This window comes from Solenopsis invicta, chromosome 8 (assembly GCF_016802725.1).
Source record: "Solenopsis invicta isolate M01_SB chromosome 8, UNIL_Sinv_3.0, whole genome shotgun sequence".
NCBI classification, from domain to species: Eukaryota; Metazoa; Arthropoda; class Insecta; order Hymenoptera; family Formicidae; genus Solenopsis; species Solenopsis invicta.
This window is the reverse complement of record NC_052671.1, coordinates 18558457-18846814: the sequence shown is the minus strand read 5'-3', so window position 1 is coordinate 18846814 and position 288358 is coordinate 18558457. Positions and strand designations below refer to the sequence as shown.

Below are 288358 nucleotides of genomic sequence, written 5' to 3'. Positions count from 1 at the left end.
TGTTCGTTATTAACTGGCCGAAAATCATTAAGCTATTTTATATGAAAGAGTATGTGGAGGATGCATCCAAGGTAAGACAAAAAAATAATGTGCAAGCTTAGGCGAGTTGTTTAATTTATCGATTGCACTAGATGCAAATGCAGCTTTTACAGAGCAAAGTTCGATATCGATGAATTAAAAAACACCTCTTTAACCCAGACTCTCCGTCTGCAATCTACATGTATTCTTTTTCTTCAAGTTTTTGACTATTCTAGGCTTTCAAAAGATTTGGAAAAATTCAGGATAATTTTTCAGCATCTCTATTATATTACCAAATAATTTTTAATGCAAATGTTGAAACCTCAATTTAATAATTCCCTTTATTTTGGAGAAATTTGAATACCAGAGAAAACTTGCTTATACAGGGTGTTTCAGACCACCCGTACACCCCTTTTCTCTTCGCAGGATTAGGACCAATCAAAAATATGTTTAGACGAAAGTTGTAGGGTTTCAAAAGATCTATTCAATGATCTTATCAGTTTGACCTTGGATGGCGTCGCCAAGGTCAGATCGAAATCACATTAAGTTTTTTAAATGAAACACCCTATTTTTGATTCCAGAATCTAATAGCTGGTGTCAAGACCTTTCCAAAACACTACAAGAAAGTTTATTTTCGTTGACTACTTTCCGAGTTGTGCGGCTTGAAAGTTACACTACCGCCAACACCATGTAAATAACAATATAAAATCACGCGTTACGCAGAAAGCCGTGCAGCCGACACAAAGAAAGTAAACACGCGAGCCGGGCCAACAAAAACAGATCATGAAAAATCGTGGAAGTTAGCTGTCGCGACCGTAGATAGTCACATACATATGTATGTCATAGTATTATGTAATTACATTATTACTTTAACGGTAGCACACGAGCAATAACGAGCGCGGCTTTCTGCGTAACGATGTCTAACTCGTGATTTTATACATATTGTTATTTGCATAGGATGTAGTAGAGATGTATTCACCACAACGCTATTGTGACTCAACTCAACACGAGTGACAATAACTCTCTCAAACTTGTCACCTACGTCTTCAATAACCGCGCGATTCATATCAGTATCAATCGCGCAACAAAAATCCGACCCTCTTTATTAGTCTAGGTTTATTTAGCCATGTCCTATTCCAATGAAGAAGCATATGATATGCTGCTAATTTTAGGTGAGTGTCGAGGTACATTCATTGCAGCGGAAAGATTGTGGCGGGAACGTTATCCTGATCGGACTCCTCACTCGCGAAATGTTTTTTCACGTTTGGCTAAACGAATCAAAATTAAAGGTGTCGTTCAGCCTCAACATAACAAAGGTACACAAATTCGTCGTCCGATTATGGATGAAAGAACAGTGGAAATTCTTGCATCGACAGAATTGAACCCTTATGATTCTTTAAGACGACGAGAACAAGATTCTGGTGTTAGTAAAATCAGTGTTTGGCGCATTCTAAAAAATAACAAATTTCACCCTTACAGAATGTCTGTTCATCAAGCGTTGAATTATAACAATATTAGACAGAGACTTGTATTTTGCAACTTTATAAGACAGCAACCACTTGATTTCCACTTGAAAATTTTATTTTCTGACGAATGTACACTTAAAAGTGATGGATCTGTTAATACTTGGAACTCTCGTTATTGGGCACAAAATAATCCTCACTGGTTGAGAGAAGTAGATCATCAAACCATTTGGAAAGTCAATGTTTGGTGTGGAATTATTGGAAGTCAAATCATAGGTCCTGTTTTCTTTGATGAAAATCTAAACGGTGATAGATATTCCGCCTTGATAATGACAGATCTTCCTGTCTTACTAGAAAATATTCCTCTGCAATTGCGCCTGAACATGTGGTTCCAACAAGATGCATGTCCGTCTCATACATCGAGAGTTGCTCGTGCGGCATTAAATACTATGTTCCCCGACAAGTGGATAGGCAAATACGGTCCAATCAATTATCCACCCCGATCACCAGATCTCACCGTCCTTGATTATTATTTCTGGGGAAGGATAAAAAACTTGGTCTATCATGAACGTCCGTCTACGAGGGATAATATGATTCGTAGAATAAGTGAAGCAATTCGATCCTTACGTGCCGAGGAAATTCTTCGAGCAACAATGATTTTCAAAATAGAGTTGATGCTTGCATCGCAGAGAATGGTGCTCACTTTGAACATTTAGTCGCTTAACAAAACATACACTCATTCATTCCCGAACGTGAGAGGCAAGGGGACTCACGTGAATCAAGCACCCCAAACGTGAGAGGCAAGGGGACTCACGTGAATCAAGCATCCCAAACGTGAGAGGCAAGGGGACTCACGTGAATCAAGCACCCCAAACGTGAGAGGCAAGGGGACTCACGTGAATCAAGCACCCCAAACGTGAGAGGCAAGGGGACTCACGTGAATCAAGCACCCCAAACGTGAGAGGCAAGGGGACTCACGTGAATCAAGCACCCCAAACGTGAGAGGCAAGAGGACTCACGTGAATCAAGCACCCCAAACGTGAGAGGCAAGGGGACTCACGTGAATCAAGCACCCCAAACGTGAGAGGCAAGGGGACTCACGTGAATCAAGCACCCCAAACGTGAGAGGCAAGGGGACTCACGTGAATCAAGCACCCCAATGGGATGAAATTCTCGTCACGTCCACGTCGTTCATTCTGGATAATGCTAAGCACGGGAAAATGCATACAGTCAATCTGGACATGATTGATCATCAAACATAATCAATCCAGTTAATAAACAAAAGCAGAGTACATAAAACTTTGACTCCCCTTTTCCTCCCCCATACACATACGCATGCACGTATGCACACACCCACACACAAGATTAAATCCGACTAAGTAACCACCACATGGTACATCTTGAGTAATGCTGATGCTGGCGGTAGTGTAACTTTCAAGCCGCACAACTCGGAAAGTAGTCAACGAAAATAAACATTCTTATAGTGTTTTGGAAAGGTCTTGACACCAGCTATTAGATTCTGGAATCAAAAATAGGGTGTTCCATTTAAAAAATCTAATGTGATTTCGATCTGACCTTGGCGACGCCATCCAAGGTCAAACTGATAAGATCATTGAATAGATCTTTTGAAACCCTACAACTTTCGTCTGAACATATTTTTGATTGGTCCTAATCCTGCGAAGAGAAAAGGGGTGTACGGGTGGTCTGAAACACCCTGTATAAAAAACAACAAATTACAAATGGAAGGTTAAAGAATATGTTTCCTTAAATATGTTTACTTAAATACATCCCATACAGCACAGAGAGATTACAGGAACATTGCAGAATGATTTCATTGAAACATTGTAATATTGCATTTTGATTGCGAAACATTGCTGCAACATTGCTGGAAGATTGCAGCAACATTGAGATGTCCGCTTTTTGAAATATTGCATTGAAACATCCAATTTTTCCAAAATATTCACATAAATATTATTACACCACATAATTCCAATGAACAAAACAATATTTGTGTAACATTTTAAAAAACTATTTTGGTAAAAAAAAAATTTTGGAAATCTTTTTCAGAAATTTCCAAGCGGTCACCCATCCAAGTCGCGACTCTGGTGAACGTTGCTTGACCTTCGTGATCGCTGCGAATTGATCCCTCATGATGACCTGTGAACACTTTATGCTGATATGTGTATATAACTGGTAAATCAGGTCTAAATACGTTATCGAAAAAATGAAATATATATAATTAAAGCACATTTATATAAACAAATATAAAATTATAGTTTTTTTTACTAATTTTGCAAATGCAGAATAGCATTTGAAATAACTTTTCTGTTATTTGTTTAAATAAGAATGTGATTAGAAAATATATATCAATATAATACAATAATTAAATTAAATATGAAAAAATTTTTATTAAAAAAACAATTAAAAAATATTGTTTGTTCATTGGGCTATAGATCGAGATTTTTTTATATATGAACTTATTTTGTCTATTGATATAAATATTTATGTTTCTTAACAATACTATAATGCACCACAAGACCGCATACCTTTTTCTAGACGTCTTAGAGTCAACAAGGATGTCTGCAGACGTCTATGCAAAGTCGATTTGCAGTCAACTCTAAAAGCCTGACTTGGATGATTCGACTCTTACCATACAGTCGACATATGGATGGTTGTGCTGTAAGGGAATGTAGAGATTTAGCGGAAAATTTAATAACGTCGCCCGACCTTAGTTTGCTAGATGCGGATGAATAATTATGGATGAGTTAAATTAATATGTTATTATACACGAATATTCTGCTTTGGCTCTTTATTGCCACTACTTTATTAAAAAAATTATGATATTGCAATGTTTCCATAATATTACTGGCATATGCCATGCGATGTTGCAGGCATATACGAGGTGTGTTCAAAAAGTATCGCGAATTTTGTGTTTTTTCAAAAATTATTTATTTATTCATGAATATCTATTTTGTCCCCTTCAAAGTAATCCCCATGAGATATTATACACTTGTGCCAACGGTTTTTCCAATCTTCGAAGCACTTCAAAAAATCATTTTTTTTTTATCTTGTTCAGCTCCTCCTTCGATGCCGTCTTTATCTCGTCAAGCGTAGCGTAACGTCGTCCTTTCATGGGTCTCTTCAGTTTAGGGAACAAGAAAAAGTCACAGGGGGCCAGATCTGGGGAATACGGTGGCTGCGGCATCATTAGTGTGTTGTTTTTGGCCAAAAAGTCGCGCACAAGCAACGATGTGTGAGCAGGGGCGTTATCGTGGTGCAAAAGCCAATTTTTGTTCTTCCACAAATCCGGGCGTTTCTGGCGGATTGCTTCGCGCAAATTGCGCATAACTTGCAGGTAATATTCCTTATTGACCGTTCTACCCTGTGGCAAGAACTCATGATGCACCACGCCCCTGCAATCGAAGAAAACTGTCAGCAAAACTTTCACATTCGACCGAACTTGACGCGCTTTTTTCGGTCTTGGTTCGTGCGGCAGCTTCCATTGAGATGATTGAGCTTTGGTTTCCACGTCATAACCATAAACCCACGATTCGTCACCAGTTATGACCCTCTGGAGCAAATTTGGGTCGTCGCGGACAGAGTCCAACATCTCATTAGCAATGTTCATGCGATGCTGTTTTTGGTCGCAATTGAGCAATTTTGGTACGAATTTCGCGGCGACCCGTCTCATGCCCAAATCATTGATAAAAATCGAATGGCACGAGCCAATCGATATGTTTAGGTCCTCAGCAACTTCTCTAACGGTGATTCGACGATTGGCCAATACCATTTTCTCCACTTCATTAATTTTTTCGTCTGTTGTTGAAGTGCTCGGGCGTCCGGCACGCTCTTCGTCGTTCACATCTTCTCGGCCTTCTGAGAACATTTTGTACCACCGATAAACGTTGCTTCGGTCCAAGGTAGCTTCTCCGTATGCCACAGTCAACATTCGGAATGCATCCGCGCACTTAATTTCGTTTTTCACACAAAATTTGATACAGGTTCTTTGATCCATTTTTTTGAATAGGTAAAAATCGAAGACGATCCAAAACACGTGCAAGCAAAGCAGCTGTCAACAATTAAGTGAACATTCAAAATGGCCGAGCTTGTCGGCATAAGTGAGAGACATGAGTACCAACATAACGCCACAAAAAGATCGAAATTCGAATATACGTAACCCGCGAAAATTCAAAATTCGCGATACTTTTTGAACACACCTCGTAGTTAATTTATGTTTCTGCAATGTCTCCGTAATATTACATTGCAATCTGCAACATTGCAACATTGCTGCAATGTTGCTGCAATTTTCTGTGCTGTATGGGATGTATCTTGTACGATTTTCCTTAAAAAGTAGCGGCATTATTGGATCTGCTGGTACCAAACGTGAGAGAACTGGTAGGAAAGCAGCATCCAGGAGGATAATTATGAGACATTACAGTTAAAGCCAATAACGGGGAACCTCTCATGGTATTTAGATTTACAGAAATATAGAAATGTACCAGTAGGTGGCTTTGGAATGGGTTTTGACAGATTCTTGCAGTGCCTCTTGGAGATCGGCAATATCAAGGACACCGTGCCTTTCCCCAGATAGCCGTACAATTGCAATTTATTAATAAAGTTTTCAGGGTTGTCATGTCATTTAATCTATCTCCTCCGTAGACTTAGGAAACTATAGATCGAGCGTAAACTGCTATTTTAGGCGAAAGAGGGTGTGATAATCGTAAGGAGACTACGCTTAGGACAAAATCGATAAATTTTGGTCAAACTCGGAAATATATTCGACTCATAAGTGAGAGTCCGTTGCAGTCCGTCACTGTCCGTTTAAATCCGTTGGCGGCCGTTTAAAAGATTAGACGTTATCGCTTGTTAGCATTTATATTTTTGTGCCTGTCAAATAATGTCGATTGCATCACAATCGGCCGCCGAGACGAGGTAAAATGAGCTTTTGTGTTGTGTCCGGTTGCAAAAATCGGAAATTTAAACAAAACCAATAGATTTAGACTAATTTAGACTTTTTAGCTTATTTTATTATACATATTGTATACTATATACACACACACGCGCACGCACGCTCACACGCGCACGCGCGCGCACACACACACACACACACTCTAATAGCACAGTGACGTTCACGGGACGTTCTAAGGACGACCTATCGGGACGAGCGGGGTATCTTGGGGATTACCTGTTATAGTCTCGGGACGTCTACAGGACGTCCCGTGGACTAGCAAATGAGCGCCTCATTCTTGCCTATGGACATCCTGTGGACATCCCATCGTTTTACAAATTGAATAGAAAAAAAATTGAATTGAATATGTTCGGTAATGCCGAACACATCCGAACCGTACCGGAAACAGTTTGTCCTATGCTTCCCCTTATCGCGTTTATCACTATCTCCGCAAGCTTATGCTTGAGGTGTGATTTATAATTATTTAATTGTAAAGAATTTTGACAACATAAAAATTTAAGATAAATTAATATATATTTTTTTAAACTAAATTGAGTAAAAATTAACATAAAATTAATTTAATTACGTTAAAAACTGCATGAACATGACAAAATAATTAAATTCAATTAAAAATTACATTAAGATTAAATAAATTGAAAGATAATTTTGAAAAGCATTACATTAGAGTTGTAATTTTTAAAAAATTGGATTAGATACCCTAAATAAAACAAAACAATTACATTACCAAATAAATTTAATATATTTTATTTGTAAATTAGTTTATGAGAAATAAGTTTATGAGAAATAACAAAAAAACATTTATATGGAAATGTACATTTTCTTTTTTTGCAATTTTTTCTTTTGCACACATACAATTTTAACTTAAAAAAAAAAATTAATATGTTAACGATTAAACATTTTTTAAATAACTAATTCAAGTTAAAATTAACTTATTTGAAATTAATTAACAAGAAAATGTCCTTCACTTAGAAATTAAAAAAATTATAAATCTTCGCTTTTGAAATTTTTATTAATAAATTTTTTATTGCTTAAATTCATCCTATAAAGAAGGGAAATAAAATCAATTCCTGAAAATTGATTGATTTTTCGTTTCATTATTCATTAACAAAAGGAGATAAAATAAAATTTCATACAGTACATTTATTTCTTTTAACGAGATTTATTGATTAGAAAATGTAATTATATTTAATACAATAATTTGAATAAAAATAGTACTGAGAAATTGAGAAAATTGTTAAAAACCATTGATAGCAGTTAAAGCTGAAACTTCGAGCTTTAAAATATTTTTTTCACTTTTTGTCTACACTGATTTTTCACGAAATACGGATGTCATTTGTAAAAAATGCAGGTTTAGCTTCAAAGTTGCGTAACTCGGTCAAAAAAAATCGTAGAGAAATTAAAAAAAAACATTTTGTAGGCAAAATGTTGTAATTTATGAAGCTTTGTTTGGATTGTTCAAAAAAAATTCTTTTGAGCTGCAAAGTGTCAAAAATACGAAATTTTAAGGAACAAAACAAGGTATTTTTTCCTGCATAAAACAAGGAAGTTAAAAGAACTTTAAAAATCTGTCGATTCAGCGTTAAAGTTGAAACTTCAAGCTTCAAAATATTTTTTTTTTTTATTTTTTGTCCGCGATAATTTTTTACCGAGCTACAGCCATGTGAAAATAGTTTAATTTTTGGTGTCTGGAAAGTGTTCCCTATTTTTTTGTTAACGAGTGTATAACAAATCATAAAACCAAATAACAATGTTCCTCCTATTTACATCCGATGTGCGACACTTATCGCATTTATTTATATCAATTGCGACGAATTAAAATTTACAAAATTTATTTTTTTTTTACTTTTAATACCATTTGAGACTAAAAAAAGTATTGATTTATTCATAATAAATTTAATCTTTTTAAATAAACGTATTTTTTTTATTAAAAATTAACAACATAGTATATGCAAAACAAATTTATTTTTTTAAAGGTTGACTAGGAAATTATTTTTTTCTTAAAGTAGCACATTTCAAAAGTATTACTATAAACTATTAACAAAAATATTGAAAAACTTATAATTATTTTAGACAAAATGTGACTTCAAAATAAAAAAAAATTTTTTAACATAATGTAAGTGTAATTTTAAATATTAATTTTTCATAAAGAGAATACATTCACAAGAGAAGAATAAATTCTACAACGTTTAAACTTTATATCAGAATTTTCCAATTTAATTACATTGTTTGATTTTAAACAGCAGTTGTTTCAAAATTAATATGGAATAAAGCTAATAGTAATTAGCTTTCGGAAGTTACACAGAGTTATCGACCCACTGTGACCTCCGAACGTTAAATATGATGTCTTATTCCCTTCTCTATCAAACCACAAATTATACAAATCTTAGAAGCATTAGGGCCTGATCCATGTAAAATACTAGACACATTAGTTAAACTTGTTTTCTCTTTCTCTAATGACTTTGAATATTTTGTTTTATATCTTTTTTTATTAAGCCACAGATCATATAAGTCTTTGAATGCTTCAAGAGCTTGATCTTTTTTGTATAGAATTTTGCTCATAAACTAACTTATACGTTACGTTATAAGTAATACGTTAAATTTGAACGATTTTGACTGTGTCGACCCTTACGAAAATGGACTATTGTAACTATTAGTAAAGCTATTAATAAAATTATTGGATTATTCGTCATAGTTTTTTTCGCGGATTATTGGGACGAACTATTACACAGAACTATTGAAAAATTATTTGAGCCCAATAGTCACTACAATTTATATAGTCATATAAAATATTTATTGATAAATCAATAAATTAAACGTAATAAATTATAGTTTCCAAAAAAAAAAAATTCTTCTTTTTCGTTCAAAAGAATTAAATAAAGAATAAATTTGAATTAAACATTTATGTACAAAATTTAATAACAATACAAATTGTTATTTTTACATGTAAAAATATAAAATTTGACGAATAATTATATGGAACAGCGAACCACATACACATCACATTTGAAGAAAAACGAAAGCAAAATTCGTCTCGAGGTTACAATAATTAGTTCGCAAAAGTTTCACTGAAGTGCGATTTAAAATGATGATCACGGTGGCGTCTAGATATAATGCCTGTGGCCGCACTCGACTAACGAGAAAATCCCCCGCGGCATGGCCACCTAGTGGAAGCCGCGCAAGCCGCGAAGGCGCGAAAACTGTCGTCGCGAAAAAGCTTTGAGACCATAGACACAGTACAAAGTCTATGTTTGAGACTCAAAGCAAATTGTTCGATTTTTAAAAGCACCGTAATATGTTTTTACGTGTAAAATAACTATTAATAATTGAATGTCTTGGATTTTAAGCGTATTCGGTATTTCTAAAATGATTTATAAATGTTTTTTATTTCATAAATAATATACGTTAATAATAAAAATTTAATTAGCTATACCAAATGTGTATAAAATACGTTTATTATTCGTTTAAATATTGCTGCAATAAAAACGTATAAATATAATTTACGGTTAAACTTTTATTAACATATTTAAAAAGTATATCATACCTGGATATTAAATCCTTTTGATACGTTATTTATAGGGACACCTTTTACAAATCATAAACATATTTAAGAAACGTTTAATTAGTATATGGTAGTATTTTATAGTATTTTTATACGTGTTATAAACGTAAATACATTTCTGGCATTTTATAAACCATTTTTCGTAACGTATAAAATACGTTCCGTATTATATATACGTAATAAGAACGATTATTATAAACAATTATTATATTGCACTAACGTATAAAAACCGTTTTACCTATATACATATCTGCCACATACCTATACTTGTATTATACCATATTTGCGTTTAATAAACGTATAAAATAATCCAGTTCTTATTGGGTTTATTGTGAATAGTTGACTAATAATCATTTATATAATAACTATTAAAAGTAGTGTGCTGGTGATTATTCCAAATAACCTCATTATAAAATCAATAATCATTCCATAAAAAAACTATTGGGGAATGATTATTGCAAGTAATCTCATTATGAAATCAACAATCACTCATTCAAAAACTATTAGGAAATGATTATTGCGAATAATCCAATCATTAGATGCTACATAATCACTATTAGAGAATGAATAATCACTATTGTAAGTCAATAGGGATTATTGCTTTTCCAATAGTTCATTTCCGTAAGGGGATAGACTCGAATCTTATGTAAATATAACGGTCGAAATAGTGAGGAAAGAATTTCGTAAAAGACGCACGCGTTTATCATAACATCGTCAATCGTTGTCGAGAGGCGACGGGGAAACCTCGACAATACGTACGATTAGCGACAGAATGTAAAGTTTGTGAGAAATAAACGAACATTAAAACATATCTTCAATTGACTCAATTTATTTTTGGACACAATTATCACCACTTTTAAAATACTAGACACATTAGATAGATTTATTCTCTCTTCCCATAGAGATTTTAAATATTTTGTCTTGTGTCCTTCGTCATCAAATCATAGATCATATGAGTCTTCCCAGCCAGAAATGAATAGTCGAATCGACGTCGATTCGACGTCAATTCGACGTCGATGCATCGATAAATGATCGATGGTCGAAAACTAGTCGATATTTTTATCATTTTCTACTTTGTCATAAAAATTGTTTATTGAGTAATTGCAAATATTTTTGTAAAATTTTTATTAACTTTTATTCAATTTTACGTAGATCAACATAAATTGAAAGGCGAAGTATATATTTTACTTTTTTATTACATTGTTTTTATGCACTAAAAAGTTGAGATATCGGAATGCGATATGTGTTCTTTTGCATACACAATTAAATCAACATATAACCTGTATATAACCCAGATAGCCAAACGTGAATACTCAATCTAAATCAAATAATTGCAGAAATTAAGTTGCTTGTCAATTGCTATTATGTTGCCTATAATTTAATGAAACAAAAATGTTTTTGTTAATTCAGTATTAATATGCTGAGTTTTATTGTCAAACAACGGTAGAACAATTGTTGCAAGCAATGTTTATAGCAATCTGATAGCAATATGTGAACAACGATTATTATTCATGAGTTGTGAGCAACGTGTCGGCAACCGAATGGTAATATAAAGTTAACAGAAACATGCGAGTATTACTGTTATTCATAAGTTGTGAGCAACATGTCGGCAACCGAATAGCAACTCTACTATAATAATAATTGCTGAAAAGTTTTCAGCATTTAGTTGACAATGTTGTGCATTATTATTGAGTGAGAGAAGTGCACGTAAACGCCAGTACCTAAGCGACCAACTGAAGCGAAGCATACTTGCGCATGCATCGCCTAACCTACTTTTTTACTCTTATTATGAATGTATGTATATCATTTATCGTTATGTGTTTCACAAAACTAGTGAAAATTCAAAATGGCCCAGTGTCAGCAATGCATTTTCGACTTTTAGCAGCCACACTAATAGCATATGGAAGGGGAAGACTAGTACGTATGTATGTGGGCGCTTCGCGTATATGACCTTGTTTACACCGAGCACTTGATACGCGTACTAACTAGTAATTTTTTATTAAATTGTCTTGATTTCAGCAATAAATTTAAAAAATGGTATATTAAGTTGGTACAATATGAATCAAGATAATTAAATATATGTATTATGTATACACGCATTGTTGACAGTAAGATAAATTAATAGAAAGTCACGAGTTAGTACGCGTATCAAGTGCTCGGTGTAAACTAGGCCTATGTGTAGAAGCCGCGTGTCGCGCGCGGAGGGATATCGATTCCGTCGGTGTGCGTGTATACAGTCATGAGCTAAAAGGTTGCAAAAATTTTTTTTATATATTATTATTATATAATTAGCCAGATAGCCAAATGATTGCAAATTGTCGGCAACTTATGCAATATAACTAAGAAATATTGCTATTTATTTATGAATATTTTTTTACAATTTTTTTTTATATAATAAAATTTTTACAGTAAAAGTTTACTGTAAAAGTAGGTAGAAACCTTTTTCACGATCGCTTGATAGTTGCAATGACAGAGGCTCTAATGGTGAATTTCGGAACGCAAACTAAACTTCCACGCATTATTCATACATAATCGCTGTGCGTGAAAAGATTCACGTGAACTCTCTATGAGTGAAAAATGAAAAATAAAAAGTGAAAAGTGAAACGTGAAAAGTGAAAAATGAAACGTGAAAAGTTCCACGTAAAATTACATGATTGACCCTCTGCAGCAAGTGCACATTCAGTGCGCACTAGTTTTCCCAATGAAAAACGCTACTAAAGAGAGAACTAGAGAAGCGACATTAGGTCTGTTCGAGTTGCTTGAAATCCCCAAAAATTTTTGCACTCGAGATGAGATAAATATATATTCGATCGTAAGAAAGACAGAGACGACAAAGAAATTAATTCAAAAAGGGCAGCAACACGAACAGGCTTACCGGTAATGTCCGAAGTTCTGATTGGTAATCTGATGGCTTCTCTGATTGGGTATCCCTTCCTAAGCGAGCAGCGAGAGGACCGCAGCTGTTTGAACAGCCGACCACAGTCGACATCCAGTCGACATTGGTCGACATGGTCGACACTTAGGTTAGAACCAAAAAGTCAAGCAAAGTCAAGTAAGAAAAAATAAGAATAATTATAATTATAATTAAGGCCAAAATATTTAGACACGATCCCATGACGCGCACGGAAAATCGATACGTGCAAGATGTGTGCCTGCGCGCGTGTGCGTATACTTTTGGCAGCTGCGTGCCAGATGAGAATTGATTATCACATACACAACTCGCACGTAGCGGTTCTCCGAGTCTGAGATCGTGCCAAAACGTTCGGACCTTAATTATAAAATTAAAATTATTATTGTAAATAAAGGGATATGTAACTTTGATTTATATTCGTTTTTTATTTTTTTGTTTATAGTGTTTATAATTAATATTAATATTATAAATATGGTACGAAGATGCGAAGTTTTTGGCTGTCCTGTTAGACAAAGTCAGGGGTTACGATTATTTTACTTTCCAAAATGTGGAAAACAACGTTTATCTTGGCTATCTTGGATAAGAGTCAAACGACCTGGATGGATTCCTAAAACGAATAGTCGTATATGTGAAGTAATTATCTCATCGACTAATCATTTTCATGTATAGCCGGTATATTGATAGTTGATTCTTATATTTAAGACAGTTTTGAAATAAGTACTGACTATGAATATCGACTCATATGACATTCTAATGTAATATGATTTTACTTTTTATATGATATAATACGGCGGGTCCCGATAACGCACATCCCGATAGCACACAAACCACTCACAATAGGCCTGTTCGTGTTGCTGCCCTTTTTGAATTAATTTCTTTATCGTCTCTCTCTTTCTTACGATCGAATATATATTTATCTCATCTTGAGTGCAAAAATTTTTGGGGATTTCAAGCAACTCGAACAAACCTAATGGCAGATGCCTAGAGATTTTCCGTAGATTGAGTTAGATAAGTCAAGATGATAGGTTGGTGGGCTATCGGGATGTGCGTTATCGGAACCCTCCCAATATAACATATATCTGTTATTTTGTATATATATTTTCAGTTGCACTTTGCTCTAAATTGTTATGAGAAGCGACAGGATGGCAAGAAAATATTAAAAAACACAGCTATACCCAGTTTGCAACAAGAGTCATTAGAAAACCAGTCATTTGAAAATCCAGAGCTACAAAGAGAAACATTAAAATACATGGAAAATGCAGAGCATTTAAAGGCATCATTGAAAGGATTTCAAACTTCTAAAACTAAAGTTTATTTATCGTATATTACTAATGTTTTTCATGCGAAAAAATCAATCGTTTTACATGATTCAGATTGTTCAACATCTGTTTTATCAAAGAAATTGCAATCTCAAGTGTCTTCTGTTAGAGACTCTACAGTAGATAAAGGAATTACTGAATCATCTGAATCAAGTAATAATACTTCTTTGAGCCATCCTGATTATTCTTTTTTAAATGACTCTATGCCAATAGAAGTTACACAGTCATTCTTATTTTGTCCAGTTAACAAATCTGATATACCTATAGAAAATGACGAAAGTTTTATACAATCTAATCTAACAGAAAATGTCAACACTCAAACAAATATATTTGAATATAATAATGTCAATACTCAAACTAATACATTTGAACGTCATAATATCAGCACTCAAACAAATATATTTGAATATAATAATGTCAGTACTCAAACTAATACATTTGAACGTCATAATATCAGCACTCAAACAGATATGTTTGATATCAGTATTCAAACAAATAAATTTGAATATAACAATATTTCTGCTGATAATTTTGTAACAATCGTTGAGGCATTAAAGAAAGAGATAGCTGAGAAACAGAAAAGAATTGAAAGCCTTGAAAAGCAGCATAATATTATTAAAAAAACTAGTAATAAAGTTTATAAAATGTATTCTGTCACTAAACACAAGTATGCAGCTCATTACAAACAAGTAAAACTCTTGAAAAAAAATAAAAACAAGATTTATGGTATTCTTGACAAGAAGTTGCATCTAGATCAAATAGAAGCTTTAAATAGAAAATCAAATAATGGATTAAAATAGAGCTTTGCTACTATAAAAGATGCTCTTGTTTTTAAAATGAAATGGGGAACACAAGGTTACACCGATTTTGTTAAGCGTCTTCCTATTTATCCTAGCATTCGGACATTGCAAAGACAATTATTTCATTTAAAATTTAATAGCGGTATTCTATTAGAAGTGTTTGACATGATGAAGATTGAAGTACCTTGTATGACCATAGAAGAAAGAGAATGTGTAATGGTACTTGATGAAATGTCAATAAAACCTAGCGAAGTGTTTGATCCATTAATACAAAGAATGATTGGATACTGCACTTTTCCTGCACACTCAGGAATTGCAACAAAAGTTTTAGTTATTTTATTGGCAGGAATTTCTCGTAGATGGAAGATTACTGTTGCTTATTATTTTACTGGTACGGCAGATTGCGAATGCAAAATACAAGATGTAAATGCTACAGAAAATGCATTAAAAACAATCATTTTCACTTTAATTGAAAAGGCAGAAAATATTGATCTGCGTGTCAACTCAGTGATCAGCGATATGGGCAGTGACAACAAAGCCATGTGGAATGCAGAATTCGGAGTTGGTTGTACCAAAGAATATGTAAAAACAAGCATTATACACCTTGTTAGACCAGCAAATAGATTATATTTTATTCCTGATCCAGTACATTTGTTTAAGAATATTAAACATATGTTGGAAAATAATAAAATTATTTTCCTGCAGATATCTGTGCCGCAAATAATTTATCTAATTCTTTAGTAGATATTCAACATATTGAAACATTACTGCATCATGAGAACAAGCATGAATTGAAAATAGCTTATAGACTCAAAGATACTAATTTACACTGCAAAAATCAATATAACAAGATGAGAGTGTCTACCGCTAGTTCAGTTTTAAATAAAAGAACAGAAACAGCATTAAAAACTTATGCCAATTATATAAGTGATAATTTATTTGAAACTACAGCTTTTCTTATTAATCTTGTGGATCGTTGGTGTTAATTGATGTGGACTGTATATAAAAATGTTAAATTGAAGCAATTATTGCACAAAATAAAGTCTTTATTTTAATATTATGCTCTTGTAACAAAAAGTTAATGATAATAAGTAACTAGGCAACGTGCTATTAAATATAAAACAATGAAGTTTGAAACGCGTGATAAAAGTAATTCAATATCGATTCGTAACGTAGAGATATTCAAAATTATAATCTTTAACAGTTGGTTTAACATCATGACAAATAGATCTCGTATCTTTGCGCTCAGTAAATCCAATATTAAGATGTATAATGATGTTATTGCTCATCTAAGGAAAACTCAGCAAATATTTCGTTCCATGTTAATAGGGAAAAAAGGACACTGGAAGCCAGTACTGGAGTAATAATGGCAACAGAAAGCATTATCGAGTTGCAGCAATATTTTTTAAATGAAAACGGGAATAAATTTTTTTTTAACAGACCGTTTCACGCAAGATTGCCTCGAAAATCTATTTTCTCTTTTAAGATTTAGGCAACCTATTCCAAACTTTTTCTTGTTAAGCAAAATTTAAAAGTTATTACAATCACTCAAGTTTGCTCATGCTTTAAAATTACAAGTTACAATGATGATGAGAAAGATGATAATGTTGAATAAGTAAAGTTAGATTTCTTAAAAACGTCACAGGAAATAGCAGCAGCTAGACAAAAAGCAGAAAAAGTAGATGTTTTCATGGAAGGTGTTGCCATTAATATTCCAGAATTACAAGATAGTCACATGAATTTAATTGATTCTTGGGAATAGCCCATTATGTATGATATTGCTGGAGCAATTGTACATTCCGTTAAAAAAGCATGAAAATATGTGATACATGTTACAAATCTGTTCTGTGGCAAGGCACAGATTCTCATCCATTTTCGATTGTTGTAGATTTTCGAAGTTATTATATAGAGATAATAGCTTGTGCAAGGTATCAGATTCTTGTTTAAAAACTATCATGAAAGCTGAAATTACATTTCGAGAACTGAGAGACTCATTTGAAAAAATAGAAAAGATTAAAATTATTTACTATCTTGTTGAGAAGTTACTATATGTTTGGGAAGTCAATATTCTACAATGTTACAATATTACTGTAAAAATTTTGACTAAGTTTCTTTGTATACGATTTAGAATGTTTAATCTCTAACGTAAAGAATACATAGAGAAAGAAAATAAAAGCCGCACACACAGTAGCAAGACAATGGATATGCATATGATTGTTGAAAATCTTTAAAAGTTTATTTCTTTCCTTTTGTGTTTTGATTGAAAATATTAAGACACAAAGGGAAAGAAAATCCAAATAGATGTGTGTTATATCAAAAGTACAAATTAATTCTTACCTATGATTCTACATATGTGATATTATAAAATTTAAGAATTAAACACTTTTTTGTTTATCTAATATTATATAAATTCTAAATATTATGTAATATTATGAAATTTAAGAGTTAAAATTTTTTTGTTTATGTAATGCTACATAATATATATTATTAGAATACCGTTTAACTACGTTGTAATTAGATATAGGCAATTTTCAATCGCTCAAATAGTTATAATAATCGGAAATTTCCGCAATCATTTGTAAAAATTTGTTTTTATGTCTTGCGAGGAGTGTTTACTTCTGTTATATTAAAGTGAAATATTAATAAAAGTTTGTATGAGGAAATGGTATTATAAAGAAATTAATATCAAAAATAAAAATGTAAAAGATATAATTATTTTAATGTTTTAATGTACAACAAACTTTTTAATGTACACCCAAGGACTTTGATTCTGTCCATGGGAAAATTTTCCAAACTGAGAAGTCACTATTTTTCTACATACTTACAGTTCATGATTAACGTAACAACCAATAAGCTCTAGTTGTTTCATTAATCATGAACTGCGAGTATGTAGAAAGTGGTGACTTCTTAATTTGGAAAATTTCCCCATGGACAGAAAGTCATTGGGTGTACAATATTAAAAATAAAAATTATGAATTTTCATTAAAAATTACAAGATTCCATCTTTCGTACTTTGGCATAATAGTTTTTCCATCGTCGTCCACTTGAACTTGTCCTAGTTTTCATGAATTGCTTCATACAATATATCTTACTCTCCATTTGTTCAATAGCAGAAAGCATCATTGTCACTTTATTTAGGTTTGCATTATGCTCATGTTCCAGATGGATGATTAATTGTGAAGCTTCATCATTTTGAGTTTTTAGCTGATCGATGAGCAATGTATTATTTGTAATATCAGCAATTTCAGAATTAGATTGATTTACAGAAATGTCTGAAGCTTTATCAATAATTGTGCACTGTAAGGAAAAATGATTATATTAAAGAAAACTACGCATAAAAGATACAATTATTTAAAACACATATACATACACAAATATAATATAATTAACTCTCCTCAAACTAACCTATTTTTCATTTCTTGAATAATCTGAAACATAGGTGACTTTTATCTGTGCTGATAAAAAACGACGTGACTTGATAGATAAGTCCTCATATTAGCAATTTTTTTTAGAAAAGGGAGGTCAATCCCGTCTATTTACTGTCTATCCAATAAATTTAAATTGAAAAATCTGAGTCAATAATATGATCCAGGTAATTTAACCTCTTTTCGAAAAATTAATAAGACAACTAAACTAACCTGATCAATATAATCCAGCTTTCTTTTACCATCATTACACATTTAGCTCACTTTCTAACAAAACAGAAAAATAGTCATGTTCAAACATTGGCTGCATTCAGCAGACTCAACATGTTGAAATATTCTTCTAGATCATCCAATCAAATTTTTAGATTTAGAAGAATATACCAATGACTGCGTTCAGCAGACTCAACATGTTGAGATATTCTTCTAGATCATCCAATCAGACTTTTAGATTTAGAAGAATACACCAATAACAGCAAGCGCTCACTAAACTGTTGAGTCTGCTGAACGCAGCCAATAACAGCAAGCGCTCACTAAACTGTTGAGTCTGCTGAACGCAACCATTATAACCTTACTGCAATTAATAAACTCAGAACCAATTATACAAGTATTACTTATTTCTTGCTGTGACATTTTTAACGTTTGGACATGATCCCGTGACGCGCGCAAAAAAATAAAACGTGAAAATTGCTATGTGTATTAAACAGTAAACCTTAATTTCACGATGACGGAGTATCAATCATGACGTTTATTAAGTGGAGTTTGTTGACATGGAGCGGTCACAATATGTCAGTGCTGAGAATGATGGTGGGGATTCGAAGAATATATACAACTACACAAAACTCGTTCCACTTAAGATTTCGACCGTAGCGCCCACAATCTAGTGGAACGGCAAATATTGCGGTCGTGGTCGTTGTCGTTGCAGGCGTTAAGTGGAACGCACCCATAGAACATTATTGGAGGTAGTGGTGGGGGTTCGATGTCGCTTCTCTCTTTATATAGGTCTCTATCGACACGTTTTTGACGTTTTGAAATCACACGGTACATACATACATACCGTGCAGAATAGAGAGTGCGTCATTGGAGCAACCAATAAGGGATCGACCCAGACGCCATCCTATTTCTAAGGACTTTATAGCAACGCGAAAACAATAGGAACTCTGAAATAGAGGCAATGGGAGGGATGCGATTGGATGCGATATATGCAATAGCTGCGTTCAGCCAGACCCAACGTTTGAGTGAACGTTTGCTGTTATTAGTGTATTCTTCTAAATCTGAAAGTCTGATTGGATGATCTAAAAGAATATCTCAACTGTTGAGTCTGCTGAACGCGACCATTGACTGCGTTCAGTAGACTCAACATGTTGAGATATTTTTCTAAATCATCCAATCAGACTTTCAGATTTAGAAGAATACACCAATAACAGCGAGCGCTCACTCAACTGTTGAGTCTGCTGAACGCAGCCAATAGCGTTTTTCACTGGAAAAACTAGTGCGCACTGAGTGTGCACTCGCTGTAGGTAATTGGGCGTTTCCGTTGGTACCGTCATCGCGCAAACCGAAACGTCCAATTGCCAGCGGTGAGTGCACACTCAGTGCGCACTAGTTTTCCCAGTGAAAAACGCTATAAGGATGTGATGTTTGATTTGGTGGGATGTTGGATTGTTGGGGTCGTCAGGGAGGCTCTTAGCTCTTATTTACATTTTGTAAAGTAGAGTCTTGCCTGGGGTCAAAGCCGTGTCTCCGACGTATTCCCGCTATTGATAAGAAGGGAGAGAAGAAGAGGAGCTCGCGCGATTTCTACTGCATTATCTCCGACGAGAAATGTCCGACAGCATGGAGCGCGAAAAAAATGAGAGGTTAAGGATGCTCGAGGAGGAAGAAATGAAACGTGTACTCACAGGTAATCGAATATACATTTACAGCATGGATATAATTGGAATGTCGGGATTGAATGCGATCGCGTAGAAAGGAGATTATAATTTTGGAATATAATTTTGGAATTTTTAATGTGATTTTAATGTAATAACGGATTGTAAAGAAATAACGTCATTAGCACTGTATTCAGTGTATTGAATGAAAAGCTATAGTTTTTTTTGTTAGTATATTAAATTACAATCTAAAATTCGCATCAAATTTTAAAGTATAGATAATTTTTATTTCTAATTTGTAATGTATGTGCTATTATATAGAGTGGTCTAGAAAGCTCATATCTCTTAAAAGCAGATTCTTTGGAACATTCTAAGAAAAAAATCTTCATCCATATATTTTATTTTTAATTTCTTATGTAGGATAGAGTAGGACTTTTTTTGTTTACTATTCTTTTGTAGCACTGTTCTGTTGAGCTATTCTGTTTGCAATAATGTTTATGTTTCTACAGCATATATTATTTCAAGGCTATTTAAAATTCAACAGATAGCATAATTGATCAAAATATGCTGTCAGAAACATAAATATCACTAATAGAAAGTATCCTATAGATGATAAAACTTTGCTCTACTGCATGCACTTTAATACAAGATATTTTATAAAAGTTATTACAATCAAACATGATTTAAAAACAAAAATAAATGTAAAATAAACACATTTATAAATCTTCAATATTGAATAAACTTTAATTATATTGTTTCATGAGTCATCAGTCATACCAATTTTGTTTCAACAGGAGTCATTACCATTGTTAGAGGAAACCAATAACCATCATTAGAGGAAAAGAATACAATATTTGTAAAAATAGTTTAAAATTAAACTGTTTTGATGTATTGATGAAAATTGAAGCAAGTTTTTTAATTCATGTTTTTGTGAATTGCATTATACATAAATGTAGCTTTTATATATTATAGATATTAAATCAAATATACAACATTACTGAAAAGTAATAATTAGAATAGAGTGGAATTTTTTTGTTTAAGAGTATTAATAGAACATAAGCATAAATTTCAAATCATTAATACATGCTGTCCAGAGACAAATATTACTGAAGTACCCGAGCCAAATAAGGCCCACCTAACTTGTTTTATTTTTTATAAATTTTATTTACAAAGATATTGAAATGAACTAAATGAAAATAAAATGTTTATTTCAACCACTTGCCAAAATAAAATTATCTATATAAAACATTTTTGAATAAAAAAGAAATTTTTTTAAACTTACATTAGCCCTTATTAAATTCTTATGCTTTTAATAAGGCTCGAATTAAAAGTAAATTGAAAATAACAAAGGAATTAAACATATTTTCCAGCTCACTGTTAAAATGATTATTAATCACAAATACGAAATTCTTTAAGATCTATTTTACTGTAAAACATCACAATTATTTTTAATTTTGTCTATAATTAATATTTAACTTTAATAAATTCTGGCTATTTTAGTGCAATTAGCTTATGGAAAGTTAGCGTCATTGAAAATCATTATTCTCTGTTGCAAACCACATACATAATAAACAAATGGCAATGGCTATAACAATAAATGTACAAGTTGGCTTTATTTAATAATACATTATTTATAAAAAAGTATACTTATTCCAAAAAATTGATATATATATATATTTGTTTTCTGTACAGTTAGAAAGTTAAATAATATTATAATATATTATAATAAATTATAAAATAATGTATACTTATTAAATTTACAACAAATTTTTATAAAAACGACTGATTTCCCCACTTTGTTACAAACTTTTGTTGCATTGAATAAACGTGTTACTACTGGTATTGATTCCTTAGTCCCTCTTTATCTACTTTTTATGACACATCTTTTAAGCATATATTTTAAATATAAAGCGCATTTTTAAATGGTAAATTTAAAAGTAGGCCTTATTTAGTACTGGGCCTTATTTGGCTCAAGTATCTTAGATGGAACTGTTTCATGGTTGAAAAAGTTCCACTACTCTACATGTCAGAACATGTTTAGTTTTTAAGCAAATACTATTTTAAAACTTTATTTTGATTACAAATTTATTTATTAATAATTGATATTTTATTGATTTTTTTTTAAGGTATTGGGATCTATGAGCCAGGAATTACATATAAACAAATGAAAAGACTACTCGAATTTGTAAATGAGTCTCAAGATACATCGAACATTGCGAATAATAAAAATACTCAAGAGGTACAAAATTAAAATAATAATTTATACATGTTGTATATAACTTTCAGTTATTAAGACTAATCTACAAAGCTCTTTGCTTCCTGTTTTTTTTTGTTTTTTATTTATTTCTTATCTACCTCTGTGCAACTATTTTATCATGTTTTTTGTCACGTGTTGTCTCTTAACTGAAGTTAGTTAACTTTTATCTTCTCTATTTTGATAATGCGTATTGCAAAAAGATAAAAAGTTGATAACCAAAAGGCAATAAATGGGAAACAAAGAACATATTGTAGATTAAGCTTAAGAAGGTTCTCCAGTTTTACATAATACGAAAATTTGAATAAATATTAAAAATCAGTTTATGATTAATATGTAGGTATTCTTGAATTTTTTTAAATTTCTTTACAGTAGCTTTTTTTAAATAAATTTCTAAAATAGCATCTTATAGGAAGAAGAGTTTTAACTAATTTAATTGCAAACAAAGTATAAGAATTTTGAAAAGTTATATTTATTAGAAAAAAAGGAGCTCAACAAATTTTGGAATTAAAAAAACAAACATAAAACAACCTACGTCGGCCTGTAGTAGATCTTAAGTAATTTGATAGTATTGATGCTAAGAAACATTTATAAGATCACTCCTCTGAAAAAGTTATAAAGAATGAAGAAATGACACCTTAGAATAATTTATACATTTAGTAATGTATACATCAGCCAGACTGGAACTCAAATTTTCCTATATTCTATGTGGATGTTGTATTAATTGGATTACCAAAGCATGTGATGATATTCTTTACAATAACCAATGTATATTAGAAAATCTTTTTTTATGCGACATAATATCAAGTGAAATTGCAATATTAAATTTTGTAAGAATTATTAGACAGATACACTATAGACCAACATGGATTGTCTCATTTCTATGGTTGACATTTTCATTGGTCTGAATTTTAGTTATTCTAAAAATAAAATTTTTACATTAATCATTTTCGTGTAATAGTGTGAAATTGATCCGGGAGTTTGTGCGAAATACCATATCATGCGCTGAGCACCGCTAGGTGCGAATTGTTTATGACAATCGTCAATTTTTGTCTGACGCGTGGTCTACTACACGTAAACACACTCGCACACAGTAATGTTCAGCATGCGATATGAGATCTCGACTTTCCATGCCCTAGTCATGAATTATACAATTCTTTTTAAATATAACATTGGTGAAAATGTGGCAATAATGCTTGTCGTTATGTTTAAAACATTATAAACAATTCTTTTTATATTTTTTCTACATCAATATTGTTTAAATTTTGTTTATTATTTATTATTTTAAAGATGGCAATGTTAAGACTCCTGAGTTGAAGAGATTTTTTTAGAGGTCTTTGCACATAATATAAAAATTTGATAAAAAATAAATATAATCAATATATAGGCATTTTTTTATTTTGTAACAGTTTGTTAAAATAACTTTCTAAAATAGCATAAGTTTTATAGAAGAGAATGCTTTAAATAATTTAATTGCATACAAAATAATAAGAATTTTGACAAATTATATAAGAAAAAATGGAGTTTAAAGGATATTTTGAAATAAAAGAATAAAGTTTTATAGTATTATTTTCATGTAAGAATATAAAATGATTTTTAAATATATCGTCATATTAGTGAAAATGTGCTATTGTTTGTTACTATGTTATAAATTAATAACTTTTAATTTTTTTTACATTAATATTCACAACAATGTTATAAAGAAATATTTTTAAATAGCAAATTATCGTTGTTACTTAAATTTTTTTTATTATTTATTAATTTAATATCATGATAATACTAAAATCTTCTATATTAAAAGATATATAATGATATATAAAGTCTGATAACTTTTCTCCACTTTTTTAATCTGGAGAACCTTAAACATAAGGTATTTTATATAATGATATTTACAAAAAAATCAGAAAGCAGATGAATTTATTGTTTGGTTATGAAACTTTTTAGGGGACACAACATTCCGATAATGAATGTTTATCAGATATTACAACCAATGTAAATGTGCAGCAAGAGGTGACCTTGCAGGAGAGTACGGAGATGCCGAGACCGTCGTATTCGTATAAAACAAATTGCACGTCTCCGACTATGCACGAACGTAAGACCGCTCACTATATCAATAATCCGGAATCTCCGTCTCTTGTCGAAGCACGGAACTCTGTGTACAAGCCTAAAACAGGCTCTGACAGCGAGGAACTATTTGATATCTCCAATTCCACGCATAGTACAAATCGATTCCCCTCGTTGAGATTGAGCTCGCGAGAGTGCCAGAAAGCGGCAGAAAAAAGAATGTCGCAAGACGCACAGGGAGAGGTCGTCCAAAAGCTAGAGAAATGGCGATTAAACCCGCTCGATGTCTGTATCAACGATGAAAATGACGTGCCTTTGCGACAGCCAGCTCGACCTTTGGCTCGGGAACGTATGCCATTTGAGCATTGCAAAGAGGTGCACGTGTCCGATCAATGCGACCAAGTGATACGGTCCATGAGCCAGCATTTGAAGGAAATGGCGGACTTGTGGTACACTTGGCGCCCCATTACCAATCCAATATTTCAATGGGGGTCACCCATTCAGGTGGGTACCTCCCTACAATCCCTCCCTACGTATCGTTCATATCGCTAACGAGCGAGTAAAATAACTGCTTTTTGAAGAATGTATATTTAACACGCGTTTTTCCAACACATTTGTTAATATACAATTCTGTGTATTATCTAATAATTTATGTGCAGCAATTCTTTTAGGTATAAGATTTCACATTTGCTTAGACATATTATTAAAACCATATTTACTTTCTATATCTTTTGATATATTTAAACAACTTTCCACATAATTTCATTAAATTTCAGTGATAAATCTGGTAAAGTCCTTGAAGTTATCAATAAAATCAAATTGAAAAAATTTAATTTATGATGAAAAAAGTACATTAATTTCTAGAAATATGAGAACTATTAGAATGCGAATAAGATTTGATTTGACCCGGATTTTAATCTACATGATTTTAATCCAAATTATTTGAAAATTTTGAATCTAAAAAATTCGAAAATTCACATATTGATCTTACAAAATCATATTTAAATTAACTTTATATTATGTCATTATTTTTCTTTCTTATTATCTATTTGTTTTTATTATCTATGTATTAAAAATTTTAATCTAACAATAATTATGATCAAATAATTGAATCTCGTCAAGAGGGCCAATGAGAGTCAGCGCGGATATAGGTGCGCGAATGTTTATTTCTTGTCCACGACAATTTTCAACGTGTTATTTTAACTAATTACAATAATTCCGGACGTTAGAAAAAATTGGGGTGCATCCACCCTTTTATTTTAGATATGTTGATGATATGGTGATGGCAGTTCCGGGAAATCTGATTGACCTTACGTTAAACACGTTTAATTCGTTTCACCTCAGAATGCAGTTTACATTGGAAATAGGGGGGGGGGGGACAAGATAGATTTTTTGGACATCACCATTATTAAGAATGAGGATGCTCTAATTTTTGATTGGTATCACAAGCCTACGTTCTCGGGAAGATACTTGAATTTTTTATCGGGTTACCCCTTGTCTCAAAAAAGGGGAACAATTATGGGAATGGTTGACAGAGCGTTTTTACTATCTGACCCTAAATTCCACAGTAAGAACATTGAGCTTATTGTAAACACACTCCTAACCAATAATTATCCTGTAGAATTTATTTTCGAGACAATAAACAGCCGCCTTAAATCGCTTATCAATAAAAAGACAATTAATCAGATAGACGAGAACACAGATATTGACACAAACAATAGAGTGCCATGGTTTTTACTGCTATACATTCCTTCAATCTCCGAGAAATTTAAGACTATTACCAAGAAACTTAATGTAAAATTGTCTTTTTTCAGCCTTAATAAATTAAGCAGATTTATTAAAGTGCAGAAAGATGTTCTCCCAAATAACCATAAGAAAAATGTAGTTTACAAGATTATGTGTAAGAATTGCGATGCTTCATACGTAGGGCAAACGGGCCGAAAATTGAAAACAAGAATCACTGAACATCGTAACTATATTAAGTGGAATATAAACAGCCACTCCGTAATCACTGAACATAGATTAAATTTTAACCATGACTTTGATTGGGAGAACATAATAATCCTAGACAATGAGCGGTTTTTGGGTAGGCGACTTATATCAGAAATGTTACATATACAATCACAGAATAATAGCCTTAATTTGCAAACAGATACTGATTGTTTACATCATGCATATCTGTCATTACTTAACAAACTGTAACAGAGTCAATAATTTACAAGATCAGATTCTCGTTATTTAATTATTTTTATGTATTATGACAAGCTGCGAACGACTTTTCTAGTTACTCATATTTTCTTGTATTTTCTTATAGACCGTATTTATGTATTTATTTTGATCTATGTATCCCCAACTGCATGTCTTTGCGTGCGAATCTGTAACAAGACTTTGAAACCGAACACACAGCCAGTATACATTTTGACTTTCGATAGAGAGCATGACCTGTTGTCGAGTGTATACGAGTGTGACAAGAGAATTAATTATTCTTACGAAATTTAATCCTATCCAAGGCTTCTATCGTCCTCATTAGTCAAGAATGGATGAGTCAATCAATTTTGATCAATTTAAACAAGTTCTGTGTAAAAAACGTCTGATCATTGAACAGAAAAGTCTTTTCTTGCGACACTGTCACGGGGAAGATGCCACAGCGGATTTGGCAAACCCCCGGTGACGCGATGTCCTCCCGTTTTGCTGACTGATGAGATTTTATTTTGTATATATATATTGCGCTGAAGATGACTCAAAATGAGTCGAAACGTCCGGAATTATTGTAATTAGTTAAAATAACACGTTGAAAATTGTCGTGGACAAGAAATAAACATTCGCGCACCTATAGCCGCGCTGACTCTCATTGGCCCTCTTGACGAGATTCAATTATTTGAAATTTCGAGAGTCTTTCACCAACTTTAATAATTATGTTGTTAATTAAAAGTTATGTTTCAATGATTTGATTCGATTTGACGTTAAAACACCTTGATTCGTACATCTCTGATAATTTCTTGATGAATATGTTTGTCCTTGTTCTCTTTTATTAAAATGTCTCTTAATGTAATTTCATTCTTTTTTGAGACTAATAATACACCATATACGATAAGATGCATTTATTAAAGGAGAAGGTGGTATTACAATCCCTATTTACACTTTGTGCAATAACTTTGTTAATAACCAATATTTTTAACTGAAAAAACTTAATAATTACATTCTTTGATATGTTGTTCAATCGATTCTAGACACAAAATTTATAAAATATTTATTATTTAGGATGAATATATTTATTACTTTAGAATTTATAAAAATGTGATATAATGTGACACTGTATGATGGATCGAAGAGAAGCAGGGGTGGTAATGTGCTACCTCCCCACAAAAATTGGTTTTATTTTAAAAAAAGTGTTTTATTATAAAATTATATAACAATTGTCGCGCTGACTCCTGTTAGCCTTTTTTTATTTCAGTTATTGATAAAATTATATATTTATTAAAAATAAAGAAAAAATATTGCAGAATATACATATGTAAACATATATACGTACATATAATCCTTCTATATGTGCATAGACTGCAATATTGAAAATCTGTAATATATGTAATGTAAACTATGAATTTTCAATAGAACTATAATAAACTTATCGAATAACTACTTTGAAAATTTTGAAAAAAGATTATATTAAACCTGCTAAAGCGATAGTATGCTTAAGAGACTACATTAGACAAATCTTATGCTACTGTTTCAGTTTGTATAATTCGAAATGTGCACAGTTAAATAAAATATTAAATAATATAACTTGAACGTACGTATATTTGTGACAATATGCCCAAGTTTAAAAAGTTTACTCTTTGTATGAGGAACTATTGGTAATTAAATGCTAAAATATACTTTGGAAAGGTTTTAAAATTGGACAAAAGTAAAAATTCCTTATGACAAATGTCGGTTATTGTGTATTGGCGCTACTGCGAGATACTAACGGCGAGATACTAAACAAATAATTTTATAAGCAATCACTAGAATTTGTCATCTATTAACGGAGATATTACGAGTGGCCATAATACATGCAAGTTCCATAGTACTACCTTCTCTTTTACATCTTGTTATTCGTACTAATACAGCTTATACAACTTCCGTACATTACTTATCACTTACATCAAAGTGTACATGAAAAATTATTTGTGAACCATTTTGGCATTTTTTGCCGAACAGATTAAGGAAGAAAAAAACGTACGCACAAATACATATACACATTTGATATTTTTTATTAATCTTATAAAATTTTTTGGATTTATATAAAAACATGTATAATACACGTAAATGTTTACAGGACATACAATTATTGAATAAAGCTGTAAACTACGAGAAACATTTTTGAATAAATTATATTTGTTTAAAAAAATAGTTGTTTACTTCATTTAGTTTTATTCTGATTCTGATCCTTGTTTCTGTAGGTCGGCCCTGCTAACGGTAGTTTGGATAAAAAACCATTAACAGAATCTAAGACTGAACAGATCGAAACAGCGGAATGTATATACCGGGACGGTTATGAGCGAGCTAGTAAACGTAAAGCGAATACTATCATCTCTAGTCTAAATAGAGAGAGTTCCACCGAGGATGAGGCTGGCGATCGATATGACTTTGTTCGTGTTAAAAAAAAGAAAGCCAAATTTAATAAATCTAATGAAGAGAGTGATACGAATCGGAATGCGCATATCAATCATAAGAAAGCAACGTCAAACGTGATTCACTTTTTCAGCGATGATAATAGTGACACAGAAATTAACAACGAGAATGTTAAACATTTAGACTCTAAAATAAAATCTGATGAAAAAGATGATAAAACATCGCCTGAATTAACCGCGTATCCTAGAAGGATAATACCTCCTAATCCTAAAGCGCGCGTAGGTCTAAACAGACAAAAAAGAGTAAACGCTACGTCGAAGACTACTTCAAAAACGCAACGCGTTAATAAAAATAATGCTGTTGAGCAGATAAAAAATCAAACGAAAGATAATACATTGACAGAAGAAGAAATCCGTCAAAAGCTAGAAGACGATTTGAACGACGAGGAAGAGGAGGCTGCAGTAGAAAACAATGTAGAAATTCGATCGTTGCCAGTATCAATAAATGTACGATCTAGATTACGACAGAAACAACTATCAATTAGCAAAACGAAAACTGCGAAAAAGACAATGCAAGGGGGAGCAAAGAAGGAAGAAGAAAGCGATGAGGAGAACAAAAAAAAGAAATTCAAAGTTTCCGAACAACAGAAGGAAGAATTATGTGAGAAAGTGAATAAAAATGGAAGCTGGGAGCATCAACTCTTGTCCGATGAGGAAGACAAATCATCTGAGATGACTCGAGTAAGTTATTAAAAAATTTCACTTTGTTTTTATTTCTCTTTAAATATTCAACAGAGCATCTATTTTTTGTAATTTTTTTTATTTATAGGAGTTTGCACAGGAGTTTACACAGAATGGCAATCAGTCCAATAATGTACCTATTTCGACAAACAATGTGAGCTGTCCTATATGCAATAAATTATTTCCACATAATGAGATAGAAAATCATGCCGCCGATTGCAATCAATTTGAGACAAATAACGAGGAGGACGATGATAATAACAAGAATCAATTAGAATGTCATATATGCAACAAATACAAGACAAGCAATGGAATAAAACTTGAAGAACATGTGAATCAATGTATAAAAAATAGGATTGATCAAAAGCACTCACGCGGTATGTTTAATATTACATAATTTGTTTAGTAATATTTTTTGTTTTTGATAAATATTATCTTATCTTGATATACGTAAGATAACTGTTCAACTTATATAATAACCAGCTTGATTGCCGGTTTCCAATGTATCAATCTTAGGTCAATCTTAAATGCTTATAAAAAAATCCTTTAAGGATATATTACACATTTTCAAAACAATGAAAAATGATTAAAACTATTAAATATTACAAATTATTATTATTAGGTTGTTCTATATTACATTTGGAAGTAATACAAAAAATTTGACAGCAATTTTGTACCTGAAATTATTTCAATTATTCTATAAAATTATTTCAATAAGAAATAGAAATGTAATTAAAATATAATGATACAAAACTGAATCTTTATGTAAATATTTTAAGTGTACAAAATAATTTATATAAAGTTTTATTGTGATGCAGAAATTAGGTGTCCTGTAGATAAAATTTGTTCAAAATCACAATGAAACTTTGCATAAATTATCTGAAACTTAAAGTACTGATACAAAAGATCAAGATTTTTGTTATTTTTTAAAAAAAATTTAATTTTAAATGACAAAGAAAATAAATAAATTACAAACATATGTTATTAAATAAAAATATGTTATTCACACTACTTTTACACGTATATATTAGGTCAGGACAAAAATTCGTAACGTTTCTTCAAGTTTTTTAAATTAAAAAACAATGTTTAAACGTTTTACATAGATTTATGTACAAATATATCTATAGAGATATGTGGAGTATCTCTGCGATGTTTCATGTTATGTGACTTAAATTATTTTCAATTAGCGTTACTATTTAATCATCATCAATAATTGCACGTTTATTGAAAAATGCTACGAACTTTTGTTCCGAACCATTAGTTTATTTAAAGTGCGAATAACATATTCATAATTTTCATTTATTTTGCAGAGACTTGTATATCACCGTGCATTAATTCTGCTGGGTCACGGGTCAGTATTCATAATTGATTTTTATATCATTTTAAGATGTAATCAGCCAATTACAGAGCCACAACTTTCAATACTACTTAAGATGATTTTGAAATAAAAATCGATTATAAATACCGGTCGTAATAGTCAGGTTGCTATCACGACCCAGCAAATTAATGCATGGTAGTATACGTGTGATATATCCTTAAAAATTGTTTTCAGGGATGTATTATACATATTTTTAAAATAACGAGAAAATTACAAAAAAAAAAATAAATTATCTTATATTGCATTCTTAAAAATGGCAGATTATTCTATATTGCATTCCATATACATGTATGTTCTAAAATTACATTTGAAAATAATACAAATAATTTGGCGGCAATTTTCTACCTGGATTAAAAATTATTTTAAGAAGTAGAAACGCGCTTTAACGGAAATACATTAAGAAATAATGGTAAAAATCTAAATTTTTTTATATACACGTAATATTGTAAGTATTCAAGATGATTTATGTAAAATTTCATTGTGATGCAGAAATTAGTTCAGAAATTGTTTTGTAAATAAACAGTATTTATTTATTTACAGAATAATTAAATTCATAATGAAATTTTGAAAAAAAATATTTTGAATACTTATTTAAAAAATTAAGATTTTTATCATTTTATAAATTTTATTATAACAATAAAAATAATAACAAAGTAAACCATTAAAAAAATATATTGTTTCACAAAAATAAAACATTGAAAATAGAATGGTTATAAATACAACTTTCATATGTATGCAGTTTTTTTTTAGATATAAATATTAACACATTTGTAACAATGGGTGTAATACATTCTTAAGCGTTTGTAGAAGGGATCAAATAGTTGATATTGGAAATCGAAAGTCTAACGAATTTGTAGAGGCTAATTTTCTATAATAAGTGAAACTTGACCGATATGTAAATAGGCATAGTTAGGAAAGTTACTTCTTAAAAGTACTCGTTACCAAGTCGAAAAAATAAGTAACTAGTTATCGTTACTAGTTACTGATTTTTCAAAGTAATCCGTTACTGTTATAGTTATTTAATAAGTGTCGATTGGTTACTTTTTCGTAACTCTTTTAATGCTAAAACGAGATCAAGCTAAACAAAAAGTTTATTTAATTGGAAAGGCTCACGAAATTTAACAATAATTTAAAAAGAGAGACTACTGAGACTCACATTGTGATTATTAATACGTGCCAATAAATTTACTGGGTTTATTTAACAAATTTATATCATATTGATTCGCACATTTCAACCCAAGTGTGGACCATCTTCAACGAATAATAATATAATAAGAATACAATCAAAATATCTTCCGCATCACATTGCGTTGTCAAATAGATATTTTATCCGTTACCATCGAATGGTCATTTAAATGAATGTATCTCGTGATTTATGTGAAGCGAAAGCGAGGAAAAGCAATAATACATAATTGAATCGTAAAATAGATTAATAAATATATGCAAGATTACAAACGCTGTCAGTCAAAGAATGTAACATTAGTAAGCAATAATAATTTAAGATCCCGCGAATTTAATCATTATAAAAGAAAATGTTTTTTGTTTCTTTTGGTCAGTATCACGGTCAAAGCAATAATATTTTTACGAATAAATATGATGGAAGTTTGTTATATAAACACAGTAGATTTACTGGTACGCACGAACAACCGCGTTGTGACTCTCATTAACTTCTCTTTTTTAATTATTGTTACAAAGTTTATTTTTTGTTTTTGATTACAATATTAATAGCAAAAATATTAATAACAAAACAATTTTATATCTTAATTTGCAGGACCGTGAAAAATTTGAAGAGAAGGTTTTAAAACGTATAAAATGTAATTAAAAAAATTTAGATTTTTATTAAATTTATAAATACAACAAAAGTTATATTTTTTTGTACTTTTGATAAAAAATTATGCATTTAAAAATTTTACTATAATTTCAAATTTAAACTTATTTTTAAAATGTGATAGTAACGCAAATCAATAATTGATTTATGATATCTTAAAATATATTTTAAACGGTTTTATATATGATGAAGGACAATGAATACTAAACAAAGACTGAAAATTGAATACGGAAATTAAATTAAAAATAGATTCAAAATGTGAAAGTAATGATAAAAATAATTATTTCTGAAATTTTTTATTTACATTTTAAACTATTTATAATCTCTTTAAATGTTCTGTAGTCTTTGCCAATTTAAGGTACAAAGTTATATTATTTTTATTAAGATTGTAGTAAAAAATTTGTTACCGTTACTGAAAAAAAAAATAACTACTGTTCTAGTTACGAAAAAAAAATAACGCCATTATCTCTTCATTACTAATAAAATAACTATAACGGTAACATAATTATATTTTTTTTAATAGCAGTAACGAATTTTTTATTACAACGTTAATTTTTTTATTAATTTTAATAGCATTACAATAACCTTTCCAACTATGAGATATAATATAAAATAAGTAAATAAATCCTTAGTTGGATCAAAGCTGGATCTTACGAGTAAAACTTTTCATTGGGCTCCCTCAGATTTCAACCGCATATAGCTTTTTCGAATCTATTTTGAAGGAAAACAACAACCAAAAAAAATTTCTGCCTGAGAGTAAGCGATTCGCTGTGGGCATGAGAATGAATTTTTGAGATTTTTTGATATATGGATCTTATTTTTCCTATATTTCAGGTCGTAGCTCATAAATGACTGGATCGATTTTCAATTGCAGAGAAGCATTTGAAAGCTAAAAATTATACAAAAATTATGAAAAAAGAAAAAGTTAAGAAAAAATTAAACTTTAATTGTTAATGAAATTTTATTATGATGTTTATTTCTTATTTTTTATTTTTCTTTCAATTATAATGTTTTGTTGTTTTTAATTTGGTGGCTGATTAAATGAATGGTCATTTGGAACTCTGAAAATAGATAAAAAAAATCACATTTGTCAGGAAATTATATAATTAGTGTCTTACGATTAGTTGTTCATTAAATAATTTTATTATTAATTTCCAAAAAAACTTTTATAAATTATTTATTCTATGAACTCTTCACAAAAATGCAAACCATCTTGCCCTTAAAAAAACAAGTGGTTAAAGCAATAACCTAGCTTATACCAAGCGCATCTTATAAAGCAAGGTTTTACTGCGTAAGATGCGCAATGGTTCAAAATACAATGCGCATCGGAACACAATGAATTGGGATCATTAAAATAAAGAACTGATGTGTCATCATCGTCATCTAATCGTGAGTCATTTAAAAAATAAAAAATAAATATGATAATAAAAGTTTATTAACAATTAAAATTTTATTTTAATTTTTTCTTAACTTTTTCTTTTTTCATAATTTGTGTTGTGGCGACCGTTCGCCACATGCCCAAAAATTTGAAAACAATATTATTTAGGGTAACAAATAGCAAATAATATTCGTCAGTTAAGATAAACATGCTAAGATAGCAAGAAACACGGTAGAAAGACATATAGAGTAGAGGAGATTCACAAACACGAGGAAATAATAAACAGCTTCAAATTTGCGGACCAAACGGTCATTCGAAGCTTATATGAAGCGGGCGAGAGAAGAAACGCTCTCTCTCGCCAAGTATCCTTTAGTCTCAACGCGTCGTGTCTTGTAACTCGGGCATCTCAAGAATTAAACCGAACATTAAACTGAACCGATTGAAAGCTCACTCGATTCTGCAATGTATTAATTTATTACTCCTAACATCAAATCATATCCAAAGTGTATAATTTTTAGCTTTCAAATGCTTCTTTGCAATTGAAAATCGATCCAGTCATTCATGAACTACGACTTGAAATATAAGGAAAATAAGGTCCATATACCGAAAAATCTCAAAAATTCATTCTCATGCCCACAGCAAACCTCTTACTCTCAGGCGGAAATCTTTCTAGGTTGTTGTTTTCCTTTAAAATAGATTTGGAAAAACTATATGCGGTTGAAATCTGAGGGAGCCCAATGGAAAACTTTACTCATTAGTGCCTAACAATATTAATGTGTGAATTTATATGTATTTTATAGAGATGCGATGAATAATATATTCGACACTTAAATACCGAACATTCGGCAAAGTTATGAATCGAATAGCCGAATATTTAGCACGGATAAAAACTATAAGGAAAAAAGAAATAGACTCTGCAATTCAGAGAAATTCTTTTTTTTTTGCATCATAATTTGCCGCTTTTTAATTTTAATTACAATGAATAATTTTATAATCAAAAAATAAAAATTAATAAATGTTTAATTTGAATACTTCTATTGAAAAAATTATTTTTAATAGAATTTTCAAATTATTATTTTCAAACATTTATTATTAACAAAATTTAAACTTTTATAATTCAAATTAATTTGCCAATGTAAGCCTACATGATTGTTGGTGCGAATACAATAAAGTTACTGTACAAGATTTTCCGTCAATAATAACAAATATAATTTGAATTTTCTATACAACAAAATCAATGACATGCAAAGTTATTACAATGTTATAGCGTCCAGATGTTCAAAGAATGATGTGGATCTTCCTCAGTGAAATATCGAACAAGAACCGGTACAAATTTAACGGCTGTGAACTCTTCTCCTTTGTTACATATTTTACGTCAAAAATTTATATTAGTCCAAAATTAAAAATTTGTTTATAATTAAACTTTTATTTTCAGATGAAAAAATATATTTGAATTAATAGCGATTTTTGCTTCATAAAAAATTGATTAAAACTTTGCGATTTGCAATCTTACTTGATTAATATAATAAGTTTAAATTTTTTTTTAACTGATACTACTTTTTTTATTTAAAACTATATTATATAAATACATATATTATATAACAAAATGTACTTTACATAATTTAATTTGTTAGCTATAAAAATAAAGTATTTGAGCATAAAATGCATCTGCGGCTGAAGTGATAAGTGTACTATTTCCCAAATTTCCTTTCAATTTTTTACTTTTAAAATTATTTGGCCAAATAATGGCTTTAATATTCAGTGTTCGGCCGAATAGTAAAGACATTGCCTATTCAGTTAGAATACCGAATAATTACTGAATATTCGTCGCATCTCTAATATTTTACAGTTTTGCAGATTGCACATCAAATTAATTTTTGGTTTTGAAAAGCAACCCTGAAATGAAGCTAGAATAGTAATATTACAAATTAAATTGATAATCAATTTAATAATACTTCTGAAGAACGTTTCAACTATGCAAATATTAACTAAAATTATCCACAATTTAAAAACTGTAGGCTTCTTAGACTTATTATTCTTTTTTTTTTTTTTTTTTTAATCAATGATCCAATATTATGATAATAAAAATCCGAATTTTGACTGAAACTCTGAAACTTGCAAAGTGCAAAACAATGAATAATTTAGCTTATAATCGTTTACGCTATGTAATAATCCTATTTTATAGAAGTTTTAGGTAAATAACTTTTAAACAAAGTAATAAAGCTAAGTGCATTTTTACACGAATATTTATTAAATTTTTTTTAGTGTATGTAAAAAATTATATTTAATTCGTAATGTTATCAAATTTGCAAATAAATATTACAAAATATGATTTTACATAAGAATTAAGAGAAAAAAAGAAACTTTTAAACCAATAAGCAAATTGTGCTCAAATTTTCTACAGGTACTCAAACATAATAATAGAACAACTGATAGATATAAAATTTTTATAATAAATCATATCGGACTGAGATTAAACATAAGCAATTCTATATTATTCACAGCGCTTCTTAGTGCTGAATAATAATTTTAATTTGTATAAACTCGAACTTATTTAAACTGCGCGCCACATATTCGTCAGACTTGAAACACACGATGCTTTCCAGCTACACGACACAGGCACAGTATAACTTCTACTTATACTGTGACACAGGTGACACTGTGAATCGTTTTATCCTTGTTTAATATTGACAAACAACAAGGATCAAATGATTCACTGTGTTACACAGTGTCGCCTGTGTACATAGCTGGAAAACACTCACAGTCATGAAGCCGGAATATGTAATATTGATGCTTTAGAAATATTTATACGATCCCTCCCTCTTTGGAAAAATTGTAAAAAATTTTATTAGAAAAAATAATGTCCAAGCCAGAATTCGAATTTGGATTTCCTAGCATTCCGTGCGGGTGTTTGATTAATTCGACTATCGAGGCACTATACTAGTATGTATCTTATGTGAAATTTTTATATTACTGATAACACATACATACTAAAAATACTATAAAAAATTTATTTCAAAAAATATTATTCCAACCAGGATTCCAATCTAGACTTTTCTGCTATCCAGAATAAATTCACGCAGTAATATTATTATAGGTATTAAGATCCAGCTCTGATTGAATAAAACTACTTATTTCTCAAATTTTCTGTTTCAAATGTGTTGTTGACATAAATGTTTTTTTTTAATCTTTATTTTTTTGTTTTAATGTGTTGTTGACATAAATGTTTTTTTTTTATCTTTATTTCATACTATTCAAAAAACTGTCCTCCATTTTGACCAAATTTTCATTTATATTTAATTTTGCTTGTGTTGTCTTTTTCTTTAGGATCTGAAGATATCGATACTACCTCTACCTCATCCTTTCGCGTTTTTAAACCGATCAGTGAACTTAAAGATTCTGAGATAGATTATTTGGGTCAGTTTCCATCTAATAGCAAAAAAAAAGGGAATACTGGTAGAAAAAGAAAACGCTGATTGATCTCACATTCTTATGAGAATTTCAAATGTAAATGTAATCGTATTTCCCTCGTTTTACTTGAAACGAAGTCTTTTTTGCGAATTACGAGTTACACAAATGCTATTGCATAGAACTGATTGATATGTATTTGTGTTTGTATGATAGTTGTTTGCATCGATTGTATTCAATAGCACGCAGAGTGTCTTATAATTCGCAATTTCAATTATAAACTCTTCGAGCGATTTGAAATTGCGCGACAATGTAGAGAGAAGCTATTATGTTCGTTGCAATTTTTGATGTTGTACATTGCACATTAAAGTTTCAACATAAAATTCTGCCAAAGTAAAGTCTGCTCGAAATTAACTGAAGAATATGGTATTCTCCTTTTTTCTTTTACGCTTGTAACTTAGAAATCAAGCGTTTATTTATACTTTGACGAATAATTGTTTTAAAATTTATCAGAGATTTTACCGAGAAAATTAAGATTATAAATTATGGAACACTATATATTTTGCAATGTATTTGCAACTACATATATTTTCTCTATTTTTTCATACGACTTCTCTCGATAAAGAATATTCCGAGTCTCAGAATAAATATGTACATAAATATCTGTTATATTGCATCTTTACATTAAAACTTTTACAATAAATTCTATCAAAGTAATCTGTTTGAAATTAACTGAAAAGTATGGTTTATCTTTCTAAAGCTTAGTTCACATTTTTTTTCTTTTGTGTTTGTAACTCGAAAGTCAAACGTTTGTTTATTTTGATTGAATAATTGATTTAAAATTTATCAGAGATTTTAGAAAAGCATATATTTAGCATGAATCAAAACGAGACCTAATTTTGTGAAATTTTTGTGAATAACAGAAAGAACATCATATTTTCTCTGTTTAACATTTAAATATTATCAAACAATAATATAACATGGTTATTCAAATTATGAGTAAATATACAGAAACGGTTACACCTCATCGATTTCATTGATTATATGTTACAGAAGTGAGGATACTGGTAAACTTTTTCTTATAAAATAATCGGGGATCTCATATAGTTTTCGAGATATACTTACATAAAGCTTATTTTCGAACTTTCAATGATAAATTAATATATCTATTAAATTGTTGCTTTGCGTGAAAGTAAATACTTTGGCGGGGAAGGAGCTTCATTCTTTTTATGATTATACCTTTTTAACGGATAACGAGCGATGACTAAAACTTTTTTAAGATTACTCAGGGTCAATATCATCGATAGGGGTCCCCTAAACAGATTTACCCACTATTCGTCATGCACGAGGTGTCATATGACGAAAATAATGAAATTTCGAAAATAAACTTTGTGTAGGTATATCTCGAAAACTATACGAGATCCCCGATTATTTTATAAGTAAAAGTTGTTTAGTACTCTCACTTCTATAACATACATGGTCAATGAAATCGATGGTCACCTTTTCTGCATATTTACCAAATCATGTTTTTAAAACGTATAATTATATCTTGAAGACGAAAAATTCGCAAAGTTAAATCTTCGTTTAAATACGTCTAAGTATATATGTCCCTTTAATCAAATTAAGATAGTAAATTGTAAAACAGCCTTATTTTCCAACGTCCTTGTCAATTATATTTTCTCTTTTTATGTACAGCCTCTTTTGATAAAGAATTCTGGGTCTCAGATTAAGTACATAAGTATTCCATTTTTTTTTTCATGTTATATTTTTATTTGATTTTCAATAATGATAAAAGAAAAATGGGAATTTCTCATTACGATTTGGTAATGTATTGTATTATTAAGGATTACATGCAATGTTACAAGCGATAAAGTATTCTGTTTAGTTTGATTGGTATCAAAGATTAGAGAGGAAGTCGAAAAAAGTGGTGTCGATATAATTACCATGTATTTCAAAGCCATTCCATTTCTACACTCGAGTAAGACTTTAGCTTACAATACACACGCAATATACAGATATAAGCGAATGGACGTTGCTCTTGTAAATTTCAAGACATTTGTCGAAAGGTTTTACACATGTCTTATGCAACGATCTTATATGTTGAAATATCCGTAAATTTACATTTTCATGCACATAGAGTCTCAACGTGCGCTAAATTATAAATCGGCATAAATGATATATATATATATATATATATATATGTATGTATGTATGTATATGTGTATATATATGTGTATATATATATATATATATATATATATATGATATATATATAATATTTTTATACAAATGGAATCTGTTGTTTATAAATAAAATGTAAAAATGAAACTAATTCAGGAGTTTTTATTAACCTCATGTCAAAAAAAACACACGTTTGGTCGATGATGCAACTTGTGCGATCGGCAAAGCAAAAGTATTGAGAAACGTCAAGACTTTTGACTATCTAAAGTCAAAGGTCATAATACATAATGTGCTTATTCGATTGATAATTTTGTACCATCTAAAAATTGTGAAAACTATAAGAAAATAATACAAAATAAATTTTATAGGGTGGTCTTTAAATATTCTAAGGTTTAGAATATTTTAAAACAGGGAAACGCAACTAAATTTTTTAGAAAACCAAATGTGACAATTGAAATTATACTGTAGCAGTTAAATGTAGCTTTATACTTATATCAAGTATACATATTAAATATCAAATTTGGCTAAGTTAATGTATTTTTTTTAACTAAATTAAATTAAAGTTAATGATTAATAAAATTAATTTTATCAAAATTAATTAATTTAGTTATGTTAGAAATTACATGACCAAAAAATTAACTCGTAAAATAAAAAGTTGCCTTAAAATTAAATTAAAAATTAAATTTTGAAAGCATTATATTTACTAAATGATTAAATTAGAATCTAACGTTTTCTTCGGAGAAGAAGATAACAACGTCCTACCTATCTTTCTTATTTGAATAATTCTCATCCAATTACATTTTAACTCGGGTATTAGGTATTATTCTACCACAATATTTGAATTAAACAGGTTTAATCACGCGCAATTTTTTTTCGTATAATAAATATTTGTTGATTTAAATAATTAAATGGACTGATTATACATGGTGAATCAAGTCAACCGGAGAAGTCGGCATGTATTTCTCACGAAAAATTGAGTCAAAAATGTTAATAGCAAAATGTTGTGGGGTTAATAGTTTTTAAATGGTAAGCGTTTAAAACTGTCCAACTACAGGGCGCGATGTTCGCGTCGTCAAGTGTAGCGCAACAAAGTGGCCAAGCGCTTTGACGGATATCGCTAAATAGCACGGTAGCGAAGAAGTACTAAGCCGTTATCACACTACAGGTTGCGAGCTAAGAAACACAGACAAATTTTTGGAGAATTATAGAATCGAATATTATTCCTCGATATTTTTTTCGCAAGACATATTTGCAAAGAAATTAAAAAGAAAGTAATGGTAAATTTTTAGTGCAATCACAGAATAAATGCAGAGAAAAAAGAACTGCAGAGATATTTGAAAAAATTTCTTTGCATTTGCTTTACAAAACCTATTTGCAGAGAAGTGTAAGAAGAACAGAAGATTTTCAAGCAATACACGGCACTTCCTAGGGATGAACACGGGAGTTTTGTATTGTAAGTAAAAAATCACAGAATAAAATAAAAGGCGCAGCATTATGTGATTTTCCATTCTTGTTTTGACAAAAGTATTTTTTGAAAGTGATGAACCCTCAAAATTGGACTCCACATTGAAAGAAAATAAGACAATTTTAAGACAGTTTTATTGAAATTTAATTAAATTAAAAATTTTAACTTTTATGACTATTTTTATAATATAATTATGTTGAAATTTTTTTGCTAATTTCTTTGCAATTTTATCACATATTTCTGCGCAAAGTGGTCCATTTTTTAAATAAATAGCTAAGAAATATGCAGAGAAATGACAGAAAAATATTCTCGTCTGGGTTCTCTCTGCATTTTATTTAAAGTGGAACTTATAAATGCTGTGAGTGCTAAAAATAGGCCCCCGATAAGCGCTACAACATTATTTAATACTGAAATGAATTCCTGAAAGATTATTTAATATTAATAAAAAGTGGTTATATGTCTACTCTTAATAATGTTATATGATTACTATATAAGAAGTAAATAATATTACTTAAATTACTTCAATATTTAAAATTATCGGAAATATAACTTTTACATGTTCTTCCTTTCTAAAAAAGGCATATAAAGAATATATCAAATAAATCAAAGTTATTGTTGTTGCTTTTCTGCGATACCGATTGGTTTTCTCGCTGCGCTAACTTTGTGAGCGACTGTCGTCGCGGAGATTGCATATTTTGACTATGTGTATTGAGGGATTAGTAGTGTAATATTAAATTTGTAATTTGTATGAAATTATGTAATATCAAAAGCTCTATCGCGCGTCTGTTTTGTCTAGTATTTATTATGTACACAAGCGGTCATTAATGCCTTCCCTGTCCCTTTTTCCTATATTTTTAATGCATGTAATTAACGTGTCCTATAATGAACGCATGCGCATATGAATATAATGCACGGGAAAGGCATTAATTAGCACTTGTGTAATATATTGGTTGTGAATATTTTATGCTTAATAATTCAAATTAATTTTTTAAGAAAAATAATATTTGTAGAACATTTTTATAAGATTCCACGGTATTGAAATAATATACCACAAATATTATATTAAGCGGACATAACATTTCCAGTAAACACCAAGTTCATGTAAAACAAATAAATATTAGTTGTAATTTTCCACTCAACAATGTAATTGTTATACAACGAGTGTGTTAATATTACTTAAATGTAACGAGTGTGTTATAGTTACAATATTAAATGGAAAATTAAGGCTCCTGAGTACTCGCCGCGGCCATATTGAAGTCGTGACGTCAGAAGCGAGAAATTGCATGAAATAACACGTAATTTTGTCAAACATACCATTTGTAAATAAAGCCAATTTGGATAAAACAGACTATAACCAGATGACTTTAAAACACTTCTAAATATCGATCACGACTATCCTTTTTCGCCTAGTAGTCAGTAAATAGTCGTAAAAAGCACGTAAAATGACGCCTATTCAGAAAACAAACAGATAGCTATTGAAAGGATTGAAAAATGTACTTTTATGTATAAAATTCAAAGAAACTTTACTCGCGGTCCATTTTTTACGAATTTGGTAAACACGAGACACGTCATATTTTTACAATGAAATACATAATAACAAAATAACATGCACGACAACATCTCATCGTCAATCTGTCGACACGTTTCACGTGTATTAGTTCTAATTTTGTCCACGACGGAATGTCGCTACCGCGGAGTTCTCGGCTGAGGAATCAGGAGCCTTAACATTTGTATTAAATGTAACTTGGGTGTTTGATGAGATTAATACAATATTTGAGGCGGCCATAGTTAAAATCCTAATTAAAAATATATTATATTCTTAATAATATTCTCTCCCAATTAAAAAATATATTATACTCGTATTAATATTCTCGGAATATTATTTTAATATTTTAATTTTGAATAATTTTCGTGTAATATTCTAGAACATTGTAGCGCTAGAGACGATATTCATAGTCGATTTTTATATTTAAAACCATGCATCTTATAATATATAGTGCCATTTTAAGATGTTATCAACCAATCCAAGATCCGTATTAGGATCCTAAGACATTACTTAAGATGGTCTTGAAATAAAATAAATCAACTATGAATATCATCGGTCATATAGCCTGCATGATTGTATGATGTCTTGAATTAATATGTGTGAGAAATCACTATAAATCTTTCAAAGTATACTTAAGAATTATTCTGTATTATCGTTTTTTTTCTCTTGATATATCAATAATAATATTATGGATTGATAACCTAATCTAAAACGATAATCAAACTCCGATAGAAAAGTTGCTTCAGTGGATTAGATAATATTATAACACAAACAACTATCTTTAAAATAAGTCACTGTTAGCTCTTGTGTCTATCTGTTCATTGATAATTGGTACATTTTTGCGATAAGTGACAAGTAATAAACGAGTACGCATACGTTTCCAGAGTACGCAAAGTTTCCATTAGCTATTATCTACAGTCTTTGATTTCAGGTAATTGTCATATCACACTTCAAAGTACACTGTCATCGGAAATGAAGTTTTTTATTTTGGCATTGTGGATTTCCTGCTTGATTAGTGTACGCTGTCAAGTTATAACCTTAAATGGTGCATGGACAGGAACCATTAATATCTGTGGTAAATATTATTAAACATTCTTATCTATGGTAAATATTATTAGACATTCTTTTTCAGTAAAGATATTTATTTAGAAAACTACGTTTGCGTAAAGAATGTACACATGCGCATGCACATACACATGTATACACACACACACACACACACACACACACACTTATACACACATGCACGGACAAACGTGCGCATACACACACGCGCGCGCGCACGCACGCACGCACACGCACATTAATTGAGTATCGCATTTTAATAAAAACAGTAAAATATCTTAAAAAAAGTATGTTATAAAAAAATTTCAGACAAATTGTATGGTCTAAAGAAGATAAATTATACATCTAATAAGAAAATCAATATTCAAAAATAATTGATTTTTTAAAAAGTCATAAAAATTATCGCCATTTTCTAAATAAAAAAGATATGCTTATTAAAAATTTATTTTAAAAATCGATCATCTTTATATTTTGATTAAAAAACCGATGATAATTAAAAAAACAATGCTCGCTGGCTCCGCTGGCGGTCATAATAAAATCTCTTCGCGCTTTTTTATATTTGACGGTATGCCGAATTCGACTATCTTTATAAATTAATAACTCATTATAATTATATTGCGAAAATTGCAAAATAATGTAGAACTTTTCTACTCTATTCCCATACAGCACAAAACTTGCAACAATATTGTTGCAACATTGCAGCAATGTTACAACGTTGCAGCAATGTTGCAACAATATTTCTGCAGCCTTCTGTGCTGCATGGGTTTAGTCCGTTCTACCTCTGCGCGTTATGTCAATATAATGTTCAAACAACCTGCTATATATGGGTGTATATGTATGAATAGAGTGTAAAGTTTTTGAAAAATTAAATAAAAATTATTTGTAAATTTTGATTTCAAATAGGAGTTTTTGAAATATACAAATTAAAAGCTGATTAATTACAAATAAGTAATCTGTGAGTCACACAATAAGTATTAGAAGGAATTCATACCTTGACAGAAAAGCAATGAGCTAGCCAAAACTCGGGCTGGTAATAACCCACCCAGGCAGAAATAGTTCTTCAAAACGATGTCATTTCGATGTTAACGATGCAAATCAAAAATTTTCGAAATTTTCGTTAATTTTGATGGATTTTTTACTCCAATTTTAAGTAATTTTTGACTTTCATTCGACATCGAAACGACATCGTTTCGAGGAAATATTTTGATGTTTTCCGAAAACATCCCGTCAAGAACGAAAAAATAATTTATTTTTTTTTCTTTTTAAAGAATCATTTTTGACTAGATAAAATAATTTAAAAATCGAGATCGTTCCGATATTACTTCGAATTAGAATTATTATTGAAGATATTTTTTTTTACTTTTGTTCATTTAAGATAATATTTTCGATTGAATTTATTTTTCCAAAAATCGCTCTATTTTCATATTTAAAAATGAAAACAATTTTCACTTTTTAAATTAATTATTGAAAATTATTATTTTAACAAATAAAGAATGAATAAAGAGAACTTGGAATTTTTTTGATTTTTGGTCAAATATATTTTTTAGAACAGTTCTCAGATTTTTTTAATATAAACCTTAGAATATTTTGAAATACACACACACACACACACACATAATATTTTTGAAGTATTCCAATGTGTATAAAAATTCTAAAAAAAGTTTTTAGATAACCAATTGTTTAAATCGATGTCGAATAATGTTGATTCAATAAATCATTACATGCGGAAATCCTTTTATTTGTTTTCTTATAATAAATGATAAAAATAAACGATGCAAAAGTAGAAATGCAATTAGTTAATTTTCTTTTCACATCATCGCATCGTTGAATCGATGTTGAATTGATTCGATCTTTGAACGAAATTTTTCAGAATATAAAATTATTACATATATATTCCAAAAATATTAAAACATGTATGAAACTTCTATTAATATTTAAATTACACAATCAATTACTTGATTTAAACGACGAGTCAAACGTTGTAACTTGAATAAATTTTATAAACAGATAATTATATTGTACTTGCGACAATATATAAATAATAATGACACCCGGCCATATTGCTTTATAATAATTAAAACTTTGTTCTTAATTTGAGACAAGCCTTTGTTATATATAATATTGTATTTTTAAATTCTTATTAAAATATTTTTTTAATGAATAAAGCATCTATTCCATTAATTTTAACGTTTTTATAATTTGTTTTTATTGCGATAATGTTTTTCAAAATGTTAGGTAAATATTGCTTTGATCATTATTGAGTATATATATATATATATATATATATATATATATATATATATATATATATATATTATATATATACACGCGCGCACGCACGCACGCACACACTTTATACAAATATTATAGGTTTACAATTATACATGTGTATGTATATAATTTATTTCATACAAAATTATTCATTATTAATCATAACTACAATAAAAAAAATATTTTTTCCAGATAAAAAGCCCTTTGAAAAATGTGACAATGGTAAGAGACTAGCACGTAATATTATAAAAATTAAATATAATTTCCTTTGAATCTGGTGAATGGCTATTCTTAGAAATGTTTACTCTTCAATATATATCCAACTTACTTCGTTTTACAGATGTCAATTTCAGCGCGACCGTACCTGGAGGAATTTATACAGATTTGTATAAAAATAACATAATAGATGACAATTTGGTTGGAAAAAATGATGTCAATAATCGTTGGGTTGGAAATCAATCCGTGATTTACACTAAATATTTTAATGGTAAATTATAATTGAAATGTGAGATACTTTTTTAACAGTTTAAAATTAAAAATAGACTTTAAACGTTATTTTCAGTGAATGATAATTTTCTAAAAGCTCGCAAGATAATTTTGGTTTTTCATGGAGTTGATACGTTCGCTAACATTTCTTTGAACAATCATGCTATCGGAAAAACTTCAAATATGTTTTTAAGATATAGCTTTGACGTGACAGATTTCATCAAGGTAATTAAACAGATGGAAAAAATTGTACATATTATATTATTATACATGTTAATAATACTTACAGTCTGACCAAAACAATCTTTTCTAGTTTTGGCTGAAAATGAATATTCGGTTACATTATTTCGATCGAAATCGAAAACAAAAACCAAAACTTTTTTGAGAATCCTAATAACGCTATATAAAAGCGCACGCATAAATACCGTATATTTTATTCATCGTAAATATCGTAATTTAATTATTTAAACAGATTTTTTTTTGTTATTTATTATAATTCTATTATCATAATCTGTTGTATGTATATTATACGTTATCCATAGTATCGTAATCATAATATTATTTCAATAATAACAAAATTTTAAAGCATAAAATAAAAAAATATTTCTTAAACAAATCTTTGGAAAATTATTGAAAAATAAACATTTTACATTAAATATACATTTTAAGTGATAAATGTTTTGTAAGTTTTATTTGTATTGTTACAAGTTAATCAGTTTCGACTACGTCGTCTTTTAAATTTCAGCCGTAACCAAAATCTAACCGAAACTTCATTTTTATACAAAATAAACTATTCGTAAATCAAAATTGAATTTTCGACCATATTTTACTAATACGATCTATTTATCCCGAATGTACAGAAAGGACAGAATCTATTGGAAATCACATTTCGCTCAGCTGTCAAAGTAGCTGAAGATTTGTACAATGAGCAAAAGAAAAATTACATTGTACCACCAGTATGCGTACCTACAGAATATAATGGACAATGTCACGTAAATCACATTCGTAAGATGCAAGCTAGTTTTTCATGGGATTGGGGACCTGCTTTTCCCTCGATTGGTATTTGGTAATAAGCGATCAATTATCTTACAGCATAGTCTGGTTTTTTATCATCTCTGTATTTTTACTAGTAGCTAGTAAAAATTTTTCTTATAATTTTTTATGTAAATTTTTAATATTTTAAATTTATGAAGATTTCTGAAAAAATACTTTGAATTTTATCAGATTCTTTTAAGTTTTTCTCAGAAATTATAAAATAAGAAATTTTAACAGAATTTATACATATGCAGATTTCTAGAAAAAATATAGACTTTTTCATATTGTTTTAAATATTTTTCAGATTTTGTAAGTATTTTTTTAGAAGTTATGGAACGAGAAATTCTTAGAATATATCAGGATTTACATTTTTAGAAAAGAAACTATTTAATACTTTTTCATAATTACTCTGAAAGAAGTCCTTTTTAATGAAATTTAATGAATAATATACATACGCGACATTACCGACCATTGACCGCGATAGAGTTATATTTCTCATGATTAAAAAACCGATAGAATAAATAGAAAAAAATGAAAAATGCAGCATTATGACATTTTTTTACGTGTATTTTAATGAAATTATGTAATGAAATAAAGCAATGTGTTAAAAGTGCATCTTTAAAATTAGACCCCGAAATATAAAAGTGAATAAAGTATTTACAGTTCAATACATTAAATGCTATATTAGCACAAAAATATTTGTGTTTAGTTAAAATTGGTTTGAATGTTTTTATCTAACAATAAGTATTTTAGATGTTAATCTAGAAAAAATCTGAAAAATATTCAACTTTTTCAAATAATTTCTAAAAAATATTCAAAAAATCTGAAAAATTATATGAAAAATTCTGAGAAAAATTTTTATCGTGGATAATACGAAGTAAACTTGTAGGAAAGATGTTGAATTAATTCCTGTAAATGATATATTGATTAATGACATTACGGCTGACATACGCAAAGAGAATAATTCCTGGAATGTCCTTGTTACAATATTTCTCGAGACAGCACAAAGTAAGGACGAAAAAGTCACGAAAGTCAATTGTCATGTAGCGTCGATATTGCATATTTCACAAAGCAAACTTATTACTAATGTCAGCGAGGTTTTACTTGACACAAGTGGAAAGTATAGAAATATTAACATTTCACTTATTGTGCCTGTGGTAAGTTTTAACGATAGTTTAATTATCATTATTAATATTGCAATGTTCATGGAAGATTTCATTACATGTGTGGTTTTATCAAATTTCTGAACGCGTTTTTTTAACCAATGTCCATTTTTTATTAAAATAATTATTTGATGCATAGAATAGAGACTGATTATAGCTTTTTTTTTATTTTATTCACATTTTGGTTTTATATTAATTTGCAAGTGCATTCAAATGAAAATAAAATTGTAACTTTAATACTTTGATACAAAATTTTTAATGAAACTTCGATAAAGTTGACATTTCATTAACCCTTAAACACACCGATCCCGTAAAATACATAAACACATTTTCGAGTCTGGGACTTTTTCAACTTTGAGAAGTTATAACTTTGGTTCTAATCAACATTTTTCAACAATTTTTTTCCTTATATGAAAGTTCAAAATTTCAGAAATGTGACTGCATAATCGATATTGTCGAAAAATGACTTATTGTTATGTTATAAAAGAAAAACCAGCAAAAATTAGAAATTGTTCAAAAATCCACTTTTCCTTTAAAAAATCATATCTCCGTAATAAAAAACTTTTAAGGACTTTCAAATACGGCATTTTAAAGTTAAAGAATCATACTTTAAAAAAAAATTATGGTATTGTTCCTTTTAAAAAGTAGAATTATATAAGTAGAATATGAGGTATTTTTGGGTGTCTAAAATCTAAAATCCACTTCTGTTTTTAAATCATATCTTAACAACAAAAAATTTTTAAAGACTTTACAATACGGCGTTTTAAAACTAAAGAGTCTTTCAAAATAAAATTATGTCACTGCCATTTCTGTTAAAAAATATACTTATGTAACAAGGCAAATATGAGGTATTTTTCATAAACTCAAGGTGTCTAAAATTGAAAATTGATGTGTTTGATAATATATTTCGGACCATATGCAAAAATCCTCTCTTTCATGACACTATAGTATTTTAACTTTAGACAGAGTAATATACGCAAAAGGATCTGTTTAAACGTGTTTTGTCCAATTTTTTAACATAAGATTACTCACAAAATAAGTTTCTCATTCACACACTATATGGGTCGCAATTGACCCTAGCAAAACTTTGCCGCCGTGCCGTTCGAATTCTATTTGACCAAAAAAGTTGATTAACCATATCAATCGAAAGAGGAGATTTTTTTACGTCCTGGTTTGAACCTCCTATCTCATTCCGTCTTCACACAGCAAGCGTTCGACTTCATATGGGGTCTCTTGGATCCACTTATGTGTTTAAGGGTTAAAATTGATTAAATTTCAATGAATATGCAATAAAATTTTAATTATATTATATTTTGTTAAAAAAATTATTTTCTACAATTAATAAAAAAATGGATAACATTTTATTGAAATTGTAATTAATTTTTACGAAATCACAATAAAAAGCGCCCCAACCAGAAATAATAATGAAATCATCAAATCGACATTGAATCGACATCGATTTTATTATCATTTCTGACAGGAGCAGCTATTCTGTAATTGATAAATGAATATTTATTAAAACAAATTTTTAATGTAATTTTTGATAAAAATGTTCTAAAATAATTATAAAATTGGACGAAATGCCATTAAAATTTCATCGAGAATTTTCCACCAGACTAGTCTAACGTTTCTCTTCTTTCTTTTGGACAGAATGCTGTTAGAGTTTGGTGGCCGAATGGTTACGGCAAACAATATCTATATTACTTGACTACCATTGTGACAACGGCGGATAGTGTACTATACAAACGGATTCGTATAGGCTTCAGAACGGTGGAATTGGTGGAAGAACCTTTGGAAAAAGGATTGAGCTTCTATTTTCGCATAAATGGCATACCAATCTTCGCTAAAGGCAGCAATTTTATTCCAGCCAGTGTCTTCCCCGAACTGGGAGCAAAAGAAGACACCATCAGGCACTTGTTGTTGTCTGCTAAACAGACACATATGAATATGCTGAGAGTGTGGGGCGGTGGTGTTTATGAATCGAAATTATTTTACGACCTAGCTGACGAATACGGGATCATGATTTGGCAAGATTTCATGTTTGCATGCGCCATGTATCCTACAAGTGATATATTCTTGCAAAACGTGAGGGAAGAAGTATTACAAAATGTGATACGTTTGAAAAATCATCCAAGTATTGTGCTTTGGGCTGGAAATAATGAAAACGAAGCGGCACTTTATGGAAATTGGTATGGTACCGGTACTGCTCAAGTTTATAAAGAAGATTATGTGAAACTTTACGTGAATCTATTGAAAACAGAAGTGGAGAAATTGGATCCTATAAGACCGTTTGTCGTGTCTAGTCCGGGGAACGGAGCGTACGCAAAGACGTACAATTATACTGGAGTGAATCCTTATTCAAATCTCTACGGCGACGGTAATATATGTATAAGTGTGTGTGTGTATGCGTATATGTATGTATGTACAATCTGTTTGATAAGAGCGTGTGCGGCAAAACTTTTTCCTGGAAACCATTAAAGGAGTGATTCGAACGCGATCAGATAGTGGGATGCCTCCTCTAAGATGCTTTGAAAAGAAAACCTCCCCAATTGTCGTTTGATCTTAGTCACAGAAGGACATATTTCACCATAAGTGTCGCGTACGCATCACGTTACAAAGCCGTATTTTTGAGTTTGCATCCGAAAGGACCAAAAATGTCATACGAATTGGCTCCAAAATACATGAAAAAATCAAAGACATTTGTAAATAAGTGGGTGAAACGCTATTCCAACGTAAAAAACGTCGATAACCTGCCAGATTGTGGTTCTGCTCAAGTAACGACGAAAAAGGAGGACAAAGTGATTTTATGGATATTAGAAAAAAATCCTAGTCTATCATTGCGTGGAGGGTAAGCAATTTCGCGTAAAAAAGGTCTAAATGTGTCATGTGCAGTGTTTGCCATTATCTATATAAAATTATCTAGATAATCATCTAGATAAAGAAATAGCTTCATCTTATCTTTATCTAAATTATTATACTGTACGTTATCTTTATCTTTATCTTAGATAAAAAATATTATCTTTTTAAATTATCTGAAATAATGCAAATAACGAACATAAAGTGTTATAACTTTTAATCGGGCCGAAAGTTATTTTATAAACCATTAATTTTAATTTAAAAAATATTAAATATTAACTTATTTAGCCAACCCTGAATATTTTTTAAGTACCCAGAAGAGTTTTTAATATATTGAATGTAAGATAAGAACATTTATATTTCAAAAATGGATTCTTCGAATTTAAAATAAAATTTTTTTCTCATTATTTTCTAAGGTAACAAGAAGGAATTAAAAATGTTTATATATCTGCTTGCCTAAAAAAATAACGAAAAAAAATTGAGGCCAACATCACACGGTATTCCCAAGCGGTCACCCATCCAAGTACTAACCGTGCTCAACGCTGCTTGACTTCAGTGATCGGACGAGAACTGGTTTTCTCAGCGTGATATGGAAGTTGGCTGATCACTTACGTTAATGTATCTGGTTTTATACTTGTTATTTCCAAAAGGACCCCGCCCGGTTCTTCTGGAAAATGGGGTTCCGGTCAAATTGGCCCAACTTTTGATATGATGTAGATTTTGACTCACTGATTAAAAGTCTCAATAGTCATCAGGCCAAATAATAGTTTTGGAGTTACAGCGGCTTTAATATCCAAAATTGACGCCGGACGACATCCGTCGTCCGGCGGTATAACGCGATGGTAGGCACTTGATATTTCGTGTGTTTCATCCTTCTCAGAGTCTTCATTCATACTTTTATATGTTGAACACTTAAACATCTATATACACGAATATACATACACGCGCATTATGAAAATACCCAAACAGTGCGCGCGCGCGCGCGTGTGTGTATGCGCGTGTATGTATATTATATGACGGATGTCCGGCGTCAATTTTGGATATTAAAGCCGCTGTAACTCCAAAACTATTCATTATTTGGCCTGATAACCATTGAGACTTTTAATCAGTGAGTCAAAATCTACATCATATCAAAAGTTGGGCCAATTTGACCGGGACCCCATTTTCCAGAAGAACCGGGCGGGGTCCTTTATTTTTTTTTTTCATATAAATGAATATCATAAGAATCAACCATATCACATTAATTAGCTAATTAATTAGCTAATTAAACAATAGTCTTTAGCTTCAAGTTACCATTTATCCTAACAAATTTTTTTCAAGATTGCAAAATTTATTGACAGTACTGAAAATCTATAAATACGTAATGCTAACTATAGATTTTTACTGGCAATGTATATCGAAACATCAATATCGCAGTTCAGATCAACAGTAGTACAATATAAAAATTTCCCCAAAACTATAAATTCGAAAACTTTTCCGAAAAAATTTGTCAATTATTATATAATGTGATTTATATTTATATATCTTTTCTCTATTTTTAATTTTTATTTTTATTTGCGTAAAATTAAAAACGAGAAATATTTGTTCTCAGTATAATTATTTGAAGAATTTTTGTTTTTAAAAATATTATTTTAGAAATAAAAATATAAACATATTTCATATTCTAAACTGTTTTTTGCACAATAACGATATTATCTGAAAATTATCTAGATAAATCGATAAATTTTTTTATCTTTTATCTAGATAAATGAAAATTAAATCATCTTTATCTTATCTAAGATACATTTATACGTAATTTATCTTATTTGTATCTAAATAAATTTTAAGTTATCTAAGCGCAACACTGGTCATGTGACACTGTAAGAAGACGTTTACTGGCCCATGAAGTAAAATTTCGAAGCATTGAAGAAATTGCTAATGTCCAAAAAAACACGTCGAAAAAAGACTCACTTGGGCGAAAGACAATTTGAACCGCGATTGCGGCCAAGTAATTTTTACGGACGAAACTTCTGTTTCGGGCATATTCTTTGATCCATCAAGCTCCAAGAGAAAAAGATTTGGATTTTCAAGCAGTTATTTCGATAGATTTGATTTATTTGGAGGTTTGCCACAAGATTATTCTATAAAATTAGTCAAAAATTGCTTCAGAGATACCAGGCAATTATTAGTAATGGAGACGACTGAACAACTTATTAATAATAAAGCATTCTAGTCTATATCATATAGTATATGTGTATTTTTTTCTAATGCATTATCTCAAATAGTTTTCGAATTTTGTCGTATACGCTCTTGTCAAACAGACTGTATATAGGATAACTATAAAATAACTTTTAACATTGTCTTCAAAATAATAAATAATAAACAAAATTTAAGCAATAAAAATTTGTTATTTGAAAATAGTTTCTTTGCAATATTTATAAATATTAATATAGAAAAAATTAAAAAAGAATCGTTCATAATAATAATGTGCTTGGGAAAAAATTTTTTTTAATATAATTATACAGATAATTAAATATATCGATATATATTAAAATATAATTATATATATAATTGTCATACAATTTTCATGTATGCAAATTCTTGCTTTTTTAAATCCATTTTTATCTGTTTTTAATTTTTTTAATTTAAAAAATTAAATGCCGTTTGCTGGGTTTTGAATCCGACACAGAGAACAGATGCATGACTCTCGCCACAATCGCAACATTTTATATATAATTATATATAAAAAATTTTCCCGGGTAGTAACAAATGTCTTTACATTTTTATTAATGATCTTGGTAAAAACTTTTTTCATAATTTTCCATAAAAAATTTTTCATAATTTTTTATATCAACAATTTATGAGTAATATAAAATTTATGAGGAAAAAAATTACACCTCTGGTAAAAATTTTTCTCAGAATTTATTATATAATTTTTCAAAATTTTTTAGAATATTTGTATAATTATATAGCTTTCACAGATTTTGTATACGAATTGGAATATTTTTCAAGAATAACTCAGAAAAAACTTAGAAAGTCTACATTTTTTCTCAGAATTTTTCATATTTGTTAATTATGAAATATTTTAAGATTTCTAAGACTTTTCGTTCTAAAATTTCTGATAAAACGTTATAAAATCTAAAAAAAATATTTCTTAAAATTATTTTTTAGAAATTACAGGATAAGAAATCTCAGAATATTTTAGAATTCATATGTATGAAAAAATTCTAAGAAAAAATGTAGACTTTTTAAGTATTTTTGATAATGAGCATTTCTAAAAAATGTTTTAATTCGTACAAAAATTATGAAAAAAATTTTCACCAGTGATGAGTGTAGTTTTTCAAAATTCTTGTATATATATTTTATTTACAATTATTTTACTTAAATAAAAATGTTCTTCCCATAAGATTTAATGCTATTTTGGAAAGTTATATTTTATACTTAAAAAGAAAATACTCATATAATATTAATTGTAAACTGATTATTTCAAAGATCAAGTTTTTATATTATGTAAAAAGACTAAATGTTAGAATTAATAATTTAATCTAGTAAATATAAAAGAGTGTTGGTGCTGTATGAAATAAGCTAACGATACATGTTCAATATGATTTCTATATCGTTGCTATGTATTACATATGTGTCACTTGTCTTATGTCTGTCATCAAGATCGTGCATGTTCTGTATACGTTCTTTTATATTCTCTATAGTGTAATTCGTTAATTAAATAAATCAAGAATTCCAACATGTTATGGGCCCAGAAGCTTCCATATAGATTAATTGAGACGAATATAAGAAACGGATAGAAAACCAGACACAAAAACGGATAGACAGAAGTTCAAGCAGGATCTAAGTTTCTATCAGGTTTAATCTTGCCGTATTTAATCAATTAAATAGTTTCACGTCTGCCGAGTATTAAAATGAGTGAATCGGCAATTCATCTTGCTTTTGAAAAGCTAGAAGGACGCGAAAGTTACAATAACTGGAAATTCGGCATGAAGATGGCCCTGATTCATGAAAATTTGTGGGCTGCGATAGAGGGTTATCCTGAAGAAGACACAACTTCAGAAGTCGAGAAGAAACGAAGAGATCAGAAAGCTTTAGCGAAAATATGCTTAATGATAAAACCTTCTGCGTATGCGTATGTGAGATCTGCTGAAAATGCAAAAGAAGCTTGGTCAAATTTACAAAAAGCATATGAAGACAAAGGACTATCAAGAAGATTGACGTTGCTACGCACATTGTCAGGAATGAAGTTGCAGAATTTCAAAAATATGGAACTTTATGTAAGTGAGATAATGTCTATTTCACAGAAGTTAGCTGATATGGATGCTGCGTTAGACGACGAATTTGTTGCTGTCATTATGTTAAGTGGACTTACAGAAGATTATAATCCTATGGTAATGGCCTTAGAAAGTGCTAACATCAGATTGACCAGTGATTTTGTTAAAGCTAAGCTATTGCAGGATATTAAACATTCTAATAGCTCAAGCGAAAAGGCGCTTTATTCAAAAAATAATAAAGTGTACAACAAAAGAAAGGTGGTTTGTTATAATTGTTTAAAAGAAGGTCATTTAAAATATAATTATCCTAATAAAAGGGAAAATAAAGATAATGTGAAGGATAAGCAAGAAAAAACAACAAGCAAGAAGGATAAAGCTGATAAAGCTTTACTTGTGTCAGTGAAGAATTCAGATTCGGAAGATTGGTACATCGATTCAGGAGCGACTACACATCTTTCAAACAAGAAGGACTGGTTTGAAAATTTTAATTCAAATACTTCTCATAATATTGCTGTTGCTAGTGGACATAAGTTAAAGGCTTATGGTACAGGAGATGTACTGGTTTCTACAAGAAATGGTCCGAAGAGAATTTCTGAAGTAGTCTATGTACCAGATTTAAAAACCAATCTGCTTTCTGTAAGTAAAATGATTAAAAATAATTACATTGTTATTTTTAATTCCGAAGGTTGTCAAGTTTATGATACTGAAGACTGTTCAATCGAAGGTGAAGTAGTTGTAACAGCTTCAATTCATAATGGTTTATATAAATTGGATACAGAAGAATTGGATACAGAAGTCGGAAATCTGGCGAAGCATCTGGATGGTGAAGATATCTGGCATAGAAGACTTGGACATCTCAATCGTATAAGTATGAATTTTTTGAAACAAGGTTTAGCAACAGGAGTTAGTTTCGCTGATGAAAAAGGTGAGCAATGTATTGCATGCTTACAAGGTAAACAAACAAGGAAGCCATTCAAAAGAATTCAATCAAGTAGAGCTAGAAATTTACTTGAGATTATTCATTCTGATTTGTGTGGTCCTATGCCTGATTATTCTTGGAGTGGAAAAAGGTACATTCTTACTTTTATAGATGATTTCTCAAGAAAAGTTCATGCTTATTTTCTTGCTTCGAAAAATGAAGTATATTCAATATTCAAGGAATATCAAGTCATGGTGGAGAATGAAACAGGTCATACAATAAAGGTTCTTCGCACTGATAATGGACGAGAATATCTTAGTCAGGAATTTAAGGCTTATCTGAAATCAAAGGGCATCAGACATCAATTAACAATTCCTTATACTCCGGAACAGAATGGAGTGGCGGAAAGATTAAATAGGACAATCGTAGAAAAAGCACGTTGTATGATGCATGTTGCTAATTGTGATCACAAGATGTGGGCAGAAGCAGTTAATACTGCTGTCTATTAAAAAAATCGTTTTCCACATAAAATAATTAAAGGAGCAACTCCTCAAGAGATATGGACAGGTAAAAAAATAGATCTCAGTCATTTAAAAGTCTTTGGTTGTCTAGCATATGTACATGTTCCAAAGAATCTAAGAAATAAATGGGATGCAAAAGGAAAACCCTATATATTTGTTGGTTATTGTGAAGATTCCAAAGGCTACCGATTATTTGATATAGAAGATAAAGGAAAGATTATCAGAGCAAGAGATGTTGTTTTCTTGGAAAATAAATTTTCAATAGAAGAAAGAAGTGAAGCAGATAATAATTTAAATTCTTATATTCATTTGAGTAATGAAGATAAAGAAGTTCTTTCTTCTGAAGAAGACATACAACAAAATGATATTAGATCAGAAAGAAGATCTGAAGAAGATGAAGAAGAATTTCAAAGTTCAGACAACAGATCAAGAACAACAAGATGCTGAAGAAGACAATAGAGAAACAGAGAATAGACATCAAGATCATAAAGATCAAGATCAAGAGGATCAAGATAATGATAAAAATCAAGATCAAGAGGATCAAGATAATGTAGGAGAAGACATTAGAGAAACAGAGAGAAGATATCCTAAAAGAAATAGAAGTAGCAAGAAGTTTTCCGATTATTTCCTGTTTCAAGCAACCTATGAGCCAAGTGATCCTAAGAATCTTACTGAAGTTTTGAAGCGAGATGACCATGATAAATGGAAAGAAGCAATGAGAGCAGAACTTCATTCAATGGCGAAAAATAAGGTTTGGACTTTGGTAGATCCTCCAGAGAATCAAAAAATAGTTAAAAATAAGTGGGTATTTCGTACTAAAAGAAATACAATGGGTGAAATAGTCAAATATAAAGCTCGTTTAGTAGCTAAAGGTTTTACCCAAGAATACGGTGTAGATTACTATGAAACTTTCTCGCCAGTAGTAAGACATTCAAGTATAAGATTATTAATTGCACTTTCAGCTGAATTAAATTTAAATATAGATCATTTGGATGTCGATACTGCCTTTCTAAATGGTGAATTATCAGAAAAAATCTATATGTATCAGCCAGAAGGTTTCATAGATTCAAATAATAAAGAAAAAGTATGTTTATTGAAAAGAGCAATCTATGGTCTCAAACAATCTTCCAGAGTTTGGAACAAAAAGGTTGAAAATGTTTTGGAAAAATTAGGTTTCAAAAAATCAAATTATGAAGCCTGTATATACTTTAAAGTTTTAGACAAATCTATTATAATTATTGCATTATATGTGGATGATTTTTTGATTTTCTCTAATGATGAGAAAGATTGTTTAAAACTTAAAGATCAATTAATGAAGTGTTTTAAAATTAAAGATTTAGGAAAAGCTAAACGATGTTTAGGTTTAAATATACATAAAGATAATTTCATGAATACAATTAGTATCAATCAAAAAGATTTTATTCAGGAATTACTTATTAGATTTAATTTAACTGAAGCGAAAGATGTTGTTACTCCTATGGAAGTTGGTTCTAAGTTAAATTATAATGAAAAAGAAAATATTGATGTACCCTACCAACAATTAATTGGAGCTTTAATGTTTTTAGCAGTTAATACTAGACCTGATATTGCTTTTGTAACTAGCTATTTAAGTCAATTCAATTTAAATTATGATGCCCAGCATTGGAAAGCTGCAAAAAGAATTCTAAGATATTTAAAAGGGACAATCGATTATTCTTTAACTTATCAAAAAACTAATTCTTTGAATGTGGTTGGTTTCTGTGATGCAGACTGGGCAAATGATTTAAATGATCGAAAGTCTTATACTGGTTTTGTATTTATTCTAGGAAATGGTGCAATATCTTGGGAGGCTCGAAAACAGCGTTTAGTGGCATTATCGAGTACAGAAGCAGAATATATTGCTCTTTCCGAGTCTGCCAAGGAAGCTATACATTTAAAAGGCTTGTTAAATGAATTAATTAGTTATGATGAGAAAATGATCTTATGTAATGATAATCAGAGTGCACAAAAGTTGGCATGTAATCCTGTGTTTCATAACAAGACAAAACACATTGAAATCAAATATCATTTTGTCAGACAAACTGTTGACAGAAATTTAATTACACTTAAATATGTTTCAACTGACAAGATGATAGCTGATATATTTACTAAGTCTTTAAATGGTCCAAAGCATAAATTTTGTACAAAAGGACTAGGTTTAAAAAGGATTTAAACTTTAATAACTGAAATTGTTTACACTCACTAGATTAAGAGGGGGTGTTAGAATTAATAATTTAATCTAGTAAATATAAAAGAGTGTTGGTGCTGTATGAAATAAGCTAACGATACATGTTCAATATGATTTCTATATCGTTGCTATGTATTACATATGTGTCACTTGTCTTATGTCTGTCATCAAGATCGTGCGTGTTCTGTATACGTTCTTTTATATTCTCTATAGTGTAATTCGTTAATTAAATAAATCAAGAATTCCAACACTAAAGAATCTCTTTAAAATGAGATATTAATATTTAATGTTTCTGTTTCTTTTTAGTTCACTATTATAACTACCTTAAAAATGGATGGGACATCAATCAGTATCCTCGGACAAGATTTTGCTCTGAGTACGGATTTCAATCTTGGCCATCGATAAACACGATAGCGACTGCTATAGAAAACGTGAATGATCTTCATGTCGACAGCGATTTCGTGAAACACAGACAACATCTGCCACTCGGCAATGTATTCATGCGGATGCTGATCTCGCATAACTTTGCTATACCACAAAGTAATAACAGCATTCGAGATTTCAGAAATTATGTATATCTCAGTCAAATCAATCAAGCTGTCTCTATAAAGATAGAAACGGAAGCATACAGGCAAGCCAAGTCCGAGGTGAATTCTGTCGGTGAGGGTATGACAATGGGAGCTCTCTACTGGCAGCTCAACGATGTTTGGCAAGCTCCATCATGGTCTTCTATAGGTAAATGTAAAAATTATTGATATTTGGAAACTAAAAAGGTCTTTGCTATTCAAATCTCTATGTAGAAGATTTTTCCAAAACTGTCTTGGTGAAAAAATTCTTGTTTATGTCTATCTCTATCTTATATTTTTAAGGATTTTTTATATTTTAAATTTATTTAAAAATTTCTAAAAGATATATTAAACATCTTCAAATTTTATAAATTTTCTTCGCAAATTATAGAATGAGAAGTCTTAAAATACTTCAGAATTGTAAGTACAATAAAGAATTCTAGAAAAAATATAGACTTTTTCAGGACTTCTGAAAAGTATTCTAATTCGTATGAAAAATCTTAAAAGTTTTCTAAACTTATTATAAAATTGTACAAATATTGAAAAATTTTACGACATTCAAAAAAATTTTGAAATTTATATAAAAGTTTTGAAAAATTCTAAAAAAAATTTTCATGTTTCTAAAAATGATAAACATATGAGACGCGTGAAGAGAATATAAATTATATATATTCTGCTTTTTTCTTTTTGCTTAAAAATGAAGACTTCATATTTGATTACTTTAGTTACAAGATACAACTATTATATTTATTCACATATTTTCTAAGTAATCGAAGATATTAATGTCTTTGAAACTATCTTATAAATATATCTTAAAACTTGAAATCTTGATAAAAAATCTTGGTTATTCGAATCTGAGTATAAAATTTTTTTTCAAAGCTCTCCTAATATAAAAAATTCTCATTATCATATATAATATCTCATATTTTTAAGAATTTGTTACATTTTAAATTCACAAAGATTTCTAAAAAAATATCTGGAATTTTTTTGAATAAGTTTTCTTCGAAAATTATAGAATAAAAAATCTTAAAATATTTCAGAATTTACATATACAAGATGATTCAAAACAATCTTTTGTCCTTAAAATGTATTCCTAACTTAATTCTGAGATAACTTCTTTTTTTAAAAAAAACATACTAATGTAATGTGCTCGTTTTATGTATAATAGCACTTAACTAATCCTAGTAAATTTCCTTCATAAATACCTGCGTCTGACCTTCGTAAAATGCGTCGTCCTTGCCTACCTTTTGTATCTGGTGATATGAAAACTTTATTTTAATAATTCAAAAATTAAGCTTCAGATAAAATTTTTGAAAAAAAAAATTATTTCAAAATTAAGTCAGGAATCAAATTTTCTAAACATTCTGTTTATAGTAATTTATAGAAATTCTGAAAAACATATAAAGAATATATATTTTGTTTTCCAAACAGTGCTTTCTTCTTTCTTTACTTTAGTATAAGAATATCTTCTAATTACAAGATAAGCATTCTATTGTTTGCATTTTACGAAAAATTTTCGCATTTACAGATGTCAAAGGTCGTTGGAAAATGCTTCATTATTATGCCAAGGATTTCTTCGCGCCCGTTATTATTACATCACATTTGTCCATTTCTAATAATCTCTCGATATATATAGTATCTGATCGAATATATACTTTTAAAAATTGCACAGTAAAAATTGATGTTTACAAATGGGAATCTATGAAACCTATATTCACATTATTCTTCAATAATACTATAATAGTGAGTATGATAGACTACGGTGCGTATACTCCGTATATATTATAAATATTCATATATGCTAACTCTTTCAGGAATCTAATAAATCTGTGAAAATTACATCCTTTTGGTTGGACAAATTTTTATCTGAAGTGGGTTGTGGATCATTGAAATCCGCCAAGAAATCTTGCATAGCCACATTGTCTCTCACAAATAAATATGGATTTTTAATCGCTCCAATTAATTATGTATATCCTGATGCATTAAAAAATGCAGATGTATCAGTAGCTAATGTAACTGTAAGTGAATTAATTAATGTTACATATAAAAAGTTTGCTTGATATTGCATTGTAAATATCAGGATTTCGGTTATTCAGTATTTACACGTAAAACATAAATAAAATCTATATTACGTATGTTTAATGTAAACTATATAAACTATTATATGTTTAAGGATGTATTACATTTATTTTCAAAATAATGAAAAAAATTATTAAAAAATTAAAGAGATTGTTCTGTATTGTATTTAAGTAATATAAAAAATATAGCAGTGATTTTTTGCCTAAATCAAAAATTATTTTAATAAGAAGTAGAAATGTGCTTCAATGGAAATGTCATTAAGAAATAATCATAAAAATCTAAATTTTTTAAAATATAAGAAAGTACTTTAGGTATTCAAGATTTATGTAAAGTTTTATTACAATGCAGAGATTAATTGATGCACAGTTAAAGCGCTTTTAAAGAAATTATTTGACAAGTTAAAATTAATGATGAAAAATTAAACATTAATTAAAATGAAATATTTTCATTCTATGACAATTAATAGCTGCGTCAACATTTAAGATATATATTTTTTCTATTCATTTAAATATTAACAGGGTGCGGCGCTAAAATCCGGACAAAATTCAATTAAAGTTCTCGCTATATTATATATTATTTTATAGGAGGCGCCACATGGCGCTAATGTAGATCACATACGTAGGTAAGATGTTCATAGTCTAAAAATGGTATACATGAAGAATAGCAAAGAGTATAATCGCGTTTGCGGCCGTGGATCGTACGCAATTAAAAATAGCGTGCGAGCGCTTTGCCACCAAATTGAGAGGGTAATAGTGATGCAAGGGTGTTATGTTGAGTAGGGAAATTCCAAAAGAATCTCTTGAATATATGTACAAAGACATTTTTTATATGTTTAGTATTAGCTTAAATGAATAGGCTTTTTCAAAAAAACTTTCGTGTCTGGATTCTAGTACTGCACCCTATATGTGTTAATGTGTGCGTGTGTATGTATATTTCCACTATACAAGCAATGTAAATTACTATATAATATTGGATAACAATCTAGCATCTTATAATATTCCACATTCCAAAAAAAATGAATCTTTAGATTTAATTAGATTTTTTCTGTATTATCCAATTTATAATAATTTATATTACGTGTATAATTTATATGAAAAAGATGTGTGTACAAATAACATAAATAATACGTAAATAATTCATGCAAATAATGTTGAATTTTGCGAAATCTTGGTAAATACTATTATAAAAATGTTGACGCAATTTTTCTTGTTTCAGATGAGGATCGAGAAGAATCATTTACCTGGAAAACTTTCCAATTATCCGGATTTCAAAATTATATTATCAACAGACAATATAGCACTATTCGTGTGGCTAGAAGTGGGCAATATTCGTGGTCGTTTTTCAGAAAATGGTTTTCATATATTCGTAAAGGAGAAAATAATTATTTTCCACGCACACGAGGCAACTTCGATTGAATTATTGCAGGATAATATAAAACTTACGCATCTATCGGACATTTACAGTGCGCATGGCAATTTTGATGGTGACTTTGTTGAAAGAGCACATTTAGATTAGTTACGCATAAAATTTTCTCATATAATTCATCGCACATGAGTATTACTGTTACCAATAAATCATTTGAGAAACAACATAAAAAAAATCGCTTTTTCAAAATTGAAAAAACTGTCTAATTTGTATAACTGCAGTATTAAAAATTATTAAAAAATTAAAAAAAAATGCCTTATTATTTCATCCTCTCTAAATCTGAATCAGTGAAATGATTAAGTAATTATAATGCTATATACTTAACTAATTTATAATGCTATATACTTATAACTGTGATTATCAGTGATTATTCATTGTCTTTCAATAATTCCGATTAAAAGGAGATGCTCTTACTGATCCGAATCAATGTATCACTGATTGATGAGTTATAAGTATAATATTGAAATCAGACTATTTGCTGTTTTTCGAGTAATACACTAATTCTATTTTAAAAAGTGTATTAAGTGAATGAAATATATCTATTTTAAAATTTATTTTCAAAAAAACTAATTGTAAAAATTTTGATTTGTGTTTCTCATGGTTCTCAATGAAACAGGTATTTTCATACATAAAATAGGATTAGACTTCAGCAAATATAATAATAGATTCTTCTAAGGATGTTATAAAATAATATAATTTCATTATTTATTATAAAATAATTGTATTAAAAAAAATGTTTAATTTTATTGTTCAAAAATACACAATTCATAAAGGAAAGCAAATATGTAACAATAAATTTCATGTATGCTGTAGTGATTCATTATTGAATGCATTTTTACAGACTAATGTAAGGAAAACAGTTACTGATTTATGGTGTTTCTCATAACAGATTTTGTAAATCTGGTATCTAGGAAAGGAATACTTAACTGTAATATAGTTAAAGGAAATTAATATAGTTAAAGAAAATTAATTATTTTCCATAATTCTGAATCCTCTAATATTTTAATTTCAATAAAAATGGATTAAAATTCTGTTGTTTCTCCAATGACTAATTCAGTTTATACATGTAGATACCTTTGCGATACTACATACATCAATTTTTAACGTGAATAAATAGCTGCGTCAGCATTTGCCAGAGTAGGAATATATTGTATGTATATTATATATGTATATTGTAAATACGAATGCAAACTCCTTTATTTGAGTAAACTCTATCTCCAGACTGTCCTTGATAGAAAGTAAGTATCATAGTGTAAGTAAATTTCAAATCCAATAAGAATAATAAGCACAATTATAGATCCACCGACTATTGTAGACATCAAATTGGACATTTTACTTCAATGAATTTATAATTTAGGGCATAATACGTACACTATAAACATTTAAAAAATTTATTATATTTTTGGTTATACATTTGACATGAAAAATATAGACATAATAAAATGTAAGTCTTGAAGTCAGTACCACAATATTATATATATATATATATCCATATTAGTGTTTATTGTTTACACTTAACATCGAAACAACACGCATTAATCTCAAAATGTGATCAATTAATTATTAAATTATTACATCATGTATATAAATTTAAAGATTTCCTACAAAAACCAAATAAATCCATTTTTTAACTGAATTATAGTGCTAAGCTCAATAGCGTTGCATCAAAAACAAATTTGTTCCGGCAAGAATTAAACAGAAAACAAAAAGTAAATAAGTAAAAAATAATAAATAAGATAATACTTATAAAATTTCTACACAACAGAAACAGATTAGATTCAGATTACATTAGTCTGCTAAAATAGACATTTTTTCTGCAGATGTAATGAGATTAAGTTATTATTACAGATTTTTGCGTGCTGAACACAAATTCATTGCCTAAATTTGTGCTTATCTTGTTATAATTTTGAGAAAAAGTAAAAAATAAGATGAAAAGGTAAAGCATAACGATTTTGAAGGTTTTCATAATGCAGCATCCGCGATAAAAAAATTTTTTTTAATTTCGTTAATGCTATGTGAAAGTATGAACTTTTAGCTTTAAAATACATTTTGTTCCATTTTGCTACGATTTTTCCTAGGTATAGTTAGAAGAAGAAATGTTAGTTATGCGCACGTATCACCAATACAATTGCTCGGTACGTGTTTCTCCAATGAATGCAAACAGTCATTTCACACATATTTTTAAGTGCTGAATCCGTTAATAGAATATAACTATCATATCACAATTAGAAAAAAATAGTATTAAGCAGGATGTGAAGTCTGGTATAAATGTTCTTGTTCTGTTTAATACCATGTTTTTTTTCGTAATGTGATAACCAAATTCTATTAATGGTTTCATATTCAATATTGACAAATACGTCTGAAATATATTCATTAAAAACATTATATCAAACAATCATGTTGATACAAGCGCACAACTATAGCATTTTTTCTTTTTAACTATATCTAGGAAACGAAAAATTGTAACAAAATAGAATAAAATACATTTTAAAGCTAAAAGTTCATACTTTCACGTAGCAATAACAAATATTTTAAAAAATTTGTTGCGAGTAATATAACACCATGAAAGCTTTCAATATCGTAATTTGTTACTTTTTTTAACGTCGTTTTTCTTAAAATTGTGACATGATAAATGTCACTAAATTTAAACAATGGATTCGTATTCAATCAGCCTCAAAAGTGACCCGTTGATAGAAAGAGACAGAAAATGGGAGTTTTAGTCTATCTCTCTCTTAATGGCGCTAGTATAACAAAGACAAGAATATAGGTCCTATTTTTTCTCTCTTTCTAACGGGGGGACATTTCCACTCACAGATCTGTTTATGGCTCCTCTACTCCATATATAATATCTCTATGTATTCAATACGCAAAAATCTATAAAAAAATTATCTAATCTCATTACATCCGCAAATTTTCGCAGGCAAGTGTTAATTTTTATTTTTATTTTTTTTTAATGGATCGTTAAAATATTAAACAAAGTCTAGAATTTTATTTTTATTATCTTACATTCAAAGAAAAATTATCATTTATACAAAAAAATATAAAAGGATATTTTCATTAAGAATAATTTGTAAAATTTTATAAATAAAAAGTGAAAAAATTATTACTTTATATTTTAAATAATTTTCTTCGTCATCTTTATCATTATTAATGTCATAAAACATGTAAAATATAAAAAAATAAATAGTAAATATAAAATTCCTTCAAAAACCAAACAAGTTCAGAAATTTTTTTTTTAATGAGTTCTCAGAATATTAATTAAAATTCTTTTTATTTATTATGTTTAGAGAAAAATTATCACAATATTTACACAATAAATGGTGTGAAAATGAGAAATTTTTTGTTTTCTGAAAATTAATTGTTTGGTAGGAAATCTTTCAATTAAATTGTAATGTACATGTACATAACAATACTATCCGTATTTATACAATTCTCGATAGAAGGAAGACTGAAAATCTATTGTCATTTAAAAATTAAAGTCATAAATAAAGAATTGTATTAAGAACACGTAAATAAAAACATAAATTACTTTGATTATTTATACGATATAAATATCTGTACATCTAATAAGCGTAAGCTGAGAGATTTTTCTGTGTTAGTTCTCTTATCACATAAAAGTATAAAAAGCATGACTTTTGTGTCTGTATTTGCACTGCATGTTTAGTCCAGCCATCACAGTGCTAACTTTCGTGAGATATTTAATATCAAACTTTTAATCTTTAGTAAAAACTGGAGCCAAGCCCGTAGCTCTTGATATCATTAACAAGAGGTACTCATTTCTGTCAAAATCGTAATGTTATTTTGACTCGTATTCCGAAGTTCTTTCGTGATACGTCGAAAGTATCTCCTCCTCAGGCGAATGCAGGTAACGTCTACTTAGATTGATAATAACCATGATACAACATAGGAGCAAAGGACCAAAAATTGCTCCTTCTACACCTAAACAAAAGATTCCACCTGCTATTGACAGGCCCGTCAGATAAGGATGCCCGCCACTGAAATAAATAAAATGTATGAAAAAAAAAATACGTAGTGGAAAATATATATTAAGGAGGTATATGCATTTAAACAAGATATAATTTTATGAATTTTTTGTGAAAAAATGGAAAGAGATATAGAAGTCATGTTTAATCCATTGTGAAGATCGCATTAATCTTCATTTAACATTGAATTTTATTAAATTATTATACAGATGATTCACGTAACGTGAAAATCGCAAATGACAAAAAATAAGCACTATGGAAAAAAGTTGCAAATAAAAGTTGTATGATATGAAAGAAGGTAAATAATTTTCAAAAAAATTGATTTTTCAAGGTTACATAAAGGTCAACTCTATTTTTCTAAATGGAATTACACATAATTTTTTTTTACAAATAATATAAAATTAAAGCCCAATCAATGAATAAGATTATTTCCTTTAATTAATTTCTAAATGTATATACTGTAAACAATTACAAATGTTTGCCAAGTTCTCTTCAACCATTAAAAACAAATATAAATTAACAAAATTAACATAAACGCTAAGATTTCGTGTTTACATCCATCGGTATTTTAATAATCATATAATAAATAAGGCACTAATTGTAAATTAATAATTTATAATGGAAGTGTGTAATAATAATTAAACATTTATCCTAATATTTTTAAGTGCAGAATTAGAGAAATTTTAGATAAAAAAATTATATAGTTTTATTTTAAAAAATAGCCTTCAGACAATCTTAAAAAAATTTTTGATAATTTATTTTATAATTGTTAACCGAGAGGCTTTCCGGATGGATGCCACGTGCGTGTTGGGCACTTTGCCGACATTTCGCAAACATTGCAGATTCCATCATCAGGGCTGAGAGCTCCGATACTAAGCTCCCTTCGGTTGTGGTGGTCCTTATATATCCCCATTGCGCCCGTCGGGGGTGGGGGTTGATTGGTCAGCCAATCATAGCGTTTTGATTAACCGGTCGGTCAATTAAAAAACCCGGGAGGACGGTATGCCAAATAGGATTTACTTGAAGGCCTTTGTCGCGGTTGAGGTTGTCAGGATGTTTCAAGATTTCCAGACTTTCCTGATATTTTCTGGCGAAGTAGCCTTGTGGCGGGGCCAATATAGTAGACTTATCATACTGCACGTCATGTCCAGTCTCTATCCAATGTTCCACCAAGGCTAATTGCGAAAAATGGCTGTATTTGGCACACCTCTAGTGTTCCTTGATCCGTGTACTGATCTTCCTCCCAACTTCTCCTATGTACACTTTTCCGCAAACGCAAGGTATCTTGTACACACCTGGTGTTTCCAGGCTTGATCTTTGATCCTTGGGATTCTAGGGAGTAATTGAGCAATTTTTTTCTGGGGTTTGAAGATTATTCTGATGTTGTGCTTACTCAAAATTCTGCCTATGCGCTCTGTTGTATCTTGAAGATACGGAAGGATAGCCGTCATTTTACTTACTCTTTCTTCATCCAGAGTTTCGGTGTCGTTGGGACTGGAGATCTTGTTCTTCAATCTCTTGGTTATCTGATCAATGTTCTTGCTGTTATACCCATTCCTAGTCAAGGTCTGATTAAGATGTTGTAGATCCTCATTCAAAAACTATGAGGGCTCTGTATACCAATGAGCTGATAACTGAATTCTTTTGTGACGGATGGTCATGGGAGGTTGCGTGAAGATACCGGTCAGTGTGGGTTGGTTTTCGGTAAACCCGATGGCCTAAAGTACCATCTCCGTTTCTTCAAACCAACACGTCTAGGAAGGGAATTTGGTTCTCTTGTTCTACCATCCCGAGTGTCGGTACTTTCAAAAAGACACAATTTCGCCGTCACCCCCACGAGCATTCCTACGGAAGAAATTATCAGCCAAATTGAGACGGCTATTTTCCACCTCCCACCCGAAGCAAGCAACGACATTAGACAAGGAGCAGTCAACATCCTCCACAAGGCTAAACCATCCAGCCAAAACATCAGCAGAGAAAAACGCTTGGCAATCCCGAATTTGAGACAAAATAATAACATTCTAATTCTACCGGCAGATAAAGGAAAGGAGTGGTAATGGACAAAGAAGACTACTGTAATAAGGTCAATGCTATGCTCTCGGATTGCAGCGTTTATAGAAAACTGAAACGAAACCCGACATCCACCATAGAGAGAAAAACATCCGTTCTGCTCAAGAAGGTCTCCCTCCCGAAACTACTAAATACCTTACCCCCCGGGAATTATCGGCTCCCAGATTCTACGGCCTCCCCAAGATTCATAAAGAATCGGTCCCCCTTCGCCCTATCGTCAACAATATCGGGGGACCCTCCTACCAGTTGGCCCGCTACCTCACCAAACCACTTCAAAAATTCACTAATCTCAATGGATCTCACATCAAAAATTCTATTGATTTTGTGAACAAAATTTACAAAAATCAAAACAAAACCCAACGACATCCTGGTGAGTTTTGATGTTGTTTCAATGTTCACAAATGTCCCGGTCCAGGATATGTTGGACATTATCAAAAAGTCCGACAAACTTCCGGCTAACCTCTTCCCACTAATAGAACATTGCCTAACCTCGACCTACTTCCAGTTTCAAGGAAAGTTCTTTGAACAAACCTCTGGTGCAAGAATAGAATCCCCTGTGTTTCACTCATTATTGCGAACATCTTCATGGAACATCTCGAAAACAAAATTCTGAATAACGCACCCCTCAAACCTTCCACGTAGTTCCGATACATAGATGACACATGGAGCCACGGCAAAAAAAATCTCACATCCTTCCTCGCTTTTCTTAACGCCCAACATCCAAACATTAAGTTCACAATGGAGGTAGAACCAAATTCCCTTCCTAGACGTGTTGGTTCGAAGAAACGAAGATGGTACTTTAGGCCATCGGGTTTACCAAAAACCAACCCACACTGACGGTATCTTCACGCAACCTCTCATCACCATCCGTCACAAAAGAATTCAGTTATCAGCTCATTGGTATACAGAGCCCTCACAGTTTCTGAATCAACGTTCCTGAATAAGAAGTTACAACATCTTAATCAGACCTTGACTAGGAATGGGTATAACAGCAAGAACATTGAACCAAGAAATTGAAGAACAAGATCTCCAGTCCCAACAACACCGAAACTCTGGATGAAGAAAGAGTAAGGAAAATGACGGCTGTCCTTCCGTATCTTCAAGGTACAACAGAGCGCATAGGCAGAATTTTGAGTAAGCACAACATCAGAGTAATCTTCAAACCCCAGAAGAAAATTGCTCAATTACTCCCTAGGATCCCAAGGCTCAAAGATCAAGCTTGGAAACAACAGGTGTATACAAGATACCTTGCGTCTGCGGAAAAGTGTACATAAGAGAAATCGGGAGGAAGATCAGTACACGGATCAAGGAACATCAAAGGTGTGCCAAATACAGCCATTTTTCGCAATCAGCCTTGGCGGAATATTGGATAAAAACTAGACATGTCGTGCAGTATGATAAGTCTACCATATTGGCCCCGTCACAAGGCTACTTCGCCAGAAAATATCGGGAAGATCTGAAAATCTTGAAACATCCTGACAACCGCGACAAAGGCCTTCAAGTAAATACTATTTGGCATACTGTTCTCCCGGGTTTTTTAATTGACCGGCCGGTCAATCAAAACACTCTGATTAGCTGGCCAATCAACCCCTCCCCCCACTCCCGACTGGCGCAATGGGGATATATAGGGACCACCACAACCGAAGAGAGCTCAGTATCGGAGCTCTCAGCCCTGATGATGCAAGCTGCAATGTTTGCGAAACTTCGGCAAAGTGCCCAACACGCACGTGGCATCCATCCGGAAACCTTCTCGGTTAACGATATCAACGGCCACAAAAGTCTCCAGATTGGAATTATTTTATAATTATTAGTCTCTCTTCAGATCGTATACAACGATTATTTGAAATAACTTTTAAGAACTTATTTTTTTAGTTATTTGCGATTCTTATGTTATTTTACGCTATATAAAAAGCGTTGCTATTCAAGCCATGTTTTCAAAACATGATCACTATATTTTGAAAATGACTTGATCGATTTGCAATTTTACACAATTTTTTTGACATTAAAAACTAATGCTTGAATTTTTTTATGATGCTTAGTTTTATATCTTAATAAAAAAACTAACAAAATTTATAATAAAAATTGCTATGTTGATTTTGCCATTTTATTTAAACGCAACATTTCGAAAAACGGTTATCAAGACCCATATTAGATCCAATATTCGATCCATATTTTAATTTTATAAAGTTTAAGCATTTTGCTTTTTATTGTGTCCTATAGTCACTGTAAATAACGTTTTTCCTTAAATATGAAAAAAATACTTAGGAAAACGTGAAAAACAACAGCATTTTATATTATTTTGAATAATATTCATAGTTAAATAAAAAAAAGTATGAATTTTTAAAAGGGAATAAACTCGACTTCTAAATTTTTTTTCTATTTTTCCATTAAAAATTCGCAAAGTTAGGTTTTGTTTTGACCCGTTTAAAGCTGTGTTTGCTTTAGCGCTTACAGCACTTGTCTTTTTTAAATATTTGATAAACAAGGATAAAATGCAAATATTGTGAGCGCTAAAATAAATACAATCTAAGAGCATTATACCTCCTTAACAAGTTATAAAGCAAAATTTTACCCTTTAATCTCCTTATAAAATTCCGTCACTACTATGTTACACGGGAGAAAATGGAAGAGAAAAAAAGTGATAGCGGTCATCGATCCACGAGTGAACCAAAGTTCTATGGTAGCCGGAATGCAGGCAAAGTATGCGTCTAAGAAAGGAACTGCTCCCAACATCGTCGCAAGAGCCGATGGTAGATAGACAATCTTCACTTGGAATAAATTATGTATGAACCATGTCCACATGCCAAAGAAGGAAGCGAGTTTAAAGGTGGCCGCAAATACTCCGATTACCGCTTCTTGTAGTGCCACAGCAAACCTGGACAAAATCAAATTGTTTTGAATTTTTTCGCGATATCATGTAGTTTCACATTAATAATGTTCAAGTAAATATTAAGGCATTTTTTCGATTTTGATGTGTGAAAAGAATACTATCTTTATAATTTTTTTTAATTACATGATGGATCGATTTCAAGTTTTATACGTTTATTCTATGTATCTTCAACAATATGGAAAATAAGAATTATTAAAAACTATAAATTTGTCTAAAAAATAATGACAAGCGCTTTAAAAAAAAAGCTATGAATATAATAATGATACTCAGGATAAAATCTGAAATAAAAAATTAAAATTTTACTTTATTTATTAAGATGAGGCATAAAAACTTTGGATTTTACGGAAAACTTAAAAATTGGCAAAATGTTCAAAGTTAGAATTGTGTATTTTTATTTAAATTTATTAATCTTTTTATCGCAATAAAAAATATTTGTTTTTAAAATTTCATAAATTTAAAAAATTCATGTCTTAGATAGACATATACTCAAGGATTTAAAGCTTCTGGAGCCTCCAGATAAGAGTATTAGCAAATCCGAAATGCTTGAGCCACTACACCGTAATTCTCTTCTTCGGAAGGGAATCGGGGACCTTGGCTTCATTGTCTGGGCCGTGAGAAGACAACCTCTATAAGAAATTGATGGTATGGCTCTAAGCCTGCGTATCGCGCTCCTAGAAGCCTTCTTGATGTATCCACGTTCATTGTTTATGCGTGTGCGGGGATGATCGGGTGCTCTCTGCCGGATTGACACGCAGATCGTCGCCACCGTTAAATCCCACATGTTGTCAATGATCACAGCTTGTCTGTGTTCATTGATACTTGACTGTTTACGAGCCTAGAAACAGCGCATATCGATGTCTTGCTGCATCGTTCATAAATGTAATTGGGATCTCCGAGGCGGTGCGTTAGAATAACATATTTGTGTGGCTTCTTGGATTTGGATGTCCGGTCACTCTTACCGTAGCCCTTTGTGATCCGCGTGCCGCTCATAGATTATCCTCAGGTATGTGCTTAACCGCATGCACCCGGATTTTACACGAGCTGATGTTCACATGAGTTCCTCCTTGAGAGTAATTGTCCAATACTAGTGGTCTCTGGAGAAGTTTCGCATTCAGGGAAAATTGGTTTTAACTCCTTATTGCGTGAATTCTGGCTCAGCGAGTACGGAGACGCTTACATTAAGGATAGGGGGTGGAATCGGTGGTGACGATGTCAACAATAATGAGGTTCCCCGGGCCGAGTCATCCGTCGATGTCTAGCATTTCATGCAGCCGAACAACACTGAAAACCGGAAAGAGATGAAAATCAAACTTCCGGGCGATTTCTGCCTCGCCCCAGCTGAAATTCATAGGAAGTGGGCCCGAGGTCAACCTCGATTAAATGGGTCAAAACCTCTTCAGATCCCCGTCCCCTTTGTCGGAAGTTTCAACACTGAGAACAGGATCGTTGAGATCCTAATGGCGTGGTTTAGGGTGAAACGACTTCGCCCTAACTTATAGAATTGTAGACATCGGACAAGAAAGAGGACATGCGCCGCGTCCGCGCATTGGAATCTCGTCGACAATATTCACTCCCGATTAACGGCGTGACCACTAGTTGGAGGCAATTGAGCGCGCCACGTCCGCCGACTTGGTTACGATGGCAGATGCGTGGCTAACAAGGATCAAACGGAATCAGGCTCACTCCTCTAATATCAGAAAGGACATCACACTTTATGGCGGCCATAAAGTTCTTTAACATGAGGCTCGGCCGGTTAGAGCAGTATATGTTTCAGCTGGTCCAAGGCTGAAAAGGTAGAGGCGAAAGAAGAGGAGCGATGCCTACTCAGGGCCTCTTCAACCGTAGTGGTATCTCAGTGTGGGTCAGTTTGGGTCGATCCTGTGTTCGTGAGTGCTAACCTTCGCTAACATTGTAAATAAGAGGACGTTTCTGGCTTTAAATTTATTGTTCCTTCGGGGCCAACAAGTTTCGACTAGAAAACTGATGATAACCTAAAGAAGAAAAAGAAGGGGAAAAAGTCAGCTATTGTTAGCGCCTCTTCTTCCTCTTCTAAAGAGGTTAACGTAGGAAATATCGGGCAAAAAAAGCCTGATCTCTCTGCGAAAGAGTTGAGGAAGCACATTCCTCGGACGTCGATGGTCTCAATCATCATCTTTAGGGATGCGCTGTTCTATACGGAAGTAATGAGGAGAACAAACGAGGCGCGTTCCCACAGTTGGATGTGGAATGCCTGACCTGTATCTCCACAGAGCCATGAATAAGAGCATCCTTCTGGAAGTCGTCCAGGCAAAGAAATTGCCGCTGGTGTATACACTACGCATAGCCGAGTTCAACGAGTCAATCCCTGAGATGACAATTATTGTCGCCGCTTCATCAAGATGCTTCGCAGCACCAAAATTAAAGTAAGCAAAGAAGGTTTTTTTCTACCGTGGCGTGGGTGCTGTTATCGTGCAGCGCACTGCAGCTATGGGAGTTAAACTCACCCTGGATGAAAAGATGCAAATAGACTGAACACTAGCTCGTGTGGAGCTCCTGAAAAAGTGCCCAAGTGCCTGGCCCTAATGTGCAGCAGCGATGCCCGGATTTTGTAAATCGGAGTTGCTGTTGCTTCAATTGGGGAGGCGTTAGTCATTAGCAGAGCAATTGCAGCAAAAATGGATGGATGAGGTATATATAGCCGACCTAAAAAGTTCCTCACTAGAGAGGAATTCTCCAGTTAAGGTGTGATGGACCAGCAACGCTGGTCAGGAGAGCAATAGCTCAATGATTGCTGGCGTATGCGAGATCTGCGTTATGATCAATCGGGTGAACTCATAGCTCTCTCAATCTCAGTATTAGCTGAGGACGAGAAGCGTGAATTCGAATACATTTGTTAGATATGTCTTCGAGGTATTGTCGCCCAACAGCTCGCCTGATTATATGGGTCAATAGTTCACGGGTTTGGATGGACCTTGTGAACTGTAGTTCAGGAACGATACGGTACTTGAGTGCCTGGCTCTGCCTATTTTTCAGTTTTTTATTAAGCTAATTGGTGGGCAGTCCTACCACTCTAACTGGGCCCGGATAGAAGTACCTCCCGGGTGTGAGCACTAGGACTTGTCCCAGTGAAAGGGATCAGATATAACCGTTGCCCTGTGGGGATAAATGAAGGCCCTTGATAGCTGACATATTTCGGCTGGATCCCTTTAAGCTCGTCCCCTAACTTGAAAAGTTGGCTACATCAAGGAGTTACGCTCCAAGCACGAGAGCGAGCGTGAAGTCGATGTCTGTCATCATCCAGCCCTCTCCCGACTGAGGTGGGTCCGAGGGGTTTTGGTCAATGGGAGTCGCTAGACGGATCCATGCAGCTCGTTAGCGCCGAACACTCCGTCAGTGGTGAATCCGACACATATGTTTAGCCAGTCCGGGGTTTAGATTTCCCCTTTGTTACCAAAGAAAAGGTAGACATATATAAAGACGCCAAAATAAATAAAAAATAATAATTAATCACAAGCTATTTGGAGCTATCGTGCACAGTTTTTTCAGAAATCTTTGTCATTATTTTATATTTTTTAAACAATTTAATATATTTTCACAATTCTTATTTTACACATTACTGAAAATAGATAAAATAAACGTAAAAAATTGAAATCGAGTAATTGTTTCAACAATAAAACACATAAAAACAGCTTTGTTTCCTCGCGTCAAAAGAAGAAAGGCTTCTTAACTCAATCATTATATGAAAATTAACTTACCCTTCTACATGCAGCGTGCTTGTTAAAAAAAAATATTTCTATAAAATCTAAAATGTTACATAAAAAGAAAACATACAAATAAAATTTCAGATGTTAGATAATTACCTGTGACAACTAATAGGACTAAACATTGTTGTCAATTCGATGGGTTTATAAGTTCTACCGCTGGAACTGAGCAAGTAAAATAAAGTTGTAAAGAACACAACCTGAAATAGCAAATTGTTACATTTGATGTTTTTTTCTTTTCTATAAAACGTTTTAGGAATATCTTGCATACCGTGCTGAGTACAAAATTGAGTACCGCTGATCCACTCATAAGTACAATATAGAACAATTCCGTGAAAACTGTTAATATCACAGACATATTGCCTTTGACGATGCTCCAAACGGAATCAAGTACTGACATCAAAATGCCAATATTTTCTTTGGCAAAATTTTGTATACTAGTCATATTGAATAAATCTAAAAAAAAAGGGATAGCGTTTCACTGTTATATTATGTACAAAATGATCACTAGAATTGTAGAATTATAAGGCTTCTCACAAAAACCAAACTAATACGTTTTTTTAAATATAGATATAGTCAAATTATTATTAGTAGTGTCACATCGTAAATAATTTTGATCTAACAAGACTCAAACAAAAAAATATATTATAAATAGTAAATATAAAATTTCCGCAAAAAGAAAACAGTTCAGTGATATTGTTTTCTTAATGAGATCTTCAAAATACTAATTAAAACTTAAAATTTTGTTCTTATATCTATTATATATCCAGACAAAAATTATCATATTTATATCGTATTTATACAAAAATATATAAAAAGATATTTGGACCTTTCTAATGGTAGCTGGTTAATAAACATGGAATTACTGACGAGCACCAACAACAGCGTTTTGACTCTCATTAACCGTCTGTTATTAATTTGTTTAATCTCGGGAGTCCTTCTAATTTTTGTTTTTTGTTTTTTATATAAAAAAATGTTTTATTTGTAAAATTTTGTAAATAAATTTAAAAATTATTACTTTAGACTTTAAATAATATTACTTTTTCATATTTCTTTCGTTTATTATTGTAAATGTTATAAACAAATGTAAACAAATGTAAATAAAGATATGTGGGATAAATAAGTAGTAAATGTGTAAAATTTTCGCAGAAACCAAATAAGTCCAGAGAAATTTTATTATTTAAATGAGTCCTCAAAATATTAACTGTAGCTCCCCACACATAAATCTAACGGACCTATGCGATTATTTTTACATTGCTATCACTTCTTTATAATATAATTTGAAAACTAATTATTACAATAATATTATATATTTATTTATTACTAGCTTTTATCTATCATTGTTCAAATAATGAAATTTAACGAAAATTAATGAGCTAGAGAGCCGCGCTGGATGTTGTGTACAAAATTTGAGATTCACATCCTGCTTTTCGCGGCGCGCGGAGTAGGAGAAAATGCCACCAAGAACCGGATTCTGATTATAAACTAAAAAATTTGCTTTTAATTCAGAGATATAGCATGTCAAAGTTACAAGGTTCCACAAACTCATAGGTATAGAGAGGAAAGTAACCAAAAATATGTGTGGGAGTTAGCGTTAATTAAAGCCTTCAATTTTAATCTTATCTATCATATGATATCTATTACAGAGAAAAATTATATTTACGCAATAAACTATTTTGAAGGTAAGAGATTTTTTGTTTCCAAAAAATTTAACTTTTATTTGTTTGATTTTTGAAAGAAACCATTCAATTAACATAATTTTACATGGGAAAAAAGCGAATCAAAAGCGTAACGTAACAAATAATGCTAAATTTCATAAAAATTTTGAGGTAAAATATTTACGTAGAGGTGTCTTTCCAAAGCTCTCTTTGAGATTCTCCCAAGCAGAGTACGCAGACATAGAATCTACAGTAGGACCTATGTGATCTGAATCCATATTTGACATCATCCATGCTTGATAGAGACGATCCCAAAGTTCCAAGACTTTCTTCTCCATCTGCTCCGCTTTCACTGGTTCAAGATCTTTCACGAGACCTCGAATCTAAATTGAGTACGCTAGATAAGGAAATTTAACATTCGCACATGTGAAAATACAAAAGTAAACAAAGTAAATCTTACTCCATCTGATATAGCGCTTCGTCCATACGTGTACGCATTATCTAAAACACTGTTAACAGATTCTTCCCATTTTTCCGGAACCCAATCAATATCAGGATTATTCATAAAAGTGGAATTCAATATTTCACCTGTTACTTGAATGAGATGTAAACCCTCCGCGTAAACCTAATAAACAGATGGAACTAATTGTAAGTAAGGACCAATAGAAAAATTTTTATAAAATTTTTATAAAATTTAAATAAACTTGATATTATAATAAGGGCAGTAAGGGTGCAAACCCATGGAGCGGAATAGTGTAACGCAGAACGAGAGCAGAACCAATCACGAGCGTTCCTCAGTTTTTGAAACAGTTGCTGAAAACTGCTTCGCATCCTAAGACATGGTTAGGCGGAGTAAAAAAGAGCGGTTGCATGTAGCAGGCGGGTATGTGAAAGAGTGCAAAACTCTGATAATAGAAAAAGCGTAAAAGTAAGAAGGCGTGAGAAAGAGAAGTGGAGAGGTAGAAAAGAAGGTGAATTGGAGAAGGTAAGCGATAAGAATTTGCGGAGATAAAGGATTAAGGAATAGGAAAGTAGTATAAGCTGGGCAAAGAGGTGGCAAGAAAAGCGAGAAGGCCGGTAAGGTAGGAAAGCAGATGAAATGAACCAAGAAGGGTAAGGAAAGCGGAAAGAAGGTAATATTCAGGCTATCTGAAGACATAGAAAAGAGTGAATGGAAAGACTTGATGAAATGTATAATGTGAAAATTGAAAATTTTAAAGAAGGATAGAAATGTATATAGGGAAGAGATAGATGGATTTAAGGTAAGAATAAAAGATAGATAAGTTGAAGGAAAAGATAGTAGAATTAGAAAGCAAGAGGAAGAAAGGTATAGAGGAGGGTATGATAAATGAGGAAACAGGAGATCAGGATAAAAGAAGCATATTAAGAGTAATAGAACAAGCTTAACATCGAAAGGTAGTGAGAGTGGACTAAATGATAGAAAGACTGAAAAAGTAGATAGCAGAGAGAGACAGGGAGGAAAGGAAAAATAACAATACATTAAAAGGCATTCGACTATCCAAAGAATTGAAAAACGATAAACTGGGGAGTAGGAAGTGGGTAGAAGAATTAAACAAGGAGAAGATAGTAGAGATAGAATGTAGAATAATAAGTGGTAGGTTAAGTCGAAGTAAGTGTAATAAAACTTGATAATGAGGAAAAGAAGAGAGAAATAATGATGAATAAGTCGAAACTAAAATGAGAAAAGATATTTTTAGAAAATAATTTGAGCTGGGAGCAAGGAGAATTCAGGAGAAGATTAAGGAAGGAGAAGATGGGGAAAGGAACAGAAAGAGAAAGGGGTATAGGTAAAAATAGGTTTTGGTAGAGTAAGAATTGAAGACATTTTGAGACCGTGGGAAGAAATAAAGAGGGAGGACGAAAGGAAGGAGGAAAAAAGAAGGGAAAATAATAAAAAGTAATAAGGAAGAGGAGAGATAAAATTTCAGATAAGTCGGGAAGGGGAAGAAAGATATGAAAGGGAGTGAAGAAAAAGGGGAGGGAGTAGAGTATGGATAACAAAATAGAAAAAGAAGAATGGAAGAAATACTTTATGGACCTGCTTAACGATTCGGAGATAAAACCGATAGAGAGGAGGGATAGGTTGGAAGAAGTACAGCTAGAAGAGGAAATAGAAGAAGCAGAAGTAAAGAGGGCATTGAAGAAAATGAAGATCAAGAAAGCAACAGAAATAGATGAAATACCGACGGAACCATGGAAATACGTAAGGAAGAAACTATGGAATAGGCTGGTGAAGATGATGAAACAGATTTAGAATACAAGAGAGATTCCAGGTGATTGGAGGATGAGCATAATTATGCCTTTATATAAGAGACGCAAAAGAGAAAAAGTTAGTAAACGGAGGTATGTCTATTCTGTTTGGCGTACAAGATTTATGCGGAAATTATAAGAAATAGACTGGAGCAGGAAGTTGAAGAGTGTGGCTTGGTTCTGGTAAGCCAAGCATACTTTTGAAAAAACAGGTCAATAATGGACAACATTTTCGTCCTAAATCACCTGATGCAAAGGAAAAAAGGAAAAAGAGGAAAAGACGGGAAAGTGTACATGCTATTTGCAAATTTGAAGACACCTTTTGACAAAGTAGATAGGGAGGTGCTGTAAAGTGAAATAAAGAAAATGAGTATTAATGAGCAGTTGATAGAAAATATATGAAAAAACACAGACAGTATAAGAACGAACCAAAGAGTCACGGAAAATTTCACTATAGGAAAAGACGTTAGGCAAGGATGTGTGATGAGTCTTGTTTAATTTGGCGGAATTGAAGGAGATGAAGGAATAGAAGAATAGGAGACGTAGTAATAGGGAAAATTAGGAGATGGGAGTTGACGTACATGGATGACATAGTGTTGATAGCAAAAAATAGAGAGGCAAGAAAGGATATGATTGGTACGTTTAAATGCTTTTTGGAAGACAGGAAATTGAAACTGTGTTCGGACAAAACAAATATGCTGGTTTTTAATAGGAAAAGGAAAGAAAAAATTAAAAAAAAATGAAATTGGTAAAGAAGAAATCGAAGAAGTACAAACGTTTAAATATTTAGATTTCATATTAAATAATAAAAGTATAGGGAAAACATAAAGGAGTTATGTGGAAAAGGTATAATAGCGGCAAAGAAAGTATGAGAATTGGAAAGGGAATATGTAGAAACAATATAAAGAAAAAATGGATTTTGTTTAGGTATCTGCAAAGGTGCAAAGTGTTATAGCGTATAGAGTAAAAATATAGGGATATTCGGTCTAAAATTTTGTCAATACTGACAGTATTGAATGTTGTCGCTTCACATCAATTAACTCAGGATCTAAAATGCACTATTTTGAAATATGTTTATAGAGGGTTAGAGTAGGTTAGAGCAAATGAAAGTGAGTGATTTCGGGATGCTTAATTAAAGCATCATCGCCTCTCGCTTCGGGGTACTTGATTAAAGTAAATTCCCTATAAAGTTCTAATTCTTATTTCTAATATCTAATATTCCTCTATTATGCACAGGGCTTAATAAAACAATGTTTAAATAAATAAATACTCGAGTATTGATTGTATACCTGTATCGTGATGAAAATAGATGCGCAAGTAGTAAAAACAATCAAGCCGAGTATCACAGACGTAGTTGCTACTGCATTGACAGAGTTCTTCAAAACACTTCTCAGTTTTTCGTCCACAATAATGCCTACTTTATAAAGACCTCTGATATTAGAGGGTATGATCGCCTGATGTCGCTCCATGCACCACGACTTGAGTGTTTGTATCGTTGAGTCATAATGTCTGAATATCATTTCCCAGCAGCCGAAATAGCTGCCCAGCTGCTTGACAACGTAATATGCCAACGGGATCACCAAAACATGCGCGATCATCCTGTGTTTCCAAAGGAGCATGCTAGCACACGCATATAGTGCTCCATACATATACTTGTCAGTGTCGACCTCATTATCCTGCATATCAAGAGACGTTCGCAATTCGGCTCTTATTTTGCCAAGCAGATAACGATCGCGTAACATTGAACGGGTTGTAGAATATACGTTACGGATTCCACCCGCTGCGGAGGATAGACTGGCGTCCGTGTCCAAGGACATTGACTTCACGCCGAGTTTCGGTGCGCTACGCATTCTCCCAATATCTGTCGCGTCGGCAGCGGATGCCGATCTTCCTGCTTCTCCGCGAGATCGAATCGGCGTATCCACGCTCTTTCCCTCAGGAATACAGTCGTTCGTCCGCTCATCGCCTTCCGACGAAGCTGACTTATCTTCTTCTGGGCTTGGTGCAAAGTCATTCGTTAAAGCGAAACGCGCTGCTTGTGAGAATGTCAGGTGTCTACCGTTCAATTCGTGAGCATCCATAATGAGTACCACCTCGTAAATAAATCCTATCACACACAGGATTTGCAGAGCAGCAAAGACCAAGACTCGGTAAGCGCCCGCCATACTTGAAAGGTACATGCTGATGATGAACCACATTACGAAGGACATGTAGCGAAAGCGAACTGAGTTTGACGGTGACCAGTAAATATAGAGAGCTGTCAAGTAACCAACGAGTATGGTAGAAACCTGTAAGACAAAATTCGATTAAACAATCTAATTTCGAAGAAACGAGCATCACGGTGTTTCCATAGGATACCGACCAATACATCTTATACAGCATAGAACATTGAAAAAACATTGTTTTGAGACGTAAGTAATATTGAATGTTAACTTGTAAATATTTTTTCAATATTTTTTAAATCTGTATTGGTTGATAATATTGCTACAGCGTCAAAACAACAATAAACAAATTATTATCTATTAAAAATTAAACAGAAATAATATAACATATAGTGATTTTTAAATAAACATAAGAATTTGAAGAGAATATTTCTTAGATTATTTTAAGAAGAAAAGATTCAATAAACATTGTATATCCTAAAATGCTTTATTTTCAACTTAATATTACTACACATATATTGTTGCACAAAATGGTTGCACAAACGCGGGCGCTTACCCGTGTCGGACGATGAGTTGCGCCGCCTTTGTCTACCATGTGTACACAGCCCGTTATTCGCTAAGTTTATCGTCTTATTATTCAAAAAGTAAAAGTCGGATAAAATTTTCGTACAGGAAAAATCGTCTCAGGATTTATCCAAAAACACGTCTTTAAAAGGACACATGGGTCGTTCTGAATCGGCGGGTCCCGATAGCGCACATCCCGATAGCACACAAGCCACTCACAACGGCCGATACCTAGTGATTTTCCGTAGGTTGGGTTAGATAAGTCAAGATGATTAGTTAGTAGGCTATCGCACCGTGCGCTATTGGAACCCATCCGTTTTGAATCACCCTGTATACGTGTATTTTTAAATATTCCAAGTTTACATTAAAAAATTTGAGAACTATTCTAAAAAATATGTTATACAGAAAATCAGAAAAATTCCAAGAAAAGTTTTCATCAGAGTATATAAATTTATCTCAAATTTTTAAATATAATTTTCAAAATTTTTAGATATTTTTTAGTCATTTCCAAAATTTTTCAAAATTTCTGTAATATTTTATAGTTTTTAGAAAATTTCTTAGTTTTTTTATAAAATATTAGAATATTTCAGAATTTATGCATACATGAAAAATTTAAAGAAAAAACTTAATTACTTAATATTTTTGAAAAATGTTCTGTAATTCGTATAAAAAGTATGTCTCAGAAAAATTTTTATCAGTAATAGAGCTAATGATGTCTTTCTTCTGAAACTGATTTTTCTAGTTTTATCTTTTTTGTATACCAAAGTTATTACATACGTTTATAAACTATATATTTTCCTTCCAATGTTTATTTTGAAATAGAATTATTGCAGCATGAAATACTTTCTGTGTTTGATCAAATTAACCAAAGCATATGTACTCCGATTAGATAATTTTAATCAAATAATCGTTTTTTAATAAAGCGATAAAAATAAAGCAATTTTTGAAAAAATAAATTTAATCAAAATAAGTGTTATTATCTTAAATACACCAAAAAATACCTTTAACAATAATCCTAACTCGAACCAATATCGAAACAATCTCGATTTTTCAATTATTTTACCTAGTCAGAAACAATTCTTTAAAAAGAAAAAATTAATTATTTTTTCGTGTTTGACGGGATGTTCTCGGAAAATATCAAAATAGCTCCTCGAAGCGATATCGTTTCGATGTCAAATAAAATCAAAAATTACTCAAAATTGAAGTCAAGAATTCATCGAAATTAATAAAAATTTCGAAAATTTTCAACTTGGATTTTCGACATCATTTCGAAGAACTATTTCTGACTGGATAACAAGTTTAAGCAAATTCCATCGATTTTAATAATTTTGTCCGTCATATTGTATCAGCCATTTTTAAATGTGAATTTTTAATATCAAATTCGTAATCAGCTCAAAAACCCCTAAATACTTCTTAGCAAATTTCAAGCAAAATCCAGTTAATTTTGATAATTTTGTCTACCGTATCATTTTCGCCATTTTGAATTTAAATTTAAAATTTTTAACATCAGATTAATAATCAACGATTTGGAAAACCCCTAAATAGCAAATTTCAAGCAAATCCAGTTAATTTTAATAATTTTGTCCTCCAATATTATTGGATCAACCATTTTGAATTTTGAATTTTTTACATCGGATTCGTCAGCGACCTCAAAAATCCCTAGATAGAGATTTTGAGGTATAGATTATAGGGCAACATTTTATACAAATAAATTTAATCTAAAAAAACCACAATTTTTTGATATATATTTATTGACAACAAATTATTTATTTAAAATATCATTCTAAAACTTATTTTATTACTCACAGGAAACCTTTAGCAATCCAGCAATACCAAACATGCTAAAGAAATACGTGAAACAATTGATTTATATTGATAAAATAACCTTAGATGGTCGGTAGGTGTAGTTCCCAGGGCCCAGAGCTACACTTAGAACTATTGTTTAAAATCTCGAACGAGCCGAGAACTTGTCGCTTCTGCATAGCACATCACTTTAGCACGAGCGATATGCTGATAATAATTATTAATAATTATTTGGAGATTGTTAATTGTCAGAACTGTACGGAACTATCGTCAGGAGATTTAGAACTAATGTTTAAAATCTTGAACGAGCCGAGAACTTGTCGCAGGAGCATAGCATATCACTCTAGCACGGGCGATATGCTGATAATAATTATTAATAATTATTTGGAGATTGTTAATTGTCAGAACTGTACGGAACTATCGTCAGGGGATTTAGAACTATTGTTTAAAATCTCGAACGAGCCGAGAACTTGTCGTTTCTGCATAGCATATCACTTTAGCACGAGCGATATGCTGATAATAATTATTAATAATTATTTGGAGATTATTAATTGTCAGAACTGTACGGAAATATCGTCAGAAGATTTAGAACTAATGTTTAAAATCTTGAACAAGCCGAGAACTTGTCGCAGGAGCATAGCATATCACTCTAGCACGGGCGATATGCTGATAATAATTGTTATTAATTATTTAGAGATAGTTAATGGTCAGAACTATGTTTTAGAACTATAGAACTCGTCAAAAACTATAAAATTCATTGGTTTAAATTTTGAAAATATTATATGATATGCTGACTTCGCGCGAAGTTAGCATATCATTACTCAACTTCCGTTTATTTATGCTAAATGACCAGAACTATTGTTATAACTTATCAGGAACTATAGAACTCGGTTGTATGCAAAGAAAACTCCACTTTTTTTTTATATGCTGACAATTGATATGCTAACTTCACATACATGATTTTTGCGATATAAGGGTATTGTCCCGCTAACTTAAACTTCTTTTAGCGGAACATTATTTAAAAAAAAAATTAATAAAGCAAAAAATTTTTTCTTTGGCAACTTTTTAGCAACAAATAAGCAACAAATAAAAAAATAAGTTTGAATTGATTCTGCTCACTTTGTTCTGCTAACTTATAGGACGTGCGTATTCTTAAGATAGTATACTTTCAGATAAATTTAACATAATAAAAAAATTCAAATAAAAAAAACTACAAAATTTGACTTTTTATAAAAATATTCATAAAATTTTTAATTCATTAGAAAATTCAAGAAAAATTTAGGGATGTATTCTCAAGATAGTATAGTTTCAGATAAAAATTAGTTTCATAGAAGGTTGTTCGATTTTGAATGGTCTTTGTACCCTTAATAGTTAGCGTAGGATCTTTTGGACCCCTAGTGACCTCAACGGGTTAAAAGTTCTTCTCGTCATAGAATTATTCTCCATGTCTATGTAAATAATAACACAGGCACACACAAAAAAGTGTCATATCCGAAAAATTTCACCTATGTATTTTGACGCTCTGAAACCAAATATGACCCCAGAATTGCTCCATCAGGTCAGGATTTTTTTTGCACTCAAAAAATTGCCAAATATTCCTTAAAATTACACTATTCACCCCGGTAAAAAAAATTTTGATCTGATGGCGCAATTCTGAGATTATATTCGGTGCTATACACAGCCACATACAATAAAAATGTCATGTCCGAAAGATTAAATCTAATATGTATTCCTATGTATTTTGAGGCTCTGAAACCGAATATGACCTCAGAATTGTTCCATCAAATCAAAATTTTTTTTACTCAAAAAATTGCTAAATGTTCCTTAAAATTACACACTATTCAGCCCGGTAAAAAAAATCCTGACCTGATGAAGCAATTCTGAAGTCAAATTCGATTTCAAGACGTCAAAATACATAGAGAAACATAGGTAGGTGCAGTCTCTCAGACATAATACTTTTTTCTTATGTGCCTGTGAAATCATTCAGATTTCATCAAAAACAATGAGAATGATATTCAGTTCTTCAATTTTCATTATTGTAAATTTATAATAATTGTCTATTTTATAATAATTTACATTGTTTGTATTATCTACATTTAAAAGATTCATGTAAACTTTCTTCCCCATATCTAAATACTTTTTAATGTTGAATCTGTATTAATTTTTTTTCATTAATTGTTAATGTTGTTGCTACGTTGAAATAACATTGAACAAATTATCTTTTAAAAATTGAAAAGAAATAATATATATATTTTATTAAGTAAAAAATTAATTTTTAGGCATATAAAATTTAAAAAATATATTAATTTGTATGATTTCTCAACCTCTATTAAGCTGGACCCCCCACCAGCGAAAATCAAGTTCGCACTAGGTCAAAAATTTAATGCTATTTATGTGCTAATTTGTTACCCTAGTCCGGATTTTTTTGCTCAAACTGTTTAGCAACATTTTAAAAAAATGGGGGGGGGGGGTGCAGCTTAAGCTGGCAAGCTGGACCCCCCCATAAAAAAAATATATATATACAGTAGCCCCTAGGCAAAAACAACTACGCTAGAATTTGTTGCTAATTTGTTGCTCTCACATAGGACCAAAATAAATATAAAATTGTTTCATAAATATCATTATGCGTGGAGCTAGCGCGCCGCGCTCTATCATCCGTCACCTTATCTCTAAATAATTTGCTGCTTGCATAGTATTATACTAAATGATAATCAGAAATCCTACTAGTAAAATAAATGCAACATCGGAATTAGTTGCTAATTATAACGTGTAAATAAAATTTTTGTTTATGCGATGCGCGTGCTTTCCACGCACAAAGTAATTATTTTCAACGAATTGAAGCGAGCAAAAAAATCAAAATCATATACTAAATGATCGTTAGACATTTTACTACTAAAATAATACGTTTTTGATTTTGTTGCTAATTATAACCTGTAAAAAAAATATTCTTTTATGTGCCAAGAATGTTCGCCACGCTGTATCAATCATTAACAAAATTGAGCCTCCCATAAATATTGTATGAAAATGTTCCTTAGATATCGTACTATTAAATGTGTAATTTCTTGAATTGTTGCTAACTGGAAATTGTTAGTGATAATTTAGTTATCTGTGTAATGCGTGCTTCGTGTTGTAATAATCATCGCAAACTTGTCAGTAAATTTTATTTGTGAATACGGTACTAACACTATTTAAGGAGTCTTCGCAGATGTGGTCAGGGCACGGCTTATTTACTTTATTTTTTTTGTTATTTGCGTCCCTATTGTTCCGTATTGCGCGGCGACTTGTCGCGTCGTGTCGTACGTTGCCACGTAGCATAGGGCCCGGCGCGCCACGCCGTCACCTGTTTTATTTTTTTTTAATGTTTATGATTTGTTTACCTTTACCCGACTTTTCCGATCTATCTAGATCAATTGACAATGCATAAACAAACACTTTTTTTACAAGTTACAATTAGCAACTAAATCCAAAACTTATTTCTTTTAGTAGTAGGATGTTTAACGATCATTTAGTATATGATTTTGATTTTTTGCTCGCTTCAATTCGTTAAAAATAATTACTTTGTGCGTGGAAAGCACGCGCCTCGCATAAACAAATATTTTTTTTACAAGTTACAATTAGTAACTAAATCCAAAACCTATTTCTTTTAGTAGTAGGATGTCTAACGATCATTTAGTATATGATTTCGATTTTTTTGCTCGCTTCAATTCGTTGAAAATGATACTTTGTGCGTGGAAAGCACGCGCATCGCATAAACAAATATTTTTTTTACAAGTTATAATTAGCTACTAATTCCGATGTTGCATTTATTTTAGTAGTAGGATTTCTGATTATCATTTAGTATAATACTATGCAAGCAGCAAATTATTTAGAGATAAGGTGACGGATGATAGAGCGCGGCTAACTCCACGCATAATGATATTTATGAAACAATTTTATATTTATTTTGGCCCTATATGAGAGCAACAAATTAGCAACAAATTCTAGCGTAGTTGTTTTTGCCTAGGGGCTACTGTATATATATATATTTTTTATGGGCGGGTCCAGCTTGCCATTAAGCTGCACCCCCCCCTTTTTTTTAAATGTTGTTAAACGGCTTGAGCAAAAAAATCCGGACTAGGGTAACAAATTAGCACATAAATAGCACTAAATTTTTGACCTAGTGCGAACTTGATTTTCGCTGGTGGGGGGTCCAGAGGTGATTTCTCAAGCAGCATATTATCAATTGTTTGAAGTCAATATTTAATCATTTTATGTTATTGGTGTCATATTATCTATTTAAAATGTAATAATGTGATGTAATTAAAAAATAGAATTTTTAATAGAAAATATTATGCAAATTTAATTTTTTAATAAAACCAATCTTAATTACATAAAAATAAAAAATTCTGAATAACTTCCGAACAAACCAAAGACGAGAAAAATTAAAGGTATTATTTCATAATTTACTATATTTTTTATATTAATTTAACCATTATTAAAGTATCCACTAACAATAATACAGTATCCAGAGAGACAAGTTTCGACTTTACTTAGTCTTTATCAATCACATTACAAATTTTAATTCCTATTCTTGACTAAAGATTCTTATTAATTTTGTAGATTTAAAATTGTAATTTTTTTACATTATCATAAAAATTAAATAGACTGTAATAAACGTACAAATATCAAAAAAAGAATCTAAATTTAAAAAATAATATTAATTTTTATTATTTAAAATTGGATTTTTAAATAACTAGACTTTCTTTGTATTATGTGTATGTACAAGCGTATACGCATAAAATGTATTTTATGCATATACGCTCGTACACACACATAATACAATTTAGAAAAGCAAAAGAACTAATTTTAAATAATGACAATTAATATTTTTAAATTTAAATTTTTTCCAACAATGTAAAAAAAATTTTATTTAATTTTAACATAAATCGAGGGGGAATTCACAACCCAAATTTGTACACCAATGCCGATTTTTGGCATTGCTGTAAAACACTGCCGACATTTTTGTACACTGCCGACAATGCTTATTGTTAGTCAATGCCTACAATGCCGTCAATCCTATATTAAAATTAAGGCAATGCCATGCAATTATGAACACTACCGCGTGCCCATTATCATACGCCAATGCCTGCACAAGAATTCTAAAGCTTTCCCGAAGTATTCAAAAATTTTTGTGCTCAACCCCATGATCGAAAAACCGACTCTGAAGTGAGCTCACCACTACCCAACCACTGACGACAATGCCGTCAATATTATAGGTCACTGCTTACTTTTTTCGGCAGTCCACTGCCGAAATTTAGTACACCAATGCCGGCTGTGAATTTCCCCTCGACATAAATATAAATATGTACATAACATATATATATATACGAGTATATATATATATATATATATATATATATATATATTATTGCATACGCATTGAATAAATATTGAATGAATATTGAATAATGTTTTTAAATGTTAATTTGCAATGTCCACAAGATATTCAATAGATATTAATTCAAGGAACATTAGATGGTTCTGTATTGTCTTTCTAATATTAAATCTCTATTTTGAAACGTTCAGTATTTGCAATGTTACTGGATAATAAGTAGTTAAAAATTTAATAAAGCTGAATAGTTCACTTTTAATTTAATTTAATTTTTAACTTTAATTATAGTTATTATTTTTGAAACACATAAATTTTAATTCATAACTTTTTCCTAAATTAAACATTTATCTATGTAAAAGAAAAAAATTATAAAAAAATATATTCTCGCATAACAAATATTTTTTTGTTATTTCACATAAACTTAATTTAGAAGAAATAAAATATTAAATTTGATGATGCATATCATAATTGTTTCAAGTAGTAATCAAACTTTAAAAACTTATAAATTTCTAATTTGATATGAATAGATAGAGCCGAAGGGAAATTCACAGCCGGCATTGGTGTACAAAATTTCGGCAGTGGACTGCCGAAAAAAGTAAGCAGTGACCTATAATATTGACGGCATTGTCGTCAGTGGTTGGGGAGTGGTGAGCTCACTTCAGAGTCGGTTTTTCGATCATGGGGTTGAGCACAAAAATTTTTTCTTGCATATTCCGAAAGTACATAAATAAAAGAATATTTTAAGCCTATAATCAATTTCATAATTGCTTTCTTTCTGGTAGTTTACTCTTGTACCTGAACGGTGGTGTGCTCACTTCAGGGTCGGTTTTTCGATCACGTGGTTGAGCACAAAAATCTGGTCTTGCATATTTCGAAAGCACATAAATAGGAGAATATTTTAAGCCTATAATCAGTTTCAGAATTGCTTTCTTTCTCGTACTTTACTCTTGTACCGTTAATGTGTATTCGTACTTTCGGGACGATTTTCTGGTCGAAGAGATTGAGTACGAACATTTATTTATATATCGTTGGAAAGCACATAAAAAGCACTTAATTCTAGTGTATTTATTATTTTATTTTATTAATTATTTATATGAGTTGGTGCTGGCTTAACGTTAAGCTGGCACCCCCACCTTCAATCTCATTTTCCTGCTAAACCGCTCGAGCACAAAAATTTCAAATAGGGTACATAATTAGCACATAAAAAGCACTTAATTTTGGCATAAGTGGCGTTTCGATTTTTTGTGGTGGGGGTGCTAACTTAACAGACATTGTTATTTTTAGTATTCTATTGTTTGAAGTTAGGTATACCTATGCATAAGACATCACATAATAATGTGCAATTACAGTAAAATGTATAGAATTTTTAAAGAAGAATGTTTAAAATTTATTTTGATTACAAACAAATACAATATCAAGGTCATTATTTTAATTATTTTTATTATTATTTTTAGTGTTCCATTGTTTGAAGTTATATGCATAAGACAGCACATAATAATGTGCAATTACATTAAAATGTATAGATACAGTTCGTAAATAAAATTTTTGGAAGTTTTTTGTATAATTGTGTAGAATACTTCGGGAAAGCTTTAGAATTCTTGTGCAGGCATTGGCGTATGATAATGGGCACGCGGTAGTGTTCATAATTGCATGGCATTGCCTTAATTTTAATATAGGATTGACGGCATTGTAGGCATTGACTAACAATAAGCATTGTCGGCAGTGTTTTACAGCAATGCCAAAAATCGGCATTGGTGTACAAAATTTTGGGTTGTGAATTCCCCCTCGGATAGAGCTTTTTAAAATTAATTTTTAATTTAAGTTAATTTAATTTCAATTTAATTTTTAACTATAGATTATTGTACCTCTAACTTTTAACATAACTAAATTAATTTGATAAACCATTAACTTTAACTTTAACTTAATTAAGTTAAAAAAAATATTAACTTACTCAATCCAGCAATTATTATAAGTCAACATTCCTAAAATGTTAATTCAATGTTTGTGTGCTGTATATAATGTCAAATAAAGAACGCATACATAATTGTATAAATAATGTAATCTCTTGAAATTTACAATACAACCCAGTTGCCGTAAATGAGTGATATGAAAAACTCTAATATGAGACAAATTACCGTAAAGACGTTGCATGTTAGGATGAAAAATCCGAAAACGATGTTGAAGATTTGAAACAACCTCCAGGCGAGACACGTTATCGCGTAGGGAGTGTAATGATACACGCCCGCAACCAGCAAAATCAGTGACACCACCCAGACAATATACTTGATATGTGTCCACAGGAAGGAACCCACTTTTTCGGAGACGTTATCGAATATGTGTACGGGCAGCAGGCCAACGTTGACGATCAACGGAGTCTGCGACACCTCCACCTTGGCGAACCAAGACTGCACCGTCGTAACCAGCGTGCACTTGAACGGAAAGAGAACGGAACCGCACAACAGGGCCCAGATCAGAGGCTTGACAAATGGACTCAGGATAATGTAGAGACCGTAGCCGGCCGCCGAGACGAGGCACAGGAAGAAGAGCGCGACGGCGTTGTAGATTCCCTGCTTCAAGGCCTTCTCTTGGCCCACACTGAATCCCGACAGCATGTTGAAGAGGTTATCCATCGGCGAGCGAACGTTCTCCATCGTTATATAGTCGGCCGGTTGATTAAGTATATAACAAACGATAATAATAACTCGATTTGTCACTTTGCCGAGCACGCTTCAAGCCGTTCTTGGTGCGCCTTCGCGAATACGAACGAAAAGACGCATGATGCTTACGGAAAACAGAGGGAAAAAGCACGATCAACGACGCTAACCACTCATCAAGGCACTATAACCACGAGTACATACCGCGATCGCGTAGCACAGTTGCACACAACGCCCATCACTGACACTGCGCTCTATCACGATATGCTTGCATGTGTAGTCGAATGTTATTCGAATCAGCTGATTCTAACCAATGTTCGTGCTTGCGCATCGGGAAAGTGAGGAAGCGGCTCGAGGAAGTTTTCGAGATAAAAAAAGAATGAGAAAAATGTGATTTATAGGATAGGAGAGAAAAAGAGAGAATAGGACAATAGGAGAGAAATAGATACAGGATAAGTTAATATTTTTTTAAATAAATTAAATTAAAATTAACCCCCAGTTTAGATGTTTTTTTTTTTATTCGACTACAGATTATTCGCGTGAAAATTAATTTTCATTACTTTTATAAGTATAGAAAAATTCTTCGTACATATAATATTTTAATTATTGTAATCTTAAAAGCTTGGAAAAAACCGAAGAATTTTAATTTTTCCGTGGATTTTCTTGGTTTCTTTCCCAAGGTAAAATTCATGGGAAACATTCACCTAATAACCAAGAAAATTTACAGAAAAATAGGAAAAAAATAGTTTTCTCTGAGCTTTTAAAACTGTAACTTTAATATATCTAAAAAGTATTGTATGCAATGGTTGTTTAATTACAAAAAATTGTAAATAGAAATATTATAATTAATTATAATGAATAAATACTAAATAATAACGAGCCAACGGTTAAAATTCATTACAAGAGAATTTAAATAATAAGAAATCTCTCTGATATGAGTTTAATTGACTTCAATCTATCCACAAAAGTGAATTACGTAATATAATAATTATAAATATAATAATTAAAAAATTTGTTTTGGCTGCATATATATATATATATATATTTTTTTTTTTTTTATATTTGTTTATAAGCAGTGTACACTTAGATAACTTAAAATTATCTATAGGTAAAAATAAATAAATTATATGTAAAATATCTTAGATAAGACATAAAAGTGTTTTAATTTTAATTGATCTAGATAATAGATAATAGATAAAATTATATAATTTTATCTAGATACTTATTAGATAATATTGAAACAATATGTTCATATTTTTATTTTTTAATCTTTATTTTTTGAAAACAAAAGTTCTTCAAATAACTTAATTTGACAAAAAATAGTCTCCTTTGGATTATTTGAATCAACACGAATTTGAATCAAATAGAAGTGAATATAAAAAAATAGGAGAAATATATAAAATATTATACTATCTACATATAAAACAAAAAAATGCCTTGTAAAGATTTTGGAATTTCTGGTTTTGCAGCAATTTTTCTATTGCACTATTATTAATCTAGCTATGCGATCTAGGCTCTAGGCTGCTTTCCGATATACTGCTAGTACTAAAAACCTATAGTTCAGTTGTGTTCATTATCGATTTTTAGTAGATTTTCAATTTACAGTAATGCAAACCTGTTCTTGTCACTTTGAAAAATTCTCTTATTAGGATAAATGGTAACTTGGAGGTAAAGGCTAAGAATAATAATTCTCATTCTCGTTATTTCACATGTTCACATTATGGTAGATAATTTGAAAAAGGTAACGCTTTTTTTTTATTCAAGATAAAAATATGTACATTATAATAATCTAGATAAAGATAAGATGAAGTTATTTAATTCTTATCTAGATGATTATTTAGATAATCATTTATTATAATAATATATATAAATGTTTATATATAGATTTTGTATATAGATAACGGCAACCACCGTTCATAAGAAACGACGTAATTATAGATGATTTTCATTTTCTTTATAAAATCACAATATTGTATTATTATGTACTGTACGTGCATAATTCCAAAAACTTATTTGTTATATATAGAGAGCCTTGCGTAAAAATTTTTAGAAGAATGCATATTTTTCAGTACTTTATATTAAACAATTCCCTTAAAATCATCCTACATTTCCTATTAGCATTACAAATATATACATATACGCGCTAATAGAAAATCAAATACAAAATATAAATTGTTAATTTTTAAAGCAGGGCATTTATAACAGAGTGCAGACACTTCATGTAAAATGAAGATATTATTTATTATTTATCGCTCGAAAAACTATACATCTTAATAAAATAATGAATACGAAAATTTAATATATCTCTAGATGCATGTGTAAATCCGGCGAAATGACTTCGGTGAGAATTTCTTAGAAAGAAATGGACAGAATCATAATCCTGAGGAAGTAAAAAGAATCACAACGCGCTTGAATATTTTTTTTATACAATCTTGATAACTACATTATCACGAATGCCTTTTGTTTTCATACAAGGTTTACAAATACTAACAACATCACAAAGTGGAAAGCACGAAGGCGCTAATGTGTTTGTCGCATTTAATCGTAATAGCACTTGTAAATGCTTTTTATATAGATGCTTTTTTTTACAGACAAATGTGGCTTATGATCTGCTTTTATTTAGTAGAAATTGCCTACAATGTGCCCCATTTTGAATATCAATTCAAACAATTAAACAAAAAACGTATTTGTTTAAAGTTTAAAAGTTTTTTTAATTTCTATTATTTTATGTTCTCATTGAAAGTAGATAACTCCTGTCTGAAACTTTTCTTTTTCATAAAGTACGTTATTCTTGAGATATCTTAGGTGGGCATTTAAAATATATTCTATATAGATATACATACAATGCATATAGAAATTTTCCAAAATCGCCAAATGTTCTCTCGATAACAAACTTTTTTTAGTGTATTTGAAAACGTGTTCCAATTAACAAGAATGTCGACAATATTCCAGTTGCAGATCGATTGAAAAAGACTCGCAAATTCCGAGAAGAGAGAAGCACGTAAATGATAAAATTGCACTCCTTTTAAATTTTGGTTGAAGTTTATTTTTAAAAAGATTTAATTTTTGAAATTTAGTATTGCAAAAATTTCAAGGACTTGAAAATTGCAATAAATAATGACATTTTCTTTCTCGGTATTTTCGTGAAGAAAAACAAACACGATTCCAAATTGAAAAAATCCGTTGAAAAGATAAAGTAATTTTGAGATATTCTACACGTGTCACTAACAAGAAAAGATCCCCAACTCGGAAATTTAGCAAGTTATGAAACTATATGACATATGGGATATCCTAAAATGTAAAGAAACAATTTTTTTGTGCTACCTGAATTCAAGAAGTAAAAAAGAAGAGATAAAATCAACCGAAAAAAAATGAAAATTAATCTATTTTTTTATTTTTATTTTATTATCCAGCAATAATAAAAAGAGATAGAATAAAGTTTTATCGGAAGAGTTTATTTTTTTAAGATTAAGTATCAATTAGAAAACTTATTAAAAGATTTATCGATTAGAAAAACTTAACTGCTTAATAAAACAAAAACAAAGAATAGATCAATTTTCAGAGATTGATTTTGCTCCTGTAGTGTGAATTTGCGCAAGCAGCAGGCTATGTATGTACTCGAATATTTTGCAAAATATTCTCTGAAAACTCTCAATTCTTCCAGAAAGTTTATTCAAATTTCCAGATATCATTGGGAAATTTTTTAATGCAACTTTGAAATAAATTAATTTTATTATATCTTTTAATATTCCTTAATCACACAAAGAAAAGTCAGTTGAGTTTTGAATATTAAATTTGAAAACGTACTAAAAACAAATAATATTGCATATAACGATTTGTCTGTAATAATTTATAGTTTCTAGTTCAATAAAAATACAGAATACGAAATGTGCACTGAAAAATCTTGCTGCATTAATTAAAAATCTGATAGATTGAACCAATACGTCTGTTCAAAGACAGACAACGAATTAAAAATTTTGTATTATCGGATTACTATAAAAAGATTAAACATTTCAATTATAAAATCTCGAATTTTATTGTAACAACTAATAACCAGAAATTCTACTTGATTTTGCCAAAATGCAATCATATATATATCTTGTTGATATAATAAAATCGTTTTTCTGAGTGAGATTAAACACAACGCCAATTTAGAAAAATCAGTTTTTTATTATCGCTGATTTTTTTAATAAAAACTCGCAACTTGAGATTGTACATGGATGCATATGCCATATTATTGTTAATTGGTTGTCAATTTTTTTGTGTTATCAAAAATTAGAAAAACCGATAAAAGTAATAATTTTCTCAGAAAGAGATATAAAATTCAAATTTAAAAGTAAATTCCAAATATTTCCCAGAATTTTAATAAAATTCCAAGAAAATCCATGATTGCAAGGATAAAAAAAAATTTTTTTCAAAATTTTAAGTTTTTCCGTAGTACACACAAAAAAATATACATATGCAAAAAAATATACATATTAAAATATTGTCTATGTATTATCAAGTTTCATAATTTTTTTCCGAATGGGGATTTTTTATTGTAAGATGTAATCGTTGAAATCTCTCTCATTCGGCTACGGAATTAAAATCCGCCGAGTGTTTAACGCCGAGATATTTTTAATGTTATAAAGACGGACGAATAGCACCCTCACTAGACAAATGTTTGCAGAGTTGGAAATGGAGACTAGTAAATATACGTGTTGACATGATAATGTATTAATTAAAATCATTCAACGTGTTGCTCTTATTACAAAGAATTAATAAAAAAAATGGTCATGAAATTTCATAACAATCAAAAATCTGTCATACATTCCTGTTTTGCACATTTTTGTTTTTTCGCTTAATCTTAACGCAGAAATAATAGGATCACTGCACCAGTCGCTGAATGATCGCTCGTAACTGTTTAAAAGAAAAATATTAAAATATAATAATACTACAAAATAAGTTACAGCTTAATTGATACTAAATCTATTTTGTACATAAATTTGATTAAAATATTGTTTACTTGAGAATATAAGTATTAAAAATTGTATCATAAGTACAGTCTTTGCAAATAAATTGAAAATAGAAACGTATGTTAATGTTTTACGTAAACTAAATGTATACATTATACGAAAGTTACGTGTAACATTATATGTTTATAGTTTATTTACTTTGTTATTAAAAATTAAATTATTTTAAAAAATAATAACAAAAATCTCAATTTTTTGTGTAAGTATTTTAAGTATTTAAGATGAATTTATACAAGTTTCACGATTTTGGGCAGTTGTTTTGTAAATAAACAATAAATTTTGTTTATCTACGAAACAATTCTACAGCACAACAAAAATCATCTTGAATACTTAAGGTATACTTATCAGAGTTGGATAATTTAATATATATTTTTTTAACTAAATTAAGTTAAAGTTAATGGCTTATAAAATTAATTTAGTTAAAACTTAAAAGTTATATTACGTTAAAAGTTACAAGAACAAAAAACTAACTTTATTAAAAGTTACGTTAAGACTAAATTAAGTTAAAAGATCATTTTGAAAAACATTAAATTAGAAATTCATGATCTTTTAAAATTAGATTGCTTGATACAATTATAATGACCAACAAATTTTTAATATTTACCTTATAAATTAAATTTGTATGAAATAGCAAAGAAATATTATTATGTATATGTGGAAATATTATTTCTCTTGTAATTTATTTTACATAAATTTTTACGAAAAAAGTTAATTAATAAAGTTTGTTTCACAAATAATTAGTTAAAGTTAAAAATTAAATCACTTAAAATTAATTAAATTAAAAGTTATTAACTTTTTAACTTTATTATTTAATTTCCAACTTTTAAATTATCTACTATCCAATCCTGGCACTTATTATACATATAAGAAAATTCAGATTCTTGATATTATTTCTCAATTACATTTTCATTAGAGCATATTTTTTATTGAAATAATTCTTGATCAAGGCAGAAAATTACCGCTAAATATTACTTTCAAATGCAATATAAAACAATTTATTTTTATAATTTTGTCATTGTTTAAAAAATATGTATAATATATTTTAAGTTGTGTTTATTTATTTATTGATTGTCTATTATTCTATTGTTTAATTTTTTATTCATGACTGGTGAAGTGATTCTATAGTCAGTATTCATAGTCGATTCTTATTTCAAGACTATGAAATCTGTACTGTATGAGATGTTCGTTACGTGATCGTTTCATGACTACAGTTTGACGTATGCTCATCACATACGAGTTCGTACATGTGATATATTTAGATCTATTATAATAAAAGTGATCGCATCACCTAAAGAGAGAAGCAGAGACGGACATAGAGACAGAGAGAGCATGAGAAAAAGAGAGAGAGAGAGCAAACATTCTTCCATTGTTCCTCTTCGTTACAAGTACATCGAGATCTAGCGACATTTAAAATAGTTATACATTTGCGTCAAACGAATAAGCGTTTTGCCTATCGATCGTCGTGCGTCTGTGTCCTTGGATCTAAACGGCGTGCAGAGTCATTTATATATGGAACATCTAAAGAACAAGAGTGTTAGTATTAATGCGGAAAGGGTTTTTTGACAATCCGCTAGCGTTATCAAAATGAATATAGTACGGGATAATTATTAAGGTGAGGGGATCGTTAAATTTTATATTATTCTTTCAAGTTGTATCTTTATTCTAAATATCTTCAGCAATGTGTAAAATAAAAATTATGTAAAAGTATATAAAAGTAAGAATATTAATTTGTTAAAGATATTAAAATGGCGCTTTTGTAGAAACTGCAGTTACGATTTCTGAAAATCTTTTTGATTCAATTTTTCGTCATATATCTTTGATATATATATCTGCCTATAGAGCATAAACCTTTAAAATTTTTTAAATAAGTATTTTTTTATCGTGTTTAGAAAATATACAATGTTAACTTTGAATAGATTTTCTTATAAGTAGACATATACGTATACATAAACACATACATACATAAGAGCGTATTTACAAAAGTTTGCGAACCCGGAAATTCAAAAAATTCTGAAATGTTGTGTACACATAGAAAAATTCATCCATAACACAAAAATATTTTTTGTTTGTGTTCAATTTCAGTTTAAGGGGGTAAAACACCCCTTTGAAGAAAATCGGTTTTTTTCTTTCGAATTATATATCGTCGAAATTATAAGAGATAGAGAAAAATGTTTTGAATGAAAGTTGAATGAAGAGTACTTTACAACAGCAAACAAAATTTTTTTTTTAATTTTTTTATACTTTCCCCCTACCACTTATCTATTTTTTCAAAATTTTTATTTCTTTTTATAAGCAAAATAAAGCCTATTTGATTAAGAATTCAACGGTATATGATAAAGTTGTGATGCGACATTTCCATTTTCCAAAAATAATTAAAAACCACCCCATAATGCATGATACGCGCGCCCGTCCATGTACTATAAATGTGTCCCCTTTTCTATTTTGACGAGTTAATACGTTGTGATACAGATCAAAATAAAGGACACGTATTTTTTTTATACGTGCACAATGTCACTTTTAGGGAATAAAACATCCCTTTGAAAAAAGTCGGTTTTTTTCTTTCGAAGCGTATATCGTCGAAACTATAACAGATAGAGAAAAATGTTTTGAATAAAAGTTGAATGGCTTAAAGAGTACTTTACAACAATAATTACAAAAAATGTTTTAAAATTATTTTTTATATTTCTTTTACCACTTCACATTTGTTTTTAAAAATTTTCAAATATTTTAATGACAGAATTAAAGCTTATTTTTATACGAATTTAACCATATATAACAAAGTGTCTTTCCAATGTATCATTCTTGAAAAATAATAACAAACTTCTTATTTATGCACGCTGTACGTACCTGTTTGAGCGCTCGATTTTTCCACGCTGAAACGGATTTGTCTCATACGTATCGCTAATTGCGTATTACGCGAAAGAGTGTTAAAGACAAATCAGTATAGTACAATAAATATTAAAATAAAAGTTTTTTAATAATAATAATAGTAATAGTAATTGAAATAATAAATTAGTAACGAGTTTTTTTAATTCGACTGCTAAAATCAGTCAAATATTGTTGGCGAAGTCAAAATATATACCTAATACTTCGTACAATTAAAAACGAGTTATGAATAGATAAATTATTATTTTTGCGAAATATCATTTATTTAATTTTGACTGTAGAACAGTTGATTGCAATGGTCAATGTTGGGCAACCCGAAAATTCAGTAAACTTAAAATTATTATGTGCAAGTAGAATGGTTCACAAAATTTTTTTTGATCCTACCCTGAATTATATCTTTAGAGGATGAAATCACTCCTTGAAGAAAATGTACATTTTCTTTTCGGCGAAATAACTACCGAGAATGGTGACATGTATAGAAATGTTTAAACGAAAGTTGCATCTTGTTTTTTTTCTTGTTACACGCGTATAGATAAAAATGAAAATATTCGTTTGTTCAAGTTATTCCTGTCACCGACCCTTAAAATTAAATTTTTATTCTTCGTAAATTTATATGAAAATCTCTGTACCTCCTTTCACACTTTTCATAATCATTTTTTGTGATATCTTTTATAAATTTCAATTATTATTACATTATTATTAAAAAATTTTTGTTTTAATATTTATTGTACTATACTTGTCTTTAACGCTCTTTTTCGTAATATGCGATTAGCGATACGTATGAGACGAATCCGTTCCAGTGCGGAAAAATCGAGCGCACAAACAGGTACGTATAGCGTGCACATATAAAGAGTTTATTATTATTTTTCAAGAATAATACATCGGAAAGACACTTTGTTATATAGGATTAAATTCGTATAAAAATAAGCTTTAATTCTGTCATTAAAATATTTGAAAATTTTTAAAAACAAATATAAAATGATAAAAAAAATATAAATAATAATTAAAAAAAAATTTTTTCTGTAATTATTGTTGTAAAGTACACTTCGAGCCATTTAACTTTTATTCAGAACATTTTTCTCTATCTGTTATAGTTTCGACGATACACGCTTTGAAAGAAAAAAAAACTGACTTTTTTCAAAGGGGTGTTTTACCCCCTAAAAGTGAGATTGAGCACGTATAAAAAAATACGTGCTCCTTATTTTGATCTGTATTACAAAGTATTAAACGCTCGTCAAAATCGAAAGGGGCACTTCCATAGTACACGGACGGGTGCACGTACATACCATGCGTTATGGGGTGGTTTTTAATTATTTTTGGAAAATGGAAATGTCACATCATAACTTTATCATATACTGCGTAATAAAATAGGCTTTATTTTGTTTATAAAAAAAAATAAAAATTTTGAAAAAGTTAGGTAAGTGGTGAGAAAAAGTATAAAAAAAATTTTTTTTTTTAATTTTTTCGCTGTTATGAAATATTCTTCGAACCATTCAACTTTTAATTAGAACGTTTTTTTCTATCTCTTATAGTTTCGACAATATACGCTTCGAAAGAAAAAAACCGATTTTCTTCAAAAGGGTGTTTCCCCTTATTGAAAACCCTTAAATTGAAATTGGGCACGAACAAAAAATATTTTTGTGTTATGAATGAACTCCTGTATGTGTAACACAAAAATTTTAGAATTTTTTGAATTTTCGGGTTTGCAAATTTTCCTTGTTAGTCAATGTTTAACGTGTACATATCTAACACATAAAGCTAGAAGCGGTCAAAGCTGAGATTCATTAAATTATATTAGGACATATTATAAATACAATAAAATCGCAGCTTTAATTCTTTTATTATGTATATAATTAAAATTAAGTTTTTTGAAAGAAAAAATTTTGATAGACCCTAAAGAAAAAAATTCTGTACAAATTTAAGAAATGCTGCAAAAATCAACAAAAGAAATACTAGAATTGGAAGTTTTTGATTTTTATAATTAAATACATAAAAAATATTTTATGAAAAAGATATTTCTACGAAAAAAACAAATTTCTATTTATAGTAAAATTTTATACTTATTCATGTTATAAAATTTTTTCCGCGAGATTAAACTTTTTGTTAGAATGTTGCAGTTCATTGTAGTTTGACAAAATTTTATTGAAAAATTTGTTAAAATCAGAAACAACGCATTACAAAAATACAAAAAATGAGAAATTGGAAATGTTCCAATTTTACCATTTTTATGTAGAGTATTCTAGCATCTTTTAAATTTATGTAGAATTTTTTCGACAGGAAAAATCTTGTTTCGGAAGAATATAATGCTATTGCAATAATAATAACTGTTATAATAACGATACCTCTGCAATAACACGCTTTAGTGCCTCTTGAAATACATTTGCTTTCATTTCATCTTTATTATTTATCAAATATTAAGTATAATAAGAATAAGTGATGCTCGCAAACGTTTAGTAGAATGTGCTTTCAGTGTTTTAAAGTCTCGTTGCTAACACTCAAGCGACAAAACCATCAATAGAAAGTATTTATTACAATAATTATTGTAATATTGTAATACATAATTTAAATAATCAAAGAGAATTTTGTATATTTTTTCAAGATTTATAAGTATATTTATACATGTTTATATATTTAAATATAATGATTGTATATACACATCTCTTTGGAGTGGCGAAATTATTTGCATGCCTTGTGTTTTGCTGTATACGTGTTAATTAAACATATATGCCAAAATAGAAATCAATCAGTTCAATAGTTTTTTGACATCGTATTCGCAGTTTTTTTCAAACCAGTGTTTATATTCAAATCTTATAATGATTTCACGTATTATCTTAAGATATCACTAATCATAGAGCAATATTAACATCTTAAAACGGTCTTGAAATAAAATTCGATGAATATTGGCTTGAATATTGGCTTCAGAAGAATCTTCATCATTATTTTACATGTTTTAAATAAATCATTTTGTCTTTTAATCGTTTTTATTCTACATATTGTTGAAGATACACAGAACGAACGTGTAAAACTTTAAATTGATCCATTGCGGGATTAAAAAAAATTCATAAAGATGCTTGTTTTTGTACGTCAAAATAAGAAAGGTCTCTTAAACTTTGCTGATTTAAGAGCTCAAGTGTAATAATATAAATCAAATTTTTATTATATTTTAAAAGGAGACTAGGTTTGGTTAAATTAAAGGCAAAATTTGCGAATTTATTTAGAGAAAAGAATAAATGGACATGATTCTCTGTTTTAGTTTAGATGTGATTTGCTGCAATGTTATGCAATAGAGAGATGCGGAAAATTAATTCGTAATGTCAAAATTTTCAAATTTTGAAAGTTTCAAGTACCTCACATTTTATCACAATCCCGACGTTTAAAAAACAATTTACTTTTTTTCTTACTAAAATTTTCTTCAGAATAGTTGTTATAGCTGTACAAATATAAACTTAAATTAGATCATTAAAAAAATGTTATTACAACACAATAACGCAAAAAATTGTAATTTTTGTATTATTTATATTACTATATACTTTGTGACAAATTTTTTTAATGCGTTGAGTGTGATCTTTATAGGTACTTCACTTGTACGATATAAGAAAATGAATCAGAAAATAGCAAATTGCGTAATTAAAAGTTACGAAATCGTGACAAACGGTGAAAATTTCGAGCATGTCTTCAATGATAAAAGAATTTGTATATCTTTATATAAATTTTGCATTGTAAAAAGACAATAATGTTAATTTTTGTATATACAAATTATTTTTTTACATCTCAAATATAGTAGTACAATCTGTCAAAGAAAAATGTATCCTACATTCGAAACCATTTATTATAATAAAAGATGAAAAAATATACATATATTACTAGATTAGTACTTACTACGTTTTTTATATTAGTAAATATACTTGCCTCCGTTTGGCACCTTCGAAACATTTTTCACTAAATTGATAATATATGATAAAGATCTCTATATAAAATTAATCTATCAAACCAACTGTTTTTACATTTTCTTTCCAGAAAGTTGTAATGTCGTACCGTTTACTATTCATTTAATGCAATATTTTTCATTCATTCGAATTTATGTGAAGAAACGGCTTTGAATTGTTTTGTACACGCGGCACTTATTGAATATTTCTTTTTCTCACAAAAATCAGACAATAAATGATCTTTTATTTAAAATGTATTATAGAGAGAGTCTTACTAGATGCTCTGTCACCAAAATTTTGCGTTTAACATTTTCTAAATCTAGAGGCGCGGTCGCGACTCGGTGCCTCTTTTTACGCGAGTAGGCGAGTAGGCGACTTCTAAGCGTACAAGATTATCAGATAAAAAATTACGACATGCTTTTCGACAGACTGTATTCACATAACACTTAAACGAAGAGTCATGTCCATTTCTCCAAAAATAAATTTCTAAATATTTCGTTTTTAATTTAACCATATAAACCTTCCTTAAATCACGTTTGGTCATTGGACCCAAATTATATTAATAACACGGTCCATATAATACGATTCAAAAGCATTAAAATTTTTTTATTACAATGATATACAGAGAACAATATTTTGAAAATAACGCTTTTTTTATAATATCTGGGGTTCGCGCGTTGCATCCCATTCTGATAACACCTGGTCGAATTGTCAATCAGGTTGTTTATATCCACATACCTTCTCCGTGAGCTTTTTTTCAAATTCCTGACTGAAAATTCCTGTTCTGATAAGCTGTAATCGTATTACATATGATACCACGAAGATCACAGCGTCATAAGCGAGAAATTACGTAAATCTTGTTTTTCTTGTATCCAATGATTGAGACAGACAAATCAGCTCGTATTTCTTGCGTTTAGTGACGTAAAAGTGTGTCAAATCTTAATTGTCTTCTTAATTGTCATTTAATAGAGTAATGAAATAATGAAGTAAAGTTTGTACTCTTGATAAAATCTACGAGTATATATGATAGAGATCGATCGAGTGGATTCCGTCGAAACTCTATTGAATTTTTACAGCTAATCTGCTTAGACTATCGTAGAGCCGAATTTTTGTATATCTATTATGATAAGCAAAAAAAAAAACAATTTATTTACTTCGATGTACAGCATATCTATTTCAAAGTTATTCTATTTTTGCACTTTTGTACGATTTTTTTCTTTTCAAGATGACTTCGCTTACTATTTATTGTAAAGAAATATATAAATAAATAAAAAAAATAAACAAATGTGAGAAATATGCTCTTTGTAGCTGTCTATAATATAGAAACAATAAAAAAAAATTATTTACGTAAATCGTAAATCATTGTTCTCATATAATTTTAATCTCATATAATAATCTTTATAATTGAATCGTAGAAATTAGTATATTTTTATAAAATATAACGTTCGGACAATATGATTAACACAATTTCTCGCTTTTCTGTTACAGTCCAATGAGTGCAGCGAAGAATCATGGACCTAATGTTTAGTACCATTTTAATCAGCGAGCTCGACGATTGTGAAAATGCAGAGAATACTTTCTTAAAATTTACACTTAAAGTCGTCAAAACATGGACATCGAAGAATTTTACTTATATAAATTTATAATCTTTAGTATTTTATTAAAATTTACTATAATTTAAGTAAAATTTATTTAAACTTTACTATATTTATTTAAAGTTTACCTAAATTATAATAAGGTTTTTTTTAATATCCACGTTGTCCTACAGTTACCATGATTTTAAGAATAAATTTTAAGAGATAATTCTCTCCGTACATGTGTTGAAAATGACCGGTATATTTTTAATAGAAATGTTTGCTTGAATGTTTAGCATTTATTGAAAGTTTTTACGACCAATTGTTCATTCGTGATGTGAGATGTCGTGTTGATTTCGAAACAGTCGACCAGTGACTGTAGAAAAGTTATAATCGGTTGCACAAGTGTCTGCGACAGTTTTTAACTTAGCGTAAGTAAGCAGCATGAACAGTGAGCGAAGTAAAGATGACACCCTACCACGCGCGCCTATCACCGAGACGCACCGTGTCAAAAATAAATAAATACACTTAGCAAACTCCATTATAATTCTACGTTATCAATTCGTTATAAACTTAAATTTCTAACGCTCCGTACGAATTATATAGACTTCTTCGATATGGATATTAAGTTTTGCATTAAGTTCAAAAACTAATCATAAGCATTCATATGCATTAATGAACTCTCTTGTTTATTAACACTCTCTTTCCTAATGTGTGCGATCTATCAGGCGATGAACAGAAATATTTCTTTTCGCATTAAAAATGCAAAATAGCTCAAAAGATTGATAAATTTAATTAACAAATTTTATCTGAAATTGTTAAATTGTTAACAAAGAATAACAGAGTCACTGCACCAGTCGCCGAACACTTATCAGTAAATGACTATTTTAAAAAAATATAAAATATTAAAATAGAAAGACTTTAAATAATAAACTGTAAATAGATATTTTTTAAACCTAATTTTTATATAATTTTGATTAAAGTATCATTTTTCTTAAATATTATTTTTGAAAATGTATTGTTTTCATTTGTTCATTGACTGGTTTAGTGATATGGGATAAGTCATATATGATAGTTCAACTTGGAAAATAAAAATTTCAATATACCACAATTGTCGGGAGACAACAGTCTAAAACGGATATTTTATTGGAATATTGATTATCATGATATAGTGATCTTACTTCATCGTACATTGAAATGAACAAAAGAATGAACGTATTAGCAATCAGCACATAAAAAGAAATTTCGACATAGTCATTGAACATTCTCTCTTATTAGTTTACTTTAATAATTTTTTAAAACCCTGTGATTCCTTTCGTAAGCAAGTACAGTGCGAAATTGTCAAAATAATTAGCGATGTCGATGAAGTTTTCCGAGAGACGTAGCGTGTTTAAAAGATTACTCTAGGATTCAATTGAACCACACAATTGCGCTTTCTGAATACTGGATGGTTTGCAATATCATTGCACGTTAAAGTGCGCTCATTGTGTTTCCTGTCAGGAGAAACCAGTAATTCCTATCTCACAGCACTAACGAACTTTTAGATGAGAAAATTTAGTCGGATTTACGACGGCGACACGCAACCGCGACGGCGTCCCCCGACTTCATATTCGAATATAACTTATGTCGAGTAACGAAAATATCTTATTCTCCTATATTTGGAAAGTAAATCGCGGCTTTGAGATACATACGATATATAATATGTACTAAGTTATATCCGATTTCGAAGGAGCGCAGAAGACACACCGTTTTTAAACTTTATCGGCGTAAAGGATCACATGCAATTTTATAGATCGTAGAATTGGTCGTTAGTTCCGTGTTTACGCTGTCCGAAGAGAGTGTCCCGCCAGCGTTCCACCAATCACACACGACTAATTACTCTTGCTTTGCACTTGCACGATCGTTTGGAGATCGACGATGGTTTTCTCCAACATCTCAAGCCACGAGACGTTGGTCAACGAGCAGCGCAACTGATTTGTACAACTGTTGGCGGTGGTAACCAGACTCGGCGGCGACACGGCATCGCCGATACTGGTAGTGACGGCCTCCGCCTGAACAACGTTGCCCGACTTGTGCCTGGCAGTGGCAGCGACCTTGTCGTCTCCGGAATCGGAAGACATCGTATCGTTCGCTGCGTCTGTTTTGTCCCTCTCCGTCTCGGAGATATTGTGCTCCGTGTCGATATCCTTGATTGGCGCACATAAATCTCTATCAACCTCGGTATCGCCACACAACTTCCGTCTCTTGGAGGGCGTCTCCAGTTCTGGCGATGAGCGACTTTCCTTCACCGTAATTATCCGAGCTCGTGACAACAGAGTTTCTAGAGCCGGTAGCAGGCTGGAGGATGGTTTCAGTCTCGTGCTGCTGCTGTAAACAAGTGCCAAGGCGCGCAAGTCACCGGTCAGTCTATGCGCCGACGCCTCGACATCTACTGCCTCTACCATCGTCGTCAGCGAGCTAACCAAGTTGTCGATGAGCACGCACGTTTGCTCAGTCAACACATGATTGGCCAGCTTCGGAAAAAAGGTCTTGAGGAAGGCATGTATCGCCGGCACTCCTAGTGACGATCTTTCGTCCAGCAGCACGGCGTCCACGTAATCCACCGTGTAGGAAGAACAAAGGAGGGACGCAATGTGCTTTCTGTCAATGTGCGTAGCGGCATGCACGTCCAGCCACAGCCTGGGAAACAGAGCCAGGTGCAAAGGTACACCTGCAAGCCGTAAAATAAATTAGAATTCGCTAGCTCACAATTACGCGCCTACGCGTCACACAGAGATGAAAACAAAGAAACATGGTCAAAACTAATATTAAAATATATTACTATATAATATATAATTCGTTAGTACACATCTAGCGGACCTTTATGTAGTACACAGGTGCGAATTCGCACTGCACAACTTTGGCGGTTCATAACTCTCCTTACGATAAAGCTAATATTTCATTTAATGTTTTTTCAAGGAAACAAGTAAAGAATAACTTTACTTTAGTGATAAAATGTCAAACAAAAAACATCATTATATTTGTCAAAAATCCATTAAACTGAAACTCTGTGTTGAAAAAATAGCAGTTATAAAAAAATACTGATGCGACCTGTGTAAATAAAGGATATCACATATTTTCAAAATAATGAAAAAATTACAGATTACTCTATACTGTATTTGAAAGTAATACTAATTTGGTAGTGCTTTCCTACTTGGATAAAAAAATATTTCAATAAAAAGTAAAAATGTATTGTAATAAAAATGTACAAAATGATGACAAAAATTTGAATTTTTTGTATAAGTACTTTAAATATTTAAGATAATTTATGTAATGATACATTGTGAGACAGAGATTAGTTGTTTTATAAATAAACATAATTTTTTTTATTTATACAACAACTTGCAATGGAACTTTGCATTAATCATACTGAAAAGTACTTGTACAATTAAAATTTAAAAAAATTTTATTCTTAGTAAAGTAAATAAAAAATATATTATTACATACAATATTATTCAAACAGCTTTCATATGTATATATGTAAGTTGTATAATATATAAATCACATTATAAATATCAATAAAAGTAAAAAATAAATATTATTAATAATAGAACTAAAACTGTATCAAATATTACTTGGACGCCAAAGATTCTAGACAAAATTTGAAAAACCTATTAGAGAAGAAATCCTAAATTATTGTATAAAAAAATCGTAAAAATACAGATTAAAAAAACACATAAAGCCAAAGGTATTCTTAATTTCATGTTTTGTTGTTTTTAATTTCTAAAGATTTAAAATTAAGAATATATATATACTTATATACCTTAAATTTTAATCTCATCTTTTTTATACAATAACTCCTCTTTATTTTTTCCCACCAGAGCACGCCTCTGAAACTTTATTTGTTTTCGCGGGAAAAAATAAAGTCCGATACTTTTTGAACACACCTTGTACGTGTATTTAAAATTTAATGTATTGTTAAATATTAATTAGATAACAATACATTGCAATATTAATTTTGATATTTCTTTTTTTTACCTCTGTGCATTATTTTATATTGCACTTACCTTCGAACCCAAGCATAGCGCTCAAATTTACTAACGAATCCGTCATGCAATCGTTATTAATTGCTAATCTGCACATTACATCTATCAGTTCGTGATAAGGTAAGTAAAATTCAAGCAGAGCGCTGTCATACTCCGGGTCTACTCCCTTCGACGCCTCCAGCTGAGAATGAGGCACCGCCATTTGTACCATCGGCCTAGCGGGTCTTGTAGGCATCTTTCCGGGCGGAGTAGATCTTCTCGGAAGATACGGCCCAGGTGGGACAGCAGCATGGGACTCCTGAAGAGCTGCGTGGCAGTGTGAGAGCAACGGTGCTAGGATCAGTATTGCTTCGGCAGGAACGAGCATAACGAGCTCTTTCAAAAGATCTATAGCCAAATTTCTCATATCCGGCGGATTGTACGTGTTTAAAAGAGTCGCCAGTTTACGCAGAGCGTCGGGCCACTCCTTGCAATTGGCTAGAATGCTTCTGGCATCCGGTCCGTCTCTCGCTGTACGAATGCACCGCACGAGTTCGACGATAATAGCGATTAACTCGGCTAAATCGCCAGCAACATGGCACGCCGTCGCTTCATGGTACATGATATGTAGCATATGAAACGCTTCAAGAGCCATGCTCAAACCGCCGTTGTAGACAACGTACAAACGATCGTCGTCCGACTCAATAAGAATTCTGAAAAAAAAAAGCATAGATGACTATTATATTTGTGTTTTTAAGAGTTTTCTTCTAATTTAGGGCGCAAAAAAACTGCTGCATATATTCTTCTATACTTTTACATCTATTTGTACATGTTCAGTAAATGCCTACAAATTTTGATATAGCTGGATGTTAAGTAGGTTTTATATTAACCCTCTACAAACATCATAGATCTTTCCAGATCTAGGCGCTTTTTTAATCTTAAATTATTCGGTGTCAAATTCGGATACGTACAAAAATAGTAAGAAACGTTTTGAATTAAATAACTGTAAAATCGTATTCCTAAATATTGAAAGAATTTATCAGAATTTTTTCAAAACTTTTTTAAGCTCGAAAACCTTTTAAAAAACATAATATGCCCTCAAGGACTCACGATATCTAAGCAATAAAATTCAGCGGTATTTACAGAGGATTAAATAAATTTAAAAATAGGTTAAGTTGATATAATATCTCAAAAATTACTGAATTATACTGAAATTATTTATCAACTTCATTTTTTGTAGATATGAATAATAAAATACATGCTTGTTTGTCACATGAATTAAAAAATTATATAAACAATTTTTTTCTCATAGACGTTAAATTCAAAAAATTTTACTAAAGTAAATATACTTACTTTTTAAAATTTTAATAATTTGCAATATTCTTCATTTATTCAGTCTATAGCCATACGTATAATAACTAAAACTCCTTTTGAACTAACACAACGGATATGACAATACCGAAAGCAGTTCTTAGTGCTCAATAATTTTCTAGGTAAATTTATCAACATTTACAAGATTTCCTTAAATTGTGCGCCGCATGTTCGCCGGATTTAAAATACAGCTTTTTAAGAATAACCCCGAATGTAATATCACGATTAAATTAAATTAATAATAAATTTAATTATTTTTTTATGCTTACACGCATCTCTACGAACTCTCCTAATCCCAAAAAACTGTAAAGAATTTATTGTAAAAAATATTACCTCCCGACTAGGTTAAACTAAAAAACTCTTTTTGAACTTTTTATTTTGGCTAAATTGAAAAATTGCGATCATGTCAACCAACACTTTTTTTAGATTTCGTTTTTAAATTTAGGTAAACACTAATAAAGATTAATTTACATAAAAACTAATAAACATTTAGCCATATCAAATTAAAAATTTAAATATTTACTAAACATGTACAAGTAAATATGCAAATGCATAGAAAAATATGTATAGCAATTTTCTTTAAAAAATTACCAAAGATAAATTTTTGTACGCTCTAAACTAGAACACACTCTTAAATCGACGTTTCATTTAAGATATACTTAATTATTTTTAGCGCCGCTGCAATTAAAATACAATTATTGGTATTTTTTTACGTACCGAAAAGCAGAAATGAGAGTTGCCCAACACGAACGACCATCGAGTCCTTGTAAATAAGAGGACAATGTGCCTCTTCTAAACGACGCGATCTCTGCTTCTTCTTGTTCTGTTTGATCAGGATGTCTTGCGACTAACAATTGCATCAATTTAAATAATTCATCCACTGCCTGTAAAACAAAAAAAAAACATTTAAAAACATAATAAAACCTTATCTTGATAATTAAAAATTTATTATTTATTTTACAATTTATTGTTTATTTATTTATTATAATTGAAATTTATACTTGTACAATACCCATCTCTCATGCAAAACTTAAGTTACTTCAATCTTTCCACATAATATAAAAATTTGATCAAATTTTGAGAATAAGTTTATAAAAAATATATGCATATCTGAATTTTTTCAAATTTTTTAATCGTATAATTTACTTTAAACGATTTTCTAAAATAACATTGAGTCTTGTGAGAGTTTTAAGTAATTTGATCGCAAACAAAATATAAGAATTTTGGAAAACTATATTTGTAAGAAAGACCAGAATTTAAAGATCGGAATTTTATTTGTAATTTCACTATATCATTTTCATATGTAGAGTATAAAATGTTCAAAGTATAAAATTATACAGTTTATTCACTCTTTAAATCTCAATATGACGTCATACACTAGTGAAAATGTGACACGTTGCTTGTTACTATATTGAAATCTTTATTACAATCTTTCCTCAACTTTTTTCATATTAATATTTTTTAATATTATAAAGAAAATATTTTTAAATAACAAATTATGGTTTTGTATTGCATAATTTTTGTTCATTACTTATTAATTTGAAAATGATACCAAAAGCTTCTATGTGTGCGTATATGTGTATATGAAGTCAAGTAACTCTTTATTCTGTTTTAAACTAGAGAATCTTTTTAAATTTACAAAAACTTACAGTTGAATACTGAGTAGGATGAGGAGTAATGTTTTTAAAAGCCCATTGAATATTCTGATGCGTGGCCAATTGTCTTGTAAAAGTACGCGATTGTTGACAACAAAGTCTTAGTAGACCATAGTACGCAGGTAACATAACTCTGTTAAACAACACGACATCTTGGTCTTCGTGATCAGCTCTAAAATCAATAAAAAAATACACAATAGAGATAGAAAGCATTTTTATATTGAATAATATTTTAATTCTTTGCATTATAATCTTTAGGAATAATGTGCAGATCAGCCCCCACCGATTCAATAAAAAAAAGTATACTCAAGTTATCACAGTTTATCGCAATTCATAAATAACGCTCTAGTAATATTTGTGTGTTAAATTAGTAAAATATCAAATCTGTCAAATAATAGAAATCATATTCTTTGTAGTGTAAACCGTTAACATAAGAAAGTTGCTAATGCCATCCGTTGAATAGTGTTTTTCGACGACATTGGGACTACTTACATGTAGAGGATATATTGAGTCGAAGAAGGCTAACACAAATTAAACATCCTATATTGCTATAGCCAGGGTTAGATAGTAACTAGTTAAAAAGTTAAAAGTTAAATAATAAAATTAAAAAGTTGATGAGAGACTTTTAAATTTAGTTCATTTAAAATAAGTTAATAATGTTTAATTTAACTGGCGTTATTTTTAAAACCCGCAAGCTTTAACTTATAATGTTTTTCCTAAATTAAAAATTCACCTATGTAAAAGGAAAAAAATACATCCCCATATGTAAAAAACAATATTTGTTATTTCACATAAGCTTAATTTACAAATAAAATATTAAATTTACTTGATCCTATATATCATAATTATTTAAAAAAAAGAATAGAATAATACTCACAGTATGTAATTAAATGCTATATTTTTAGTTATATGCGGATTGTGAAGTATCATAGCAACATTCTCTGGACAATCGGAACAAACGTGATACCAGAACAAAAGTACCGCTTGCTTATTATGATGCACCGGAATGCTGGGTTCCGAAAGTTTCGGATGGAAAAGTGTCCATAGATCATTAAGATATTGGCCAAACTGTAAAATAAACATACATATATAAATATATTCATCTTTTATTGAAGTTATGAAGAGCCGTTGTTTTGTATATTTCATATATTGCATGCGTGTATGTGTGCGGATTTACTCACCATTAACTTTTCGGTCTTAGAGACTACACAGTATGTGAGCAATGCAAAGTAGGCAGTGAGCTTCATTGTACCGTGAGTTTGTATGTCGATGTAATGTCGTGCAGGCTGAAGCAGTCTCAATAGTGCCGTATATATCTGATGTAATATCAATGTAGCCTCGGGCGACAGTTGAAACTCTCTGGACGTGTTGCAGCCTACACCGAGGCGATGGGCACTACGATAACCTTGTCTAAAATGCGTAGATGGGACTAATGATACTAACAGAAAGGCAGCGGCAGAACGAACTCTTTGATTGGAGTGCTCGAGAAGATAGTGTTGCAGCCACGTATTAAGTTCTTGCAGTACCCAAGCGTGTGCGAGTTTACTTCTCGTGACTGCGAGAGCTAACCACTCCAGCGCACCGTGCGGAGCAACTCTTGCCGCTTCCCAAACTCTACCGAGGATCAGCTGGGTCATGCAGGGCAGTCCACTTAGCCCCGAGCTTTCTGTCAGCAACGTTAATAATTTGAAGAACGGTTGGCATACGTCGGTGTGTTTCATTATCGCCTGAAATATCATTGTGACTACGTGTATTGCCAATCTATCGTTCCAGCGACATAACGATTGAATCAAATTCCTCGTTTGAGTAAGATTTATGACATCTCGTGTCTGCTGATACAGAAAAGGGAAGCCTTTGCCGCCCGCTACGGCACTCAAGTCTGACGGTGATAGCGCCAATCTGTGATCTTGTCCCCTGCTACGTTCGACCAAATATGCTATGAGCGTGATCATCTTGTCCAGCGAGGCGGGTCGGAGTTTTTCAGAAGGCACGGTCACAATCTCCTCCTCTTCTTCTTCTTCGCTGACCGCGTCGACGAACTCGTGAGTTCTATGCCCAAGATAAAAGTTTACCATCGTGGAGATTGCCTGCACTCTGATTAGAAAGACAGCTTCATCGTCGCCCATCTTGCTAAACTCATATAAGAAGCTGAAGTACTCGGTGAGATGTTTGAGATGCTGCTTGGCATGTTCCATGAGTGATAGTAACATTCTGACAAAACGTGTGACGCAAGATCGAGTACCGACAGTGTTGACATCGTTCTCCTCGTCGCAAAGAAGGTACAAGGGTGCCTGGGTAGCGCGCAATCTTTGAATCACGTGAATGCATAGCCGTTGAAACATCTGCCTGACCATCTGATTAGGGCACTTGACTAGAATCTGAATAGGCCACCACGAATCACTGGCCATCCGCTCGAGGAATCTCGCGCACGCTCCGGCCGAGCCGTTGAACTGTTTCGTCAACAATTCAACCCACTGCACCATCGTTGGCTTTTCTTTGGCGTGTATAAACGTCTCCATAAAGAAAGATGTGGACAACTCCGCGGACATCTCTGTAATATCCGGTTGCACAGAAAGCAAAGTTTGTGGTATATAACCGCATATTTGCCACATAAACCCAAAATACGTATGTTCGAATATATTCTTATCTTGCAGAAAGTGCATGTTGTCCTGCCAAATCCAGTCTTCGAGCTCCTTGTTGAGTTCCAATGGCGGCAATTTGTTCATATTGTTGCGCACCAGTGAAGACAATGAAGATCGACCGCTATTGCCGTCATTACTGTCAGCAACTGGACTCGAAACGGTCGCCTCCTCTTCTTTCGCTTGTTGCTCACCGGGATCAGTGCACCATTCGTAAAACAACATGTACGCCGAGTTGGTCTTTTCAAAGCTGAAATCCATAAACTTGTCCGTCACCGAATCGTAAGTCTTACTGGTCATCTCGCCGCCAAAACATTCGGCCGCAATCTGATTCGGATCAAACGGTTTGACTTCGGCATCGTTGAACAGGAACCATTTGTCCTTGTTGGGAGACGTACGATCTCGGATGAAGCTATAATAATGCCCGCCGTCCGCTGTTCCTGTGTGAACGGTCACGCCAATCAAATCATACTGATAATGCTCCACATCTTCCTCCTCCTTCTCTATATCGTCTGCCGACTTGGAATGTCCATCGTTCTCGGATTTTTTCTTTTCGGATGCCGCTTTCTTCTCATCTTGATAATGTTGCGGCATAAGTTTCTTCTCAACGTAACCAGACATATCCAGTCTAAGCGGAAAACTAAAATGCGTATTGACTTTCTCTTTCAGCATGGTGCCCATATTGAAAGTATAGCGCATCGTATTAAAGCACAATATATGTGGCAGCTTCTTAAAGCAGGCTCGTTTTTCTGCCCGCGCTTTTTTACCACATTGTGAGCACGTATACATATTGTCGCCTTCAAGCGTATCCTTGACCGTGACCTCGTCCAAGCTCTCATAAAGATTTCGCATATCCGCCACTTGACATCGGACGGTATAGAACTCCTCCAAGGTTCTACTAACATGCTCGCAATCGAGCGAGACGACATTGTTGGATATTACGCCACAAAATAGTGTCTTGACCAGGTTCTTCAGATCGGACGTCATTTCCTCCAACTTGGAAACGAGATCAATAAAAAATTCAGCCATATCCTTCTGCTCACCAGTGTTGAGCGGCTCGTGGTTCATCGTATATACGCGGCAAAAGCTTCTTGGATTATATGCTTTCCTCTCCGACTCCAATAAGTAAGCAAACATTCTTTGTAGCTCCCGTAAAGTCAACTGATGCTTATTCGCACGACTGCAATCAGCACCCAATATAGAGACACGCGCTTGTGGCATCATGTACAGATGCTGCATGCAACTGGCCATGTAACATGTTGCGCCTAGATTCGTCAAGCCTACGTAACCACAATCCGAACGCCCATCTTCATGAGGCCAATAATCCCATGGATACGGAAAAAGTCCAGGACGGTGTTGGGCGAGCAGCTTCTCATGTAATATCCTATAATTGTCGGGTGCAGATTTCACCAACTCAACCAAGAGATCAAAAGCCGCCGATCTGGATGCCTGACTCTTACACTTGGGTACATGCTTACTTCGTGGATTAGGTAAGGCAAACAGGAAATCAAACATTTGATGTAACAAATTTTGACCGATCTTACCCTGCTTGCAAGGCGGATTGTGCGTCATTATATTACACGTGAGATTGATCAGTCCGACCAAAGCGTCGTCTTCCACCGTATTATGTCGCGTCTCCAGATGCTCTCTGTCGAGCACGGAATCGATCACTCGGATTGCTAGCCCCTCGAGATCAACTGTTGTGCCGGAGGTGTCATCCGTTGAATTTTCTCGAATTGTTTCATTCGGAAGAGAATCCACTAGACGGCACACTAACCAAAAATAATCTTTGCAAGCTGGCCCATAAGGTTCTTTTCCTTCATCCAAAACGGTATGTAGGTGCAGTGGTAGATCTGGCTTGCGATGTGAAGGTTGCATAGCTTCGGCAATCACAAGATGCTCCAAAAGGGTGTTCAACATCGGTACGATCAGTCCCGGCATTTGATCCGAATTATCGTCTTCTACGCCAGTGCTGCCTAAGCACAATCTGTATAGAGCCGTGCACACTTCACGTCTCACTGCCGGCTCGGGATCTTCTAATATCAGCCTACGTAACCATGTTTTTCCAAATGGTTCAGACGACGAAAACAAATATTGCCTGACTGCCAAATCGCTGTGAACCCAACAGACCAGTAGCGCCATGGCATAATGTATCACTTGGGATCGGCTAAAGAGTCCCGTCTTGTAGTGATTCGGATCGAGCGGCAATGAAGCATCGTTCAGAATGCTCGTTATCCTCGGCATCACCGTGTCAACGTTCATCATTCTCAACATGGCTTCACTAAGTCTGGGCACCAGCAACGGTTTGTCTGCTTTATTACGTTTTTTCTCTTCTTTTATGACACCAAGATGACAAAGTTGCTTCAACAAACTGGCAAGACAATCCTGTTGCCACTCGCTGCCATCTCCCTGTTCTAGACAACCGGACATAAAGATGTCAAAAAGATGCCGGAGCCCACCGTATTGCACGAACAGAGTGGACCAACCCACATCCTTTTCTTTATCGTCATGATTGTCATCCGCGTCGCCGCCACCTTCGTGCGTCGTCGTTGATACAGTGGGATTGTTCTGCGATGGCTGATTCGTCGCACCTCGCCGACTTAGGGATTCAACTATGTAAAGCGAATACATCAGTTTCTGCGGACTCGCCGGATCGAGCAATTCCTGGAGAGAAGTATCGCCAAGTTTCTGGAAACCTCGCAGCAAAGTTGGACTTGTAGGTAACAACGTGAGCGTATCCCAAACTCTTCTTGAAAGCACTTGCGCCTTCGTATGAGGAATTTCTTGGCCTCCCTTCACAGTTGTTTTCATAGCGCTGAGTGTTCTCATAAGCGTAAATAGCTGTTCGAAATACTGCGGTCGAAGCAACAATAAAGTCGGTAAGGATTCTCTAGGCGGAGGCGGTAATAACGAGGGCGAATCCATATCTCGTTTACTGCAACGGCCGCCATTACCTCTACTGGCGCCGGGTGAAATAAATACTAACTGTCCATCCTTGAAACCCATTTCTTGCAAAGTTTTCTCATCAAAATCAATAGTTAATTCCTGACCTTGAGTAATCATTCTAATAGGACCGTCGGTAAGCAACGATCCTAAAACTGATCCACCATTTTGAACAGTATTTGAGGAAAGTGCTGATTTTTCTTGAGCGTTCTGCGTGTCATCCCACCATTTAGCAACTTCGGCTCGCAAATCTGCTACATAATCGGTATTAAGAAGAGTAAAATTTGTCTTCTCTGGTATGCCAGCAGGTTGCACAAAGATCCTTAATTGTTGACCTTTCTCGGATGGATTCATGGCTACATGGCTGGCGGCGCCTCTACCTTCCAATACCCAGCGACGCAAATGATAAGCATAGCGTTTTCGAAAGGCTTCTAAATGCGTCTTTAGCAAAAGCAAAGCGCGCTGTATGCAGCGTAGACTAGCTTCCTCGTTGATTTCGAGATCAGCACTGGCTGCTGCGAGATGAGTCATGCATTGTGATACAAATTCCGCCTCTTGCGTCAGCTGCCGTGACATGTAGTAGCCATTGAGGTACTGTATAGCTGCCATACTGACGTCCGTACTTTTTGCTTTCAAAGCAATTCGCCACAAAAAGTCCATGCCCACCGAATCTATATCTCTAAGCGGTCTGTCCATGTGTGCAGCAGCTAAACGCGCCAAGTTGCATAATTGTTGGAACAAACTCAGACCCGTCATACTAATGGTTTCTGGTGGTAAACTCGGTAACCTGCGCATGCACAGGTGTTTTAACGTGTCCATTCCTAAAGCATGTTGTTCTGTAGATTTTGCTTGGCTGAGCAACCAACTGAAGAGTTCGTCTGCACAGACGGGATCTTGCGACAGACATTGCCACAATATATCCACTTGTTCTACATTTAAGCGAAAGCAATCGGGTGAACCCAGTGGCGAGAAGATTGACGACAGAAATTGTAACCTAACTTGTATTTCTGTCTGATGTGAATATAAATTACTTTTCACTCCTGTACTGGTGTAAGTTTTCAGATTGTTAAAGAAATGCTTCAACATGCCACGCTCACGATCGGCCCAAGTAGTAATTGTGTGTGCGTCCATTGCACCAAATTGCTGGAAACTCGCGAGCAATTTTGGCAGCAGTCTTAAAGATATAACTACAGAACGATTAATCGCTAAGTTCTCTAAACAACCCTCTATAAACTTCATTGGGATCAAGCGATCGACATTGAAGCACAAAAGATTGCATAACGCTTTTTCCGCTTCTAAGGCCAGGCCCTCTCCTAGCTGGCCTATCTTATCATCTTGAAGAAGATCCCATAGCAGCGTGTTACCTGGTTTACAAACTGTGTCCAAATTAAACTGCGAGCTCAATCTCGTGGCCGCTTGCCGAGCGGTTCGCACTTGCGACTGCTGACAGACCGATCTTCTAATCGTCATGGTCGAGTGCGAGTGATGAGGGTGATAAGCTTGCATTTGGATAGCAGTTAGGTGACGCGCGGCTAATTGAGCCAATTCCTCTTCACAACCGCTCTCCTCGCCATCGAAATCGGCCATATTTTTTTCACTTTTGTTTGATATTCTACTGCTGTACGAACCTTCCTCGTCAGAGAGCATCTCATCTAATCCCGAAGGTAAAAACGTAGGGCCAGATGCGTGCACTAAACCAGCGAGTTCGGATATCACCGCGCCAGGACCATCCGCAGCAGCGAGTACACCTGCTACATCACTGTCATCCTCATCATGCGAACTGTCTCCCGAATCGGCCGCTCGATCCACATTATATCCTACTATCGACATATATTTATTTTTGTTGCGTCTCAATAAAGCCGCTGTGGTTGGAACTTGTTGCTCGTTTGGATCTAAAGCCATCGCTTGCTGTTTAACGCGATCCAACGCGTCGACATTTTTTGGCTCGTCTAAAGAAGCCAAAGCATCCATACTGTTCAACATATCCTCCGTTCTACTTTTCCCGTCTACGAGCAGATCTTTTGATTTCATATTTACATCTTGACCAACAATATCCTCTAAAGTTTTCTCAACAGCACTTAAAGAGCGCTTTTGCGGTCTCTTTCGTTTGCGTAAGATTTTTCGCTTCTTCTTCTCCTGCACGAACGTCTCCTCCGTATTAGATTTCTCCGTATCCGCTTCAGCGTCAGATCCACTTTGTTTGCTCTTTACTTCATCTCGAATGACGTTCGTCGAGGAATCCTTGGATAATTCTCTGTTACATTCAAACTTATCGGAATTCAAGCCTTCAATGTCATTGAGACTTGATTCAATGGTGGTGGTTGTCAGATTTTTTCCTTTATAATGTCCTACAAGCATGCAAACAAAATGTAAATAAAGAGATACAGATTTTATTTAATATTAGTTTACGTACCTTCACCATCGCTGCTGTAGCTTCTAGATTGCTTTCTAGGCGACGGTCCATCGGACAGCGTTGGACTAGGTTCCTCCTCATCATCTTCTGGGCTGCTACCATCCATTCCGCTTGGATCGCTACTGCTACTTCCGCCGACTCCACTTCCGGTACTTCTTAAAATTTCTCTGTTTTTCATTACCAGACCTCTTGGATAAGCCGAACGACCAGATGTCCAAATAAATTTGATTAAAGCCGATGCTAAAAACAAGCTTTGCTCGGTATGGTCCTTAGGTTCCAATTTGCCTAGCAAAGAGTACAAGTGGAGTACGGGAGTAGGAGCCAGATGTTTGACTAAAGGCGCCAATAAATCATAAACCGGACGACCGCAATGTTTCAGCTGTGCCGCTTGCCACATAGTGTCCATATCCGAAGATGTAATTCTACCTTCCATAGCCAAGAAGCTTAATATAATGTGACTCTGCTTAATAACCTCCACATGTAAATTTGGCCCGAATATATGAGCTATGATGTTGTTTTCGGTCAACCAGGCGGCAAGCGCATGTCCCACTTGTTCAACCTCGGCAACGGTCTCACTATTGCAAAGCTCATTAGACGCAGTAATATGAGCATTTATTTGAGCCACACCAGCCAGTCTCATAGTCAGAGTTGTACTAGTAAAATATTTAAATGCCAAGTCAAGCCCATCACGATCGAAACTTGGTAATACAGAGTCTATCGGATCCTTCACGGCAGTCCACATAAAATCTGAAAAAAACACCATGTGTATGTTTAAATAAAAAGAAGAATCAATTTGTATTCACGAATTAATGATACAGTACATAGAGAGAGTTACTGAATACTTACCAGTTGCTTGTAATCGTACCTCATTAAAATTTTAAATTTTAAGAATTATTATTCAGTATATGATATTTTCGCTAGTCCAAATTTAAATTATTGTTTTATATTTTTATTTTTATATAAGTAAAATTTAGTAAAATAAATATATGAAATAAATAAGAAATAAGTAATATAGACAAAAATTTAAAATTACATTTTGTTTTATCTATGCTAATAACACTAAAAAATTATGCACAATTGATTTTAATTTTTAATCCATTTATGTAGCTGATAATATTATACTCATGTATTTACAGTAAATTTTCATATTTTCATAAAAAAAACTTATTGTATATATAATGTATATTTGCAATAATATCACAAACATTAAAAAAAACATTTTTATAAAATTTATCATGTTTCATAAATTGTTATCATGTTTTGTGCCATTATTTTTATAAATTTTATTACACTAAATAATATTAATGTAACATTAATAATTGATATATATAAAAATGTTAATTGCAAAAGTAAATTTTAATCAAATTTATTTCGGCATTATCTTATTATTATCATCATTTATCAATTATTAAATATTTGATCTTCTTTCAATAAATTATTTAATAATAATTATTAGTAAAATAAATATTTATTAATAATTCTTGAAGTATTTAATTATTTCAATTTATAAATTCAATATTTTCAAATGATATCATTTAAGTATATACCAAATCCACAGGTATGATTTAAGCTATTTATTGTCTAAATAACAATAAGTTGTTATTGGTAAAAGATTAAAAATCTAATAATAGGTACATAAAAAATCAATTTTTAATTCGTTTATTCGTACAACTAAATATCGAATTAAAAAGATGATTAAAAAATAACTTGAGTTGTACACATTTGATAACTCTCCTCTATATGGCACGCAGTTTCATGAACTTGAAAAGCTATATAAATCACACAATAAATATCAAAACTTAGAGAGAGAGAGAGAGAGAGAGAGAGAGAGAGAGATCTAGCTATGACCTATAAGATTTTCGTTTATTATTGTGTCTTCTATACCCATTTTTTAGCTTCAGAAACATACCTGCCATAGTTCTAACAGCGGGAGTACGCAATTCCTTGTCCTCTAAACGGCACATATACTTCATAACACGACTGCGTAATGGTATAAACAGTTGAATGACACTCGCATAGTTTAACCAAAGTTTCAGGTTACAAATAACCGCAACCATAGAATGCGCAAGGGTAACGGGCAGTGTGTTTTCCATGTCGAAACAAGCAGATACCAAATTAAAGCCTCCTTGATGGCAAAATATAGATACCGCACGGATCAAAGGTGCCGGTACTTCGGGATCATGCGGCTCACAGTAGCCACCTTCGTCCTATATTACACAATAAAAAAAAGTTTAGTATTAAATTTAACACATTTCAAATGTCTCAAACAGTCTACTCAAATTTTTGTATCAATTTGATATAAAATGAGCATATTAGAAAGAAAGACAAATATTATGTAAAAGATCAACACAAAAAATATAACATTTTGACACAATTTAAAAATAAATTGTAGAAGCATTTTTCTTAAATTTTAATATTTCACAAAATTAACATTTATAATATGCTAATAGATACATCTTATTCATTTATCTCAGAATTTGTTTTAAAATTTATTATTCTTGTTATTTGTTAATTCATTTATAAATTGTATTATTTTAAGATTCAACAAATATTGATATTAACAGATCTGCAAAAAAAAATTTTTAAAGAGCTGTTTTGGTTATTCCACATAATCTTTATGTTTTAATGTGTGATGAATCCGAAAATGACCTCTGTTTTGTCATAAGACGAACATATCACGTTTTCTGACAATGTTGGAAACTGTTAAATAAAGCAATACCTCAAAATAAATAAAAATAGATTTATGAAATCAATTTTTTATTACAAATTTTTCATGAAAATCATTTTTTTAACTGGAATGAGAACCAAAAAAAAAGTTAAATCAAGCCTGGGCATGTCAGAGCCTGCGCGTTCAACTTGCAACATGTTGATGCTGGTTTCATTAGCTTACTCTGAAAGTTCTTTTCTTTGAAAGTTACATTTTTTTGGCATTCTATATCTTGAATACACTGATGTGAATTAATTAATAGTAATTTTGACTTTAAATTTAATTAAAAACCCTAAAATAAAAAAATATCAAAAATTGAGAAAAATTTACTAAAAAAGAGAATTTTGCATTTTATAGCAAATCCTGACGTCCAGGATTTTTTTCAATATTTTATTCGTTTTTAACACACCAAAATACATGGAAATTAGATGAAAATAATCAATCAGCTTTTTAGTCACAGATCTGTGTTATTCAAATGATACAATCACATTATGTTAAAATAACACAATTTATGAGTTAAATTAATAGGTGTTAAAAATTCAATATGAAAATTTCAACAAGTAAAAATTTTAATGTAACACAAATACAAAATGTGTTTTACTATATAGGTTTAAAGTAATCGATGTGATTTGTCGATATAAAACAAAATAATATCGTACAAGTTTTACCTTGACTGGAGCTAAAGGGTTCATCACCCCGCCGTGTTTCATGGCGATATAGAGAGGGAAGTTGAGTAAAAAAATTTTCGAAAGAAGATGAAACAATCTTTCTTTATCATGCTGTGACCAGATCTGTTTTGTTTGAACTTCCGCTTGCGCTTGCTCTGCATTGTCACCGGATTTTCGTTTATTATTTTTCTCTTCCTCATCCTTTTCATCCTTAGGAGGTGTTTCCTTGGCGACATCTCCTTGCTGTTCATTTTGTATAATTTGCAACTGTTGTAACGTACAGAGCACGACGCTCTGAGTTAGTCTTATAAATCGATCAAAATTTTTAACTTCCCGATAACAGCACATACATTGTCTGAAAAACAAAAAAGAATCGTAGAAAATAATTATACATGATTAAACGTATTTGTAATAAGTATAAAAATAAAATAAAATCTTTTCACTATGAGAAACTATTCTGGTGAAAACTTATCTTAAAATTCTACATACAAAGTTTCAGAATTTTTATATCAATTTCAAAATTTTTTCAAAATTTCTGTATAACCTTATAACTATTTAGAAAATTTCTCTAATTTTTTATATAAATTGGAATACTTTTCAAAAGTCTATATCTTTTTTAGAATTCTTTGTATCTTTATAAATATAAATTTTGAAATATTCCATGAATTCTAACTTTTTATTCTACACTTTTCAAAGAAAACTTTTATAAACTCTGAAAAAGTTTAAAATATTTTTTTTCAGAAATTTTCAATAAATTTAAAATATAAAATATAAAGTAATCCCAAAAATAAGATATTACAATAATTTTTTCCTCAGAGTAATAAATATTTGTTATGAATATTTGTTGTAGAGATACCATAGACTTCATTTTTATTACAACACTATTAAAACAACTCATATGTGTGAAACAACTTTTCATAATTTTTTGAACATTATGATTAAAAATATATACAGCTAAACAATGTATTATAATAAAATATCAGTTCTTATTCAATTTAATTGTCACAAAAAGGATTAATGAGCAAAGATATACAAGAAGATATTAAAGATATTGATTAGAACAATTAATATACCTCTGCACCCATTGGTTAACATAATGCAATGTGGTATCGACATCCGTTACATATAATGTCGCCAATGCATCTTGCTCCTTTGAACGCTCGTCATCTAAAAAAAAAAAAAATAATGTATTAGAGCCCACAAAAAAGTATAAACAGATATAAGCTATCAGATATTCGCAAGATTCCATTTTTATTTTTTCGGATAATTTTTTATTCTGTTCAATGTAAATTCGTGGAATGAATTTTCGTTTAAAAAGTAACGAACGTTTCACATCATTGCAAAATATCACTTAGAAAATCAACGGATACTCCAATACTTAGTGCACACAGAAAAATATCAATTCTACTGCTAAGAAAAGCAATTATTAAATTTATTTTTCTTCTTTTAAGTAAGGATTATTTTTAACAAAGAATATTTTATTGATAATAGTCTTAAAATATATTTATTATAAATTTTAGGAAAACTTATTGCTATAAAAAACTTATGAAACAAGTAATATTTACTTTTTTAAGTAATTTACAGTATGTACAGTCTCTAGTAGATTTTTGAAAGCTAATTAAAAGTTTTCAAATAATGTCATGCAGCTTCACTGAAAAACGTACTTCAATTTACGGAACTAATATTTATTTTTATCAATGTAATATCTTGTATAATCTCAGTTTAACTTATGCTAAATATATCTCTTTCTTTAAGAGAAAAGGATATAATCTCCAATAGACAATTTTTATTAAAAATTTTTAAACAATACTACAAACTTTACTTGAAAACAATCTACATGGCTAATGTCCATTTCTATAAATGTAGATTAACTTTAGAAACCCGTTTTTTTTTTTATTGACCGAAAATGTAAAGAATATTAACTCGCTATGGTCCCTCTGTACTTCTTTCACTGCTTTCTTAATTCAACCACTCGTTCAACCAGGTTATTGATGCCACAGTATTTTTAAAAGTTTTGGACTTTAAAAAATTTTTATTATATTCTTTCAACATTCCAGAATATAATTTCACAATTGTTTGACCCAAAACGTTTTTCACTTTTTTATACGTATCCGATTGAATTTCAGACAAAATTCAAAATTAAAAATTCACCTGGGTTATCAAATCTCCAATTGGACCATGGAAGGTTAACTATTCTAGACAAAAATTTACTTATAAAATTAAAAATTTTTTTACACTTAAAAAATTTTGTTCACTCTTTTCTATTTTATAAATTACAAACCGTTAGAACAAACTAATACTATTATTGTAAGGTAAACTAATCTAATAAAACTTTGTTTATATTATAATAATATGAGTTGAAAGTAAAATAATGTGATCTAGCTTCAAAAGTAAAAGTTAATAAAACTAAATTAATGGACAAAGAGCCTAGCTGGGTTTCTATCAACTAATTTATTAGATTATTAAATGTTTCTTTCACATACAATGTTTTACATTTGATGTTAAAATTCGTGAAACAATTACAATTATATAGTGTTACAAGACCATCATTTTAGCCTCAAATCAAGCATTCTTCAATACAATCAAATTTTTTACAATAATTATTCCATTACGTTACGTCTTATCAATTTCATATGGAACACATTACTTGATTTTTTAGTTTAAGTCAAGATCAATGTGAGTCAAGATGTTAAAACTTCAAATAATCATTATTTTAAAATGAATGTACCATTGATACAAAGGTTGTGTAATTAAGTGAAAGCGGGAGTAAGTATTTAACAATTACGTCTATATTCGTCCATGCAAAGAGAAGAAGAATGAAACAATCATCTGATAACACTATGCAACTATAATTTCACAAATTTTAAAATCAAATGTAAAACATTGTATGTGAAAGAAACATTTAATAGTCTAATAAATTAGTCGATAGCACGAAAACTCAGCTACACTCTTTGTCCATTAATGTTAGTTTAGTTAATAAATAAAATGTTTACTTAACTAAACGTTATTTTAAGCTATCAAAATTTTAATAATAAAAACTGTACTAAATCTGAATTAACATTTAGATAAAAATTCAGTCACTTCAAGATTAATCTCGGTTTACTTTACTCTTTACCTTTTTTTTTAGTTCTAGAACAATAGAAAAAGATAAAATCTCCATTGAACTATTTTGGACAACACTAATTGAAAGTTCTTAGATGACAAGAGTTTCACCAGCAAATGTATTTCAATTCGCATAACTAATATTCTTTTTTACTACTATAGTTTAATACTAGAGCATTACTTATATATTACTCTAATATAAAATACTAGATAAAAAACTATAAAATTACGAATCATCTTTTTACATATTTTCTATACTGTCTAGATTACAAGATATTAGAATAATAATAATCAAATTAATATTTTAAAGTAAACAAAATCTTATTGAATGTTATTTTAAGCTGACCAAGTTTTAATAACAAAATCTACCTGAATCTGAATTAACTCTTGAGAGAAACTTTTTCCACAGTAATATTCTAGGGTTAACCTTAATCTTGATTTACCTTATTCTTTACTGTTTCCTAATTCAAAGAATTAAAAAAGAATAAAACATAATAATATTACTTCAATTAATAAATAAAATGTTTATTTAATAAAATATCTTAAGTTATCAAAATTTTAATAATTAAATACTGTATTAAGTTTGAATTAGTATTTCGGAACAAATTTATCCACTCCAGAGTTAACCTTAATCTCAGTTTACTTTTTACAATTTCCTTAATTATATTATAAGAATTAGAATAAGATAAAATCTTCAATAGATGATTTTCGATATTGCTAACTGACAATTCTGAAATAATATGAGCTTTATCAACAATTTTAATTCACATAATGTTAATTTCCTCTCTAATATAATTTAAAGTGCTTGTTTTCCTTGTATTAACATTACTCAGGGTGAAAATTTATCCACAAAATTAAAAACTTGTTTTAAAAACTTTTTAATACATTTTCTATTTTATAGATTGCGAGATGGAATAATTGAATTAACATTCTCTATTTTAATCCTTACAATACAAATTTTAAAAATGACCTTACTTGGACATCTGGATTACTCACATCTGACCTTTTTTCATCCATTTTAAATAGTTCAAAACATCTCTAAAAATTCTTGTAGTGTAGAATAATTAAATTATCAAAGAATAATCACACAAAATGGGTGAAAGTGTTACTTGATTTAAACAATTGTAATTTTTTATAATAAGTGCACATAAAAAAGTAATTAGGATTTTCTAATTTAGATATGAGTCTTTAAAAAAAAGTACAAAAATTCCAAATTCTTTAAAAAGTATAAATTATTTGGTCATTCAAAAATAATTTTTCAATAAAAAAAGAAAAATAGGAAAAATTGAGTATCTCAAAAAATAATCTTTTTTTTATTTAATATGTATAATATTTTAGCACAAAAATAAAAATCTCCAGTGGGCAATTTTCAACAATGTTAACTGAAAGTTTCTAAACTATACAAGCTTCTCTGAAAAATGTACTTTAATTCATATAGCTAATTCCATTTTTAGTAATGTAGATTAGTAAAAATCTCTATCTTTTTCTAGTTCTAAGAATAAGAAAAAAATAAAATCTTCAATGGATGAGAGATTTTCGACAATGCTAACTGAAAGTTCTGGAACAATACAAGTAAAAAAATGTACTTTAATCTATATTGTTAGTTCCATTTTTACTAATATAAAATAATCTTGACCTTAATTTAACTTACAAATTTGATTGGACTGCATTAACGTGCACTAGTGCACATTAAAGCTGCTGTACACTGATCTAATCTAAGTGAAAAATAAAATGCAAATATTTTAAATGATAAAATACAATTTTATCAGACAATAAACATTGAGGATTTTACAATTTAACCCTTTAGAATCCAATTTTTTTTCTTTTTCCTTTGATAACTATTTTGGACAATTTCTACTTATTGACAATCTGTAAGTATGGCATATCTTAGAGTACTTAATAAAATATATATATCTTATTGGGGCTGAAAGAGTTAACCTGTTTATATATTTATATTAAACACTCATCTTTACATCAATTTGTGTACGATGGCTTTAACATGTACCAGTGCACACTAGTGCATCCAACCAAATTCGCTATTACTCTTCATCTTTTTCTAGTTCTCTAAAAATAAGATAAAATTTGCAGTGGACAATTTTCAACAATCTAACTGGAAGCTCTGAAACAATATAAGATTCACGAAAAAATGTATTTCAATCCATATGGCTAATTCCATATTTGCCAATACAGATTAATCTATATGGTTTAACCTACTCTTTATCTTTATCTAGTTCTAAGAATAAGAAAGATAAAATTTTCAATGGGTAATTCTCAACAGAGTTCTCGAACGATACAAGTTTTGTTGAAAAAATATACTTCACTCCGCATGACCAATGTCCATTTCTACCAATATGGAGTAACCTTATAATTTCGACTTTTAGAACGTTTAGAAAAAGATCAAGAGTTAAACCAAGATCAGGATTAATCTATATTGGTAAAAAGAAATATAAGAAACGTGTCGCTTTCGTTTATAAGCTCACGTCGTTCTTGAAGAAGAGAAATCAAATCGCTGTAATCGGATCGCGTCCGATCGCAAATCATAACAAAGCAAGAGAGTTCCATACATTTAACTCCGTACAAGAGAGAAACGCAGTACGTAAAAACATGAGTGGAACGAAGAACCGTCCAAGTCTCGACGTTTTCGGTCTTCGAACAAAAGACTTGCCAACGATTAAGGTTATAGGACGCTAGCCGTTGGCGCATTTCGCGAAGACGGAGTCTCGCGAGCGAGAACGCGTTCAGAGCAGCCGCGTCCTTGCCGCGTTTCCCGGGAAGAGCCCTCCTCGAGGAGCGCTCCGTCGACGAATCGTTCGGCCGCGAGACCGAATTCACTCGGATAGGTTAAGAATTAGAGGGAGAACGCCACTGTGTGGGCGCGATATATCCACTTACACGCGAGCAGAAGATCGTGAAAATCGACGCACACATCGCACATGGTGCCCAGGTTGTTCAGCCTAGCGAGAGGCTCTCGGTCACGTCAAGTTCATCACTCGTGCTCACCGACACACGCTGCTGTGGATGATAAATATTATTAAACATCCCCCGTGTGCGCTCTCGCTCGCTATCCCCCGACGGTCACCATATTGCTTTCTCGTGCGTACGTATTGTACGTGTACTCGCCGCTCACTTCAAGCGAGCGCGGCGCGTCGCCACTCGCCTGGTGAGCGAAGCGTCCAGAAGCGAGGCACCTTCGTCTAGCCGCGAGGAAACGACGACGACGACAACGACGACTGGACGACGATGACACGTGTCGCGTTACCGTCGCGCGTCACCCCGACCTCGAACGACCGCGATCAGTCGTGTGAACGCGTGCTGCACGCTGCTCCGATCGGACCGATTAATTTCACGGTTTGTCCGTCGCGAGCGTCATTGTGACAGAAGACAGCTGATCGCCACCATGTTGAATATCGTGGTGTTGCGCGTCGCGATTTAAAAATCCATTTGCACTTTCCCGGAAGCGGTGACCGCGCGCCAATCTGCGCGCGATGCAACGAATGTGGGTGGAGAAGAACGGAGACTGAATCGAGATTATTGTCCTCTCTTTTTTCTTGCCCTACTCAACCTCTCTCCCTCCCTCCCACCCTCTCCCTCTCTCTGTCACCTCTAAGTATTGTTTCGCTATATATCAATTAAAAGTTATCAAAATTTAAAAATTACCAGCTTTTTATTGTTTATAGATTTATTGTAATCACTGACGAGATACTATGGCCGATTTTTTAATTCATCGATTGATCAATCGCATATTATGCGCAAATGTGCAGCTTAAGTTGCATTTACGCATAATGCGATTATTTTGATTTTAATCGATGAATTAAAAAAAACTTAGCCTTTATTAAAGACTGATGATCTTGACAAAAGTTCGCGTGACCCATTGAAATTTAATTGATTAAGAGAAACTGATAATATAATAATTTTATGATTTAATTTTATTATATTATCCTATGTTTCATAGATATGTATATATATTTAGAATTCGTTGACACATGATTTTTATTTAAAATTGCAATTTTACCAGAAAACATTTTTTTATATGCAGTTATATATAAAATACATACACATACACATTAGGGGCGGAGAGTAGAGTAAGTCGAACCTATTTGCAGTGTTTGCTCTCTACAGCAAACAAATAAAGTCCGATCGTAAAACTGAAAGTGCCATTGGAAAGATAATTTAATTCTCTTCATTTTTGCTCCAGATCATTTTAACGTATTTCTCACCTATGTTGAACTCTATAATGGAAAATATAAAAACGTGTTTTTCAATCCGATTTGGAATCAGTGGTTCCAAATCGGATATTCCTCTTTTTGTCGATTTTTAAAAAAAATTTTAAAAGATTTTAATGTATTTTTTCTTAATATTCAATGAAAACGAGCAATTTGCGATAGTCAAAATAAAAATTTAGTGTTGACGAAAAAAATTGATGACAGTTTATACATAATTAAAGTTGAAATTAATAAAATTTAATTATTCCGTGTCTTGTGACTCATAATATTTTACCAATTTAACATTTCTAGGGCTAGATCTGGTCGGTTGATTTTACCACCCTCGTGAAAGTTTCGGATTGAAATTTTATACATATTTATTTATAAACTAAAATAATTGTATAACAAAAAAGCATGAATTTAATAATGTAGAAGAAAGTAGCCAATACAGAGGTCGAGATCCACTTCTCCTAAAGTAGGACCCTTGTATTTCTTAGAAACTAAACATTAGTGCACGTACTGTATTAATGTCGAAAATTAATGATTTACTTACAATTAGATAATTAGATAATTAAAGAACTAACCCATAATTCATACATTTATGGCTTTTTTCTATATAAAATCTGCTAAAAACGAATTCTTAAAACATAAAAATAAAATTGCATAGTTTTTTCTTTTGCAAATTACATAGTTGAAACAATAGTGAATATATTATTGTTAATATTAGATCATTTTATATGTTTCTAGCTTCCTAAAATTGTTTTATTTATATTTTTCTCTTTCACATTTTCTTCGTAATGTGAATTGAGACATAAAATTGCTGTACAGTGTAAAAAGTGGACCATCTCTTTAATGGTGAAGATAGATTATAATTTGAAATCTTCAATTGCAATGTTGATAGATATTTTATGAATTTTTTCATATTTGCTTTAATACCTCAAAATAGGAAAAATATCGTCGGACATAACAGATTTACTAATAAAGTACTAAAAGAACCTGTAAAGTGGAAAGATTGAAAATTCTGACCTTTTAATTTTATAAACTTTATATTTAAAACATAAAAATAGATTTTATTACTTAGTTTATCAATTTATTTTATTTACCAGTTAACTTCTTCTCTATGAAATTTTATCTGATTTCTGCTTTTTAGACTGTTTAGGGTGCCAGTTACGGGGCGTCCAATTACTTGGTCTCTTTTTGGATTATGGTGTAAAAATATTAATTATTAAAAAATACAAAATAATATTACACACACACACACACACACACACACACACACACACACACACACATCTGATACTTTCTAATTTTTATTTATGTTTTGTGTCGTAATTCGTTGTAGTTTCACCGAGTTTATAGAAATTACAGAAACAATGCACTACAAAAATTTATAAAAATTTAGGAAAGCTAGAATTTTAATTCTAGAACTTTCATGTAGATTTTTAGCATTTAAATTCTCAAATTTGTGTAGAATTTTGTAGAACTTTTTCCACTAAGGTTGTTATTCGATATTTTTTATTAATATTAATATTTATTTATGTTTTACATAATTTACATGTACTTTATTTATTTTAAATAATATAAATAATAATTATGAATAATAAAATGTAATTTAATTTGTTGTTAAATATTAATTAGATAACAACACATTGCAATATTAAAAGTTACAAGATGCAATGTTGATCTTGATTAGTTTTTTTTCTTCTGTGCGATAATGGAAATAATGAGATTGCGGTAAGGGGTCTGGACAAACGACGCGTACGGCACTGCGGGAGGCATCGCTCGGAGCGCGCTGTCGTTCGGTGGAGTCTGCAATAAACAAACTCCGAAAGATCTCCAGGTAAAAAAGCGTACACGTCCGACACTCTCTCTCGCTGTAACTACGATCACGAGGAGTCGCTCTGTCAACGGTCGAACGGTGTCGAGGACGAGCGCGTGAGCCGTGCGAGCGCTGTGGAAGCAGCCGTCGAAGCAACGCCGCGGAGATGGGCAGCACGGACAAGGCCGTGATCACGGGATTCATATGCAGGCTTTGCAGTAAGATGAACCGCTTCGTGATCCACATTTATGGGGAGGAGGGCGAGAGAATGAAGCTCGCTGAAAAGATAAACACCTACCTGCCGATCACGGTAATTGTGCACACAACCGCGCGCGTATGTCGAGTCTCCGAGACAGCGTCTTTAAGCATCTCGCCCGGTGCAAAACTTAATCAATGTCCACATTGTCGCAATTTGCACAAATTTTTATCCGGGGACGATGCAAATAAAAATAAAGATTACTTACATGCTCGTAACGGACATGTAGGTATTTTGTGTTTTTTTTTTTTTTAATTTACTCCATTTTATCTCTTGATGTATTTTACAAATCTGGAGCGTCAAAAATGTGTCACATTTTGTAGGAACATTGTCTTTTGTAAGTTTACAAATAATTTCTATTATTAATACCGCTTTTGTCGTCTATATAATTCGAGGTTTAAGGAAGCATTGCGATAAAACAGTTTTGTATACATTTTTACAGGTAAACATGAATGACCCGCTACCAAAGACTGCATGTTTACATTGCATCGAACGATTAGAGGCGCATCACGAGTTAATGGAACAAATCATGTTCACCAGGCGGAGATTAAACACCGATAATAAGGCAACCGCGGTGGCATCCTCCTCCGCGACAACCATAGAAACAGCTCCGACGTCTAGCCCACCTCCCTGTTGACATGTGCAATGGAAAATAATATATTCTTTCACTCAATGCGCCATTCTCCAAGATCAGATGATTCCCATATAATTTCATTTCATTTAAACTGGTAGTCAGTAAGTAAAACATGAAGAAAGGAATGGAGGATGAAATAAAAATAATGTGACGTACAGCATGTTCTGCGAGGAAACTGACAAACTTTTAAAATGTGTTCTAAAGATCATTCCAAGCTAAAAAATATAGATTAATTTGGTTCAGTTATTGAGCTATAGATAATTTTATTAATACAAAGCAAAAAGTTCTTTATACATTTATAATTTTTATTAAATTTAAACAAAATTATTATTTAATCAGACGAATCTTAATCTTCTTCGCTATTATTTGCTCAAAATTTCAAAATAAATAGATAAAAAAAGTAGTTCTACATCTTGCGAAGTACAATTTTATGGTACAACTACATGTTTGCAAGCAAAGAATGTATGATAAGAAGAATAATATATAGAATAATTCGCCTGATAAAATGATAAAGATTATAATAAGACTTTATTTAATGAAAGTTATAAATGTCTAGTATTTTTCACCTGTCACAATATTAATAACATTATCCATATTTTGAGAACGGAGCCGATTTGACCTGTAGTAGCTAAACTTTTTAGCTTAGAATGATCTCTATAATATTCCAAAAGTTCCCTTATGGAGCACCCCGTATTTTCAATGTAACATGATACTTTCACATTACATATTGCTCGTTTTATATTGCTCGTTTCAGACAAGTATTCTTTGATGGTATTAAAGAAGTTTGAAAATTGTTCAATTCCAATGGCCACTACTATCTTCTGAGGGAACAAAATGTTAAAGATATAGAGAAAGAAGTTCTCAATAACACAAAGAAACATTTCTTTACATAATTTTGTGCAGAGTGATCCTTAAGTATTCTAGAAGATTTTGGAGTAATTCTTCACATTAATTCAAGAAGAAAACTTTGTATGGTCATTCATTTATCCTTAAATCAATGTAAAGTCTTTAAAATCTTTTAGAATATTTAAGGACCACTCTGTAATGTTACATACAGAACAACATTGTGTAAAGAAATATATTTTCATGTGTCCATTGCTTTCAAAAATATAAGGTATCAAAATTGCAGGAAAAGTTTCGAAAGGTGAGTTATTTTGATGTAATTATATGTAACAAGAACAAGAAGAGCTTACATCTTTTAAGGCTAATTATTTTTTTATTCTATCAAGAGTAGTCAAAAATAAGCAGATGCTTTTTTTTATGAGAAACCGATGTACCACTGATTTTTTTCAAGTTTAAAACTTGTATATTATAAATGAGACAAATTGGCATCAAAACATCTCTTTATTATTTTCAATATGATAAGCTATTTTCAGGAAAAAAAACTTTTTTCTTTCAACTTTGACTCCTGTATTTTTTAAGCAAAATCGTGCGGATAATCATGTATAGTTTTTGTCTTAAATTAATAAGAAATCACTTAAAATCTTAAGAATACTTAAGAGTCACTCTGTATACGTGGCGTTAATTGAATGAATTTAAATAAGAATTTATGTGTGGTCATAAAAAAATTGAGTTTTTTTCTTGCTGATTCGTGAATAAATGATTTACAAGAAAGTAATATCTTCAAAATGTAAAACATTCTGGGCAAGCGCAATAATGTTGAAATAATCGAAATGAAATACATGTATATGTATGTGTACGCACACATACACACACATATACATATATATTTACCTTCTAGGAATGTATAAGACATCTGGCAGTATCTGAAGTATCTACCTGTGTAATCTCGATATTCAGGAGTTTTGTACAGTAGAATGTATCTCTGCAAAGGTCTATTCATTCTCTTAGCACGACAAAATAATCAAAATAATAATGATTCATGATCATTAATAATTTGCTTTTACTTTTTAGTAATTGAAGATATGCTTACTTGTTCAAATACAAGAATGAATACTTCAAATGCTCACGCATAAATAGATAACTGAAGTTTAAATACCCAGGGAAAAATTTTTTATATATAATTATATATAAATATATATGAAAATTATATAATCATATATAATTATACATGGTTATATATATTTATGAATAATTATATAGAAAAATTATGCATAATTATATGCAATTATATATAATTATACATATTTTAATATATATGGACATATTTGGTGTATAGTTATATATAAAAAATTTTTTCCCGGATAAAAAAATATATATCATGAATTTTGAATTTTGATAAAAAGATTATTTTGGATCTGCATTATAAAAACCTGTTGAAAGAAAGACGACATATGTGCAATTTATGATGAACAAAATGAATTTTGATTACAACAGCATATGATAGCAGATTATAGTTGTAAAATATAAGAAATATTAAATCTAACTGAATTCGTTTGCAAAATTTAAATTTTATGTTTGTTATTTTCGAAATATTGTATGTTTGTTTCAGTTGGATAACGTTTTTTTATTTATTATCTTATTTTGCTACTGTGGATACTCGATACCCAATCTTTTATGAGAAAACACCGCGCAATTTTCGAAATGGATAAATTTTTATAGGTATGCAGAGTCATTCAATATATGAATACAATTTCCTTTTTCGTGTGTTTAACTCTTAAACTATAAACAATAAAGTAAAATGTTAAGAATAAAAGTTTAATGAGTAAGCTACAAAGTGTGATACAAACAGAAAATTTAAAAATATTTTTTTGAGAAAAATATTAATTTATTTAATTATAAAATAATTTCATATTAAAAATCGTATCTAAAAAGTATGATTTCTAAAGGACGATAGAATACGAGTAATACACTATTCATGTATTGAATCTATTATTCATATATTAAGTACTCACAAAAGTTCGTCCAAATCGAAAGTTCAGAGTTTGTGATGTTTTCTTGTTAGTCATATATATATATATATATATATATATATATTTTATGAATCTTACAATATTTTTTCTTTAAAAATGTTTTATGTATAAGGTTCTTTAACTATCTTTAATGAGATACTGTTATATCTTCAACGTATCAATTCTACTAATGTACAAAGATATATAATTATACTCCTGGAAAAACAATCTTTACGCGATACCATATTATATAATGTAGAAATTTCTTAGCCATAGAAAATTAGGGCATGTAAAATTAAGATACAAAAACTTGACATTTCTAAAGAAATAAGTCGTATATATTTTTACCCATTGATTTTTCACAATAAAATTTTCTGTTATACGTTAATACAAGAACAAGTGATAAAAAAAGATATTGTATATTATGTATTATGTATGTCATTAATGGTGCATTATATTAATTGATCGCGTCTGTAATCGGAAAAAGTTGTCTTATTCTAATATAAATAAATGTAAAGTACAATAACACATAAATCTTTGTATAATTATGTCATATTGTATTAACAAATAGTTTTTGCGTAAGTTACACAGATCTTAATCTGTTCATCGTTGTTTGTGAGCTACAATATAATAAATAATATGTATAACTGATTTTAAATATAATTTATGAAGTTATTTCTACATTTATTTTGCCTTTTGGTACGTCCAGGATTTATGTAAATAAAAATGTAGGAGTAACAATACGAAAAAGTTTTTTTCTTTTTTTTATAAGATTTATTTTTTATTCACTGACACAGTTAAATGTTATGTGAGACAATACTATCTTACTGCTTGGCGATGCAAATTTGCCTTGTGCTTATTATATGTTCTATTTCACATGATTTACAGAGAGAATAATTGTGTGTATTTTCAAAAGACGAGGATGCATTTATTACACTGTTAATATTTATCATAACAAGTATATAATAACATATACTTAAAAGGTATATAAATATGTTCGAAATCGCAATGCATTCATCGCTTCAAATGCTAATTTGGATTGTTAAACTATATAGGACTGTTGAGTTTTGGTGTATTTGTGTGTGTGTGTATGTGTGTGTGTGTGTGTGTGTTACAGGGGATAGACAAAATAATATAAATAGCTGAGAGATATAATGTTTATTTTATTAACCCTTTGACGCATACAATCGTACATGTATTGCTCAAGTTAAAGAAGACTGCAGCTGTAAATTTGTACTCTGTTTCGTTAGAATAACTTATTATGCTTTCAATTATTATTATAAAAATATAATAATAAAATAAGTAATATAATAAAATTAGTCACCAGACAAAGCATTTCGATAAAAACTTTACGCGTTAAAGGATTAATAAAAGATTGACCCATCTCAATCTCAATGTTTAATACAGATTTTATTTTTGAAATAAACTCATACAATGCTTAGATAATCGTAAGTGCAATGTCATTTCATTCTAGCAGAATAATGTTTAAGAATTATTAGGGAATGCATAAGAGAGATATTGCAAGAGAAAATTTGATTTTACTCCGCGCGCGTTTTACAAAATTACTCACAATAACTCAATGATATTTAAGTCAGGCAGTTATACTGGCTAAGAAAAATGTTGAATTTTTGAAGAGCAGAGGGTAATTTTGGAAAAATGTAAGAACTTTTTTCTTTTCAATATCATTTGTATAATTAATTAAAATATGTTCCACTAAAAGAATAGTATATCATTTTATTTTTAACATTGTATGACTTTATTTCATTAAAGATAAAGAATCTGAATTAAAGACAAACAATAGATTAATTTTTACTAGTAAAAAGTGTAATCTTTAGGTGTTCACATTACTTTATCTATTTTCTGTACATATAGTACGCTTTTCTTTTACTATTGATTTATAATTTTTCTTGGCTATAAATTAATCTCTAAATTGTATAATTTATTATAATATAGCATAAAATAATAAAATACATTCTGAAAAATGTTAACTATATTATTTCAATTTTTATCATTTTTAAGTTTCAATTATATATAGTTTAATGTTAAAATAAATTTCGATTAATAATATTAAATTAGCAGTAAATAAACGGTATAAAATATAATATATATGCAAATGTGATTTACCAAAATAAATATTGCACAATATTACTGTAGATATTATTTGATTTTTAACATTCACATTTTTGTATAGCACAAGTTATTAAGAATGACATGTTTATATTAATATTAAAATGCATCCTCTTCTCATTTTCTCAAGACAAATATATATTATTCCGCAACATTCTTGAAATTATTATACATCGAAATACGCAACTACGTAGAATGTGCGATAATCTATTGAAATTCGACTCATGTTCATACACACGTAACATAAAATTATATACAGGATATATGAAGGAAACCTAATGTTTTTGTTTTCCTCAGACTTAAATGTAATCACGTTCTCACCATAGAGCTCATATTGACCTTTTATAAAAAATATATATTATATGTATATTTATATATAGCTAAGAATGAAATTTTAGACACACATACGCACGTATACATATTTTGTGCATATGTCTCAAGAATGAATATATATATATATATATATACACATACATATACATACATACGTGTGTGTGTGTGTGTGTTTGTGTGTGTGTATGTATGTATGTATCTCTATTCTATAAAACTCCACTCTTTTTAAGTTAGTTTCATAACTTTTTACAAATTCATCTTCATTAGCAACATTTGATTTACATTTTCCCAATGTGTCACTTACAATTAAGTTTCATTCTTTTGCATTTGCCTAATTTCTTCATACTTGAAGCGCTCTTTGACATGTATGTTGAAATACAAATATAAATGCATCTCTGACAAGTTTCTAATACATGTACGGTACTAATGAGTATGTAACTAGACAATGAAGATAAAGCACAATGGTAGCTAAATATAATGTAGAAATCAGTAAACTAATATTATAAACTAGTATCGTTGAGCTGCATTCACGATAAATCACTGCACAATCAATCAGTGAAGAATAAGAGAATGAAGAATAAGAAGATAATGTGTCTTCACTCATCAAAAAGATATTTAATTTTGAAATATTAAAATATTTTACTTCTTATCTCCGTTTTTTAAATACTTAAATACTTCAAAATTTTAGTTTTTAAACAGTATTTAGATTTAAAACATTAAACCATTTAAATCAAATAAAGATGTTTCAGCTATAAATGTTTTAGTGTTGGAAATATCGTTGAAAATTAAAATATTTAATCCTCCGATACACATGCATACACATGGATCTGTTTTACGTAACAAAATAACAACTACTCGTAAAACAAACAAATCCGATTCCTGTCTCTAAAAAAAAGAAGGTAATAGAAGGTCCCACAGCCATTATAAAAGATCATATATTGTTGAATATATAAAATTTCACACGGACCTATCAGATCCACATGTGATTTTTTTTTTTTTTTGTAAATATCAATTTTACTAATTATTTACAAAAATTTGTAATCCTTAGAGACGTTGTAATAACATCTCCTTAAAAGAGATTTTGATAAATCATCGCTTCTCTATCCAGTTATTGCAAAAAAATGGAATACCAGATAACGAAAAAAGTTCATTACTCGCTTCAAAATGTATTAAAAATAAAATATTCAACAAACAAAAAGTTTATCAAAATAACTATAAAATCTTCAGCTACAATGTAGACAGACGTTTCATAATTTTTTTTAGATTTTTTTAAATACTTTAAAATGGAAAAGATAGCGGCTGACATGACAGACTCACATGTCTAATGAGAAAATACCGAGAAAAACGTGTATAGTGGAAAGTTTAAGAATTTATCCAAATAGCCAAAACTGATGGGAGCACGAATTGTAAATTTATGTCATATGACATCATGCTGCATCTTTGACACGTTTCTGCTATCGCAATGTGATACCAGATCATGCTCTATCTCTGCTGTCTTTCTACTAGTTTTTAATATGGCAAGTTTTGAGATATTTGCTATGTACTTGCTGTCGTGATGTGGCAACAAATAATGCTCGATTATCACTGTATTCCAGAGAAAACAACTTTTATATATAATTACACATAATTATATAAAATATATATAATTATATATATATATATATTTCGAGTATCATATAAAAGAATTAAGGATAAAAAGCAGGATAGTAGCAAATATTGGTTAGAAGAAAGAATTTGCAAGAATGATTTTTTTAAGGAGGTGGATGCTTTAAGTATTTAGTAAAGAGTATAATATTTTCCGGGTGGAATTACGGAGTTGGGAGAAAGAAAAGAGTTAGAGAAAATAATGTTGGATTATATAAGATGGATGTTTAGTCTGAATTTTTGTACACCAAGATACTTGATAACGAGGGAATTGGCAATGGATAAGTTAAGAATAGGATGAGATATCAGAACAAGAAAATACAAAGAAAAGATTGAAACAATGAAAAATGAATAAATTAGTATATTGGAAAAAAGAAGGAAAGGATGGAAGAATTTATGTAGAAGAAAAAGAGAAAAATATAATAGGAATGGGAGGTAATAGTGATAGATGGTATGCCAAGAATAGAAAGAGATTTAATTGAGGAAATAAAGAGGAGGGGGGGAGAGAGAGAGAGATGTTTAACGACAAGAGGACTGTAGGATTAGAGAAGCAAAGTATATAATAAGAGATATAGAGAGTTCATGGGTAAGGGTAGGATACCTAACTATTTAGAGGAGAGTGAATTAAGAAAAGAGAAAAAGAGGGAAGGAATAAGAGCTTTGATGAAAATAAGGTGTGAGAACATGGAACTGGAAAATAAGTATTGGTTAAAGGAGGAAGAAAGGAAATGTATTTTCTGCGAGACGGAAAAGGATAATTTGATACATTTTACAGGGAATTGCGAAATAACAAAAGGATGGTTTGAAGGCTAGGTGATTGCGTCGAGAAAAGAATAAGGTTATAGAAAATGATAGCTTGGATGAAAGGAAGGAGGAGGTGTTAGTAAAATTTTGGAGGGAGAAGAGAAATATATAAGAATAGGAATGCGGAAAAGGAGAAAGAGATATATTGGTAAGTGTAGAGGCGTATATATGTAGCAGTATTTTATGTATCTGGAGAATAGCGATACTTATGTACATAATATGGTATTGATTGCGTTCAACTACTTGATACTGTTGGATTTTGTATTCTGGTAATTACGCGTTTAATTACGTAAATATGTATAGGTATGTGTGTATGAAAAAGTGCATTATTAGGAATGAGAAGAATAGAGAATGAGGACGACTAAGTAGGATAGGAGGAGAGTAGGAAAATTGTAGAAATATGAATGGTGTTAATGCAATTGTAAACCAAGTCCCGCTTCTTAGCAAAAGCTGAAGGTACAAATAAAAAATAATAATAATTATGTACATTTTAATACATATATAATATATAATTATATATATTTTAATACATATGGACATATTTTATATATAATTATACATAAATATATATATGAAAATTAAGTGATAATTATAATTATATAATTTAATATATATGGACATATTTAATATATACTCCGATAGCAAACTGCGCGTAGAGTGGCAGCAAATTTGATCATATAGCCATCTGTGTCCGCATTAAGTTCAGGATCTGTCAAGAAAGCCTGCTGACATGTTATGTATTATTATTTAGCGGCAAAAATCGAGTACGATTTCCGCTGATCTGCGCGTGTCGGCAATCTGTCGACAAACTAACAACAGAAACTGAATACGAGCTGCAAATTCTGTTTGATTTCTGCGATCAATCTTTTAACATAGTAGGCTCGTTTTATTTTGAACACTGTATATAATTTATTGCCATTGTCTTCAAAAGTTACATGCTTTGTGCAAAATCTGTTTCTGCAAGCTTGACTATCTGGGTAATTATATATAAAATTTTTTTCCCTGGCTTTTTATCATCGTTCCATGTTAACAAACTGTGCTATTAAAAATTATGCTTAATAAGGAAGCAGCAGCTTGAAATCTGCTGTTAAGTCGTGATCGAATTTGCTGATAAAGTGTGTGTGCTGAGAAAGATGCATTTTGCTATTTGGGTAAAAAAACGAAGACAGAAATAGAACATTTTAATATCTTAAAATTAAACACTTCTTGTATTGTTACATTCTTGTATATTTAACAGAAATGGTATATGTATATTCATATGTATCAACGGCTGTAATTTGCTTAGCGTTACTAATGCTTTAAAACGTTCAATCGATTAATCAGAACAGAGAAATCTACGCTTCAGAGCGTTTGCAGCGCTAAGTGGATTGCAACCAATATTGATTATATACGTCATTATACTCATGTCTTTTTGTATAAGTATATACAACATTATATATACAAATTAAAATAGAGATAAATCATTTTTAGTCTAATAGTAATCGTTTTATTTTATACGTGTATTAACATACAAACGTTTTCTCGTTGATATTTCATCGTACAAATGTGTATTTGTGTATTTGAATATGCTCACATTCAATACAATGTAAGAATTTACTCAAATTGTGTGAAAGAATTCCCTGAGAATTCTTGGATTTTCCAGAAATTTTATTCAAAATTCTAAATAAGATTAGAAAATATTTTAATGCAGTTTTGAAATAAAATTTATTTTTATTATATCTTCTAGTGTTCCTATATTATTCTTATATTCATATATTCAATCATATCTTTTAGTGTTCCTTATTAATCGTAAAATTATAAATAAAAACCATGAATTTTGAATATTAAATTTGAGAAAGTATTAAAAAGATGATATAAACTAAATATGGTGTATATAATCTGTCTGCAATACACAATCTCTGCTCAAGATGATTAAACATATAACGCCAATTTAGAATAAACTGTTTTTTGTTATTAATTTGTTTTATAAAAACTCGCAAATTAAACGAGAATATACATGAATGTACGTAGATGCCACATTTATTGCTAATCAACATACAATTACACCATTAAAAAAAACTGATAAAAAAAATTTTTCAGAAAAAGAAATGGAATTTAAATTTTTTAATAAAATCTTAAAAATTTCCTTTCAATAAAATTCCATAAAAATCCATAATTTTCAAGGATAAAACATAAATTCCTAGAAAATTCCAAGTTTTCCGGTGTTCGGCGATAGTTTGGCGTAAACATTAAATGTACTATGATTTATCAAATTTGGCTGGTCTCTAGTATTTACACTCTTTTACTATAATACAAAAGACGCAGCGTTTGACGTAACTGTATAATAATCACTGTATAATCCTTTTTATGCTTTCTGTTTCTTTCTTCAACATTATGTGAAAACAACTCAACTGTAACTGAGATAGAGTCACTGTACTAGTCAATAGTCAAATAAAAAATTAAACCAGTTAATGAACAAATAAACCAAATTGATATAATTGCATTTTCAAGGAAAAATTAATATTTAATCAAAACGATATAAAAATTAGACCCAATTAAAATATCAATTTTTACTTGAAAATGTAATTATATCAATTTAGTTTATTAATTTCTAGAAAATATCAATTTGCAATTTTAAATATATATTGTAAATTTATTCTTATTATAATATTTTTCTTAGTCATTTACTGATCATTTAGCGATTGGTACAGTGACCCTAATTATACTCGAGAACCGACATAGTAATAGTTAGCTTAGATTAATTACTTGTTCCCCAAGATGTCTTTACCGTAACATATCGATAACGCTTTCTCAGCCTTTATAAAAAAAAAATGTAAAGAAACAACAAAACCAAGATTATCAGTTTTAAATTGTACTTTACATTCGAATATGTAAAATGACAAAAAGAGGATAAAGATTTTCGACATTCAGACTACGAGATATTAACGAAATATATAATATACAATAATAAAACTGTATTATATGAATAAATTTATCGTTTTGGGGCAAACGCATCTTTATGTCTGTTCTTTTCGTCTGTTGATTTTCTTGCATTGTTAACATTTGCTCTCTTTCTCTCTATGTTAGAGAGAAAAAAAGAAAGTTTAACTGTGCAAGAAATTCAGCTGAAAAAACCCATGTGCTACACTAAATCTTACGACTATATCTACAATTTATTTAAATAAATGAAGATAAAGAAAGTAGGGCAAATGTTACCTAAAGAATATTATACAGATAAAAATTGTCATGTGTGTGCCTGTCGTGATTGCATGATGCCCGTACCAATAATGCTTATACAATAGTCCCACTTAACACTTCAAGAAAGAATAACAATCTTTCAATGCTGTCTATCACGAACAAGCCTGCTGCATTTCTGCCTTAGCTGCTTTCATAGCTGTAACAAAACATTTTACATTAGTTACATATAAGATTAGATACATACAAGATTAACTAATTTTTATTTTTATGAAATTTTATATTTATTGGCGAGTATTTGAGTGATACATGCATCACCTTTCAATCGTTACTTTTCATCATATAAAGAGTGACAAGAGTTAGAGCAATCAAAGTAACAGCATGTCAGATTCATAAGTTAGATTAGATTGTTTAAGTGTAGGATTGGCTGAAAAAATCTAGCGGATGAAAAAAACCATGTTAAATTTTGGTTTCAATAAAATAAACTGACAAAAACTGTAAAAACGACTAATATATAACGTTAAAATATATTGCTATAATTTTATGAAAAAAATATTTTTGCTTTAATTGGTAAATTATACTAATCGCTATAGTTTAAAGAAAAATGAAATCAACCAATAATAACCTAATGTAATAGTCTTTCTTTTTATTCAAATTAATATGTGAAATATATTTTTAAAACAAAAATTTTGCAGATATAAATGTTACTAAACTTTATATTAATTAATTTTGTTACAAAGCAACACTTGTTCTATACCATTTTAATAATTTGCAATATTTTCTATTGATTCGGGCGATAAACAGACATTACATATATGTATGTAAAAATTGAAATCATTAGTTTCAGTCATTTTTAATGACAAATCATGTCAGATAACTTAAAAAATGTGTTTGTTGTTTTTAATCTTCCAACATTTTTTCACTGCTTTCCTAATCCAACTTCACTAGTTCTTGATAATATTTTTGGAAGAGTTTTTAAAATCTAAAAAAATCTAAAAAAATTTTGTCACACTCTTCCAACATCCCAGAATAATCCGATTTCACACTGTATTTAATCCAAAACGTTTTTCACTTCTTCTGTATGTGTCCGAATTTGAGGCAAGATAATTCAAAATTTGCTTGGTCTTCAAATCTCGGTTAGGCCACGGAGGATTAAACAAAATGTAACAAAAAAATTAATAAACATTTAGTAAATATCTACAAATTTTGTCATATTAAAATTTGTAAATATTTACTAAATATATACAAGTAGATGTATAAAAGTGTAGATGTGTAGCAGTTTTTTAAATTCGCACAAATATTTTTCTGTGTTCTAAACTAGAATACTTTATTAAGAGAATAGAAAATTTAACCCATGAAAGCCCATGGCTAGACCAACAAAGATAGCTAAAAAATAACGATGAAAATAAAATCGGAACGTAAAAAAATCATTATTGATATAAAAAGCACATTACAAAAATTAATTTTACAAATTGTTATAAACAAATTAGTAAAAATTGACTGTACAGGAAAACTGATTACGCCAATTGACAATAATAAGAGTTTAAGATAAAATTATATATTTCTTTAGTAATTTTTCCCACAGAATCGACTGGTACAATCAATAGTTCTGTATAGTCTTTTTAATAATTTGTTATAACCATTAGTTCCATTTCTTCGATAAATCGATTGTTACTTTAGAGGGCTGTGTTTAAAAGCATTAAAGATATTTTATCTTTAACATTAAACAACAAAAATAAAATGATATCTCTAACGCTTTTAAGTGCAAAAAATTTTAAATTAGGAAAATTCTAAATAATAAAAAATTGAAAAAATATATAATTTTGTAACAAAATACTATGTGTTTTAATATAAGCTTGAGATAACAAATTCTGCTTCTTCTAAAACTGGTACGAACTGTCTTTACAGCTGTAATATTTATACAAGCAGTAAAAATTTTTGTGAAGTAAATAGAACTTTTTTTTGTAATATTCTTCATAATGAATAAAAAATAAACAAATTACTAATTTTATATATATATAAATACACACACGAGGGCGGTCTGATAAGTACTTAGCCTCACCGCCCGATGGTGCCAGTATCGCAAGAGAGATTTACTATCGTGTAGTACATTCTCGTAGACGGCTACTGTCAAAATTTCAGCCGAATCGGACTCGTAGTTTTGTTTTGACCGCGTGTGGAAGCGGGCGTGTCCGCGGATTTTAGAAAAATGGAAAAAGAGCAATATCGGTCGGTGATTCGATTCTTGTTTTTGGAAGGAAAATCGCGCAGCGAAATCCAAGAGCGCTTGGATGCTGTGTATGGTGACTCTTCTCCTTTGATGGCAACCGTCAAAAATTGGTTTAACGAGTTTCAACGTGGTCGCACGTCAGTTTTTGATGAGCCACGCCCAGGTGCCCCGAAAATGGCTACCACGGAGGATAACGTGACAAAAATCCATGATCTCGTATTGGCAGACCGCCGATTGAAGGTGCGCGAGATAGCTGAAACAGTAGGCATCTCAAAAGACCGCGTGGGTCATATCCTGCATGAAATTTTGGGCATGAGAAAGCTGTCGGCACGATGGGTGCCGCGTTTGCTCACTCTGGACAACAAACGCAACCGTGAGACCACTTCAAAGCAGTGTTTGACGCTGTTTAAGCGCAATCCGAAGGAGTTTCGTGACCGTCGACGAAACATGGATCCACTGGTACACACCAGAGACCAAGGAACAGTCGAAACAGTGGACTTCACCAGGCGAACGTGTTCCGAAGAAGGCAAAGACTGTCCTATCGGCCGGAAAGTTGATGGCCACCGTTTTCTGGGATTCACAAGGTGTGATCTACATCGACTACCTGGAAAAGGGCAAAACGGTCACAGAGCTCTACTATACCGAATTATTGGGCCGATTCGACGGCGAATTGCAGAAAAAACGGCCCCATTTGGCGAAGAAAAAAGTGCTCTTCCACCATGACAACGCACCGGCTCACACCTCCGCCGTCGCTACGGGCAAATTGGTCGAATTGCACTACGAACTGCTGCCCCATCCACCGTATTCAGATTTGGCCCCGTGCGACTTTTTTTTTATTTCCAAACTTGAAAAAGTCACTCGCCGGGCAGAAATTTGAGTCGAATGAGGAGGTCATCGCCGCCTACTTTGCAGACCTCGAGAAAACGTATTTTTCAGATGGGTTAAAGAAGTTGGAGCATCGCTGGGTCAAGTGTATCGAGCTAAAAGGAGACTATGTTGAGAAATAAATCGCCACTTTTCCAAAATTTTTGTTTTTCTTTTGTAGTCTAAGTACTTATTGGACTGCCCTCGTATATTACACATTCTATATAGTAAATTAAAATTTATTTAATTTTAAAAAATTAGAAAATAAATACAAGGTTCAAGGTTCCTAACGAATAACAATTCAAATGAGACAAGAAGAGCTTCAGAGCCGTGCAGGCTGTTGTGCGCCAATACAAAATAAATACCAAGGTAAATAAAGTAAACGTTTCGACTATTTAATAACTAGTTATCTTCAGTACAATGTTTGAATCTATAAAATCAAAACAATTAAATAGCAAATCATATCACAAACTTAACGCAACATTAATCAATAAATTAAGATCTTACCGGATATATTTACGATATCAGTTTACGCAAACGTATGTACCACATTGAAACGTGCTTAACAGTGCCGAAAAGCGTTTTAGTTCGAGATGTATCCTCGAGGAACAAGCGAAAGGACATCGTTTTCGGAACATGAGTCTAAGTAAACCCGTACATAAAAAAGAGAAAAAACAACAATATTCAACGCCAGAATGTAAAAAATAAATACAGATAAAAATAATAATAAATATAATAGATAGAGAACTGTACAAGTCAAGATAATAAAATTGTAAAAAAAAAAAACTAACGTAAAATCAAAATATAACAAAAAATAATAAATTGGAAGCTGTACAAGTCCAATAATAAAATTGTAAAATGGAATAGATAACATGAAAAGAGTAATATAGATCATACCTATGAGTCCCAAAAACTGTATCTTATATGATGCTGGTACGAATGTACATCACAGAGTGTTGTGAAACGAATAATAAGGTGAGAGAATTGTCGAAACAGAACGATATGAGAGGGAAAGGAGGGGGGGAGGGGTGGAAGGATCAGATGTTAAGGAGGAGAAATACGATCGAAAATAGGAAGATACGCGTCAGAAAGCAGTTCCGTATCACTTTGTTTGTTGAGTCCTTTTTGTTGTCTCTTTATGTGTAACATTTCAGATATTAATCTTTTTTTAAAGGATGGTTCTTTATCTAAAATTTCTACACTGTCCCAATCAAAATCATGATTATTCTCGATGCGATGTTTCGTAATAATAGAAGGAGAAATAGATTTTCTGATATCCGATTTATGTTCAGTGATTCTTGTTTTTAGTTGACGTTTTGTCTGTCCCACATAAGAGTCACAATCTCTACAATTAATTTTATAGACTACATCATTGCACGATAATCGGTCAATGTGGTCTTTTCCCGCGGTTATAAATTTATTAAATTCGAAGAGAATTATAAACGCTACGTTGCAGTCATACTTATTGGGGAAAGACAAAAATTTATCAGATACCGATTTGTTATAAATTTGTTATAATCGTGAAATACCTTTTCGCACCTCCGTCTGCCACATGAGTGTCATTTTTATAAAAAAGGTGTTTTAAGCTAAATTCGATTTTATAGATTCAAACATTGTACTGAAGATGACTATTTATTAAATAGTCGAAACATTTACTTTATTTACCTTGGTATTTATTTTATATTGGCACACAACACCCTGCACAGCTCTGAAGTTCTTCTGTCTCATTTGAATTGTCATTTAATTTTATTTAAATAGTTTATTTTTATTTATCAAATACAGAAAAAACTATTATTTATATGAAATAATCTAATACCTTTATGTGGAATTTTATAAGTTATGTTGAGCTTTTTTCTAAACATAAATAAACTAATAAAACTAATAAAAAATAAATTATAATATTATTAATAAGATATTTAATAATTATAATAATAAAAAAAGTAACGGTTTTATATCATCATTATAATATATTATGTTAGAAAAGTAAAATTATAAGCATGTCGAATTATTAACAAGGAAAAATAAGAAACAATTATTATTAGATTAGTTTAAATTAGTATTATTATCAGATTTTTACCTTCTCGTTCTCGCCTTCTCAGCTTCTTCCGTCGTCTTTCTATACCAGCGAGCTCAACTTTTACGGCGTTATACGTCTTCCGTAATTCAGTTAATTTCTGCTGTAGCACAGCTATTCTTTGACTACCGTCCAATTCAGGATCTGTAAAAACATAATATAGAGACATATAAGTTAGTTTTAGAAAGTGTTTTTGTATTTAGGATTAAAAGTACAGTCAAGCCAATAAAAATTCTTGCCATAATAAATAAAATAAATAATAATAAGTTAATATTAAACCAATATATAAATAAATCAAGGAAAATAAATGCCATTTTTTAACTGAAATGAGTGCTCAATAGTGTTTCTATACAAGAATAAGTAAAAGGTTAATAGAGTATCACGCGGCTATTTTTGCGCAAAGTGAATTAATCAGTCACAGACAAAAAAAAATTCTTTTATTCATTCCGATAATGTTCGAACGTTTCGATTTTCTTTGTAATCATCATCAGCGTGAAACAAATTTCCAAAAATATGCATAATATTTCTAATAATAATAACAATTAATTATGTGGCTGTCATCGATCCGATATGCGACTGATGTGAGTCACTAACGGTTTGCTGGACCCGAAGTGCAACTTTTCCACCGTATATGTTGATAGAAGAAATGGCTTGATCTCCCTATAAATGTATATAATGTTCTACATAGTATCTTATAAATTAGAAAGAAAAAAACTGCATATCGAATCGACAATGGCCAGATAATTAATTGTTATTATTATTAGAAATATTATTATGCTTATTTTTTGAAATATGTCTCACGCTGATAATGATTTCAAAGAAAAGCAAAACGTTCAAACATTATCGGAATGAATAAAGGAATTTTTGGTCTGTGACTGACTAATTCACTTTGCGCAAAAATAGCAGTACTCTCATTAGCCTTTTACTTATTCTTATTGATTTATAGCATTGTTATTAAAATCGACGATAAATTTAATTAGAGATCTTAATATAAAAATATTAATAACAAAATAGAGCATCAAGACCCGCTTTAAAAAATTACACTCTTGATTTATTAACATAATAAAATTAAGCACACAATAAAATATATTTAACATACCTAATTCAACGTAGAAATTGTACTTTGTTGGCCTCGGTGATCTCGATGAGTAAGTACTGAGATCGGGAACATTGGTGATGGCGTTGGCATGACTCGTTGGCGTGTTATTAACACTGCAGAGATTGGATCCCTCACTGGTGTCGTCGCTGTCGCTGCCAGCTCCGTATCTACCATGTCTACCGTTTTGCCTGCCAGGTTTTTTCGGAATGACGCCACTGCCACTACCACTGACATTACCACTATCATTACCATTGCCACTACCACTGCTGCCATCACCAATACTACCACCGCTATTGCTGCTATTGACGCCACTACCATTGCCAACACCAACGCCGACACCAATGTCAACGTCAACGTCAACGTCAACGCCAACACCGACACCGACACCGACACCGACACCGACACCGACATCAATGCCAACGCCAACACCAAGACTAAGGCTGAGGCCGGCGCTGACACCGACGCTGACGCCGCTGACACTGCCAACGCTACCGCACTCCGAGTGCTTTCTGTTTCTTCTGCGTTTCTTAGGTGACTGCATATCCTCGATTACACGTTTAGCGGGCGGCTTAAGAATCCTATCCGCGGAATTGCTCTCAGAGTTAGGTAGGATATCGTCCTCGCTGAAACTCAGGCCTTTGCCGGCACTGTCAATGTCTGCCTCGGAGTTGTCACGATTAAGCTTGATATTATCCTCAGAGATCGGTGACGAGCCGCCGGTTCTCTCTTCCCTAGGTGAACCCGAGATATTGGAGATACTCGAGTCGGGTGTCGTCGGTGGAGTATTGTCCATTACCGGCGCGGCTTCGTTACTTTCTCGTCGTTGCGCTGGAATCAAAGCCAACACGTGGTGGTGGTGGTGGTGGTGGTGCTGCTGCTGCTGCTGCTGCTGTTGTTGTTGTTGTTGTTGGTGTTGCTGCTGCTGTTGTGGCTGCCGCATTAAGGACACATTCTGTTGCGTCGATAGCGAAACCGGCATTGATGTTTCCATAGTTTTTGGCAATGCCATGCTGAGAGTAGCGACGGTGTTACTGCTCGTTGTACTCTGGCCTGAAGTTGGTGCACTTGCAAAAGGCATCTCCATTAGCACTATGCTATTTTCCGTTGCTTCATTCTTCGGTGGACTGCACGAGGGACCGACGTTAGCTTGCTCGACGCTCTCGGACAGTGGGGCTGGCGAACCGGGTATCTCTTCCTCGCACAGCAACGAATTCATCGTTTCGCCTTCTTCGTCTGTCTTTAGAACAGGTGTTATGTCGGCCTTGAACTCTTGTTCTTGCTGCTGTTGATGGATACTCTGTGAAGTTTTTAATACCTGCGACCTCGCGTATCTCTCCTGCGTATTTTCTATGTGATCTAATTCCGCTTGTAGCTTCACGTCAAAGGTAGAGGTCGGTACTTTGACGTCTTGCAGCTCCTCGTTATCTATCACGAGCCTTTGTTCCGAGTCGCTGCTGTCTGTAGAATCTATAATATCCTGGTTGATTTGCTTCTTACGATGTTCAATTCTATCCTTCTCTTTCTGATCAGTCGTTTTATATTCGTCTTCGGACTTTTTATCGTCAGATATCTCGTATCCGGAGTTCCTCCAACTTTCGTCTCTCGTAGCTTCTTGCAATTTGGTTTTGTGTTCAGTTACTATTTTCACGTCTGAAAACTTTTTCAGTTCCGCTTCTTTCTTCGATTTGGATAATTCTTCTTCCTTTCGCTTAACCATAACTGCGCGCATAATCTCTCTACGTATATTCTCCTCATTCGCAATCTTTTCCTGTTCGCGTTTCTTATCCACCTCGACCGCAGGAATAACACAATCCGCGTCTTTGCCTCTTTGCAAGAAAGTAGGATCTAATTTCTTAGATCCTTCCTTCATTACTTTCATTATGCGCGAATCAGGTGTCTCCTCGTCCGCAGTCTTCTTGGTATCTTTAGCTTTGCTCCGGAACGCCATTGCAGCCGATAACTTTTCTTCTATCGTGGATGTTGCCGGTAGTCGTGCGCTTATTGGAGCTGGCGGTGTCACAATTGGTGATGGAACCGGGACAATATCGAGCAACTTGGTATCCAACATCTTCAATTCTGATTGCGATTGTCCAGCTATGACTTGACTTGACAGAGACTTGACTTGGTTCTGTTTCTGATCGGAGATATTAGAGACTTTATTACTGCTCGTGCTGATTATAGGCGTTTCTTCCTTCACGATTTCAACTGTAACACTTGTCTCGTTCTTGCTCGATTCCGCCGTGTCCGATGATTTGCCGCTTTGGAACTGAATCTCTTGTTGATAAGCAAATACGTTTTCCTGTTCTGTTTCCGATACTTCAGTCTCCGATATTATCAGACGGTCTTCGGAGTCGTCACGCGTACCTTCATCGTCTGCCGGCAAATCGTTGAACAAAAGACTCATACCACTCGCCTTGTTACTCGAGTCTTCCGTGACAGTTGATTTCAATTGATTAAATGACGACGTGGAGGATTCGCACAATTTGTTGAAAATATCCTCGCACGATGTGCACGATGCGGCCTGTAATGACTTGCTGGCAGCAGTTGTTACCGCTTCGTGTGCGTCGTCGGATCTTTTTCCGAACAATTTCCTCGGCTTCTTCCGAGAATCGGTCTCCGGCAGTTCCGATTTTGTTTCCTTCGCTACCGATCCCGCGGCCGGTGTTTTTTGCTTCTTTTTCGGACTTTTCGTCTCATCTTCGAACATTCTCTTCTTCAATTTATCTTTATCGCCATTAGTGTCCCTCTTATTTCTCACCTCAAACTCGAACGGTTCCGGTTCTTTAAATTCATATATGTCTTCCGTACTTTCTACTTTTGTTTCGACAACCTCTACCTTTGGGGACTCGTTAGTTTTCTCCAACTTGGGCGAAGTCGTGATCGCAGCCGTGTTCTCCTTATCGTCTAGCTTAACTTCATCCTCAGGTTCCATCCTGACTATCTCCATCTTGACAGCTTTATCAAAACCTTTCAATTCAGATCGTATTTGATTGAGATCAAAATCTCGACCTTTTGGTTGTTCTTCTTGATCGCTGTCAGGTTCAGATTTAATACCCTGAGATTTGCCTGGCGTTCTTCTTAAACGTCTACCTTTACGTGGTTCATCTGAGATGTCTTTTTCGTCCTCACCATCACTGACTGTCACATCATCCGCTCTAATTCTCTCTTCTGCTCTTCGTGCTTCTTTACGTTTCCTTTCTTCCATACCTCTCAATCTAGTTTTGGTTTGCTCAGGTTCAGTGGTATCGGACTCATAACCTTCACTATCCTCGCTTTCCGACGCAACAGATATGTCCGTGTGTCCTGAGGTTCTTCTGGTGCGCCTACGATGTTCTATGTTGGATAACTCTGCATTTCTAGTTGTTCTAGTTGGCCTATTGGCGGGTGTAGCAGGACTTTTAGTTCTAGAACTAGAACTGGCAATAGACAATGGAGTTGTGGATCTGGTCGGTTGTGTCGTTTCTTTTTCTTTCTCCTTCTCCTCCTTCTTGGCTTCCTTTGAAGACGTTGAAACCGATTGAACGGCGCTAGAAGAAGTAGGAGCGACACTTTGTGCTCGGCGACGGCTTTGTGATGCGTTAGCGCTCGAATTGCAAGTACCTTTCAATTTGTTATTGGACGAACTTGTGCTTGGAGTTTGAGGCCTGGGAGTCGCTTTGATACGCTTCACTCTACCTTGAGCTTGCGTGATATTTTGAGCAATTCTAGACGCTTTAATCCACTCATCGTATCTGGTGTTCCAACCCGTGTAATGTACAAGATACATCGGCTCCGGACCTTCCTTCTCTATTTCGATGACCTTCGCTTCGTAGGTAACTTTGGATTCATGCGTTGGACCATAATATACCTTCAATTTGTCACCACACTCTACAGGACCTTTGTAGCTAGGCGCGATCTCTGTAAGTTGTTCATCCGTACGTGACTTTTCCGTTTCGTACTCTTTACGTTTCCTTCCACGCTTTTTCAATTCTTCATCTGTCAAACGTCGCTGCTTAGACACTGTTTTCTTGTCCGCTTCTCTCGACGGTGTCCGAGTCTCTCTTACTTCAGAAGTATTTTTATTTCTTACAGTATCATCTTTAGCCTTTGATCTCGTCTTTGTGGCTTCTTCTTCCTTGATCTTCTCATCTTTCTTTTCTTGCTTTTTGGTTTCTGTTTTTTTCTTCTCGGTTACCTTCTTCTTAGTGTCTTCTTTATTTTTTGACTTAGTCCGGCTAGATGATGCAGCTGCAGTACCACACGAAGTGGGAGATAACGTAGAAATTTGTGCGGTCGGTTTTTGTGGCTTTTCATTATTGGATGATGATTCATGATCTCCTTCCACGTTAACATCGCTCTCCTGACCGCTACCGGTTCCCTCAGATTCTTCTTTCTTTTTTATTTTAACTATTTCTTCTTCTTTCACTTGTTCTTTCTTAACTTCTTTCTTCTCTTTCTTTTCATCTTCCACAACTTTCTTCTCGTCTTCATCCTTGTCGCTCTTCACTTGCACTGGTGCTGGAGGTGGTACAGGAGTATTTCTATCTTTATCACGAATCAAACTTCTCCCAGGACGTTGTTTACGCGTGCTACCTCGCGGATGATTTACCATAGTGCATCCTAATTTTCTATAAAAATCTTCAAAGGAGTGTAAGACCTTCTTATAAGCCTGCTTCACGAGATTGTACAAAGGTGGTGAATTCTGCATTGTAAAGCCAAGTCGTCGTGTAACAGCTTTCCATTGATTCTGATTCGTAACACGATTGTAGCCACCTAATTTGTAAACTGCTCGGAAAAGCCGGTACAAATCTATATCCTCATTTCCAATCATCGGACAAACGTTTATAGGTGTCCCGCGATCATCCATAAATTTATATAATTGCGCTACAAAGTGATCTTTTTCCTCACGTGGTTCATCGTCCGAACTCTAAAAAAATGGAATTCCATTTCATGTTATGTTCCATAGCCACTATAAAAGAAAAAAGAACAGGTAAAAAAACTTACATCTGAATCAAGTTCTCCATCATAATCACTATTTCCACTAGAAACAGAATGACCAAACAGAGAATCCCTGTCCCAGTGAGGTGGCAATTCATTTTTCTCTAAAAATAGAAGTGCCTTCTCCACTGCAACCTTTAGAGTACTGTTTTCAACTTTATTAACCAATTCTTTCGTGAATTCTGTGGCTTCCTTCTTGGGTACTGTATAACTAGAAAAATATATATAAATATTTACACAATACATACAAACAATGTGTGTGAATATGACAATGTACAGAGAGATTGAATAAAATAACATAAATATTTAAGAAATACACTACTTTTTTATTAATAACAATTCTATTTTTATTGTGATAAAGTCATACAATATTTGAATAGAAATAATATTTACTAACAAAATGTATTATTTTTTAGCACATCTTTCAATTGATTACATAAAGAGGAAGAAATATGTTTCTCATACTACCTTCTAAAATTATTCTATTATTCATAACTTCAGCTGGTTTTTCTTGGCTAACTGCTTAATTGAAATATTGAATTACTGTGAACAGTTTTAAAGAACAGAATATAAAACAAATTTTTTTAAACCTCTTCCAATATTTGTTAAAAAATATTTTGCTAGAAGAATGGTATAACATTGCATTAGTAATTATTTAAACATTGTATTTAAGCATTGTTGTTTCAAATAAGAATAAAATCTGTTTTAAAGATGAGTCAACATTTTATCAATAAAATAAGTAGTACATTTCTCAAAGATGTTTATATTATTTTATCTATCTCCAGTAGTAACACTCGACACTTTGTATTATTTTTTTACTTACTATCTTGCATCTTTGAATGAGCGTACCAAGTAATCGTCTCTCACTCGTATTCTTACTGTATCTTGAGCAGTAGGCGCAACCACCAATCCTGGAAACCAATTGTCCTTTTTCTTTTTATCACCGAGTTCCACACAGACCACTCTCCCGATCTCTGGTTCAGTTTCCATTCCTTCCTTCGTACCTCCGCTGGAAGCCGAATCACGAGTGCCTCGCGGCGGACTGTCTTCATCTTCGCTGCTTTCATCTCTGTTGCACAAAAATTTTATAGCCAATATTAGACAATTATTACAACTTTTAAATACAGATTTTTTCACAGCACTTACTGCGCTTGCCTTGAGCGTCTACCCCTTCTACCTCCAATTACCGGATTCCCAAAGTGCTCTGGATGGGTCAACGGAAGTTGATCCAACGTTTCACTTTCCGCAAAGTGTCGTCCACTTTTCAGGCAGAGTGCGGTTCTTCTCAACGTTGTAATATCTCCATCGTCAAAGACCACAGTATACTGACTACAATCTTGGATTTTTGTAATTGTAGCTTCCACAAGCTCCTTCCGATCCACATGTTTAACTTCAACGGACGCGCCTACTCTTAAAGTCCCTCTTATTTGATCGTCGGCAATTGTGGCAGTTCCCAATCCTTGTGGTTTGTAAGTTACACGACATTTTACTGATCGCACCACCTTACGAATTTTTGCTTCACAGAAGGCACCCTTATACTTAGCACTAACTTCTGTACCCACCGATAAAGACGGTGGATCGTCTCCCTGCAATAACGAATGTAATGTATAATAAATTTAATGTAATGTTTCATAGCAATATTAACGATTTCACTTCTCTTATATAATAAGCACATTTAATAAATAAATTGATAAGTAATCAAAGATATGTGTAATTATCATAGGAAAGGATCCATTTGGTCAAAATAAAGTTGGCATCAAATTCATTATTAAGGACTATAAGTTACTATTTAAAACGTTAAATAGCATTTTTAACGATTAAATGGGTCTTTTCCTATGATAATGACACATATTATTCTTGTATATTGTAAATTAAATTTTTTTAACTACAACTAATCTTGTATTAAATTGTATTATATAGATTTAATTTAATCCTTTTACACGCATCACTGCCCTGAGGCAACAATCTTCAGAACCATACAAATCTCAAATTGATATTTGAACAACAACAGCATTTTGATTTCTCCAAAACCATTAATAAGAAAATTATGAAAAAATCAAATACCATCTTTAAGAATAACAATAATAGATAAAAAAAAATTTTTTTTCAAATAATATTAATTTCAAAGGATTAACTTCGGACTTCTATTAAATTAAGGTAAAATCAAGTCCCTTATTAACTTTTTAAACTGAAGTAAATTTAATTAGTTATAACTTTGATGGAGTAACTGCCATTTGTAAAAAAAATTATTTTTTGTGGAATAAAGTTTTAATATGCCTACTTATATTCTTTTAACATTATATTTAATTTTTATTTTTAATTTTATAACTTATGTCTTGCCAACACAAGCACTGATTTTGTCTATAATAAAAATGGCAAAACAACATACACATATAAGTATAGTGTCGGCCAAAAATTTGAAAACGCTTACAATTTTTTCGCATTGCACGAAGAATTAAATATCTTGGTAAAAAAAAATCGTAGAGAAGTTTCAGCCATGCATTTTTAAAAAACATAGATAAAACTTTAAATCTATTTGAATTTTGTTTTTATGACATTTTGTTCCTAAATTACATACAATTAAAAATTAATATTTATACAAAATTAATGTTTTGTTTTACTTTAAAGCGCTGCAATTTGATAAAACTCATCAAGCAAAATTTAATATAAAATACATACCTATTTTAAAGTAGAATTTCCAAACTTTAAAATGTTTTTTTTTAAATAATTAATGTGATAATTTTTAGCAATAATATTTTAGTCACTTTTTTGCGTAAAAAATTATTTTTTATAAATTATTTTTTAACTTTGAAACTAGAATTTACGGAAAAAAAAATAGAAAAGTGTTACAAAGATCCGAATTCGCACAATTTTTTCAAAATTTGTTTAAACTTTTTTTTCAAACGTCACAATTTTTATTAAAAAATCCCTTTTACCCACTTTTTACAGTTCCTGCAGGTCTAAAGTTTCGAAACACCGATAAAAACATAAATTGCATGAAGTAAAATTATTCATTAATAAAAACTGATTTCAAATATAAAAATAATACATTTGGCAACACAAAACTATAATTAAAACTGCATTTAACCACTTTAATAATTAATACAAAAAAAGTCTATTAAGTCAATCTTCAGGCAAAAAAAGAGCTAAAAGAAATAGATCAAACCTTAAATAAATACAAAATATAGTTAAACATCAATATGTTTAATTATCTTATTGTTAATTTCAGTTTATGTATGTTGAATAATTTTTATTTTACGTAAATTTAATAATATAATGATAACAATATATGTCCTAATAATAATTAAAAGAAAATTAATTTATGTATACTTGCATCACAGAGAGTGATAAATCGAAGAATATAAATGTAAAAGATATAAATAAAGAGTATAATAGCTAATTAATGATAACAAAATGTGCATACATGGGTAGACATAGTTATTGTGTCTCACATAAGTATTTTTCGCGACTACATCCAGAAAAATACGTACTGTAAATTACTTAAGGAGGTTTATCTGGTACATAGTACGTCAAGCGAGAAACACGTTCAACTTTGACTTGACTAGCGCAGTACGCTGACTAAATTTGGCAACGTCAAATTTCTACGTTATGGGTTTTTTCTAATATTTTTTCTCAAACTTTTACATTTTAAATAGCGCGTACTTTGGTAAGAAGTTCCGATGTTGCCGCTCATCGAGTAATGGAAGATAACCTACGCGTAAACGAGATTTTTGCAAAAAATATCTACTCATTTCTTATTTCTCAGATATCCAATCGATCTACACTCTTTGCACAAATTTTTCTTACATATTTTTTTGTTATTATCATTAATTTGTACAAAAACTGTCTGTTAATTCTTTACAAATTTTGTGGAAGAAGGCTCGAAAAATGTCATTTTCCATAAGACACAATGTAAAGTTGCACTAAATATTTTTATTAATATCTCATCACTGAGGTATCCAAAGGACTTAAAAATTTGCGAGATATATTTTTATACACATCTTAACTTGTATTTAATTTTTTTTCAAAATTCATCTGTTAATTACTAACCAGATGAACCTCCTTAAATTAAACAAATATTACTTACTTCACAAATATTCCATAATAAATCATATATTCGCAAATCTGTTATAAGTTTATCATAAACATCGAGTTTATTAAAAATATATTCTGAATCCTGATAACATCAATCAAGAATATTAAGAATTAGAGTTAATTGACTGGAAAAATTGAGTAGGTGGAATAAATTATAATAAATTTTCGTATTTACTATCCTAAATTTTATCCAGTGGAATAAACTAGCAAAAATTATAAAAATAATTAATATATAACGTTTAAAAATATACTGATAAAACTTATAAGCAAACATGTCTGTTAAGTTAGCACCCCCACCACAAAAAACCAAAACGCCACCTATGCCAAAATTAAGTGCTTTTTATGTGCTAATTATGTACCCAATTTGAAATTTTTGTGCTCGAGCGGTTTAGCAGGAAAATGAGATTGAAGGTGGGGGTGCCAGCTTAACGTTAAGCCAGCACTCACTCATATAAATAATTAATAAAATAAAAAAATAAATACACTAGAATTAAGTGCTTTTTATGTGCTTTTCAACGATATATAAATAAATGTTCGTACTCAATCTCTTCGACTAGAAAATCGTTCAGAAAGTACAAATACACACTAATGGAACAAGAGTAAACTACCAGAAAGAAAGCAATTCTGAAATTGGTTGTAAGCTTAAAATATTCTCCTATTTATGTGCTTTCAAAATATGCAAGACAGGATTTTTGTGCTCAACCCCTTCATCGAAAAACCGACCCTGAAGTGAGCACCCCACTGTTCAGCTACAAGAGTAAACTACCAGAAAGAAAGCAATCCTGAAATTGGTTGTAGGCTTAAAATATTCTCCTATTTATGTGCTTTCAAAATATGCAAAACAGGATTTTTGTGCTCAACCCCTTGATCGAAAAACCAACCCTGAAGTGAGCACCCCACCGTTCAGCTACAAGAGTAAACTACCAGAAAGAAAGCAATTCTGAAATTGGTTGTAGGCTTAAAATATTCTTCTATTTATGTGCTTTCGAAATATGCAAGACAGGATTTTTGTGCTCAACCCCTTGATCGAAAAACCAACCCTGAAGTGAGCACCCCACTGTTCAGCTACAAGAGTAAACTACCAGAAAGAAAGCAATTCTGAAATCGGTTGTAGGCTTAAAATATTTTTCTATTTATGTGCTTTCGAAATATGCAAGACAGGATTTTTGTGCTCAACCCTTTGATCGAAAAACCGACCCTGAAGTGAGCACCCCACCGTTCAGCTACAAGAGTAAACTACCAGAAAGAAAGCAATCCTGAAATTGGATGTAGGCTTAAAATATTCTTCTATTTATGTGCTTTCGAAATATGCAAGACAGGATTTTTGTGCTCAACCCCTTGATCGAAAAACCAACCCTGAAGTGAGCACCCCACTGTTCAGCTACAAGAGTAAACTACCAGAAAGAAAGCAATTCTGAAATCGGTTGTAGGCTTAAAATATTCTTCTATTTATGTGCTTTCGAAATATGCGAGACAGGATATTTGTGCTCAACCCCTTCATCGAAAAACCGACCCTGAAGTGAGCACCCTATCATTCCGGTACAAGAGTAAAGTTTCAGTGGAAACGCAGACATTGTATTAAGCTTACGATCTAGATTTTTTTTGTTTAAATTTTGCATATATGCGGTATTTAATTTGACGTTATAAGTATTAATTATATACTTATAGGTAAATCAGTAAATTGATGTAATAGTAAGGAAATTAAATAAGACTTAAAAATGTTTTGAATATATTTAATTTAAATATATTAAATCACAGTTTGTATTGATACATTTATGAATATTGTTTCAATTTTTTTACTTGATGGTAACGAAAAATTTGCAAAGTCTAATTTTTATGGAGAATTATTACGTTACTGTAGGACATTTATATGCATACGTTTACACACGCACGCACGCACGCACGCACGCACGCACGCACGCACGCACGCACGCACGCACGCACGCACGCACGCACGCACGCACGCACGCACGCACGCACGCACGCACGCACGACGCACGCACGCACGCACGCACGCACGCACGCACGCACGCACCCACACACACACACACACACAAACGTATTCATACATACATACGGTTGTGCGTGCGTGTGCGTGCGTGCGTGCATGTGCGTGAGTGCGTGCGTGCGTGCATGTGCGTGAGTGCGTGAGTGCGTGAGTGCGTGTGTGTGTGTGTGTGTTTACATGCTTGCAAGCCCTTTTCTTTCTAGTCCTTTACGTTACGTTCTAGTGCAATGTTACATATATAATAGTGCAGTTCACGCTATAATTGCGCGACTAATACTTGAAGGATGAATTAATTTGATGTTTTATTTAGTATCTAGAGTGTATTTGGATGTTATATGCGTGCATGTAATAGGTTAAAATACTTAAAATTGTGGTTATTTAAAAAATGTTTTGTATATCAAAAATTTGAATTAAGAAAATATTAATGTTATGATTTTATATTTTTAAATGACATATAATTTTTAAATATCTTTCATTTATTATCGATGCACGTTATGTAACAATGTAATATAGTGTACTTGTTTTTCTTATTTATAATATAAGCATTCACGCATTGGCGCGACTTATATCTGCAGAGTATCTTAGTTAAAAGTAAAAATACGCGTTAACCTGCAGACATAATCAATGCTTTTTATGCAAATTCTGATAACATTACGCTACATAACATAAGTAGCAGTTCACGCTCTTGCGCGCGACTAATATTTGAAAGATATTTAGTCACATTAATAATTTTGAAAATAATAATATATGAAGTATAACATGATCACTGATAGCTTTCAAATATTATCAATGCTTATCATGTAGCTTTCTCCATAACATTTTTTATTAACTTAGTTAAAGATTTGTGACATATTCCTAAATTTGTTTCATTTTAACAAAATATATATGTACTTGTATAAGTTGCTTAATTATGAATTGATTTTTGAAATTATATTATTTTTATTAAATGCATAATTATGTTGCATATAATATAAGCTGTGGACAAACAGCGTAATTTGCATTTAAAATCTGTTCTGTGTCCTTACAGTCATCATATTTCATCCATTTATTATTTTTTCTGTAACATATAGCTGCATAATGTCCAATAGCGTCTGATGAACGTCTTGTTTGTGTCCCAGGAGCTTTGAAGGAGCTCACTTCAGGGTCGGTTTTTCGATCAAGGGGTTGAGTACAAAAATCCTGTCTTGCATATTTTGAAAGCACATAAATAAGAGAATATTTTAAGCCTACAACGAATTTCAGAATTGCTTTCTTTCTGGTAGTTTACTCTTGTAACTGAACGATGGGGTGCTCACTTCAGGGTCGGTTTTTCGATGAAGGGGTTGAATACAAAAATCCTGTCTTGCATATTTCGAAAGCACATAAATAGGAGAATATTTTAAGCCTACAACGAATTTCAGAATTGCTTTCTTTCTGGTAGTTTACTCTTGTAGCTGAACGGTGGGGTGCTCACTTCAGGGTCGGTTTTTCGATGAAGGGGTTGAGCACAAAAATCCTGTCTTGCATATTTCGAAAGCACATAAATAGGAGAATATTTTAAGCCTACAACGAATTTCAGAATTGCTTTCTTTCTGGTAGTTTACTCTTGTGGCTGAACGGTTGGGTGCTCACTTCAGGGTCGGTTTTTCGATGAAGGGGATGAGCACAAAAATCCTGTCTTGCATATTTCGAAAGCACATAAATAGGAGAATATTTTAAGCCTACAACGAATTTCAGAATTGCTTTCATTCTGGTAGTTGACTCTTGTAGCTGAACGGTGGGGTGCTCACTTCAGGGTCGGTTTTTTGATCAAGGGGTTGAGCACAAAAATTCTGTCTTGCATATTTCGAAAGCACATAAATAGAAGAATATTTTAAGCCTACAACCAATTTCAGGATTGCTTTCTTTCTGGTAGTTTACTCTTGTAGCTGAACGGTGGGGTGCTCACTTCAGGGTCGGTTTTTCGATGAAGGGGTTGAGCACAAAAATCCTGTCTTGCATATTTTGAAAGCACATAAATAGGAGAATATTTTAAGCCTACAACCGATTTCAGAATTGCTTTCTTTCTGGTAGTTTACTCTTGTAGATGAACGGTGGGGTGCTCACTTCAGGGTCGGTTTTTCGATGAAGGGGTTGAGCACAAAAATCCTGTCTTGCATATTTTGAAAGCACATAAATAGGAGAATATTTTAAGCCTACAACCAATTTCAGAATTGCTTTCTTTCGGGTAGTTTACTCTTGTTCCATTAGTGTGTATTTGTACTTTCTGAACGATTTTCTAGTCGAAGAGATTGAGTACGAACATTTATTTATATATCGTTGAAAAGCACATAAAAAGCACTTAATTCTAGTGTATTTATTTTTTTATTTTATTAATTATTTATATGAGTGGGTGCTGGCTTAACGTTAAACTGGCACCCCCACCTTCAATCTCATTTTCCTGCTAAACCGCTCGAGCACAAAAATTTCAAATTGGGTACATAATTAGCACATAAAAAGCACTTAATTTTGGCATAGGTGGCGTTTCGGTTTTTTGTGATGGGGGTGCTAACTTAACAGACATTAAGCAAACGGATATTTTAATTTTTAATTGATAAATTATACTAATTCAAAAAGATAATTATTCAGAAAATAGGTGTACACTGGACTACATGGACTTCAGACTTAGTCGGACTTCGTTGGAATTCATTACAATTGCTAAGAGATCTCTCTAAGAAAAGGTCATCAAAAATCTCTCTCTAGTAACTGATTTCTACCAAAAATTCATAGCATAACACGTGGAATTCATCAGGTTATATCGGACTTCAGGGGATTTAAAGGACTTCTAAATTGTACCAGAATTCAAGAATGATTATCCCCGTACGAATCGCTTTAATTTAAAGAAAAACGAAATTAGTTAATAGTAATCTTATAACAATAAAATCTTTTCTCATTCAAATTAATATGTGAAACCTATTTTTAAAACATTGCACATATAAATGTTACTAATTTTTATTCATTTTTAAAAATAAAAAAAAACAATAGTAATAAAATTCAATTAAAGTTAATTTAATCGCTCGTATTTTCAAATAATAAAGAGTAAAAGGCCGATAATGAGCCAAAAAATGTACGTTTTTAATTAAAATTTTTGTTTAATCACTAAATAAATGGAACGTTTTAATTTACTTAATCTTCTTCAGTAGTATTATCTAATAAATTATAAAATTATGAATAATAAATTAAATTAATTTTATTATCACTACAAATCTAGCCTATGTTTACATTCAACGTATTTGTGAAGTTAACATCTCATTTTTCTGCACCGCAAGTTTTTATGCGAGTTCTATTTGCACCCTCAATAGTTTTAAGAGTTCCTAATAGTTTATAACAATAGTTCCGCCGAAATAACATTAAAAACAATAATTTGAAAATATGAGGTGCCAACTTCGCGTGTCACCTCAAGTTTTGAAAAATTGATTTCGACTATAGAATTCTATAGTTCTGGAAGAGTTCCAGAGTTCTTAATAGGTTACATTAACAGTTCCGACCTATATACTATATATATGTATGTAGGGTGTTCATTAATGGTTGTCCCCATGTTTTACCATAGGAGCACACATTTGTTATTTCTAATATAATAATATGTTAGAAATATATATCCGTAAATCATGTTCCTATGGTAAAAAGTGGGTACAACCATTAATGAACACCCTGTATAGATCGGAACTGTTAATGTAACCTATTAAGAACTCTAGAACTCTTAGAGAATTATAGAATTCCATAGTCAAAAACAATTTTTTCAAAACTTGAAGTGCGGAAAAAAAAATTAAAAAATCTTTTAAAAATATGGAATGACCAGAACTATTGTTTATACTTATTGAGAACTCTAGAATTCTTCGAGAACTATAGAATTCCATAGTCAAAATCAATTTTTTCGAAACTTGAGGTGCCACGCAAAGTTGGCACCTCATATTTTCAAATTATTAATGTTATTTTGGCAGAACTATTGTTATAAACTATTAGTAACTCTATAACTATTGAGGGTGCAAATAGAACTCGCATAAAAACTTGCGGTGCAGAAAAATAAGGTACTAACTTCACAGAGACACATTCAACTTCTTGTAACACAAAGTTAATTTATTTATAAATTTGTATTGAAATAAAAATAATAAAAGAAGATTGCATTCGTTTTCAATAATTTAAATATAATATTTCTTTCTTTGCTTTACTGTATCAAGCAAATTTGCTACATTTATTAATTTATTATTAATCGATTAGACAAAGACTTTGTTTCTTTATAAATCATAATATTATTAATCCTAGATCCAATCATGAACTATGAAGTTGGCGTAATATTCTATTAACATAAAAAAATAATTACTGTCCCAAACTGACAAATAATTCCAGTAACACTTTTTATAGTTCCAGAATTCACTATAAAAATAAAAAAAAGTTCTGTATTTTTACTAAAAAAAAAAAAAACCTAAAAAAAACAAAAACAAAAAAGTGTTAACTTCGTGAATCTAGTATATCTGCCTCTAAAGCACAAGAAACAATACAATACATAAACAAAACAATAAAAATATTACTCTTGGCAAAAGTTTTAATAACACTATTCGAGTTTTAATCGAGAATGTAATCAAATACACTGATTGTAATTTGAAAACAAAATTCAAACAATTGCCGTTTTTTAAATATTAAACAACATATGTGGAGGTAGTTTGTCGGTCAAAAGGAATAAGCATAAAAATTTTATGGTACATATTTTGAAAGCACATAAATAGAGAACTGTTTTGAGCAACCTATTTGCATTTTTTAACTGACACTTTTCTCTTGTACCAGTAACATATGCACATCTTTATCCGCGTATATTTTTAAATATATCAGATACATCGATTCTGTTGGATGATTTTTTGAAAGTACATAAAAAGCATTTAATTCTATTTTATTGACTTTTTGATGTTATAAATAATTGATGTTATAAATAACTCCTCAGAAGAGGAGTGCTGGCTCAGAACCCTCATTTTTAATCGTTAATTTCTGTTAAACTGCTCAAACACAAAAATTGGAGATACAATAGAGGAAATTCACTAATATTGACATCAGATACCACTTTTTTTCAACTAATATTTCTTAAACAAAAATAAAACTTTGAAAACACGAGTACAAATTGTTTTTTATCAGACGGTATAACAGTTTTTATACTGTTTCGTATTTTGTAATAATTAATGTTTTCGCAACATAATCCAAAAGGAGTGTCTCAAAAATTGAGTCCCAAAGTGGGTAGTAATAGCAAAATTTAAACACGACTGCGTAGTAAAGTTTACCAAACAAAACCCATTTAAAAAACCCACCTACCTACAAAAACCTACTAAAAAAATCTAATTAAAATTTAATAATAGTAAAAGCATTACTCCTATCTCCATAAAAGCATTATCTCCACGTATCATTGTATCGTTGTTTGATATTCAATGAACAATAAGAATAAAATGATATATGAGACTATTTGAGTAATTTCGAATGCAACCCTGACAAAATATTTAAAATAACAAAAAATCAAAATTTTTAAACATTTTGATTTTTGCAAAACTGAAATTTTTACCTTCAAAGACACTTTTACATAAAATTATTAAAAGTTATATGCAATTATATTTTTGCAAATATATTTTTTCTTTAATTATTTATTAAATTATAATAAGATTTCATGATTTCTCAAAAATTCTATTTAAAAAAATAGCATCTTTCCACAGTGGAACTTATTTTTTTTCCATTTCTTTAAAGAATTAAAAAAATTGTAATAAAAATTTAATTGTTACTTCAATTTCCATCTTTCATCAAATATTAATTAATTTAAAAACTCATTTTTTTTAGCAAATTTATAAAAAAATCTATCATACGCAACGAACATTTTAAGACCTCGTACATATGATAGAATCATTTTTTGTAAAAACATAAATTTAATAAAAAAATGGTCGGATCCAAAGATTCAATTTGGCATGGAATGCCCTTTATATAGATAGATATAGGTACGTCTATTATATTAATTAGTAAATTAATTTATCGCTCAAATAAATTTACTATTTTAATAAATAAATTAAATAAATAAATAAATAAATAACTAAATTATATTCATAAATTAATAAGTTAAACGTAAATAAATTAAATTGAAATTATTTCATAATAGAATTATGAATTGAATAGCAAATTTTAATTATTAGCGGACTACAAGAAATAATAACGCATAAAATCCGAAAAAACCCGAAAGCTCCCACTAGACTAAGTTTTTTCTATTCTACCTCGTAGGGAAGGAGTTAACTTAAAATAAATTCATAAACTAAGTGTTATAATAAAATATATTTTTATGTATTAAACAACAAAGTTTATGAAATTAAAATGCTAGAATTAAACTCTCCCATTTTACATGTTTTTTTCTTAGCATCTTATTAGTGGGCATGTATGATTAGCACCCCAACTTTAGTTCTCTAGAGTAATCTAGAGTAGTCTAGAGTAGTAGTCTAGAGTTCTGATTAGAGTTCCCAATTCATTTTGAAAAGACTGAGAGTTCCCTATAATTTATATTAAGAGCTCTGCTCAATAACAATTTCAAAATTAAATTTAAAAAATGGAGTATTAACTTCTTTTAGAAATTAAAGACCGAATAGTTTTGAAGGGCTTAATAGCTTCATTTTACGAATGTCTAAAGTTCCTGATATATAAAAATAATTTTTGATAGATCCAAAAAAAATTTAAAAATTAAAAAAAATATATTTAGATATAATAGTTCTGTGATATTTCCATTGTTATTTTACTTATTTTAAAGAGTTCTCGATGATTAAAGAAAATATAGATCAAAAAATAAAAAAAGTTCTGACTAATAACAAAGTTTCAAAAACCGACACAAAATTATATGTATCTTGTTATGTAGCCATCTAATCGCGTTGAGTTATAAAACTTTTCGTTAGAACTCGTCGAGAACTGTCCAGAACTCTAATCAGAACTACCCGGAACTCTCAAAAAATTTTAGCCCTAAAACTTGGAAAATTTTCGACCACCGTTCAAATGTCAGATATCTTGCTAACCGTTGATCCGATCGCGTTGAATCATAAGACTTTTCATTAGAACTCGTCGAGAACTGTCCAGAACTCTGATCAGAACTAGCCAAAACTCTAAAAAAATTTTCGACCACCGTTCAAATGTCGGATGTCTTGCAAACCGTTAATCCGATCGCGTTGAATCATAAGACCTTTCGTCACAGATAACGAGAAAAGATACACATAGATTCACTTCTTCAATCAGATTCAGGATTTTAGAACTTGACTTAATTGATGATACGATAGAGATGAAATAATAGAAAAAAAATAATATAAACAATTCACTCAATTAGCAAGAAAATTCATTATATCAAATCATTTAATTCGAGCAAATTAAATGATGAACCAAAGAAAAAGCGGAAACCTACATATTTCGATGCTTGTCCTGAATGTTGTTCAATCATATAAAACAATAACCGTATCTTTCTTAAGAAATGGTAGTCTATGTAATTGCAATAGTGTTTGTATAAATGATAAATACATATCGCTCTTGTGCATTCAATGCACTTGTGCAATTAATTATGCCTGCGCGAAAATAGTGACGCCACATGTAATTATAAATGTTACAAGACCATGAAAACACAATCATTATAAGGAAAATATGTGATAAAATAATAAAATAAAATATATAGTTATGTAACGCAAATGAGGTAGTGTGTAAGGAACACACTTGTAATTGCATATGATACTATTATATGTACATAACATTATATATTCAATACATATTTATTTAAGTCGCACAAAATATTGCTTCTATATTTTATTTCAATTCTACGTAATATTTCTTAGAGCAGATCTATTACTATTATTTCATAAAGATATCGTTATTGAGCAGAACTCTTAATATAAATTATAGGGAACTCTTAGTCTTTTCGAAATGAATCGGGAACTCTAATCAGAACACTCGAGAACTAAAGTTGAGGTGCTAACTTCATACATGCTAGTGGATCTATTGGGTCCTATCTTGTTATTTTGCGTCTTATTTGTTATCTTTAGGTATTAAAAAAAAATGTTTGAGGTACCGAAAATGTAGGGAATTAAGGAAAAAGTTCATAAAACACATCTGTCAACATTGTAATTGAAGATTATGTAATTATTGTCTATTCTCACAAAGAGATGTATTGGTTTATGCTGCACAGTAATTTTTTCTAAATCACATTACTGAAAATTATAAAAAAAATATATGAAAACAATAAAAATTAAAAGAGTTTTAGGACATTACAAATATATAAATCGTTACAAATAAATAAATAACGTTACAAATAAATAATCTTACATTAATATCACACTATTGTTTAAACTATGCAATTTGCAAAAGAAAATCATGCAAATTTTATTCTCACGTTTAAAAAAAAATTAATTTCTAGTAGATTTATATAGAACACAACCATGAATGTATGAACTAGATTTAATATCTTTAATTATCTAAGTAGAGCTTTCATCAATATTAATGCAGTGCAATGTATAATTTCCGAGAAATAAAGGAATACTACTTTAGGAAAGCTATGCCAGTATTAGTAATTTTCCTTTAAATAATTAGCACACTAAAAGCACTTAATTTTGACATAGGTGTCATTCTGAATTTTTGCGATAGAAGTGTTAACTTAACAGACTGTTTCATCTTGATTCACCAGATAACTGAGATTTGCACAATCACAACCTTTTAGTCATATCTCTATATAATGATAATGTCTCAAATAATTCTGGATTTCTAAAATATTTATTGTTACTTTTTCTCTTTGTCACTTTCCCGCTTTTCATTTTAAAAATTTCTTTACAAAGTAGTATTTAAATAGTGTGAGGCATGATAAAAAGGTTTTTATATATTTTTTATATATTTTATCCTTTTCAATAAAAAAGATTTTATTTTATTTTTAGTTCTTTATGAAAAACATGGATTTTTATTATTGGCATAAACTGTGTTTAAAAAAATGGAATTTTGCCAACCCTGTTAAAAATATTAAATTAAAACAAAAATTTAATTTATTTAAAAATAATTAATATTAAAAGAAAAGGCTTCTAAATTTAAGAATAAATAATTGGAGCATATAAGCTTAGCCGGATGTTTTTACTAATTTGTTTATTTCAATATTGAGAACACAAGTATTATTAATATTAATTTATTTATTATTTGGACCTTTCTTTGATAAAATTTTATAATCTTTAAAAGGGTATACATTCTTTTTAAGTTTATGAGTTTTTCTAAAAGTGGTAAAAATATTTTGAGATTATTGTCAGAAAAATATTTTTTGTTAAAGATAATTATTTCTCAAAGAAACACAAAGTACTCGTGCAATTGAGCAATTGCTTTCCTCAGTAATAAAATTGATATTTCTCTGTGTGTAAAAAATACAAATCTACATCTAATTTTCTTATGTTAATACTTATATCCAAAAAAGTTCCCAGATTTTACAAAATACATTTCTTTTTCAATGGTATTATGTCAGATACAAAGTTCCCAGATTGGATAGATTTTCTTCTAAATTTGTATTTTATTATTAGGATTTTTTAGAAAGAAATTTCAGGAACTTTTTGGGGAAGAAAAATATAAAACTTTATAACACTTTTTAGGAATTGTATTGATTGTATAATGTCTCTGTGTAAAGCTGGTACTGAGAAAAAATTGTTAACTTGACTAATTCTTCCAACTTGATTAAATTTGTTTAATTTATTTAATGTATTTAAGTTAAATATATAAATGCTTGAACTAAAGAAATTTAACTTAAATACTTAAATTAAAGAGATTTAATCAAGTTAAAAAATTTAGTCAATAATCAATTCAAGTTATGCAATCTTTTTTCAATGTTTTATTCTCACTTTCAAAAATGTTTTTATTGACAGTTCTGTTTATACTAGCAATAATTCTATAGTTCCTAGGAGTGTTCTGGTTTTTAATAGATTCTAGCAATTATTCATTTATAATACAAATCTTTTTATCATATTTATTACAAGTATTTATAATCTGATAGCACTGATTAGATGGGAAAGATTCACACTCAGGTTTATTTCCAAAAGACAAAAAGAGAAAAGAAAGAGGGAAGGACGGGTATAGCTGTGTACGTGTCGTGATGCGTGCGCGAAAAAAAAGGCAAAAGGAAGAGGCAAAAGCAGAAGGAAAGATGGAAGAAGCGCAAACGTGTTAACGGATATGTCATAACGGATTCTGCAAAAAAATGTAGGTAGACACGGAGGCACTTAACGCGAACATGCACGTTATAGGGTAGCAAACGTGTAACTTTTTCTCTTTAGGGCGGAAACGTGTGGGAAAAGTGAAAAATTTCTTCTTATTTTCTCTTTATTTAAATTAACTTAAACTCCTTATTTATCTCCTTATTTCAATTAATAATAAAGATTTTCACTTTTCACATTTTCGCCGTAAGGACAAAGTTACATACTCGCTATCCGGGACCGATCCGCAAAACGAGACGTGAACTCCCGCGGTTACTACCGCTGCTGCCTTTCAACATTATTACGCTCTCTCTTTTTTCTCCCTCCCTTCTCCCCCTCCTACGCCTGTTTACTCACCAGCATCTTCTATAGAGCTCCACGGCGTAAACGTTAACTCGATCGAATCACACGCACTCACGAGACTTTAGCTCTGTAGAGAGCCTGAGGCCAGACAATCAAACGAAACGAAACACACTCGCGAGACATTAGAACGGACGTGTGCCGACCTCACATCTTCCACACGTTCTCGCTGTTCTAGTGAAGCGAATCGCGTGCGGACAGACAAGCAGCAGTATGGATCACAGACTGACCCGCTTCGAAAAAAACGACTGTCTCACGTCCACAGCACAAATGCGTACGAGCTCTCTCGTTCTTAACCAGTTTCCATCCTAACGAGACTTGTCGGCCGACTCGGCCGCTTTTATTGAATCATGACGCGACGGACGATCTGTATTATGTACATACGTTGTCACGCCGAGAGAATCGTCCAGAGTACCCAAGAGTACCGTCACAAACGTATGCGCCCATACAACACCATACGCGAATTATCGACAAAAGCCACAGCTGAAGGAACCACACCCGCAAGTAACGAAGAATTTTTTTCTCGTCCGCACTACCGCCGTGTGCGAAAAGCGAATGCACGCTACTCTCGAGAGAGATTCGATATCGAAACGGCGCGTCGGATCTGCGCCTTCACAAGGACAACCAGGGATGTACGACAGAAATGAGCGGTTCGGCAGTCAGACGCTGGCTAAGCGCCATCTACTCTTGGATAAAGAGCCCTTTAATCAAAGTGGCGCCATATGGTTATCACTTGTGATTGGTCTACCATAGGTGCGTTCCAAATTACGTTTGAAGAGCGTAGAGTGCATAGAGGGTTTACGATAACTAATCGGTAGAGTCCCTAGAAGTACAGAGTCTGGACATCAGCCCCTAAAATGTCGGTAATGAATATGTGAGTGTATGTACGTGAGCTTTATGTGTGTGTATGTTTATCATTGTGTGCACTTGACGTATGTATGCTGTTATCGCATTGGCTAAAGAGGATTAAACAGGGATCCGTATTGGTGCTGCCATTTTTGGTGCAGTCCAATCACGTGGAAGCCCAAGATGTCCAGACTCTCTACTTCTAGGGACTCTACTAATCGGGGGTGTATTCCGAAAGTTCTATTGAAAATATCTCTTAATAATAAAGTTGGTAACACTGTAATTAACTACGGGTATATTCCAAAAATTCTATTGAAAATAATTTTTTTAATCATAAAGTTGGTAGTACTGTAACTAACTACGCTGTGTTCCGTAATGTAAAGCCTGCCGCAGACGATACGTTTTTTCTTACTGGATTTCTAACTGGATTTTCTTACTTGCTACCGTACGGGCAATGGTATTGGCAATGCTACTGGCCGTGGCTTCACACGGTGTGAGTTTTCGTACGGGCTGAGCAACTGAAATTTGTTTCATAGAAGCGGCACGCTTAAATATGGATGAGATAGATGAGATGGATGAAATTATTGCAACAGTTGTACACCCAAGGACTTTGATTCTGTCCATGGGGAAATTTTTCAAACTGAGAAGTCACCACTTTCTACATACTCGCAGTTCATGATTAATGAAACGACTAGAGCTTATTGGTTGTTACGTTAATCATGAACTGTAAGTATGTAGAAAGATAGCGACTTCTCAGTTTGAAAAATTTCCCCATGGACAGAATCAAAGTCCTTGGGTGTACACCCAAGGACTTTGATTCTGTCCATGGGGAAATTTTCCAAACTGAGAAGTCACCACTTTCTACATACTCGCAATTCATGATTAATGAAACGACTAGAGCTTATTGGTCGTTACGTTAATCATGAACTGTAAATATGTAGGAAGATAGCGACTTTTCAATTTGAAAAATTTCCCCATGGACAGAATCAAAGTCCTTGGGTGTACATTGTCGTAAAATTGCTATTGCATTATTTTTAATTATTAAAAAATTGCGACAACAAAATAAATATCGCCGACGTTTATGGAATCGACAGTCAATACATTCTTTAATGCCTTACTTTTACTGTGCTTATTATGGTAATTTGGTGTGTTTATCGCATATAAACATGGTTCCTATTAGTAGGCCTCTATTAAACATAAAATACTTTTTCTGGACTATTTTGAAGTCTTTTCATTTTTGCACGACGTCATGTTTGCGAAGTGAATTCACGTTTGAACTTTGACAACACTTCGACAGTATAACCTGGTATAACCCAGTATAACCTGTACAGACTGCGTCCTGATTGGCTTTCACAATAAACCAGTACAGAATCACGTAAGAAAAATAGGACATGATCTATTACGAAAATCCAGTACGCGAGCTAGTAGCCCATAAGCTACCCATTTCCAGTATGGGAGCACGTGAGACTGCCAGTATAGGAGCACGTAAGCAATCCCATAAGAAAAAACGTATCGTCTGCGGCAGGCTTAAGTTGAATTTGTAATTATCGTTAGCTTACAAAGATCAGCAAAGAGATTAATTTAATTTCTTGCATTCTAATTATTTATAAAATAATTGTAATCATGTATTATTGATTAAAATATTATTTAGTGATAATAATTTTGATTTTAAAATAGGAATTGAAGAGCACAAAAACTTCCAAAGATTGAAAATTAACTGCAAAGATTGTTTGTAGGATAAATTTGTTGATATTGCCAATATTGATATTACTTTTTTTATAATCTTACACTTATTTGATTTTGTATAAAATAAGTATAAAATTATATTATAATAATATTTAATGAAAGTCTAACAATTTTAAGCATATCAGCTAAGCTACTGTAGCTTCTCCAACTACTTAAACAGAATAAATTTTATTATGCACTATTAGTGTATAGTCGTGTTCATTATAGTTGCGACACTTTTTCTTAGATGTGTTTCTGAACGCGCATCTATAACGAGAGCTAAGAACGTGATTGGTTCTTACCTTGTGGATCTAACCAATTACGTTCGCCGCTCAATGAGAAATGCTACATTCCAAAAATCATTGAAAAAAAAGTGTCGCAACTATTATGCAGGTGACTGTACACAAACGAATATAATCTAATTTACTTATAATTAATAATTTAAAATTAATCAAAATTTGCGATTTTTAGTTTCACAGAATTTTTAGAAATCTATTTTTTGCTTAATTCCTATTTTAAAATAAAAATTATTGTTAGTAAATATTATTTTAATAATACATGATTATAAGTATTTTAATAAATAATACGTCATTAAAATTATTTTATAAATAATTAAATTACAAGAAATTAAACTAACTTCTCTGATGATCTCTGCAAGCTAACAAAATCACAAACTCAACTTTTATTACGGAACACAGCGTAGTTACTTACAGTATTACCAACTTTATTATTAAAAAAGATATTTTTGATAGAACTTTTGGAATACACTCTAATGAAACGACTAGAGCTTATTGGTTGTTACGTTAATCATGAACTGTAAGTATGTAGAAAGATAGCGACTTCTCAGTTTAGAAAATTTCCCCATGGACAGAACCAAACACGCTAGGCTGCGTTCAGATTCCCCACCCGAGTGCACCCAGGCACCTAAAGAGCGTTCAGATTCCTTTATAGCGTTTTTCATTGGGAAATCTAGTGCGCACTGAGTGTGCACTCACCGCTGGCAATTGGACGTTTCGGTTCGCGCGATGACGATGCCAACGGAAACGCCCAATTACCTGCAGCAAGTGCACATTCAGTGCGCACTAGTTTTCCCAATGAAAAACGCTATTAGAGTGCCCCTACCGGACATTAGGTGGGTCGTTCACTTTATCACTCTGTCTATCCCGAGAAAGTGGAACAACCACATGGGTCCTTGAGCCGGGTGAAACGGGTGGGTGACGTAAAGGTGCGTTCCAAAATGTATCGCTATAAAAATTTCTATATATTTGTGATAAAGCTCGTATATTTAAAACAAATTTAAAATAAAAAAATAAATTTAATTTAAAATATTATAGTAAATAAAAATTAAAATGTATAAATATAATAAAGAAAAACGTTAATAACCAAATAAAGTTTAAACGTTTTGTTTATTATTCTGTTTATGTAATTACAGATTAATAAATATTAATCTTTTATTCTATTAATGTAAGGTTTCTTGGTCTACAGTCTCACAAAACCGTTATATAAATATTTATATTTGAGATTAGTATGTTAAAGATTTTTAGTATTATTAAATATTTTCTGATACTAATAAAATATACTGTTTGTTTTCTGTTCCTGAACTCCCTGAATTAGTGTGCACTTAAAGTGAAATAGATATATATTTGAAAGTTAGTAAAAACAAGAAGGAACGTTCCAGTGCAGTCTAGTGCAGGAATAGAAAACAAGCCTATACATATAATAGATGATATGCGCAATATATATCTTCATCTAATTTGTTAAAATAAAAATTTATTTTCATTGTTTAAATTGATTTGTCCTATTCTACTAACATTTAATTTTCATCTACTTTAGTTATATTGATAAGAATATTCATAGTAAAATATTTATGTATTATCTTTATCGTTTATCTTAATTTATTATGTAATTTATTCTGTAATTATGTAATTTATTCTGAATCTGAGATATTTATGTTACTATTTCTCAGCGTTATTTGCTAAACACACCCAATGTTTGAGAGTGCGTTCAGATTCCATAAACCACTAGGGAGCTTTTCATTAGCTCCGCCCATTTACCCAGTCACCCAGAGATCACTCACCGGGTGGAGAATCTGAACGCAGCCCTAGGTGTATAGTCGTGAGCTAAAAGGTTGCAACACATTTTCTTCGATGGTTTTTGGAATGTAAACTTGCTCATCGATAGGCGAACGTAATTGGTTGGATCCACAAGTAAGAACCAATCACGTTTTCAGCTCTCGTTATAATTGCGCGTTCAGAAACGCATCGAAAAAAAGTGTCGCAACTATAATGCAGGTGACTATGGCTGTGTTCCGTTTTTACTGGCAGTGCAGTAAATGTGACGTCATGACAGTACACTGTCACAACTGTTCCAATATTACTGCATTACTGCCAGCACTGCTATAGCATCGTATTTCGGAACAGCATAGTAGCCATATTGCACTGTAGCTACCTCACCTTGGAAGCTGCAGTAGTCACAATGGCAATATGGCTACCATTCATGACGTCATTGATGTTACTAGATGCTGTCGCAGTGCGCTGCGTACCAATAACGGAACGGATTTTTCACCACTGCCAGTACTGGCAGTTATATCGGAACACAGCCTATACACCCAAGGACTTTGATTCTGTCCATAGGGAAATTTTCCAAACTGAGAAGTCACCACTTTCTACATACTCGCAGTTTATGATTAATGAAACGACTAATGGCTCTGGCAGACCAGCGCGATTTGCGACACGCGACGCGCGATTATCCAATAGGCGTACGTCTTTTAAAAAAATTGTAAACGCCTATTGGATAATCGCGCGTCGCGTGTCGCAAATCGCGGTGGTCTGCAAGAGCCATAAAGCTTATTGGTTGTTACGTTAATCATGAACTGTAAATATGTAGAAAAATAGCGACTTCTCAGTTTGGAAAATTTTCCCATGGACAGAATCAAAGTCCGTGGGTGTACAGTCGTCGCGAGGCGTCATATGTGGACCAACCAGCAGGAAATTATAAACAAGAATTAATGAGCATCGCAACCACATTAATTGGAACACGCACAATCACTCTGTCATTACAGAACACAGATTTATTTGTAATCACAAATTTGATTGGAAAAACATCAAAATCTTAGATAATGAGCGCTATTTGGGCAGGCGGTTAATTTCTGAAATGCTACATATTCATTTACAAGATAAAAGTCTCAATTTACAAACAATCACCGAATATTTGCATCATGAGTATCTCTTGTTATTGAGTAAATTATAATTGATTTAATCCGTCAAATGATACAAGGTTACTTGTAAAAAACTAATTTTTTTGTAATATTCGACTTACCTTCAATTTATTCTTTATATTTTTGGTATTTATACATTTGAATTTGCCGTTGATTATTTTCAACCCCCTGACCTTCTGCGTAACGTTCACGTAAAACGGAATGTTCCGGACAGTTAGTACAGTTATGAGCTAAGAGGTTGCAACACATTTTCTTCCGATGGTTAGATGGTTCAATGCTTAATTGGTTGGATCCACAGGTAAGAACCAATGACGTTTGCCGTTCGATGAGCAAGTTTACATTCCAAAAACAATCGAAGAAAATGCGTTGCAACCTTTTAGCTTACGACTGTACGCATTTTGACTCAAAACCGTGAGCACGTATTGATGTGAAACAAGTAACGTTTGAGTGCTTACTTCGTCAAGAGAAATTAATTTCTACAGACAAAACTTATCTCGTTAGTCGTCATCAGCTCGAAATGAGATCTACAAGTACATACAATCGCAAGTAAAATAATTTTTTGACAACTAAAATAATCATTTAACAGTTATATGTACAGTGAAATTTCATTTCTTGCGACACGACGGCGAGAAAATATAAGGCTTGTTTTCTGTTCCTGCACTAGACTGCACTAGAACGTTCCTTCTTGCTTTCGCTAACTTTGAAACATCTATCTATTTCATTTTAAGTGTACACTTATTTAGAGAGTTCAGGAACAGAAAACAAACGGATAGTCTCAATTAAAATAATTTTTTAAGATTCAAAATAATTATACGACAGTTATACAGTTATAGCGAATTCGATTGGCGTGCACTCGTCCCGTTCCAGTGGCTGGTAACTTTTTGTTACTAGGCGCACTTGCTCAGAGTGTGTGTATTTTTATACTGAACTGAGTGCGGGTATTTACACTAACCTAGGTGAAGTTATTTACTCTGACCTAACTCAGTGCAACTGGTAACTTGAACTATAACTATTGCTATATTGATAATTATTAGTTAATTAATCTATTGATTACTACCACTAATAAATTATTAGTCAACTGTTATGCATTTTTTAAACATAAAAAACTACGCATATCTTTAAATCCACGAGCAACTAATCTTTTTCTATCTTCTGTATCTGGCATCTTTATCATATTTGGAGCAATATAATTAAAATATTTTATAACATTTGTTATGATAAAATAAAAAGTAGATTCTGCTACATTAAATCTAGATGCAATGTTCCGTATCACACATTTGTTTCCTGCAAACCTGTAAATATAATATTATTAAATACTTATGTATATACATATTAATTACATAAATATATAAAATACATACTATAAGAGGGCTAATAGCTGTACATCACTATTTATTGTTTTATGCCCACCATGCTCTGTTCTTGTATTATAAATTTCCAAATTTAAATACATATTATTCAACATATCGAATGTGCTTCGTTTCAAACAAAAATGTCACTGAAACTAATAACAGATGTTTTAAATCTAAAATAACAAATATTTAAAATATAGCATACCTCCTTGTCAGATTATTTATTAATAATTTCCATCATATTTTTCACTTTTGGAATATTTTCACATTTCATTAATATTGTCATTATCTCTTCATCGCTGGAACTGCTTGAACTATCTAATAGTTCGTCTAATAACAATGACCTTGTTTACACCGAGTACTTGATACGCGTACTAACTAGTAATTTTCTATTAAATTATCTTAATTTCGGCAATAAATTTAAAAAATAGTATATTAAGTTGGTACAATATGAATCAAGATAATTAAATATATGTATTATGTATACACGCATTGTCGACAGCTTTGACTATATAAATATTTATATAGTCAAAGGTCGACAGTAATAGCGTTTTCGATTGGGATGCACTGGCTGCACTCAGTGTCAGGCGCGTGTTCGATTGGCAGTGCCAATGCGCACTTGGCTAGTGTCACGTGTTCGTTTGAACGCACGACACTCGCATAGTGTGCACTGGGATGTGCGCGATTGGACACCGCACGATTGGACACCACCACTCACAGCGGCCGATGCCTAGAGTTTTTCCGTTGGTTTGGTTAGATAAGTCAAGATGATTGGTTGGTGTCCAATCGTGTTGTATCCAAAAGAGTGTCACCCGTGTGCACTCAGTGCGTACTAATAGCGTTTTTCATTGGAAAAACTAGTACGCACTGAGTGTGCACTCGCCGCTGGCAATTGGACGTTTCGGTTTGCGCGATGACGGTGTCAACGGAAACGCCCAATTACCTGTAGCAAGTGCACATTCAGTGCGCACTAGTTTTCCCAATGAAAAACGCTATAAGTGGCACGAGATATTTTGACCGTGCCAGTTCAATGCACTGGATGCATGCAAGCATCAGTGCATTATTGTAAGTAATAACGAACAAAGTTTTAAATTTGAAAGAATGAGCAATCCGGATTTGGATCTTTTTAATATTTTGGAGACATTTTTGGAATCATCTTCTAGTTCAAGCAAGGAAGAAGAAATAATTGCAATCTTCCGAACTAGAAGAATGATTCCAAAAACTGTAAACTATGTAGCATGTGTAAAAAAATGGATAATGACACCTTAAGTGTTATATCTTTTATACAAGTACATCAATTTTATTTTAAAATATAATTTTTTAAAATATAATTAATTACTTGATGTAATATAATAGCATTTTTTAAATGATTATATACTATTTAATTTCATTTAGTAAAAATCATTACTTACTGAACATGAGATTACTTTTTTGAGATTATTTTTTTCTTTTTGTGCGTGATCTATTATAATTAACTCAAGTAACACTTGCACTGAAAATTTGGGCGTATTCTTTTGCATTTGCACTATTCAATGCAACTCATGGAACTTGTCCAGTGTTGGCATGAACTGAGTGCGCACTGGTGCGCACTAACTTTTTCCCAATCGAAAACGCTATAAGATAAATTAATAGAAAGTTACGAGTTAGTATGCATATCAAGTGCTCGGTGTAAACTAGGCCAATATTTTTTCTATCATATTTTTGCCATCTTCTGCTATTATATACGTTGTATCAATTTGGTACTAAACTATAAGTACGGAATGCATTGAACCGCACTGCCGAAAATCTCGGTGCGATTCAGTGCATTCTGTACTAGTGTAGTGCGTTCAATCGAACATACCGTTTGTTTTCTGTTCCTGAACTCTCTAAATAAGTGTACACTTAAAATGAAATAGATAGATGTTTCAAAGTTAGCGAAAGCACGAAGGAACGTTCCAGTGCAGTCTAGTGCAGGAATAGAAAACAAGCCTATAAACATATCACTGAACTAGAGTAGTGCAATTCAATCGAACACGTTTTTACTAACACCTTTTCAGTGCATTATCAATCGAACACACCATAGTTTCTGAACTAGTGGAGTGCACGCCAACCGAATACAACATACTAGGGGTGTTTACGATAACTAATCGGATCTCGGATTGGATTGAACAGTGGTACTCAACGTAGGTATAGAAAATTTCCCTAGGCTAATCGGATTGACGATTGCTGTCTCAAATGTAATTTGATTGATGACGAAAGCGTGAAGACCGAGAAGCATGCTTGAAAAGTCTCTTTATTTTTTTAAATAATAACACAAAAAATCAAAGATAAAGTTAAAAAGAATGATTTGAATTTAGATTTATTGTAATTTTTTTGTCTAAACACTGGATTTCGTTTAAATTTCTGTTTGTAAAAATTAATTAATCTATTCTAAAGTTTGTGGTTATGTCGGAAACAAATCAAAATTAATAAAACAATTATTAATTGTTAGGTACATATTAAAGCATATAATATTTCAAGCATATCATATAGAATTCCTGTTTATTATAAACTCAGTAAAAATAACTTTGAAATTATTCAACTACATTATACATTAATCAATATTAATTTATATGTTAAAAATCAATAATGTATCTGAAAATGTTTTTTTTATTCTTTTCCATATCGTAAATAAACTTCAACTCCAAGAATAAATAAAAATTACTGGAAAATGGATTGAAAGGGCATTATTGAACATTATCAATTTGTGCTAACTTAAAATTTGTAAAATCTGCTATTCTTTGTTAGTTGTTCATTAGAGAGTAATAATATAAGAACGGAATATACATAAATAAAATTAAAATAATTGTATGCATATATGATGCGTATATTACATTTTTATATTATTACTCTCTAATAAACAACTAATAAAGAAAAGTAGATTTTACAAATTTTAAGTTAGCACAAATTGATATATTGTTCAATAATGCCCTCTTCATATAAATCCATTTTCCAGTAATTTTTATTTATTCATAGAATTGAAGTTTATTTACGATCTGGAAAAGAATAAAAAGAACATTTTTAGAAACATTATTAATTTTTAACATATAAATTAATATTGATTAATGTATAATGTAGTTGAATAATTTCAAAGTTATGTTTACTAAGTTTATAATAAACAGGAATTCTATATGATATGCTTGAAATATTATATGCTTTAATATGTACCTAATAATTAATAATTGTTTTATTAATTTTGATTTGTTTCCGATATAACCACAAACTTTAGAATAGATTAATTAATTTTTACAAACAGAAATTTAAACGAAATCCAGTGTTTAGACAAAAAAAATTACAATAAATCTAAATTCAAATCATTCTTTTTAACTTAATCTTTGATTTTTTGTGTTATTATTTAAAAAAATAAAGAGACTTACTTTTCAAGCATGCTTCTCGGTCTCCACGCTTTCGTCATCAATCGGATTACATTTGAGACAGCAATCGTCAATCCGATTAGCTTAGGGAAATTTTCTATACTTACGTTGAGTACCATTGTTCAATCCAATCCGAGATCCGATTAGTTTTCGTAAACACCCTAGAAGAGGGCGCACTCAGTGCGCACTAGTGCATCCAATCAAATTCGCTATTAAGCAATATTTTCACTGTTAAAAATGTCACCACGGATTTGTGAAACCGTTGGCAACTTGAATGCTTCCCGTTTTCCATGACTGATAACGGCTTCTATTTCTATTGCCTGTACTATTTTTTGTTGCGCTAAAGATGACTCCAAAGCGAGTCGAAACATTCGTTTTGTAATTTTGAATTAAATAAATGATTTAATATCTATACTTATGATTGCTCTCTTTGACCCATGCTGATTCTCATTAGCCCATTTTCCACTCATTAATTGTAGTAAAATGAAAAACCAAAAAATATACAATTTTTGTAAAATATATTAAAATACTATTGTTTCAATAAAACAATACTAACAGTTGATTTATTGTTAATGAACTTTATAATACAATATAAGTATAAGCTATTGAAATAAGATTATGAATGACTATTGCAAAGGCAATCTAGAAACAAAAAATCTCCATATTTACTGAAGTTACTAAAAGGCTTCTTCCATTTCAAGCGTAACCATGGGATTCTCGTCAAATGCTCCTTCCTTATTTTCTTGTCGGCAGCCAGTTGTTACATCCAACAAATTCGTCGTCGGATACGTAATAGCACCCTTAAAGGGCCTCGCACATGAAATGCATAACATAACATAAACACAACATAAAGGGCCTCGCACATAAAATGCATAACATAACATAAGCACAACATAAGACCGATAGACCAATGAGCATCCAGTATAAAGTCGCCATATTGAGTTACATAACATTTTCATTGGTCCGTCGGTCTTATGTTGTGCTTACGTTATGTTATGCATTTCATGTGCGAGGCCCTTAAGACCAATGGGCCAATGAGCATCCAGCATAAAGTCGGCATATTGATTTACATAAGATTTCCATTGATCCAGAGGCCTTATGCTACGCTTATGCTCTGTTATGCATTTCATGTGCGAGGCTCTTTTACTCTGCGTTACGGAACGACCAAAGGCCGGTTTTCATTTAAGATCATCTTAAGATGCCATCAACCAATCAGAGAGCCGTATTAGCATCTTAAGACGTTACTTAAGACGATCTTGAAATATGAACAGACTATGAATACCGGCGCAAGAGTTAACTCAGTTAAGACAAGTTTTGGAACGCAGTCAATTAATAAATGCATCCAATGATCGTTAACCTGCTATAGTATGATAAATAATTCCAAGAGCAGTGACTAACTATAATTAGAATATCATTGGAATTTGATTCCAAAGTGTACTAACTGGGAAAAAAACCTGGAAAAACCTATTAAACAACATTCAAAAGGATCTAATTTATGACGATTTTTAATACGAGTATCACTTTGTAGTCAATTCATCAGAGTTACCGAGATGTTGAACACGTGGAAAGCTAATGTCAAACATTCACGCGTATTACATATATACAATGCACAGGATGCAAAGTCATGTTGTGACTCACAATTTGTGAACATGTTCAAAATTTTGTTTTCACGTGTTTTACCTGAGAAATTTTGAAATTGTTGACGCAATCAATTAACGCCTCGAATTATCACTATAGCTTTCGTATGCCTCATAAAAAAGCAAGATTAATTATGAATAAGATTCTGGCCAATTTATAGCTTTGTCAGAAAACCTGAGATCACATGATCAAGGAAAGGAGTATACGTCACGCGCGTGTGGCGATCATAACAAATCGCGAGATCATGATTACGAAAACAAAATGACTTCGATATCGCAAAACTTAAGAATGCGATTTTCGTTTAGATAATTGTTTATTCATCCGTATTTCATATAATTACAGTTACTATATTTGTAACTTTTCGAATGCCATTATATCGTATACCCGTCACAAATAACCCTCTCACGATACAAAGCTACGATTTAGATTACATGTAACTGTAATATCTCTTAACTCGTATAAAATATCCTCGCTTTTCCGCTCGATCGGAGCTGGTTCGTAGATTTTTTGTCGATTCTCGGATCGCATTTGAATTATGTAAAAAAAGACCATGACGAGGATCATAGATAAAATTAAACAAACCAAGTTCCGCACTGCTGTTTGGCTTGGTGCACATGAGCAGCATACTTATGGTGAATTCGATTGGATTGCACTATTATGCACATTAAAACTGCTATACAGTAATCTAATCTAAGAGTAAAAATAAAATCCAAATAATTAGAATTATATATATATATATATATATATATATATATATATATATATATATATATATATATATATATATATATTTTAACACATAGCACAATAAAGTGTATTAAAAATTTCCAATTTTAATTTGTTTATGTATTTATATTAAACATTCTTATATCGATTTATATCAAATATCCATATTAAATATATATCTTTACATCAATTTGTGACTTGTGATCGATTGTTTTAATATGCATCAATGCATCCAATCAAAGTTGCCATTAAATACAATGTACACATACACGCATAAACACATGTATATATGTGTGTGTGTGTGTGTATGCATTTATAAGTGTATGCTGTGTATGCACTTAGTTAGCATTGAAATATTTATTATTAAATTACACTAAATATGTATGTATGCATATAATGCATACATAGGCTAGATAAAATGATGTAAAAATTTGGAAAATACATGCATCTTATTAATAAAAGATTGGCTCGTTCTTTGTCTTTAATACAGATTTTATTCTTGTTTAAAAAAAATCATACAATGCTTAACTAGTCACCAGTGCAATGTTACATTCTTTTACCATAATACCTTCTAGGAGACGCCGGAGGATGCTTAAAAGATATTGAAGAAAACTCATTTTCCACTTTATTCTTCAAAACTGCTCATGATTTAAGTAATCACCATTGCAATAACAAGGTGATATCACTATGATTAATATTTGATGAAAATTTTCAAGTCTTGGTTGACATCTTAATTGTAATAAAATAGTGTGTTACTTGATATTTAAGTTAAGAGACTTGATATTTAAGTTAAGTAATTATGTTGGCTGAGAAAAAAGTTGAAGTTTTAAAAATAGAATCAGATAGAAGAATAAAATCTGTATTAAAAATGATTTCATAAGAAAACCAATCATTAAGTAATGTATTTCCTAAATATTCACATTATTTTGTGCATTGCCTATATATGTATACAACAAATGTAAAAAGTATAGATACAAGGATATTTTAAAATTTATTTTTAGAAAGTAAACATTAATTAGCAATTTATTAACATGATGGGTATTGTTTGTATATGTGCATATATTTATGTTATAAATTACTAATTAATGTTTTCTTTTTAAAAAAATAAACTTTTAAAAAATATCCTCTATATGGATATTTTTTACACTCATTTCGCATGCTGCGTGGGTGCGCGCGCGCAGGTGTGTGTGTGTGTGTGTGTGTGTGTGTGTGTGTGTGTGTGTGTGTGTGTGTGGTGAAAAAGAATGCCGCATTTCTCGTGTAACCTCATTAGGAAACAAATATCCTAACTCTCTGCGCTTTCTAAAAGAAAATAAAGAACGAAAGAAGAAACATGAGAAAACGTTCTGGATTATTGTATAGAGGAATAGAAATGGCTAGAGCCAAACACGCTATAGTACATATTACAATTAGGCTAAAAAGGAAAAATCAAAGTGCTTATTATAATAATCACCATACACAGTATTATTCAATTTACTTCTCAAGACCCGAATTACCCCCTCCTTCCATTACACGCACATCTACACTCACGCTCGACATTATCAATACTAATTCGACAAATTTATCTAAAGTCGAACTTTATACTAGAAAATGGCGTTGATTAACCACGTCTTTTCTTCTTTGGAAAGAAAAATTAACTACAAAAACGAAATTTAGGGCAGGCGGACAAGAGCTTCGTACAACTCTGAAGAAGAGTTGGTGGTCCATGAGTGTGTGTTAGATTCATTTTTTCCCCTTTTTTTTGTTGTTGACGTAAACTTAAACTTTCATGTACGTTCTTATACTTGCAATAATAAGTTTAATTTTGCAGTATCCGGACCGCAACCATATTAGATGTCTGCAAAAAAAAAAGACTGTCATTGTCCCTCATGAATCAACATGAATTAATGAATCACATTCGAGCTTAGATTCTCTGATAAGAATCTTACCAAAGTGGATTGGTCTTTTCACCCTTTGCAACATAGTGACATATCTTTATTATTTTTCTCTACTCAGTTTTTTTAAATGATTTTTAACATTTTTTTGCATATTGAATCTGCCAAGTTAAAGTTTCAAAATTTTCAAATTTAGATTTTGGATACAAAATCAACAAGATTAGGTAAATTATTATTTTTTTTAATTAATGGCTTACAAAATTAATTTAGTTATGTTAAAAGTTACATGAACAAAAAATTAACTTTGTTAAAAGTCAAGATACATTAACATTAAATTAAGTTAAATTAAAAGTTAATTTTGAAAAGTATTACTCATTAAATTAAAAATTTGTAATTTTTTAAGTTAGATTACTCAAAACAATTGGAATATAGATTATCAAATTTAAATATTTTATTTGTAAATTAAATTTAAAATAATAAAGAAATATTATGTTTTTGCAAGATTGTATTTTTTTATATTTTTCTTTTACATGGATTTTAACTTAGAAAAAAAAAAAGAATAAATTAAAGCATGTGTTTCAAAAATAACTAGTTAAGATTAAAAGTTACATTATTTAAAATTAACGCAAGTTGTTAATTTTTTAACTATATTATTCAAGTTTTAATTTTTTAAGTAATTATTACCTAACCATGGAAAATTGTGATCCCAAAAATTGCCCAAGTTACAAATTTCATTGAAATTGGGCTGATAGAATAATGCATGCCACAACAGATTAACTGGTTGTCATTTACAATCCATTTGGTATATTTTGAATAGCTTCATAAGATTTTCAGAAAGTGAGAGACAAAGAAATGAAAAAGAAAACGAATAGTTGTGCAAAAAAGAAAACAAATGTCTGTCTTTTCTATTTTTTTATCCACTTTGGTGAGACTCGAATTAGAATGTTTCTAATATCCACTTCCACCAATGTAGATTAATTTTAATCTTAGTTTTACTTATCCTTTATCTTTTTCTAGTTTTAAGAATTGGAAAAAGAATAAGATAATTAAAGATCAAAGTGAATTAATAGATGGAAATGGATATAAGATCTATTAAGCTTATTAAATTTTGTTTCACTTACTTTGGTTAAACGCAGATTACAATTCTCAGCAGCATCCAGATTTAGAAGATTCAATTGGACGCCCGTGTTCTATCTTCACTTTGTTGGCTGGATCGCTCGCTCCACTTGATGGTGGACCCACTCTAAGTTTTATTTCAGCAGCCATTGTCATAAAAGCTTGCTCTACATTCATTGCATTTTTTGCTGATGTTTCCAAAAATGGTATGCCGAGTTGATCGGCATATTCCTATTTATAAAAAAAATATAGCTATACAATGTGTGTTATCAATTTAAATAAATCACGTAATATTAAAAAAGAATGTATTTACCTTAGCTGTTGTATAATCTACTACTTTCTTAGTATGTAGATCACATTTGTTGCCGACTAGCAGCTTATTGACGTTATCACAGGCATAACGATCAATTTCTTCCAACCACTGTTTTACATTGTTAAAAGTCTCCTGATCTGTACAGTCATAAACAACAATAATACCATGCGCACCTCGATAGTAAGAACTTGTAATTGTTCTGAACCGCTCTTGACCCGCAGTATCCCAAATTTGTAATTTTATTGTTTTTCCATCTAGATCGATAGTTCGAATCTTAAAGTCCACACCAATAGTACTGATGTAACTTTCTGTGTATGTGTCATCAGCAAAGCGTAACAGGAGACAAGATTTCCCAACACCAGAGTCTCCAATTAGAAGCAATTTAAACAGGTAATCACTGAAACAAAAAATGTTTTAATACATGTTTACAAGCAAATTTGCAAATGTTATATTCTCAAAAATAGAAAGAAAAAATAATATCTCTATTTTATAAAATGTCAGCCACTGTGGATATGGCATTTAAATTCAAGAAACCATTTTTTAAATCATTTCAGTAGATCCTCTTAATCTGTACACATATTATTTTTCAGCACTTTCTTTAAAGAATGGGTTGCAATACTTCTGAATTATTACTTTTACAATTCTAAAAAAAATTGTTTAATGACTTTAACACCTCTGTAAAGTATTGGTAAAAATTTTTATTTAAAGTTATATATAAAATGTTGTAACTAAAGTTTATGACTAAACAAAATTGCTACAACGAATTACAATATTTTTAGTTTAAAAAAAAATGTACAAGACAAATTGTCAAATTGAAAATAAAAGGTTAAAATTCTAAAAAGTCTATTATTAACTATCTACTTGTGTTTGTTCGTGACGTATTACGGGGAAAGAGTCAAGGTCGAAAATCGTAAAATGAAAATGTAATAGTACAAAATACTGAAATATGGATTACGAATATGAAAGTGCCATGTTTCAAGTAGTAGGGGAAAGCGACGAGAGGGAAGGGTAAATCTGTCAGACGATGAAGATCAAAGTATATTTCTTTCTTTTATTCTCTCGCCCAAAGATCATCGATTTCGGAGGGCGATAACGAGAATGTTTCCTAGTCGTGGAAACGCCTATATCATCGCTTGATAATCTGTGCGTAGTGGCAAATTTGTTACACTTATGCCTGCGTAGAAGGAAGTTTACTCACTACTCGGGATTCATCGTGGACATGCTACGCTAAGAATGCGTCGGCCGATGGATCCGTCTGTGGTCCGCACTCTTGAAGGTTATACTCGGAAAAACGGTCCCTCAGCCTCGACACACGCTACGCGGAATGCAGGTAAATCGAATTCTCGCTGTGTTCTATAATATGGTGAGGAATTATAACAATGGCGGTCACAGCAACTCCTCCCAAACCGAAATGAGACCTCCACCATTGACGTAATGCCAGAATGGCAGCAGCGCAGCGAGTACCGAACATCCACAGAACATATACTATTAGAAATGAAAGCTCTCTACTTAGCATGGGAAACAAAAAGCAAGACCCTGCCATCTGGAGGTAAGGTGGGAAATTAAATGGACTGTGGAAGGAGGTCTTTAGGAAAGAGAATATAGAAGTTTATTTATGCAGGCAATAATCATTAACTTATGTCGAAACCGGTAAAGTTCATTATTAGGATTTCATTACTTCTATTTATCGAGGTCTCAATAAACAGTAGCCTTAAAATTCTAGTATTGAACTTTACCGGATTCTGCATAAATTACCGTTTGTTTTCTGTTCCTGAACTTCCTGAATTAGTGTGCACTTAAAATGAAATAGATATATATTTGAAAGTAATAGCGTTTTTCATTGGGAAAACTAGTGCGCACTGAGTGTGCACTCACTGCTGGCAATTGGACGTTTCGGTTCGCGCGATGACGATGCCAACGGAAACGCCCAATTACCTGCAGCAAGTGCACATTCAGTGCGTACTAGTTTTCCCAATGAAAAACGCTATAAGTGAAAGCAAGAAAGAACGTTCTACTGCAGTCTAGTGCAGGAACAGAAAACAAGCCATTAGGTTTGTTCGAGTTGTTTGAAATCCCCAAAAATTTTGGCACTCAAGATGAGATAAATATATATTCGATCGTAAGAGAGAGACGACAAAGAAATTAATTCAAAAAGGGCAGCTACACGAACAGGCCTATTAATTGTTATTGCCTGCACCTTTGACTACGTTTACACGGGCTGTGTTCCGATATAACTGCCAGTACTGGCAGTGGTGAAAAATCCGTTCCGTTATTGGTACGCAGCGCACTGCGACAGCATCTAGTAACATCAATGACGTCATGAATGGTAGCCATATTGCCACTGTGACTACTGCAGCTTCCAAGGTAGCTACAATGCAATATGGCTACTATGCTGTTCTGAAATACGATGCTATAGCAGTGCTGGCAGTAATGCAGTAATATTGGAACAGTTGTGACAGTGTACTGTCATGACGTCACATTTACTGCACTGCCAGTAAAAACGGAACACAGCCACGGTATGATTTACGCCGAAGTTATAACATCGATGTCAGGGGGTCTATCATGTAACATTTTCCCTAGGGCGGAAACGTGAAAAGTGAAAAGTTTCACGTGAACTGCACGATCATGTACGATTCCACGGAATCATGTAACTCACTCATGAGCGGAAATATGAACTTTTTCACGTGAACTTTTTCGCCATCAGCCGTGATGGCGAAAAGGTGAAAATTTAGGGAATTAATAAATTGTATGTATTTTGAAATAAGAATGAAAGTGTGGTAACAGTGTGGTAACAGTTTGAAGAGGTATTATTGAAGAGGTTAACCTTTTTGGTATTGCATTACGTTGATAGGATAAAGTAATACATACATAAATAAAAATAATGCTTTTGTGATGTAATTAGGTTTGATATTTATATTTGATAAATTGATATTTTGATAATTATATAGAATGAGGTTTCATCAAATGCAAATTTAGATAAAAATATACTTTAAACACGTTTTGATACACAATGATATAAGAAAGGTGCGTCTCGTGAAATAGAATATTAATCAATCATGTAAGTGTTTATAATTTATAAATTTGGAAAATACATGTGTGAGCGGAGAATTCAGTTTTGATCAAGATCCATATTCTAAATTATTCAATATTTTTTAATTAAACAAAGTTAAATTTAATGACTAATGAAATTAATTTACTTTAAAATTTGCACACATAAAAAACTAATTAAAATTAATTTTGAAAAACAATATTTGAATTAAATCACAATGTAATTTTGAGTATTAGATTACTACATAATAAAATAGTTGTTACAATATATGGATCATTAAAAATAAATGTAATATATATTATATTTGTAAATTAAGTTTATGCAATATAACTAAAAAATATTGCTATTTATTTATGAATATTTTTTTACAATTTTTTTTTATGTAATAAAATTTTTACAGTAAAAGTTATACTGTAAAAGCAGGTAGAAACCTTTTTCACGATCGCTTGATAGTTGACAGAGCCTCTAATAGTGAATTTCGGAACCTAAACTTCGCAAACTAAACTTCTGCGCATTATTCATACATAATCGCTGTGCGTGAAAAGATTCACGTGAACTCTCTATGAGTGAAAAATGAAAAATGAAAAGTGAAAAGTGAAAAGTGAAACGTGAAAAGTTCCACGTGAAATTACATGATTGACCCCCAGGGGCCGTATTCTGTAACTTTTAACGACAGCTAGGGATATCGTTACGTGTCGTCGCGCAGCTTTTCTACCATGTATAATATCTGCGCAACGACGCTGTAACGATACCGAATTGTCGCTAAGGAGTTACAGAATTCCGCTACAGGTTAAGTTAAACCACTATGCTCGCAAAGGCTATTGGATCTATGCACAACCAGCAACATGGCGATTTTGTAGTCATCATATCAAAGGTGCCGACATCGAGTCGACCTACTGTTCTTTTTTATACTGTGGTACGTGTATCAAGTACTCGGTGTAAACGGGAGGGTCCCAGATGCGCACAAACCCGATCGGACACCACCAATCACGTAATCTAATTTAACCCAACCAACGGAAATACTCTAGGCATCGGCCGGTATAATTGGTGGTGTCCAATTGGGCTTGTGCGCATCTGGGACCCGTGTAAACTAGGCCTATATGTTCTAAGTACAGTGCGTTGCATTGATGCCTGGGGTACCGATTTTAAGGACCACGTTTCTTTCTTAGTTATTTTTACGTTCATGAGCAAATGCTGCTGTCAACAATCACCGCAGCATTCAGTCATGAACATAAAAATAATCAAGAAAGAAACGTGGTCTCTAAAATCGGTACCCCAGGCATCAATGCAACGCACTGTACAATCATCGACATACAGAATGGACTGCTGATGATCGTGGTGGGGGTAGAAGGACACATAGAGTGAGAGGCAGACAATACGAAGAACGTTCGTTCTCTGTCTACTAAGTTTGATTGGTTGTTTGATTAAAACCGATTTAAAAAAAAAGTATTCCGAATCGTTCGAGATTTCTGCACCGAAAATATGGTGTTAAGACAGATTGAAAATATTATAAAATCGGAACCCAAATAGATTTATTAAAACAGAATACATTAATATAAATGTTTAATTTACAAAAAAATATTTCTTGTATCCTTTTCGTTAAAAAGGACTAAAAAAAGATTAAATTTGTATTAAATATTTAATTTTTGTACAAGATTAAATAACAATACAAATTGTTATTTACATGTAAAAATTATAAAAATTTATGTGGAACAGCGTTCCACGCACACGTCACATTTGAAAAGACTGAGAGAGAGTATTCGTCTCGAGGTTACAACAAGCAGCTCCTAAAAGTCTTACTGAAGTTATGAGCTGGGGAATCGGCCGCGGTGGCGCCTAAATATAACGCCCGTGGCCACATTCGACTCACGAGAAGATCTCTCGCGGCGTGGCCGCCTAGCGGTGGTGCCAGCACTCACTTGTTAAATTCATTTCAATCCAAAATTACAGGATTTCATAAATTATAATTAAATCGAATTTTAATGTATACATGTATTTGATTATCAGAATCATGTAAACAGATATGATTTTGTAAATCAAATATATATACCTTGTTGCTAGATGTATAATTACTTCTTTATATTTTAAGTTTACGTTCCAAAACGTTTTTTCTCAGAAAAATTTTACTTGATATAATATACGTTATTATTTATTTATATTTTGAATAGGATTTTCCTCACAAATAAAATAGCCATTAAATAGCATATTAAATTAATCGTTATAGTATTATACCCCTGCCTGCACCGGACGTAACAGAGACGTGCTGTTTTGATCACAAAGTCGCAGAAAATATGATACGTCTTGTGCACGTCGCTGCGACGTAACTAAATAATTTGAATGTTTTAATTAATTAGCTGTTTGCTGAATTTTCTTTTGTATTATGACTTATATTTTAAAGATAAATAACATTTCACTTTTTAAAAATGATGTTTTTCATTTAATGTAATTAAATTTAACACGTAATTGTGAAAACGTTATGTAGAGTAATGTACAGTTGGGAAATACTATCGAGGTATCCGGTTATCCGGTAAAAATCACTATCCGATGCATCTCTCATAATAATTTCCTTAACCATGCAATTGTAGTCACAAATACTTCTTTCTCTGCGTATAGTAGTACACGAAACCGTCACTAGATGGCTGTTATGGCGTTTTCTCGTAAGAAAGAAAACACGTAAATGGTATAAAAGGCGGAGCATTATAAGATTTTTCACCGATGTTCTATTAGAGTAGAATAATTTTTCTGATGAATTCCCTTGAAAATGAAATCAAGTGGAAGATGTTTTAATTTACTATGTGATTAAAACTAACCTTTTTAAACTTCCAATATTTAGAACCATTATAAACATAATAGATGTAACCATACATGAAAAGTAGAATATTATAATTCAGAATTACTATAATTTATAGATCGCACCCAAAACCACTATAAATTACAGTTGAATTATGGTAATTGCAATCATTCTCTTCTCTCAGTGTAAAACTATTATACATTTTATCTAGCAAGTATTTTACGTACATAATGCAGTAAAAACCAATCTTAATTTTTCAAAATTCGTCGATAATTTTCAGGTCACAATTAGTGCATAAGTCACAAAATATACGTCATTACAACGTCGCTGTCACCAGAAATGGAGATGTTAGTTACGTCTCAGTGACGTCTCAATTACGTTTCAAACACCAGTTGAGACGTCGCTGAGACGTAACATGCGACGAGTTAGCACGTCACAGCGACGTGCTTGTTACGTTTGGTGCAGGCAGGGTACATATGTATTAAATATTACATAATTTAAATATTATATATAATGAAATATTAAATATTAACGAATAATATATTTTATTAAAAAGCTATATACTGTATATTAAAGCTTCTCATATTATCAAAATTTGTAGTTTATGTTCATATATGGTTAAATATATCTTTTGTTAAATATTTTTTAACACGAAAAATTATCTTTATAATTTTATAATTTATAAAATTCTTGTGTTATAATAATAATGATAATGATGATAATAAAAATACTCAACTTCGTTGACATATATATATATAGCGGACCTTTTCGGAACGTACCACCAATATCTGCTAGACAATTAAAGGACGCCCTTAGAACATCTTCAAAATGTCTTATTTAATATAAAGAACAACGCAATTTTTGAATGCATATTTATTATGTATGTATACATAATATGTTAAATATTACGAATCATCCCAAATATGTCCTGCGGATGTCCTACAAACGTCATACTGCAACTATGATAAACCTGGATGTCCTTCGGACGTACATCTTTGGAACGTCCTATGGACGTACGAGATACTAGGACATTACAAGGACTTTTGTGAACATGTATTGGACGTCCGGGGACGTCCATGTGTTGTGTGGGTAGTAATTTTCTATTAAATTATCTTAATTTTGGCAATATATTTAAAGAATTGTATATCAGTACAAAATTACCTTTTCAAAAAGAGGTAAAAAAAAGGTGCCAATTTATGTGTGTGCGCGAGCACCTTATCTATAATTTTTTTTAAAAACTCAAGTGGTACTATTTTTTAATTCAACCTAAATGTATTTTTTCCAAAAAATGTATGAAATCTTTAAATTGCGCCAATTATAAAGGGAATATATTGCTGTTTGAAATAACTGTTGTACTACTTTTAACGAATAAAATGCAAGTGATAGTACATTTATTTTTTAAGTAAAACCCAAATAGCGGTATCTTTAATTCTTTTTTAAATAAAATTTAAGTGATACTGTGTCTGTGTATTTTTATTGAAACATTTTTCTGTTCTAACCTAAGTGGATGTACTTAATTTAACAAAGTTTCAATGAAATATGTAACATTTAATCTCAAAGAATTAAACAGAAATGAGAATGTTCATAGTTGCCTCTCTCTTGTGAGTAACTGCTCGAAAATGCGCATGCGCGCCAGTTTGATGCATACAAGCATCGTATCTGTAAATGGCTGTGTTCCGTTTTTACTGGCAGTACTGAAAATTTATAGTTCACGTCACATATACTATACATTTTCAGTACTGGCAGTTAATATCGGAACACAACCAATGTAGATATATGTAGATATTTTTGTCTTTTTTACCACATAAAATGCAAAATAAGCCCATTGTTTAACTTTTGACAGTTCGCAAAAAAGTACGTTTAACAACTTTGGAACTTTAAAGAATCCTAACCTATTTTCATGGATAAAACCGGCCAAGCAAACGTAAGCTACACATGCGCACTGTTAAGCAGTTACTCACAAGAGAGAGAAGCAACTATAAATTTTTTTCTTACTTCCTCTGGACATATTTTTCTTTCGAGAACAATAAGTATTCTCCTTCCATGTCTATATGTTCTAAGGTATCGTATTGCCTGAGTTAAATTAGACCTCGTGCTCAGCCAATGTACACCCAAGGACTTTAATTCTGTCCATGGGAAAATTTTCCAAACTGAGAAGTCACCACTTTCTACATACTCGCATTTCATGATTAATGAAACGACTAGAGCTTATTGGTAGTTACGTTGGGAGGGTCCCAGATGTGCACAGGCCCAATTGGACACCACCAATTATAGCGGCCGATGCCTAGAGTATTTCCGTTGGTTGGGTTAGATTAGATTACGTGATTGGTGGTGTCCGATCGGGTCTGTGCGCATCTGGGACCCTCCCGTTACGTTAATCATGAACTGTAAGTATGTAGAAAGATAGCGACTTCTCAGTATGAAAAATTTCCCCATGGACAGAATCAAAGTCCTTGGGTGTATAGTCGTAAGCTAAAAGGTTGCAATACATTTTCTTCGATGGTTTTTGGAATGTAGACTTGTTCATTGAACGGCAAACGTAATTGGTTCTTACCTGTGGATTCAACCAATTACGTTTGCCGATTGAGGAGCAAGTCTACATTCAAAAAATCATTTAAGAAAATGTGTTGCAACCTTTTAGCTCACGACTATACATACACCCATGGAATTTGAGGATGCTTTCCAACAAGAGTGCCACAATGTGACACAGTGTCACACAGAGACACACCGTTTGTTTTCTGTTCCTGGGGGTCAATCATGAAACTTTTTCCCTAGGGCTGAAACGTGAAAAGTGAAAATTTTTACCATTGAAGTTAATGGAGAAATTTTTCACTTTTCACGTTTCCGCCTTAGGAAAAAAGTTTCATGATCAACCCCCTGAACTCTCTAAATAAGTGTACACTTAAAATGAAATAGATACCGTTTGTTTTCTGTTCCTGAACTCCCTGAATTAGTGTGCACTTAAAATGAAATAGATATATATTTGTAAGTTAGTGGAAGCAAGAAGAAACGTTCCAGTGCAGTCTAGTGCAGGAATAGAAAACAAGCCTATAGATGTTTCAAAGTTAGCGAAAGCAAGAAGGAACGTTCCAGGGCAGTCTAGTGCAGGAATAGAAAACAAGTCTACAGTGTAATGGCTCTGGCAGACCAGCGCGATTTGCGACACGCGACGCGCGATTATCCAATAGGCGTATGTCTTTTCAAAAAATTGTAAACGCCTATTGGATAATCGCGCGTCGCGTGTCGCAAATCGCGCTGGTCTGCCAGAGCCATTATGGTTACGGTTATGGAAGGTGTGTGTTATAGCCTTAACGACGCACATCCATTTAGGTTGGAATATGAACTAAACTTACATCCATTTTGCGACACTGTCAATAAAAATAGTTCAAGTCCGTGCTAAAATCATGTAGTAGAGGTACCCCTAATTTTAGCATTATAAGAAAAAGGCTAGCACCTTTCAGGTTCTTCTCTGGCCAATCAAAGTTGAATAGAATTTATCTCCTTTCGCGCAGCAGAAGTTATTATTAGCTACCGCACCAACTTCCGCCTTCCGCCTCGCAACATGCCTTGCTGCCTCCTGTAGACACAAAGCTTAAGATTCAAACCATCCAACGAATTTTTTTTATATAAATACAGATTCAAGAGACGGAAAAGAAAAGAAAAAAATGTTTCTAATAGCTTTTCTAAGTGTAAATTACTTTACGGGTTTAAACATTTTATTTATTATTTTATGTCAAAAATGTATATTTTACTTTTTTATCTTTCATCTAGAAAAAACTTTTATTTTTGGAATTATTGTCTATTAAAATTATTTAAAAATTTTTATATTTGGAAATGTAAGAATGATATAAGGCCTGTTCGTGTTGCTGCCCTTTTTGAATTAATTTCTTTGTCGTCTCTCTCTTTCTTACGGTCAAATATATATTTATCTCATCTCGAATGCAAAAATTTTTGGGGATTTCAAGCAACTCGAACAGACCTATATATACCGTTTGTTTTCTGTTCCTGAACTCCCTGAATTAGTGTGCACTTAAAGTGAAATAAGGCTTGTTTTCTTTTCCTGCACTAGATTGTACTGGAACGTTCCTTCTTGCTTTTGCTAATTTTTAAACATCTATCTATTTCATTTTAAGTGTATACTAATTCAGGGAGTTCAGAAATAGAAAACAAACGGATATATTTGAAAGTTAGTGAAAACAAGAAGGAACGTTCCAGTGCAGTCTAGTGCAGGAATAGAAAACAAGCCTATAATCGCTGTACACCCAAGGACTTTGATTCTGTCCATAGGGAAATTTTCCAAACTGAAAAGTCGCTATCTTTCTACATACTTGCAGTTCATGATTAATGAAACGACTGGAGCTTATTAGTCGTTACGTTAATCATGAACTGTAAGTATGTAGAAAGATAGCGACTTCTCAGTTTGGAAAATTTCCCCATGGACAGAATCAAAGTTCTTGGGTGTACGTGAAAAGATTCATGTGAACTCTCTATGAGTGAAAAATGAAAAAATGAAAAGTGAAACGTGAAAAGTTCCACGTGAAATTACATGATTGATCCCCAGAACTCCCTGAATTATAGCGTTTTTCATTGGGAAAACTAGTGCGCACTGAGTGTGCACTCGCCACTGGCAATTGGACGTTTCGGTTCGCGCGATGACAGTGCCAACGGAAACGCCCAATTACCAGCAGCAAGTGCACATTCAGTGCGCACTAGTTTTCTCAATGAAAAACGCTATTAGTGTGCACTTAAAGTGAAATAAGCCGTTTGTTTTCTGCTCCTAAACTCCCTGAATTAGTGTGCACTTAAAATGAAATAGATATATATTTGAAAGTTAGTGAAAGCAAGAAGGAACGTTCCAGCAAACAAGCCTAAGGTTTGTTTTCTATTCCTGCACTAGACTGCACTGGAACGTTCCTTCTTGCTTTCACTAACTTTCAAATATATATCTATTTCATTTTAAGTGCATACTAATTCAGGGAATTCAGGAACAGAAAACAAACGGATAGATATATATTTGAAAGTTAGTGAAAACAAGAAAGAACGTTCCAGTGCAGTCTAGTGCAGGAATAGAAAACAAGCCTAATGTATAAATTCAACCGGTTTTATTAATGGTATTTTGACTAGCAAGACTTAAACATATTGTATGCATCTGTCTTTATCTCTCTTTCTAAATAAATAAATAAAAATAGACACATATTTAAGTCTCATTTAAAACTAAAACATGTTGGTGCAATCTGGTCTAAGCATTCAAAAATAATAAATAATAAAAGTTTAAAAATACAAATTTTGTTATTATTTTCAAAAATAGAAAATTTGTATGTTTTATTATTTGACAATTTCTCGAAATCAGATAAAGAAATCTATGATAACATATAAAAATTACTAATTATATATATATATTTTTTTTTTATATTTAACTTTAGACATTTTTGTATTAAATTATAAAATTTTTCTGCGACATTTAAAAATATGTTCATTTCATATTTTTCTCACAGCTTGCGTTTTGCGTAAAATGAAAGAACTCAGTAGTCATATTCTTGAAAAGATTTGTATTTACATGTAACGAAGATCGATATGAATCGTCTCCCCTACACTAGTGACGAGCCTGAACGATGATCCGGTCGTCTGCTGTGACGCAGCCAAAATGGCGACGAGTGCTGAAGTGCCGGTAGAAATCAAGCAGAGTCGCGTGTGTCCCACGGAAAATTCGGTGAGTTTTATCGAACGGGTTATTTTGGTAAAATAACGAAAGACTCGCGTTTCAATGAGGTGTTGTCGACGCATTAATGCAGCCTGGAAGTATTAGACGCGTGCCGCCGGAGTATGATACAACTAGGAACGTCGGCTTTGTCATGATATACTGTCGCATCACGTATAGATACTCCAAAGCTCTCAGAACAAGCATGGTCGAGGATAGACTCGCGTTCCCTTGATACGTTTTTCCGTGAGATTTTCTCGAGAACGGGGACGCCGAGCGGTCTGGTTAGCGAACGATTGTTAAGACGTAGGAGATTTGTAGCTCTCGCCAGACGTGATATATAGAACGGCGGAAACACTATAGCGGTATAGCGGAATAGCGCGTGCATCGGGCAGAGTATCGACTGGCCATTCGATTCCATTTGTGGGGACGCCATTTGTGTTTTGGCGGGCACGTGTATTTTACTGCCGGCGCGAGCAAATTCGTTGGATCATAGAACCAGCGTTGGTCGCACTTATGAACAGCATTGTAAATTGCCGCATGAATAATTTCTTTAGAAACAATAGTTGCATAGCGTGTGTGTGTATGTGTGCGTTATACAATGGAGTGGTAACCTATACTACTCTATATGATTTACCAATTTTTTTTTTTGTTGAAACTACACAGTAAAAAATCTTGTATTTGTTTTAAATTCGATCGTTATTAAATTTTTTGTGCTGAATTTTAACAGTGTTAATTTTTATCCAAGTGTTAATTTAAAATAATATAATTGTGTTATTCAATTTTATGTTAAATTGATATTTAACATCCTTATTGTTAAAATAACAATTTGTAAGCATATGAACAAATAATAAAAAAATGCAGTTTTGAAACTCAAGATAAATGAATAAAATGCGTGTCGATATTACTGGTGTTAATTTTACTGAAGAAAACATTCTGTATTTCTGTTAAAATTGGTTCTTGTTAAAATTTTTTTGTGTTAAATATTTAATATAGTCAAATATTAATTTAGTATGTTATTTGAATATTTTATATAAAATTAATATTTAACATTTTTTCCCACTAACAAATAATTGCTATATAATGTGTTTAGCTTTTGTAGAATATTTATATCACTTTCTAACATATTTATATCTTAAATTAACACAAAAATTTGAGTGGACATGCATAATTATTAATTTTAATACATTTTTTATTGTGTAAGTTTTTGTTGTCACAGTGATAGATTAAGCAGTGCAGCACATATATCTACAAAATTAAGCCATCTCCATTATTTTAATATAATCTAATAATGTAAAAATTATTTTATCTATTTTTTCATTATTTTTCTCATTTGTGTTATATATATGGACAGAGATTATACAAGATTATACAATTATAAGAGAAATGTATATGGATGTGTTCTATATATAATTATTCATGTTTTTAGCCTAAAAAATTTACAGAAATTTTGGAAAAAACAGTTTTGTTTTTTCTTTACTATATTAGTTTTTTTCTTTTAAAATAATGTTCCCATTGTTATTCCAATTTTTAACATTTAAGAGCTTTAACAAGTATTAGTAAAATCCACCGTCATTATTACAGTTGTATTTTTTGGAAAAAGTAGAAAAAGCTAAATTTTTTTTTAAATATTATTAATTATTTTCCAGAAAATTAAGAACACTAATAATTATATATTTACATTTGATTATATAGATTTATTTTACTGAGAAGATGTTATAAATTGTTTTCATGTTGAGAATAACAAGATATTTTGAAAATAAGTACTTATTAAAACAAAGTATTAAACAAGTGTTAAACATGATTTAAAGTATTGTATTTTATTGATATGATTGTAAAGTCTGATATTTGAAACTTTGACTACACAATTTTAATAAAAACTGCAAGCACACAATGAATTGAAAATTAAATAGCTTATTCAAACAGTATCAATTTTTAATATGTTTGTAAATATTACAGACATCAAAAATGGAATCCATGGACATAGCGACAGAGCCTACTACTATGAATAAGAATGCCAGCAGCGTACCATCCTGCAGGGAATCTGTATCCGTTGACGATATGACCTCGAGGGACTACTACTTTGATTCCTACGCTCACTATGGAATACATGAAGAAATGCTAAAAGATGAAGTACGCACTGTGACTTATCGAAACTCAATGTATCATAATAAACATCTCTTCAAAGGGAAAACGGTTCTTGATATCGGTTGCGGCACCGGCATTCTCTCCATGTTTGCAGCTAAAGCTGGCGCGGCTAAAGTCATTGGTATTGAATGCTCTAATATCGTTGAATACGCAGAGAAAATAGTAGAAGCAAACAACCTGTCCAACGTTATAACGATACTTAAAGGGAAAGTCGAAGAGGTTTCATTGCCCGATGGAATAGAAAAGGTCGATATAATAATATCTGAATGGATGGGCTACTGTTTATTTTATGAATCGATGTTAGACACAGTGCTATTTGCCAGAGACAAATGGCTTCGCGAAGATGGTATGCTTTTTCCTGACAAAGCAACTCTGTTTATCTGTGGAATCGAAGATAGACAATATAAGGATGAGAAAATCAATTGGTGGGACGACGTGTATGGTTTCGACATGAGTAGCATAAGAAAAGTGGCCATTAGCGAACCACTAGTAGATGTCGTCGATCCGAAGCAGGTCGTTACAAATGCATGCCTAATCAAAGAGGTTGACCTCTACACAGTAACAAAAGCTGATCTCGAGTTTTCGTCGCCGTTTACCCTTCAAGTACGCAGAAATGACTATGTCCAAGCTCTAGTTACATTCTTCAACATCGAATTCACTAAGTGCCACAAACGAATTGGCTTCAGTACCGCACCGGAAGTGCCATACACACATTGGAAACAAACCGTCTTTTATTTTGACGAATACATGACAGTGAAGAAGGGAGAGGAGATATACGGCGTATTCTCGATGAGGCCCAACGCCAGGAATTACAGAGATCTGGATTTCAGCATCGAGCTAGACTTCAAAGGGGAGCTGTGCCAAGTACACGAAACTAACAACTATCGTATGCGCTGATACACAGTGGAGTGTGCATCACTTTCCACTCTTTTCGTAACTCATAAAAAAAAGTCATTTATAATCAAGCCTGAAGTCGATTTCCTACATTATGAACCTATAAAACATCGCGTTTAGACAGCATGTATTATCAACGGTATGTAAGCTGTCAATCTTGACAGATCTTTAATTTTAAAAAGCATGGAATGCTTTCTAATTAGACGTTTAATATAATGACTTTTATAGACGTTCTCTTCTGTAAACGTGCAAATGTCTGGATAATTATATTTATAATATTAAATTCAAATAAGTGACAAAACATTGTAATAAAAAATAAAACGCGAATTTTCGCGCACAACTAAAAGCAAATTTATCCAATAACTTGTAAAAAAGGTCTCTTAACATGAACGTTTTGATGATATCTTATTGTAATATTAAAAGAAACCACTTGTAATTAATATCTCTGATGTACAATAAAATATATAATTGTGCGCCAAAATTCTACATCCTTGTTTTTCTTTTATATTATCGAACTTTTAGTGTAATCTTATTATAAAGAATTATGGAATGATTAAAAAGATCAGTTTAAATTTGAAATCTTTGTAGTCTTACCTCTAATTAACGTTCATTTATTACGATTTGTCAATAAAATAACAAGTAGAATAGATTTATTTTAAAGAATACTATTTTCTGCAAATGTTATACATTGGTGTAAACGTGATGAAGTGAATGAGCTTAAAGTCAAAAATCGTATTTAGGCTCAAGATTATAGCGAATTTGATTGGACTACACTAGTGTACACTTATATACATTAAAACCATCGTACATTAATCTAAATATAAAAATAAAATGCAAATATCTCAAATAATAAAATACATATTTTACTAAATAGTATAATAAAGGTATATCAATTAAAAATGTCGCGGTTTAATCCATGTATGTATGCGTGTGAGGGCGCGCGCGCGCGCGCGCGCGCGTGTGTGTGTGTGTGTATTCAAATGAAACACGTTTTTACATCGATTTGCGTACTATTGCTTTAAAGTGCACCGATGTGCATTAGCACTACCACGTCTAATCAAAGTCGCTATTAATCTATGTTGGTGTAAACGGATCAAAAAGGTAACTAAGCATATTTAAATGACATCACAATATTTAATGATTATTTTCGTATATTTTGTAGCTATTTCACAATTATTAAGAAGTAGGCTGATTGCGAGTATAAAGTACTTTTTTTTTGTCCAAGAAGTGTCGCTACGTTGTTATACCTTTTAAACAATTGGCTAACTTTTGTGTCTTATAATCGGTCCTTAATTGAATAAAGTTGAGTAGAACAGTACGATCGAGCGTCATCTGCAATGATAAAAAATAATATATACATTTCTGACATGTTTTTTGAATACAAAAGGTCATGTATTAATTAATGACATAATTATATGTATATTATATAGGATGTTTCGAAAATTAAAAAAAAATGCTTCAAACAAAAATTATATGATTTGGAGGGAGACAAATAATGATACAATTATCCTTTACAAATATGTTTTGGACCGATAGTGTAACAACGCAATGATAGTAAGAAAGCCTCTTTTCGGTCGCAGCTAAGTCTTAGTGCTAATATTTATTCGTGTGATTTTATATACTTCTTCAAATTCAACCAGAATGTGCGCCGAATTAATTCCGGTCGTAACACAGCAGTAACACAGTCGAATAGGAATTAGTAATTATCCTTTATTTTTAAATTATCGTTATTTTTCAGGGAATTGTATATCTTTACATAATGCGATTCTTGTAATTATTCTGCACATAAAAATATTACATTAGAGTTATCAAAAGACAATAATTTACGAGATGTCATTTTATTCTGACATTTTTTACACATGAAATATAAAATATATCTTGTAAACTACTCATTTTTTGGCAACAATTTTATCTACAGAACAATAATATAGAAAAATATTAAGGCAAAGATAACTAAAAAATTAATAGTTCACGAATGTATATTTAAGATTTATATTTTATATTTCGATATAAAATATTTTGTAAATTATTGATTTTTGATTGTACCTTAATATACTTTTATGCGCATATTAATAAGATGATGTAAAGAAAATACATGATTTAAAAAAAAATGTAATTGCATATTGTAAATTGCATAATTTTTTTTAAAAGCAACTATTAGTCAAAAACTACTGATTTTTCGGTAGTTTTGTCTTAATATTTTTATGTACAGAATATAATTATAGGAATCATTATGTAAAAAAAATTATTTGAAAAAATGTTAACGACCTTTACATAATCCTGAAATTTTTTTTAATTACTTGTATCATTTGTCTGTTTTCAGACTATGTTTGAAATATTTTTTTCGAAAATACTTTTTATATCATTTAAGGCTCCTGGGCGTCTCAGCCGAGAACTCCGCGTTGACGGTAGCGAGATTTCGTCGCGGACAAAATTAAAACTAATAGGCGTGAAACGTGACATATTGACGATGAGATGTTGTGTATGTCATTTTGTTATTAGAGGAGAAGAGGGTATTATGGCTACTATCGACAATATGGTTGCCCTATTATCTCCGTTATTAGGTGACGTATTCCAACAATTGCTTATGGAGTTATTCATTTAATAGCCCGCCATTTTTCAGCTAGTATGACAATACATGATAAGTGACAATTGTTATAAGGCATTTTTACTTTTGAGCACTTCTAAACTTTTTCAAGGTACACCTTTAATTACTCATACTTCCTCATTAGTCTTAAACTTGAGTGTATTATTACACGAATGTACATACACTTGAGTGTTTATTATTTACCTTTTTATTCGGCTATACAGATTTCGAGTTATACAAAGTAAAAACAATAACATGGAATTTTATTAATATGGCTTTTTAAGCAAAATTCTTATATCGAAATATTTCTTCGATAAACTGATCGTCATTCTAGAGAGCGGTGTCTAGAAACATTAAAGACATCATTTTATGCTTGGTGTTTCACAGGGATGATATTTCTAACTAAATTTCTAATGATATTTCTACAGTTTCTGTACGCAAGAAAATTCTATATCAGGAAAATTCTAAACAATGGAAAATTAAAAATACATAATTTTGTAACAAGATACTGTGCTTCTTTTAAACTAATTTTTTAAAATTATTTTTATAGATAGTCATATTATAACCACTTTTTTTCTGTCACCGATTATGCAGGGCACTAGATTTTTATAAATCACGTCCTAAATAATAAATATCTCATTACTTTGAACCTAGAATCTGTCAAACAATACTTTGTAATCGAAATGTAATCGTTCAAGTTTCAATAGAAAATATTAGTTATAAACAAAATTATTCAATAAAATGAAAATGAGTGCCATTTACCCTCTTCTCTTCTATGTGTTTCATTGTGAAAATATGACTTATCTCGTATTTACTAAATTCATAAAAATGGACCGTAATTAAAGTTTGTTTGAATTTTATACATAAAAGCACTCCTTTCAATAATTATCCGTGTGTTTTCCTGCCTGAATAGGCAGGAAAACACACGCTTCACTTTACGCGCTTTTTACGACTATTTACTGACTGTTAGGTGGAAAAAGGATATTCTTTACCCATTTTTACAAGTGTTTTAAAGCCATCCGATTAGTCTGTTTTATCCAAATTGTCTTTATTTACAAATGGTACGTCCGATAAAATTACGTGTCATTTCACGTTTATGATGTTACGACTTCAATATGGCCGCGGCGAATAGACAGGAGCCTTAAAATGAAATATTCTGTAATTATAAATTAATTATCTTACAACTTACCAATTGATCTCCCGTACAGACTTGTTTTAGATTTTCAGGCTTGACCAACAGCAAATTACATAAAGCATGTAGAGTATCAAAGAGATTTGTAACAAATTCAATCTCAAGCTCTTTAATGCATTTACGATATTCGTTCATGTCGCATATCGCGCACATAGCACCGGCAGAATTAAACTGAAATTGCTGCAGATGATCGTAAATGATTTTGTGGAATCTGATTCCCAATTCTTTAAAAGCGGTATCTAAATGCCTGCCATCCAAAGTATTTCGTATCAATCGTATCATTCCGCTCACGTATTGCACTACCACTAGACAGGCTGCAGTATTCACGGTATCCACATCGGTCTCTGGCTTAAAATCAGTCTTTTTCTGTTCGCTTTGTAAATATACTTTTACCCAACCTACAATAGCGTTTATGCTTCTATCTAAGCCGGTGTCCAACTTTACATCTATTTGCTCCAACACTGCTTTCTTCTTTAACAAGCAATCGGCGTGTTTAGGTGTCGAACTAAAAAAAGACAATATTTCAATATTACCAACTTATATTGCTATTATAAAAAGGCATATTAAACAAATAAAAAACATGCATACGTAACAAGAGGTAATACGCTATCGTTGAATTGTTCCTCCAATAGTCGAACAATTGCATTACACTGATGCACCACGTTAAAGAAATGAATCTCTGGTTGAGTCCTGCTCTCTGGTATCGGTACACTTTGTAAGCCCAACTCCAATGCGTAGTCCACATGCTCATTTATTAAATATTGCAATAATATCTCCAAGATCTGCAATGCATTTGCTGATACGTCAACAGATTGTGAAAGTAATTGACATCTTTGAAAAGCGAGTTTGCTTCTTTGTAGTATTGCAATTGCCAATTCTTCCGATAGAAACGTCTCGCCTCCGTAATCTTCTATTTGAGCAATGTTTATATTCGTTCTTGCACCCAATACAGCCTGCAAGTCTCTACGTAGCTCTTGAAAACCACCCATTTGTAATTGTTTCTTCTGATGATTCTTCGATTCGTAATACTCTATGAGCAATGTTGCTGACTTTTCCCGAAATGCCTTTGTTTCAATACTAAAATAATCAATAATGAATAATTGGTCAACTGTTCCATTTTCAACATTATTATTATTAAACAGGGTTGGTATAAGATAAATTATAAATTAAATCATGAAGTTAAAAAGTTAACAATTTTTAACTTAACTTAGTTTAAATTATTTAATTTTCAATTTTAACTAATCATTTTTAAAACACAAAATTTTAACTTATTAATTTTCTTCCAAGTTAAAAATTTATTTCTGCAAAAGAAAAAATATATTCTTTGATACAAAAAACAATATTTCCTTGTTATTTCATATAAACTTAATTTACAAATAAAATATTAAATTTATTTAATGATCCATATTGTAATTTTCTTATTTATAATAATCTAATTTTTTTTAAATTACAATATTTTAGTTTAATATAAACAATGCTTTATATTAATTTCCAATTTAATTTAATCTTAACGCAACTTTTAATGTAATTAATTTTTATATAAGCCACTAACTTAGGTTAAAAAAAAACCTATCTAATCCTGCAAATAAATAAGTGTAGATGGCCAATAAAATAAATTTTAAATGTCATTAATAGAGTTATATGTTTAATCTATTTAAAAAAACTGCAGCACGTTTTAACTTGACTAAATCTTCATCAGTCGCGATGGAACATAAAATAAAAATAATTATATCAATGAAAAATATAAAAATGACTAAGTTTCAAACATAAAATCACATAACGTGTACACAGAAGTCATTATTAACCCTTAAACATATTATAGAATCTTTGAAATCTCTCTGAAAACTTTACTTCCGTGCCATTTTATTTTAGTTAAGCAATGAAGTTTGTCAACCATAGCACTTAATAGAGGGGACTCCAATCTTTTTTTCACACCTAGCCTGAATCTTCTTCCTCATTACATCTTTACAGTAAGCGATCGAAGAAAGATTTCGACTATGTTTCTTAGCATGCCATACAGATTTTTATCTACGTAGGCGTTTTTTGTTCTTCACTCATCGTTAACCAGACTAGACTTGACTAGACTATATTTCCCTTTTCCAATGCGACATTGCGAAGAGTCTCATACTCATGCAGTCCGACCTAATATCGTATGTTCCATAGCCATAACTTTTTGCGACCGATTCTTCTTCCTTCAATTTTACTCTCCAAAATCAGCTGTAGAAAGTTGTAACGTTCTTCACGTAGTAAATGCTCAAAATCAGCGATCTTTCTACCTTTAAAGTGCTTGAACAATTCTCTGTCTTCCAGCCCCACTCTTCTAATGACGTTCTTGTTACTAGTTCTTTCTACCCACGATATCCTTAGCGATCGGCGCAGAGTCCATATCTTAAAAGCCTCCAGTTTGTTTATCAATGTTACTTTAAGTATCCATGCTTTCATCTCATATAGTAGGACAGACCAAATGTAGCACTTGATCATACGATATCTAAGGTTGAAATTAAGCTTATGATTAGTAAGGAACTGTCGAGTTTTTGGAAAATTATCCTGACTTGGTCTATAGCTCCTACTCTTTATCTCCATTTCCAGGTTTCAGGATACATCCTAAATATATAAATTTATGGACTCTCTCCACTTCTTCATCATTTATATCCAGTCGGGCGCTGGGAAAGGCACCTGCTAATAATCATATACTCGGTTTTTCTTACATTTATCATCAGACCTAGTGCGTTACTTGCGTCGTTAATAATGTTTAGAAGAGATTGAAAATCATCGGCATCGTCAGCCAGGATTGCCGTATCAACTACATACCTTATATTATTTATAGGAACTCCATTTACTTTTACGCCCAAGGTACTATTTGATACTACCTCGCCAAACGCTCTCTCGACGTAAAGATTGAAAGGCATTGGGGAAAGAATACAACCTTGCCTTATTTCCTTTTTGATTTCAAATTCTTCGGTTCAAATTCTGAGGTTTTGGAGGCACCTCAGCTATTTGGTTCCAGTATAAATTTCCGATAATACGCACATCTTTATCATCTAGGCCCAGATCTTGTAGACATTTTAGCAGAAAATCATGCTGAATGTTGTCGAAAGCATTCTCATAGTCCATAAAATACACAAATCCATCCTTCCTCTGATCGTAGCAGTTCTCGACGAAGGTCTGCAAGCTAAAACTAGCCTTTCTAGCACCAAAACTATTCTTGAATCCAAATTGTCTACTCCCACTTACTTCCTCACATTGTTTGTAGAGTCTTGCATGTATAATACGAAAAAAGAGCTTTAGAAAATGGCTCGAATATGTTTAAAGATTAACAAAGTTAAAACAAATCGATGCAATAATGTTGTGACAATAGAATACAACAAAAATTTGTATACACAAATATACAATTCTATTATTATTATTCTATATTAATTTGACATCTAAAATTTGTTCATTTTATAGACCTTCTACATTCATTAATTTGTTAAGTTTTACACAAGCTATTATATATTTTCGTTTATTACTAATCCGAATTATTTATTATTGTTCTGAACTTTTACCTAATATAAGTTTCTAAATATTTCTGAAAGATATTTCTAGTAAGTTTAGCAAGATAAGTTTCATCAGCGCCCATATTGAAGACCTTCAGATCATTAGACAGCTTAACTGTCCTTGTGTACAAATCATACAAGTTTCTGAGATACTTTTCAGAATCGTTTTTGTCAGCTAATTTAGCCACCGCATACTTTTGAAGGCGCAGATGATATATGTTTAAGACAAACTTGGCCATCACTTGTTCGGGATTAGAGAACACTTGTTGCATAAGCTTGTGATACTTTGTACACATAGGTATGACATCTTGAAAGACGTCTTTCCCACCAAAGGAACCCATCTGACTTTGCTCTATGAACGCGTCGATACATTGGGAATAGCCCTTGAAATGTGCCAGGGTGCTCGCCAATTCTCTCATACGTGGCGCATCTTCCCTGTTATGCGCTCTTACGAATTCCTCAATCAAATTCCGCTCTATTTCATCGTACTTGACATCAATTTTTCTCTTGGCATGTTCAAATTTCTCAGAAGGGAGTTCTTGGGCTATGAGATGGAGTTTCTGTATCACATCCGCAGCATCATTCAACTGTAACAAAGAATTGAATAAATTTTGGTCTCGCTTTTATTTTTATATTATTTGCTATATCGTTTTCTACTTTATGAGTTTTCTACTTATCATTCTCTACTTTATGCTGATTTTTTTAGATTTTTAAGAATTTTGTTTCAAAAACTATTATTAGAATTTTTTATTTTGTTCAATAAATAAATAGCACTTTTTTACAAAAAGTCCAATTTCTCTTTTTTATATTTTCGAGTCCCCCAAAAATATAAAATGTTCAGTGATCAAATTAATTCTAATTCCAATAATGGCCGCAAATGTTATGAATAAAATAACGTTTTAATTTCAATGAACTGATGATCTGGAATTATGGTCATCAGTGAACCATGCAGAAGTCAAATGGATCTATTATTAATAAATTATTGATATTTTTTATTGAAAAAAATTAAATATTTAATTTACAAACAATAATAAATAAGAAACAAAAAATAATTTTGAAATTTATTTACCCATTTCTTTAAAGATTTTAAAAACCTAATAGAATCAGCACATACAGATTAAGTAGAAAACTCTTAATGTAAAAGAATATTCAAATTTGGAACATGAAAAAAGTGGTCTATCTTTGAAACATTTTTTAAATAAAACTGCTGTACATGTTCTTCTACGCTTTTATATGTGTCCATATTTGTACATATTTAGTTATCTACATACTCACTATGATTCAAATTCATACTGTTCACACATCTATAAACTATGTATGGGCCATTATTTATGAAGTAATCCAATCCCCCCCCCCCCAAAAAAAAAGTTCTTGGCGTCTAACTTCAGACAACGATAACTTCCAGTAGACTATTCCAATTTAAAAAAATCATTAGAGGTTTTAAAAGCTCTTTTTACGCCCTTTAATCTTATGAAATCAGATTCTTTGAAAAATCAAAACTTATGTAAGATTTTTGAAAAACAAAAATAAAAATCGGTTTTTCTCAAATTTAGACAACTTCGATTTTCTTCGCAAATATCTTAAAAAAAAAGTAGAAATCTACTTTAAAATGAGACTATGATCAAGATAGGCAGCCTTTTAGTTTTCAAGATATAGGACCGAGCGCATCAACCACGGTACAGCTTTCATATATATATATATGAAAAAGCTGTATGAAAGACCTGTACCGTGGATGACGCGCTCGGTCCTATATCTTGAAAACTAAAAGGCTGCCCATCTTGATCATAGTCTCATTTTAAAGTAGATTTTTACTTTTTTTTTTTAAGATATTTGCGAAGAAAATCGAAGTTGTCTAAATTTGAGAAAAAATGATTTTTATTTTTGTTTTTCAAAAATCTTACATAAGTTTTGACTTTTTAAAAAATCTGATTTCATAAGATTAAAAAGCGTAAAAAGAGCTTTCGAAACTTTTACTGGTTTTTTAAAATCGGAATAGTCTACTGGAAGTTACCGGCGTTTGAAGTTAGACGACAAAAACTTTTTTTTTGGGGGGGGGTGGATCACTTCATAAATAATGCCCCGTATATACAAAGTACATATCTGTTTATCATGTGAATTAGAATATTTACGATATCTATACATTATTTTTTTCATAAGTGTTAAAAATTCAAATATTTTATTTCATTAAAATTTTAAATGTGTCAGTTGACATGATTACTAGCAACCTCTCAACTTAATTAAAACAAAAATTTTTTTATAATTTAAAAAAAAATAGATGTTTGTTTTTTAAAAGTAGGCTATTTTAACAAGTTGCATTATTTTTTATTTTGTCCTAATTCAGTCTATAAGCCACACTCGGAATAACTAAAAATCTTTTTAAACTTTTTGTTTTTAGTTGCATGACTGCAACCATCAACACATCATTAAAAAAATGTTTTTAAATTTACGTAACATAACTTTTAATCATATCAAAATTTATGGACATTTACTAAATATATATTGTACAAATAAATGCGTCAAAGCATAGACCACAACTTTTTAACTCAACAAAAATTTTCTAAACCTTTTACTTAATAATTTATAAGTAGTTTATAGTTTGAACTAGGATAAATAAAAAAATTGCAAACTGTAAAAATGCAGTTTGAAAATAAATATATATTTTTTTTAATTTTCACAAATTTTAAAAAGATTTTTTGAATTTGTTGTATCAGTTATAAGCTAAGAAGTTGCCAACAATTATGTAAATTGTTGGTAATCATTGTTTTTTTTTGGCATTTAGTTTCAAATTTAGGTAATATAAAAACTAATACACTTTTAGACGTACCAAAATTTGTAGATATTTACTAAATATTAGATTGGAACAAAAATTCATAACACATGTGATTGAAAAAATCTATAAATATCAAAATATTATCTTTGAATAACGAAAATAGCTATACTGATCGAAAGCAGATCTTAGTGCTCAATATTTTCTGAGTAAATTTACAAACATTTACAAGATTTCCTAAACTGCGCATTGCATATTTGCCGGTCTTAAAACACAGCTTTTAAGAAGAATCTAGACATGCTATATCACGAAAATTAAATTGCTAGTCAATTTAATAATTTCGATGTTTACACGCATCTTTGCGACTCCCCCCCCCCTTATTCTGTAAAGAAAACTGTAAAGAAATTTATTGCAAAAAATATTACCTCGGCCAGAGTAGTTTATCTTTTAATTTTTTTCCTACTATCCTGGATAATTCGTGTCCGACCGAGTCCTCACTTTTACTCAACTTATGATTACTTCAGTTATTATATCCTATACATTTTATTTTCCAAAATAAAGTTTCAATATTTATTCTAGAAAACTAAAAGTATATTTGTGAATTTAAAAAAAAATTTTTTAACTATTTTAAATAGGTGAAAAAATAAACAGATTCAAAATACCTAGGGTGGTAGGAATGAGACACAGTTTTGAGCATGGTATCATAAGGGTTAATTTCACTTAAAAAACGAACTTTTGTTTCAATCTAATTTATACATGTAGAAATGTGAAAACGTAGAAGAATATGTGCAATAGTTTTTTTTTAAATATTTTAAAATAAATAACTTTTTCACACTCTAGGTCACAGATACCTAACTAATTTCTTCGAAGCGTCAAATTTCAAATTTTGACCGCAAATCGACTAATAAACGATTTTTGGCGATTGTTAGATACACGTATCAAAGTTGTTATTGATAAAGGTGGAACTTATATTCTGTATCACAACTATAATGCTAAAATGTACTAATTCTTTTTCATACAGGCAAATTCAATACTGTTAAAAATCATTTTTTTACTCTAACGTGAATCGAACAAACATAAAAAATAAAACATGAGTTTTAAAACGTATTTGTTTAAACATAAAAATTTGTTAGTCCATAACCAAAAAAATTGATAATTTAAGTATATACTTATAAGCTAATTTTTATTAAAGTACTGAGTCTAAGATAAATTAATCATGATATATATATATATATATATATATATATATATGATTAATTTATCTATATATATATATATATATATATATATATATATATATAGATAAATTAATCATGATATATATATATATATAAAGTTGTTTTTATCTATTTTAATTAAAATAACGATTTTAAGATAAATTTAACATGAAACAGATATGTAAAATATGTTATTTTTATCTATTTGTGTTATATTTGGCATGTATTTTCAAGCTACCAAAAATTAAAAATCAATACCCTTTATTGCTAGATATAATATGGTATCAACCAAGTAAATGATAGCAAAATGGGTAGCCACTCTTATCCCATCAAGATCAAACATGCAAAAACATTTTTATACACTTTGGTTATTATACCTGATTCATGCCAAAAATTACCTATCTCTAATGTAGTCTAGTATCCTATCCTTTTTTTATTTACTCTATTTCGATTTATCAAGGCAACAATAAAAAGACTAATCTACAGTATGCTCTTTGCTTGTGTTTTGCTTTTTGCCTTTTTATCAACAATTTTGTTTCTTGTTTCTTCTGGCGTTTGTCAACTTCTATCTTGCCCATTTTAATAAAACAATGCATGAAGAGGCAAAAAACAAGGAACAGGAAATAAAAAGTATATTGTAGATTAGCCCAAAGGGCTATTTCATGAGCCAGGTTTTGAACAAGCCTGATTTAGCAGTGTAGAAAGGATTTTGTATCCTATTACAAAATTCTACTGTAGACTAAATTTTATATTCTTGGAATACAGTTGTGAGCCAGACTGACAAGCTACAAGAGTCAGATATTGGGTATTCATGCCATTTGTTTTCTGTTCCTGAACTCCCTGGATTAGTGTACACTTAAAATGAAATAGGTAGATGTTTGAAAATTAGCGAAAACAAGAAGGAACGTTCCAGTGCAGTCTAGTGCAAAAATAGAAAACAAGCCTATGCTCTAGATTATAATATTCTCTTAATTATCTTAATAATCTCTACCGAGGCCTTATCTGTAAAAATTGGATCCGTCAATGGACCAGGGCTTAAAAATTCTGAGAAGTGTCTCATCAATTTCTGAGCTTCAACTGCTCTTGCCCTTGGTGTATTAACACTTTCCAACTGATCTCCCAGATGCAAGACTTTAGTAGCTACAAGATTTATCCTCTCATCTAACTGATGAAATAAATCAATAGAATGTCTATTTCTCTCCTGTAACTCTAATATCTCAAATGTGTGTCTAGCTTCTTCTTCTTTCAGTGCAGCCTCTAATTTATCACATTTTTTTTGCTGACGTTCTTGCAGAATCTGTAAGTCTTTAATTGCTTGCAAAAAAGTTTCATGGACGATGACTGGATCAAAAAAAGTCTTCCCACCATCTTTAGTGTCATTGACAGTTCTCCATGCTAATCTCTCAACAAATTCTTCAGGGTCAAATGGATCCTACAAAACAGTTATAATCTGTTTATAAATGGTCTGTCAGCTTCAAATACAGCATTGCATAGAAATTTTTAAATTATATAGCATAAAATAAAATTTATTAAAGCAACTAATCCTCCTTGTATAAGTTAATGTGATACATTTAATTATAATACAAGATTGACAATACAAATTTAATGACTAATATATTAAAGTATCGATTACATGATGAAACAATCACTTAATAAAAAGAAAAAAAGATCAATCGAAACCTGTTCTAATTCCTTCATATATTGTTGCATCATTTTGAAACGGTTTATTCTTGCGGAGCAGCATGAAAATAAAATTAGGTTAAACTATAACACTCGATCAGTCCAAAAAAGCTCACAGGAGTTGTGAAAACACGACAATCGTTGTTTGTTCATTGAGTCGATACATTCATTTTTAATTTATCGATACAGTTTTGCATTTTTTAGATTACAAAAACATGCTCCACATAAAACTGACAGGTATATTCCATTATTTACTCGGACTAGACAACGAACTTATAGCGTTTTTCATTGAGAAAACTAGTGCGCACTGAATGTGCACTTGCTGCAGGTAATTGGGCGTTTCCGTTAGCACCGTCATCGCGCGAACCAAAACGTCCAATTGCCAGCGGCGAGTGGCGGTGAATGCACACTCAGTGCGCACTAGTAGAGTCCTATATAAAGAGAGAAGCGACATCGAACCCCCACCACAACCTTCAGTATCCAATTGAGTCCTCCACCACCATTTTGGGACCGCTCTAACGTCATCGAACATCATTCGTATCATTCTACAAACAGCTGTGGTCACAATATGGTTGCTCGCTTAACAATCAAGTATCAATCAGATTACCAATCAGAGCTTCGGACATCAATGTCGCTTCTCTCTTTATATAGGACTCTACGCACTAGTTTTCCCAATGAAAAACGCTATTAGGAATACAGGGATGGAACATAAAGTCCTAAGGCTTGTTTTCTATTCCTGCACTAGACTGCACTGGTACGTTCCTTCTTGTTTTCACTAACTTTCAAATATATATCTATTTCACTTTAAGGGCCAGTTTCACAACTTAGTTTAACCGGAGTTTAAACCTTTAAACTTGGTTTACGGTAAATATTGTGTCCCACAACTGTCTTAAACCTCGGTTAACGTTGTTAAACTGCGGTTAAAGTTGAACGGCGAAATTCGGGCGTTTAAGGTAGATAACCGAGGTTTAATACTGCAGCGCCACTGCTTTCAGTAATCTTTCGAAAATTGTACTTCATGGCTGATATCTCCACGGAATTGTAAAAAGGTTATGTTGCAAGATATGGCTCTGGAATATATGTTATCGTCATCTGACGATGAAGATTTTGTGCAAATAATAAATCGACGCCCGAGAATAATTAGAAGACGACCGTCATATTTTGAAGAATTTGATGACATTGATTTTTATGCTCGATTTCGCTTAACCAAGGAATCTGTTACTGCAGTCTTAAGAGAAATCAAAGAAGAAATTTCTCATAAAACAGAACAGTAAAAATAGTTTTGTAATATTATTAAATTAGTACTTATAGATTACATACTATAATTACGATGACCATATATGTGTTTTTCCAAAGAACAATTTTTTTTTTATTTCGAGTGGCTGTCTTTTAGATTTATTTATTTTTTTCAAAACTCAATTTTGTCTTTTATTCTAATCTATTGTTCTTTATTTTATGAGAAATTTTTTTCTAATTAGTGTTCCAATGTTTAATGTACTTAATAAAGTGTAAATTTTTACAGTAACAATTGAATTTAATTGTTTAGTTCAAACTGATTTGGAAACATGTAAGAAGAAAACCTTAAAACTTTTAAATTTGTTCATTATTTTTTACCTTGGTGTATAGAACCTGTAATATCTCATTCCCTACTCTTCGGTAACAACCAATCACACTACTTGGTCTAGAAGAAAGATAAGTCTGTTGAAGTTTCTTCGCATAGATTATAGGTTTACGTAACCTAGAGTTAAAATCTGGTTGTGAAACGCGATAGAAGTTTAACCGTGGCGTTAAACTTGACGGTAGTTCAACTAAGCTCGGGTTAAACCCAAAGTTGTGAAACTGGGCCTAAGTGCACACTAATTCAGGGAGTTCAGGAACAGAAAACAAATGGCTACTTTAGGCAAGAGAGGGTGTTCTCTCTCAGGGCTGCGTTCAGATTCCCCACCAGGGTGCACCCAGACATCATTCTATGTTTGTTTAACATTTGGTAAACAACAAAGATAAAATATCATGGTGCACCCAGGTGAGGAATCTGAACACAGCTCAGGGTGATTTTACATGAAGCGCGAAAACGCGGAAACGCGCAAGACAAAAATAACTAGACTTAAGCCCGTATCAGACTACGCATTGAAAATTGAAGATTGAAGATTAAAGATTGAGCTTTGGCCAATCAAAATAAAAGGGGTTAAAATTTCCTTGTTTTGATTGGTCAAATTTCAATCTTTAATCTTCAATATTAATCTTCAATGCGTAGTCTAATATGGGCTTTACAGATTCCCGCATTTCCGCGCCTTCTGTTCCATCTGTTTTGGATGCTTTGTATTAGGGAGAATTCACACCTTGGCGGAAAAGCAGAAAGCAGAGAGCCAATTAAAACTTGCGCTGGTAGTATATAGTTTCAATATTCTGCTACAGACTGTACCTGCTTACTACCAGCGCGAGTTCTGATTGGCTCTCTGCTTTCTGCTTTTCCGCCAAGGTGTGAATTCTCCCTTACATGAGGCATATTTCGAGCGGAAAAGCAGAACGGGGAATTATAAATTATTAATTTTTAACGGTGTTAATTAATGATTGTATTTAATAAATAAGCTGAAAAGGTAAATATATTATTAAAAATTGTAATAAATTAAATGAATATTATTTTAAAAAACAAATACAAATGTCTAGTTTTCACCATTCCGTTCCGCTTTTCCGCGCAAATCGTGCTCCATGTAATACAAGAAGGAAAAATTCGCGGAACAAACACTAAAATCCGTTGTCAATGCGGCTCCAACGGCTGTGGCTTTGTTTACACCGAATACTTGATACGCGTAATATTTAGTAACTTTCTATTGAATTATCTTAATTTCGGTAATAAATTTAATGAATAGTATATTAAGCTGGTACAATATGAATCAAGATAATTAAATATAGATATCACGTATACATTTACACGTATTGTCGAAATTAAAACAATTTAATAAAGTTACTTGTTAGTATGCGTGTCAAGTGTTCGGTGTAAACTAGGTCTGTAGTATTTTATCCGGAGCCGATTGAAGAAGAACCCAGATAACACACAATATATATGATAAATATTAATAAACGTTTATCATAAATATTTTTCATAAATATTATAGAAATATTTTATAAATATTTTATATATATGACGGAAAAGATTATAAAAATCTTTATCTAAAATATTGTTAAAATATTTATTAAATATTTTCCAAAATATTTATGATAAATAAAGAATAAATATTTACAAAAATATTTATGTAAATATTTATGATAAATACAAATAAAATAATTAGTGGTACCGTTGCGTAGCTTTTCTTATTCTTTTTTATACTGTTTCAATGTATGTATGTACACCCAAGGATTTTGATTCTGTCCATGGGGAAATTTTCCAAACTGAGAAGTCACCACTTTCTACATACTCGCAGTTTATGATTAATGAAACGACTAGAGCTTATTGGTCGTTTTGTTAATCATGAACTGTAAGTATGTAGAAAGATAACGACTTCTCAGTTTGGAAAATTTCCCTATGGACAGAATCAAAGTCCTTGGGTGTACACCCAATTTGATTCTGTCCATGGGGAAATTTTCTAAACTAAGAAATGGCTATCTTTCTACATACTTTCTACATCTACACAGCATGAGCTTCGAGCCATAGATGTTTGGCTTGGCCGTCGATGTTGATGCATGGCCGCGGTAGCCCCACGATTTTTTTCGCTTTGGATTATCATAATGGATCCACTTTTCATCGCCGGTTACAATACGATGCAGAAAACCCTTCCGTTCTTGCCGTTGGAGCAGCTGTTCGCACGCGAAAAAACGCCGTTCGACGTCTTTCGGCTTTAATTCGTATGGCACCCAGTGTCCATGCTTTTGGATCATTCCCATGGTTTTCAAACGATGTGAAATAGCTTGTTGAGTCACGCCCAATGAATCTGCAAGCTCCTGTTGCGTTTGAGATGAATCTTCATTCAGTAATGTTTCCAATTGTGCGTCTTCAAACTTTTTCACCTGTCCGGGACGCTTCTCGTCTTCTACGCCGAAATCACCACTTTTGAAGCGTTGGAACTATTCTCGACACGTTCTTTCACTAATGGAAGCCTCACCATAAGTTTTTACAATCATTCGACGCGCCTCAGCCGCAGATTTTTTCGAATTGAAGGCAAAAAGCAAAACTTCCCGCAAATGACGCTTATTGGGCACAAATTTCGACATTTTCGATCACAAAAAAATATATAACGCCGATAAAAATTCACAACTGCAATGATAAGGAATTGCTGCAATGATAAGGAGTTGCCAGATGCCCAACCTTACATTTAAAATTTTTGATCTAACGTTTGGCGCCAGCATTTACCGCTGGCGCCATCTACTGGAAAACGGCGGTTTTCAATTTGTACTCCTAATAATATATTTCTTCCTATAAAACAATATTGTTTATATTATTATATTTATATTATTACAAATCACTCCTATATTTTAATCGTAGTAAAAATAATAGATAATTATAAATTTTAACAGCTATTTTATGCAATTTTTGCACAGATCGAAGAACTGCATAAAGAGCATATTAATGTAAGTTGTGTAAAAAAATTAAAAATATTTTTTATATTTTTTCCAATACCAGTCATGTTTTTACAAGAATAAAAGAATTAAAAATCTACGATTAACTGGTCTTATCTTTGTTATCATTCTTTGAAATTTAAGTATTTCAACTCCAGCAAACATTAATTTGAGGTTAGAATAGTACTCTACGGCCGGTATTCATAGTTGATTCTTATTTCAAGATCGTCTTAAGTAACGTCTTAAGATGCTAATACAGCTCTCTGATTGGTTGATAGCATCTTAAGGTAATACTTAAGATGATCTTAAATATAAGAATCGACTATGGGGACTTGGTTAGGTGTGGCGAGTGAGAGCGGACGTGTGCAGAGCGTGTGTGTGAGCGATAAGCGTAAAAAGAGCGAAATTGTAGGTAAAGGAGGGTTGTAGGTAGGTAAGAGGTAAGGGAGGAAAGCGAGGAAGCAGGGCGAGTGGAGGGAGAAAGCAGGGTAGAGGGAGAATAGAGCGGCGAAGTGAAATTCAACGGGACAGAAAAACGTAGGTTATGTCGACGAGGAGCGCGAGCAGTGCAGGAGGGTCAGGTGTAGGAGGTGTAGGGAAGACAAAGGGAGACAATAGGCAGAGAAAGTTAATAGAGGATAAGGAAGGAGGGAAAAAGGTAACTTTTAGGCTGTCGACGGAAAAGGATGAACATTGCAGTTGCGAAAGAGAAAGAAGGGAATTTAGGGACCAGATAGGCAGGGAACTGAATGCAATAAAGGAGGAAAGAAAGGCAATGAGGGAATATGTAGAGGAATTTAAAGTAAAAGAAAAGCTATGGAAAGAGAGACTCGAGAAAATGGAAGAGAGGTTAGAAGCATTAGAGAGGGAAAGCGCGAGAGAAGAAGTTGCAGGGAGGAGCGAAATGGAAGACGACAGAAGTGTAACGAGCAGGTTCTCACAATACAGTAGGGCTAGCTCAGGGCTAAGTGATAAAGAAGTGGACAAAATAAAGAGATGGATGTCAGAGAAAGATAGGGAAGAGAGACGTTGTAATATAATAATAAGGGGGATCGAGGAAACGAAGGAGATGGAAGGAGATAAAAATAAAGGATGCACGTGGTTAAGGGAATGGTTTAGGGATAAATTAGAGGTAGAATGTAAGGTAGAGGAGTGTAGGGTAAGTGGAAAGGTAATCGTAGTGAAATTAAGTAACAGCGAACAAAAGGAAGAAATAATGAAAAATAAAAATAGGCTAAGGGGAGGATCAATTTTTATAGCAAACGATTTAAGTTGGGAGGATAGGAAGATACAAGAAAAGATAAATAGGTGGGCAAAAGAACAGAGGGATAAAGGAAAAATTGTAAAAGTGGGAAGGGGAAGGGTGAGAATAGGGGGGGAATGGATAGATTGGGCAGAAATAGAGAGGGAGGAGGAAAATAAGAGGAGGAGGGAAGATAGCTTAGGAAGACAGAATTTCGGCTAAGCCAAGAAGGGAACATGGAGGAGGGGGGAGGGGGGGAAAGTAGGTTTAGGGAGGAAAAAAAGGAGAAAACCAGAAATATAAAAAAAGGGAAAGAAAACAGAGGAAAAAGGAAGGGAAGGTTTTTGTTTTGGAATGTAGCAGGGGTAAATAACAAGGACAAAGAATTCTGGGAATTTATAAGAGGCTTCGACTTCATAAGTCTCAGTGAGGTATGGATAGAGGAAAAAGGTTGGGAAAATTTAAAGGGAAGGTTACCGAAAACTCATGAGTGGTGGTGCAGTTATGCGAGGAAAGTTAAGAATAAGGGAAGGTCTATGGGAGGTTTTGTGATTGGAAAAAAGAAAGGATGGGGAATGGATGGAGGTAGCTTATGCCGTAGGGAGGTAGAAGGAATGATTCTGTCTGAGGTAAGGATGAAAAAGGAAAGGGTATATATTGTATCAATTTATAATAAAGAGAAGGAGAAGAAATTAAGGGAGGGTCTAGATGAACTTCTAAAGGAGGTAGGGGAGGCAAAACTAGTCTTAGGAGGAGATTTAAATTTGAGGATAGGAGAGATGGGAGGAGGAGATGAGGAGGAGGGAATGGGAAGATGCAGTAAGGACAAAAAAACAGGGAACGGAGCGGAGAATTTCATAGAATGGATACAGGAAAAAGGGTGGAGTATTTTGAACGGGGCAACGGAGGGAGATTGGGAAGGAGAATTTACGTATATAGGACCAAGAGGTAGCACCGTGATAGATTATGTAATGGTTAACAATAGGATGCGTGAAAATGTAGTTAATTTTAAGGTAGGAGAAAGGGTGGACTCAGACCACATGCCTCTGTGCCTGGAGCTTGAAGGAACAGGAGAAGCAGAAGAAGAGGAGCATCCGGAAGAAGAGGGAAAGGAAAAAGAGACGGAAGCGGAAATAATAGTATGGGATAGAGAAGCGATCGAGAGCTTCAATAAGGCAACGGAAGAAGGAGAGGGAGGAGAGGAGATACAAGTCACGGTGGAAGGAAGATGGCAGGAAATTAAAAACATAGTCTACAGCGCAATGGTTAAAAGGAAAATAAGGAGGCAAAAAAAGGAGTTAGGACACAGAGACTGGTGAAACAGGAGCTGTACAAGAAAGAAAAGAGAAGTAAAAAGGATGCATAAGAGATGGAAGTCAAGGAAGGTGGAAAGAGAGGAGTATATGCTGGAAAAAGTAAGGTACAAAGAATTCCTGCAGGAAAAGATAAAGGAGAAAAGAGAGAAGGAAGAAGAACTGAAGAGATTAAAAAAGGAAGCGGACGTATGGAAATATATAAACAAGAAGAGAGGGGGAAAAGTCTGGAAAGAAAATAATAGAAGCAAGGAAGAATGGAGAAGGTACTTCCTGGAACTTTTGGAAGGAGAAAAAATAAGGGAAAGGAGAGAGGAAGGGAAGAGAGAGAGAGGGGGAGGAGCCGCAAGAGGGCTTCTCTATCAGAGAGGGGGGCTCCTCCTGCACAGAGGAGGGCTCCCCCTGCACAGAGGAGGAGGATGTAGGGAGAGAAAAAATAGACAAGGCAATTGGAAGGATGAAGAAGAAGAAAGCCGCGGAGATAGATGGGATCCATGGAAATGTGGATGCATGCAGGAAGTTTTTTGAGAGAAAAAGTAATAAGGCTGATACAACAAGTATGGAAAGAGGGAGAGATGCCAGAAGACTGGAGGATGAGTATTATAGTACCCTTATATAAAAGTGGGGACCAAGAGAAAATGGAAAACTATAGAGACATCTCGTTACTATGCACGGCGTACAAGGTGTATGCAGAAATAATAAGGAATAGATTAGAGAAGGAAGTAGAAAGGAGGAGTCTGTTGTCAGAAAATCAGGCAGGATTTAGGAAAAGGAGATCGACCATAGACAACATATTTGTTCTCAGCCACATGGCCCAAAGAAAAATAAGCGAAGGAGGAGATGGAAGAAAGATATACGCCCTGTTTGCAGATTTGAAGGCGGCATTTGACAATGTGGATAGGGAGATGTTATGGAAAATAATGAGAAGAAATGGCTTGGACGAGAAGATGATAAGAAGAGTAGAAAGATGTACGAGGTAACGGAGATGACAGTGAGGACGAGGTATGGAACAACAGAGAACTTCTACACAAAGAAGGGCGTAAAACAGGGCTGTGTAATAAGTCCACTTCTTTTTAATTAATATATGATGGAAGTAGAAAATAGGTTAAGGGATAGGGGGGTAGGAGGGGTAAAAATCGGTGAAGAGAGGATATGGAGTCTGATGTACGCAGACGACGTAGTTCTAGTTGCGAATAATAGGGAAGCTTTGCAGGACATGATGGGAACATTTAAAGGGTGCTTAAGAGATAGGAAATTAGAGTTAAGTGCGGAGAAAACAAAGGTATTAGTATTTAACAGGAAAGGAAAGGAAAGGAAAGAAGTGTGGAAATGGGGAAATAAAGAAATAGAGGAGGTAAATAAGTTTAAGTATTTAGGCTTCACGTTCAACAGGAAAGGGAACTATAAGGAACATATAAAAGAATTGAGTAGAAAAGGAAGGTTGGCAGCAAATAAGGTGTGGGGATTAGGTGAGAGATTAGGGAGAAATGATTTCAGAAGGAGGTGGACTCTGTTTAGGTACCTGGTTCAGAGTGTAATGGCGTATGGAGCGGAAATATGGGGCTGGGCAGAAAAAGAAGCGTTGGAAAAAATAATGTTAGATTACGTTAGATGGCTGTTCGAATTAGATTTTTGCACACCAAGATACATTGTAACCAGGGAATTGGGAATGGAAAAATTACGTATAGGGTGGGGAATAAGGGCCAAAAGATATGAGAATAGGATCAAAAATGGGGTAGCAGGTAATTTAGTCAAGAACTGTTGGATGGAGAAAGAGAGGAAAGGAAGGAAGGATTTATACAGCAAAAAGAGGGAAAAATATTACAATAGAAATGGTTGGGGAGTGAGTGCAGTAGAGGCATGGAAGGAGAACGGGGGAGAGATGGAACTAGAGATAATTGAGAGGGAGAGGGATATACAGATGCAAGAAGAGGAGAGTAGGATTTTAGAGTCAAGATACAACAAGAAATACAGAGAAATAGGGGTAAAGAGCAGGGAATCCGGGCCTAAGTACCTAGAAATAGAAAGTTTAAATAAGATAAAGGGAGGAGAGGGAATCAGGGCACTAATAAATTTGAGATGTGGAAATATGGAAGAGGCAAATAAATATTGGTTAGAAGAAGAGGAAAGAAAATGCGTGTTCTGCGAAGAAGGTTGGGATAATATGGAACACTACATAGGGAAATGTCAGGAATTGAAAGGGGACTGGGCGGAATTAGGCAAAGGAAAAGACGAGATTATGGAAAAAATATGGGAAGATAATCTCGATAAGATTAAGGAAAGGATTTTAGGAAGGATATGGCTTAAGAGAAAGAAAGTGAAAAAGATGAGGAAAGAAATAAAGGAACAGGAAAGGAAATTAGGAAAGGAAATAGACGTTAATAAATAGAACGGGCAATAGCAATAGAAGAGGTAAAGGTATAAGATTAGGTAAAAGTAGGGTAAACAGTGGCGTAAGCGTATATATGCGTATATCGAAATAGAGGTAAAGGTAAGAGAGACTGTAAAGTAACACAAAGAGCAGGATAAGGCGAAATGATAATAGGCAAACGAAAGTATAAATAAAGTACAAAGTAAATTTGTGAGTAGAATGTATGTAGTAGAGTAAAAGAACTGTAAATATTAGGTAATAAGGATGTAAATAGTAGGATAGGTAGGCAGCGGCCACGAGGCGAAAGTATGGGTTATGGATGGATGCGTGTGGTAAGGAACTCATTGTAAACCAAGTCCCTTCTTGGCATGTAAAATAAGCCGAAGTAATAAATATCTATCTATAAGAATCGACTATGAATACCGGCCTACAGCTTTGCTTAAGTCCACTTCGACCACGACTTGGCGAAGATCGTCTTATTTGGCTGTATATACGTCATACAAGACTATGAATTCATGACTAATAAAAGGGTGACACTCTTTTGGACACAGCACGATTGGACACCAATCAATCATCTTGACTTATCTAACCAAACCAACGGAAAAACTCTAGGCATCGGCCGCTGTGAGTGGTGGTGTCCAATCGTGCGCACCCCCTAATAAAATAGTCTTAAGTCTGTTCTTATTTTGAATAAGATCTGTCTATGAATCATGTCGAGACCGAACAAAACATTTCTAAACAAGATCGTCTTGGACAAGTCTTGACTTGAGATTTTACTAAAGCATTTGCTTGATTTATGACTATGAATCTAGAGGGCAACTTAAGACTGTACTTTGTGGCTACTACGTTCTTGTGGTGGCTAATCACTGGCGTATTCCGACTGGCGGGAAATGGAGAGTTATAATAAATATATATTGTGGCGAGGCAGATAAAACTGCCACGTCACTATATATATATATATATATATATATATATATATATATATATATATATATATATATTATTGTACCATTCAGCTTTCGCCAAGAAGCGGGACTTGGTTTACAGAAAATCCTTAATTCCATTCATCCTTCCACACTTTCCCTACTCTCTCTCTACCCTACTTCATTCATTTCTTCCGCCATATTTTTCTAGAGACATTGAGTCTCTTTATGCTCATGTGTCTACTTTATATAAATTCTTTTATATATATACGCGCCTCTCTATTCGAATACTGTACACAAAAACAAAATAACAGGTAGCATAGAATACATATTGAACTAACAAATAGATAACAAATACATAACATAACAATTACATAAATACATAGAACATGTCACAAACATAGCCCATCCAATATACCTATCGACACCCCTCCCCTTACTTCTCCCTTTCCTCTTCTGCCTTTTTACTTTTATACTTTTCCTTTTCCCTTCAGAATTTAACTAACACCTTCTCTTTCCTTTCATCTAAACTATCGCTTTCTAACTTACTTATCCTTTCCTCTACACTTTCTCCTAACTCCTTAAACCAGTCTTTTGTTATTTCGCATTCTCCTGTAAAATGCGCTAAACTATCTTTCCCCATCTCGCAGAATACGCAATTTCTTTCTTCCTCTTTTAACCAATATTTATTCTCTACCTCTATATTCCCACATCTCAATCTCATCAACGCTCTTATTCCTTCCCCGTTTTTCCTTTTTCTCACTTCGCTTTCCTCCAAGGCTGCGTTCCGATATACACTGCAAGTACTGAAAATCTATAGTTCATGTTACGTATACTATAGATTTTCAGTACTGGCAGTGAATTTCGGAACGCAGCCCAAGTAACAAGGTATCCTGCTCCTATCCATGAATATTTTATATCTCTTATTATATTTAGCCTCTCTAATTCTACGCTCCTCCTCCTGTCGTTGTACATCCCTCTCTCTTTCCCTTAGTTCCTTAATTAAATCCCTCTCTATCCCTGGCATACCATCTATCGCGACAACCCCCCAGCCATTTCTATTATAATATTTTTCCCTTTCTCTTCCATATAAATCTTTCCATCCATCCTTCTTTTTTTCCAACCAGCACACTTTTATCCATCTCTCCTCTCCCATCTCTTCAATCTTTTCTTCATATCTTCTCGCTCTAATACCCCATTCTACTTTTCGCTTGTCCAACCCTAATTCTCGCGTAATCAAATATCTTGGTGTACAGAAATCTATTTTGAACATCCATCTTATATAATCTAGTGAAATCTTCTCTAATTCCTTTCTTTCCTCCCACCCCCATAATTCCACTCCATAGGACATTACACTCTCTACCAAATACTTAAACAACATCCATCTCCTTATGAAATCCTCCCTACAGATCCTTTCTCCTAATCCCCATACCATATTAGCTGCCAATCTTTCTTTTCTCCTTAATTCCTTTATATGATAATCATAATCTCCTCTCCAATTAAAATTGAAACCAAGATATTTGAATGTTTGCACCTCCTCGATTTCTTTCTTTCCCCATTCCCATTTCCTTTTCTTTTCCCTTCCATCTTTATTGAACACCATCATTTTCGATTTATCTGTATTCAGCTTTAAATTCCTCTTTTTTAAAAACCCTCCTAAAGTTCCCATCATGTCACCCATAGCCTCCCTATTTTTCGCTAGTAATACTAAATCGTCTGCATACGCCAACATCCATACTCTATCTTTCCCTAGCTTCAGTCCCCCTATTCCTCTTTTCTCGAACCATTCATCCAAATCCGCAATATACAAATTAAAAAGCGTCGGACTCAAGGGTCTCGCACATAAAATGCATAACATAACATAAGCACAACATAAGACCAATAGACCAATGAAAATGTTATGTAAATCAATATGACGACTTTATGCTGGATGCTCATTGGCCCATCGGTCTGATGTTGTGCTTGTGTTACGTTATGCATTTCATGTGCGAGGCCCTTCAGAACACACCCCTGTCTTACACCTTTCTTTGTCTTGAACTCTTCCGATAATCCTTTCTTCGTCCTAATTGCTGCTCTTGTGTCTCTATAAATTTCCTTCAACCTCTCTATTAGTCCTCCATTGATGTTTTTCTTCTCCAAAGTTTCCCATAGTTTCTTTCAAGGTCCGTGGATTGGCGTTGGAGGGGAAGGAAGGTCGTTGCATAGCCGCCATTTTCGAGACAGCGAGTCATTGTCAGTGTACGTAGGTACTACAGCTATTAGTTGTGTGAGTGAGCGAGTGTGCAGTAAAAGTATGGCCGCCGCCATTTTTGTTCCACATCGTTGAAGTGGATGCAACGACCTTCCTTCCCCTCCAACGCCAATCCACGGACCTTGGTTTCTTTCTGTTCACATTGTCAAAAGCCGAACTCAGATCGGCGAAAAAGGCATACACCTTTTTCCCTTTTTCCCCTGCTTTTCTCTTTCTCTGGATCAGGTGACTGAAAACAAAAATATTGTCCGTGGTCATTCTACCCTTCCTAAAGCCACCTTGGCTCTCAGGCACTAAGGTCCCACGCTCAATCTCCTCCTCCAGTCTTTTCCTCAGAACTTCCACGTAAATCTTATACGCCGTACATAGCAACGATATCCCTCTATAATTCTCCATTTTCTCAGTGTCTCCTTTCTTATATATCGTTGCTATGACACTTTTCTTCCAGTCCTCCGGAATTCCGCTGTCTTTCCATATTCACGTCAGCAAATCCGCTAATCTTCTCTTCACTTTTCCTCCTCCATATTTCCACGCCTCCATTGGAATTTCGTCGAACCCTGCTGCCTTTCCTTTCTTCAATCTCTTTACTGCTCTCTCTATCTCCTCTATCTTCAGTCCCTGTTCTGCTTGTTCCATCTCCTCAAACTTTCTCACCTCGCTTTCCCTCTCCTCTTCTACTTCTTCTCCTCCGAGCAGTTCTTTGAAATGCTTCTTCCAGCTGTCCTTACTTATCGTGTTTTCCATCCAGTTGCTCTTCCCTCTCTTCTTATTGATCACCTTCCACACTTCAGCCTCATTTTTTAATTTCTTGAGCTCCTTTTCTTCTCTCTCCTTCCATTTCTTCTTCCTCTCCTCCGTATGCTCCTTAAATCTCCTTCTCTCTTCCAAGAATCTTTCTCTACTCGACTTCCCTAATCTCCAGCCTTTGTATGTGAACTGTCCTTTTCTTCCTCGTGCAGCTCCTATTCCACCATTCCTTGTATCCTAGTTTCCTCTTTCTTCTTCTTCTTCTTACTCTTATCATTGCATTTTTTACCAAATCTTTTAACGCCTTCCATTTTTCTTCTATTGTGCTTTCATTTATCTCCTCTACGTCTTCTGCTTCTGTCCTTTCCTTATATAAAACTATGTCCTCCTCTTTCCATCTGTAGCTCCATTCCTCTTCTTCTCTCCTCTCTTCTCCTCCTTCATACATCTCTTTTCCTCTGTCTTCTAATATTTTCAACACAAGAGGCATGTGATCCGAGTCCGGCCGCCCTACAACCTTAAAACTATTTACAATTTCCATACAATAATCGTTCGCAATTACATAATCAATCGTAGAGCTGCCCTTTTCTCCTATATAAGTGTATTCGCCTTCCCTATCTCCTATCATTGTCCCATTCATAATACGCCCACCTATTTCCCTCACTAAATCTACTAGTTCTCTGCCCCTGCTGTTAATTACCTTATCTTTACTTTTCCTTACGACATTCCATTCTTCTTCGTCATTACCTCCTTTTAAACCAATTCTTGCGTTAAAATCCCCTCCTACCACTATATACTCCTCTTTATTCTCTTCTACCACTTTTTCTATTATCCTTCTTATCGTCTCCCAATTTCTTGTGACATAAACTTCTACTATTATATAATCTTTCTCACCTTCCTCCCCCTTGATTTTTATTACAATCACCCCATCCTCCTCCTCCCATTCTAAATTTAATTTATCTTTTTTCCAGTCTTTCCTTATCCCTACAATAAATCCCCCCATTGCTCTACCTTTCTTTTTTACCCTTTTTGCGTAACTATATATCCATCTGTGCGTCGTCGGTAATTTTCCCTTAATTTTCTCCCACCCCTTTTCTTCTACCCAAGTTTCAATTAAACAGACATACTCCATGTTCCCTACAAATTTCAAAAATTTCATATCTTGCCTCCATATTCTTGCTATGTTCCAAAACATAAATCTTTTGATTTCCCTTTTACTCCTCTCTGCTTTCCCCCCTTCCCCTTCTTGGCTTACTCGAAATTTGTACTATTTTCCCTCTCCCATTCCCTCCCCCCTTCCTCTCTCGCTACCCTCCTATCTTTATCTATCTCTTTCTTTATCTCACCTCAGCTTTTCCAAGTATTTCCTATTTTGACTCTCCCCGTTCCTACCTTCACCTCCACCCCATTCCCTCTTTGCTCTCTTTTCCATTTATGTATTCTCTCCTGTATCTTTCTCTCTTCCCACGATAAATCATTTTCTATATATATCTTTCCTCCTCTTAACTTACTCTTATTTGCCATAATTTCCCACTTTTTATCCTCCCCCTCTACCTTTGCTATTACTACTGGCTTGTTAATTCTACACATCTTTATCTTACACTCTATGTGTATATTACATTTTTATATTATTATTCTCTAATAAACAACTAATAAAGAAAAGTAGATTTTACAAATTTTAAGTTAGCACAAATTGATATTGTTCAATAATGCCCTCTTCATATAAATCCATTTTCCAGTAATTTTTATTTATTCATGGAATTGAAGTTTATTTACGATCTGGAAAAGAATAAAAAGAACATTTTTAGAAACATTATTGATTTTTAACATATAAATTAATATTGATTAATGTATAATGTAGTTGAATAATTTCAAAGTTATGTTTACTAAGTTTATAATAAACAGGAATTCTATATGATATGCTTGAAATATTATATGCTTTAATATGTACCTAATAATTAATAATTGTTTTATTTATTTTGATTTGTTTCCGATATAACCACAAACTTTAGAATAGATTAATTAATTTTTACAAACAGAAATTTAAACGAAATCCAGTGTTTAGACAAAAAAAATTACAATAAATCTAAATTCAAATCATTCTTTGTAACTTAATCTTTGATTTTTTGTGTTATTATTTAAAAAAATAAAGAGACTTTTCAAGCATGCTTCTCGGTCTCCACGCTTTCGTCATCAATCGGATTACATTTGAGACAGCAATCGTCAATCCGATTAGCCTAGGGAAATTTTCTATACTTACGTTGAGTACCATTGTTCAATCCAATCCGAGATCCGATTAGTTATCGTAAACACCTATAGAGTGAGAGGCAGACAATACGAAGAACGTTCGTTCTCTGTCTACTAAGTCTGATTGGTTGCTGGGGCCACAACACCAATCAAACTTACCGTTTGTTTTCTGTTCCTGAACTCTCTAAATAAGTGTACACTTAAAATGAAATACCGTTTGTTTTCTGTTCCTGAACTCTCTAAATAAGTGTACACTTAAAATGAAATAGATAGATGTTTCAAAGTTAGCGAAAGCAAGAAGGAACGTTCCAGTGCAGTCTAGTGCAGGAATAGAAAACAAGCCTATAGATAGATGTTTCAAAGTTAGCGAAAGCAAGAAGGAACGTTCCAGTGCAGTCTAGTGCAGGAATAGAAAACAAGCCTTTAGTAGACAGAGAACGACCGTTCTTCGTATTGTCTGCCTCTCACTCTATGTGTCTTTCTACCCCCACCACGGTCATCAGCAGTCCATTCTGTATGTCGATGATAAAAGCAGATAGAAACCTTTTTCACGACCGCTTGATAGTTGCGATGACAGATTCGAGCCTCTAAAGGTGAATTTCGGAACGCAACCTAAACTTCCGCGCATTATCCATACATAATCGCTGTGCGTGAAAAGATTCACGTGAAATTACATGATTGACCCCCAGGAAATGCATAACATAACATAAGCACAACATAAGACCGATGGGCCAATGAGCATCCAGCATAAAGTCGCCATATTGATTTACCTAACATTTTCATTGGTCCGTTAGTCTTATGTTGTGCTTATGTTATGTTATGCATTTCATGTGCGAGGCCCTTTACACGGTGTTTCGTTAAAGGGACAGGGACAAGTACCATATTAAAACACACACGCACACACGTGTTTCGTTCTGAGAAATATTTGAAAATTTTTTTTGTGTTATGGTCGCAACGTCCCTGCATCTCTCAAGTCTACTATGGAAAACATGAGTGACAGCAATGAAGACAACCGTACAATAGATCATGACAAGGAAATTAAATCGTTACAAATTCAAAAAGAGATAACGGAGGTTAAAAAACTTGGCAAGAAATTTAAGAGAGGAATAATCTATCTATCCACAATTCCGAAATATATGAACATCATAATGATTCGGGAGATGTTTTCTGCTTATGGGAAAGTTGGTAGAGTGTATCTCCAGTTGGCCGATAATGGTAAGTCTTAGTTTTTATTGTAACATTGTAAAGCAGGAGCACATGCTCTTGCATAGCTACATAATCATATGCATAAGGAAATTAATTGGTCTATTAGCGTATGCATAAGGAAATTGATCAATCGAGCCTGTTCTGCAGTAGCATAAACACAAGACCATAAAGTTGTAAGGCGTGGTTTTAAGAGCTCGTAAGTGAATAAAAAATTTTCATTTTTTACGTTACAACTGTTTACTGCTATTGTAGAACAGGCTTCAATTTCCTTAAGCCTGTTCTATAATAGCAGTAAACACAAGACGTAAGGTTGTAACATAAATGAAAATTTTTCATTTGCTTACGAGCTCTTAAAACCACACCTTACAATCTTACAGTCTTGTGTTTATGCTATTGTAGAACAGGCTTTATGCATATGGTTATGCAAAAGTCTGTGCTTAGTCCTTAAGTTGCTCACAGTATAATCTAACCTAACTTTGTATACTTTTAAATTATCTTTATGGTCATATAGTCTCATATAAATATAAAGGGCATTTTTTAAAACAACAAGATAAAAGTATTAAGCAAAAGAGCCATGCAAGGTCTTTGTACTAAGTAATACTTATAATAATAAATGTTAAAACCTAAAACTATACTCTTGTGAAAATTCTCAGAATTTTTCATATAATTTTTTTTCAGAATTTTTCAGTATATCTGTACAATTGTATAACTTTCTCAGAATTTGTATATGAATTGGAACATTTTTCAGAGATACTTAGGAAAACTCGAGTCTACATCTTTTCTTAGAATTTTCATATAAGTTAATTATGAAATATCCTAAAATTTCTAAGATTTTTTGTTTTATAACTTTTAATGAAATATAAAATCTAAAAAAGTTAAAAGTATTTTTTAGAAATTGGGGATGAGAAATCTCAAAATATTTCCAAATTTACATGTATGAAAAAGTCCAAGTCAAGATATAGATTTTCTGAGTATTTTTGAAAAATGTTTCAATTTGTATAAAGATTATGAAAAAAATTTTCACCAGGGCACAGATATTTCAAGCTTGTGAGATCAAATTTCATGCTTCTTTTGCTCATTACTTTTATTTTCAATTAACAAGTTTATCTTATACTCATCCTATCTGAAAGTGTTATTTAAAAATTATAAAATAGATCAATTTTAAATTAATGATTGTAAATATAATAATTCAAAGTATTGCAAAATGTTTGTAGAGGCACAATCTGCAAAAAACAAAAAGAAGTCCAAGAAAGTAATCAAGCACTTCACTGAAGGTTGGGTAGAGTTTGAAAGTAAGAAAGTGGCAAAATTTGTAGCGGAAACGTTAAATAATACTCAAATATCTACAAGAAAGAAAAGTAGATTCTATGATGTTATGTGGAATATAAAGTATTTGCCTAGGTAAAACGAAATATATATTGTTAAAATTTAAGTTAATATTTAATTTAATATTGATATTTATTGTTTACATTTTATTTCTTTTCTGTAGATTTAAATGGATTCATTTAAATGAACGTTTAGCTTATGAACGCGCAGTTCATAAACAAAGACTTCTAACAGAAATAGCACAAGCTAAGAGAGAAGTTAATTTCTTCTCATATAACGTAGACAGAAGTAAAAAGCTCCATAAGAAACATAAACAAGGAGAAGAGACAACATTCGAATTACCTGAAGTTAAGCAAAGAGATACTGACAATGAGATAATGAACAGGAAAACAGAGACACATGCAGAAGACAGAACAGAGTTCCTTAAATCGATATTTGGATAAAATTTGTAATATGTAATTATATTATTGTTGTATCATGTAATTATATTATTATAATTTATAATATTTAAGAATATAAAAAATAATGCATTAAAATATTTTATATTGTAGTTATATTGTCCCATATATTAAAAGTTATATGAACATTTATTATATATGTATTACACAAGGCATTTATCAGTTAAGGATGGCTTCTGTGTCGTTTTCCATAAATTTACAGTACTGGACAAAATAAATTATACATCTTTCAATAAATTGGATTTATTGTTATAACTTTTTTTAACAAGCAAACAGATTATTAGATACAGGAAAATTAAAACATTTCAAAGTACAGTATTTAAATAAAGAAAATAATAAAAATTATGTTTAGTTTTTATTATTTTCTTTATTTAAATACTTTGAAATGCTTTAATTTTTCTGTATCTAATAATCTGTTTGTTAAAAAAAAAAATAGTTATACTCATAAATTCAATTTATTGAAAGGTATAATTTATTTTGTCTAGTATTGTAAATTTATGGAAAATGACATAAATCATACACTTTTAAAAGTAATAGCGCAGGCTTACGAAAATTTATTATAAAAGTAGTAAATAGTCATTTTTAATGTATTTCCGTCCGCTGAATACGAATTTATTTGAAGTTGGCTATTATATCACAGTTTTGAGAAAAAGTTAAAAAGGTCAAAAATGATTTCTAGGTTTTTCAGTTGTACTATTGACATCAAATTTTTTTTTCAGTGATGACATAAGAATCAACATTTAACTTGAATACAGATTTTGTGTCATTTTGATTTAATTTTTCGTTTTCGAGATATAGTTAAAATAAGGGATACTGATCGCGTTTGGTACAATTAAAATCCCCAAAAACCATAATTGTTGACATGATATTAATACCAATCGTACGCGATCAGTATCCCTTATTTTAGTTGTATCATGAAAATCAGTCCTCTGTTTGAAAATAAGTTTAGTTGCTACCAATAAAAGTAATGCAGTCGGCAGAAGTAAAAATTATTGGTGTTGTGTTTTGTTTTTTTTCCACCAGTAAAACTATTAGATGATCGAAATGATCCCAAATAGTCCGAAACACCAGAAAAATAATTTTTTGGTTTAAAATTGCGAATATTTAAACATTATCGTAAGCTTGTAATGATATTACAGAAAATTTTCACAATATTCATGCAATTTTATACAATGCAATTTTATATAATGTTCACAAGTTCGCCATCACAAACCAAATCTGTTATCAAATGCGTTGACAAAATAATGCCAAATACAAACTAAATCTGTTTTCAAACGTTCTACCAGAATGACACCAAATACAGATCAAATCTAATGTTTCCGAGACCAACAAAAAAATTTTTTTTTTTAACAGATTTTATTATTCTTATAGCTTAATCTGTATCCACTGTTTTATATATAACATTTTAATTCACTTATTACAATTACACATTATTTTATAAATTTTTGAAAACGCATGTCGGCGCCGGCGGGATTCGAACCTAAGATTTCGGAATAACAACCTAATACGCCAACACTGAGCTAATCGTACACATGTGATATCGTTAATAAAAAGTTATATTTGAAGTAAAGCTGAATCGAACCGAAAGAAACTTGCGTTTTGAATATCGCGCGAACACTATCACTAACCTTATAATTATTTAGTCTTACAATTAGATATTTTTAATATAAACTATATAAATAATTAAAATCTTTTCCTGACCAGATCAGTTAAAAAATAACAATTAAAAGTAGTATTGAAGCATAATAAAACATTATTGACGTAAAGATCACGTTGCAAAAGTTAATTTTGCAATTAATTGTTATAAACAAATTGTTAAAAATGACTGTAGAGGAAAACTGCACCAATCGATTCATCGGGAAAAATTACTAAAGAAACATATATGACGTTTTCTTAATTCTTATAGTTGTTATAATTATTACAAACAAATTAGTTGCATAATTGTTTTGACAAAAGGATAATGGCAGAATTTCGTAAAGATAGCATGATGTGCGCAATGTAACATTTTATCCTTGTTTAACTTTTGGTGGATTATGTCAAGCGCATTATGCGCTTTATGGAACTCAACTAATGTTGCATTCTTGTGTGATAAATGCTGACACTTTTGTAATAGCAAACTTGCTTACTATCTACCATCAATTTGACAATTATATAAACAACAGATCTGTCTGCTATCAACTTCCAATCTGTCGTGTATTTTGACAAAAGGATAATATTGCATTCTTGCGTGAAAATTGCTAACATTTTTGCAATAGCAAACTTGTTTAATATTTGTTATAAATTTGTCATCAAAACTTTCAACAGATTTGCTTGCTTTTCAACGCTAATTTGTCATATACTCTGTCAACAAGTTTGTAGTATGACCTAGTTTACACCGAACACTTGACACGCATACTAACAAGTAACTTTCTATTAAATTGTTTTAATTTCGACAATACGTGTAAATGTATACGTGATATCTATATTTAATTAATTATCTTGATTCATATTGTACCAGTTTAATATACTATTCATTAAATTTATTACCGAAATTAAGATAATTAAATAAAAAGCTACTAAATATTACGCGTATCAAGTATTCGGTGTAAACAAAGTCTATATTTGGTACAAATCTACTAATAGTACCGGAAATACCAATGTATGCGGACCATATGCGAACCAAAATCTATTACCAACTTTTGCAGTTGCAGAAATGGTTATAGGGGTAGATAATACAAGTAATTATCTTGGAGTCGATCATGAAACTTTTTCCCTAAGGCGGAAACGTGAAAAGTAAAAAATTTCTCCATTAACTCCAATGGTAAAGATTTTTACTTTTCACGTTTTCGCCCTAGGGAAAAAGTTTCACAAGTTGACACCCTTGAGTTCCGAGAAGAGAGACCAAGTATGGCTGTGTTCCGATATTAACTGCCAGTACTGAAAATGTATAGTATATGTGACGTGAACTATAAATTTTCAGTACTGCCAGTAAAAACGGAACACAGCCTATGTATGGACGAAATTTTGTGATACGTTCGGATTCCTCATTTGAATATGACTGCTAAGGTGGGTTTAGTTTATCTAGAAGATCGAGAGACTATGAAATATCAGAGAGAACAATTGCTGGAAAGTATTCGGCTATGGAATCAAATTAAATGCACTCAAAGCTGGGGGTTTTTAAGATTTTGCGTCTTGAACCTCCTTTGCAGAGACTAGGTTATGTGACGCCAGTGTGTGTGTGTGACTTTGCTCACTCTTGAGCCTCAAGCATAAAAGCATCGAGTCACACGATGCTATATGATTCTCTTCATCTTTATAAAATCGTATTTTATTTTGACTTTAGGCCAATTCTCTCCTCTGATCAAGTCAACGATACTCTCCACTCCCTCCAAGTCGTTTCTCTGTAGGATCTTTCCCATTACCATTCTCTCCTCGTCATATCTGTTACAGCGTCACACCACGTGATCGATGTTTTCCGTCTCGTTTCCACATTCACATCTCTTGTTTTCAATGTATCCCTTTCTAGCTAATGAAGCATTCAAATTATAATGGTTTGCTCTAATTCTATTAATAAAGGTCATGAAACTTCTCTCCGCCTCCTTCTTGTGAAACCAGGGTTTTTTGTCATTATTGTAAAAATTTTTGTAATAGAAACATCCTTTTGTTTCGAAGAGTCGAGTGTTCTTCTCCACTGTACTTCTCCACAGTGTTGCCAGGTCCTTAAAAATTTTAGCGGTATATCCTTTTTCAAAATAGCGGTAGATGGAGCAATTTACAAGGAAACACAGGGCAGTGTCCGCCTCAGATTAAAACGAGTTTTTAATATGTTGTAGTACAGATAAAAATAAGGGACACGTATTTTTTTATACGTGCCCATACGCACTTTAAGGGGGTGAAACACCCCTTTGAAGAAAATCGGTTTTTTTCTTTTGAAGCGTATGCCGTCGAAACTATAAAAGATAGAAAAAAATGTTTTAAATGAAAGTTGAATGGCTCGAAGAGTAATTTATAACAGCGGAAAAATTTTTTTTTTAATTCTTTTTAATACTTTCCCCTACCACTTACCTATTTTTTTTTCAAAATTTTTATTTTTTTTATAAGCAAAATAAAGCTTATTTTATTACGAATTCAACGATATATGATAAAGTTACGATACAACATTCCTATTTTCCAAAAATAATTAAAAACCTCTCTATACGTACGGTACGCGCACCCGTCCGCGCGTTTGTGCGCTACGGAAGTGACTCCCTCCGATTTCGATGTGCCTTTAATATGTTGTACAGATTAAAATAAGGGACACGTATTTTTTACACGTGTCCTAATACACTTTTAAGGGTGAAACACCCCTTTGAAGAAAATCGGGTTATTTTTTCGAAGCGTGTATCGTTGAAACTATAAGAGATAAAGAAAAATGTTCTCAATGAAAGTTGAATGCATGTTTTTCTCGCATAAGATGACAAAAACATTTCGAGGACAGTCTGTGTCTAACATAAAAACGCAGACATTGAGAAAAACATTTACTACAAAATAAAACGAAACTAAAGAATAACAACAATTACGGTGTTGTAAGACATTAATTTCTTGTTTAGAAAATAATATGTAATTAATATAAGTTAAACATTTATTTATTGGTCTACATGATTCGACTAGAATATTTGTTCTCTTCAACATTTTATAAATAAGGAGACTTGGATTACAAAAAATTATTACTCACACATTCTATACCTTCACTATCTAACGCCAGCTCATCAACTAACAACAAGAGAACTAACACAAAACTAATTAAAAAATTAGTTAGAAATTTTATCTTTTATACTGCATTTATACAATTCAATTAAAGTGTTTATTAAATTCCATTAGTGTAAAAATATGTATAACCACGTTACTGGTGTGTGCACTTAGGGTCATTTCTTATCTTGAAATAGAATGTTTACGTCTCGGCAGTATTGACATGTATAGATTCAAGAGTTACGTATGTAACCCAAAGTGCACACGCGGGGGTGCGCACGATTGGACACCGCACGATTGGACACCACCACTCACAGCGGCCGATGCCTAGAGTTTTTCCGTTGGTTTGGTTAGATAAGTCAAGATGATTGGTTGGTGTCCAATCGTGCTGTGTCCAAAAAAGTGTCACCCGCACGCGCCAGTAGCGTGGTTATGCATATTTCTACACTAATCGAATTTAATAAACACATTAATTGAATTGTATAAATGCAGTATAAAAGATGAAATTTCTAACTAATTTTTTAATTAGTTTTGTGTTAGTTCTCTTGTTGTTAGTTGATGAGCTGGCGTTAGATAGTGAAGGTATGGAATGTGTGAGTAATAATTTTTTGTAATCCAAGTCTCCTTATTTATAAGGGAGGGTCCCAGATGCGCACGGACCCAATCGGACACCACCAATCACGTAATCTAATCTAACCCAATCAACGGAAATACTCTAGGCATCGGCCGCTGTAATTGGTGGTGTCCAATTGGGTCTGTGCGCATCTGGGACCCTCCCATTTATATAAAATGTTGAAGAGAACAAATATTCTAGTCGAATCATTTAGACCAGTAAATAAATGTTTAACTTATATTAATTACATATTATTTTCTAAACAAGAAATTAATGTCTTACAACACCGTAATTGTTGTTATTCTTTAGTGTAGTGTTGTTTTATTTTGTAGTAAATGTTTTTCTCAATGTCTGCGTTTTCATGTTAGACACGGACTGTCCTCAAAATGTTTTTGTCATCTTATGCGAAAAAAACATGCATTCAACTTTTATTGAGAACATTTTTCTTTATCTCGTATAGTTTCGACGATACACGCTTCAAAAGAAAAAACTCGATTTTCTTCAAAGGGGTGTTTCACCCCCTTAAAGTGCGTATGGGCACGTATAAAAAAATACGTGTCCCTTATTTTTATCTGTACTATAACATATTAAAAACTCGTTTTAATCTGAGGCGGACACTTCCCTGTGTTTCCTTGTTAGCGGTAAAATCTAAAGTCACTAGATTAATAAGGGTGTATTCCGAAAATTCTATGAAAAATAGTCTTTTTAATTATAAAGTTGGTAGCGTTGTAACTAACTACGCTGTGTTCCGTAATGTAAGTTCAATTTGTGATTACCCTTGGCTTGCAAAGATCAGCAGAGAGGTTAGTTTAATTTCTTGTATTTTAATTATTTATAAAATAATTGTAATCATGTATTATTGATTAAAATATTATTTACTGATAATAATTTTGATTTTAAAATAGGAATTGAAGAGCACAAGAACTTCCAAAGACTGAAAATTAACTGCAAAGTTTGTAGGATAAATTTTTTTATATTGCCAATATTGATTTTATTTTTTGATAATCTTACATTTATTTGATTTTGTATGAAATAAGTATGAAATTATATTATAATAATATTTAATAAAAGTCTAACATTTATAAGCATGCCAGCTATAAGCTACTGTAGGTTCTCCAACTATTTAAACAGAATAAATTTTATCAGGCACTATTAGTGCACACAAAGGGATATAATCTAATTTACTTACAATTAATAATTTAAAATTAATCAGAACTTGCGATTTTTAGCTTCACGAAATTTTTGGAAATCCATTTTTTGCTTAATTTTGAAATAAAAATAATTGTTAGTAATTATTATTTTAATAATACATGATTAGAATTATTTTAATAAATAATACGTCATTAAAATTATTTTATAAATAATTAAATTACAAGAAATTAAACTAATTTCTCCGATGGTTTTTGCAAGCTAACAAAATCACAAACTCAACTTTTATTACGGAACACAACGTAGTTAGTTACAGTGTTACCAACTTTATTATTAAAAAAGATATTTTCGATAGAACTTTCGGAATACACCCAGTACCGCAATTCATAAGGGGTGTTTACGATAACTAATCGGATCTCGGATTGGATTGAACAATGGTACTCAACGTAAGTATAGAAAATTTCCCTAGGCTAATCGGATTGACGATCTCTGTCTCAAATGTGATCCGATTGATGACGAAAGCGTGGAGACGCAGAAGCATGCTTGAAAAGTAAGTCTCTTTATTTTTTTAAATAATAACACAAAAAATCAAAGATAAAGTTAAAAAGAATGATTTGAATTTAGATTTATTGTAATATTTTTTGTTTAAACATTAAATTTTGTTTAAATTTCTATTTGTAAAAATTAATTAATCTATTCTAAAATTTGTGGTTATTTCGGAAACAAATCAAAATTAATGAAACAATTATTAATTGTTAGGTACAAATTAAAGCATATAATATTTTAAGCATATCATATAAAATTCCTGTTTATTATAAACTTAATAAAAATATTATAACATTGAAATTATTCAACTACATTACACATTATTCAATATTAATTTATAAAATCAATAATGTTTCTAAAAATGTTCTTTTTATTCTTTTCCAGATCGTAAATAAACTTCAATTCGATGAATAAATAAAAATTACTGGAAAATGGATTTATATGAAGAGGGCATTATTGAACAATATCAATTTGTGCTATCTCAAAATTTTCAAATCTACTTTTCTTTATTAGTTGTTTATTAGAGAGTAATAATATAAAAATGGAATATACGCATCATATATGCATACAATTATTTAAATTTTATTTATGTATATTCCGTTCTTATATTATTACTCTCTAATGAACAACTAACAAAGAATAGCAGATTTTACAAATTTTAAGTTAGCACAAATTGATATTGTTCAATAATGTCCTTTTCATGTCAATCCATTTTCCAGTAATTTTTATTTATTCTTGGAGTTGAAGTTTATTTACGATCTGGAAAAGAATAAAAAAAACATTTTCAGAGACATTATTGATTTTTAAAATATAAATTAATATTGATTAATGTGTAATGTAGTTGAATAATTTCAAAGTTATTTTTACTAAGTTTATAATAAACAGGAATTCTATATGATATGCTTGAAATATTATGTGCTTTAATGTGTACCTAACAATTAATAATTGTTTTATTAATTTTGATTTGTTTCCGATATAACCACAAACTTTAGAATAGATTAATTAATTTTTACAAACAAAAATTTAAACGAAATCCAGTGTTTAGACAAAAAAAATTACAATGAATCTAAATTCAAATCATTATTTTCAACTTTATCTTTGATTTTTTGTGTTATTATTTAAAAAAATAAAGAGACTTACTTTTCAAGCATGCTTCTCGGTCTCCACGCTTTCGTCATCAATCGGATTACATTTGAGACAGCAATCGTCAATCCGATTAGCCTAGAGAAATTTTCTATACCTACGTTGAGTACCATTGTTCAATCCAATCCGAGATCCGATTAGTTATCGTAAACACCCAAGACTCAATGTATAAGGATTTGGAGCCAAAATGGCGTCGGTAAGTGTAAAGAGTGCACACTTTCATAATGTATGTATCTACACATTAAGTGCAATTATTTACTGCGAGACACCGTGAGATGCATTAGATCTGTTGTGTTATTGTTGTACTCTCAGAAATAAAACGATATTAAATGTTTAAAAACATGCCTAGTTTCGAATAAATTAAAACCTTTAGACTTTAATGAAATGTTTTTAAATAATTATTGTACAGACTTTGTGCCATCATGCCACAATATTGTTTTTAAACTTATCAAAGCATTTATTATAACACGCATTCATTTTACTTTAAAAAAGAAGTATATTAATATTAACGCATATAGAATACGCATATATAATATTAACGCATATTGAACACATATAGCAATAAAAGCGTTGCAATAAAATCATATGTAAATAAAAACCATTGTAAATAAAATTAATTTATATAATTTATAATTTTCTTTCTTATTTAAATACATTTATACACATATGCACGTTTTAAATGTGCCGCATGTTGGAGCCAAAATGGCGGAATGATTGCAGTACTTTATAAATCTAGTGACTTTAGTAAAATCTAGGCGCGCATATGCGCGCATCTATCGTTTTGTTTTCTGTTCCTGCTAGACTGCACTGGAACGTTCCTTCTTGTTTTCACTAACTTTCAAATATATATCTATTTCACTTTAAGTGCACACTAATTCAGGGAGTTCAGGAACAGAAAACAAACACGTATCTATACACGGACGTATTCATCGCTGACATTTTGGGCGGAGATGTCCAGACTCTCTACTTCTAGGGACTCTAGTAAAATCCACAGAGTCATCCAATGCATAAATCTCTTCATTGGGCCAGAATCAGACCCCTCTATTAAAATAGCGAATCATCATACAAAGTGAAAACGCTCTCTCTCTCTCTCTCTCCTTTTCTCTCTCACATACAAATTAGTATCCATCATTTTGAGAGTCTGACTTTGATCCAATAAAAAGATCTTTTTAACCAAGTTGACCAGACTTCTGTATTCTTACTCTAATAGAAATTATCATTGAAGAAAATAGTGCTGCAAATAAAAAATTTTTTTAAACCGTTTTTTTGTCTTTTTTGACAAAAATTGCATTCTATTTCTTCAAAACTAAAAAAAACTGTTTATATCTTTATAAAACTTTTATTAAATCTTTCCTTTTTTGTAAATAAAATAAGAAATAAAATCTTATAATCTACAAATTAATAAAAACAAGCAAAAATTTTTATAGTCTACAAATTGACAAAAACAAGAAATAAAATCTTGAGCCTTGTGTCCACAATATTAGAAATTAGTCCGAGATCTCGGATAGAAAATTGATTAATCGCATTTAAACAATTCGGTCAACTAATTAATGTGATTGATTCTCTCTGTGGTCAATTCTCTCTCTGTACGAAATCTTGGACCGATTTCTAGCATCATGGAGAAACTTTACAATTACAAGACTTTACAATCTATAAAACAAAAAATAAATTCTTATATTTTATGAACTCAATAGACAGAAACAAAAAATAAGTTTTTGTTAAGAATTTTTGACAATTAATCTTCTATTAATTAGTTGCTCAGTTCATCAAGATCAGTTTTGTCACCAATAGGTTTGTACATTTCATTATTAATTCGTTTCAGAATATTCTTTTCAATGTTTAAATTAAAACATTCCTTATTTTTAAATAAGTTTTTGTATGTAACAAACCTATAATTGACTTTGTGCAAAGTTTGTTTTTTTGTTGAGTTTTCATTAAGTTTATTTGTGAGAAAATTCTTTCAACATTAGCCGATGAGTGAGGAAGACAAAGTAAGTAAAGCATTATAAATGGCCCTAATGTACCGAACATAAGATGTTCATCAGAATATTTTAACTTCGAAATGTAACTCCAGAACTCTTCTACGGTAGAATATTTTTCATAAGAAATATTTGTATTGCGTAAAAGCCGCCACTCGTTATCAATCGTTTGAAGTTTTTCTTCAAATACGATATCAAGTTTGGAAACGCGTTACATAAATTCATTATAGATGGTATGTACAGAACCACTTCTTACAATTTCAGGATCTAGTACTTCTAATGATTTTAAGACAATGTTATCAAAACGTTTTCGTATTTGTCTTGTGCCTTCCACGTAGAAACTTAAACATTTTGTTCGCAAAACGTAGCTGTTGATTGTCAAAATATTTATTATGTAAAACTGCAAGTATTTTAGCTCCCACCCATACAGCACAGAGAGATTGCAGGAACATTGCAGAATGATTTCATTGAAACATTGTAATATTGTATTTTGATTGCGAAACATTGCTGCAACATTGCTGGAAGATTGCAGCAACATTAAGATGTCCGCTTTTTGAAATATTGCATTGAAACATTCCATTTTTTCAAAATATTAGCATAAATATTATTACATCACATAATTCCAATGAACAAAACAATATTTGTGTAACATTTTAAAAAACATTTTTCGCAAAAATAAAATCTCGGGAATATTTTTTCGGAAATTTCTAAGCGGTCACCCATCCAAGTCGCGACTCCGGTGAACGTTGTTTGACCTCCGTGATCGCTGCCGAACTGATCCTTCATGATGACTAACACTTTATGCTGATATGTGTATATAACTGCCCTGCCTGCACCAAACGTAACAAGCACGTCGCTGTGACGTGCTAACTCGTTGCATGTTACGTCTCAGCGACGTCTCAACTGGTGTTCGAAACGTAATTGAGACGTCGCTGGGACGTAACTAACATCCCCATTTCTGGTGACAACGACGTTGTAATGACGTGTATTTTGTGACTTATGCACTGATTGTGACCTGAAAATTATCGACCAATTTTGAAAAATTAAGATTGGTTTTTACTGCATTATGTACGTAAAATACTTGCTAGATAAAATGTATAATAGTTTTACACTGAAAGAAGAGAATGATTGCAATTACCATAATTCAACTGTAATTTATAGTGGTTAGGTTAGGTTAGGTGCGATCTATAAATTATAGTAATTCTGAATTATAATATTCTACTTTTTATGTATAATTACATCTATTATGTTTATGGTTCCAAATATTGGAAGTTTAAAAAGGTTAGTTTTAATCATATAGTATATTAAAACATCTTTCACTTGATTTTATTTTCAAGGAAATTCCTCAGAAAAATTATTCTACTCTAATAGAACATCGGTGAAAAATCTTATAATGCTCCGCCTTTTATACCATTTACGTGTTTTCTTTCTTATGAGAAAACGCCATAACAGCCATCTAGTGACGGTTTCGTGTACTACTATACGCAGAGAAAAAAGTATTTGTGACTACAATTGCATGGTTAAGGAAATTATTATGAGAGATGCATCGGATAGTGATTTTTACCGGATAACCGGATACCGCGATAGTATTTCCCAACTGTACATTACTCTACATAACGTTTTCACAATTACGTGTTAAATTTAATTACATTAAATGAAAAACATCATTTTTAAAAAGTGAAATGTTATTTATTTTTAAAATATAAGTCATAATACAAAAGAAAATTCAACAAACAGCTAACTAATTAAAACATTCAAATTATTTAGTTACGTCGCAGCGACGTGCACAAGACGTATCATATTTTCTGCGACTTTGTAATCAAAACAGCACGTCTCTGTTACGTCCGGTGCAGGCAGGGTGGTAGATCAGGTCAATATACGTTATCGAAAAAAATGAAATATGTATAATTAAAGCACAATATTTATATAACCAAATATAAAATTATAGTTTTTTTTACTAATTTTGCAAATGCAGAATAGCATCTGGAATAACTTTTCTGTTATTTGTTTAAATAAGATGCAATTAGAAAATATATATTAATATAATACAATAATTAAATTAAATATGAAAAAATTTTTATTAAAAAAACAATTAAAAAATATTGTTTGTTCATTGGGCTGTAGATCGAAGTTTCTTCATATATGGACCTATTTCATCTATTGATATAAATATTTATGTTTCTTAACAATACTATGATTCACACAGCACCACGGGGCTGCATACGTTTTAGAGTCAACATTTAAAGGATGTCTGTAGACGTCTCTGCAAAGTCGATTTGCAGTTAACTTTGAAAGCCTGACTTGGATGAGTCGACTTACAATCGATATATGGACGGTTATACTGTTAGGGAATCTAGAGATTCAGCGAAAAATTTAATAACGTCGCCCGATCTTAGTTTGCTAAATGCGGATAAATAATTATGGATGAGTTAAATTAATATATTATTATACACGAATATTCTGCTTTGGCTCTTTATTGCCACTACTTTATTAAAAAATTATGATATTGCAATGTTTCCGGAATATTACTGGCATATGCCATGCGATGTTGTAGGTATATTGTTAATTTATGTTTCTGCAATGTCTCCGAAATATTGCATTGCAATCTGCAACATTGCAACGTTGCTGCAATGTTGCTGGAATTTTCTCCCAAATAGCACACAATATTTACGATAAATATTAATAAATATATATCATAAATATTTTTTATAAATATTATAGAAATATTTTATACATATTTTATATATATGACGGAAAAAGATTATAAAAAACTTTATCAAAAATATTGTTAAAATATTTTCTAAAATATTGGTCGCAACTTGGATGGATGACTGCTTCGGAATTTCCGAAAAAAATTCCTAAGAAAAAAATTTTTTTGCGAAAATTGTTTTTTAAAATATAGAAATATTGTTTTACTCATTGGGATTATGTGGTATAATATAATATTTATGCGGATATTTTGAACATTTTCAAATAATTATCATAAATTATAAATATTTTTAAAACATTTATGATAAATATTTATGATCAGTCCAATCTACGGCCATAAAAACATTTATTAAATGTTTTGATAAATGTTTATAAAATATTAAAATAAATATTATAAATATTTAGTAAATATTTTATAAATATTTTGTGCTATCTGAGCTGTGTTGTATGGGCATGTATATTTCTTCTAATGATAGATAATTTTGTGGATCGTTAATATTTATTGAAGAAATGGACATTTGTTGCATTACAGTTCTTTTAATAAAGCACTCCAATAAGGTTTTATAAACTGTGTACATTTTTTAAAGCAAATTATGAATCTGCGGAGTGGCACTTTGTAATTCTTGGTTTAAGTTGTTAAAAAGAGGAAGAACGAACTCTAGAAACATAAGAAACATTTTTGTCAACGGATTTTGAAGTTTCTGTAAAATATTTTCAGCAGTCACAGTTCGATCACTGCTAGATGAATTGATAAAAAAAAGTTTGAGAGCCTCATATTGTTCGAGAATTCGCATCACTACCGACTCAACAGACAACCATCTTGTTTGAGATAAAGAATTTTATGGATTTTTACATTTGTAAATTTTTGAAACTCTTTAAAAGTTTTGACGCGTTCGGGCTGTTCTCAAAATAGTTATATATATCTCTAGTTAATTCTTTAATAGCACTAGGTAACATAGTGCAAGCATTTGACGCACACAAGTGAAAACTATGACAAATGCATTTCATCAAAAATATATTTGGAATATCTGAGATCAATCTACTTGAAAAAGAATTTTTAGTACTTACTATTACATTTGCTCTATCGGAAGCAAAATCAATTAAATTAGTCTTATATGATATTTTATTTAAATTGAAGAATGTTGTAACCTTGTTATATAAGTCCTCGGCCATTGCGTCTTTTAAAGATATTAAACTCCAAAAACAGTCTATTACTTTGAAAAAATCATTTTTTAATCACTTCTTAAGTTATTAATTAATCATTACCTAAAACAACTCTGCATTTATCTCAAAAAATCTTGTTACCATACATAAATGTTTCATACATCCACGATCTGTCGATTCATCTACGATCAATGAAAGTTTAACGTCCCTGATAGCCACCTGTCTGTGTTGTTGTTGTAATGTTGAAGAAAACAAAGGGTATTAGTTTTCAGCAAATTTAGAACAAGGTGTGTGTCTCATTTGTTTTTGGTTTGACATCATATGAATTCAGCACGTTTTGCTGCCAATATGTTGCGTATTTGCTATCAACGGTTTATCGCTATACATAAAGAGCAACATAAGAGCAAGTTGCCAATAACATGTGCTAAGTCATAAATTTCAGCAAAAATTCAATAACATGTCGAAAACGGTTAAATATATGTTATGTACTTTTTTTTTAGTATATAAAAAATAATTAAGTTAATTCTTCTTTCTGCTAAATTGTCACCACCCTGCCAAAAATGTGCGATAAAACCGATTAAAAAAAAGTAATCCGAATCGATCGAGATTTCTACACCAAAAATACGGTATTAAGACCGATTGAAAATAAGATCGGAATCCAGATAGATTTATTAAAACAGAATACATTAATGTAAACGTAATAAATGTTTAGTTTACAAAAAAGTATTTCTTGTATCCTTTTCGTTAAAAAGAATTAAATTTAAATTAAACATTTAATTTATGTACAAGATTAAATAACAATACAAATTGTTATTTACATATAAAAATATAAAATTTTATGTGGACCAATGTTCTACACATACGTCATGTTTGAAAAGAATGAGAGTGAGTATTTGTCTCGAGCTTACAACAAGCAAGTCCTAAAAGCTTACGGAAGTATGAGCTGGGGTGTCCGCCGCGGTGGCACCTAGACATAATGCCTGTGGCCGCACTCGACTTACGAGAAAATCTCCCGCGGCGTGGCCGCCTAGCGGTGACGCCAGCACTCACTTGTTAAATCCATTTCAATCCGATCTGATAGCCAAGTCAATAATTAATTTACTCCTGTTTATTTATTACATTACACACGCTTGCGTAAACACACAATCACATACGTACACGCGCGCACACACACACAAATCATTTTCGACATTTTATTTGGCTACAAGACAATAATTAATATATTTAATGTTTTTAAAAAATACACGACAAAAGCACAGCATCATTATCTTTTTTTTTATTATCGTCACGTTGCTTTTATGTTGTTGAAAAGAGTGAGGCCCGATTGCGCACATAAACTATTGGACACAAGAGCATTTCCCAATCGGACACGGACCCGATCGGACACGGACCCTATTGCACACGGATCCGATCGGACACGGACCCGATCAGATACAGACCCGATCGGACATAGTAATGATCGGACACACATTGTTTCAATCAGACACGGAATCGATTGCGCACAGACTCGATTGCCCACAGACCCGATTGCATATGGATCCAATTGCCCACAAACCCGATTGCACACGGACTCGATTGCACACAGACCCGATTGCACACAGACCCGATTGCACACGACCCGATTGCGCACGACCCGATTGCGCACTGACCCGATCGCCCACTGACCCGATCGCCCACCGACCCTATTGCTCACCGACCCGATTGCTCACCGACCCGATTGCGCAAGACCCAATTGCGCACGGACTCGATTGCATACGGATTCGATTCTACACAAAGAAAAATTATTTTAAGAACAGAAATGTCGTTTGATGAAAATACAGTTAAGAAGTAATGTAAATATAAAATTTTTTAGTGTATGTACTTTGAGTATCCAAGATTATTCATGTGACGCTTTAGTGCGAATATAAGCTGTTCTGTTAATAAACGAAATATTTTTATCTCTTACGACGAAAGTAAGTTCAGAATTAATTAAATATTCAGGATAATGAAGCTTTGCACACATTATCCTGAATATTTAAAGTATATAAATTTTTACATAGAAAAATTGAAACTTTTATATGATTTTAAACAACTTAATTTGTAATAACAAAACAAAATAAATCGTAAAAAGTATTATTAAAAAATATATTCGTTGTTATTTACATAATGCACTATAATTTATTTAAAATATAAACGGATTAATACATTCATTTTATTATGAAATACATGTTTCAAACGTTAATTGTTTGAAACTACACATTGCATTGACAGGAAAGCCATTACAACAATGACTTAATGACAGTTCTGTTTGAGCGGCATACATTTTTGCTGAATAATGTGACATACGCCTTCGAAGATGAAAGAAAGATCAAAATAGCTCTTAACTGTATTTTTGTCAGACGACATTTCTGTTCTTAAAATAATTTTTTTTGTGTAGAATCAGATCCGCAATCAGATGTGCAATCGAGTCCATGCGCAATCGGGTCCGTGCGCAATCGGGTCGGTGAGCAATTGGGTCTGTGGGCAATCGAGTCCGTGTGCAATCGGTTCCGTGTCTGATTGAAACAATGTGTGTCCGATCGGGTCTGTGTCCGATCGGGTCCGTGTCCGATCGGATTCGTGTGCAATAGGGTCCGTGTCCGATCGGGTCCGTGTCCGATTGGAAAATGCTCTTGTGTCCGATAGTTTATGTGCGCAATCGGGACAGTCCTGTTGAAAATGATTGATAAAGCAAAATGTTTTCCATACATAGAAGTCATTTTGTTCGCAACAGAATAAGCAACAGTTGCTCTCCGTTTGCTTTGAATTTGCTGACATAAAATGTCTCAAATCTGCTCTCATGTTGTTGAATATGTAGGACTATGCGTTACGTTTTCAGCAAATACACAGCAACTAATCGAAAATTCATGCTCAGCATTAAGTTGCCTGATTTTGCAAAACATGCATGGTTATCAGGGGTATTTAAAATTCCACATATTTCTTCCAAATTGTACTGCCTGATAACATTTCGCACTATAGCAGTTATTTTAGTTCTGCTACACGCTATACTTTTGCTATTTTAGAATCAATACGTATTTTCTTTATCAGTTGAGGCATGTGTTCCATTATTCTAAATAGCACGTTATGTTCAGCTACAAAAGCAGTCAAATACAAGTCAGCCTTTTTGATTGAAAGCTCTAAATTATTAAAATTATGAACGTTAGGTAATGAAGTCATTAATGGTTGATGTTTAAGATGGCATTTTTAATGTGACTAGTTCTAGCTTGGTGTCGTTTGAGTTGATCCTTTCCAGCAGCTATATTAATGCTTTTATTGCATATTCGACAAATAGCTTCATGTACATTGTTTTTATTAGGACCCAACCATTCTTTATATTCGACTTCCCACTTCAAATTGTATTTTTGTATGTACTTTCTCTTGTTAGCCTGTTTACACCTTGTTACAGTTGATTCATTGCTTGACTCATCAATCTCATATTCATTCTCTACAATAAAGTAAGAAACATTAAAATAGTAAACTAATGGTAACTTCTAGATGAATCAAATCATGTAAACTTTAACCTAATTTTGGGATACATCCCAGCAAACACAGTTGCATAACAGCAATGTTAATAGAATAAAATTGGAAGTAACACGCAATATAACATGTGCGTTACATGTAATGTTCATGTTAGTTGTAATTTCTCACTCATAAGAAAAATAATAGTTACATAACAGTTGCATCATATTTGTTATACAGGAGTCGTATTAATAATTCAGTTTTATAAAAATTATATTACTAAAATAAAATGTTTGTTATATAAACTTAATAAATAGCAGTTATATAACTGTTATGAGTAGTTGTATTGTATGGTGTTGTAATATCAACAATTCAATTTTACATAACTATAATATTGTTAGAAAGTAAAAATTCGTTATATAACGTGACACACACAAGTTATGTAACTACCCTGATAGCCATGCATGTTTTGCAAAATCAGGCAACTTAATGCTGAGCATAAATTTTCGGCTAGTTGCTGTGTATTTGTTGAAAACGTAACGCATAGTCTTACATATTCAACAACATGAGAGCAGATTTGAGATATTTTATGTCAGCAGATTCAAAGCAAACGGAGAGCAACTGTTGCTTATTCTGTTGCCAACAAAATGACTTCTGGAAATTCGTGGAAAACATTTTGTTTATCAATCATTTTCAACAATATAAGAGCAACGTGACAATAATAAAAAAAGATAATGATGCTGTGCTTTTGTCGTGTATTTGTTAAAAACATTAAATATATTAATTATTGTCTTGTAGTCAAATAAAATGTCGAAAATGATTTGTGTGTGTGTGCGCGCGTGTGCGTATGTAATTGTGTATTTGCGCGAGCGTGTGTAATGTAATAAATAAACAAGAGTAAATTAATTATTTACTTGGCTATCAGATCGGATTGAAATGGATTTAACAAGTGAGTGCTGGCGTCACCGCTAGGCGGCCACGTCGCGGGAAATTTTCTCGTGAGTCGAGTGCGGCCACAGGCGTTATATCTAGATGCCATCGCGGCGGACACCCCAGCTCATACTTCCGTAAGCTTTTAGGACTTGCTTGTTGTAAACTCGAGACGAATACTCGCTCTCATTCTTTTGAAACGTGACGTGTGTGTGGAACATTGATCCACATAAAATTTTATATTTTTATATGTAAATAACAATTTGTATTGTTATTTAATCTTGTATAACATAAATTAAATGTTTAATTTAAATTTAATTCTTTTTAACGAAAAGGATATAAGAAATACTTTTTTATAAACTAAACATTTATCACGTTTACATTAATGTATTCTGTTTTAATAAATCTATCTGGATTCCGATCTTATTTTCAATCGGTCTTAATACCGTACTTTTAGTGTAGAAATCTCGATCGATTCGGATTACTTTTTTTTAATCGGTTTTATCGCACATTTTTGGCAGAGTGATGACAATTTAGCAGAAAGAAGAATTAACTTATTTATTTTTTATATATTTGAAAAAAAAGAGTACAAAACATATATTTAACCGTTTTGGAAATGTTAAATGTTGTTAAATTTTTGCTGAAATTTATGACTCAGCACATGTTGTTGTCAACTTGCTTTCATGTTGCTCTTTATGTATAGCGATTAACCGTTGACAGCAAACACGCAGCATATTGGCAGCAAAACGTGCTGAATTCATATGATGTCAAACCAAAGGCAAATGAGGCACACACCTTCTAAATTTGTTGAAAACTAATGCCCTTTGTTTTTGGCAACATTACAGCAACAGCACAGACAGATGGCTATCAGGGTATCATTTTCTGTGTTTGCTGGGATGCATACATTATATCTTACCTATTCATCTTGGATTCCTTGACGTTTTATTTCACAATTTTAGGTAATTTATCGAAATTGAGGACCATATAAACACAATTTTCACATTAATTTTGATTAGGCATATCGTAACGTTAGCATGGGTTGGCGGAAAACTATTTACACATGTTTCACATGTTCACATTACTTTTGTTTCATTCTCATTTATTAATTTTGAATATTTTGGTCCGTTCCGCTGTTTTCCTTCGCGGCTCAACACAACACACATCATGTTTGCGTTCGTAAATCCTATTCGTAGAGTCTGTATGAGAACCTTTAGGGCTGCGTTTGGAAATTCTACTCGTCGGGTAGAGTAACTTTGAGTGACCAATCAGGATGAAGAAATCTTAAGAAATCTCAAGATTTTTATATCCTGATTGGTCACTCAAAATTACTTTACCCGACGAGTAGAATTTTCGAACGCAATGTAGAAAAGAAAATCGCCAACTGGGGTCACGTGATCGATTCTGTGATTGATTTTTATAAAGCGGTAGCGAGTGATTTAAAAACGGTAGAGCGGTAGTAGAACGGTATTTGAAGCTAAATAACGGTATATCTACCGCTAAGCTAGATCTGGCAACACTGCTTCTCCATGCCTGTTCGATCGTCTCAGTTCTTAAATCGTAAACTGGTACCTCAATCTTCTCGTCTGCCGCTTCTTTCGCACCACACTTTGCCAAATGATCTGCCAATTCAATACCGAATATTCCTTGAGATGGGATCCACACAAATATTATGTTTTTGTTTGACTTTTTAAATTTACAATACCATTTCTTAATTTCTAATACATACTTATTTTGATAAGTGTACAATTTTTTAAAACATATAGCTTGCAACGCTGATTTGCTATCCGTAGCAATAACAAAATTATTATAACTATCTCTTTTTTTAAATGCTAATTCTAACGCAGTCTTTATGGCGAACGCTTCCGCCGTAAAAATTGAACACTTTTTAGGAATACTCGCATAGAACCCTTTCTCTTGATCTTCAAAAACTATGCTCACATCCGTGACTACTGAGTTCAGAGACTTAGGCCCGTATTCATAGTCGTGACTTATTTTCAAGATCGTCTTAAGTACGGTCTTAAGTTGCCCTTTAGATTCATAGTCATGAATCAAGCAAATGCTTGAATAAAATCTCAAGTTAAGACTTGTCCCAGATGATCTTGTTTGGAAACGTCTTGTTTGGTCTCGATATGATTCACAGACAGATCTTATTCAAAATAAGACCAGACTTAAGACTATCTTATTAGTCATGAATTCATAGTCGTAATAAGACGTCTTGTATGACGTATATACAGTCAAATAAAACGATCTTCGCCAAGTCGTGGTCGAAGTAGACTTAAGCAAAGCTGTAGAGTACTATTCTAACCTCAAATTAATGTTTGCTGGAGTTGAAATACTTAAATTTAAAAAAATGACAGCAAAGACTAGTTAATTGTAGATTTTTAATTCCTTTATTCTTGTAAAAACATGACTAGTATTGGTAAAAAATATAAAAAATATTTTTAGTTTTTTTTTAAACTTATATATACATTAACATGCTCTTTATGCAGTTCTTTGATCTGTGCAAAAATTGCATAAAATAATTGTTAAAATTTATAATTATAATTTTTACTATGGTATTTAAAATATAAGAGTGATTTACAATTATATAAATATAATAATATAATCAATAATGTTTGGTAGAAAAAAATATATTAAAAATGTTAAATATATTAAAAATCTCCGCGGAAACGCAATTTTGGCAGCGGATAACTACATGTTATTGATTTACCGAGACGATAAATATTATATCTATCAGTATTAAATAATATTTGAATTAAACATTAATGGATATTAAGTAAATATTAAATAAATATAAAATAAATATGCAATTAATGTTAAATTAATGTTTATGAAAGTATTGTTTCAAATAAAATTTAATGTAAAATAAATATTAAATTAATGTTAAATGAACATTAAATTAATGTTTTTGAAATTATTGGTTTAAATAAAAAATTAATGTAAAATAAAAATTAAATTAAAGTTAAATAAATGTTAAATTAACGTTTTTAAAATTATAGTTTTAAATATAAAATTAAAGTAAAATAAATATTTAATTAATTTACAAAAAAATGTTAAAGTAATGGTTTTTTAAATCATTATTGCAAATAAATTATTAATGTAATATAAATATTAAATAAATGTTAAATAAACATTAAATAAACATTTTTCCAAATCATTATTTTAAATGAGTAATTAATAAAATGTAAATGTTAAATAAACGTTATATAAATATTAAATTAATACTTTTTTAAATCATTATTTTAAATATTTAATTAATGTTAAATAAATATTTATAAAGTTTTTAATAAATATTATTGTTATAATGAATTGTACAATAAATAATTAATATTGAATAAATATTAAAAAAGCATTTAAAAAATATTGTGTTCCTTGGCACGTATTATGCATTTGTTCGGAATCAATTCCGATTGGAATTATTCCGTTTTCCCTAGAAAACACAATAGAAATTTAGTGAGAAACGGAATAATTCCGATCGGAATCAATTCCGAACAAATGCGTAATACGTGCCCTGATTGGGATATATTATTCGATATATAATCACAAAACACAACTTTAATAAATAATCTTATATTTTATAACATTCTCCCTATTTTTAATCATATTTTTTAAAAATTTTATGCTTCATTACTTTTAATTTATATGATCCCGCATTGTAGAATTTTTTGAGATATTTTGCTGTTTTTTTTTTTCATTAAATAAATAAAATTTTTCGATTATCGATTATTTTAATTGTTTACAATTAATGTAATCTAATAAAGTTTAAATTAATCATATTACACTAATTGACTCGAAATTCTCGAGTCTATTGTTGAGGTTATAAGATTTATATAGGTATAATACTTGAGTTCGCTGATTTTATAGTTTAACAGATTCAATGGAATATTTGGTCTGATCCGTTTAGTTCAATGTATGCAATGTTCTCATTGGAGGATTCATAGGAAATATCACGGAAACAGCCGATTCATAAATAAGCATTAGCTTGAGCATTGCTTCGCGAAGACGATCTTATATCAAATAAGCACAACTTGAGCAAGAACTTCTTCGCCAAGCTCGCCTTAAGTCATGACTATGAAATGTATTACCATTGAGACGATCTTATTCGAATAAGACGATCTTCGCCAAGACGGTCTTAAGTGCTGACTTGAGACTCGACCACAACTAAACTATACTGTTAATGGGCAAAAAATATTTTACTTTTTTGATCCACCACATCTTATAAAAGCAGCTAGAAATAATTTATTGAATAATATAATTAAATCAGGAGATAAAATTTTTTCGTGGCAACACATTGAAAATTTATATGAAGTTGATAAAAAGAATTTTAATAAATTATTACCTAAATTAAATCAGGACACACACATTCATCTCAATAATTTTCAACGAATGAAAGTAAAATATGCAGCTCAAATTTTAAGTTTTTCTGTAGCTTCTGCTATTAATACTATGATCTCATTTGGACGTTTGCCGACATCTGCTAAAGATACATCAGAATTTGTTGAAAAATTAGATGCTGCATTTGATATTTTTAATTCATCATCCGTTAAAGGAAAGAAACCAAGCAGAAACGCATTTACAGCTTCAGAAGAACAATTGGAATTTTTAAAATCATTACAAACATATTTCAGCAGTCTTACAGTTTTTACAAAAAATGGCAAAGATATTACAAACAAAGTTAATGTGTTTAAATGCTGGAATCAAAACATAAATAGCTTAAATCAAATGTGGGAATATTTAAAAAAAATTAATTCACGCTTTCAATTTTTATTAATGAGGCGTATTAATCAAGATATGGTCGAACATACATTTGGAAATATTAGAAATTTATCAGGCAATGCATTTAATCCAACTCCAGTGCAATTTTATTATTCTTTTAAAAAATCATTTGCTTCTAATCATTGTTCAATTCAAACAGGAAATTGTACTTTAGTTGTTGAAGATTCGGAAACAGATATGATGACTAGAATAAACGAGATTAGAGATGAAATGTTTATGCAAAATACATCATTGCAAAAAGTAGTACCTGTTGAAATTGATGACCATGATTATCGACAAAAGGACATAGTTGAGGAAAATGCATTTTATTATATTTGCGGTTATCTTATGTCAAAAAGTTTAAAACAACATTCCTGTGATACATGTGAAAATTTTACTAAAGACATTGATAATTTTAATAATAACAGATATTGTACATTATTTAGAGCAACAAAATCTACTGAAAAAAATATGTATGGCGGATTATGTGTTCCAAACCAAATATTTGTAACTTACATAAAAAATTTAGATAATATTTTTTTTAATCATTTAAATACGCTTATTTTAAATGAATCCGTTTTTGTTACTATGATTACTTTATTAAAAACAGTAATTTGTCCTCACCCATGTAAAGACTTTCCAAAAAAATATTTTTTAAAATTGTATGCCAGAGTTCGTCTCTATTTTACTTTAATATTTGCAAACAGAAATTTTAAAACACAACAGAAAAACAAAAAGATTATAATTTTGAATCACACTTAATTTTTTGTTTTGAATGTTATTCTAAGTTTTTATTTTTCAGTTTGACTTTTCAGTTTGATTTTTTCGTTTTATTATTTATTATAAAAGATTATATTGTAAAAATTATAAGTATTGGGTTACATTTATTGATCAATATTATTTTAATATTAAAAAATTATATTAAAAAATTATATTGAGTTACATTTATTGATCAATATTATTTTATACGTTTAAAATGAAGAAAAGCATAGTTTATGTATTGTTTCATTACATAGAATGTAAATAATTTGTTTAAAATATTAATAAAAATATTTTGTCTTATAATTGATGTCGTTTATTATTAGAAACCTTTTGTCTTGCAATTAATATTGTTTTGTATTTTTAGGTAACTAAATCCTGCCAAAATATTCAGCGCATAATTATCAACAAAATTATTCTTATTTGAGAGCGTTCCAATTGACAATGACGTTGTAATTAATCTACAACGATGGGTGCATAGAAGTTTTCTTTTGAAACAGCCAATCAACAAATTTTATATTAAATAAGCCTATTAGCAACGTGAGCAATCGAGTGCTACTCTTTGAATTGTTGATATTAACAAAACAGAAATATATTAATTTTCCATGTGAACTAAATATTTTACATAAAATAACAATAATAACATAGAAATAAATTATTATATTTTATAATAAATTGTAAATTATAAAAACTATTAACTATCAGCTCATATATTCTTAAATAGTAATTGTAAAAGGCTAAAAAACGAGCGCATAATTAGATCTTAATATAATTAATATAATTAATTTATTCCGTATTAAATATAAAGATGTAACGTTTTGGCGTATTTAATCTTCCTCAGCCGTCAATAATAAATATTCAAATACATAACAATATTAAACAATTAAGTTGAAGTAAAATTAAATTAAGTCTCAAAATAATTCACAAATAACTCTAATTACGTTCGTTTTTTTAGCCTTTTACATTACTACATTATAAATTGTATTTAGCATAAAGTTAAAATTGTATATCTTTTAGAAATTGTACATTTTTATAAATTATATATTTTTAGAATGATTAATTTATATCCATATAGAGTGTAAAATATAAAAGAATTGTGTATTTTTATTTTATAAGAGAATATGAATCATTGATCAAGAATTTATGCTGTAAATCGACGTCTTATGCATAATTTGTAATCTAATTGTACATTAATTTCAATTGTTTATTATTAAATAAAATAAAAATGATAAATATGTATTATTTATTTTATTAAATTACTATAAATATAATAACGTACTCAATATTGCTACTTAAATGTTTTTTATTTATTTTTGTACAATTATTTAAACTATTTTAATGTTGCATTTAAAAATTTATTTATTACAATACGATTATTTGCGTAATAAAATATTTTGTTTTATTATTGCGTTTCTTTTCCACAATTTAAAGATTTGCGCGTTGCTACTACCAAGAACATGGCTTCATGTCACGTGATATTGGACACCAACATCAAAAGGACCGACATGAAGTGCCGCTACTGGTTATACTGTGACTCGACTATGAATACCGGCCTTAGACCCATCAGTGTACAGTCGTGAGCTAAAAGGTTGCAACACATTTTCTTTGATGGTTTTTGGAATGTAGACTTGCTCATCGATCGGCGAACGTAATTGGTTCTTATCTGTGAATCCAACCAATTACGTTCGCCGATCGATGAGCAAGTCTACATTCCAAAAACCATCGAAGAAAATGTGTTGCAACCTTTTAGCTCACGACTGTATACCCAAGGACTTTGATTCTGTCCATGGGGAACTTTTCTAAACTGAGAAGTCACCACTTTCTATATATTCGCAGTTCATGGTTAATGAAACAACTAGAGTTTATTGGTCGTTACGTTAATCATACTGTAAAGCCTGCCGCAGACGATACGTTTTTTCTTACTGGATTTCTAATTGGATTTTCTTACTTGCTACCGTACGGGCAATGGTACTGGCAGTGCTACTGGCCGTGGCTTCACACGGTGCGAGTTTTCGTACGGGCTAAGCAACTGAAATTTGTTTCATAGAAGCGGCACGCTTAAATATGGATGAGATGGATGAAATTATTGCAACAGTTGTACATTGTCGTAAAATTGCATTTTTTTTAATTATTGAAAAATTGCGACAACGAAATAAATATCGCCGACGTTTATGGAGTCGACAGTCAATACATTCTTTAATGCCTCACTTTTACTGTGTTTATTATGGTAATTTGGTGTGTTTATCGTATATAAACATGGTTCTTATTAGTAGGCCTCTATTAAACATAAAATACTTTCTTTGGACTATTTTGAAGTCTTTTCATTTCTGCACGATGTTATGTTTGCGAAGTGAATTCACGTTTGAACTTTGACAACACTTCGACAGTGGCTGTATTCCGATATTAACTGCCAGTACTGAAAATGTATAGTATATGTGACGTGAACTATAAATTTTCAGTACTGCCAGTAAAAACGGAACACAGCCAGTATAACCTGGTATAACCCAGTATAACCTATAAGACTGCGTCCTGATTGGCTTTCACAATAAACCAGTGCAGAATCACGTAAGAAAAATAGGACATGATCTATTACGCGAGGAAAATCCAGTACGCGAGCCAGTAGCGTAGCCTAGAGTTGGTATAAAGAGAGTTGCGACAATGTATGTGCCTAATGCTGATTGGCTCCGCCATTAAGGGGGAAATTTCCGGTTAGCTATCAGTTAGGTTAGGTAGATTAAATAGAGCTGTACACACCGAGTGCCTTGGACTGTCGTTTTATCTTTGTTGTTCACTGAATGTTAAACAAGGATAAAATGATACTCGGAAGAACTTGGTGTGTATTCCCGAACGCAGCCTAATCATCTTTGGTTGAAGAGTGTGTTTACGTGTGTCAGTTGATACAAACTCTTTTGCAACCTTTTTGCAACTCTAGAAAGAATATTAATTCTGAAAAGAATATTAATTACACAAGTGTAATTTTTGTCAATATTTTTTTAAAGCCAAAAAGTTAACTTTTTCTTAATAAATAATAAAAATAATGATATACAAATGATATATAATCTCAAATTGTTTTAAAAATTTATCTATTTTTTTATTTCTTATTGTTAACATTTTATTTATTATTCCAATATTATTGTCATGTTATATGTAAACTAATGAATAATATTAAAGAAAATATGTTAAATAGTCTTTCTGTACACATTGTTTAGTGAGATGGTACATTGTGCAGCAGAAGGATGTCAAAACACTTTAATGTAATAATTATTTTTTTATTAACATATAATTTTTCTTTTAAACATTTTTTTTATATAACAATTTACGAGAAATTTAAGATGATTGAGTTAAGTATTTGATCCTGATATATTTATAAAACTAATTTTTTTTTAGCATAATCTTTCTGCTACATAAAATAAAAATCTCCTTAAAATAATCTTTTTAAATTATATAATTCTAATTGTAAGTCGTAGAACTCAAAATGTAAAAAACTTATATATATTTAAAAAAAGTAATGATTATTTAAAGTTAAAATTTTGTTTCATTGTTATTGAGAGCTTTCCAGCAACAAAACATAGTCATATACTGTGTGACACAGTATTACACAATATCAACTCGTAAAACACTGCTTCTATCAAAGCTAGATGTATTCGACCTCTCATGAATAAATAATATCGATCATTTGACATGGTTTTCAAAATTGTGCAGAAATTAAGGTTAAGAATGTTCGCTGTATACGAAAAAACGGCTTTGTATGATTGTGTCAAAATTAGAAAGCATTGAATTGTATATACATTGTGTTACACAGTATTGCTTGCTCATATTTTGAAATTAGCGCTAGGTAGATATATATTTTCCCCCTTAATGGCGATTTCCGGGTAATTGTCTCAACTCTCTTTATACCAACTCTAGCGTAGCCCGTAAGCTACCCATTTCCAGTACGGGAGCACGTAAGACTGCCAGTATAGGAGCACGTAAGCAATCTCGTAAGAAAAAACGTATCGTCTGCGGCAGGCTTAAGTATGTAGAAAGATAGCGACTTCTCAGTTTGGAAAATTTTCCCATGGACAGAATCAAAGCACAGTATAGGCTGCGTTCAGATTCCCCACCCGAGTCCACCCAGGCACCTAAAGAGCGTTCAGATTCCTTTATAGCGTTTTTCATTGGGAAAACTAGTGCGCACTGAGTGTGCACTCGCCGCTGGCAATTGGACGTTTTGGTTTGCGCGATGACAGTGCCAACGGAAACGCCCAATTACCTGTAGCAAGTGCACATTCAGTGCGCACTAGTTTTCCCAATGAAAAACGCTATTAGAGTGCCCCTACCGGACATTAGATGGGTCGTTCACTTTATCACTCTGTCTATCCCGAGAGAGTGGAAAAACCACATGGGTCCTTGAGCCGGGTGAAACGGGTGGGTGACGTAAAGGTGCGTTCCAAAATGTATCGCTATAAAAATTTCTATATATTTGTGATAAAGCTCGTATATTTAAAACAAATTTGAAATAAAAAAATAAATTTAATTTAAAATATTATTAGTAAATAAAAATTAAAATGTATAAATATAATAAAGAAAAACGTTAATAACCAAGTAAAGTTTAAACGTTTTGTTTATTATTCTGTTTATGTAATTACAGATTAATAAATATTAATCTTTTATTCTATTAATGTAAGGTTTCTTGGTCTACAGTCTCACAAAACCGTTATATAAATATTTATATTTGAGATTAGTATGTTAAAGATTTTTAGTATTATTAAATATTTTCTGATACTAATAAAATATACTGTTTGTTTTCTGTTCCTGAACTCCCTGAATTAGTGTGCACTTAAAGTGAAATAGATATATATTTGAAAGTTAGTAAAAACAAGAAGGAACGTTCCAGTGCAGTCTAGTGCAGGAATAGAAAACAAGCCTATACATATAATAGATGATATGCGCAATATATATCTTCATCTAATTTGTTAAAATAAAAATTTATTTTCATTGTTTAAATTGATTCGTCCTATTCTACTAACATTTAATTTTCATCTACTTTAGTTATATTGATAAGAATATTTATAGTAAAATATTTATGTATTATCTTTATCGTTTATCTTAATTTATTATGTAATTTATTCTGAATCTGAGATATTTATGTTACTATTTCTCAGCGTTATTTGCTAAACACCCAATATTTGAGAGTGCGTTCAGATTCCATAAACCACTAGGGAGCTTTTTATTAGCTCCGCCCATTTACCCCTTTGACTATATAAATATGGACTGCTAGTTGGCTCTTTTAGGCTGTAAGAAACATTTACAGCGCCATCATCTCCTAAGCGACGATTTCCAGTATAAAATAACATATGGTGTGGTGTGTGGCTTTTATACGCGACAGTAATAAACATTTGTGCGATTGAGTGATATAATACAATGGTAGTATATTGTTTTATAAATGGTTGTAAATCAACCAAATATAAAAGTGTAAAGGGGAAACACATTTCTGTACCATTTTTTGGGTAAGTTATTAGTTAATTGCATTGTAACCAAAACTTTTTAATTTTTTTAAATTAGAAAATAAATTAAAAATGAGAAATATAATTCTTACAATGATTCAAGAAACATTAAGAAATTTAAAATTAGATACATTATTTATTAACTTTGACACACATATTAAAGATCTAGAAATATTAGAGAATCACAAATATGTAATAATAAAATTAATTATTACGTATTATTTGAACGTTAAATTAGCTTATGAAGGTAAAATAATTACGTTGAATGAACACAAAGACTTCATAAGACGTAATTTAATTAAAACTGTTATTTTCAGCGGGCAATAATTTATACTGTACACTTTATTACCCGAAAATGACGGTTCTCTAATGAGGCTTCCTTTTATTTATGACATCACTTATTTGTTTTTATTTTTAATTACTTTCTATTTTTTGCTTTATATATTTTATTATTTTATATATATATATATATTAATTATCTAATTTTTTTAAATATATCTTTAATAATAAAATGTGTATATTTTATATTTATTTTTTTTTAATTTAGTAAAATTAATTCTTATTTTACAGAAATATAATCGCATATTTTGGATTGAACGTATAAATTCAAAGCGATATATTGTATTCCGTCTCTTTCTTTTCTGATTTTCTACTATTGCTGTCTCGCTTTTTTGTTTCACATTTCTGCCACTTAGGAGATGGAAGCGTTGCAGATCTTTCTTACACGAAAACATAGGAAAGTGGAGGGGTACTAGCAGTCCATATTTATATAGTCAAAGATTTACCCAGTCACCCAGAGATCACTCACCGGGTGGAGAACATAGAACTTATACTAATGGAAGGGGAATAGCCTACTCTGGCAATAGGTGGAGAGTGTGAGCATCATCTGAGAGACAGAAGATATATTTCTATCCTGCTCAGGGACTTTTCTTCTCTCTGCGCATGTGCTAAATGAGGCGCCATGTGTTACTAAGTTCTCTCTAATTCTACGTTATAAAATAAAATAATAATAATAATAATTAAAAATTTCTAGAAAAATACTTTATATATAATTTATTGATGGTAGAAATGTATAAGTTTTGAATATTTGTGGCGTATATATTGTTTCTTTTCAGCGTCACCTGAAAATTTCGCTTCGTGATACAAACGTATTTTAATATAAATTTCGATAATGCATTTTATTAGCTGTACTTTATGATTGTCAAAGATATCTTGGCTTCTTACATGCTCAAACATAGCATCTTGCGTAAAACTGTAATTACTCACAGCGTTAAAAATTTTTAACGCCAAGATATCTTTTATATTTTTTTTAACAAAAATTAAATGACTATTTTGTCTTATAATTTTTTCGCAGTGGTTTGTAATTCTTACTACGTCTTCCGAAGGAATACTCAATTTTCCTCTATTTTTTAATGTGATTAAGTGTGAGGTATTATTCATGGATATTAAGAAAGAGGCACACGTCTTACACATTTTTTTATCACGAGTCAATTTTTTTACGACAAATCCACTAATATATTTTACAACATCTTCCACGTACGGATTGAGAGACCACAACGAATCTAAATAATCGTGATCAAATTGTATATCGGCAACTGTTCCAAAATCATGCGATTTGTCGTATATAGGATCGGAGTATTTTTTGCTTGTTGAAGGTACATGTAATATATGAATATCATTAATTAGGCAATTACCCCTTTCCGACGCATTAATTTCATGCCTAATCATCAATCTTTTGTATGCTGCTTCAAACTGTTGAGCGTTAGGATTGTTGTTAAATCCTCCCCGACTTCTCAGGGCACTAAAAAAAGTTTCTAAATGATCTTGGATTAGTTTAAATGTCAATAAATACTTTAATTTTAATTGTTTTAAAACATTCCATAATTCAAACATATTTTGTAAACAAATAACAAACCCTAAAAAGCCAGTTTTTCTAGTACATTCTAAAATTGATTGATTTTTTACAGTTTTTAAATCGCTAATGTATTCTATAATTTTATCAGCCTGACTTTTTAAGCTGTCATAGCTTTCATCTGTTAGAGGTATTTTACGACCTCTTTGAAAATTGACTACGTACATTTAAAATATCAAATGCATTATTAAATACCGAGCAAAATTCGGCCGTTTTTTCGGGAGAATAAAATTGCTTATATTGCTTGCTTTCGTGTATAAACTTGAGAGCAGAACAAACACTTTCACTCAGAGTTTGAGCAGCTATTTTGACATTCATTCTGTTATTTACATATAAAATATGTTTCTTGGTCAATTTTGTGCCAGCACGTAACCCTTCTTCTTCCTCCATTTTTTGTAAAAGCACAATATCCTGCCAATAGATATTTGCATCTTTATGTTTTATTATTTTGTGATCGCCCAAAGTGTTTCGCACTAGTTTCAACATATGACATGGGTCAAAGAAACAGAAAACTTTTTTTTTCGTTTTGGGATTAATAAAATATGGCTTAAAAGCAGTCCCTAATTCAAAATTTGCCCCTAAACATTTACACATATTTATGTTTACGCTAGCTCCATCGAAAGTAAGGGAATGCACTTCTACTCCTGTCATTTCTATTAACTCTAGGCATTTTTCTAATAAACTTGCTCTCTCAACTCCATTTAATGAGTTCAATAGAAAATATCCTACAGGAATTTTCCAGTGGCCATTAATTGCGACAAGCATGAACACTAAGGCATTTGTTGCTTTACACGAATAATCTATATCGAAAGCATTATTATGATCAATCCCAAAATCAACAAGTCCGTAGTATCTTTTTCCATCATAAGTTACTTGTTGTCGAATGGCTACTTCATCTATTACGAGATTGCATAGAACCGGATTGTCATTTTTTTTAACCTGACACTTTAGAGCTTCAAATGCTTCAGCGGTGAATCCAGGGCGTCCATTCAATACTGAATACCACTTTCGAATGGTAGAGGGTTCAGGTAGAAGGTTACAAAAACTTTTCCGTACGTAATTGTAGGCTTTCGCAGAATAAAAGTTTAATGTAAGTGCGAATGCTCTTAATTCGGGAGAATATTTTTGTTTTACGGATTTCCTGCGTTTTATGATTTCTTGGATAGGATCAGGTAATTGGATCTGAAAAAATCACCATAATTTTAAAAAATATACGTGATCTTATTATATAATACTCATGTACAATTGAAAATCGATCTTATTATTTCTAATTTTTTTGATCCATCTTATTATTATGTACCGGATTGTATACCAATTAGCCCGGTTGTTCCACCTTTTGGTAAGTATCAAGTAATGTTAACTGTTAGGTAAACCCTTGCGATCCGCAAAGATTTACCTAACAATTAAATTTACCAAAAGGTGGAACAACCGGGCCTTAATAATGTTTTCCAATCACTCCAATAGGAGCTTATTTTAAAAAACAAGCTCCTATTGGAGCGGTTTTTTGAAACAACTTTCTGTTGGAGCCGATAGAAATTTATATATAAATGATAAACATAAAATGATATAAATCCGAATACATGGTCGATTTTCTAAATCGACTATGAATTCGGACCATAACGTTTTCGAATAAAGCAGTTGACCCGCTTTGATTAATTGCTTCAATTGGAGAGCTTTATAATACAAAAATGTACAAAATTTCAAACTCTTCTGAAACTGAATAAAAATGTTCTGCCGTCAAATATACACGAATCTCGATATTGAATGTTTTTGATATTGTAAATATAAAGTATATAAAATCATACAAGTACACAAAAGCACTAAGATCCAGCTACGACCGTACGAAAGGCCTTCTTGTTTTGATTTGTATTTACATTATCGATCGAATATCTCTCTAAATTAAAATTGAATTATTTAGTAACATTTCCTCGGAAGATGTAATAAAAGTTACAAACATGTCAAAAAACTTATAAAACAGATTAACCTTTTAAAATATTTTTGTTTAAAAAAAATACAAAAGATTTCTTGGCGTAAATAATCTTTAATGCTATGATTGATTATATATAGTTGTATATATAGTTGATAGATTATATATAGTTAGATTATACACAGATTGTATATAGATTATATATAGTTGATTGATTATATACAGTATACAGTTAATTGATTATATATAATTATTCATGATGCTATGTTTAAACATACAAGCAATAAAATTCAAAGCGAGTGAGCCTGCTTTATCTGAAAATGCTATCGCTTTACGTTTAATTATTATATAGAAACTTCTTGATATACCATTAAATGATCCACAGCATTCTCCGATATAAAATTCTTCTTCTTAAGATGATCTATCAAGTCTTTCATAGTTTTAACACGGTTTTTCAGTCTCGTAGTTTGTTGTTGTAATGTTAAAATTTTTCTCCTTTGTTTTTTTACTACCAGCTTTGCTATATTTAATGCTCTTTTAGCTCTCCGTGGGGTGGCTAAATGTGGTGTTCTAATATCACCAATATATCGTGCTTTACGCGGAGAATTTGGAGGAGTTACATTTATCGGCAATACTGCATCAGTACCTAATAAGCAATAATAATAATTAGTGATGCTTTTATTTAGCAAATATATATAATTAAGATTCCCATTCATAATTATGAATAAGTATTTAATATACACATTGAAGAATAAACAGTGAAATGATACTTTGATAAGTTGACTAATATTTTCAAAAACTCACCATAATGAATTTCTCTGGAGTTTTTTAAATTTTCATTTTCTGGAGTTTTGTTTACATTGTTATCAACTGGATGCTGAATTATAGTTGAACACTATTCTTCATGAGTTGGTTCATTGCCGATATTGTTATCTGCTGGATGCTGGATGATAGTTGAACACGATTCCTTTTCATGAGTTGGTTCATCGCTGATATTGTTATCTGCTGTATGCTGGATGATAGTTGAACACGATTCCTTTTCATGAGTTGGTTCATCGCTGATATTGTTATCTGCTGTATGCTGGATGATAGTTGAACACGATTCCTTTTCATGAGTTGGTTCATCGCTGATATTGTTATCTGCTGTATGCTGGATGATAGTTGAACACGATTCCTTTTCATGAGTTGGTTCATCGCTGATATTGTTATCTGCTGGATGCTGGATGATAGTTGAACACGATTCCTTTTCATGAGTTGGTTCATCGCTGATATTGTTATCTGCTGGATGCTGAATTACAGTTGAACATGATTCCTCTTCATGTATATTTAGTAAGCATTCACTTTTCTTACGTTTAGCAATTTCCTTATTATGCTTGCAGTCTTTATCATTATCATCTAGACTCCTAAAATTATTTTGTATTTAGATACATAGAAATATGTGGATATATATAAAATTAAAAATTATATATATATAATCAAATAACTGTCTTATATATATTATAGTTTTCCTCTTTAGATACATACCGTTTTTTACGTTTAATATGATAAACGGATGGTATGCTTTTATTTTTTAAAATTTTATTTGTTGCTGTAAGAAGGTAATCTTCTTTTGTAAAGTGATTGGAGCATAAAAAAGTGGAAGTTCTAAGAATAGCTTCATCCAAGTTACAAAATTTTAACCATTTTGTTTTTATTTGTATATCTTGTGGAAATCTGCAAGAATAAAAATATGATTTACTTAACCTAAAATACCATGCAAACGTAGAACATATACAGGGTGTTTCAGACCACCCGTACACCCCTTTTCTCTTCGCAGGATTAGGACCAATCAAAAATATGTTCAGACGAAAGTTGTAGGGTTTCAAAAGATCTATTCAATGATCTTATCAGTTTGACCTTGGATGGCGTCGCCAAGGTCAGATCGAAATCACATTAAGTTTTTTAAATGAAACACCCTATTTTTGATTCCAGAATCTAATAGCTGGTGTCAAGACCTTTCCAAAACACTACAAGAAAGTTTATTTTCGTTGACTATTTTCCGAGTTGTGCGGCTTGAAAGTTACACTACCGCCAACACCATGTAAATAACAATATAAAATCACGCGTTACGCAGAAAGCCGTGCAGCCGACACAAAGAAAGTAAACACGCGAGCCGGGCCAACAAAAACAGATCATGAAAAATCGTGAAAGTTAGCTGTCGCAACCGTAGATAGTCACATACATATGTATGTCATAATATTATGTAATTACATTATTACTTTAACGGTAGCACACGAGCAATAACGAGCGCGGCTTTCTGCGTAACGATGTCTAACTCGTGATTTTATACATATTGTTATTTGCATAGGATGTAGTAGAGATGTATTCACCACAACGCTATTGTGACTCAACTCAACACGAGTGACAATAACTCTCTCAAACTTGTCACCTACGTCTTCAATAACCGTCATATCAGTATCAATCGCGCAACAAAAATCCGACCCTCTTTATTAGTCTAGGTTTATTTAGCCATGTCCTATTCCAATGAAGAAGCATATGATATGCTGCTAATTTTAGGTGAGTGTCGAGATACATTCATTGCAGCGGAAAGATTGTGGCGGGAACGTTATCCTGATCGGACTCCTCACTCGCGAAATGTTTTTTCACGTTTGGCTAAACGAATCAAAATTAAAGGTGTCGTTCAGCCTCAACATAACAAAGGTACACAAATTCGTCGTCCGATTATGGATGAAAGAACAGTGGAAATTCTTGCATCGACAGAATTGAACCCTTATGATTCTTTAAGACGACGAGAACAAGATTCTGGTGTTAGTAAAATCAGTGTTTGGCGCATTCTAAAAAATAACAAATTTCACCCTTACAGAATATCTGTTCATCAAGCGTTGAATTATAACGATGTTAGACAGAGACTTGTATTTTGCAACTTTATAAGACAGCAACCACTTGATTTCCACTTGAAAATTTTATTTTCTGACGAATGTACACTTAAAAGTGATGGATCTGTTAATACTTGGAACTCTCGTTATTGGGCACAAAATAATCCTCACTGGTTGAGAGAAGTAGATCATCAAACCATTTGGAAAGTCAATGTTTGGTGTGGAATTATTGGAAGTCAAATCATAGGTCCTGTTTTCTTTAACGAAAATCTAAACGGTGATAGATATTCCGCCTTGATAATGACAGATCTTCCTGTCTTACTAGAAAATATTCCTCTGCAATTGCGCCTGAACATGTGGTTCCAACAAGATGCATGTCCGTCTCATACATCGAGAGTTGCTCGTGCGGCATTAAATACTATGTTCCCCGACAAGTGGATAGGCAAATACGGTCCAATCAATTATCCACCCTGATCACCAGATCTCATCGTTCTTGATTATTATTTTTGGGGAAGGATAAAAAACTTGGTCTATCATGAACGTCCGACTACGAGGGATAATATGATTCGTAGAATAAGTGAAGCAATTCGATCCTTACGTGCCGAGGAAATTCTTCGAGCAACCAATGATTTTCAAAATAGAGTTGATGCTTGCATCGCAGAGAATGGTGCTCACTTTGAACATTTAGTCGCTTAACAAAACATACACTCATTCATTCCCGAACGTGAGAGGCAAGGGGACTCACGTGAATCAAGCACCCCAAACGTGAGAGGCAAGGGGACTCACGTGAATCAAGCACCCCAAACGTAAGAGGCAAGGGGACTCACGTGAATCAAGCACCCCAAACGTGAGAGGCAAGGGGACTCACGTGAATCAAGCACCCCAAACGTGAGAGGCAAGGGGACTCACGTGAATCAAGCACCCCAAACGTGAGAGGCAAGGGGACTCATGTGAATCAAGCACCCCAAACGTGAGAGGCAAGGGGACTCACGTGAATCAAGCACCCCAAACGTGAGAGGCAAGGGGACTCACGTGAATCAAGCACCCCAAACGTGAGAGGCAAGGGGACTCACGTGAATCAAGCACCCCAAACGTGAGAGGCAAGGGGACTCACGTGAATCAAGCACCACAAACGTGAGAGGCAAGGGGACTCACGTGAATCAAGCACCCCAAACGTGAGAGGCAAGGGGACTCACGTGAATCAAGCACCCCAATGGGATGAAATTCTCGTCACGTCCACGTCGTTCATTCTGGATAATGCTAAGCACGGGAAAATGCATACAGTCAATCTGGACATGATTGATCATCAAACATAATCAATCCAGTTAATAAACAAAAGCAGAGTACATAAAACTTTGACTCCCCTTTTCCTCCCCCATACACATACGCATGCACGTATGCACACACCCACACACAAGATTAAATCCGACTAAGTAACCACCACATGGTACATCTTGAGTAATGCTGATGCTGGCGGTAGTGTAACTTTCAAGCCGCACAACTCGGAAAGTAGTCAACGAAAATAAACATTCTTATAGTGTTTTGGAAAGGTCTTGACACCAGCTATTAGATTCTGGAATCAAAAATAGGGTATTCCATTTAAAAAACTTAATGTGATTTCGATCTGACCTTGGCGACGCCATCCAAGGTCAAACTGATAAGATCATTGAATAGATCTTTTGAAACCCTACAACTTTCGTCTGAACATATTTTTGATTGGTCCTAATCCTGCGAAGAGAAAAGGGGTGTACGGGTGGTCTGAAACACCCTGTATATATACTATTATGTACATATTAATATTAGAAGCTGTAATACATTTACTTACTTGTGATAAGATGCTGTTTTATCCCGATTATCACACAAAACACAATATTTAACACAATTAGTCAAAGATTAAGGCTCACTTAAATAAATTAATGATGAGGAAAATTGAGCTTGAGAGCCACGCAAGATGTCAGGTGCGAATAAATAAATAACAGCATAAATCCAATGATAAACGTTTCGACCTTTAATGTCGGTCATCTTCAGTATAAAAGTCTATGAGAACAAAATAATCGCAATAATTATAATAATGTTACAAATTTTTTTCCCGAAACAAACGAAAAAAAAGAAGACACAATTAAATCTAGTTACCAAAAAATTAGAAATTGTGATGAGCCGCGATGTACATCCTCTATCCTCGTAACATAATAAACAACCTCAAGGAGCATGTGCCGAGACAAGAGCTTCGAAAAATCAACATGACTTGATTTGCTGATTAAAATAAAGAATAATATTAAGGAATGAATATTAAACTTGTAACAAACAACAATACGAATTTAGTAATTAAAAATAATTAACAGGAGATTAAAATTAAGAAATAAATAATAAAATAAATATTGTAATTAAATAATTAAGTAAATGTGGAAAAAAAGTAGAAAACTGTACAAGTCAAGAGATGTAAAATAGTAAATAAGAAATAATACTCGAAACAAAGAATTGTATACTAAATACCTCTAGGCACCAAAACTCGTGTCACAGTAATATGAGGAAAGATGTTACATCTTGGAAGGAATAGATACAAATAATAAGAACCGAACGAGTGGGATGGCCTCGGCGGACCGCACGAAAAGAGTACAAAGAGGAGGGATGATAAACCTAAGAAGGGGGAATACGTTCGAGAATAGGAAGATACGCATCCGAGAGGAGTTCGGTATCACTTTGTTTGTTGAGTCCATGCGATTGATTTTTGATGTGTAACATCTCGGATATAGATCTTTTTACGTAAGAAGGCTCTTTGTCTAAAATTTCGACGTTCTCCCAATCAAAATCGTGGTTTTCAGAAATACGATGTGACGAAATAACCGAAGGAGAACTGGCCTTTCTAATATCCGCTTTATGTTCGTTTACTCTTGTTTTTAGCTGACGCTTAGTCTGTCCCACGTAAGAAGAATCGCAGTCTTTACAATTGATTTTATAGACCACGTCATTACAAGAAAGACGCTCTATGTGGTCTTTACCGGTGGTTATAAATTTATTCAATTTAGAAGGGATCGTGAACGCCACACTGCAATCAAACTGACATGAGAAAGACGAGAATTTCTCTGATACCGACTCAATGTAAGGGATCGTAAAAAATCTTCTCACATGTTTATCCATAACACAACTGTCATCTCTATAAAAAAGGTGTTTGAGTCTACAATGAATCATGGCAAAAATAAAATTTAATGGATAATTATTTTCTAATAAGATATTGATTAAAATTATGAAGTTCTTACGATGAAATTGCGGATGTGATAAAGAAATTAATTTGTCAACCATACCGAAGATGACACCCTTTTTGTGACACAAGGGATGATGTGAGAAGAAATTCAAGTATCTTCCCGAGAACGTTGGTTTGCGATACTGATCGAAAATAATTCTATCATTCACCCTCAATAGCATGACATCAAGAAAACTGATTTTTCCCTCGCTCTCTCTCTCCATAGTAAATTGTAAGCGTTCATGCATAGAATTGAACGTGTCAAGAATGTCCGGTAACAAGCTTACAGGAGCTGCTAATAATATGTCATCTACATATCTATAGTAAAATGGCAGATGAAAGGAGGGAGATTTAATCGCCTTGCACTCCAAATCCTGCAAGACTAAATCCGCCAAGATAGGAGACAACGGGGAACCCATCGGCAAACCGAAGATCTGTTTGTAGCACACATTATTAAATTTGAAAAATGTAGAATCTATTATTAAATTAAGAGCTTTGAGAAATTCAACGAGCGGAATAGTAGTATTTTTAGAAATCAAATCCCATCTGGACGTGACGCTTTCCACCGCTAAGTCTTTTGGAACATTGGTGAAAAGTGACACGACGTCCAAAGACAATAAGACGTGATCTGATCTCAAGGAAAGGCCATTTAGTTTATTAACTAAATGGACACTGTTTTTTATGAAACTATCCGCTTCTGGTAAACTGTTATAAATTATTTCATGTAAATGATAATTATTTATTTATTCGCACCTGACATCTTGCGTGGCTCTCAAGCTCAATTTTCCTCATCATTAATTTATTTAAGTGAGCCTTAATCTTTGACTAATTGTTTTAATTAACCCGAGCGTTACCATGGGTCCTCAATTCTCTGTATCTCCGCCTAAATTTTTTACTTTTATTAGAAATTGTTTCGGAAACCACACATGTTTCCTTTTAAATAAGTTTATCAAACTCAGCCGATCTTTGACATATTTATATATGCGAATCCGGTTTATCAAAGCGTGCTTGAAATATGATCTAACTCCGACACATTTGAACATCTATAGAAGACAGGCAAATATTTCATTGTTCCATAAGACCTCGTTTAACAGTCTTGACAGAATCAGTAATAACTTTATCAACATTGTATTAAGATTAGAACTAAGAGATGCGTACAAACATTTACATTTCTTAAGACACCAATTTTATAAGACCTCGAGGAGCGTATCGAATGTCCTCCCTCCACTGATCGAGAGTGATTTTTTCACCTTTCAAGAAAAAAGGAATGGTTGGTTGTGGCACAGGGAGACTTCTAGGATCGAAAAAAAGATTGATTGGTTGAGACAAAAAAAGCGTCAATTTTCTATTAACAAAATAGAACACATTAATTATGTTGCCAAGACTCCTAATGTATCTAACGAAAAAACAACTTTTTCGTTCCAACAGCTTACGCCTAGTGTTAACGAGACATTGCATAACATCCATGTTTCTCCCTTAGAATTTAGTCCTGAGACTCCTCTGGACACTTTACATAACAATTGGTTCACCAATCTAAGCGGTATTGATATCCCGAATGATGTCCGATACCTTTTACAACTAGGTGATCGTTTTGGTTTACCGTTGTTGAATATAAACAGGGGTAAGATGTTGTTAGAATTTATCAAACACATTGAACACAACATCTCTAAATACAGGAAAAATATACATGACGCAATTAGAAACCGATCTGTATCGATCCTGGAGGGCCTGTTCCGCAGAGACCGTTCGCGAAATATTAATGACCAGCTAATTAAAGACTGGTTACGAACCACGAGTAGATTTGTTAGGGAGCATCCTAACATTTTGTTTACCAGGGCAGACAAGGGTAACATAACTGTTGCCCTTGACAGAAATGACTACATCTTGAGGATGGAAGGCATGCTCTCAGACGATTCTACTTACGTCAAATTATCCAAAGATCCGATTGTTATATTAACAAAAGAAGCGCGCTCCCTCCTCTCTAATTGGAAGGAGAAAGGTTTCATCGAACAACATTTATATAGGAGTATGTTAACAACGGACGGCATCTTACCGAGAGCCTATGGTCTGCCGAAGATCCATAAACCTAATATTCCATTAAGAATCATAATTTCTTCTATAAACAGTCCACTATACTCATTAGCTTATCATTTACATGAAATAATTTATAACAGTTTACCAGAAGCGGATAGTTTCATAAAAAACAGTGTCCATTTAGTTAATAAACTAAATGGCCTTTCCTTGAGATCAGATCACGTCTTATTGTCTTTGGACGTCGTGTCACTTTTCACCAATGTTCCAAAAGACTTAGCGGTGGAAAGCGTCACGTCCAGATGGGATTTGATTTCTAAAAATACTACTATTCCGCTCGTTGAATTTCTCAAAGCTCTTAATTTAATAATAGATTCTACATTTTTCAAATTTAATAATGTGTGCTACAAACAGATCTTCGGTTTGCCGATGGGTTCCCCGTTGTCTCCTATCTTGGCGGATTTAGTCTTGCAGGATTTGGAGTGCAAGGCGATTAAATCTCCCTCCTTTCATCTGCCATTTTACTATAGATATGTAGATGACATATTATTAGCAGCTCCTGTAAGCTTGTTACCGGACATTCTTGACACGTTCAATTCTATGCATGAACGCTTACAATTTACTATGGAGAGAGAGAGCGAGGGAAAAATCAGTTTTCTTGATGTCATGCTATTGAGGGTGAATGATAGAATTATTTTCGATCAGTATCGCAAACCAACGTTCTCGGGAAGATACTTGAATTTCTTCTCACATCATCCCTTGTGTCACAAAAAGGGTGTCATCTTCGGTATGGTTGACAAATTAATTTCTTTATCACATCCGCAATTTCATCGTAAGAACTTCATAATTTTAATCAATATCTTATTAGAAAATAATTATCCATTAAATTTTATTTTTGCCATGATTCATTGTAGACTCAAACACCTTTTTTATAGAGATGACAGTTGTGTTATGGATAAACATGTGAGAAGATTTTTTACGATCCCTTACATTGAGTCGGTATCAGAGAAATTCTCGTCTTTCTCATGTCAGTTTGATTGCAGTGTGGCGTTCACGATCCCTTCTAAATTGAATAAATTTATAACCACCGGTAAAGACCACATAGAGCGTCTTTCTTGTAATGACGTGGTCTATAAAATCAATTGTAAAGACTGCGATTCTTCTTACGTGGGACAGACTAAGCGTCAGCTAAAAACAAGAGTAAACGAACATAAAGCGGATATTAGAAAGGCCAGTTCTCCTTCGGTTATTTCGTCACATCGTATTTCTGAAAACCACGATTTTGATTGGGAGAACGTCGAAATTTTAGACAAAGAGCCTTCTTACGTAAAAAGATCTATATCCGAGATGTTACACATCAAAAATCAATCGCATGGACTCAACAAACAAAGTGATACCGAACTCCTCTCGGATGCGTATCTTCCTATTCTCGAACGTATTCCCCCTTCTTAGCTTTATCATCCCTCCTCTTTGTACTCTTTTCGTGCGGTCGCCGAGGCCATCCCACTCGTTCGGTTCTTATTATTTGTATCTATTCCTTCCAAGATGTAACATCTTTCCTCATATTACTGTGACACGAGTTTTGGTGCCTAGAGGTATTTAGTATACAATTCTTTGTTTCGAGTATTATTTCTTATTTACTATTTTACATCTCTTGACTTGTACAGTTTTCTACTTTTTTTCCACATTTACTTAATTATTTAATTACAATATTTATTTTATTATTTATTTCTTAATTTTAATCTCCTGTTAATTATTTTTAATTACTAAATTCGTATTGTTGTTTGTTACAAGTTTAATATTCATTCCTTAATATTATTCTTTATTTTAATCAGCAAATCAAGTCATGTTGATTTTTCGAAGCTCTTGTCTCGGCACATGCTCCTTGAGGTTGTTTATTATGTTACGAGGATAGAGGATGTACATCGCGGCTCATCACAATTTCTAATTTTTTGGTAACTAGATTTAATTGTGTCTTCTTTTTTTTCGTTTGTTTCGGGAAAAAAATTTGTAACATTATTATAATTATTGCGATTATTTTGTTCTCATAGACTTTTATACTGAAGATGACCGACATTAAAGGTCGAAACGTTTATCATTGGATTTATGCTGTTATTTATTTATTCGCACCTGACATCTTGCGTGGCTCTCAAGCTCAATTTTCCTCATCATTACAATATTTAACCATTTTATATAAAAATAAAATCTCACTCTACGTACAGAAAATATCTTCCCGTTAAAAGTGATAGATATAAACAATCTGAAACAATCCTCCGATATCTACAAATTTTGATTGGTGAAGCGTGATCATGCGCAGAGAGAAGAAAAGTCCCTGAGAAGGACAGAAATATAGTTCTGTCCTTTAGATCTTGCTCACAGCTCGTCGGCCGTATTCTCCTTCCATTACTATAAGTTCTATGGTGGAGAATCTGAACGCAGCCATATACAGTAGCGACAGTAGCTGTCGGTTTCTTTGATGTCAATGGTCCTCGATCACGTGACTGTCAGCCATTTTGAGGATTGTACAGGAGGGCTAAATTTAAACGACAACAAGAGACGTTACAACATTTTGCAAACTACTTTTACAATTCAGATAAATCCTATATATGATTTTCAATATACAACTGTATATACTAAAATAGATTTATTTTTTTAATGACAATGTATTTCTGGAATAAATTAATAACATTATAACACAGTATGCAAAGTGTGATAATTGTAAGTTAACAATTTAATGGAAATCTCAGACAATACAAGTTTAAAATCGAAATATAAGGCATCTTTAAAACATCATAACTTAAGTAGTCTGTAAGATGTTTTATATCCCAATTTTAGATGTGTATACAAATTTATGCTATCTGGTATTAGAATAAGAATAGGGAAAATAATAAAATAACAATAAAAATTTATTTAATTATTATTAATACCCTAAAGTCTAACTAATTCCCGCTTACAAAGTAATAAAAAATCCAATATTACATTTTTCACATTTTTTTGTATGAAATTATTTACAAATTGACTCTTGCAGTATGTAGCAGCATTTTCATCGCAATAGATGATACGTATCTTGAAAGATTCTACGTATCTTGAAAGATTCCAAGATATTTGGTGTTATTCTAAAAAAATATTAAATAAATTAATCATAATTAATAATTGTTGATAATAAACATTTAGTTCTCATTGCACGAAAGTGTAGGATGTTGCAAATGGGGTTAGCAGTTGACATATATCAGTTAAAACCCAAAAATAAATAAATTAATGAATAAAAATTTGAAAGCAGAATAAATGAAAAAATAAGAAGTAAAGTACAATAGAAATTGTAGTAAGATTATGAATATATAAAAATGCAATAGGTATTATAGGTTATTAGAGATGTTGCAACAATTGAAATGAACAAAATATTAATATTATATGTAAAAAAGTTTATTCAAAATATATGATATAAAATTAATAAAAATATTAAAACAATGTTACAGATAATTTTAAAAAACATAATCACAAAATTAGATATTTTTATTTATTACAATAAAAATATTAAAACCAAACAAGTAAATAAAATAAAACAGCGAATAAATAAAATAGAAAATGAAAACGTCTTTAATTGTGGTTTAAAATTATAATTTTTTTGTGACCAGATTGAGATTTAAAATTTCTGTTAATAAATTTTAAAGTATAAAATAATCTGTTACATCCAGAGGATTTCACGATTTCCCTTTTCGCATCCATTATATAAATTATGCTAAGGGATTGTCTGTAAAATTTATAATACTTATACCCGGAACTCCACGATTTCTCTTTTACAAATAACACTATCACCCGGCTGTTATAAGAAAAAAGAAATCAAACATTGTTCTCGGAATATATATATATATATATATATATATATATATATATATATATATATATATATATATATATATAATGGCCACATATTACATCCGCAGCAATAAATAGAAGCAAAAAAGGGAGAAATCGTGCGACGACAAAATTACAAGCAACGATGCTTATTTAATAATTCATATGGACGAACAAAGCCTGGACTCGAAAGAGAAAAAATTTAAACGTTATTAAAGTCTGGCAACAATCAGAGATAAGATTGAGTCGCGACGCCGGATGGAAACTATAAAACTATAAAATCAAAATTTACAACCCGGCTTTGTTTGTTCGAACCTATGTTTCATCACGAACGGAAAGATGATTCATATGGAAAGCGAGTCCCAAATAAACGGACGCGGCGATATAAAAAATCGAGACCGAACGTTCCAAGAAGAGAAACCGTAAGATAACGAATCCCTTAAGCGATTGGGTGATGCAACTGCTCGCCCCTCTTAGAGTTAAGAAAAATCGGGAGAAGATGGAAAATTAGCCAACGAGAGATCATCCGAGAAGATTGGTAGTGAGCGTTGGTGAACTACCCAACGAATAAGCTCAAAATTTCGACAACAAGGAATCTCCAAGGAAAGGGAAAAAGCTCAAAAGGCTTTACCCAATCAAATCCTCACCTCACCCACTAAACTAATCTCACGCCCTTTTCCTAAGCCCTATAAAATACGCAGCTTCGAACGGCTCGGACATTCAAAAAATTCAAAGTTCAACTCCGCACTCACATCCGCACATTCAACTTCGCACTCACATCCACGCGTTGCAAGTGTCGAAGCTGTGCGCGTTAAAATCATTTTAAACTTAGAATCTGTGCCTCAATTAAACAACCACCGAGCTTCCGAGGTCTTCCCAGAACCGACTTCAACCACAAAGCCTTCGAAGACAGAGGGACCTGACATATTTATCAATCAGAGAGTAAGTTAGTTTTTATTCAGTCACCGGATTCTCCTAATTCACTGATTAATTATCGGTTAGTGGGCAAAATTCACATCCCACGAAAATCGCGACCCCATCGCCATCGTCCGAATCGTCTCCGGGAATACTTCAGGAGGCAAATCGTTATCCTCGAGTGCCTCTGGGCAATCCTAAGGATAAGGGAACGGGAGAATTTGCGCCAGGAACCGGCTCCTGGATGGGCGCCATCTTTGGAGATACCTCCGCTTATCCCAGAGAAACGCGACCCACCTTCCCCTTCCCCATCTTCTCCGTCCCCTGCTCCTTCTATCTCCTCTCTCCTTACATATAGGATCGCTCCAGATACCCCTCCGTACTCGCCTATCCCCGAAGACCCCGTTGATTTTCCCTCCCCCTCGTATTCGCCTGTCCCAGAGGATCTCTCTAATCCTTCTTCCCCCTTGAGTCCTGCGCCTAGCGTGGAACTCATAGAGGAAATTCCCCCTCCTCCCTCACCAGTGAATTCCACGTCCAGCGTGGAATTCCTAGAAGAAGTAATTCTCTTTTCCCAACACGATCCTGAAGATCCACCTCCCACCGAATCCACGTTATTTTATAATTATTACCACTCCTAAATAGTAAATTAACGAAACTTACAATTCCATCTTCTCCTACACAAATGTAATAAAATTAAGTTTTTTTTTATTTTATTTTATACTATAACTCCTAGCGATAATGCATAATACTAATTTCTTCAATAACCTTTAATTAATTTCTTGTTTTGTTCACTTTTATAATTATGTATCGATATTAAACAATGTATATAAATTTTAAACTTCTGAATAATCATTACCTAATCGTTTTGTATTTTAATTAAACCAACCGATTACGTACTGCTGTCTTAATTAACAATGATTACCTTGTTATATTGTTTTCTTTTTTCTATTAAATAACAATAACCGATAATGTATTCATTTGCTAATTCTTTTTGAACCTTTATGTATGTAAAATTCAAGTATCAGAATATATGTTAAATTTTAGTTTAAAAGAAGTTCCAATGTAAAATTTTATTTCATCGACCCATCTCGTACTCACACACTAACCTCCCGACTCGAAAAGATTGCACTCGGTCCGATCCCGAGTTATAGAGATTGAATTTTCTGACTCAAATTAGGACCAACGATCGCACGATTCTGAAAAGGCGTTAAAGCGTGTCATTACACGTTGACGCATAATTTCGGAATCATCAAAAGTGCGTTCGGCTCGTGCCGCACATCCCACTAGTGCGGTCACGAGAATAAAAGAGTTTTTGTTGCATCCTTCCCTGCCTTCCTTTCCTTAAGGCTGGATGTAACAATCTGACTCTACAGTATAATTTAATTAAATATTGGAATGGAAATTGTGAACAGGGATGATTAAATTCAATACTATTGCAAATAAATATTAAGTTTAGAATAATTTCATGTTGTATTATTAGCTCATTAATATTATTAAAGAAACAGCATTCTAGCTTTTTAACATATTCTATAAACTCTTTATTTGGCATAAATAAATTGCCATAAAGATTGTCTTCAATAGAATTATATGCTCGAAAGAAGCAATAATATGATGTGCTATTTAAACAATATATTGTTTTGCATATGTTAAGCAAATATCACAAGAATGTTTATCGAGACATTTACGCATAAGATAGCCACAAATGTAAAGAAAAGCATTTTCTTCTGTCAGATCCATAGTACGATAATCATTATTTTGTAAAATTGAATCATCTCCTTGTATTTTGTGTTGCGTAACAGGATTTTCTTTAGTATAATTTATCAATGCAGTTAATATGTCATCGTAGTCCTCTGCACAATTCCCGTTTGTTACATTACAATAATTTATTGTAAAAACTTTTCTAAATGTAAAATAAAATTGAATTGGCGTCGGATTGAAAGCGTTACCGTTTAAAGATCTTATTCTCCCAAATAAATTTTCTACTGAATCTTGATTAAATCTCCGCATAAGTAAGAATTTTATATCTGGAGCATTTTTTTGTAAATAAGACTATAAATGTAACAGGCTATTGATATTGTGAATCCACTTGTCAAATGCTTTTACTTTATTAGAAAGATCTTTATTTGCTTTATTATATATTTTTATATTAGATAAGTACGTTTTTAATGATAAAAGAAAAGCTTGTTCAGACTCTGTGCCAGTAAAAGCTTCTTTATGTTGTTTTTTACTGTTTTCATTAGAAGAATTAAATACATCAAATAAATTGTCCATATTTTCAATGAATTCAGCTGTAGCAAGAGCATCGGATGGTAAAAGACCTAGCGTGTTCTTAAAGCTGAAGCAACAGATGCACTTGAAACTTGGACGGCATATTTGACTTTCATTTTCTCAAAATTAGTAGGTCGAATATGAGAATTAATGAGTTTTGGTGCTAATCGAAATTCTCTTTGAGCGTCTATTGCGTACAATTATTCTACGTAAGCCCAAGAAATTTTATTTAAATGTGCATATATTATATTATTGTAGAAATTATTTCTAACAGCTTTTTGTACGTGTGGAGGATCAAAAAAATAAGCAATTTGTTCATTATTTATGAAAAAATATGGAGAATCTGTTGTAACATTAAGCAACTTTTCTAATTGTATAAAGTTGTTACCCATATCTGTTACAAATGCAATCACTTTAAGTCCAATTCCTTGCAATTTACTAATTACTTCAGTAATCACATTTTTAAGCTTATCAGCTGAAAATGTAGAATATAATAGCCCAGAGGTTGTTTCCATGATTTGTACATGCCTCTAATCATTAATAGAGCAACATTGCATGCAGGAGAGAAAGACTTGCCATTTCCTGTATCCTCAAATCCGATTACTTCATCTTTACTGATATTGTAAAACAAATTTGCTTTGAGCGATGCTTCATCCATGCACAAAATACAATATTTGTCGGTAGGAACAGCAAAAGTACTTATTTTGGGTTAAAACATCAAATAAAAGGTCATGCAAGCCCGGTGAAATTTTAAAATTGGTTATAAAACGTTGCAAGGTTCGTTTTGTTGGTAAAATAAATGTTTTGCTTAATAGCTGATAGCCTTTTGCACTATTAAAGTACATGCCCAAGCAAAAATCTTTAAAATCTTGTGTATATTTTCTACCTTTTTTTAAATACTGATTTAAACGAGCTTGTGTTTTAACAAACTTAGCAAAAGGTTCTGGTAAAAAATGATCTGTCAAATTTAAATAATGTGCAATGGTACTACAGTCCTGAATCTTAATTTTCTTCTTTGTATCTGTTTTTCTTTGCAACCTTTTTATTTTCTTTTGCAGCATTACGTTTCTTTTCCTTAATAACTTTTTTCGTGGTGAATTTCTTGATAAATCTGTTTGTGTTTCTTTACTTTCCGAAAGAATAGATTCATCTCTTTCATCTGCAGATAAATTTAAAAATATATGCAGGTCCATAAAGCTTTATAAAATATCAATAAGTAGGCCAATTAAACAGAAATTATACATTATTTTATACTAACACCTAAAAAGTTTTGCTCGTTTTATTGGCCTATTTATTGATATATTATTAAACATAATATTAACTTTTCATACATAGAAATAATTAGAATTGGACAGGCATGGAAAACATATGGAAAGTATGCAATAAAAAATGATGTTGATAACACATCGGTCTTAAATAACTGACCTGCTTCTAATGGTTCTTGACAATTAGGCTGATTGGGTATTACATCGCTTGAAATAGCTTCCATTGTTTGTGAATGATGGTTCTTTTGTAGGAATAGCATTTGGTTGAAGCCTGTTTCGCAAATCATTCAGGAACATCTTTTGAGAAAAATGTAAACTACAAATACGATAATTTCTATGTAGTTCCTCAAATGTTTTCTTTATGAGATCCTGACGTCCACAAGCTTCTATCCAAAGCTTACTTCTAAAAAATTGTTTAATGTATTATATCTACATATTATTAAAGGATTTAAGTTTTATACATGCAATCAATATACAGCGCACTAAAATAATTAGAATTATTTAAAAACTTTTAAGATTAATTAATCTATATTGATCATTGTGTACATGTCTTGTGATAAATTTTTACGTAATTTTAACTTTAATGCGGCGTCTACAATGAAGTCGTACAGTCGTAATTTCAGTCGCAATCGTTGCGACGGACCAATCAAAGAAGAGAATATATGATTTTACGACCGCTCCTGCGACTCTACGACCCCATTGTAGGCGCCGCATAACATACCTTTCAATATCCTTAAGAAATCGAAAGAAACTTATTTTATTTTCTGTCCGTCTAGAAATATTTTTGCATGTAGCAAAAGCACAAGAATAGCCTCCTCTTGCATTCATTTTAAATAATAATAATAAAATTATAATTATAATATAAAATTTTCCTCAGCTTTACTAATTTTTCTTCTTATTTTATTTGCCGGTATATCGTCGCAGTTTAGTGCAGTTTGACTACATATGTGATATCACGTGATATTGTTATGACAGTCCGCCATATTCTTGATTGTACAGCCAACGCATGCGCAGAAAAAATTTGACCTATACTTTTCTCGCACTGTCGCTACTGAATATATTGTGACCAAAGTCCTTGGGTGTACATAAACAATGTCCTATCATTCAATTTGTATTTTTTTTGTATTATTAATAAATTCTTTATCTAGGTTGTTACATCCTTTCCCTGATAGCCATGCATGTTTTGCAAAATCAGGCAACTTAATGCTGAACATGAATTTTCGACTACTTGCTGTGTATTTGCTGAAAACGTAACGCATAGTCTTACATATTCAACAACATGAGAGCAGATTTGAGACATTTTATGTTAGCAGATTCAAAGCAAACGGAGAGCAACTGTTGCTTACTCTGTTGCCAACAAAATGACTTCTATTCGTGGAAAACATTTTGCTTTATCAAACATTTTCAACAACATAAGAGCAATGTGACGATAATAAAAAAAGATAATGATGCTGTGCTTTTGTCGTGTATTTGTTAAAAACATTAAATATATTAATTGTCTTGTAGCCAAATAAAATGTCGAAAATGATTTGTGTGTGTGTGCGCACGTGTGCGTATGTGATTGTGTGTTTGCGCGAGCGTGTGTAATGTAATAAATAAACAGGAGTAAATTAATTATTTACTTGGCTATCAGATCGGATTGAAATGTATTTAACAAGTGAGTGCTGGCGTCACCGCTAGGCGGCCACGCCGCGGGAGATTTTCTCGTGAGTCGAGTGCGGCCACAGGCGTTATATCTAGGTGCCACCGCGGCGGACACCCCAGCTCATACTTCCGTAAGCTTGTAGAACTTGCTTGTTGTAAGCTCGAGACAAATACTCGCTCTCATTCTTTTCAAACGTGACGTGTGTGTGGAACATTGGTCCACATAAAATTTTATATTTTTATATGTAAATAACAATTTGTATTGTTATTTAATCTTGTACATAAATTAAATGTTGAATTTAAATTTAATTCTTTTTAACGAAAAGGATACAAGAAATACTTTTTTGTAAACTAAACATTTATTACGTTTACATTAATGTATTTTGTTTTAATAAATTTATCTGGATTCCGATCTTATTTTCAATCGGTCTTAATACCGTATTTTTGGTGTAGAAATCTCGATCGATTCGGATTACTTTTTTTTAAACGGTTTTTATCACACATTTTTGGCAGGGTGGTGACAATTCAGCAGAAAGAAGAATTAACTTATTTATTTTTTATATATTTGAAAAAAAGTACAAAACATATATTTAACCGTTTTCGACATGTTGTTGAATTTTTGCTGAAATTTATGACTCAGCACATGTTGTTGGCAACTTGCTCTCATGTTGCTCTTTATATATAGCGATAAACCGTTGACAGCAAATACGCAGCATATTGGCAGCAAAATGTGCTG

At 31.9% G+C, this 288358-nt stretch overlaps 14 protein-coding genes, 1 long non-coding RNA gene and 1 other non-coding gene across 31 annotated transcripts; 6 read left to right on the top strand and 10 right to left on the bottom strand.

Annotated features, from left to right (window-relative positions):
* Nucleotides 1-12874: 12874 nt before the first annotated feature.
* On the top strand, nucleotides 12875-16098 carry LOC105193322 (THAP domain-containing protein 5). The gene is made up of 3 exons (XM_026139394.2): nucleotides 12875-13061; nucleotides 13363-13553; nucleotides 14026-16098. The coding sequence occupies exons 1-3, from the start codon at nucleotides 12890-12892 to the stop codon at nucleotides 15037-15039; spliced, it is 1377 nt and encodes a 458-aa protein (XP_025995179.1). The 5' UTR covers nucleotides 12875-12889; the 3' UTR covers nucleotides 15040-16098.
* Nucleotides 16099-17913: 1815 nt separating this feature from the next.
* LOC105193318 lies at nucleotides 17914-19780 on the bottom strand. Of its 10 annotated transcripts, none has more exons than XR_005575428.1 (4): nucleotides 19076-19780; nucleotides 18678-18731; nucleotides 18410-18467; nucleotides 18173-18336 (listed from the first exon to the last, which is right to left on the bottom strand). XR_005575428.1 is itself a non-coding variant. In XM_011157725.3 (3 exons), the coding sequence occupies exons 2-3, from the start codon at nucleotides 18717-18719 to the stop codon at nucleotides 18022-18024; spliced, it is 357 nt and encodes a 118-aa protein (XP_011156027.1). In that variant the 5' UTR covers nucleotides 18720-18731; nucleotides 19174-19429; the 3' UTR covers nucleotides 17914-18021. The 10 variants fall into 10 exon arrangements, 2 of the variants coding, with proteins under 2 accessions (XP_011156027.1, XP_025995178.1); XR_005575427.1 differs by having other exon boundaries at nucleotides 19174-19770; XR_850588.3 differs by having other exon boundaries at nucleotides 18445-18467; nucleotides 19174-19769.
* A 273-nt stretch (nucleotides 19781-20053) lies between these two features.
* On the top strand, nucleotides 20054-64618 carry LOC105193320 (beta-mannosidase). Of its 2 annotated transcripts, XM_039452877.1 has the most exons (17): nucleotides 20054-20364; nucleotides 22459-22571; nucleotides 24531-25154; nucleotides 29090-30001; nucleotides 30090-30378; nucleotides 41553-41627; nucleotides 44117-44260; nucleotides 46714-46743; nucleotides 46862-47008; nucleotides 47084-47232; nucleotides 47868-48073; nucleotides 48932-49199; nucleotides 50856-51582; nucleotides 60273-60701; nucleotides 62061-62275; nucleotides 62347-62550; nucleotides 63827-64618. In XM_039452877.1, the coding sequence occupies exons 1-17, from the start codon at nucleotides 20286-20288 to the stop codon at nucleotides 64124-64126; spliced, it is 4911 nt and encodes a 1636-aa protein (XP_039308811.1). In that variant the 5' UTR covers nucleotides 20054-20285; the 3' UTR covers nucleotides 64127-64618. The 2 variants fall into 2 exon arrangements, with proteins under 2 accessions (XP_039308811.1, XP_025995175.1); XM_026139390.2 differs by lacking the exon at nucleotides 41553-41627 and having other exon boundaries at nucleotides 20055-20364; nucleotides 63827-64616.
* LOC113004857 lies at nucleotides 52544-52662 on the bottom strand. The gene has a single exon (XR_005575493.1). It is a non-coding gene; the product is annotated as a 5S ribosomal RNA (ribosomal RNA).
* Nucleotides 64619-67549: 2931 nt separating the features above from the next.
* On the bottom strand, nucleotides 67550-93662 carry LOC105193323 (transmembrane protein 245). 2 transcript variants are annotated; one of them, XM_026139396.2, is made up of 9 exons: nucleotides 92684-93662; nucleotides 81938-82936; nucleotides 78838-79002; nucleotides 78562-78760; nucleotides 76991-77175; nucleotides 76819-76919; nucleotides 76714-76731; nucleotides 72662-72964; nucleotides 67550-68031 (listed from the first exon to the last, which is right to left on the bottom strand). In XM_026139396.2, the coding sequence occupies exons 1-9, from the start codon at nucleotides 93197-93199 to the stop codon at nucleotides 67833-67835; spliced, it is 2685 nt and encodes an 894-aa protein (XP_025995181.1). In that variant the 5' UTR covers nucleotides 93200-93662; the 3' UTR covers nucleotides 67550-67832. The 2 variants fall into 2 exon arrangements, with proteins under 2 accessions (XP_025995181.1, XP_025995182.1); XM_026139397.2 differs by lacking the exon at nucleotides 76714-76731 and having other exon boundaries at nucleotides 92684-93659.
* On the bottom strand, nucleotides 73366-76706 carry LOC120358482. The gene is made up of 2 exons (XR_005575422.1): nucleotides 74157-76706; nucleotides 73366-74073 (listed from the first exon to the last, which is right to left on the bottom strand). It is a non-coding gene; the product is annotated as an uncharacterized LOC120358482 (long non-coding RNA).
* An 11251-nt stretch (nucleotides 93663-104913) lies between the features above and the next one.
* Nucleotides 104914-131658, bottom strand: LOC105201339 (ubiquitin carboxyl-terminal hydrolase 34). The gene is given in 12 exon segments (XM_011169320.3): nucleotides 104914-109310; nucleotides 110647-111317; nucleotides 112693-112859; nucleotides 113625-113802; nucleotides 114508-114698; nucleotides 114812-121560; nucleotides 121626-122372; nucleotides 123535-123832; nucleotides 125001-125355; nucleotides 126074-126167; nucleotides 130995-131058; nucleotides 131061-131658. Coding segments are annotated over 12 exon segments (10434 nt in total). The 5' UTR covers nucleotides 131142-131658; the 3' UTR covers nucleotides 104914-108471.
* A 2287-nt stretch (nucleotides 131659-133945) lies between these two features.
* On the top strand, nucleotides 133946-136627 carry LOC105201340. The gene is made up of 2 exons (XM_011169322.3): nucleotides 133946-134433; nucleotides 134822-136627. Exons 1-2 carry the CDS (start codon nucleotides 134290-134292, stop codon nucleotides 135014-135016), a joined length of 339 nt encoding a protein of 112 aa, XP_011167624.1. The 5' UTR covers nucleotides 133946-134289; the 3' UTR covers nucleotides 135017-136627.
* A 3868-nt stretch (nucleotides 136628-140495) lies between these two features.
* On the bottom strand, nucleotides 140496-174512 carry LOC105201341 (AT-rich interactive domain-containing protein 4A). Of its 2 annotated transcripts, none has more exons than XM_011169324.3 (7): nucleotides 173869-174512; nucleotides 158347-158777; nucleotides 158015-158260; nucleotides 157198-157402; nucleotides 152215-157120; nucleotides 151119-151259; nucleotides 140496-146146 (listed from the first exon to the last, which is right to left on the bottom strand). In XM_011169324.3, exons 1-7 carry the CDS (start codon nucleotides 173872-173874, stop codon nucleotides 146103-146105), a joined length of 5979 nt encoding a protein of 1992 aa, XP_011167626.2. In that variant the 5' UTR covers nucleotides 173875-174512; the 3' UTR covers nucleotides 140496-146102. The 2 variants fall into 2 exon arrangements, with proteins under 2 accessions (XP_011167626.2, XP_011167625.2); XM_011169323.3 differs by having other exon boundaries at nucleotides 145565-146146; nucleotides 158338-158777.
* An 11823-nt stretch (nucleotides 174513-186335) lies between these two features.
* Nucleotides 186336-191589, bottom strand: LOC105201342 (ras-related protein Rab-1A). The gene is made up of 4 exons (XM_011169325.3): nucleotides 191269-191589; nucleotides 190071-190467; nucleotides 189763-189988; nucleotides 186336-188604 (listed from the first exon to the last, which is right to left on the bottom strand). The coding sequence occupies exons 1-3, from the start codon at nucleotides 191289-191291 to the stop codon at nucleotides 189788-189790; spliced, it is 621 nt and encodes a 206-aa protein (XP_011167627.1). The 5' UTR covers nucleotides 191292-191589; the 3' UTR covers nucleotides 186336-188604; nucleotides 189763-189787.
* Nucleotides 191590-201471: 9882 nt separating this feature from the next.
* Nucleotides 201472-205229, top strand: LOC105201343 (protein arginine N-methyltransferase 1). 2 transcript variants are annotated; one of them, XM_011169326.3, is made up of 2 exons: nucleotides 201472-201620; nucleotides 203568-205229. In XM_011169326.3, the coding sequence occupies exons 1-2, from the start codon at nucleotides 201555-201557 to the stop codon at nucleotides 204651-204653; spliced, it is 1152 nt and encodes a 383-aa protein (XP_011167628.1). In that variant the 5' UTR covers nucleotides 201472-201554; the 3' UTR covers nucleotides 204654-205229. The 2 variants fall into 2 exon arrangements, with proteins under 2 accessions (XP_011167628.1, XP_011167629.1); XM_011169327.2 differs by lacking the exon at nucleotides 201472-201620 and adding an exon at nucleotides 201993-202136.
* Nucleotides 205230-205764: 535 nt separating this feature from the next.
* On the bottom strand, nucleotides 205765-217959 carry LOC105201344 (exocyst complex component 5). Its single transcript, XM_026139398.2, has 6 exons — nucleotides 217630-217959; nucleotides 216941-217381; nucleotides 211975-212552; nucleotides 209018-209506; nucleotides 208427-208934; nucleotides 205765-205982 (listed from the first exon to the last, which is right to left on the bottom strand). Exons 1-6 carry the CDS (start codon nucleotides 217660-217662, stop codon nucleotides 205884-205886), a joined length of 2148 nt encoding a protein of 715 aa, XP_025995183.1. The 5' UTR covers nucleotides 217663-217959; the 3' UTR covers nucleotides 205765-205883.
* Nucleotides 209901-211968, bottom strand: LOC113004855. Of its 2 annotated transcripts, none has more exons than XM_026139399.2 (2): nucleotides 211241-211968; nucleotides 209901-211108 (listed from the first exon to the last, which is right to left on the bottom strand). In XM_026139399.2, the coding sequence occupies exon 2, from the start codon at nucleotides 211010-211012 to the stop codon at nucleotides 210572-210574; it is 441 nt and encodes a 146-aa protein (XP_025995184.1). In that variant the 5' UTR covers nucleotides 211013-211108; nucleotides 211241-211968; the 3' UTR covers nucleotides 209901-210571. The 2 variants fall into 2 exon arrangements, with proteins under 2 accessions (XP_025995184.1, XP_025995185.1); XM_026139400.2 differs by having other exon boundaries at nucleotides 209901-211105.
* A 7265-nt stretch (nucleotides 217960-225224) lies between the features above and the next one.
* LOC120358560 lies at nucleotides 225225-225719 on the top strand. Its single transcript, XM_039453138.1, has one exon. The coding sequence runs from the start codon at nucleotides 225225-225227 to the stop codon at nucleotides 225717-225719; it is 495 nt and encodes a 164-aa protein (XP_039309072.1).
* An 8343-nt stretch (nucleotides 225720-234062) lies between these two features.
* On the top strand, nucleotides 234063-261432 carry LOC105202963 (activator of basal transcription 1). Of its 2 annotated transcripts, XM_039452635.1 has the most exons (4): nucleotides 234063-234493; nucleotides 235699-235885; nucleotides 235974-236265; nucleotides 260567-261432. In XM_039452635.1, exons 1-3 carry the CDS (start codon nucleotides 234259-234261, stop codon nucleotides 236251-236253), a joined length of 702 nt encoding a protein of 233 aa, XP_039308569.1. In that variant the 5' UTR covers nucleotides 234063-234258; the 3' UTR covers nucleotides 236254-236265; nucleotides 260567-261432. The 2 variants fall into 2 exon arrangements, with proteins under 2 accessions (XP_039308569.1, XP_025997518.1); XM_026141733.2 differs by lacking the exon at nucleotides 260567-261432 and having other exon boundaries at nucleotides 235974-236348.
* A 7599-nt stretch (nucleotides 261433-269031) lies between these two features.
* LOC120358559 (THAP domain-containing protein 5-like) lies at nucleotides 269032-276498 on the bottom strand. Its single transcript, XM_039453137.1, has 4 exons — nucleotides 276485-276498; nucleotides 271049-271237; nucleotides 270329-270927; nucleotides 269032-270170 (listed from the first exon to the last, which is right to left on the bottom strand). Exons 1-3 carry the CDS (start codon nucleotides 276496-276498, stop codon nucleotides 270420-270422), a joined length of 711 nt encoding a protein of 236 aa, XP_039309071.1. The 3' UTR covers nucleotides 269032-270170; nucleotides 270329-270419.
* Between the last annotated feature and the right edge of the window lie 11860 nt (nucleotides 276499-288358).

Bases quoted from the DNA above. Each gene is read 5' to 3' on its own strand.
- LOC105193322 (XM_026139394.2), top strand. From the start codon at position 12,890: ATGTCCGAAGTTCTGATTGGTAATCTGATGGCTTCTCTGATTGGGTAT. The intron at 13,062-13,362 runs GTAAGAAAAAAT...TTTTGTTTATAG, and splicing joins AAAAAGTCAAGCAAAGTCAA to TGTTTATAATTAATATTAAT. The intron at 13,554-14,025 runs GTAATTATCTCA...ATATATTTTCAG, and splicing joins CGAATAGTCGTATATGTGAA to TTGCACTTTGCTCTAAATTG.
- LOC105193318 (XM_011157725.3), bottom strand. From the start codon at position 18,719: ATGTGTAATGATGGTAAAAGAAAGCTGGATTATATTGATCAG. The intron at 18,337-18,677 runs GTTAGTTTAGTT...TTTTCCTTACAG, and splicing joins AGCTGGATTATATTGATCAG to TGCACAATTATTGATAAAGC.
- LOC105193320 (XM_039452877.1), top strand. From the start codon at position 20,286: ATGTCCGACAGCATGGAGCGCGAAAAAAATGAGAGGTTAAGGATGCTC. The intron at 30,379-41,552 runs GTATGTTTAATA...ACCTATTTGCAG, and splicing joins TGATCAAAAGCACTCACGCG to AGAAGTGTAAGAAGAACAGA. The intron at 44,261-46,713 runs GTAAATATTATT...TATTTTTTCCAG, and splicing joins AGGAACCATTAATATCTGTG to ATAAAAAGCCCTTTGAAAAA.
- LOC105193323 (XM_026139396.2), bottom strand. From the start codon at position 93,199: ATGGAGAACGTTCGCTCGCCGATGGATAACCTCTTCAACATGCTGTCG. The intron at 82,937-92,683 runs GTAATTTGTCTC...TTTGTCTTACAG, and splicing joins TAACATGCAACGTCTTTACG to GTTTCTACCATACTCGTTGG. The intron at 78,761-78,837 runs GTAAGATTTACT...TACTCAATTTAG, and splicing joins GAAGCGCTATATCAGATGGA to ATTCGAGGTCTCGTGAAAGA.
- LOC105201340 (XM_011169322.3), top strand. From the start codon at position 134,290: ATGGGCAGCACGGACAAGGCCGTGATCACGGGATTCATATGCAGGCTT. The intron at 134,434-134,821 runs GTAATTGTGCAC...ACATTTTTACAG, and splicing joins ACACCTACCTGCCGATCACG to GTAAACATGAATGACCCGCT.
- LOC105201341 (XM_011169323.3), bottom strand. The intron at 157,403-158,014 runs GTAAGTAAAAAA...ATATTTTTCTAG, and splicing joins TCATTCAAAGATGCAAGATA to TTATACAGTACCCAAGAAGG. The intron at 146,147-151,118 runs GTAAAAATCTGA...GTTTTGTTACAG, and splicing joins GAGAAGGCGAGAACGAGAAG to CTATGAAAGCAGCTAAGGCA.
- LOC105201342 (XM_011169325.3), bottom strand. From the start codon at position 191,291: ATGTCCACGATGAATCCCGAGTA. The intron at 190,468-191,268 runs GTGAGTAAACTT...TTTTTGTTTCAG, and splicing joins TCCACGATGAATCCCGAGTA to TGATTACCTGTTTAAATTGC. The intron at 189,989-190,070 runs GTAAATACATTC...TTTTATAAATAG, and splicing joins TAGATTATACAACAGCTAAG to GAATATGCCGATCAACTCGG.
- LOC105201343 (XM_011169326.3), top strand. From the start codon at position 201,555: ATGGCGACGAGTGCTGAAGTGCCGGTAGAAATCAAGCAGAGTCGCGTG. The intron at 201,621-203,567 runs GTGAGTTTTATC...TAAATATTACAG, and splicing joins TGTGTCCCACGGAAAATTCG to ACATCAAAAATGGAATCCAT.
- LOC113004855 (XM_026139399.2), bottom strand. From the start codon at position 211,012: ATGGAGATAAAGAGTAGGAGCTATAGACCAAGTCAGGATAATTTTCCA.
- LOC105201344 (XM_026139398.2), bottom strand. From the start codon at position 217,662: ATGATGCAACAATATATGAAGGAATTAGAACAG. The intron at 217,382-217,629 runs GTTTCGATTGAT...ACTGTTTTGTAG, and splicing joins ATATGAAGGAATTAGAACAG to GATCCATTTGACCCTGAAGA. The intron at 212,553-216,940 runs GTAGAGATTATT...TCTTTGTTACAG, and splicing joins TTTTTACAGATAAGGCCTCG to TTGAATGATGCTGCGGATGT.
- LOC120358560 (XM_039453138.1), top strand. From the start codon at position 225,225: ATGGGATCCATGGAAATGTGGATGCATGCAGGAAGTTTTTTGAGAGAA.
- LOC105202963 (XM_039452635.1), top strand. From the start codon at position 234,259: ATGGAAAACATGAGTGACAGCAATGAAGACAACCGTACAATAGATCAT. The intron at 234,494-235,698 runs GTAAGTCTTAGT...AAATGTTTGTAG, and splicing joins TCTCCAGTTGGCCGATAATG to AGGCACAATCTGCAAAAAAC. The intron at 235,886-235,973 runs GTAAAACGAAAT...TCTTTTCTGTAG, and splicing joins AATATAAAGTATTTGCCTAG to ATTTAAATGGATTCATTTAA.
- LOC120358559 (XM_039453137.1), bottom strand. The intron at 270,928-271,048 runs GTATGTATCTAA...AAATAATTTTAG, and splicing joins CATATTAAACGTAAAAAACG to GAGTCTAGATGATAATGATA.